This window comes from Rattus norvegicus, chromosome 2 (genome assembly GCF_021556685.1).
Source record: "Rattus norvegicus strain SHRSP/BbbUtx chromosome 2, alternate assembly SHRSP_T2T, whole genome shotgun sequence".
Lineage (NCBI taxonomy): Eukaryota > Metazoa > Chordata > Mammalia > Rodentia > Muridae > Rattus > Rattus norvegicus.
The window spans coordinates 192,604,412-192,886,972 of record NC_141535.1 but is presented as its reverse complement, the minus strand read 5'-3'; the positions used below and the strand labels follow the sequence as shown (position 1 = coordinate 192,886,972).

Below are 282,561 nucleotides of genomic sequence, written 5' to 3'. Positions count from 1 at the left end.
TGTTTGTTTGTTTGTTTGCTTGTTTCTTGAGACAGGGATTCTCTGTATAGCTTTGGTTGTCCTGGAACTCTCTGTAGACTAGGCTGTCCTCAAACTGACTGAAATCCTCCTGCCTCTGCCTCCCAAGCATGGGGGTTCAAGGCATACACCACCACCACCTGGCTACTTTTTAATTTTTTATATTTTAATTTATTTATAAAATACACATTACGTCCTAACTGCAGTTTCCCCTCCTTGTCTTCCCCACAGTCTCTCCCCTCACCTCCCCTTTCCCCTAGATCCACCTCCCCCGACTTCACCTCCTCTCAGAAAAGGGTAGGCCATCTCTGGACATCTAACAAATACAACACAGCAAGCTACAATAAGACCAGGTACATAGTCTCACATCAAGACTAGATGAGGAAATCCTGTAGGAAGAAAAGGGTCCCAAAGGCAGACCTTGGTCAAACCAGAACAGCTCACTGATCTCTTTGGGCCTACTTTAGTCCCAGTAATTGATTCTGTGGGCCATGTTCATGTGATGTCCATCATCCCTCTGGCTTCTCCAACTCTTCCTTACCTTCCTCCACTGTACTCCCCGAGCTCCAGCTAATATTTGTCTGTGGGACTCTGCATCTGCTTCCATCAATTGCTGGATGAGGTCTCTCTGGTCTCTAATGATAATGCTAGGTTCTGGTCCCAGAACATCCTATAGGCATGACCAACTGTAGATTGGAGGTTTTATGCCTGGTGTCTTATCCCCTCCACTCAAGGCTTTGCCTCCATGACACCCAATTACTAGCTTTTTGGTTTGTAGAGATAGGGTTTCTCTGTATAACCTTGGTTGTCCTGGAACTTGCTGTAGACTGGGCTAACTGCAAACTCAAAGATCTGCTGGCCTCTGTCTCCCAAGTGCTGGGATTAAAGGCATGTGCCACTACTGTCCAGGCAAATATGTCTTCTGTCTAAATATTAGTAAGAAACAGTATTGTAAAATGATTAAGAGCAAGGGCCTAGATTGATAGAGGCATGAGGATTGAAAGTTCAAGTCCATCCTCAACTACATAGCAAGTTTGAGGCAGGCCTAAGCTACTTAAGCTCTGTCTTAAAAAACAAACTATGGGGCTGGGGATTTAGCTCAGTGGTAGAGCACTTGCCTAGCAAGTGCAAGGCCCTGGGTTCGGTCCCCAGCTCTGAAAAATAGAAAAAGAAGAAGAAAAAAAAAAAAAAACAAAAAACTACATATAGCCCATAGGCCAAATCAGAATGCAGCCTATTTCTGTGTGCTTCCAGAAGGGAATAATGGTTTAATACACAAACAGTTAATATTTGGTAATGGGAAACATAGTGAGTCCCAGTTATGCAAAGTGTTGATAGGCCCACCGAAAAAATGATTGATTAGTTCATTAATTGTTTGCTGTGCTATTTACGTAACTGAGGCCATTGCATATGCTAATCATTAGTAGATTTTTATTACAAAAGTAATTGCACACAATTACTTGTCACTCACTGTTTGGTGGAGATTTGGAATACAACTCACTAGTAAACAGTTACCTGGCATGCTAGAGGAAATGGCTACCATACCCAACAACACACATACAAAACCAGTGGAACTTTGTTTTGTTCTGTTTTTTAATTTATTTATTCATTTTATGTATTTGAGGACACTGCTGCTCTCTTCAAACACATCAGAAGAGGGCATAGGATCCCACTGCAGATGGTTGTGAGTCACCATGTGGTTGCTGGGACATCTAGAAGAGCAGCCAGTGCTCTTTAACTGCTGAGCCATCTCTCCAGTCCCAAGTTAGAACTTCGATTTCCCTCATTGTAATTGTTAAGATCTAGGTAAAATATTAAGGCTTAGATGAAATGTTAAGGCCTGGGTAACTGTTACCTGTCTAGCCTGCCATTTTGACTATTACTATATTATAAAGAAACTTTCGGGCTGGAGAGATGGCTCAGCGGTTAAGAGCACTGACTGCTCTTCCAGAGGTCCTGAGTTCAATTCCCAGCAACCACATGGTGGCTTACAACCATCTGGGATCCAGTGGGATCTGATGCCCTCTTCTGGTGTGTCTGAAGACAGCTACAGTGTGCTCACATACATGAAATAAATAAAATCTTTAAAAAAAAAAAAAAAGAAAGAAAGAAACTTTCTTATATGTTGTTTCTGCTCTTACTAGGAAACTTTCTCATGACCAAGTTGATTACATATCCTGTTCTATTCTGTGCCCTTGTGTGGGAAAACTCTGCTAATTAATGTTAAAGGCAGCCATGACTGGATAGCCTCTGAACTCAGCACGATATGGAAGACTTTTCACTAGAGGGGTTTCTCCTTCTCTGGCCTTGTCTGAGGAATTCTAAGCCCCCAGCTAGGCCTCTACCTTAGGAATGTTGGGTAGCCTCAATTGGATTGCAAGATCAATTTCCTTTCTCCTGATAAAACTATTCAGCCAGCACCTGAGATTCTGTCCTAATGAGGGGTTCCTGGTACCCTAAGCCCCTAGCCAATGACCTTTGCCCATCCTGCATGTCCCTACCCTCAGACCCCAGCACCCACACGATGGCTCACAAACACCTGTGATATACTTTTCTGTCCTCTGCTGGTATCAGACGTGCAATGGCACACAGACATGCATACAGGAAAAATACCCATATACACTTAAAAAATAAAAAAATTTACAACGAAAGTTAACAAATAAAATTATGGGGTTAAGAATAATGGAATATATATCCTAGCACTTAGAAGGCAAGAGAGGAGAAACAAAAGTTCAAACTCAGCCTCGCAACTTATACAGACTGTGTCTCAAAATAAAATATATAAAAAGGACTACATAGCTGTACAGGACAGTGTTTGCTTGCCCAACAGGTTCAAGGCCCTATGCTCACTCCTTGATGCTGCAAAAATAATTTATTAAAAGTAAAAGTATTATAGTAATTTGCTGTGAGAGCTGCCTATATGTTATAGTCATATTATAAGAAGAGATAAATTATAAAATACATCACCATACAACTGCCTTTTTATATACAGCAAAAATAAATGTGAAACATTACCATCTCACTGCTTCACCAAATGCTTTTTGGAGAGAATTAAGATTTAAAATGCAAAAGGATAATTAAAATAGATATTTTTGATAAATTTGGGATGGGAAATAGAGATAAATAACTAGCAAACAAAAGCTAAGAGTGTGAATTTAAGCAGCTAAAATGTCAGGGTGAGCAAAATGGCTCAGCAGTTAGGAGTACTGGCTGCTCTGACAGAGAATGGGGTTTATTTCCTAGCACCAACATAGTTGTTCACTAAACATGCAACTCCAGCCTAGTTCCAGGGATCTGATCTCCAAGGCATGCTCACACACACACACACACACACACACACACACACACACACACACACACACACGCATGCATGCACAAATAAAGTTAACATGGGTTTACTCTTCCCTTCTTAAAAACTGAGAGTAGCTGTTGAGATAGTTCAGTGAGTGCTTACTGCCAAGCCTGACAACCTGAGTTCTGAGTTAATCCCCGGAATTCACATAGTAGACTAAGAAGGTAACCAACTATACAAGTTGTCCTGTCTTACACACACACACACACACACACACACACACACACACACGCACACATATGCACACACACACATACATACTCATATACTAAATAAATAAATGGGGGGAAAAAGAGAAAGGACGAGTGGTGTGGTTCTCTTGTCAAGCACAAGATGTGCTTATATATTTAGCCCATGGAGGCAGTGGGTTCAATCCCCAGCACATAAACAAACAAACAAACAAACAAATAAATGCAAGTTTAAAAAAAGGAAAGAAAAAAGAAACTAAGCTCATAAGGGAAAAAAAGGAAAGAAAAAAGAAACTAAGCTCATAAGGGAAAAAAAGTCAACATATACCGTGTCTGGGGATATAAGCTAGTTAATCCTTAACTCACCTAACATGATCAAAACCTCAGATTGGATCCTTGAATATAATAGTGCATGTCTGTAATCACATGAGAGGCAGAAACAGGAAGATGAAGACTTCATTCACTTCAGTACTTGGGAGGCAGAGACTCTATAAGTTTGAAGCCAGCCAGGTCTACATAACCAGCCAAGGCTAGGTAGTGAATCCATGTCTTGAAAACAAACAAGAACTCTTCAAAGGAGCCCTAGGCCATGCCCCCACAACTGACGTGGATGGTGTCTGTCCTTATGCCTAACTGCAGGCTCAGGAGACACAGGCAACCCTGACCACTCGTTGTTGAAGGCTTCAAACAACACTGCTCCTTCAAGTAAAGAGTAGACTACGTCCAGCTCATCAGTGAGACCTCAAGAACCCAGTGATGTTAGAACCAAACAGAGGATTGGGGGACTGGGGAAGAGCTGTCTGTCCTGGATAAAACCAAGTCTGGTGCCTGACCATGTCAATATGTGCAAGCCTATTAAAATAATTAGAAGGTGCTGACCACTTAACATGCCAACCAAGCCTTGTCCTCCCAGGAATAGACACATCAAGATGGGCCTGTTCACACCAACTCCAAGATGAGAAAGATAAAATTGGACTCTTTTTTTTTTTCTTTTTTTTTTTTCTTTTTTTCTTTCTTTCGTAGCTGGGGACCAAACCCAGGGCTTTGCGTTTGCTAGGCAAGCGCTGTACCACTGAGCTAAATCCCCAACCCCTGGACTCTTTTTTTTTTTTTAAGGTTTATTCATTTATTTTATGTATGTGAGTACACTGTCGCTGTCTTCAGATACACCAGAGGAAGGGCATCAGATCCCATTACAGATGGTTGTGAGCCACCATATGGTTGCTAGGATTTGAACTCAGGTCCTCTGGAATAGCAGTCAGTGCTCTTAACAGCTGAGCCATCTCAATAGGCCCCAAACTGGACTCCTTGTACATGACATATCCCTCTGGGAGAAATTTGGAATGAAATAACCTTGCTAAAGATTCTAATAATGTCTAAGGCCTGTTTTTGTTTGTTTGTTTGTTTTTGATTTATATTTATTGTGTATATGTGCCTTCCCCGACCCCAGGGTCAGAGGACAACTTAAGGGAGTTGGTTCTTTCTCTGAAGCTAACTCCTTTTTGCCATGTAGCTACACATACTGCCATTACTGCCTTCACTCTTGAGCATACCAACCTAATTCTCTCTCTTTTCTCTAGCTCTCTTCCATGGCCCTCTTCTCTATTGCTGCTAAGATTCAAAGCCTGCCTGCTCTGAAGTTTTTCTCTCGAACTCTATAAAATTACCCTCATGCTTAAAACAACAAAAAACTCCTTTGGTTATGAAGACATAATTTGGGAAGGTATCCATTGACTTGTGAGAAGAGTCTAACAGAACCTTTTGAGATGTGTCTTTCTATAAGGTATATGGCATAGATAGCCCTTCTAGAGTTACTAGGCCCTAGGAGAAAGGGGTCCAGGGTCTCAGGTTCTGCCTATCTGTAGAAAGTTCAAGAGACCTTATCTGGAGCACAAAAACCCAGTGTAGAAAGAGACCGAAATAGACAAGGACTTTGTGTCTCTTTGAGCTGAGTAAGCTGCCTGGGATTCTTGGAAAGTCATGAGAAGAGTAGCAGCCAGGAGGAGGAGAGATGACTTCTAATAGAGCCTGCGGGAAGCTTGGACGGCAAGAGTGAACATTAAGAGAGAGGCAGCTGACCACATGTGTTTCTCAAGTGCATGGACTATATCATACCAGCTACACTGGTATAGAAAGAGGCCTTCTAAAAATCAGGAAGCTGCAAAGCACTTACTGTGAAACAAGGAACACAAATGACATATGAGAAAAAAGTTTAAAGAACCCAGCCACCAAAATTAAACACCAAAAGCAAAAAACAAATAAAAAGTGACTGCATTTGTCACATAGTTGAGATGACCAAAGAAGTTAACATTATTGGTTGTGAAAGATGTGGAAAACATGTCTTTCCAGAATCTAGAAGTTAGGAGTGTAACAAATCAGCACGATGCAACTTTTAAAGTGCACGGTTTGAGAAATAAACAGTAGTGGGATTTCTGGGTGTAATTACCCACTCGCTCAAAGACTTTTGAACATTCACTGTAGCACAGCAAACAGTGTAGCTGATTTGTGCACACAAAAGGCTACTGTGCCTGGGAATTGCCGTCAATAAAAGAGACTGGCGCAATGCATTCCAGATTTGTGAAAGTCCTAAGATTTCCATTGTTCTAGTGTCTATATTAGTATATCACTTGCCACCTTCCAACACACACACACACACCCACTCCTAGCTAGAACTAAATTGCAGCAAATGCAGTAAGCTGTTCCTAACAAGGAAGAAAGAAAGTGGCCAATGTTGAAGAGTGATGCATACTGTAATCATGTTTCAGGGGCTGAGGAAAGAGGACTTGGAGCTCCAGACCAGCCTGGACAATACAGCAAAGCACCCACCACCCCTACACACACACACACACACACACACACACACACACACACACACACACACACAATCTTAACTCCGTGTGTATACATATACCTACAGAAGCTAGAGGAAGGTGTCAGACTCCCAGAAGCTAGAGTTGTAGGCAGTTCGAGATACATGACCTACATGCCAGGAACCAAACTTGGATTCTCTGCAAGAGCATTCCATGATCATAATCAATGAATCATGTCTCCAGCAACTGTCCCCTCTCTCCAAACTCCAAAGCCTCCCCAACCCCACAAAAACAATGTGAAGGGAAGAAAAATAGGACTGTATCTCCCCCGCATACAGAAAAACTGACTTTTTTTTATTACTATAAAGAATGCCTAGTGGGTGTGCATAGTGGTGCATTCCTTTCCCATCACAAAGGAGGCAGAGATGGGTAGATGAATTCAAGGCCAGCCTGGTCTACAAAGCTAGTTCTAGGACAGCCAAGGCTACACAAAGAAACCTTACCTTGAAAAAAACAACAAAGAACCAAAAACCCTTCTTTCTGTTAATATATACATGTATCTATACATATATGTAATTGTTTTATCAGAATATTACCGTGCGTTTTGCTCATATTCATTTCTACCCCATGGGGATATCTGCACAAATTAAAAGTGATAATACTCCTGCATATGTATCCAATAAGATGAAGCAATTCCTGACATATTACAATATAAAGCATGTTACTGGTATACCTCAGAATCCTACAGGACAAGCAGTTATAGAAAGAGCCGATCATACCTTAAAAGAGATTCTTATTAAACAAAAAGAAAGAGTGAAAATTAGGCCAGGGACAGGCCTGATAATGCTTTGTCAACTCTAAATGTTCTTAAAGTTGGTGGAAAAGGAAAAGCAACAGCTGAGAGACAGTGGGTTATCAAGAGAGCTGAGGACCGAAGCCAAGCAGTGTACTCTAAGGATTATTGATATTGAAACCTACAATAGTTTTAAGATGGGGACATAGTTATGTTTATTTATCTACAGTGAATATTAAATAATCCAACTTTATGTCAATATTTTTTGCACAAATAATTTGTAAGCAATTTCTTCAATCTATCACTTATCATATGATGACATTTTGTTGGCTGATTCTGATGAAGATGTTTTCGAGAATATGTTTAAGGTAACACAAAGAATTCTGCATACTGAGGGTTACAGATTGCCCCAGGACAAGTACAAAGAGAAGATTCACTCAGTTATTTGGGTTATAAAATCAGTCAGCAAAAAATTTGACCCCGAAACATTCAGATCCATAGGGACCATTGCAAACTCAATGATTTTCAAAAATTAATGAGAGAGATTAACTGGCTGAGGTCTACAATTGGATTTAGTCCACATGAGTTATTGTGTAACAGCTGAAGCAGAAACCGAAAGCTGAAGAACTAACCCTTGTAGAACAGAGACTGCAAGATGCATATGTAGATCGAATTGATCCCAAACCTGGTTGTATTTTGGTCATTTTTGCCTTTAATTCATTCTCCTACTGGGCTTATTATGCAGAGGAAAGACACTGTTATGGAATGGATTGTCTTAACTCATAAACAAAATAAAAAATTGAAGACATGTATAGAAAAATTTGAGTTACTTATAAAAGGTAGATTAAACTATGTCAGTTGGCAAAAACAGATTCAGTTGAAATTGTGGTGTCTCTTATAAATGCTGAGATTATGTCATTATGGGTGATCAATGAGGATTGGCAAAGAGCTTGTAGTAACAACTAGGGTGAAATTAATAACAAATATCTGAAAAGCAAACATACATGGTTTATTTAAAAAAAGAAAGCCAATTGGATTCTTCTACATATAGTAAAGAGTGCCAGAGGCACCAACATTCTATACAGATGCAAACAAGATGGGGATGGCAGGTTATAAATCAGACAAAAGAAGGAAGGTGATCAAAAGTCCATATACCTCAGCTCAAAAATCAGACTTGTATGCAATCCTTATGGTATTATTAGATTATCCTGAATCTGTTAATATAACTATTGATTTCCTTATACATAGAAAGAGTTGTTTTGCATATAGAGACTGCTGAATTTATACCTGATAACTCGGAATTAACTTTCTTATTCATACAATTGCAACAGGCCATCAGAAGTAGAAACTGTCCATTATGCATTAGTCATATTTGGTCTCACATAGGTTTGCCAGACACTAGCAAGACACCAAACACAAATCAACAGTGGCAGTTCCATCCAGTAGAAACCACGAGTCTCTGCAGATCTGTGATCTCCACTTATCTGAAGCAGTGGCGAGCAGCCAGATTACCACTAGAAAGAAGTCCCTTAGTGCATTTCTCTCTTTGAAGTCACCACAAGTGAAAATCAGCAAAGACCAGCAAAGTGTTGCAAGATGAACCAATGCAAGAACCTACACTCTTTCTAAACAACATGTGTCCTTCCAAGCGTCCACTCCAGAGAAACATCACATGCCCTTTCACCAGGCAGCTTCCAGAAAAAGCCCATGTGTCTGTTCTCAGCAAAACATCCTCTCATAAGACAGTTTCTAGAAAAACATCACACAACAGACACAACTGAGTCTCCAAGGAAACCAGAAATTCCCACTTCACCACCCCTGTTACCCTTTCTTGTCTCCTTCCAACCTCCTATGCCTCTGATTTGTGGTAGTTAGAATGAGGTGTCCTCTGTAAGTCTTCGAATATTTGGTTCTCAGTTGGTAGCCCTCAGTGATGAATTAGGTGTGACTTTGTTAGAGGTTGTGTTACTGGAGGTGGGCTGAAGGATTTCAAAATCCTCAGTCATCCCAAAAGTACTCCCTCTGTTTTCTGTTTGTGCATCAGGATATGAGCTCTCAGGTGCTGCCCCTGCTGCAGTGCCTTGCCAGCCTGCCTGCTGCCAGGCTCCCTGATTATGGTGCTGGACACCTAGCCCTCTAGAACCGGAAGCCACCATTAAGTGCTACCTTCTACAACTGGCCTTTGTAATGTTTCTTTACAGAAAAAAGAGTACTTCTCTCTCTTTCTACTTTCCCTTCTTTTATGTCTGTCTGTCTGTCTCTCTCTGTCTTTCTCTGTCTCTGTCTTTCTCTGTCTCTCTCTCTCTGTCTCTCTGTCTCTGTCTCTCTCTGTCTCTCTCTGTCTCTGTCTCTCTCTGTCTCTCTCTCTGTCTCTCTGTCTCTGTCTCTGTCTCTGTCTGTCTCTGTCTCTGTTTCTGTCTCTCTCTCTCTCTCTCTCTCTCTCTCTCTCTCTCTCTCTCTCTCTCTCTCTGTGTGTGTGTGTGTGTGTGCTGCTGGGAACTGCATTGGTGCTGCTGGGAACTAGTGGAGCTTCACACATGCTAGGCAAACGCCATCCCACTGAGCCATATTCTCAGTCTATGCCTGGCTTTTCGTGCTAGTCCTGGGATCCAAACTCAGGCCTTACTCCTCCACAGCATGTACTTTACCCCTGGGGCCGTCTCCCAGCCCCAGTAATTTCCTCAGCTCTTTATATATTCTCGATAATGATCCCTTGTCTGTGTGTAGTTGGCAAGGACGTCCCCTGCCCCCATTTTGAAAGCTGTCTCATCTCTCTGGTGTTTGTTTCCTTTGTTTGCTGAAGCTTTCTCTAGTTTCCTGAAATCCCACTTGGCAGTTCTTGAGATTGCCTCTGTGCTATTGGAGAAGTCCTTGCTTTTTTTTTTTTTTTTTTTTTTTTTTTTGCTCTGGCATAAGACATAGTGGTTTTCAATCTTCCTAATGCTGCAACCATTTAAAAAACTGTTCCTCACTGTTACAATATTCCATTACAATATCTGACATTTGCTGAAAGACGCCTGTGAAAGGGCCAGGTAAAAACTGCTGGTGTGGTTTTAGTCTGCTTTATTCTGGTATACTCTCCTATACTTTATTCTACTATAGCTGGTGGGGAACACTAGTTTTTAATGTTTCTGTCACCTTTGCCAAAAACTACATGTCTGCAGCTGTATGCATTGTTTTCTTGTTCCTCTGTCCTAGAACACTGGTCTAAATGTCTGTTCTTGAGTCAGTACCGAGCTGGTTTTGTTACTATGGCTCTGTACTGTAATTTGAGGTCAGGCACTGTGCTAACTCTAGCATTGCTCTTTCTGCTAAGGATTGTGTTGGCTACTCAGGTTCTGCCATGGCTCCATATGAATTGAGTGGTATTTTTTCCCCAGTTCTGTGAATAATGTCATTGGGGTTTTCATGGCGACTGAGTCCGTACCATACCAGTTTTCACAATATTAACTCCACCAACCAATAAGCATAGAAGCTCTTTGCATCTCTCATTGTCTTCTAGAAATTTCTTTTTCCATTATCTTAAAGAATTCACTGCAGAGATCTTCCACCTCCTCTATTAGTTTTTACCCCTAGGTGTATTATATTATTTTATTTTTTGAAGCCTGGGAATGGGATTTTTTTTTTACCCCCTGATTTCTGTCTTAGAAAATTTGTTACTGATATGTTTTAAAAACTTTTGCTGCTGAAGCGAGCACAAGCTACTGGTTTTTAACATTAATTTTGTATACTGTCTTTTGCTGAAAGCATTTCTCAGAAGGATAAGAGTTTTCTGGTAGTCCATTTATCTTTGGGTCATCCTGTCAGCAAACAGGCACAAATGACTTTCTCTATATACACCTTGTATTGCTCTCTTTACATTCACATTTTTGTGACATTTATTTACTTAAATGTGTGTGCACATGCTTACATTCATGCATACATATGAGTATGTGTGAGAAAGTCAGAGAATGACTTCTGGAAGTCAGTTTTCCTTATAGGTTCCAGGAATCAAACTTCTTGGTAGCAAGCACTTTTACTCAATGAGTTGTATTCAGCCCTCTCTTTCCCTTATTGTCCTTTCTAAGCTTTTCAACACGGCAAGGAATAAAAGTAGAGATATAAAATAAAAGTGGTCACACTGGTCTCATTCCAGATTTTGGAGAAAATGCTTTCCGTTTCCCATTTAGTTTTCCCTACTTAGTAAAAAACTTGGCTACAGGTTCGTTCCGTTCATCTTTCAGTATGGTGCAGATATATTCCTTCTATTTCTAGTTTCTTCGGGGGGTTTTAATCATGAAGTGATGCTGAACTTCCTGAAAGGTTATTTCTGCTCTAATCCATATATCTTTAAATGTTTTTATGAGCTGTATTATACTTACTGATTTGTATATATTGAACCAAACTATCATTACTGAAATGAGACCAACTAAATCATAGCATATAGTTTCAGTATGTTCTTAACTATTCTTTGCAGGAATTTAATTGAGACTTTTCATATCTACAGTTCATCAGGGAAATTGGTCTGAATCAATTTTCCTTATTCAGTCTCCTTGCTACTAAGGTTGTAGTCCATGTCCAGACAGCTTTCCTGAGCTTGATGCAAAATGAAGGGCTCAATTTTTTTAGTGGGGCTTCCTCTTCTCCACCTGATCTGGGGAGCCCAACCCCAATCTTCTACCTGAGGAATGTCACATAACCCTGGGCTAAATTACAGGTTCAACTCCCTGGAATGCCTCTTCATGTAAATGAGTTATCCCCAACACTTTAAACCTCAGCCAATGAAACGTCACCATGAGAAGAGCCACTTCCCACTTTTCAAGGTTCATATATGTAGTCCTTGATTCACCCTGAATAAACTGTATGAGAACAAGCTCTTTTGTTGACTATTGTCTAAGCCAGCCGTTTTCTAAAAGAACTGTAACACTGAGATCTTCAGTGGAGACCTCCTCCCCCAGCACTCACAGTGTACGAGGTTCCTGTGACCCAATCGATCCGGACTTTGATTCATCCTTTTCCACCCAGTGTGCATCAGGGCCTGGACACCTCAAGGAGCAAAAAAAAAAAAAAACCAGACCACATTTTGGTATTGGACTAATACTGGCCTGGTAGAATAAGTTTGGCAGCGCCTTCCCTTTCTAAATCATGGGACAGTATGAAGAATATTGGTGTGCTTCCTCTTAACGCTTGGTAGAATTCAGCACTCAATCTGATCCTTGTGTTTGCTTTGCTCAGGATTTTTTCCCATTACTGCTTCAATCTCATTGACTGTTATGATCTGTTTAGGCTAGCAGTTCTCAACCTGTGGGTTTGTGGGTCACGATCCTTTGGGGAGGTTGAACAACCCTTTCACAGGGTCACATACCAGATATACTGCATATCAGATATTTACACTACAATTTATAACACTGGCCGGGCAATGTTGCATAACCCTTTAGTCCCAGCATTTGAGAAACAGAGGCAGACAGATCTCTGTGAGTTTGAGGCTGGGTTGGAGTACAAAGGAATTCTAGGACAAAACAAAACAAATGGGGTGGGGGGGGGATTGAAAAAACAAAGTTCATAACCTTTAGTTATGAACAAAACTACAAAGTATGCAAAATTACAAAGTATGGGGTTGGGGTCACCACACGAAGAACTGTGTTAAAGGAACACGTTTGGAAGACTGAGAACTGGTTTAAGCTGTTTATACTCCAACTTGATTTAACTTTGGCAGCTCATGTTTGGCTACAAATGTATCTACTTCTGGGTTTTCCAGTGTTTAAGAACCTAAGTTTCCAAAGTTCCTTGGCAATGTTGTAGATGTCATGAGCATCTAACAGCCATGCTTAGGTCCTTTTCTTTTCTCTGGTTTATTGATGCCTGTCTCATCCTGTAGCTCTGGATGGTCTGGAACTTCCTGTTTAAACCAGGCTGGCCTTCAACTTTAAAGATCTGTGTATCTTTGTCTGCTGAGTGTAGGGATTAAAGGCATGTGCCAATGTGACCAGCTTTTTCTTTTTAATAGAATATTCATTCATTCATTCATTCATTTGTTTGTTTGTTTGTTTATTCATTCATATATTGTATGGGTGCATTGTCACAGTGAGTGTGCAGAAGTCAAAGGGCAACTTGTAGGAGTCAGTTCTCTCCTTCCACCCTTCCCCCTTTCCACCCTTGCACCACACAGGCCCCAGGCATTGAACTCTGGGAGTCAGGCTTTGCAGCAAGCACCTTTGCCTACTGAGCCTTTCACTGGCACCCACTCAGCTTTCACCTCACATTTTACTAATTTATGTATTCTCTAGCTTTTTTTTTTTTTTTGGTTGGTTCAGCTTGGGTTTGTCAACCTTCTTTTTTTTTTTTTTTTTTTTTTTTGGTTCTTTTTTTCGGAGCTGGGGACCGAACCCAGGGCCTTGTGCTTCCTAGGCAAGCGCTCTACCACTGAGCTAAATCCCCAACCCCAACCTTCTTTATTTTTATTTTTAAAGAACAAACTGATTACTGTTATACATTGTTCTTTCAAAATCTGATCATTAATTTTTACTATACTGTTGTCTTTATTTCTTCCCATCTACTTCTTTTGCATTTGGATTGTTCTTGTTTTTCTAAAACCTTGAGGTTATGTAAGTTTAAATCTTGAAACCCACTACGTTATTTATATGAGAGCATTCCAATTTATGTATAGTTTTTTTTTGGGGGGGGGTGGAGGTGGTTGAAGCAGGGTCATATTTAATAGTTTCATCTAACAACTTGACACAATCTAGAGTTCCCTGAGAAGAGAGTCTGTGTGAGAAGCTAGCTCAGGATGGCCTATAGGGTTTGTGTAGATTGTTAGTGATGGCAGAGGATCCACCTTGAACACTGGTGACCCTGGCTGGTAGCCTGGGCTTTGCCCTGTGGAAGAGTGAAGAGGAGCATAAGCAGGCAAACAAGAACCCAAGACCTTATCTTCTGTGGTCGTGATGGTTGGAATCCCTACTAATCCCCTGTACAAGCTATGAAACCCTGTTTGCTCGTCTTCTCCCAACCTACCTGCAAAGAAAAAACTCCAGGGGCTCAGCCTTCCTTACCTTATGTGGGCATAACCCCAGCTGCTAGCTCATACAGCCATCACCCTGCCCCCAAATCCCACAAACATGTGCACCTACATGGAAGCTGGAGGGAGGACAATTTAGCAAGTCAATTCTCTCCTGCCAAGTGGGTTCAATTGTAGGGGTCCAAGGAAAGAAGTCAGGCTCGGCATGAAGCTCCTCTACCCACTGTGATGGCTTGAATAATAATGGCCACCTTAAGTTCATGTATTTGAATGCCCAGTCACCAGGGTGTGGGACCTTATGAAAGGATTAGAAAGATTAGGAGTTGTGGCCTACTTGGAAGGCGTGTGTCTCCTAGGGTGGACTTTTAAGGTTTTTAAAACCCTTGCCAGATAGCATCCTTCCCTTCCCTCTCTCTTTCCCTCTTCATCCCTCTCTCCTGTCTCCTTGCTCCACCCACTTCTCTTAGCACCACTGTCTAGCTCAGTGCCATAAGGATTAAACCTCTGATGGTGCCAGCAAGCCCTTAATTAAATGCTTCGTTTTTATAAGAGTCATCTTGGCCATGGTCACAGCATAGAACAAAGACTACAGCATCCACTGAGCCACCTTTCAGGGTTTTTTTGTTTTGTTTTGTTTTGTTCTTTTTTCTTTCCCAGATGCATTGTCTCCATGTAGCTGTAGATGGCCTGGAACTCCCAAAGTTCCACCTGCCTCTGCCCCCTGAATGCTGGCTGGGATTAAAGCCTGTTGTGTAAATTTCCTCAGAGATCAAAACATCCCATCCTTCTAGGGAGGTCCTTAACCAGGGAGGTAAACAACACTTAAAAATAGCTTCGAGAACTCCCTGAAACTGACCAGACTCACTAGGCCCCTCCCTGCCAGAGTAAATAATAAAAACAAAGGGTCCCTCTCAGACTTGGCAGCTGCCAAGAAGACTCAGAGAAAACAAGCTGCCTGGAAGAGACCTAGCCCAACTGTGGTACCTATTAAGAACATTCTCCACAATGTTGAGCGGCTGTAGGCTGTACAGTGCGCTCCAGGTCACAGCTCTGTGAACTGTCATCGTGCTGGGATGGGCAGCTGTCTTTGAGTGGTTTCTGCTCCGTGAGTAACCCCTCATCCATATTCCTGTAAGAAACACCTATAAAATTCACCATGCTGGGCTCCGGTTGTATCTGTGCCTGGTCTGTCCTGGGCTCCCCAGAGGTTTCATCTCCCCAGGAAGTTTTGGCACAGAACAAAGCCATTTGATTTTAGGGACTTTTAAATTTTCCTTTCTGGTTTCTTCAATGACACAGCATCATTTAAAAGTATGTTGATAGCTGTCATGGTGGGCACACATTTAATCCTGGCACTCAGGAGGCAAGGCCAGTTTGATCTACATCGTACGTAGGTTTTAGGTGATGTGCAGCTGCATAGAGAGATCCTCTCTCAAAAACAGACAAACAAAGAAACAAACAAAGCAGTTCTAGGGCTGGAGAAATGCTGAGTCGTTAAAAGTACACTCCAGGCTGCTCTTGCAGAGAACTCTAGTTCCGATCCTGACACCTCAGTCAGATGGCATTTGATTCCCTTTTCTGGCCTCTGTGGGACACATGAACAAAACTAAAAAATAAATGTTTCAACCCTAATATATGTGTGTAAGTTCTATAGTTTTGCTTCCTGTTGATTCCTAGGTTTATTGAACTATGATCAGATCTATTCAAGAAATTGGTTTTGATTCTTTTGAATGTGATAAGAACTCATTTGTGGCCTAGGATATAATGTGTTTTAAAGAATATTCCGGGGCTGGGGATTTAGCTCAGTGGTAGAGTGCTTACCTAGGAAGCGCAAGGCCCTGGGTTCGGTCCCCAGCTCCGGAAAAAAAAAGAACCAAAAAAAAAAAAAAAAAGAATATTCCATGGACTGCTGAGAAGAACATGTATCACGTCTATTGAATGAGTTCTTTTGTTAAGTACATTTAATACATAGTATCATTTAACTCTCTCACCCAGCTTGTTTGTTTGTTTGAGACAAGTTTCTCTGTATAGCCCTAGCTCTCCTGAAACTTTCTATAAACCAGACTGACCATGAGCTCATAGAGATCTGCCTACCTCTCTCTCTGGAATTAAAGGTATGTGCCGCCATGATTAGCTCATTTAACTCTTTTTTTTTAATGTTCTGAAGTTTATGGAGTTTTAGTTTGGATGGTCTCTGTAATGGTGAGACTAAGGTACAAATTTATCTGTCTGAACTATATCAAGATCTGTCTGACATTTTATGCCAGTTGATGTTTGTTCTTTAAAACCGAGAGCCCTCAGGCCTGGATCGATGGCTCAGCAGTTGGACACCTGATACATTGCTGCTCTTGCAGAAGACTGGTGTTCCGTTCCCTACAGCCAGCCACACTGGGCAGTTACAGCTGCCTGTGACCTCAGCTCCTCGGGATCCGAACAGATGTGCTGTGCCCTTTCCATTTATCATGGCTCCTTCTTAGGCTGGGTCACTTGGTCATATCCCGGAGGACATGGGGCTCATGCTCATTCTTGTAAACTTTTTGATGTTTCATCTCTGATACTCTCTTTTCTCCATGGTCAAGTCAATTGGTGGTGTTTTCCTCTGTGTGTGTGTGTGTGTGTGTGTGTGTGTGTGTGTGTGTGTGTGTGTGTGTGTGTTTAATATATTTGATTCATTGGCTTTTAACTTCCTACATTTCCATTTGAGTTAAAAAAAAAAACCTCAATAGCTTTGCCTTCTTTCATTTTGTCAACTTTTTCACATGAAATACTTCTGTTGAAATATATATAATATATATATAGGCTGCATATGCATATGATACATACATATATATATATATACACATATATAATTACAATTTTTTTTGTAGGTTGACTTGTAACGCACAGTGCCGCCGAGGCAGGCTTTCAATTTTCCATCTCCTTCGGCCTCCTTGAGTAGCTGGGCTTACAGCTGCAGTTAGTAATCAACCTGTGGGTGGAGCTCTCTCTGGGGTTGCCTATCAGATATCCCAAATACCAGATATTCATAACAGTAACAAAATTACAGTTATGAAATCACAATAAAATAAAGTTATGGTTGGGGATCACCGCAGCGTGAGGAACTGTATTAAAGGGTCGCAGAATCAGGAAGGTTGAGAACCACTGGACGACTGGCTTGCACCACTGGGAACAGCGGTTGCCTTGTTTTCTGTCTTTGTTTCTTCTAAATGCCTTTCCTTTTCCCTCCTGGTTTGCTTTCACTGTTCTCGAACTGAACACTTTTCTTAAATGAGCATTAGTCCTGTTGTATGTGAAGAATGAGGCGCTTAGAAGCCATCAGAAGCCCAGTGTGGCATGAACCACACTTCCTGACTTGTCAAGTAAAGCCTGAGCCTTGCCCAAAGGGAGGCCTGTTCTTTGCTCCACTTCCTGAGTGACTCTCAACTCTTGGAATGTTCTGACTGATAAGAGTGTCTGTTTACCTGGGGGCCTCGAGCTGTGTGCCTGATAGTCTGTGCTAACAATGTGCTTTGTGGTGGACACTTTGAATTCGCAGTATCAGCTCATGCCCAGGAGGGCTTGGAGCAGCGGCCACACCATCTGTGTCTCTGTGATCAAGTCCCAGTGAGAAAAAATTTAAATACCAGAGTTCAGGTGAGTTCCCTGCTTGGAAGCAAGCCACCTGCTGTGTTAGATAGCAGAGCAGCTGGACAGAACCACATACAAACTCTTCCACTGTGGGAGGACAAATGGACACCCCCTGCTTAAAATGGAGGTGGATAACGTGCATGCTTCCCTTCTCGGTGACCTAATCTGCTGCCTTTGTGTTTTCCACATTAGTATACATAACCTGAATATAACTGCTGTCACTGAGTGCTGTGACTGCAGGTAGCATATCAGTTGTCAGATTACATGATTATTAGCTCTCTCGTGTATTGCTTGCCCAAGATGACTGCTATCATGTTCTTGGGTAGCTTGTAGAGATGCCCACTTACCAGGGAACCAGCAACCACACAAGAGAGCTTAGAAGAGCCTTTTCCTTGTTGACTCTTCACATAAGACCGCAGTCCTGGAGGGAAATTTGACCTAAATCTCACAAGAAACCATGAGCCACCAGGGCTCCCCTCTTTGCCATACCCACAGTAATGAAGGGTTGTTGTTTGAAAACCCTATGTTTTCATTTAATCACATTTTTAAATTTTTAGGTTTTGTGCCTGTGAATGTGAGCGCCATGGTCGGTGTGTGGAGCTTGTTAGAGAACAACTTTCTAGAATTGGTTCTCTCCTTTCACCACATTAGGGTCCAAGGATCCAACTTAGGTCACTGGGCCTAGTGGCAAGCACTTTACCCACTGAGCCTAAGTCTCTACATTGCTGATGGCCCTGACTCTGACATAAGGTGATCTGATAGGACCTACATCCAAGTGTGGATGTTTCCATCTGAGACGTTAAAGGGGCCTTTCAAATTATCTTTTTCACTGGACACAGTGATGCATACTTGTGACCTCAGTAACCCTGAGGCTGAGGTAGGAGGATTGCCATGAGTTCCAGGGCAGCCTGTGCTGTATACTATTTCAGTTTTTCAGTGGAAGTCTTTCAGGGCATCATTTGAATGCCACAGATTGGCATTATAAGCCAGGAGCTTACTTCTGAAGCCATTAGTTAGCAGCCTGTGGTACTCATTCTTTTTCAGAAATGTAGACACCAATGTTCTACTGTTCTTGTCTTTTTTTATTGGGAGAAATTTCTCTTCAGAAGTCCTCTGCCTCGGGGTTGGGGATTTAGCTCAGTGGTAGAGCGCTTGCCTAGCAAGCGCAAGGCCCTGGGTTCGGTCCCCAGCTCCGAAAAATAGAAAAGAAAAAAAAAAAAAAAAAAAAAAAAAAAGAAGTCCTCTGCCAGGTGAGTGAAAGGGAACTGATAAGACTGAAATACTATGTATTCGAGAGCTCCTAGGTTTTTTATTTTTTTATTTTTTATTTTTTGGAAACCAAGTCTCATGTATTCCAGGCTGGCCTCAAACTCAACCTTGAGCTTTTGATTCTCCTGAGTGTGCACCACCACGCTGGTATATGCATTGCCCGGCTGTCAAACCCACAACTTCATGCCTGCCTGACAAGCACTCTCCCAACTGAGCCGCAATCTCCATCCCTGCTATCCTTGTTTGGAAAGTGTTTAAGTTACATTTGTTCGTTTACTGTGTGGGGGGACAGTTCACGTGTGCAGAGAACAGCTTAGGGGAGTCAGTTCCACTTTTATGTGGGTTCTAGGGATCAAATTCAGGTAAATGTGTTCCTTTATTTTGCTACCCTCAATCACTTTTTTTTTTTTTGAAAAAAAGAACCAAACAGTGTCTAGGAGGCTTTAGGCCTGGATGCTTGAGTTCAAGGCCTAAAGCTAAAGAAAGAAGTCTGTGGCCTTCATGGGTATCTGCACTGACATGTACATATCCTCTACACAGATTATGCACTTTAAAATAAAAATTTTAAAGTCAATGTGAAAATACAGAAATAAAGAAAGAAAACTAGGGGAGTGTGAAAATGGCTAACACAAACATGAAGTAGCATTTAATAGTTGGCAATGCAAATGAAAACCCAAAGTAGCACCTCTATATGATAGAGATGGTTGGCTCAATGTTCAGACAACAGAATGTTGTCCTTCTAAGAAAATAGCCAGGCCTGGTGGTGCATCCCTGTAACCCTAGCACCCAGAAGGTAAAGGTAGAAAGATCAGGCAGGGAGCTCCAGCAGGCCTGGGCTGTGCAGAGCAAGATCCTGCCTCTAAAGGGCCAGTGGCCAGGCTGTTGGGGCTGTTGTGTCTGGCCTTTGAGCATAGATTCAGTCTTGTCTGCTCAGGGCAGAAACTCGCCAAGTGTTCATGCTGCACAGATTGTTATCTTAATCACACCTCTGCGGGGGTTTGTTAGGTGTTCTAAGTGGTTGGCTGTAATGGATCTATTTCACCCAAGGGATGTATATAGATAGTCCTTTATCCTGGGGCTTCAGTGGTTGGCAGGAATGCTGTTCTCCAGAAGGTCCTTCTGCATCCTACAATCTAGACAACAGTGGGAATAGGAGGAAGAGTTTTGCAGTCTGAGCTTTTGCTTTCTTTCCCCAAGTCCAGAGCATCAAATCGTTGAGTTTGCATCAAGCCTGAGTAGAGGCAGATGGGGAAACACAGCCAGAGGGAGCCTCCTGAGGCCATAAAGAACCCACAACATTCCCACCCCCACCTGCCCACTCCCCAGGGCCTCTCCCTACAACCAGACCGGTTGCCAGAGCTCCCTGAGAGGAAGGACAGACCCTGCTTTGCAGAGATCAAGCCCCAGGGCACCTTGGCTACTAAGACCCAGGCTCTGCCAGTAAAATCTGCCTCTCTCAGAAGCTTGGCCTTCTTGTTCAGCTTGTCTGTTCAGGATGAAGGAAATCCCTAAACTTCCTGTACCTGTAGACTTTCTCCCCTTCCCAGAAGGGCCATGAAGACCAGAGCCAGACATCCAATCTGTACCTTACCCACCTGCCCCAGGGACAGCACTAGCTCACGCTCAATGCTCCTGAAGTGAAACTTCCAGAAACCAGAGTTCTCCTACTCACCTGGCCACAAGGTCAACCCCAGCGCCATAGCACCTCGGCTTCCTTCTTTTCCTCATTTTGACTGGAGCTCCTTTTCCCAGCTGTGACTGAACTCGTAGGGGTGTGTAGACATTGTGGGTATTCAAAGACTCCGTGTGGAGTTACTATTTATTTGCAATTGGAATTTTTTTTTGAGACAGGGTTTCTCTGTATAGTACTAGTTGTCCTAGGACTTGCTCTGTAGACTAGGCTGGCCTCAAACTCAGACATCTGCCTGCCTCTGCCTCCTGAATGCTGGAATTAAAGACATGCACCACCACGTCCTTGCTGCAATTAGAAATATTAAAGATTTATCCAACTATCTGAAATGAGGGAGGAAGTGTCTAAGGATACAGCTAGACACACACATATAAAATGCATGAATCTTGAAACACATTTTAAAATAAATCAAGATAGATGGGAAATGATATTATATTTTAATTTTAAGAAGAAAAATTTATGAGGAAGATAGATCCCAGGTGGTGGCGCTGAACACCTTCAATCCCAGCACCTGGCAGGCAGATGTAGGCAGATCTCAGAGATCAAGTCCAGCCTGGTCCACAGAGCAAGTTCCAAAATAGCTGGAACTACACAGAGAAACTCTATCTCAAGAAACCACAAAATGAAATAAAATAAAGTAAATAAAAATAAGAGAAGCTAGGATATTCAGCCCAGTAGGAGAACACTTATTTAGCATATAGTAGGCCCCAGGTTCTAGTCCTAGTCCTGTGAAAATCAGGCTCTTCCTCCTTCCATGAAGATACAGGAGACAAATAAATACATGAGGGTCCCAAAGTAAGCAAAACTAACAACACACATAGATTCTAAAACTACAAACTTTTTAAAAAGCCTGTGGTTATCATTAGCATGGGGAGTGGTGGTGATTGGTGTAGGGGACAGCGATTAGGAAGGAATGCTGGCAAGTTTTCATTTCCTGCCTGGGATAATGCACTTTAAAATTATTGATTCGTATGTAATTTATATTTTATGTATTGTTCTATATGCCTGCAGTATTTAATAATTAAGAGGTTTATTTCTGTATTTACCTTCTATAGATGGATAGATGGATGGATGGATGGATGGACGGACAGATGGATGGTAGATAGATAATAAACTGACAGATAAGTATACTGCCTGGGATTGAACTGAGAGCCTTGAACATGTGAGGCAAGCTCCCTACCACTGAGTTGCACCCCTAGCCCTAGTGACACTTTCTTTTTTTTTTTTTTTTTTTTTTTGTTCTTTTTTTTCGGAGCTGGGGACCGAACCCAGGGCCTTGCGCTTCCTAGGCAAGCGCTCTAACCACTGAGCTAAATCCCCAACCCCTAGTGACACTTTCTTTTCTCTCCTCCTGTATTTTCTTGACTTGAGATTAAGCTTCACGTGGCCTAGGTTAGTTTCAAAATCATTATGTAGCTAAGGCTGCTTTGACATTCTGATCCTCCTGCCTTCGTCTCCTCAAAGTTGAGGTTACAGGCATATACCACCACGCTCAGCTCCTTCTGACACTTCTGAAAGAGACACACACTATCACTTCAGTACAAAAGAATCCTGTCTCTAGTAGCTGTATTTTTAAAGTTACGACAGCAATATGAAACAAAAAAGTATACTTAATATGCAATCAATGTGCACATTTACAGGTACTATTTGTTGAGTCGATGGAAATTTAACATACATAGCTTTTCAGCATATGGTAATTGTATAAATGACAACCTCTGTTATGACTTCTCGAAATAAATGTTTCACTATATTACTTATTTCGTACACACATGTATGTGGTCCCGTGCATGTCTCTGTGTGTGGAGATCACAGGACAGCTAGTGAGGTTGCTGCTCTCCGTTCACCTTATGAGTCACAGAAACTAAATCTGAGTCTTCAGGCTGGCAGCAGGCCATCTCCCAGGCCTGGTTTCATTATGACATTTTCAAACATGAATATAAAGTCCTTTGAACTCCCTCTCTTACTACCCCTTCGTCCACTTTCTACTTTGCTTATTTTTCTAAATTCCTGGGGAGATGTGAACAACTGTCTAACTCATCCCAGTTAGGGGGAACTCACAATGAACAGAGTACTGAGACTACTGAACTCCAACCCGATGAACTAATGAGTTTTATGGGGGTTACTTACAGGAGTGTGGGTGAGGGGTAATTACAGGAGCAGAAATGACTCATAGACTGGTGCATCGCCAAAGCCAACCCCAGCAAGGGTGATAGCTCATGAAAGCTGGAATCCTGGAGCTCACCACACTATTCAACAGGTTGGAAAGTGTCCTTTCCAGGTAGCTTAGTTGGTCTGAATCTATTCTAGACTACATAGCTTATGTGAGAATGTTTCTCAGTAGATCTAACTGTTTATATATGCTTGGGAAGAGAGGGGCTTAGTGAAGCTACTCAGTTTCAGGGACTTCCTGAGACTATGGGATTGTTTAAAGAAGCTTAAGGAGCTTCCACACAGGACTGAATATTTCACCTCCCCTTGAACATCCTGTTACTTTGCTTTCCTGTAAACATTCTGTATCTTAACTAGCTCCCATGTATATACGTATGTATATACATGTGTGTGTGTGTACGTATATGTGTGTGTATACATATATATGTGTGCACACACATATATTGCCAAGGAGATGGCTTAGTGGATAAAGTTGTTCTTTGCCAAGCCTAAAAACCTGATTTCGATCTTTTGAGACCCACAAGATATTTCCTACAAGTTGTCCTTTGGCTTCCACATGTATGCTGTGGCATGGTACACACACACACATGCACATACACATACATATACTTTTTTAAAGATAATCATGAAATAAAATAACTTTATGCATACCATTGTATCTATTGAAGACAGAAACCTTACTGTAGAGGCAAAAAACAAGAGCAAAACCTCTCACTCTCTACAGTCAGACCCGACTGCACAGAGCCTGGTTGGGTGACTTGTGATGGCTTAAGCAAACAGCTGGAGTTTAACTCCTGATGGTCTCTGCTCCTGTATTAGTTACTTTTCTTTGCTGTGATAGAAAACCAGGAGCAAGGGGTTGGGGATTTAGCTCAGTGGTAGAGCGCTTGCCTAGCAAGCGCAAGGCCCTGGGTTCAGTTCCCAGCTCCCCCCCAAAAAAAAGAAAAAGAAAAGAAAAAAGAAAACCAGGAGCATGGCAACTCTTTTTTGTCCTTTTGGGTTCTTCGAGACAGGGCTTCTTTCAAAAATAGTCGTAGCTGTTCAAGACCTCGACCTGTAGGAAAGAGTTTATTCTTTTTTTTTTTCTTTCTTTTTTTCGGAGCTGGGAACCGAACCCAGGGCCTTGCGCACGCTAGGCAAGCGCTCTACCGCTGAGCTAAATCCCCAACCCCCGAAAGAGTTTATTCTTACAGTCTATAATAGCAGGGCCAGATTGGAAGCAGGTAGCAGGCATGGTGGCAAGAACTGAAAGCTGAGAGTTCACAAACCCCAAGCACAAAGGAGAGAGTGAACTGGAAACAGCACCAGGTAATCAATCTCAAAGCCAGACCATGGCTTGCAGACGGACTTCCAGCAAGGCTGCACACCACCCAAACGTCCCCTACAGTGCCACTAACTGGGAACCTAGTGTTCAAAGACTAAAGACTATGAGGGACACCAGTCAACCACTATAGCACCTTACCCCAAATGGCTAGTCTCAGGAAGAACAAATTGAGTCAGAGAATTTTTGACTGCCAGGCAGTGGTGGCACATGCCTTTAATTCCAGCACTCAGGAGGCAGAGACTGGTGGATCTCTGAGTTCAAGGCCAACTCGGTCTACAGACTGAGTTCTAGGACAACCAGGACTACACAGAGGAACCTTATTTGGTTTGGGGCGGGGTGGATTTTGACCTAGTAATATAATAAGCAGTTTGTCTATGTACATAAAGATGAACGAAAGCTTTTTGAAACAGAAAAAAAAAAAAAAAGATGAACGACCCCTCATGAGTGGCCCATGAGACAAGACAGAGTCACTTCTCCCAACTGATATAAAAAAAAACCCATTCCCTCTCAGGGATTTGATTCTCTTTTTTTTTTTTTTTTTTTTTTTTTTTTGGAAGCTCTCCCACTGTCTTTCTATGTATTGTGTATATTTTTATTAAAACTTATATATCTCACACATGAGGCCTGGCTGCCAGAGCCAATATTGGCAGGTCACCCTGGGGGTGGAGGTGGGGGATGACTCTTCTCCCAGATCCAAAGATATCAAGAAGATTCTAGACAGCATGGGCATCAAGGCAGATAATGACCAGCTCAACAAGTCATTAGTCAGCTGAATGGGAAAACAGTGAGGATGTCATTGCCCAGGGTGTTGGCAAGCTCACCAGTGTGCCCATTGGCAGGGCTGGGACTCTCTGTGCTGTCCCTGGCTCTGCAGTTCCTGTGGCTGCTTCAGGCCCACTGCAGTAGAGAAGGAGTCTGAGGAATGAGGTGATGATGTAGGATTTGCTTGTTTGATTAAATCCCTGCCTCGCCCCCAGGAATAAAGCCTTTTTATGTATCTTGGCAAAAAGAAATATATATCTCTTTAACTGCACTCCTTGGGCTCCTCACTGCTGCTGCAACATTTACCAAACATGAAAAACACGAGAAGCTGTGCCATAGTGACTGCTGCCCACAACTGGCTGCTTTACAAATGAGTCCCATATCGTCTTTGCTTTGTAAGTTGAGAGTATATTATGCATTTCTACACATTTTATAAATTCAGTTCATGTAGATTTTAAAACATTGTATGTTTCTGTGGAAACTGTATAAATATCCAGAATTTTATTTGGGTAAATTTGCAAAGCTTGTGCATACTTTAATTCCAAGTTGCTTAGTTTTTAAGTGAGAGAAAATATTGTGTATCTTGTGGTTTGCTTCCATAGCATAATATAAACTCTCTTGGCAACAAGCATTAATAATAAAATCTTCTAACAAACCCTGACATACTGGTGTTTCTCCTGGGATAGGAAAATAGTGACAGGAAAAGTTGATCATGTGACCATATTGGCAAGACTCTAAGGAGACCCCTGTGCCTTGTTAGCTACCAGACTATTCAAACAATGGGTCCCAAGAAATTGGCAGTCGCAGGCAGGGGAAAGAAAAAAGATGGTGCTGGACAGTGGAGGAGCTGCCTCCCAGGAAGAGATTTCACACAGCTCTGACAAGTGTTAGCATTCCTTCTAGGCCCCGCCCTACAGTTACCTGGCAACAGCCAGGCCTGCCTGACTCACTATAAAAGGGGCTGTTTGCCCCTCCTCACACCTCATCCTCTTATCCTCTCATTCTCTGCCTGGTGGCCTCCCTCTCTCCTTATCCCCCTCCCCCTCACCTGTTCCTGGCTGCCCCCACCCCCAACTCCCCTTTCCATGCCCTAAATAAACTCTATTCTATACTATATCCGTCATTTGGCTGGTACCTCAGTGGAAAGGGATGCCTCGACATGGGCCCGCAGAGCTACCCACTTCTACCTCACTATACTGTACTTCTAACAGACATAATCTGGCTCATCCTGGCTATTTCCTTTTTATAAAACACAACAGTGGGTGGGTCTATATCTTGACCACCCTGCTTAATTATGCATAGCTCTTCCCTCGAATTAGCCCAAACCCACTGTCAGGACCCTAAAAATGGAGTGAGCCTCTTTGTTTATTCTTCCCAATGGGATGCCACTGAATCAGCCTCCTTTCTGGGATTTTCACTTTCACATGTCTCTTTTACTGTCCCATTGAGGAAGGGAGCACAGAGCTTGTGAGGACAGCTAGGGCTGGAGTTCTGACCCTAACACCACAATTGATATTAGCCAGGGACGAAACATCTGTTAAAGCCACGGCATGTGCAACTCTGGGGAGGAGGCCGAACACAGGATCTCTTAGAAATGTTATTGTATGTGTGTGGATGTTTTGCTTGTACGGCTGTCTTTCTGTTTATCTTGTGTGTACTTGGTGCCTCTGGAGACCAGAAGGGAGGTGCCAGGGCGTCAGATCCCCTGAAATTGGAGTTACAGTTGGTCCTGAGCAGCCATGAAGTTCCAGGAATTGAACCGGGGTCCTTTGACTAGTGCTCTTAACTGCTGAGCGTCTCTCCAACCCCTTTTTCATTGTCTCCTTTTGAACCGGGGCCTCTCCATGTCCTGGCACTTGCTATGTAGACCAGGCTGGCCTCAAACTCACAGAGATCTGCCTGCCTTTGCCCCTCAAGTGCTGGCATTAAGAGAATGCTCTACTACCCCTAGCTTAAACAGAGGGTCTTAAAAGTCTTGCAAGAGAGAGATGACCTCACGACGCATCAGCTAATTTCCATGAAGACATGATGAGATTCCACATAAGATAGACTACCGTCCATGAAACAAAGAGAATAATGTTTTAAAAAGCTTTGGGTGTGCCAGGTGTGGTGATACACGCCTTTAGTCCCAGCACTCAGGAGGCAGAGGCAGGAGGATTTCTGTGAGTTTGAGGCCAGCCTGGTCTACAGAGCAAGTTCCAGGACAGCTAGGGCTACATAGAGAAACCCTCTCTCTAAAATAAAATAAAATAAAACACCAAAAAAAAAAAACAAAAACAAAAAACAAAACAAAAAGAAAGATTGAATTAGAAGAGCAGTCTTCATACTTTATCTTATTTTGAGAAAAAACCTCAATATATAGATCAGGTTGCTTGAGCTTGCTATCCTTCCTGTGCCCTGACTCCTGGGGTAAGTAATCATGCTTATTAAGTCTCCAGTGTCGGGTTGGGGAGGTAGTGTAGTGCCAGGGAAATGTTAATGTTTCCCCAAAACACAGGAGCTGATCTGATGCAACTCACAGCAGGGTCTTTATTTTATTTGAGTTAGCTCGCCCCCCACCCCACTCCACCCCAACGCACCACCATCACTCAGGATGGTTTGGTGGTGGGGAGGGGGGGCAGCCCAAATGTCTATGGGTCAAGGCTTTATGGTAAGCAGCAACCGGGGGCAAGCATCTAATTGGAAAGTTACTGGGGCCTTTAACATATTTGGCTGGTGCTGGGAGTCACAGCGTGAACTGCTCCCCTCTGCATTGGTGGTTGTTAGGCAGGGGGCGGGCTTGTAACCTGGGCAAGCAGGTTTGTTGGAGGAATAACCTGGAGACGCTGGTCTTGTTGGGGATTAGCCTAGAGACTGGGGCTAGGCTCAGGATTTTGTTGGGGGGCAACTTGGAAACCAATGCTAGGTACCAGCCTGTTAGTTTACCTGAGTTCAAACTTAGGTCAAGTTCTCTAACATGGAGTCCGAACTTAAAAGATTTGGCCTCTCATAGCTCAGATATTAAGGTGTTTGCTTCGTGTGCATGAACATGCCTTGGGTTTCACATGGCAACATGGTGGCACATGCCTGTCACCCAGCAGCAGGCAGAGCACCAAGGTCATCGTCTGGTACCTAGAGTGTTTGGACCTGGCCCAGGATAGAGAACTGGTCTCAAAGTAACAAACAAACAAATGAACTCCCTGGCGCTTGAAATGCTTCCAGGAGCACTGAGATGAGAACTGAGGTGCCCCATAAAATCTGGCACTTGGAAAAAACCATCAGAGCAGAAATCGGTTAGAGCATTTGGCTTTGAATACTGAGGACAGAAACTGGAGCCTCAACAATACTACGTGTGATAGAGAGTGACATCCCCAGTCCTGATCCTAATGCTTTCATTTTCATTTTGGTGATGGTCTCTTTTGTATTGTTAGGTAGCTAGCAAGCAGCAACAGTTCTAGACGCTATTAATGAATGGACCCTTCCCTCGTGGTCAGCTTTGAGCCCCACCTCCTATTTCATTGTCAGTACTAGTACGATGGCTAATCTTGGTTGTCAACTTGACTACATCTGGAATCAACTAAAACTCAAGCAGGTGGGCACATCTGGAAGGGATTTCTCCTGGTGATTAATTTGAGGTGGAAGACCCACTCTAAATCTGGACCACACCTTCTAGTGGCAGCCCTCATAAAAGGACATAGAAAAAGGAAGCTTTGCCTTCTGTCTGCTTGCCTTTGCTCTCAATAGATGCCATCCTGTTGCCGAAGCATCCCTGTGCTGGAATTAGAACTGATTTCAGAATTCCCAGGGACTGCGGCACCAGATTAGGACTGGCGAGACATCTAGTCTCAAGGACTGCACAACTAGCTCCTGGATTCTTGCCGTTTCCCACAGGAGGTAGTCATTGCTGGACTACTTGGACCACAGCCTGTAAACCACTCTAATACCTCTCCTTTAAACAGATATTCAGTCACTTCTGTTCCTTTAGAGAGCCCTGACTAACACAACCAGAATGGAAGGATCAACTTCACCTCACTTTAAGACTGAAAATAGGGCCTGGCTGGGCGGTGGCCCATGCCTTTAATCCCAGGCTCCAGAGGCAGAGGCAAGAGTGCCAGGACCGCCAGGTCTATGAGACTCTGTCTCAAAAATGCATGCCTGGCCAGATGTGCTGGTACATGCCTTCCGTCCCAATACTTGGAATGCAGAGACGTACAGATCTCTATGAATTTGAGACCAGCAAGGTCTACATAGTTTCAAAACAGCCTAAATTACATAGTTAGACTTTGTCTTAAAAACTGAATAAGCAAGCTAACTAAATAATTAATTAATTAAGGTCTGGAGAGATGGCTCAGTGGTTAAGAACTCATGATGCTCTTGCAGAGGACCTGGATTTGAGTCCTAGCACCTATGTCAAGTTGCTCACAGACTCTTGTAAATCCACCTGCAGTAGATTCAGTATCCTCTTCTGGCTTCTTGTTACCTCCTTGCCCGCCCACATGAACCTACATGTAGATAACATGCTTTTAAAAATATGAAATGATGAAGTTGGCTGGGCTTTGTTCACCCCAGGAAGGAAAAGCTGCTTCCTCTTGGTCAAAAGAATGGAATCCCTGTTCTCCATCTAACTACTGTCTCCTTTCAGTTAGTCCAGCCAACCCCGTGAATCACCTAGCCGGAGACCACCCCTCCAGAAAACTGATTCACCTGAAGACGTGCTAAGGAAATGACAGTAATAATTATCTCTTTATTGAGATAGTAATGCTTGTATCTCCCAGAAGCCCCTCCCTGATAGCTATTTATAGAACTTGACTGCTAAGCCTACCTGAGGGTGTTATTTGTTTGGGAGGCGAGGCACAGACATGGCCTGTACCATGTGGAGAGGACAGTTTGTGGGAACTGGTTCTCTCTTACATGTGAATTCCAGGGACCAAGCTTAAGTGACCAGGCTCAATGGCAAGTGTCTTAAGTGCCTTCACCCAGTGGGCAGTTTCAGTGGCTCTTGAGTTCAATTTAAAATTCTTCCATGAATGAGACTAAGAACCCACAAAAGGAAGACCTGATCTCCCCAGTATCTGTAACTTTCTGCAGCTGCATAAAGAAACATCTCTTCACCCCACAAAGAGAGAGCACGCAGAGACAAAAGAAAGGATTCCAACCAAGTCCAGCCTGGTGAATCAATCGGTTTACTGGGGTTACTTACAGGAGGCTGGGTGACTCACAGTCAGCTGCTCTGCCAAGAAGTTCCATTCCCAGCCATCCTTCCAAGTCTGTATGCCATAGCACTCTCAAGATATATTACATATTATATATATATATATGTAAATATATACACACATGCATATATACATATATACGTACACACACACACATATATATATATGTGTGTGTGTGTGTGTGTGTGTGTGTGTGTATATATATGTCATATATATATATCATATATCCCCCAAGACAGGATTTTTCTGTGTAACCCTGGCTGTCCTGGAACTCACTCAGTAGATCATGCTGGGCTCGAACTCAGAAATGTGCCTGTCCCTGTCTCCTGAGTCCTGAATTAAAGTTGTGAGTCACCACCACCACCACCACTGACCAACACTATTATGTTGTCTTATTTCATAGGTATGACTGCAGGCCATAGGCTTCTGCAGGTTGTTATACAAGCTCCCTTAATTATACAACATGCCATCACACCCAGAGGATGTAGTCCTACTAGGGACTCATTAAGTTGCCCAGACTGGCCTTGAAATTGTGATTCTTCCTATTTCAGTGCCCTGAATAGCTTGGACTGTAGACATGTATTGGCACACGTGCATGTCTTTTTATTTTTTTAAGGTTTATTTATTTTTATATATGTGAATATACTGTAGCCATATTCAGCCACACCAGAAGAGGTCATCAGATCCCATTACGGATGGTTGTGAGCCACCATGTGGTTGCTGGGATTGAACTCAGGACCTCTGGAAGAGGAGTCAGTGCTTTCAACTGCTGAGCCATCTTTCCAGCCCACACCTGCATGTCTTAGGGTTTCCATGGCTGTGAACAGACACCATGACCAAGACAACTCTTTTTTTTTTTTTTTTTTTTTGGTTCTTTTTTTTCGGAGCTGGGGACTGAACCCAGGGCCTTGAGCTTCCTAGGCAAGCGCTCTACCACTGAGCTAAATCCCCAACCCCGACCAAGACAACTCTTAAAAGGACAACATTTAATTGGGGCTGGCTTACAGGTTGAGAGGTTCAGTCCATTATCATCAAGGCAGGAGCATGGCAGCATCCAGGCAGGCATGGTGCAGGAGGAGCTGAGAGTTCTATTTCTTCTTCCGAAAGCAAACAGAAGACTGGCTTCCTGGCAGCTAGGAGGAAGGTCTCAAAGCCCACTCTCACAGTGACACACTTCTTCCGAGGCTACACCTACTCCTACAAGGCTACACCTAATAGTGTCACTCTGGACCAAATGTATTTAAACCACCACACTACAAATAGCTCTTATTTTGATAGATTAAAAGTATTTGCCACCTCTCTGTACATTTAATATTGAAAAATAAATTTATAGAAAAGTTTTAATAATGCTAAAAATGCTTACATACCTTTTAAAAAAAATTTTAAGGTCAAGAACCATATCATGAAAATTAGAAAGAAAAGCAACAGGACAGGTGTCTTAGTTGGAGTTTCATTGCTGAGAAGAGACATCATGACCAAAGCAACTCTTATAAAGGCAAATATTTAACTGGGGCTGGTTTACAGTTTCAGAGGTTCAGCCCATGGCAGGAGTCCCGGCAGTATCCTGGCAAACACGGTGCTAAAAAGGGAACCTAGAGTTCTATATCTTTGTTGGAAGGCAGCTAGGAGATTGTCTTCAAGAGGCAGCCAGGGAGAGGACCTTTCTGCACTGGGTGGAGCTGAAGCATAGGACCTCAAATCCCACCCTGACAGTGACACACTTCCTTCCACAAGGCCACACCTATCCCAACAGGGACACACCTCCTAATGGTGTCACTCCCTGTGGGCCAAGCACTCAAACACGTGACTCTATGTGGGACAGACTTATTCAAACCACTACAGCAAGCAAGCTGGAAACCCCAGCATGTGCTAGGAGACAGGAGATGGGAAAAAACCGTGCCTTTTAAGTTAGGCATGGAGGGCTCAGAAATGACACGAAAGCTGGGAGTGTCGGAGAAAGGTTCTTAGGCTTTGCCTTTTAGTATTTGAAAAAAGAAATACAGATTACAGAAGGGAAAAGTCACTCCTTCCTGATCTACGAAAAGTGGGCAGGCCATATGGAGGAAGCTTTCTCTGTGGCTTCTTAAGCAACTGTCAGGTTCTGGGCTTTTAATTAACATTTTGACATATTTTCTTCCTCTCTGTTTATGGTGATCCTATGCTGAATACATGGTGAGAGAGATGTGTCTCTCCCCTCGGCTATCACGAAAAGAATTTCTGGACCAGCAATATGAAGGAGAGTTTATTTGGAGAATTTTTTTTTCTTTTTTTCGGAGCTGGGGACCGAACCCAGGGCCTTGTGTTTGCTAGGCAAGCGCTCTACCACTGAGCTAAATTCCCAACCCCTTATTTGGAGAATTTTAACAATGATTTTAGTGTGGGGTTATGAAATGAGAGGTGTATGGCATGAGTGTAGGCTTTTTTAGAGAGAACCATACTTAGGTGTCTTTACAAGAACAAAACAAACCATTTTGGCGGTTTCTGAAGTTACATCCAAGGAAGATAATTAAGATTACAGAATGGTTCCTCCAGTCAGCTGGACAGAATCATGTCTGTCACAACCCTCTGTCATGAGTGAGCTAATTCAGAAATACAGACCGATATGTGTCTTTCCGCAGTGTCAGAATTCATTGAATAGCAGTAAGTTATAAGGTGTGGGCATTCCAGTGACAGCAATTTGCCAGGTAGTATCCCACTTTCCCTTGGTCATCCCAGCAAGGTAACCTTGGGCTCTTTTATTTCACTGTTAGCTCTCAGTTACACAATATATAGTAAGTACATATACATATGTAAATACGTAGGTCACAAAATCATCACGAAGGGTTAAAACAAGAGATTTCGAAAGTTGGTTGTTAGAGAGCTAGAGAGATGGTTCAGTGATTGCTCTTGACCCAGGTTCATAATCATCTGTAACTCCAGTCCCAAGGGATCTATCTCATATATTCTTCTGACCTCTGCATGAATCAGACATAGATATATATGCACAGACACATATGCAAAGAACTTGTAAAAGAAATAACCTAGGGGCTGAGAGATGGCTCTGTGGTTAAGAGCGCCGACTGTGGGTTCAGTCCCCAGCTCCGAAAAAAAGAACCAAAAAAAAAAAAAGAGCGCCGACTGCTCTTCCTTAGGTCCTGAGTTCAATTCCCAGCAACCACATGGTGGCTCACAACCATCTGTAATGGGATCTGATGCCCTCTTCTGGTGTGTCTGAAGACAGTGACTGTGTGTACAAATACATAAAATAAATAAATGAATCTTTAAAAAAAAGAAACATGGGGATGGGGATTTAGCTCAGTGGTAGAGCACTTGCCTAGCAAGAGTAAGGCCCTGGGTTTGGTCCCCAGCTCCAGAAAAAAGAACCAAAAAAAACAAAACAAAACAAAACAAAACAAAACACTGGCTAAAGGTTAGTTAGGGGAATGGGTTTATTTCAGGTTATACTTCCAGGTCACAGTCCATCACTGAAAGAAGTCAGGGCAGGAACTGAAGAAAGAACTTAAAGCAGAGACTCAGCAGAATTCCGGTTGCTGGCTGGCTCTCAGGCTCATGCATAGCTAGCTTTCTTATACAGTTCCAGACCATCTGCCTAGGGATAGGGACACCCATGGTGAACTGGGCTCTCTATAATACCAATCAAGACATTCTCCAAAAGGCCAACTGCTTTGAATAATAACTCAATGAGATTCCCTTCTCAAGTGGCTCCAGGCTATGGTTAAGTTGGCCATTGAAGATAAGCAGGAGCTGGAGAGATGGCTCAGTGGTTAAGAGCACTGACTGTTCTTCTAGAGGTCCTGAGTTCAATTTCCAGCAACCACATGGTGATTCACAACCATCTGTAATGAGATCTGGTGCCCTCTTCTGGTGTGTCTGAAGACAGTTATAGTGTCCTCATATAAATAAAATAAATAAATCTTAAAAATCAAACAAACAAACAGTATGCCAGATGGTGCTGGCGCACACCTTTAATCCCCACACTCAGGAGGCAGAAGCAGGCAGATGTCTGCGTTCCAGGCCAACCTGATCTAGAGCAAGTTCCAGGACAGCCAGGGCTACACAGAGAAACCCTGTCTCAAAAAACCTAAACAGACAAACAAAATATTATAACCAAGACACTCTGACCTTTGTCAACTTGACATACTAACCAGCACATTGCTTTTACCCATGACTTTATTCCCTGTCCCCTGAGATCTCATGTTAATAGCATAATGTAAAACACAGTCCAAAGTCTAAAAGTCTCACGGTCTTTAAAAATTTCAACACTTTAGGAGTTTAGATCTCGTTGAAGATCCATTCTCCTTCCTGGTGGTGGAGAACTTCGATATAGAACTCATCAGATGAAAATAAGACCAAAATCCAGTAATGTTCTGAACGCAGTGTTCAAATCTGGAGTTTATGTCCTCCTCCAACGCCAGTGCCTCAGGCAGTCCCTGTTGCCAGGTTCTGTCATTGCACCACACACAGCTCACCTCATAGGCTTGGCCAAGCTCAACTCAACAGCTGCCACCATCCTTTGAGGACAGCCCAGTGCCCTGGAATTTCCAGTGTCCATATTCCCCAATGGTTTCTTCTAGCCACTCTCAAGGCCTTGGACTCCTCCACAAGGTTCCAAGCCTCAGTTGCTCTCCTTGACCCTTTATACTTTCAAAACCAGTGCCACCTGTGTGACTCTTATATACTATTTGCCAAATTATGTGAGCTTGAAATGTACCCTGCTTTTTCTCCTCCACCAGCTCTGTGAGCTGACCCACCCTGAGGAAACAATTTCCTGTCATTCCAATGAACACCAGACTTCACTTCAACATCATCGATTTCTTATTAATCACAGCTGATTCTTCAGCTTCTGGCTGATTAGTACGCGTGACTTCTTGCCAGAACATTGAATGGCCTCTTTCCCATGTCTGATAGAATCTTTGTTCTCTGTTGAACCCTCCCAACTAAGCATCCACATTTACCTTCTATTCGTATCTTCTAAGCTCCCACAAACATAGCCCAAAAGCTCTTCTCACAGCACTTAATGCCTTTTTACAGTTCCAAATGCTTGCACAATCTTCCAGCAGTCCGAAGGTGCCAGGTGGTGGTGGCTTACGCCTTTAATCCCAGCACTCAGGAGGCAGAGGCAAGAGATTCTTTGCATTTGAAGCCAGCCTGGTTAGACTACAGAGAGAGAGAGAGAGAGAGAGAGAGAGAGAGAGAGAGAGAGAGAGAGCGCGTTCCAGGAGGGCCAGGGCTACACAGAGAAACACTGTCACAAACAACAACAAACAGAACCCTGAAGGCATGAAAAGCGACAAGGTCAGGTATGTCACAACAACACCCCATGTTTAGTAGCAACTTCTGGTCTCCTCGACGTGGCAAATACTCTGACCAAAGCAATATTGGAGAGGCTTCTTTAGCTTGGACTTCCCAGCCTTTGACAATCACTGAGGGAGAGAAAGCAGGACAGGAACCCAAAGGCAGAAATCATGGCAGATGCTCACTACCGGCCTCCTTAAGCACATGCTTAGTCAGCTTTCTGACACAGCCCCTGAGCATCTGCCAGGGAGTGGTGCTCCCTACAGTGTGTTGGACCCTCCTCCATGAATAATCAAGACAGTCCTATACATACAGGCCTACAGGCCCATCTAATAATCTTGGCAGCTTCTTAATTGAGACAACTTTCTCAGGTTACTCTAGGTGGTGTTGAGTTGACAGTTACAGCAAAATGGGACACATACAAAAAGGTATTCGAAGAACATGTCCCTAGGAAACAAGCAGATCACTTCTACTGCCAAACAAAATAGAGGTAAACCAAAGCTAGTGATTAAGGGAACGACGAGAGGACCTGCAGATTATAAACATTCATGCCCTGAACACAAGTTACACAATTTCATAAAACAAATACTACTAGATGTAAAATAACAGATCAACCCAGTGCAATAGTAATGGGTGCCTTCTGTGGGGCTAGGGAGCCTTGGTACCTAGGGAGCTGGCCTGGGGCAAGGGTGGGGTCGAGGAGTGTCCAAACCCCAGAAACCTTGTCCTGAGGTTGACAGGAGTAGGATCACTTACCCCTGCATGTCCTGGCCCACACAACACTGTTTCCCCATCTTTGCCTCACCTGAGGAAATCATGTAGCTGAATAGCCAGGTTAAACTTCCTCTCCCCTGATGAGGTTGTGTCCAGGAGCACCTGGAATTCTTCCTCATGCAAAGGGGCATCCCCAGTATGCAGGCCCTGGTCAATGATGTGTACTCACCCCCCAAGCCCCTAGTGACCCCCCAAATGTTTAAACAGCCTTTGTGTTGCACCATTAAAATGAGCTGTCTCGATGAAGCCTGTTTCCCAAGAGTCCATTTTCTTCCTCTGCCACCTGAAGTCTTACACACACACACACACACACACACACACACACACACACACACACACACACACACACACACACACACTCTGCTCTCCTTTCCCAGGCTTCCCCTCTCAGGATCCACTGGTTGTGATCGAGGGCCAATCACGATGATGTGGGCTAGGAAGCAGAGCCTAAATGACAGACCTCAATACCCATCTCTCACCAGAAATACACACAAATATCTGAATTAAATGATACCATGGCCAAAGTATCTTGAACCTTAAACATTAATAGTCCAGAGGCAAGGTTTGTTTTTAATCAATATACAATGCTTGTATATAAGTGACAGCTATAATTTGATGGCTTGCTTGATGTATGATTTATATGAAGAACATAAATTAATATGAAGCTACACATTAAGACATGAACAAAAATTCCAAAGAGTTTCATGATTAACTGTTACTTGAAACATATTATTGATTGATTGATTGATTGATTGATATAGTTTCTCTGTGGAGCCCTGGCTGTCTTTGAACGCTGAGATCCACCCGCCTCTATCTCCCAAGTGCTTGGATTAAAGTCACGCCTACCACTGACTGTCATAATTCTTAAAATATCAAATTTGATTTAATCTTTCTTTTCTCATCCCAAGCCAAACGTTTTAAAAGAAAAAAACAAGTGATTTTAGGTTCCGACACCTGAGATAACATCATTTTATTGTACGCCTTTAATCCCTGCACTGGGGAGGCCGAGGCAGATAGGTCTCCGAGTTCAAGGCCAGGCTGGTCTACAGCTGTAGTTCCAGGGCACCCAGGAAACGACACAGAAACAAAAGGCCTACCCAGTCGTGGTCACCCTTGCGGACGGAGCAGCTTTTCACTCGGTTTCTTGTGCTGAGACACTGCTTTCAGGCACAGCATATTCCAGGACTAGACCTTGGGCTGCCTCTTTACGACACTGTCCTCTGAGAGTTCAGATCTGCAGCCTGGAAAAGCAGGCCTTACCTCTCCAGCTGCCCTGATGCCCTGATCCCTATCTTCCGCAGAGGCAACAGGAATTGTAAACAAACATGCTCTCTTATCTCTGCCTGTCCAGCTCTGATAATGACTGTCCTGAAACTGGCTCTGGGCTACAGCCAGGCTCCACACCCCTGGGGGAAAGCTATAAAGGGCTCGTTCCTTCTCTGCTTAGCTCCTCCCCTTCCACCTCTCAGTCTTCCCACCCAACCCCATGCCTTTCATGATAGCATCTCTTTTACTTTAAACTAGCACTGTTTTTCTTAGTTAGGGGTGTGTGTGTGTGTGTGTGTGTGTGTGTGTGTGTGTGTGTGTGTGTCCGCCCGCGCGTGCGCATGTGCGAGCGCCACATACTGTGTAAGTACCCAGTGGAGTCCAGAAGGGGACAATGGAGCCCTTGGAGCCAAAGTTACAGCTGACTGTGAGTCACCTGGTGTGAATGCTGGGAACCGAACTCAGGTCCTCTGTAAGAGCTGCAAGTTCTCTCTCTAGCTCCCTACGCTAAGACTAATGAGGTTTCTCTTTAGGTTTTTGGTCTGTTTTTGTTTTTTTAATTTTTAATTTAATTTATTTTAATTTTATATGTATGAGTATTTGCCTAAATATGCACCATGTGTATCTGGTGCTCAAGGAAGCCAGAGGGAGATGTCAGATTTCCTGGAACTGGAGTTATAGGTGGGTTTCAGCCTCTATGTGGACCCTGGGAACCAAACTGGATCCTTGAAAGAGCAGCAAGTGATCTTAACCACTGAGCCATCTCTTTAGGTCCAACTCTCTAGGTTTATTTCCCCTTGAAGGCCTCACGTGCTGCCTCTGACACGATGTACTTTTTCTTATACTCTTACACCTCAAGTCCCAACCATGACCGCCCTCCCACCCCGCCCCTGCAGTCACAGGTCTTTCTTAATAAGGTTCATTTCCTAAAGGTCTCATTCCAGAATGAGAAGGGCTCTGATTTCTAGCAAGTCCATCACATCACTGAAAATTCCTCAAGGTTAAGTTATGAGGAAGAGATACGGGAGGGAGATATCAGTGAGATGATGAAGGCAGTGTGAAGAGAGACAGTCATGGGGCTGGAACTAAGAGCACTGGTTGTTCTTATGGAAAACCTGGTTTCAGTTCCTCGTAGCAATCCAGAACTCTAATTGCAGCAGCGCAGATCCTTCTGTGAGCCCCAGGCTCACATGTGGTGCTCCTACATAGATGTAGGCAAAACACTCATACACATAAAATAAATCTAAAAAGTGGGAAAGACGTTTGTGCCTCTCCCTTTGGTGATCAGATTATCTTTGGATTTTCACTTTCAGAATTATTGTGTTTAACAGGACTATGGATATCAAAAGCTGACTGTGACAACCAAAGAAAAGTTATAAAAGGTTTTCTACTTTCTACCCATCAAAGGAACCCACTTATGAACAAAGAACTCTCTCAACCCCAAAGAACTCTGCCAGGCCTGGAGTGGGGGGAGGGTGTTATATACACACTGAGCCAATATTATTTTCTCTTCCAGAAGTAGGGAAGGGAGTAGAAAATGGCTCATTGGTTAAGAACATATGCTGCTCCCCCAGAGGACCTGAGCTCAGTTTCCAACACTCACATCAGGGTGCTCTCAACTGTAACTCCAGTTCCAGGGAGCTAGAAGCCTCTAGCCTTGGCTGACACCTGCACTTACGTGAATTTACCCACAAACAGACACACATATACATATAATTGAAACTTGTGCTCTAACCTCCACATATATCACAATATGCATATATACATATGTCCTTGCCTGCAAATACATGCATATACTAAATATTTAATTAAAAAATTTTAAATCTGGTTTGCAACAGATAGAGATAGCCCAGAGTCAGGATCTTCTCTCCTCAGAAAAGAACCCATCAGCAAATCTTTCAGTTAAAGTTCCACGCATGTTCACCTTTGTTTCGTGACTTTCTATACATTGCTAGATTACCACAAGTGTAGTGGGGAAATAATTGAGTTTCTTCTTGTTGTTTTGGTTTGGCTTTTGCCTCCATGGTTTGGCCAAACTGTAATGAATCCATTTTCCTCTACTAGTTTTTGTTTCCTAATTTCTTTTTTAGCTTACTTTTTTACATGTATGTGTTTATTTGTGTATAAGTGTGCAGGGCACTTGAGCTCACCCCACAGGACACACACAGAGGTGAGAGGTCAGCTTTTGGAAGTTGCTTCTTGCCTTCCACTGTGTGAGTCCTGAAACATGAGCTCAGTTGTCATTCTGGGCAGCACACTTTGAAAAATTTGAACAAAATCTCAGGGGTTCAGAGATGGCTTTATGGTTCAGGGCATTAACTGATCTTACACAGGACTCGGATTTGGTTCCCAGTGTTACAGAGAGCCACCGGAGTTTACAACCAATTGAAAGATGTTATTCTAGCTGGCTGGGAACAGGTATTTGGGACCAGAGTGTAGACCAAAGAATTTAAGGTAAGGGGTATTTGAAGGTAAAACCCACCTCTTGGTACCTTGATTGGCATCTGCAGGAGGATGTTTACACAAGCAGGCAGTTTAAAAGAAGCTAAAGCACGTTCGCTGGGGCATCTTGATAGAGTTGGATAATTTTCCATGTGATTCTCCATCAAGGAGATCAAATTCTAGTTAAACCTAAAATGGCCTTACCTATGAATGTAGCTTTTATTTCCCAGCTGTAATTGTTGTTTCTGAGGCTTACTGCTGAATAATCTCACCTTTCTATCTCTTTCTGAATTCTGGCTGGCTAGTTCAACTTAGCTGTTCCGGCTCAAACTCCTCTCCAAGCTGACTGATTCAAACTGGCTTCTGCAGGGGCCTTCAGATCAGTCAACGTGGGAACCACCACTCGGGGAGTAAGGAAAGGCAGACAGAGACAGGAGGGCCACTGGTCAGTACCACGCCAGTGAGCAAGTGTATTTTCTCAGTGTCTTTTAAAGGCAAGCAGCACTACGCATGGCCAATTCCAGGAAGATAAACAATGACCACAAATCCTTACGTGGTGAGTTCATGGTACACAGTATCCATGTTTGACTAAGGCCGCTTCCCTCAGGCTGGAGTCTCTCAAGGACGCATGCATAAGCAGAGGACTTGTCAGGTTATAACGCACATCTTATTAAAAACGGAGACAGATGTCAGCAGACTCATTCATGATTAATCGTAAGTTAACTCCGGAAGTGGTCCCCACAGGCTACTCTTGGCCTCTCACTGAATTGCTCTGGTTGGCCTCCCACTAACTCTGGCAATTTGTTCTAACCTTATAGCTCCATCTTTTTCTCTGGCTTCAACTGCCTCTGCTGACCTGCACTGAACTGCATGAACTCACACAGGAACTCAGTCCACCGCACTGCTCTCTGAGCTCACTGACAGCTCAACAGAATTCACTGGAACTCAGAGATCTGCCTGACATTGTCTCCTGAGTGCTGGGATTAAAGGAGTGCTCCACTATACCCGGACTTAAGCTTTTCTTCACCTGAAATTTGCTCCATACCAGGCTGGCCTTGAACTCAGAGATCTGCTTGTCTCTGCCTTCTAGGATTAAAGGTGTGTCTGCATTCCATCCAGATCACACAGAACTAGAAGGTCTTCAGATATGCTTTCTTGCCAGAGCAGCCATGTTGTGGAATTAAAATTCCTCTGCACTCCCCAAGAATAGAAGATGGAGAAACCTCTGCGCCATTTTTCCTTATCACATTCCCCTGTGACTCATCTTGGTCTAGGGAGCCCTTGTTGGCCCTAAAAACAAGTAGCTTACATGAGTTTATTCTCTTGTTTAATATAGTCAGCCATGAAGTTGAGAAATCAGGGTCCCACCATTAGCTTGATCAGAATAAGAGTTAATGGTCTGGCTAATGTTGACAATAGATGATGACCTGGGGGACCAGGTAAACAGAGACCATGACTCCTTTCTTCCCTTTCTGCACTTAGGGCTTCATCCACGTTGGTGAGTTTGGGACCCTTTCTCTTGGTCTGCTTTCCCTATTTCCTCTCTTGTCTGTTCCCCTAAGGGCAGCTGCTATCGCTTCATGGGAGAGTTTCTTTCCCTGTCAGTCTCCAGCTGAATCCTCTCAGTTGTTGTAAGCCTTCTGAGCAATTTCCAAACATTGAGACCTATTCATCCCTTCATGTCCCTCTAATTTCTGTACTTTTCTAATTATTCCCAGGGACAACTGCATGACAAAGGCAATGACTGGATGGTTTTCAGAGGCATCTAGGTATATGGGGATAAACATCCAACAAGTCTCATGGCTGGACACCCAGCCATTTATCAGGTCCTTGAGTGACCGGACTTACTTTGGATAAACTGGATAAGTTGCTTTTAATACCAATAATGTTTAGCTAAAAGTGTCTAACACCTCGTACCTTAAAAGAGTTTTGAATACGTTGATAATGAAAAGGGAAGGCTTTGTGTCTTCTAATTATACAAGTCACTGGTAGAAGGGAGAACACAAACTATGAATGGGAAAGGAAGTGAATTTCTACTTTTCCCCTAGGTGTGACTGAAGAAATAAGTTTCATAGATACAAGAAACAAAGCTGTAAGAACAAAGTTCTGGGAATACAGGAGCAAGGTCTTGGTGGTCAGAGTGACCAGGCTTAATGGAAACCAGCCAAAACAGAAACAACTGTTCTCCCTACCCCTCCCCATGGTAAATTCTGAGAACCACCACAAGATGTCATCCTGACCTTGCCGGACCACCCAGTTCCAACCCCTCTTCTGAGGAACTTTCCAACTTAGCCCTTTCCCAGTAATTTTCCAAGGCTAGGTATAGGGCTGGATGAGCAAAGTAACTAATTGAGCCAAGAACAGCCCCTTGAGCAGGCCAGCCAACACCTGACCAGATCCTTTGTTCTGTCTTCCACCAATGAGAATAGGCCAATTAACCCTGTTGCTGAAGTCTGCCCTCTGTAGAGAATAAAAGTTGTGTGCTTTTTGGGTTCAGGGTTGCCTCTCCCTGTGTAGATGAGCAACCCCACATAGGTGGATCATTAAACCTCTTGCTATTTCGGCGGTCACTTTGTCAAGTTGTGTTCTGTGGGTTGTGCTTATGAGGTAAGGCCACTACGGGGTCTTACAACATGACCTGGGGAACTAGTTCCCCCTTCCCCAGGTGCAACCATCTGCTTCAAGCTGACTAGGGAAGGTGTCAAGGACCAACCTCAGCTAGGAGAGGGGTTCTGAGGAAAGGGTGTTCAGGAATAGCAAGAGAAGAACTCAAAGCCAATCATGGGGTTTAAGCTGACAGTTTTCTCTGGAGATCTTCAGATAGCTCAGCTCTCAAAGACCAAAGCCCAGCCTTTTATTTACATATCAATTCAGTCATTTACTCCAGGTTCCTTTTAGATTATCCCATGAAGCACCATTCTGTGATCCCAGCCTCCTTGGTTCTTAGAAAGAGACAGCAAGCACATATTTTCTCAAAACATTGCAAATGAACTCAGAGATTTGCCTGCTTATGTAAGCACAGACAATAAACCAGCTGAGTAGGATCCTATCCTGAGATTACCTTTCCATCACACCTGAGCCAAACCAGCTCTGTCCCAGGCTGATCTTGAATTCAGGAATCTGCCTGACTTTGTAAGTGCAAACAATAAACTTAGCTGGGTGGGATCTTGCTCTGTGATTACCACTCCAAAATCTCTCTCTCTCTCTTTTTTAAACATTTATTTATTATGTATATATACATCATACAGCTTTCTGCCTGCGTGTATGTGCCTGCAGGCCAGAAGAGGGCACCAGATCTCATTACAGATGGCTGTGAGCCACCATGTGGTTGCTGGGAATTGAACTCAGGACCTCTGGAAGAGCAGACAGTGCTCTTACTGGCTGAGCCATTTCTCCAGCCCTCCAGAATCTCTTTATCTCCTTCCTTAGTATCTTTCTGAAAACTGGCTCATAGTTCAGAGCTGCCTTTGTTCTTTTTTGGTCTGTGAAGCCCCTCATGTAATTCATATTGCATCCTTATATTTTGCATAATTGAGAAATTATATTATTTTTGAACTCCTGTTTTCAGAGTTCTTTACAGCCTTAAGGGCTGTCCTAAAGGTCACAGTGTTTACTGATTTTGTTGAGGACATAGACACACTTTTGCCTCCTGGGCTCATACTGTCCCAGCAACTGTTAACACTCACGGAGACACATGGCTGCTCTAGGGGTGGACACCATGTCATGCCATCCCTTCCATGACCATACAGGACTTGGCAAGAAGCTCTGTAAACTATTTCTTCCTCCCTATGTGCACTTGATCCTTCACACGTCTCCTCAGGGGACAGGATCAGGACCCCATGATCATGAACCCAACTCAAGTGACTAAACAAACCAGAAGTAAATGCTCTGGACTGGGAATAGAAGGGAGGTCAATTTCCTCTGGTGGGGTTGAGAGACCAGACAAAGGTTTTGGTCCCTCAAACATGGCCAGGTCAAAAGGATGTATGTCCCCAACAAGAGGGCACAGGTCTTAAGTCAAGGTGGGGCAGGTCTCAAGTTAGAGAAAGCCATCTCAGCATTCAGGAAGTAGAGGCAAATTGATCTCTGATTTCTGTCTTCAGACACACCAGTAGAGGGCATCAGATCCCATTACAGATGTTGGGAGACACCATGTGGTTGCTGGAATTGAACTCAGGACCTCTGGAAGAGCATTCAGTGCTCTTAACTGCTGAGCCATCTCTCCAGCCCCGATCTCTGATTTCTGAGTTCAAGACTAGCCTGGTATGTAGAGGAAGTCTCAGGATAGCAAGAGGTACACAGAAAAACCATGACTTGGGGGAAAAAAAGAAAGTGATAGATAGATAGATAGATAGATAGATAGATAGATAGATAGATAGATAGGAAAAACAGATAAGTAGGGAAGTCATAGGGATTATAAATTCAATTTGAGTAAAGTTTAAAACCATATATTTTATGACAAAGGGCCTTTAACTTGAGATGACCAAAGCACAGATATTATATATTTGCTGTAAAGAGAATTATAAGAGTTTTTTCCTCATATTAAAAGTTACTTAATAAAGACTTGTTTCCATTAACTTGAAAAAAGAAAAAAAGAAAAAAAAAGATAGACAGATAACATCTTAGCTGGAGCATCCAGTTTAATAGAGGCTAAAGCAAGTTAGCTGGGGCACCTGAAACTCAGGTTCCTGGAATAGAGTTGGGTAATTTTCCAAGGGATTTTTTATCTAGGAGATCAAATTCTAGTTAAACCCGAAATGGTCTCAGCAAGAATACAAGATGGAGGAACCTCTTCACGGTCTTGCCCTGTCACATCAGCGCTCACAGCAGATGGCTCATAACCACCTATAACTCCAGTTTCTGGCGATCCAGCATCCTGCAGGAATGTGGTACACTTTAACTCATACAGGCACACACACATAATTAAATAAACTCTTTAACTTAACAAAATCTCAAATAATATTTTTATTCTGTTGCATGTGTGAAAGTTAAAAGACATTATATTGCATATATTTCAAAAATATTTCGTTATGACATAAATTTTAAGTTTAATGATTCCATAACAGATACCCTAATCCTACCACTGACAATTTGTGAACAATATATGTAATATATATTATTAAACTATAATCTCATAACACTAGTTACAAGAAAAAAATTCATTATATCTATTGTAAGTTATCCCAATAGCAGAATTAGCCCAAGTGAAGCATGTGGAGCAAAGCTAAGAAATCATATAAGAGATGGCTCAGAGGTTAAGAGCACTGACCGGGGGTTGGGGATTTAGCTCAGTGGTAGAGCGATTGCTTAGGAAGCGCAAGGCCCTGGGTTCGGTCCCCAGCTCCGAAAAAAAGAACCAAAAAAAAAAAAAAAAAAAAAAAGAGCACTGACTGCTTTCCCAGAGGTCCTGAGTTCAATTCCCAGCAACTACATGGTGGCTTACAACCATCTGTAATGGGATCCCATGTCCTCTTCTGGTGTGTCTCCAGACAGCTATAGTGTACTCATATAAATAAAAATAAATCTTTTTTTAAAAGATTTATTCATTTATTATATATAAGTACACTGTAGCTGTCTTCAGATACACCAGAAGAGGGCATCGGATCTCTTTATAGATGGTTGTGAGCCACCATGTGGTTGCTGGGTATTGAACTCAGGACCTCTGGAAGAGTAGTCGGGTGCTCTTAACCGCTGAGCCATCTCTCCAGCCCCCAAAATAAATCTTTAAAAAAAAAAGGAAACCATATAAGAATATTTCTTCTTACAGGCCAATCCTAAAATTAATCTTCTGAGGGGATCCGTGCAGGTGTCAGACGGCTTACGAGAACAGATGCAGATTGACTTCATCAACTCAGATCAGACTTCAGAGCCTAATCCAGGTGCTTTATTATAGGCACATTTAAATACGATAGCATTTGAAAAATGATCTCCAGGCTACAATATTCTCACAATCTTTCAATTCCAGGTGCGTAATAAAGCTTAATGTGTGACTACATAGAAACTTTCATAAAGTACATGTGACCGTGAGTCCTACAGCTAAAGGCTTACAACCCAATATGACTTCTGACTGGTAGGAATGGAGGTCAGCAGACCATTAAGTACATGTGACATCTCCCCCAAGGATGGGTCTAGGGAAGGAAGGGTCTGGAATAATCATTCTGGGATCAGGGTCAGTCTGTCCCTACAGATAACAGACTGATTCCCCTGCCCACACTCCCAGCTTTCTGGATGGAATGTAGTTGATTGGTTTTATCCAGAAACCTCTATTGTTAACATTCCTGGTTCTCTTAGGGCTTCTCTGTGACACAGGGCCCTCATACCCTCTACACTCTTTTACATTGATATTTTAAGTTTTCTTAGCAAAAAGAGCATATTCCTAACAATTTAATCACCTTAAAAGCTCAGCATATTAGCTTATTTTTTTCAAAATCTTCATAACAGAAGACGCTTTTCTATGACATGCAGACTAAGCTTATACTGTGTAAGAGAAGGCACAGTAAAGAAATGGCCACTCCATGATTTGGGGAAGTTTTTATTGTGGGAGAAAGAGACCAAGGCAGAGGGGATGTGGGGGGAGACAGAGAAGGAGAGACAAAGAGAGACAGAGAGAGAGGTGGGGGTGGGGGAGACACACACACACACACACACACACACACAGAGAGAAAGAGAGGGGGAGAGAGAGAGAGATACAGATAGAGACAGAGAAAGACAGGGAGGAGGAAAGGAAGGAGGGATGGAGGTAGAGAGACAGACATACAGACAGACAGAGAAAGAGAAAGAGACAGAGAGAGGTGGGGGGAGAGAGAGACACACACACGCACAGAGACAGAGAAAGACAGAGGGAGAAGGAAAGGAAGGAGGGATGGAGGGAGAGAGACAGAAACAGACAGAAAGAGACAGAGAGACACAGAGAGACGAGAGACGGAGAGAGGGACGGAGAAAGAGAGGGAGGAAAGGAAGGAGGAATGGAGAGAGAGAGACAGAGATAGAGACCGAGACAGAGAGACAGAAAGAGAAAGAGACAGAGAGAGATAGAGGTGGGGGAGAGACACAGAGAGAGGCACACACACACAGAGACAGAGGGAGGAAAGGAAGGAAGGATGGAGGGATGGAGGGAGGGGGGGAAGAGAGAGAGAGAGAGAGAGAGAGAGAGAGAGAGAGAGAGAGAGAGAGAGAGAGAACAGCTAGGAATCTGGATAAGTCCAGAAGAGCAAGAAAGAGAAGCAGACTGGGTATGGCCAGGGGTGGGGAAGCAGCTGTGGACAGCAGAGCACTGGAGCAGCCTGGATTTAAAGTAAAGGAGGAGATAAGAAGGGCCAGAATGTTAGCAGGGACTGAGAACTGGGAGGCTAGCATGGGCTTGGACTTGTAACTACAGATACACATATAGAAAGAGGGTGGCCCTTCCTGGCAGGCAGAAACCCACGCTGAAGTTTCCTGAGAAATGCGGGCTGTAGGCCCTTAGCCTTCTATAGTCCAGCTCAGGCTGAGCCAAGCCTCTCATTTCTGTGCATTACGCACAGCCTCCTGGAGTTCGCTTTGGACCTGACCTGGTGACCCTCAGTGTCACAGGTTGTAGAGATTACACGTCTTGTTACTTCTTTTGGTTCTTTTTTTTTTTTTTTCCGGAGCTGGGGACCGAACCCAGGGCCTTGCGCTTCCTAGGCAAGCGCTCTACCACTGAGCTAAATCCCCAACCCCCCTTGTTACTTCTTATTATGAAAAGAAAAGTTAAAATAAGATTTCTAACGAAGATGCACATTCAACAGTTACATGCATTATAGCCTTAATACGAATTTCATATTTTACATTTGCATATTAAGAATATTCCTGGACTGGAGAGATGGTTCAGTGGTTAAGGGCCCTGACTGTTCTTCCAGAGGTCCTGAGTTCAATTCCCAACAACCACATGGTGGCTTACAACCATCTGTAATGAGATTTAATACCCTCTTCTGATGTGTCTGAAGATAGCTACGATGTACTTATATAATAAATAAATAAAAATTTTTTTTTTTTTAAAGAGTTTCCTGGGACCAGACTCTGTGGCACTTGCCTTTAATCTGAACACTTGGGAGGCAGATCAAAAGCAAAGGCAGGAAAACAACGAGAGTATGAGGCCAGCCTGATCTAAGAAGTGGAGTTCTAGGCTAGCCAGAGCTATACAGCGAGATTCTATCTAAAAAAATGGGGATTAGGGAGACTGCAGAGATGACCCAGCACCCAAGTGGCAGCTCACAACTGTCTAACTCCAATTCCAGGGTCTCTAGTGCCCTCTTCTGGTCTTCTTGGGCACTGCATCACTTACATAGTACACAGACACATGCAAGCAAAACACCCATACACATAACATAGAGAAATAAAAACACTGGGGGTGGGGGGAGAAAGGTAAGGAGAGGGAGGGAAGGTAGGAAGGAAGGAAAGGGCTAAGGAATGAATGGACAGACGGACAGAAGGAAGGGAGCAAGAAAGAAAAAGTAAAGAAGACTGAGGTGGGAAGCTCAATGAGCAAAGTTTGATCCCCCAAACCCACATAAGAAAAAGGAGAGGCAAGCAACCAGAGCTTCCAGGGACTAAGCCACTACCTAAAGACTATACATGGACTGACCCTGGACTCTGACCCCATAGGTAGCAATGAATATCCTAGTAAGAGCACCAGTGGAAGGGGAAGCCCTGGGTCCTGCTAAGACTGAACCCCCAGTGAACTAGACTATGGGGGGGAGGGCGGCAATGGGGGGAGGGTTGGGAGGGGAACACCCATAAGGAAGGGGAGGGGGGAGGGGAATGTTTGCCCGGAAACCGGGAAAGGGAATAACACTCGAAATGTATATAAGAAATACTCAAGTTAATAAAAAAAAAAAATAATGACTCAAAAAAAAAAAAAAAAAGAAGAAGAAGAAAAAGGAGAGGATAGACTGTGAACTGTCCTGACACCCACATGGGTACCCTTGTATACATGTGTGCGCCTGCACATGTGCACACGCACGCGCGCGCGCGCGCGCGCGCGCACACACACACACACACACACACACGCACACACACAGAGTTAAGTAAAAATGTAATGAAAAAAAAAAAAAAAAACGAAAACCAGGCAAGATGGCTTAGCAGATTAAAGGACTTGTTGCACAGCCTGGAGAACTGAACTGAGTTCCATTTCTGGAACACACAAAGCTAGTTGTGGCTTCAAACATCTCTAATCCCTGCACTCCTGCCGTGAGAGGCCTGGTGGCCAGCCTGCCTTGTTAGGGCTGTGGGTCGTAGGACCCCAACGATTCCTATTGTTATTTTGGTGATTTATGGCCAAGAATAAATACACATAAAACATGTGTGTTTTTTCTATGGCCGCCAGTCCTCGGAAGGATAAATAAGGATACTGAGAAGGGATTGTAGTCAACAAGACTATACCAGGAAGATGGAAGCTATGTGTCCTGGTGCCTACCTGCCTCCCAGAAGCACCTTGAAGTCCATCTTCAGGCATCCTGACACGTGACTTAGTGTTATATAGTGGTCAGGGATGTGCATAACTAAGCCATCCTGATCAGGATGCAATCCTGCTGTTACCTCTCTCTGGTCCAGGCTTCTCCTGCAAGGTGAGCTGATAAGTTGACAGAACTTTGACATAAAATTTACTTATATGAGACAAGTCTCTCCTCTGGCAACCACTAGGGTCTCAATTTTACCTTCTCCCAGTATGAGCCTCCTGGGGAAATTCTAGTTTTATGGGACCTATTGTCTTAGTTAATTTACTAATTAAATTATTATTGTGTGAGTGTGTGAACATGTGTAGCTGGTCAGAGGTCAGTTTCCCAGTTGTTTTTCTCCATTGCAGTGGACTATAAAGTAAAATTTGGATAGTAAGACTTGTGTATAAGCTCTTTTGTCCACTGATACATCTTGCTGACCCTGAGGTCCATTGTTTCAGTATTCAGATAGCCAAACAGCAAAGGAAAAATACAGTTTTAGAGTAGCTTCAGACCTTCCAAAAAGGCTGTACTACAACACCTGGCTCCCCAGGGTTTCCAGAAACACTAGCAAAGTGAGATCTGGTATCAGGAACTGGAGACAAATGGATCATATCACAAATCAATCTTGGAGTTGAGGTGATGGCTCAGCAAGTGTGAGCACTTGTATAAGCTTAAAGACTCATATTCAAATGCCCAGAATTCAGGTAAATGTGTGCATGCCCATACTCATTCCTGAAATCCCAGGGCTGTGAGACCCACAGAATGCGGCTTGTTGGAGCTGCTCACCACCAGCCCTTCTCAGTGAGTAGGCTCCAGGCTCAGTGAGAGACCAGAGAATAAGATGATCAATGATAGAGTGGGGGATCTGACTTCCTTTAGGGATCTCCATGAGTGCACACAGCTCTCTCTCTCTCTCTCTCTCTCTCTCTCTCTCTCTCTCTCTCTCTCTCCAACCAAAGCAAAAGAAAAATATATCTTGTCTATTTAGTTACTTTCTAATAAAATTCTGAACACTGGGGCTGAAGAGATGTCTCAGTAGGCTTGTTGTTGTTGTTGTTGTTGTTTTCCTAAGATTTATTTATTTTATTTATATGAGTGAACTGAAGCTGTCAGACACACCAGAAGAGGGCATGAGATCTCATTACAGATGGTTGTGAGCCACCATGTGGATGCTGGGAATTGAACTCAGGACCTCTGGAAGAACAGTCAGTGCTCTTAACCACTGAGCCATCTCTCCAGCCCTAGCTTAGCAGTTCAGAGCACCACTCTTCCAGAGGACCTAGGCTGGGTTCCCAGATCCCACATGGTAGCTCACAGCCATCTGTAACTCCAGTTCCATGGGCTCCCACGCCCTTCTCTGGCCTCTACAGGCACTGGATACATATGGTACACACTTGCACACTGGCAAAAAACACCCATACATATTGGATAGAAATAAGTCTAAACAACAACAACAACAAACTGTTAAACATTTTGAACAACGATGTTTGGGTAGTTTCCCTAGTTACAGGAAATCATGCATACTGTCACATATAAAGGCTAAAACAGTCATATATACTTAGTCCATAGAGAGAGACCAAGGGCATATCAAAGAGGAACAGCTATCTTAAGCTAGGTATCATTACTTCTTTTTGGATCCAGTGGTAAGGACATGGGCACAAAAGGATAAAAGGTTTCAGGCCACCTGTGGTACACAGTTTAAGGCTGGTTTGGAATACATAGGCCCTGTCTCAACATCACCATCAACAGCAATATTCTAACTATTTAAAGACTGACTTCACTTTTAATTGTAGAATTGGGTAACATTTATTCCATAAAAAAGAGTAAATGATCCAGTTAACCAGCCAGAAGAGGCAAGTTATATAAACAGGAAAGGATGAGGTAAACACAAACAATAGAGAAGGTTTGTCACCTCAAAATTAAGTTCCTAGTAAGGCAGGGACAAGAACAGCAGTAAAATAACTGGCTGACTATCTTAGCTTGGGTTCTATTGCTGTGAAGAGACACCATGACCAAGGCAATTTTTATAAAGGGCAACATTAAATTGGGGCTGGCTTACAGTTTCAAAAATTCAGTCCATTACCATCATGGCAGGAAGCGTGGCAGCGTCCAGGTAGTGATGATGGTGGAGAAGGAGCTGATACTTCTACATCTTGATACGAGGACAGCCAGGAGAGGACTGTCTCTTCTGAAGGCAGCCAGGAGGGGCTCCCTTTCTTTTCTTTTCTTCTCTTTTCTTTTCTTTTCTTTTCCTTTCTTTTCTTTTTTTTTTTTTTTCGGAGCTGGGGACCAGGGGCTCCCTTTCCAGGTGGAGTTTGTGTATAGGAGCCTTCAAAGTCTACTTACACAGTGACACACTTCCTCCAACAAGGGCACACCTCTTCCAGAAGGTGCCTCCTCATAGTGCCGCTTCCCATGGGCCAAGCATATTCACTCTGACTAGTAGGGAGTCACAGAAAAGGCTGTGTGTGTTCAGACTAAGGCCAGAGGATTATTCCAGCTGAAGCTCTTCTGCTTGAGAGATTTGCCTGTTTTGTTGTCGATCTCATTCTGATTTCTTTCAAGACAGACAAATGGCTTAGTTTGAGCTTAGCGACATGAAATTTGGGCATGAGTGATTTTAGCCTGGTGTGTTGGATCTTAGTGCAGAAGCTTAATTCAAAACCATGGGCTCCAGTCATTTTTATTCATCAGGCACTTCTTAAGACTTGGCTCTGTGTAGTCCTTCATGGAACAGTGCACTGGGGATCCTGAAACCATGGCTCCTGCCATTGGCTTTGGTTGCTCTGTGGCTGTTGATTTATCCAGAACCTTTGCTATCAGAGCTATGGGCACCTGAGATGAGAAAATCTTCACTCTTGGTAATCTCTATGGAGAAGTCTAGGTCAGAGGTGCTTCTGTGTATTGGTCTGTGTCTTTGATAATTGGCTTAATCGGGCCTGAAATTTTGTGCTTATAACAACAGTCCCAGTATAGATTTATCTACATAAGGGTCCCCTTTAGTGCTTAGCAAATGCACCCTCTGGCCACCTCTAGGTGACTGCCATCTTGACCTGGACCTGGAGTGACTGGGTCACATTAGTGACTTAGGAAAACGCACCTGAGTATATCCTTTCCAGAGTTGGGTGGAAACCACAATAGGTTTTCCAAGAGATGCCAGTAACGGTTGGTGAGTCACTCGTTACCCTCTGGTTTTAGAGAGTCTTAAGACACATAAGAACCCCTTCCCCGGTACTGTCCATTATGGACCCAGATGCTTCCCTAGCCCTCACTGCTCCTTCGACCATCAAGATGAGCTGATAACAGATGGTCCTAAGTCACATGGGATAAAACTGAACTGGCCTTCCAGAGAATTCCTAAAACACTTGCCCAATGCACTTCATGCTTGCCACTTTCTAACTTACAGTGTAGTAAAACCATCCTTGGAATGCCTAATTTAAAATGCACACCGGTGCTGAACCTTGAGCACTTTCGGGGTCTTGAATGCAAAGGAGCAATTGCCTGAAGACTAATTCTGATTCCAGGTCTTTAGCTCAGCCAGGCCTGATTGAAATGTGAAAATGTAGAGCTTCACTGGTGGTCAAACCCTTAGGATCTAATTCTGAAACCTGAGAGAGGCCTCAAAATGGGTCACTTATAAACCCAGTCCCAGGGAGAGAGAGCAGTCAGGGTGGTTGTCCTTGCAAGCATGAGGACCTAAATTTGACCCAAAGGGCCCTGTAAGGTGTGGGGAACTGGAGAGATGGCTCAGTGTTTAAGAGCACTTACTGCTCTTTCAGAAGATCTGAGATCAATTCCTAGAATCCCTGTTAGGTGGATCAAAACTCCCTGTAACACCAGCCCTGGGGAAGCTAACACCCGTTTTGGATTCTGTAGGCACCCACACATATGTGATAAACATACACAGACAGACAGACAAACGGACAGACAGAGACACCCATATAGACATGCATACATACACATAAATTAACATGAGAAAATAATAAAACCTTAAAAAGAAAGTCCAGGCATGGTGAAGTGCTTTGTAATCCCAGCACTAGGAAGGCAGAGACGGGGAGGTCTCTAGGACTCGCTGGTGAGCCACTTTACTTAACTGGTGAGCTCTGGACCAATAAGAGGCCCTGGATCAAAGAAGGTGACCAAAATTCCTTTAGCTTCCTTTAAACATGGAATATTTTGAATTCTCCATCAACTATGATAACTTTGCTGGGTAGAGTAGCCTGAGCTGGCAGTTATACTCTTTCAGAATTTAAATGAATCTTTCTATGTCCTTCAGCTCTTCAAGTCTCTGTGAGAGGTCAGCTGCTACTCTGACAGACCTGCTTTTGTGTGTGCCTCGGTGCTTCACTCTTTCGGTGTTCAATGTGTTTTCTTTGTTCTGTATAGTTCATGTTTTCACTATATCATGACACAGACTTCTTTCTGGTCCTGTCTATTTGGTGTCCTCTGTGCCTCTTGTCCTCCTTTCCCGTACACTCAGAAAATTTTCTGATACAATCAAGTTGAGGATATTTTCTATGCCTTTGGTCTGAAGTACTCTTTCTTCTACCCATACTTTATTGAGTTAGTCTTTTCATGGTGACTTAAATATCTTGTATGTTTTACTCATTATGGCATCCTTGACAGGATGTACTGACTCCTCTACCTTGTCTAGTCCTGATCTTCTGTCCTTCTCATAACCCATTCTATTGATGAGAATTTCTGATGTACTCCTTGTTGCTGTTCTACTTATTGAAGTTTTCATTTCCAAAAGTAGTTATTTTTTAGTTGAATTTCATATCCTGCCCTGCATTCACTTCCTTCTTTCATTAGCCGTCTGTCTGTATTCTCTTGGAATTCATTCAGGAGTTTGTTTTCACCTAGAGGAGAATGGGGGACAAGAGATGCGAAGGACGCCAAGACAAGAGTCTGATCAAGGCGGCAAATTTTATTTTTTCCCAAGGCTGAATTTATACCATAGCAGGGGTAACAGAGGGAAGGGGGAAGTGGAAAACATTTATGCAGGCCAAGGACACAGTGTTCTCGTGGTCAGGCAGTCGGCTGACGTCAACAGGATGTTAATTTCTCAGAAAGGCCACAAGTTTGTCATATCATTAGGCAACCTGACCATCAGATTTGTATTAGTCTTCTGCAGTTGGCTGGAGATTTTCCATCATCCTGACCTCTTAACGAACCCAGTCATCATTAACTCTAACTATAATATTAACATCAATAATGGAGGGTTTTAAGAGCATAGCTCCCAACACCCTCTTTTATTTCTTTGAACATATTTATTTTCATTTGAATTCTTTGTCAGGAATTTTACCTAAGTCACTTTCACTGGGGGCCATTACTCTGGAATTGGTGGATTTTGTCATTTTGCTTTTCCATATAACTTATGTTTTGCTGTTAGTACTTGCATATCAGGAGCTAGATCATTGGCCGGAAAAATATTTTTATTTAGGTCACCTTTCTTCTTGCACTTAAAAATGTTTGCCATGTTCAGAGAGACTGGGTTGTGGTAAGGTCGGAGTGTTAGTTTCCAGTATTAGACTGGTGTTTAGTGCACTAGGCTCTATGCCCAGCCCTCCCTGCCACACATGCACTTTCTCAGGGTAGATTCACTAGTTTATTGGATTCCCATGCTCCTTCCTAGCCACTGTGGGGTTCTCTGTGGTTGGTGGCCCTGTACTTTTGAGTCTTCCTTTGGATCTTATTTACAAGAGTTACCATTTTAAAAATGAATCTATCTCCTCAGATAGTCCTTGTTTTTCCGTGGGGTGGATTGTGAACTCTTTCCTTCCCTGTGATGCTTCATGTATTGAACCTGACTGGTGGGGAAAGGTGTTATTTACATTTTCTGTTTAAGTCTGTAGAACCTGGTATGTGCTACCTGAGTGGGCTTTAGACAGTTACCTTTGGCATTGTCGGGAAGACTTGCTGCTAAGGTCAATGGCAGAATGCCCTGAGCTCAGTGCAAAACATCAGACTCCCTGTGTCAACAGGGCTTCTTCCCTGACCTTGTCTTGGGAGCCTGAAACTCTTCTACCTTCTAGCTGCCGAACGTCACTTGGTAGCCTTGGTTAGGTTACAAACCCAACTTCTTTTCTCCCAGTAAGAACCCTCACAGCAAGCACCTCTGATTCCTGGAAAGCCTCTCCATGCTAATGAAGTATTTCAGTACCTTAGCCTTCAACCAATGACCTTTGCCCACCCCGGATATTCCTATCCTATAACTATTTAACCTTTGATTTGCCCTGTGTAAAGTTGACCTGTCTCCCGAAAGCTGGTCCCAGAGTGTTGTTATTTCCATTCATTTCCATTTGTCCTCACAGGGCTCCTGAACTCCCTGCCTATTGTCCATGCTCCAGTTTTGGTACAACTGTCAATTATTTTGCCAATTTCTGTTTCTACATTTTGTTTGAGATACAGATATGCTAAGGCAATGGGTTTTCTTTTTTTTTTTCTTTTTCTTTTTTTTTTTTTTTTTTTTTGGAGCTGGGGACCAAACCCAGGGCCTTGCGCTTGCTAGGCAAGCGCTCTACCACTGAGCTAAATCCCCAAACCCCAAGGCAATGGGTTTTATAGATGTATGTTCCTGTGTATTATTTTTTGGATTTACGTGTTGGTGTTTAGTCCCTGTTGCATGTTCAGAGGTAGGGCTCTCGAAAGCAACTGCCATGAAGAGCTGTGAACTCAGTGGGTTAATCCATTGATAGGTTCATAATTTGGCAGAAACTAGGAAGTAGGTAGGACCTGGTTGGGAGAAGTGTTGCCAGAATTGTTAGGGTCAAAGCCTGGGTCCTAAAAGTTGTATATGGTTGGCTTGTCCTCCTATGCTCAGTATTCCAAAAACAGAGAAAGGAGATTGTTTCAAGTACACACATTGGGAATGTAAGCAAGTAGAGAGATTCAGTGACCTCCCCCAAGTCTATATTTGGGAATCTGACAGGAAGTTTAGGTTTAAATAGAGGTTAAGAAGTATACATAACAAAGCAATCCACCCACTTGGTCCATCATTGTCTCTGTTCTAGTCTCTCCTGCCAAATGGCCTTTTGAACTATTGTCTTGGGAATAAAGTTCTTTCTCTGATGACAGGCTCTGGCCTCTTCCTTTTCTGAGCATGAGGTCCCTGTGGAAGCATTCTTGGCAACCATAGTTGTAGTGAGAATCTTGGTTTCCTTCAAAACAGTTATATTATGTGAACTGTTTTTGTTTTAATCCCAGGTGTGGGGTAAGAGGCTGCTTCCCAGCTGGTGTTTATGATTTGCCTTGTGTGTGCCAAAGAAGGAGGAGACTGTTCTTCCCCATGTGCCTTCTGGTTGCTGTCATTGCAGTTTGTCAAGTGTTTATGCCCAAAGAGATGAGAAGCTGGAGTTATCCTGATGATGACGGTTAGGCTTGCCCCAACGACCTAATGGCCCTATTAGCAGGAAGTAGCCTATAGAGGTCTATGCCCCCTTTTCTCTCTAATCTACTTTTTCTCCTACCTTCTGTTGGGGGGTTGGAAAGGAGGTAGAGGCATAAGAACTTAACAAAAATAGATTAAAAAATAGTGCCTACGCATGGTTTCAGTAGTCTAATAGTCACATAGGGGCAAACAAGCGCATCTTCCTGTGAAGGTGGTAGCAAAACCTAGGGCCTTGCATTTTCTAAGTAAGTGTCATACCATCAAGACAGCTCCAGCCCCAGCTTTCGTCCTTTTGTTCTTCTGGGGAGTATTTTTTGTTTTTGCTTTTGATTGTTTTGTTTTTACATTAAGTTGTTTGCATTTCTCCGAATAACAGGAGATCTAGAAAGAACATCAGTCATAGCAAATTCTGTGAATTAACCTTTAAACAATCCTATCAGGACTGGGCTCTGTAGTTCAGAGGCTCTTGTTCTTTCAAAGGATTCACAGTTTTTTCCAAAGGCTCAGAACCACCTGCACCTCAGGATAGGGGGATCCGATGCACTCACTCTCCTTATCTTTGGGCGTATGCACAACCTGTGCCCTAATGCACATACCCACAAACAGACATACCATGGTCTATGTCTACATAGTGGTTAAGTGGCAATGGATATTCACCTCCAGGAACGATGATACACACCTTTGATGCCAGCTCTCAGGAAGCAGAGGGACACAGATCAGATGTCTATGAGTCCCACGTCAACTAAGGCTACAGAATGAGACAACATCTCTTAAAGAAAACACCTCCTGGGAGCTCAATTTAACAACCGGGTTATGGGCTTTTCCCTTAAAGGCTTTGTATTTTGTTATTTATATTATTTATTGATATTATCATATAGTGGTTATCTATTTATTATTTGCTGTGTTGTGTAAGGGTCCTAAAATTGTGAAAAGAAAACCCTGGACTCAGTATGTAAAATCAAAGAGTGTTTATTCTGCAGAAACAACCAGCATGCAGAGGTCAGCCACTCTTTCAAATGGCAACCCCAGATAAAGGAATGAAGGCCTCCTTATAGGGAACAGGGAAACTCTCTAGAAGGATTAGGTAATCTAAAAATTTCATTGGTAGGTTTTAGGGAGTCGCAGGTGATTAATGGTCTATTCCTTCAGTCATGTGATGAAATAGGGCTGTCCAGCGCAGATGGCCTGTGATGGTTTGCATACGCTTGGCCCAGGGAGTGGCACTATTAGAAGGAGGGCTTTGTTGGAGGAAGTGCGTTACTGTGGGGGGTGGGCTTGGAGATCCTCATCCTAGCTGCCTGAAGATGCTGAGTCTGTTCCTGGCTTCCTTTGGGTGAAAATGTAGAACTCAGCTCCTTCTGCACCATGTCTGCCTGGATGCTGGGATGCTGCTATGCTGGCATACTCCCACCTTAATGATAATGGACTGAACCTCTGAACCTGTAAGCCAGCCCCAATTAAATATTGTCCTTTATAAAGCTTACATTGGTCATGGTGTCTGTTCACAGCAATAAGACCCTAACTAAGATATGGCCCATTCTGAGATAAGATATTTACCCATTTTTGTGGTTATCCTCAGGCTGTTCTTCAGGAGAGGAATTTATGATCTTGTTTTGGATTTTGGGGCCTTTTCCTAGAGCTGGTCTCTTATAACCTAGTTTCTGGGACTTATGGTCTATTCCTGAAGCTGGTGCCTTATAGTCTTTTTTGAAATCAGGCCTGGTCCTCAAAATGGAGACAAATGGGATCCTTAAATGGGGAAAAAGAATTTATATTGTCCTTTCAGTTGCTGTGCCAGGAACTGAACCCAGGGCCTTACCGTTATGATCTAAGAAACAAGATGCCACAAAGTCACACCATGTGACAATTCCCTAATGGGAGATTTACTGGGAGCATGCAGAGGCTGACCCTGAGCGAGGGAGGAAGGGGAAATTAGGATGTGGAGAGGAGGCACTGACATTTTATAAGGGGATATAGAGCATGTGCATAGGGAAGATGTGATTCATGGCAACAGCAGGAGTGTGTCATATCTTGGCTCCTAGTGATGACGTATCCTGCTGTCTCTAGGTCCCTGAGGACAGGCTGGAAGGGATGCTTGCTGGCTAATGTTAGCAATCAGGCAACCTCCAGGTCCAGCCCCATCTGGTGACACCCCAGGGACAATAGGACTCGTCATCATTAGCTGCATAGAGGAGATACATCTCCATTGTCACCTGCTGCGTGTCCCTCTGCACATGTCCAGTGGTCCTAAAGGACCCTAGGGGCTCTTGCCAGCCTTACACCCACCCACCTCTAGTCAAGCATACCCCAGTTTCCAGCTTTCCACCTTGGGTTGAGGCTAGGCCAAGTTCCATTCTCCACCCACAGTTCTTGGGAGGAGCAGGAACATTCTTGAAAAACCACAGAATGCACTGACTGATAGTCACCTGACCCTCTGGTCCCAGATAGAATTTGAATGTGTGTCATAATCTGCCCATGCTTGCTAGCCAATAGATTCAAAGATCAATATGCTTAGCCAATAAGTTTAAACTGTAATCTTGCTGATGTAACCTGTACCCCTAAAACTGCTTGTTATAGCCATTCAGGGTCACCTTCTAATCACTTACCATGAGAGACTGATTTAGGGTTGACCCCAATGTGCTGGAAAATAAACTTCTTGTGTTTGCATTGAATTCTGTTCTTGTGTCTCACTTCGGGGGGTCTTCTGGTAGTTAAGACTCACTTTGAGTCTTACATTTGGTCCATTGGCCGGGAAGCCAGATCCTCTATGAGGTCTCGAAGGATGGTGGTCAGAGGAACAGCCCAAGCTTGCTGTCAGGTACCATAATTGTCTGTATCTGTGTTGTCTGTATCCATGTTGTCTGTATTCATATTGTCTGTCTTGCTTTCAGGTTGCTAGTGAGCATCTGTAAGGCTTAGAGAGCCTCTGGTCTGCTGTGGTCAAGTGGGGCGGGCAGATGTGCCTTAATGTTGTGACCTGGGGGAATCTGGAGGATGCTTCAGGTCTCCCAGAGGGAGTTGGGAGGACTCTGCTCCTTTTGGAACCTGTTAGACTTGATACAAGCAAGAGCTGGTCAAGTCTCCTGATTACCTGGTTTCTGTGCCCATGGCAGGGGCAAACTGTCTATGTGTTGATTGTCTATCTGTTTTCGTGGACTTGGACTGATGTTATTTTTCAACATGGGACAGACTGAATCTACCCCATTAAACATCCTAGTTAACTACGGAGGGAAGTTAGGGAAAGAGGAGAAAGTAGTAGGAAAGAAGGGCAGGTTAGATAGTCTCTGCTCCTCTGAATGGCCCACCTTTGGAGTAGGGTGGCAACCTGTAGGGACTCTTGATTTGCAGGTGATCAAAGCAGTAAAGGAAAGAGTTTTTAGGCCAGGGTCCCTCGGGCACCCAGACCAAGTGCCCTATATAGTTACGTGGAAGGATCTAGTGAAGGACCCTGCCTCCCATCCCCCAGATAAAAGACTTTATCTCTGAGACCCTCGCAGGTCCTGGTTATGAAGGAGAAGAACCCTGTAGAGACCAATGAGTCTGCAAAGAACAACATCCTTAAGGCTTCCATAGTGGATCTGACACTGATGGATCCTCCACCCCCTTACCCCTCTACCAGGGCCCCAGTTCCCATGGCCCCTCCTCAAGGATCTCCCCTGAGCCCTCATCCAGCATTCCTTTATCCCTACCTTGCTCCAGCCCCAGCAAGGGGAGAGGGTGGGAAGGGACCCTCAGAACTGTGAACAGTCATTAGAACCCAGAGCAAAAGGACCACTTCACATGATACAACAGTGGCCCTCACCCTCTGAGACTACAAGCCTATAGATGAGGATGGCAATCAGGCCAAGCAATATTGGCACTTCTCTTCAGCTGACTTGTACAACTGGAAGGCCCAACGCCCCCCTTTTCAGATAGTGCCAAGGGGCTGATTAATCTCTTTGAGATTATTTTATTTACTCATCAGCCCACTTGGGGTGATATCCAACAACTTTTTTTTTTTATTTGAAATGCTTTTATTTTTGTTTTAATGATTAAACAGAGGGGGGAGTTTTCAATGTATATATGTGTGGATGAAGAATTTTAGAATAGGATGATCATTAATTTGTCGTGTGTTAATGAATGTTAGATGATCTCCAATCCACAGGGAACCAATGTATTGATTCTGTCTTCATCCATAGCTTCCTTCGCCCTCAATAGGCATGAAGGATAATCTCCTCCCCACGATCTTCATCGTTATCTTCCCCTTCCCCTTCCTTCTCCTCCTCATCCTCTTCGTATTCATAGTCATCGTCATCATCTTCTTCATCATCATCGTCTTCCTCCTCTTCTTCGTTTTTGTAGTCCTGTTGATTTTCATCTTTCCTCTGATCTTCATCATCATTTTCTTGGTCACCATTCCAGATATACCAATCTTCTTCAACATCAGGCCAGACCTCTTCGATTTCAGGCCACATATCCTGGACAGCGGGCCAGACCTCTTCTACATGTGGCCAGACCTCCTCAACATCAGGCCATATCTCCTCCTGCCCACACTCTTCCTCAGTAATGGCTCTCACCACTGCCTGCGAAACCAGAAATGCTGCGGTTCCATCGATGTCATCTGCAGCTTCTTCGATTGGCAGCACGTGCAGGACAATTTGCCTGGCGTCGTGCCCCATCTCACCACCTTCTCGCTCTTGGTCAGGTAATCCAGGTTCCTGCTCTGCAACAGCAGACATGACACAAAATACCTGCCAGGAAAGATCTTACACAGTAACTTCGAGCTTTGAAGGTGGTGGTTAGGATGGGGCGTTGTTAGGGTGACTGCCACCCAGAAGACGGAGGATGTTGGTCAGAAATACCTCCTGGAAAGCAGTGAGAGCAGTAGAGAAGATTTTCCACTGGTGAGCTGATGGAGTTGGTACGTATGGAGTACCGTCTGTAGTCCAATGATTTAGCAGTGGCTCTGTCCCAAGAGGCAGGCAGGCAAAAAAAGGGAGCCCCAACAACTTATAAGAGTGCTCTTCGGGGCTGGGGATTTAGCTCAGTGGTAGAGCGCTTACCTAGGAAGCGCAGGGCCCCGGGTTCGGTCCCCAGCTCCGAAAAAAAGAACCAAAAAAAAAAAAAAAAAAAAAAAAGAGTGCTCTTCATGACCAAAGAGTGAGAGAAGATAATGCAGGAAGCCAGAAAGAGTGTCCCATCAGACTCAATCAAAGGGGCACCTTTGATTGACCAGGCCATCATTGACAGCAGGTTTCCCCTGACTAGACCTGACTGGGACTTTAATTCAGCAGGAGTTAAGGAGCACCTGAAGGTCTACCACTGAAAGACCAGGAAAAATTCAGACCCCCTAGCAAACAGAGTAGAGCCAAAAATGTAGGTCAGCCAGTTCCAGGAACCTGACTGACCACAGAACCGATGATTATACCAGCCGGTTCAGCAACTATGTTCCAGGAACTGGCTGACCATAAAAGTTAGATTAAAATCTTGAGACCAATCTTGAGAAACAGGAAGTTTCTCCTTGTGATTTTCCACTGGTATTTTCCAACGACATCCTCCCTACCCCCTTGGGTTGTGGTTTCTTCCTTTAAATACCCCTTCTCCCAGCTACTTGGGGTCAAACTCCTCTACCCCTGCATGGGATACAAGTCTTGCCCCCAGCGTGCTGGTTCCTGTCATTCCTATCAATAAACCTTGTGTGATTACAGCAAAGACAGTCTCTCGTGAGTTCTTGGGGGGTCATGTCAACCTGAGACTTGAGTGAGGGTCTCCCCACTGTGGGGGTCTTTCATTACCAGACTCCATTGGCAGGTCTCAAGAAGGCCACATGATGACCCACCAATTTGACCAAGGTACGTGAAGTTAATCAGGGACCAGATGAGTTGCCCTCAGCCTTTCTAGAGAAGCTCAAACAGGGCAAGAGACCTAGGGGAGAACAACCTGGGGTATATTGGGAGGTTGATTTCACAGAAGTTAAGTCAGAAAAATATGGTTGCAAATACCTCCTAGTGTTTGTAGATACTTTCTCTGAATGGGTTGAGGCTTTCCCCACCAAGCAGGAAACAGCTATCATGGTAGCCAAGAAGATATTAGAAGAAATTTTCCTGAAGTTCAGAGTGCCCAAGGTATTTGGATCAGACAATGAATGGTTCTGCTTTTGTTTCTAAGGTAAGTCAGGGATTGGCAAAGATAATGGTGACTAATTGGAAGCTCCATTGTTCATACTGTTCCCAGACCTCAGGGCAAGTAGGGAGAATGAACAGAACCCAAAATTAGACCTTAATTAAATTGACCTTGGAGACTGGTGCTGCCAGGGTGGTGCTCCTTCCCCTGGCTCTGTTCCGAGCCCAGAACAACCCCTACCATTTTAACTTGACCCCTTTTGAGATCCTGTTTGGTTCCCCAACTCCCTTGGTATCCACTGGGCCCTCCCTACAGATATCCCAACTCACTGATAGGAACCTCTTCTTGAGGCTCCAAACCCTTCAGTCAATACAACATGAGATTTGGCTCAAACTGTCTGCCTTATGCTCCAGGAACACCAGAGACCCCTCACCATTTCCAGACTGGTGACTGGGTCCACATTGGAGACATCGGGCACATTTTCTTGGAACCCTGGTGGAAGGGACTCTTCCTAGTGCTGTTAACCACTCCCACAGTCTTTAAGGTGGATGGTATTGCGGCCTGGGTGCATGATTCCCATGTGAAACCTTCAGACACCTGCTCTCCAGGGACTCCCACTGCCCCCCATGAGCTGATCCATCAAACCTGGACTGTGGTTTCCATTGGAACTGGAGATGAGGTTGCCTCTCTAATGGCCTACAAACCCCTCAACACTTGATGGCTGGACCTCACTTTCGACCTGTGACAGCTACTTGCAGGAATTGACCCGTGGGCTATCCCCACCCATGACAGGAGCGCTGGCAGAAGCAAACTGCCCATATGAGAGAAAGAGGGCTCTGGGCCTGGGGATGGGGGGAAATAGGATATGCATTCCCTGCATGGAGGTGTCACCTGTGGGAGACCCCTGTTTATGTTTGCCCTCGAGATGGAAGAAGCAAGGCAGATGTTCACCGATGCAGGGTTTTATTAAGACCAGTTTTATTAAGCTGCCTGGGGATGCAAGACTATAGAAAATACCTACTGGAACTCCTCCTCCCCTTGGGACTTGATCATGGTTAAAAGAAATTACACAATTGGGGGGGCCCTACCAGAGGGACCGAGGGTATTGGGACACCTCCTGCACAAATGCTCCCTGTAACCCAATAATATTCAGATTCATTCAGAAAGGCAAGAAGCAATGGGATGGCTGAAAGGAAAAACTTGGGGACTCAGATTATACAAATTGGAGTATGATGATGGCCAAGGTGAGAGAAGGGCTAGCCAAATGAAAGGGAGAAAGCAAACAGTCAGGGATAGTTCAAGTGTTAGTTTACCTCCTCCCCTTGGCTAACCACCCTCATATCCACCTTTTTAGGACCCCTAATGTTTTCCTGCTATTGTTGATCTTTGGACTCTGCATACTGAACAAGCTTATAGCTTTCATAAAAGAGAGAATAGGTGCAGTACAGCTGATGGTCCTGCGCCAACAACATGAGACCCTGAGGACAGGACCTGAGGAATATGAGTTAAGTCACCAGAGACCCCTGAGTATAGCTCCAAGATTGGAGCTTGTACAAGAAAAGGGGGAATGAAGGACCCTAGGGGCTTTCGCCAGCCTTACACCCACTTGCCTCTCAGTCTATTCAAATTTTAACCTGTGCTCATTCACATAATAGATGCCATAAGATATGGAGCACAGCCTCTTCTCTAGGAATTTAGACGGACACACTCACAAACATGCAGGCATACATGTACACCCACACACAGGCAAGCACAGAGCCACATACGCAGGCACAACCCCCCACCCACCCACACACACGGGAGATGAAGATGATTTATGATAAAGCAGATACAATAAGTGGTTGCAAATCCAGGGAAGGCAGAGTACTGAGCCTACAACGCTCCATGGAGGAGAGATCGGACCTAGGATGAGTTGACAGAGAAGGGGGGGGGTATAGTGTGAGCATAAGCAAAGGTTTGCATTTACTTACTGACTGAACTGGATGATCTTTGCTTGGGACTCATGAGAAGTCAGGTTTTAGATAGGCAAGATAGTCTGTCTGTCCTGTGAGCCAGAGAATGGAGAACTACTAGCGACCCTTTGATTTGTGTGTTTATTGATCCTGGGGATGAGCCTTTCACATGCTAGCACAGCTTCTTCCACTGAGTAATAACTCAGTTATGGAATATAGTTACTTTCAGGTTTATTATTATTGTTGGATGAAGATATCTAGGAAAAAAATTTCATTCTGTAGCCCAGGCTGGCCTTAACTTGAGAGCGATCCTCCTGACTCCACTTCCCCAGTGCTGGGATTACAGTAAGTGCCACCATTCCTGGCTGTCACTGTTATACAGTGTTGGTGACTGAATCCAGGGCCCTGTGTGACCCAGGCAATGCCAAGCACTGAGCCCTGAGCCTGTAATACCGAAAGACCCCCGGAGAGGACCTTTCCCTCAGGAGGAGTCCCAAGCGCCCAATGACCGAGCCGAGTCCACTCGGATGCAATCAGCAAGAGGGTTTATTGGAAAACACAGGTACCTGCGGGCACACAGTCTCTTCGGAGGACTTGCGCGCCCAGCAGCTCCAGCATGGGGCTTTTATAGGGATTGGGGAAGCAGAAGCGGGCGTACAGAAGCAGATGCATAGTTACAGGGATTGGTGGATTCAAACGAGGCACATAGACATGTTCACATATGATTGGCTAACTCACATGATGAGGTAATAAGGTATAGCTACACACATTGGCAGGTTTGGGGCGTCCTGGATGTCGGGGGCTGGGGGCTTATCTCTTCCTGCCAGGTGGCCTGTGAGTCAGATCCCGTACTCCTGGTCTGTTCTGCATTCCTTTCCTTATCTTTATGGCTTGCCAGTCCTGCCTAGACAGTGTTTCCTGTGCTCCTTTATCTTTATGGCCTGCTAGTCCTGGCTGTAGGGCTTAGCCCTCGGTCTGTGGCCTTTTGGGGTTTATTCTTTTAATTTTGTATCTGTGGCCTTTTGGGGTTTATTCTTTTAATTTTGTATCTCCAAACCTAGAATTCGTATAATTCTCCTTTCAATACATTTGTTTGTCATACGTTTGTTTTGTTTTTGCTTTGCTTTTAGACAAACAGGGTCTCATGTAGCCGGGACTGGCCTTGAACTCTTGATTTCCTTGCCTTCCTGTCTCAAGTGCTAAGATTACAGAGATCCAGCTACCCACTTTTTTTTTTTCCTTCTTGAGGCAAAATCCTGGCTGTCCTGGAGTTCAAGGCTGGCCTTCACTTCACAGAGATCTGCTTGCCTCTGCCTCCCAGACACTGGAATTAAAGACATTTGCCACCTTGCCCTGTAGAGTGCAGCACTAGAGAAAGCAGAACTGTTAAAACACAGAGGCTTTTCTCTTCCTTGGAGGACAGCTGCAGGCTTGTTTTTCCATCCTAAAGCCTGTGAATGGAAGTGTTAATTAATACCCGAGATCTTTTGCTATTCTATGAAGCCAGCCTTCACCTGAATTCCTCCCCACCCACCAAAGTCTGAGCAATCCTCCCAGTCAATAGAACCTTTTGTTTGTTACAAATCCTTCCTCCCTAGGAGCTTGTCAATAGAACCCATTCTTATGGTAAGGTCACAGGTAAGTGAACAGGAAGCACTTTGCAGTGGAGATTGCATATAGTGAAGCCTGAAGTTTTGTTGTGATGATTTCAAAAGTTCTATTGTGCTTAAATATGTAAGAAAAATGTCTTTAATCCTAGCACTCAGAGGACCTCAGTGAGGAGGAGCCAGCCTGGACTACAAAGTGAGCTCCATGACAGCCAGGGCTGTTACACAAAGAAACCCTGTCTCAAACAAGAACAACAACAACAACGAAAAGGGGCTTGGCCAGAAGTTTTTCACCAGCATCAGCTTGAGTTCCATTTTCACCCCACAGAGATCATTCCCTTGCTAGCCACAACTCTTGGCCTCCACAACTATTTTAAAATGTGTGCGTCCAATATATATCAGAGTAAGTGTGTAGAGGTCAGAAGACAACTTAAGGCAGCTAGTTATTGATAGGTTATTTCTCTGCTGCCAGTGAAATGAGCCAATTCAAGCCAGATTATATTAAAGGTAGGTTTATTGGGAAGTGGCACTTGTGCAAGCTCATTGACCCCAAGGATTGAGACCAAAAAATGGCATGCATATGCAGAAAAAGGGGGAGGAGGAGGAGGAGGAGAAATAGGAGGAATAAAGAAGGCAAGGTCTGCTTTGATATATAAAATATGCACCTCAGTCCCTTGCCCTGTGGTCTCTTTTTACCATGTGGGCTCCTGAGATTGAATTCGTATTTTCATGATTGGTGGTGGCAAACACCTTAACCCTTTAAGTCATCCCCAGCTATTTTTTTTTTTTTTTTGGTTCTTTTTTCCGGAGCTGGGGACCGAACCCAGGGCCTTGCGCTTCCTAGGCAAGCGCTCTACCACTGAGCTAAATCCCCAACCCCCATCCCCAGCTATTTTTAACGCACCAAATATCTTGTTACACCTGCTCTTACCTTCAGTCTCACCAGTAATGGCTGCTGTGGGGTGCTGAACAGTTTACCTGCCCCAGGACTGATGTGAGCCCACAGTTTCCTGGCTGAGACTTAGCTTCATGAGAAGAAAACCACCTTGTCCTCCAGCTGCTTTGAAATCCACAATCACTGAATGGTTAATGGAGCTCTAAAAGGCCAGCTTCCCTGCCCCAGGTGAGAGACACCAAAGCATCATCCCAGCTCAAGGCTCCCGTAAGGGACTGCACAGAGGCTTCCCACAGTACAGCGCAGACCAGCTTCTACTCAGCCCTACCTCCTTGGCTCTCACACTCTCTAACAATAAACTTCTGCATCTGTATTTCCACCTCAGAGTTTGTTCCTGGGGAATGAATTGTGTAATTACAATTTTCATGTAATTTTTCATCTATGCTACTTAACAGTTAACTGTAGAAAAATTTTATGGTTCGTTTACAGCAATGTTCTGAAGAAATAAAGTTTCATAGTTTCATAGATATGAGAAACAAAGTTGTCAAAACAAGATTTTGAGAAATACATCTGACGTCAGGTTGCCTAATGTTATGACAATGTTTTGGTGATCAAGGTATTGAGACAGAAGACCAGGCTATTCTGACGGAGCTAAAGTTAAGACAAACAAAAAACAACTGTTCCCAAAAGACCCCCTACCCCTCCCTGTGGTAAATCCCAAGAACAACCACAAGATGTCATCCTGACCCTGCCTGACCACCCAGTTCCTCCCTTCACCCCCTTCTAAGGGACATGCCAACTTAGTCCTTTCCCAATGATTCTCCAAGGCCAGGTGTGAGGCTGGATGAGGAAAGTGACTGATTGAGCCAAGAACAACCCCTTGAGCAGGCCAGACAATACCTGACCAGATCCTTTGTCCTGTGTACCACCAATGAGAATAGGCCAGCTAACCCTGTTGCTGAAGTCTGCCCTCCGTATTGAATAAAAGTTGTGTGCATTTTGGGTTCTGGGTTGCCTCTCCCTGTGTGGATGAGCAACCCCACGTAGGTGGATCATTAAACCTCTTGCTATTTCGGCGGTTGCTTTGTAAATTTGTGATCTGTGGGTTGCGCTCCTGAGGTAAGGCCACTTCGGGGTCTTACAACAGTTCCTTAGTAATTTTTGACATCTGCAGGGCTAGACTCCAAGTTCTTTCTTACTGTTGGTTGGTTATTTACTTGGTTGGTTGGTTTCTTAGTGCTGGAGATCAAGTCCTTCCACATGCGAGCACCCCCCCCCACACACACACACACTTGTAGAGTAGGACCCTATCAGCCCTACGTCTGGGAGGTCCTACTCATGAAAACACAGAGACAGAGAGTGATGCAATCAAGCAAGAGATTTAATGATCCAGTGCACTGGGGTGGCCCTGTGATTGGGACAGAGGCGACCTGAGTTACAAAAGCACACACTTTTTATACTCTTGTGGAGGACAGCCTTTGGCAACAGCATGAGTTGGTCCTTGATGACGCACATTGACCCTTACATTCATCAATAGTGAGATATCTTTGGCACACTGATGGGGAACAGTTAAGGGCCCTTCCCTCTCCGAGGTTAGCTCATTTCTGGAGCAGGGTGTTATTCTAAATTCTTTGAACAGGGGGTAAAGATGGAGAAAGCCTTTAAGGACCTCATAACCTACCTACTTTCTACCAGGGCCAACCCTCTTTTTTTTTTTTAATTTTTTTATTAGATATTTTTCTTTACTTACATTTTATTTACATTACTTTCCCAGTTTCCTGTCCATAAGCCCCCTATCTGCACCCCCTCTCCCATACAGGTGTTCCTCCCATCCACCCCCTTACTGCCCCCTGTAGGGAGCCGTATTGGATTTGGGCCTGGCCGTTTTGTTACTGTATAGCTCAAAGTGGCTACGTGACTCTTGGCCACACATACTTCTCTAAGATGACTGCCATAAAGCCTCGAGATTGTGGGACAAAAGCCTCTCCCATGAATTTACAGCACAGGAAGATAACATTCATGGGATGCTTCAGCCTAAGCAAAAATCAGATATCTCCTGAGTCAACACCCCGTGTCTCCACTGCCTGACCTCATCGTCTACTGCCTGACCTCTTTGCCTATTCCCTCCATCCTTTGTGTTTCACAAAGGACACTCCCCCTACCTGAAAGCCTTAAAATCTGTAACGTTCACCCCAATAAACGAGACCTTGACAATAGAATCTTGCTTGGTCTCCTTCTCTCGCCCCCCCATTGACCCAAGGGTAATGCCTCTTCGGAACCCTGAATAACTGGACCCGCTGGACGGGTCAGACCCCCACCCCTACATTCCCCAGCACTGGGGGTCCAACTTTGGCAGGACCAAGGGTTTCCCTTTCCATTGGTGCTCCAACAAGGCTATTCTCTGCTACATATGCAGTTGGAGCTCTGGGTCAGTCCATAGTGACTTTCAATAGTGGTTTAGTCCCTGGAAGTTCTGGTTGGTTGGCATTGTTGCTCTTATGGGGTTGCATGATCCTTCAGCTCTTTCAGTCCTTTGCTAATTCTCTTCAAGGGGGTCTTGTTCTCAGTTCAGTGGTTTGCTGCTAACATTGACCTCTGTATTGGTCATGCTCTGGATGTGTCTCTCAGAAGAGATCTATATCCAGTCCCTTTCTGCACGCAGTGGAATATATTCATAGATGCAATTGGAAGGGCAAATAACATATAATGTTCACTGAACTGCTCACGTTCCTTTTTTATTTTACTTGTTTTTTCGTTTTTGTTTTTCAAGGCTATGTAGCCCAAGCTGTCCTGGAACTGCCTCTGTAGACCAGGTTGGCCTTGAACTCAGAGTTCTGCCTGCCAGTGCATCCCAAGTGCTGGGATCAAAGGCATGCACCACTGCCTCCAGTGTGATCACATTGCTTTATTTTTATTGGTTTTGGGTTTTTTGAGACAGTGAAAGATAGAGTTTTAAATTAGCTCAAAACTCAGCAACAGGATCTGACTCAGGAAGACAGATTGTTAAAAATACAGGAGAACTGGTTCGGAGACACTGACCCTCCCACTTATCACCGGACTGAGTAAATGAGTAATGGGTTCTGTTCTGCCCCTGTGATGTTTTTTCAAGCCCCCACTGTGCCCTCCAGCCATTGTGTCCTACAGAGAGTATTCCAGGAAACTGGTGGCCAAGCCTAACCAGATGTGTTTCAGATGCAGATGCCTCATCAACTCTAACAAACATTTACCACAAAAGGACAAAGAAGAGGCATGCTTTGGGAACAATGACCTTCCTCTGGCCTCAATAGCCCTGCTCCAGGAACTAGCTGACCATAAAACACTATCGTGAGGACTGTCCTGTGACTTTGGGAGTTCCTCCTTCTGGCATCTTTGGCATTTCCCCCTGATGTCTTCCCCTTCCCCTGGGTCTTGTGGTTTTTCTCTTTAAATAGTCTCTCTCCTAGCTGCTCGGGGTCGACACCTCTGTCTCCTGCGTGGGATACGTGTCGGCCCGGAGATCTCTGTAATAGATCTCCGTAATAAACCTCGCCTTTGTGTATTACATCCAAAATGGTCTCTCTGTGTCTGGGGTCCGCAATTTCCCAAGACTTGAGTAAGGGTCTCCCTTCAGGGATCTTTCAACAGGATCTCACTATGTATCTGACTGTTCATGATTTGCCAAAGAATGATACCATGGACTCAAATAGAATGCAAAAGCAAAGAGTGTTTTATTCTGCAGAAGCCCCACATCTAGGGTCTATGATTTACCACCAAATGGAGATGGCCAAGTGAGCTTGGAGGCCCAATTTTCAGCACATTAGGGGAATTCCAGGGATGGACAGGTGACCTTTATCTTAATTGCTTGGCTCTATCTCTAGGGACATACCAGAACCATTGCTGGGGCTTGGGGGTTGGAAATGGTTGCAGGGGAAGCCTGGAAACTGTTACTGACTCATTGCCCTTGCCTCAGGCCAGGTGGCAGGGCAGTTCCGGATTGGCTGCCCAAGGTTGTTTGTTTTATTTTAGTTTTTGTTTTTTTCAGCAACTGAATTGCCTGGACTTGCCCATTTCTTGGAGACAGAGATCTAGGCCCAATCTCCTGAACTGCCAAATAGAAGCCTGTCATGGAGTCAGCCTGTCTCAGCCCTCTCATTAGAACTCATTATATAGAACAGGCCTTCCTTAAACTCACAGAAATTCTCCTGCCTCTGCCTCCCAAGTGCTGGGATTAAAGGTGTGTACCATTATGCCTGGCTTTTATGATCACATTTCTAACACTGGCATAGATAAATTTACATTTTGTTCTTTACAATAACTACACTTTGTATAAAGGGAAACACATACTGAACACTGGGTCTGCCACGACAGGCTGCCAGAGAAGAGCTTCGATCTGTGCTGTATCATATTCAGCAGTATTGAACACTAGAAGATAGCAAAGTAATAATTATACCAATTACAGATTACTAGCTACACTAACATAAAAAGATGCTCTTACTGTATGCCACAAGAAATCTCTGACATTTAGGGTTGGAGAGATGGCCCAGGAGTTAAGAGTTCAGAGTGGGGGCTAGAGAGATGGCTCAGCGGTTAAGAGCACCGACTGCTCTTCCAGAGGTCATGAGTTCAATTCCCAGCAACCACATGGTGGCTCACAACCATCTGTAATGGGATCCGATGCCCTCTTCTGGTGTATCTGAAGACAGCTACAGTGTACTTGTATATGATAAATAAATAAATCTTTAAAAAAAAAAAAAGAGTTCAGAGTGCTCTTGAAGAGGATTCTGAATTTGTCTCCCTGCACCAGTACTGGGTGGTTCACAACTGCCTGAAATTTTAGCTTTCAGGAAATACAGTGCCCCCTTCTGGACTCTACAAGTAACTGCCCTCACATATGCATATATCCATACACAGACATACATACATTTATAATCAAAAATAAAACAAATCTTTTTTTTTTTTTTGAACACAGGCTGATTTTCCCCCTGGGGACCTGCCTTATCCATCCATAGAAACAATAGTTTTTCTTTTTCTTTTCTTTTCATTTTTTAAAAATATTTATTTATTTGCTTAGAAACAGGGATTCCTCTCTCTCTACATAGCCCTGGCTATCCTGGAACTTTCTTGGTAAAACAGGCTGGCTTCAAACTCAGAGATCCAGCTTCCTTAGTTTCCCTAGTGCTGGGATTAAGGAGGGGCATAATGACACCGAGTCTAAAACAAATCTTTAAAAGAAAAACATTGATATTTGTTCTTTTAAAAATATTTTTATAAGCTGGTCAAGGTGGCATGTGAAAGACCCTCAGAGAGAATCTTCCCTCAGGAGGGAGATCCTCGAGCCCAATGACCAGTCCGAGTCCACAGGCTGCAATCAGCAAGAGGATTTTTATTGATCAAGATACACAGATATCTGTGGGCGTCTCAGTCAATTCGGAAGACTGGCCCGCCTAGCAGAACCAGGGATGGGCTTTTTATAGGGTTCTGGGAAGCAGAAGCAAGCATACAGAAGCAGATGCATGGTTACAGGGGTCAGCCCAGGGGCAAGTTCTCTATAGTGTCTTCTTGGAACATAACAGCTGACTTGGCCTCCCACCAGGGTGTGGGACCTCTCCCGGGGCTTTCCACATTTTTTTCCTCATTGTCAGGCGCTCAACCGCAATCATCCTGTCGCCAGGCTCTCCACACATATCCTGCGTGGCAGCCGCTGTGTACTCAGTGTTCTGACCTTTCCCTGAACCAGTCTTCCTAAGTACAGCCTTGCAAAATGGCGTTACTGCTGCTAGGCTGGGGTCTTTCCATTACTGCTATTAGGCTGGGGTCTTTCATTCCCCTCTTCTTCTACTAAGTAATTCTAATCTTAGAATTCTGATATCAAGTCTCGTATTTGGTCTCACCAGTTGTCCTAACTGACTGGTACTGTTGTCTCAGAACCATCAACCGCACAGCACCCACTAGATTTTCAACAAAAGCAATTGACCTGTTTGTCACGCAGGGTCCAAAAACTAAAACCAAGAAAATTATTAGTACTGTCTTTTAGAACTTTTAAACTTATATAGGTTGTGATCCCTGAGGCACAGTCCCAAGAAGTGTTAGGAGTATTAACATATGTAATGTTATATCATTTGTAATAGAAATCAAGCCTATTTTCACACCTATCTCGATGGAACCCAGGGCAAACATCTAGGGAGCTTTTTGAAGATCTGAGTGTCCCTCTAGGTCTCAGCTCTCAGCCCCAACAGCTGGTACGCAGCTGGTGAGGGCTGAGACTTGATGGCTGTCAGGGTGGTCAGTAGCACCAGGTACGGTCCTTTCCAGCGAGGCCCGAGTGTCTGGGCTCTGTGTCATTGTATGTATCTGCAGTTTCTGACCTGGAACTGATGAGATGTCTCGGGGGTCCCCGGGGCATAGGCTGCTGTCAGCTGTGAGCAGATTTCTTCCTGTATCACCTGTAGGTCTTTTAGCCTGGCATACAAATCATTATTACTACGGCATGTTGGTTTAGTAACATCATCTAACACAGTCAGGGGAGCTGAGGCCCCATATAAGATCTCAAAGGGGTAAGGCTAAATCTGGAAGGGGTATTTCCTGTTCTGAAGAGAGCAAAAGGGAAGGAGTGTCACCCAGTCTGTGTCAGTCTCCATGGTCAATTTAATTTGGTCAGGGTCTCTTTTAGAGTTTTATTTATTTACTCTACCTGTCCTGAACTTTGAGGTCTGTAGATACAATGTAATTTCTAATCAACCTCTAAATACTTGGCCATATCCTGGCTTACCTTGGCAACAAAAGTAGGGCTGTTGTCTGACCAGATTACCTTGGGCACTCTAGACTGGGGGAAGATTTCTTATTCTTTTAGTATCTTCTTGATGACTATCGAGGCCGTCTCTTGCAGTTGTTGGCTTTACCAGGGCATCTAAGAGATGGTAAAGGTATCTGCAGTGCTGATGTGCTGGGGGGGTAGAAGTTCAGCCATTACAGATGACATCTTGTTGTCCACCATGGCAGCACCCACTTATCTGTGACCTTCATTCATGAGGAGAACTGTTCCCGTCTGTGGACAAGGTCCTCGGCTTTCAGCAAGGGTCAATCAGCCAGTTGCAGAGGTCTTTTCTCCACCCATGGGCTTCTGCCAGTACTTGACAGCTGTGGTGGCTCCAGGTCCGGACTAGGCAGCAAAGTGACCAGATTGCCCTCAACAGGTGGAGAATCTATTCCATGGCAGCTGACCAGTGGTCCCATCTGGGACACTCTATTCAAGGGCAAGACATCAGCCACTCTATCACAGTTTAAGTCCTGGATTGGGTGATAATTGTTAGTGCCCGGCTGGCAGGAGTGATGTGTTCCAGGCAGAAAAGCACTAAGCCACACATCTCCCAGCATCAGGTACTGGTGCACTGAGACAGGTCTTAAGCTCCACATACACAGTCTGCAGATATGCATACACATGGCCTCACCCAGCCATTTCAGCCCACGCAAGCCATTTTGGAGAGTAATTTTCTCATGAGCAAGGGATAGGGGCAGTCAGGGATGACCATGAACTAGTGGGTGGGTTACCCGGCCCACGCCAAGGTCCACTGTTCTTCGGGCAGTCCATAAGTATTGTTCGTTGTCAGTAGCCCCTTGTACTCAAGGTCTTTGGATATTGGCCCACTGGGGGGCATAGGAGCACAGAGCATTGGGTCCCTGTATCTACACTTCTCTTCTATCTCTGTACATAGCTAGCACTCTAGGACCAAGAAGCTCTCCAGTGGCCCCTCTTGTTCTTCTTGGGCAGTCCCTGACCCAGTGTCCTTTTTCTTCATATTAGGCACACTGATCTTTAGCCAGGAATTTTCTTCTGTTGCCAGGTACTATCTTCCTAGGTTCCCTAACTACTGTGGCCAGTATATGTTCCTCTCTTGTCTTTTATCTCTCTTTAGCTCTCTAACTTTTTCTTCTTTTTGTCTCTTTTTTTCCTAGCTTCCTGCTCTTTTTATCTTTTTTAACCTTATTTTCTCTGTAACTTATACTAACTCTCAGCAACTTAACTTAACCCTTTAAATTTCTGTATTTTTTTTCTTTCTTCATCTTAGCCAGATTGGTGGGGCACTTTCTAGCCCCTCAGAGACCCACCCTTGGAGCCTGGCGGCAGACCTGGAGCACTCCCTACCTTATGCGTATTGAAGTCAACAGGCAGAAGTGAGGGCCTTCTATCCGTGTCTGGAACATTCTTTCTGGCCTCCAGTAGGATTCCGTCTTTCCTCAGTGGTAAAGAAAACCTGTAACAGTTACTAACAAGCATCTCAAATGGGATGGTGAGAAAACAAGAGAATCTTGAGAATAGAGGTCTACTGAAGAGGGCAAACAGCATTTAGTCACACAGCTAAAACAGGAGGCTCTCTGGGGACAAAAAGGCCATTGTACAAATAAGCACAAGCTTTGCTCACCTTTAGAGAGGCAGCAGATCTGTTATCAACTATCTCTCTAGAGATTTTTCTCTCAAGGAGTATCTCTCTTTAGTGTCAGCTCTGTGACTTTGTCTAGTCTTCTCTCACCTTTCGCCTCCCCAGAATCCTTGTCAAAGGCATGTCTGTTTGATGAACTGGACACAACTGGAATTCTCACTTCACAACCTGATTTGTGTGATCCACTATTTTTCCTGTTGGGTACTTCTGAATGGTTGGAGATCCCTTCAGGTTCATCGATCTTGTCTTTGGGTGTCCACTGTTCCCAGACAGGGAAGGGGCAGCAAAAACCCTATCCCCCCCCCCCAAAGCAGAACTGGGGCTAAGAGGCCCAATTTGGCAGCAGAGAAACCTGGCAGTGTGGAGAAGAGAAGACAGGAGTGGGGAGCAGCAGGCCAGGCCCCCCAGGTCCCCTGAGAAGAGGGGAAGAAATTTGAAGGCACTGACATAGGGACCCAAGGGCTCACTGTCCTCCATGTAACATGACAGGGGAGACACTTCTTCCCCAGGGCCATGAACATGACATAGCCCTCGGGTTGTTAACAGCACAGTCTGCTGGCAAGAGGCGTGGTGGGCCTTGCCGAGGGGCAGGTCCTGGCCCCAAGACACCTCACTAGCTCTTGGGCCTAGGCTGTCTGAGCACTGAGTACACGTTGTCCACGCAGATGAGTTGCTCAAAGAAGGGTAAGAGATCGTGTAACTCAGTGTCACTCATGTTGTCAACCCACGAGGCCACTGGAACGGCATTGTCTGGATGGAAGACGTATGAGGCGGGTGAGTTGTCTAAGATTAGCACCCGCCGCAGGTCTCGGCCCAGCCTGCTCAGGTCCTTTACGTAGTTTCCCCGATGGAAGACACAGGACTCTCGAAACAGCTTGGCACGGAAGGCTCCCCACTTGTCCAGCAGATCAGCTACAGGGTTTGCGTACCTGGCAAGACTGGCAGTGAACAACACACTCTCAAAGAGCTCGCCCATTCGCTGTAGGAACTCATCTACGTGGGGCCGTTTCAGTACATAGACCTGGTGAACCACTCCATCAATCTCCACTGGGATGATGAAGTCAGTGTTGTTTACTGGCTTGAAGGAGCTGTGCAACCAGGGTCTCGTCCAGGTCGATGACAACGCAGATCTTGTCTGAGTCCTGGGGCTTGACCTCGGGAAGCAGGTACTGGACTGGGGTATGCTTAGGGATGGCACCATTTTCCTCCACCAGGGGCTCCCCATCATCTCGGCAAACACAGCAGAAGAGAGAGTGGAGGATGCCCCTACTAGGATAGAGAGATGGTTAGAACCTGGGTGCTAGATGCCAGGTGGCTGACAAAAGAATCGTAACCAGTTCACCTGGGGCGCATTTTGACCACAGGGGTAGAAACTGGCTGCTGTGGAATAGGATCAAAGGCACTCTCCATGTTAATGATGACCAACGAGAAAAGTAATCTAATGCTGGAGACTGACTCCTCCCTTGGAATAAGGCCAGCAGATAAGGCAGGCTTCTTTAAAGAACTTCTCTTAATGAGCGCTCTCCTTCTGTGAGCAAATGTCAGTAATTCCTTTCTTGTTCTTGTTTAAAACACTATATTTTAAAAATTAACCTTGGGTATCAACCAACACACCGCCACTAGAGCGGGGTCCACAAAGTTAAGTTTCTTATTAAGCATTAAGGAGACCAAGTAAATGTAGTGCCATATTGGATTTGGGCCTGGCCGCTTTGTAACTGCATGGCCACAGTTAAGAAGTCATGGGATTGTTGGACAGAGGCCTCTCCCATGTATTTATGGCACAGGAAGAAAAGACCAAGTAGTAAACACCCGGTGTCTCCACTGCATGACCTCTGCTGAGCCCGGCTGATGCATGTGGAACCGACACACCTGGACCACACCTGGGTGGTGGTCAATTTACTTCTGCCTTTTACTTCCTCAGCCTTTATCCTGGAGATTTAGGCTGGTCTTCTGGGATTTCTCCCTAATTAATTCAGGTCTCGTAGTTGGTCTTTTGTTACCGAAGTCACGAGCCAGGTAGTCAGGAGCCAGGGTTTCCCACTGTGCTTCCCAGATATTTTCTACCTGGAGACTTGGGTATATAAGTGGTGAATAAAGCTACAGGAGTCTCTCACTCTTCTTCCTCACTCTCACTCTTCTTCCTCACTCTCACTCTTCCTTCCGCTCTTTCTCTCTCTCTCTCTCTCTCTCTCTCTCTCTCTCTCTCTCTCTCTTCCTCTCTTCCTCTCCTGGCTTGACATGATAACCTGTGTGTGTGTGTGTGTGTGTGTGTGTGTGTGTGTGTGTGTGTTTCTTTCATCCTGTAGGCTTTCGCCCGATTCTCGGTACTGTGTCGGTGCTGGCGCCGACAAGTAAAACTCTTCGGCGAACAAAGCAAACAGTTTTTTAATTTTAAACACAGTCGTCAGTCCAAGATTTTAAACATAGTCATCTGTCCAAAGTCCAAAAACAAAACAAAAGCCAAAAAGATACTGGACAATACCAAAAAAAAACAAACCAGACAAACAAGACCAAGACAAAGCATCCTATAACCAATTTCCACAGATGTTCAAAGAAAATTAGGACACAAAAAAGACAAACAATTCTAACAGTCAAACAAGCAACAGACAGACATGCCGCACGGCTTCAGTGTCAAACTGAAACCAAAAGTTCAGTGGATCCGGCTCTCTCCTCTCTCCTCCAACCCAAAACCACGTATCCTTCCGATACTGGCTGAGCCCCGAAAAACTGGGCTCCAAACACCCTTGGAACGTCTTCCAGGGCTGCGGGGGAGAAGTCCGAGCTCATCAGCTCCTTCTCTGGCCCGCCCAAATACAAACGGTCTAGACCCAAGCCAAGTAACTAAGCATTTACAGAACAAGTCACAAAGCAAGACAAGACAGGACAAGACAAACGCTGGCCAGCTTACCTCCCGGTGGGTGGTCGGCGGTCTCTGGGTAGAGGATCTCCCATTCCGGACGAGCCCCCAAATGAAAGACCCTCAGAGAGAATCTTCCCTCAGGAGGGAGATCCTCGAGCCCAATGACCAGTCCGAGTCCACAGGCTGCAATCAGCAAGAGGATTTTTATTGATCAAGATACACAGATATCTGTGGGCGTCTCAGTCAATTCGGAAGACTGGCGCACCTAGCAGAACCAGGGATGGGCTTTTTATAGGGTTCTGGGAAGCAGAAGCAAGCATACAGAAGCAGATGCATGGTTACAGGGGTCAGCCCAGGGGCAAGTTCTCTATAGTGTCTTCTTGGAACATAACAGCTGACTTGGCCTCCCACCAGGGTGTGGGACCTCTCCCGGGGCTTTCCACATTTTTTTCCTCATTGTCAGGCGCTCAACCGCAATCATCCTGTCGCCAGGCTCTCCACACATATCCTGCGTGGCAGCCGCTGTGTACTCAGTGTTCTGACCTTTCCCTGAACCAGTCTTCCTAAGTACAGCCTTGCAAAATGGCGTTACTGCTGCTAGGCTGGGGTCTTTCCGTTACTGCTATTAGGCTGGGGTCTTTCAGCATGTACCTTTAAATCCCAGCATTTCAGAGGCAGAGACAGGCAGATCTCTGTGAATTTAAGACCACATTGGTCTACAGAGCAAGTTCTAGAGCAGTTACACAGAAAAACCCTTGCTCCAAAAAAACCCAAACAACTAAAACAAACAAACAAAAAACAAAAATCCCGCCACCAATAATACTATATAACTTTGTGATTGATTATATTCAGTGACTTTAGAAGAAATTTGAGAACCATTGTGATTATTTGTTCTAAAATTCTAGGTAATGGTGCTAATTTTCACTATTTTATCCTACGGTTTCCTTTTTTAATTAAAAAATATTATGTGTATATTGAAAGACTCCCGGAGCGGGGAGACCCTCACTCAAGTCTCGGGATGATGCGACCCCCCAAGAACTCACGTGAGACCGTCCTTGCTGTAATAAACATGAGGTTTATTGATAGGAACCAGTGCACTGAGGTCGAGACTCATATCCCACGCAGGGGCACAGGAGTTCGACCCCGAGAGGCTGGGAGAAAGGGTATTTAAAGGGAGAAACCACAACCCAAGGGGGCAGGGGTGGTGTCATGTGAAAAATCACAAGGAGCTTCCTGTCTCTCAAGATTGCTTAACTTTATGGTCCGATAGTTCCTAGGAGAAGCTTCCTGCTTCTCGAAGTTGTTCTCTAAGATTTTAATCTAACTTTATGGTCAGCTAGTTCCTGGGAGAAGCTTCCTCTTATCTTTACTAGGTCTGGAATCGAATATCTAAGCACCGATCTTAAGTCCTTTTATCTAGTTCCTGGGAGAGCAGGCTCAAGAAATGTGACCTTTTACTTACAGGTAGAGGGCAGGGTCTGGAATTTGAGGAAAGGCTTTTTTAAACTTCTGACTTCTTACCTGCATTTTTTATTCTTTCATATATGATGTATGGACATATACATGTATGCCACAGCATAGGCGTGGAGGGGATATTTTCTGCAGGCAGCTCTTTCTTTCTGTCTTCACATGGGTTCCCAGCATCCTCTTCATCAGCACAGTATTCCCCTGCATCAACAGCCTTTCTTTCCTGTTGACTTGTGCAGTGTGAGTGAGTCAAGCATGTGCAGTGTGAGTGAGACAGGCATGTTTTTTCTATTTTCACAGTTCATTGTTGCCCCATAAACTGACACTGTGGATTGTATTGCTAATTAGTAAATTCATGGCTGGAGAGATGGGTCAGCGGTTAGAGCGTGGACTGCTCTTGCAGACTTTATTTCTAGCATCTCATCGGGTAGATCACAACCACTTGTAAGTCAGCTCCAGGGGGAATCTATCGTCTTTGACCTCTTGTAGGCACCTACACTTGAGTGCACATAGACACACATACTTAGACAGTACCAGCCACCAGGGCTGGGCCCTCCTCCACCAATCACTAATTAAGAAAATGCCCAATTTTATGGAAGCACTTTCTCAATTGAGGTTCCTTCCTCAAAGATATCTTTAGCTTGTGTTGTAAGACCCTGAGCGCGGTCTGTGGTCCTTAACTTCAAGATGCCCACGAGTGAGACAGTGAGGTGCAGATCGATACAAAAGCAAGAGGTCTATTTTCTGGTACATCAGGATCCACCTTCCGTTAGTCCCTCAAGGTGATTGACCAGAAGGCGACCCCGAATGGCTATAACAAGCAGTTTTTATACTTTTTAGGGGCACAGGTTACCTCAACAAGGTTACAGTTCAAACTTATTGGCTAAGCATATCGGCCTTTAAATCACTGGCTAGCAGTCAGTGCATTCTGAGAAATTTCTACTCAGAATGTTCCCGTGGAGAATGGAACCTGGCCATTCTGGCGGGTGGGTGTAAGGCTGGCCAAAGCCCCAAGGGTCCTTCAGTGTCAAGTTGACATAAAACCACCCAGCACACCACTCTTTCAGAGGACCCAGGTTCTGTTCCCAGCACCCACATGGCAGCTCATAACTGTCTATAAGTTTAGTTCTAGGGGATCCAATGCTTCTTCTAACCTTCTCAGGCTCCGGCACACATGTGCTATGCATACGTATATTCAGGCACATAGGCACACATATAAAATAAAACAAATATTAAAAAATAATTTCACGGGGTTGGGGATTTAGCTCAGCAGTAGAGCGCTTGCCTAGCAAGCTCAAGGCTCTGGGTTCAATCCCCAGCTCTGAAAAAAAGAAAAGAAAAAAAATAATTTCACACGATGTATCAAATTTATTGCCCCCTCTCTCCACTGAGGATTTAACCCAGGACCTTGCACATACCAAGCAAGTGACACTCCGTTGGGCTATTCTTCCTTTTCAAATTTCCAGGTAGGGTCTTATTAAATTATCCAGGCTGCTATTCGATTTGGAATCTTGTGGGAGCCTCCCATACCCTGACCTGTGGGGCAGGGTAGGGGGGGCAGTCGGGGAGACCTGAGGAGGGGGTGAAAGAATGGGGGACAGGAGACTCGAAGAAGGAGAGCAAGTCGTTTGTCTGATCAAGCTCTCAAACTTTATTTCAGGGCAGTGGTTTATAAAGACAAGCAGGCAGGAAGGCCACACAGGGCCCAAGACCAATTCACCACCGTCACCACCCTCCCATGGTTCTTTTGGTTCCTGTGACCATAAACTGCATGTTGCAGGTGTACTGATAAGAACAGATCACTGGCTAGGTTGAGTGGGCCTGCAGCATTCCTGAGAGCATTCCTGCACAGAGGTGTGTAAGCGGGCTTGGCTCCCGGCACTCCCAAGTAGCTGGGGTTAGGAGCGTACCACCACATAAACTGTTGTGTTGGGTTTAGTTCACAAGAACTCTAGATTTCGCTTAGCAGACTTTGCCCCAGCAATTAATTTCTTTTACTCCATTCAAAATTTAAATACTAGCATCACAACCTTTCATATCACACGTTCCACTTATGCCCAATGTTTCTTTAGTTTTCAGAACATCTTAGGATTAAAGAGGCCACAGGATCCAAGGGGCCTTCTGAATGCAGGTGCAGAGTTGATGCAGTAATGAAGCAAGTCACTGCAGGATAGGTTTAAGGAGCCCATCACAGAGGCCATGCGCTAGAGCTGTAGACTGAATCAACTGGGGCTACAGAGCTGAGGGGAAACCCTGGGGCAGAGTTCTGAGTTGAGGTGGTGATTCGATTCATTTACCAGGTTGTCTAGGGGAGCTGCCATGCCCTGTCAGGTGCCTGAGCTGTCCAGGTGGTGAGGCCACATCATTCACTGGTCTGGTGTGTTTACTCAGAGGTCTGGTTTCGACAATGATTTTGGCATACTTGTGTGCCTGATTGCTCTTGGCTTAATCCGATAATTTCATGAGTGGCAACTTTCTTATTTGAATTAATAAATTCTTGCCAGTGTGTTCTTCGTGGTGTGTGCTGGACAGATGATGGTTATTTACTTGCATGAACAAGTTGCAGAATTAAACAGGGCTGGAGAGGTGGCTCAGTGGTTAAAGCACTGATTGTTCTTCCTAGAGGTCCTGAGTTCGATTCCCAGCAACCACATGGCTCACAACCATCTGTAATGGGTTCTGATGCCCTCTTCTGGTGTGTTTGAAGACAGTATACTCACATATATAAAGCAAATAAATCTAAAAAGGAAAAAGAAAGAAAAAGGCATGGACTGCTTTTCCAGAGGCTCTGGGTTCAATTCCAAGAACCCATGTGGCAGTTCACAATGGTCTGCCGTAAATGTTGGTTTTATTTCCTCAGATGAAGTGATGAGATGAGAGCCATACCCAAGGTGTGCAAATACACAGTTTGGGCCTAGCCCAGAGCATTTCCTTCTCTGTTCTAATTATCGTTAGGCCTAGGTCTGGATGTTTCTAGCCTCTGTACAATCTAATCATCCAAACTGACTGATTTAACCCAGTTTCTCTTGGCTTCTGACTGAATTGCTCTGCCTGGCCTCAAACTAACTTTGGCAATATGTCTTAATCTTCTGGTTCCTTCTAATTGTGAAACGTAAAAGTTTTAAGGTTGCCCTCCCCCCACCCCCTAGACAAAGGTTCAGAGTAGAAGAAAAAAAAAAAACAGTTAGGCCCTGGAATTGTATGTTCCAGGAAGCTTCTCCTAGGATCATTGAATGGGTAATTACATCAGACAGTTTGGCAACTCTCTCCCAGGAACTAGCTGACCATAAAGTTAGATTAAAATCTTAGAGAACAATCTTGAGAAGCAGGAAGCTTCTCCCAGGAACTAGCGGACCATAAAGTTAAACAATCTTGAGAAACAGGAAGCTCCTCCTTGTGATTTTTTCACTGGTATTCTCGACATTTTCCAATGATGCCCTCCCTACCCCCTGGGGTTGTGGTTTCTTCCTTTAAATTCCCCTTCTCTTAACTACTGGGGGTCGAACTCCACTGCCCCTGCGTGGGATATGAGTCTCGACCCCAGTGCACTGGTTCCTATCGATAAACCTCATGTGATTACAGCAAGGATGGTCTTGTGTGAGTTCTTGGGGGGGGGGGGTCTCGTCATCCCAAGACTTGAGTAAGGGTCTCCCCACTCCAGGGGTCTTTTTTTTTTTTTTTTTTTTGGTTCTTTTTTTTTCGGAGCTGGGGACCGAACCCAGGGCCTTGCGCTTCCTAGGCAAGCGCTCTACCACTGAGCTAAATCCCCAACCCCCCCAGGGGTCTTTCAATTGCTTGACTCATTCTATTTTTACCTGTGTTGTAGTACCACGGAAATGTTAGTGATTCCTCAAAACAAAACAAAACAAAACAAAACAAAACAACCAGACAGGAGCTGATCTGATGTACCTCACAGCAGGGTCTTTATTTGATTTGAGCTCTCAGGCCCCCAATGCACCACCCCTTGTGCAGGATGGTTTTAGTGGGGGGAGAGGGGAGCCCTGAATGTCTATGGGGCAAGGCTTTATAGTGAGCAGCAAGCAGGGAGCTCATGTGCAAGTAAGTAATTGGAAAGCTACTGTGGCCTTTAACACAATTGGCTGCTGCTGGGAATCGTATCATAAACTTAATTTCTGCATTGGTGGTTGTTAGGCAGGGGGTGGACTTGTAACCTGGGGATACAGGTCTGTTGGGGGAATAACCTGGAGACACTGGTCTTGTTGGGGATTAGCCTAGAGACTGGAGCTAGGTTCAGGCTCTGTTGTGGGGCAACTTGGAAACTCATGCTAGGTACCAGCCTCTTTGTTTACATGAGTTCAAACTTAGGTCAGATTCTCTAAAATGGAGTCTGAACTTAAAAGATTTGGCCTCACAGTGTCTGGCTTGTTCCCTCTGTAAAACTGCCCCAGTAAAACTGCCATACACCACACACACATACACACACACACACACACACACACACACACACACACACACACACACACCTCTCTCTCTTTCTGCTTTTAAGTAGCCTTCCTTTCCTGTGCTGTTCTTATGTGAGTTGCGTGTATCCTAAATCTGATTCCTTCTGTCATTTGACACAAATTGTTTCTTTAATTCATCAGTTTATCTGACCCTTAATTAGATGTCACTTTCAAACATGGCTGCTTCCTTCTACAAACTAGCTTACCATCCTTGTTAAGGATTGGAGATGTGTACTAAGGGCCTGTTTGTATTCCACCAGATCATACTACAATCCAGAACATGCTTGCATTCCAGCTGGATCACGTCTTTGGATAGGATTCCTTGCCACAGCAGCCATATTGCTGGATTAAAATTCCTCTACAGTCTGTAACTTCAGTCTCAGGTTTCTTCTTTTTGTCTCTGCAGGTACTGCATATGAATGGTATACATACATGATGGTATACATACATGAAATTAAAGCATATAAATGGTGTACATACATGAAATTAAAGCACCCATACAGATAAGACTAAGTTAAAAGATGCAGAGTTGTTTTGCCTTAGCCTTTGTCTCCAGCACTTGAATATAGCACACTACTGCTTTATAAAATCGAGTCACACAGGGCAAGGCACAACCTGCAAGCCACTGTTCTTTATATCATGAAGTAACTCAGAGCAGGGCAGGGCCTGAGACCACAGCTTGATGAGCATTCTTTGTATGGTTCAACATGAGTCATCTCTACCCAAGCGCCCAACTCCTGGTTGGTGAAATGTGGAAACTGAGGGTACAATCTGTACTGTATATGTAGATTCAGTACCTTTTTTTAAAGGACACAATCTAGTCACATGCGTTAAGTGAATAGTTTGATGAAAAACTAGGAGAGTAGGTGAAGCCAATTAAAGTTTTATTATAAAGTTATATTACAATAGGAGGCTAGAGAGATGGTGCAGTGCTTAAGAGTCCTGTTGCTTTTTTAGAGGACCTGGGTTCAGTTCCCACATGGCAACTTACAACCATCTGTGCATCTAGTTCCGGGGGATCCAATGTGTTCTTTGTGCACCTGTGAGCAGCAAAAGAGCAAGTGGTGCACAGACATTCGGGTGAGCACTGTAAGTGGGAAATAAGCAAAGCTTGGACAAACAGTCCCTGACACGGTAACCGAGACAGTAAGCTCTGGGTTTAACTCACCTCAAAACAGGTAAGAACTTAACCAAGCAAAAAGAGATGGTAGAGGATAACCTTGAGCCTGTACAATATATTTAACAAGAGCGTTTAAAAAATGTGTAACAAACAGGAATTTGTTGGCTCATCCATGGCTCTGAAGACTGGAATTTAGAAACTAGAGAGGCCCTTCTTGTTCTGTCTTCCGATGATAGAAGTACAAAGAAAATGAAGTGGAGGCAAAGAGTGACGGAGGGGGTGGGAGAGAGCGGGGAGGGCTCTTGGAGCCAGTATAACTAAATGGTATGAATGGTATAATACTTGTTTCCTGGGACTCCAAACCTCACAATGCCTTGGATTCCCTCCCTAGCACTGTGAAAATACGATTCTCCCTCCAGCAAGCCCACCGATACTGTCAGTAATGAATTATTTAGCCCCTATCTTTCAACAATTCACAACAAGTGCTTAAGAGCTGTCAGCCTCTGGCTGTTTTCTAAGCCAAACCATGTCCCGGGGTAGTAAAAATATCCTAACTTTCCCACTAAGAAAATTATACCATGATAAATACAACAAGGCATGGTGACACACATCTTTAATCCTAGTACTCAAGCATCCAAAAGATAGACCCAGGTAGATCACTGTGAATTCCAGACCAGTATAGTCTACAGTTAGTTTCAGTCAGGTATACATAATGAGACCCTGTCTCCAAAAACAAACAAAAATACCCATTATACATACATACATACATACATCAAAGAGAATATATACATTCTCTCTCTCTCTCTCTCTCTCTCTCTCTCTCTCTCACACACACACACACACACACACACACACACACACTAAAGTAAAAAACAAAAGAAGATATAAAACATAGAAGGTACAGTGTGTTGAATGGTTTATCATACTGAGCCAGCTAAGAGAAATGGGTTATCTCTCAAAGCAGGGAAGATCCAGCATGTAACAGACTACTATCTTTAACTGTCAGCTTCCTCCCTTCATTCTGCCTGTTCTGATAAAACTGTTTCCAGTTTAATCAACACTATCATCTCACGACCCAGGCTGCCCAAGGCCCCAGCCACACCTCTAAACCCAAGGACTAAACAGAATCTATACCTTCTCTGGAATCACATCTGTTCTCATAACTGCCTTAATCTTAGATTGAAATGTCCAGGATGGAGGTCTGGTTCTTTCTGCCTGTTGTTTTGACTCGTTGCATAGAGGAAGCCTACGGGTAAGAGGAGGAGACAGTAAGAGAAACAAGAATAGGCAGATAAAAAAGAATAAAATGAATGCCTGAATTTGGTTTACCCTACAGCCAGCTTTGCCCTTGTCCTCGACAGCCAAATGAGTCAATAAATCCCCTTTTACAGCTTACAGGGAATGTTAAAGCTTAAACTGTCACCACAAAGAGAGTTGCAACCTACAGTAATGCATTCTAAGAATAGAAGAAACAAGATCTGATGTAATATGTATAAACCCTCAGGGCACAAAGTATGGTAAAACAAAAGCATAAAGGTCCATTCATTAATAAGTTACAAAGTGTCTCATTAACTTGACTTATTATGGGTACCAGTACTGCTAAGGATGGAACCAGGGCCTTGCACATGTCAGAGAGAGCTCTACCACTGAGCTAAAACCCCAGGTCTTATCTTATTTAATCTTTGATTCCATAATATCCAACACATTTTTATTGAAATCAAAGGAAATATAGTGTTTCAATCTGTAATATGTATAAAAGATAGTACCATCTGGGTTCTAGTACAGGCAGAACCCTCACCTAATTTGTGCAAGGTCACTAAAAAGTGGAGAAGATACCTCTCTGGTATAAAAAGTGGCTACCTTTGGCAAGCTTATCAATGATTAACTTTTTTTCTTTTTGCTTGCATTTTGTAAGCTGCCTAAAACAAACACCAACTTGTTTTTTCTTTTGGTTTTTCAAGACAGGTTTTTTTCTGTGCAGCTTGGCCCTAACTAGAACTCATTCTATAGACCAGGCTGGCCTCAAACTCACAGAGATCCACCTGCCTCACCTATATAGAGTGCTGGGATTAAAGGAGTGTGCCACCATGCTCCGTTCAAACACCAATTTTTAAAACATGTTAATCAAACAGTTGCTATCTGCCAGTTATTTGTGTTAGTTTCCTACTGTTGCTGTGACAAATTATCACAAACTGTGAGGCTTAAGTTAAGACAAATTCCCTCCCAGTCTGGCAGTTGAAGCCTGAAGCAGCTCTACAAAGCAGAACTTCTTGGTAAATAGATCTGTTTCTTTTCTGTCTTCTTTTTCTAGAAGATTTTCTAGTTTCTAGAAGCTACCTTGCATTCCTTGGCCCAATGTTCTCTTTTATTTCCAAAGTTAGCTCATCAGCACCCCCTGTTTTCTTTGCTTCTTATCTGCCTTATTTATTTTATGTATATGAGTACACTATAGTTGTCTTCAGACACACCAGAAGAGGGCATCAGATCCCATTACAGATGGTTGTGAACCACCATATGGTTGATGGGAATTGATCTCAGGACCTCTGGAAGAGCAGTCAGTGCTCTTAACCACTGAGCCATTTCTCTAGCCCCCTCACATGACTTTACACCCTTGTCATTACTTTGTGTCTCCCTAGGTAATCTCAGAAAAGTTTTTGACCTAGGACTTGGGTCTGGTCATCTTCAGGGACCAGTATTAAGCCAATATAATTATCTACTTATAAAAGAACATGAAAGGCAGCAGTTAGACAATCTGTGATGCAAGCAAGGTTTAAGTATGTTGAGAAAAGTGGCCAGGCCTGGTGGTACATGCCTTTAATGTCAGCACTTGGGAGGCAGAACCAGGTGGATCTCTGAGTAGTGAGTTCTAGGATAGCCAGGGCTATGTAGAGAGACTCTGTTTCAAACAAACAAACAAGCAACTCAATAAATAAAAACAAAAGTAGATAAAAATAAGTCACTATATGTATGTATAAGAAGGTAAGTCCCTTCTTAAAAACAAATGGAGTAAAAAATAGGTTATGGTCTATTTTAGTTTCACTGATGGTTACAAAGCCAGTTTTGGGTGCAGTCAGGGGAAAAGGCCATAACTGATTATTAGGGAACAAAGGGCTTAGTATATTCTGAAAGTTCTGGCAAGGCTGTCAGCCAGGCTGGTTCTCACATTTGGTAGGAATAGGTCATGAATGAACTGAGAATTTTCTACTTCTTAATACTCCAAGAATAAGACTGATGGATCATTTCCAGCAGGGTGGAGGGAAGGGAGAAGGTAGAACAGGAATGTTGCCAAGACTGGGCTGGAGTAAGTCAAGTGTAGGTCAGGCCAGTGGACCGGGCTTACCTGGCACACCTTCTCAGTGAGAAAGATGGATAATGGTAGTAGGCATCTTTGTAGTAGCAACTGTTACTCTTCCAGTCGGAAATGGCTGTCTCCTGAACATGTACAGATACAATCCTATGAACCTCTTTCATCATTCTCCTGGGCAGTCTCTCGTTACTGCTTCTCCATGGACACACTCTCCAGTTGCTCTTTGACAAGGGATACTAAAGAAGGTGAATGAAAAATGAAATAAAAAAGAAAGGAGGCCATGACTTCTCCTGGGTAAGGTAGAGGAGAACGTTTGCTGTAGCTATGAGGGAGAGCATTAGTCAAAGGCAGAGACCTTTGGGAGAGTCCAGAGCGATGTGACCCTGAGCTGGACCATGTAAAGAAAGGGGGAGCTGTAGGCCACCAAGAGACCAGGAGGGTAAAGGGTAAGAAAGGACCAGCATAACTAACTAGAGTGTATCTGGAAGAGACACAGAAGAAGAGCAGCCCAGCCCCTGTGCTGGAGAGTTCAGGGGACAGGTTCAGATGTCAGCCATATCCTGTAGCAGGTGGAGACTGAGGGATGCTAGGAGAAACTGGTGGCCAGGTCTGCTCTGATATGTTAATAGGCACCTGAGTTAGCCATTCATCCAATGCTTGAGACCTAACAAAAGGAAATAACATCAACATCCCAGATGAGAAGAATATGCCTTGTCACACTTGTCCACTAATAAGGATTATATGCAAATCTTAGTTAAAAATAAATTTGTGTATGAATCTGAAGGCACAACTTCATTGTCTCCCAAGTAGCTTTGGAGAAATCCTAGGCCATCCTAATCCTTTTGTTTTTAAGACTGGGTCTCACCCAGAGGTGGTGACATACACCCTTAATCCTAGGACTCAGCAGAGGTAGTCTGAGGTCTATCTAGAAAAACAAAACAGGGGGCTGGAGAGATGGCTCAGCGGTTAAGAGCACGACTGCTCTTCCAAAGGTCCTGAGTTCAATTCCCAGCAACCACATGGTGGCTCACAACCATCTATGGGATCTGGTGTGTACTTGTATACATAAATTAAATAAATAAATCTTTAAAAAAACAAAACAAAACAAAACAAAAACACTGTGTATCACAATGTAGCCCAGGATGGCCTGTAATTTGGGGTTTTTCCTGTCTCAACTGTTGAGATTATAGGTGTAATTTGTAAATGTTGCTTTTATTTTCTCTGATGAAGTGATGAGAGTCGTATCCAAGTTTGCACTCCTTTCTCACTATCCCTAGGCCTAGACCGGGAAGCCTCCATACAATCTAATTTTCCGAAAGCTCAGACCGTGAGACTTCAGCTTCCAGCCTCCATTTCTAACCTAGACCTAGATTGTTTCAACCTTCGAGATTCACTGCTGAATAAACTCACCCTTTCTAGTTCTTTCTGAAGTCTGGCTAGTTGGTTCAACTCAGCTGTTCTAGATCAACTCCTCTCCATGCTGATTTATTCAAATTGTCTTCTCTCAGCTTCTGACTGAATTGTTCTATCTGGAAAAACTGCCTCTGAACTCCACAAACTAAACTGCATTGATTGCACAAACTGAACAGATCTGTATCAACTGAACTTCACTGAACTCAACTGCAGCTCTTTCTCTGCACTGCTCTTAAATAGCCTCTCTTTCCTGTCTGCACTCACGGGAGTTGGGCGTATCTTATCTCTGACTCATTCTGTTAAATCTATCTCTGATCTATCACTTTATCTGTGCCTCAATTAGATGTCATTGTTTGGAATTAAAGATGTGAATTAAAGATGTGTGCTGAAGATGTGTCTATATTTCCGCCTGATTATACAGACCTAGGTCTTTGAATGTAATCCCTTGCCAGAGTAGCCATGTTGCTGGATTAAAATTTCTCTATAGTAATTCACTGTTGGATAGCCTGATTCTTTTCCTTCTCTTTATTTTGTTTTTCTTTTCTTTTGTTTTTGTTATTGTTGTTGTTTTTTTTGTTTGTTTGCTTGCTTTTGCTTTTCCCAGACAGGGTTTCTCTGTGTAGCCTGGCTGTCCTAAAGCTTGCTCTGGGGCTGGGGATTTAGCTCAGTGGTAGAGCGCTTACCTAGGAAGCGCAAGGCCCTGGGTTCGGTCCCCAGCTCCGAAAAAAAGAACAAAAAAAAAAAAAAAAAAAAAAAAGCTTGCTCTGTAGACCAGATTGGCCTTGAACTCACAGAGATCCACCTGCCTTTGCCTCCTGAGTGCTGGAATTAATGGCATGTACCAATACCGCCTGGATAGTCTGATTGTTGATTCCTCCTATGGAGTAGTTTTCGACTTACCAAAAAGCTTGTAGGATTTTCTTTAGTGCTTGGCATTCTAAAAATTTAAACAACTCTGTTTTAGAACCTGTCTATTTTCATCTATTGTACTAAAATCTTTTGGTTCTTTTTTTTTTTTTTTTTTTTTTTTTTTTTTTTTTTTTTCTGGAGCTGGGGACCGAACCCAGGGCCTTGCGCTTCCTAGGCAAGCGCTCTACCACTGAGCTAAATCCCCAACCACTAAAATCTTTTGAATCTGGATATTCATGATGTAGAATTTGTAAAGTGCCCAGAAAAAGCCATATCCGTGTTTGAAATTCCACAAGGCATAATGACCTGTTAGAACACAGAGAATGTGGATGTAGCAGATGCAGAGCCAGACCTTGGGCTTCTCTGTGTTCCCTTACAGCAACTTACTTCCCATTTCTACATCTGGTCTACCATACTGAAATCTACTAACAGACCACATATTTCCACCAACCCCAAAGCCAAGAATGTCCTCTGGTTGCCTATGACATGTCTTGGGGGTTTTTACTTCATGCTAACTCACTTTTGTGATATTCCCACCAGTGTGGGTAGTAAATGCACTAATGACCTTCTCTTTGCCCTGTCACTATGAGAACTTCATGTAGTCACTTCCTCATTGAAACTGTCATTCAAGGCAACTTGAATCCGTGTCTCTGCTCCATTCTCACTCATGTTTGACTCAGAAAAATGCTTGTTTCTTTCCTTTGAAGATAGGTCCATGTTTTTGTGTCAGAGGTTTTGTAACTATCTTGCTATGAGTTCTTCCCCTTGGCTTTCTAATTTCCCGAACCTGGAGTCTATTGAATATTGACATTCTTATTTGATCCTATTTTCTTATCTTTGCTCTGTTTTCCATATTTTCATTTTGGTTCTGTTTTCTGGAAGTCTACTAGGTTTTTTGTTGTTATAAATTTGAGACAATATAATACTCTGCAGCCATGTCTAGCCTAGAACTCCCAATTTTATGCCATCTGCCTTCAGAGTGTGGGGATTGTATGCATACCTTTTCCCCTGTGTTATTTTTAGAAAGGGTTTTCTTGACATAGGAGAGTAGGGCAGAGTGAGGTCCAGAAGGCCTGACAGGAAGTCTGCAAAGTTAGCCCAGAATGTGATACTCTGTATTCATCAAGTGTTGGGACAGTCTTGTGCACTGTGTAAAGGTTGTCTTTGTATTGTTTAAATGTTGATTTCTGAGCCAGCAGAAAGTTGAATACAGGCCAGAGCTTGGTATTATTATTTTTATGAAGCATGCCCTGTCTCAGTATTTCATAAACATTTTTCTCTATCACCTTCTGATTGGTTCAATAAACAGCTGGTGCCCTATACCAGGGCAGGAGAGGAAATGTTGGACATCTGAGCAGAGATAGGAACTCCAGGAAAGAATCAGCCATGGGAGATTCACCAGCCAGACATGAAGGAAATAACAGGTGTTGATAGGTAATAGGCCATGTGGCAGAATACAGATTAGAATAAATGGGTTTTTAAGTAATATGAGCTAGTTAGGAACAAGCCTAAGCTATAAGGCCTAGGAGAATATATATATATATATATATATATATATATATATATATATATATATATATATATGTTTCATTATTAGGAAGCTGGCAAGTTAAGATAGTCTGGCAATATTTGGTGCCCAAAAAGGGGCCAGAAAGCCAAACATTGGCAGCCTGATTCAGGAATTAGGCCAAGGCAGGCGCAGAAACCCAGTAAGTGGCTGGGAAGGCAGTTTCCTAACAACTGAGCAAGCTAGCAAGTGGTGGGGAGAGGCCTAGTGTAGCTCCTTTAAGAGTCCCTGCTGAGCAGTAAGGCTGGCTCCCTTGTGGGGAGCAGGGAAGCAGAGCCTCAGTATACAACCTCTGCAAGATCTCCCGAGTGGAGGTATGGGATGGGGAATAGCTCAGCCCAGTGTGGCAGCACACGGGTCCGGGACAGGTATCAGCAAACTGTGGGAACAGGTGACACACTAAGGAAGGCTGTTTCTGTTGCTGTGCAAACAATGGCTGCAGCTAGAGTTGAATGGTAGACAGAACCCATGAGCTGGTGGCACAGCAGGTTGAATAAGTCCCTTCATGGAAGCCTTGCTTTCCCCAGTGACAGATCCATCCCTTCCACCCCTCTCACCCCTGTCATCCCTTCCGTCCATTCTCTGTGAGCAGAGGATAAAAGCCTACATCTGTGGAGAGGTTGGAGACGTATAGAGAGCAGGCAGGCAGAATGCAGCAGCCAGGGCTGGCAGAACCAGGAACTGACAAGGGCAGCCTGCTAGACTGAGCCAAGGGGACAGAGCCAGCTGCCATAGACACATACTGTCCTGAAGAAACTGCAGATGGACAGAAGGGATAAAGGAAAATTTTCCTGGAGCTGCAGTGTGGCTGAGACAAATGTCTGAAAGGGGAAGGTGTTTAGTTTGGAAACAGTGCAAGAGAAATAGAAAGAAATTGTTGCATGTAACTTCACTACCCCACCTGTGCTCCAGGAAGTAGACTGCGCTGCCTGCCCCCACCCAGCTTCCCTTGAATCCACAGATAAAAGACACACACACACACACACACACACACACACACACACACACACACACACACACACACACACAGAGTTGTTAGTTTTCAACTTGCTCTCTAGGCCCCGCCTGGAAAGGTGCCCTTATTATTACTCCTAACTCCACACTCCCACCTGCCGTGACTTTAGTTGGTCAGTTGAATCTGGTCCCTGCTAAACATACCTGACCACCTGATTGTAGGAGATTTACACTCCACTTCGAGATCTCACATGACTGGTCAACTTTTCTTCATCAGAAGCAAGGCACACTCTCCTTTCCTCCCTTGCATCTCTGTGCTCGCCTCCAGGGACCTGTAAGTTCTGCCTATCCCTTCTACCCAGCAATTGGTCCAGGGCTTTCTTTACTGACAGACCAAGAACCAATCGGGGAACAGGGCCTTAGCATCAGCACCAACCCTACAAGAAAAAATTAGTTTGAAAATAGTAAATTGAAGTTTCCAAAGGAAGGAGAGAGTTAAAGAGGTTAAAAAGAAAATATTTTCTAGGTTAAAAAAATGGAAAATACAATGATAGAGGGCACTTGGACCTGTATAATTTTGTTTCCGTTATCAGCATAGTAGAAATAAGCATATTTGTGGGGACTGGAGAGATGGTTCAGTGGTCAAAAGCTTTGACTACTCTTACAGAGGACTCAGGTTCAACTCTCAGCAGCCCATGGTAACTCACAACTGTCTGTATCTCCAGTTTCAGAGGATCTGATCCCCTCACACAGTCAGACATTTAGGCCAATCACCAAATGCACATTTTAAAAATTATTAAAAAAAAAAGAAATAAAGAAGTATATTTTTGGTAATGATTGCAAATTTATATATTATCTTTAAAAAGAATTATAGTAAAGCAGAATTAGGTAAAGAAAGGGCTGAAACATCCATGCCAAGTTACAAACAATAGAACAAAATTACACAATCCTTTGAATCACAAAGAATGTTCAGATGAATTTGACCTTAAGCCTTATTAAAAACCCTAAAATAATTTTTTCCAGCCATGATAATATAATTAAATGCAGGTGAACAAAATGTATAACGTTTTCAAGAATTTCAGTGGCAGCCCGTAGAGGCACTAGACTGCTGTGGACCGCGCAAGCGCTCTTTGTGTTTTGATGCTAATTCTCCTTCCTCAAGAGGGGCTGCCCCAATGAGGAGTAGATCAAGTCCTCAGGTGATTTCATGTGAGTTTTCTCCCCCATTTTAACTGGTCAAATAAAGGTAGAGCCTGTGATTGGGCAATAGAAGGGAAAGGTGGGGCTGGAGGTTTTAGAGAGGGAGAGAGAGGAAGGAGGAGGGGAAATGAGGAGACTAAGGAGACAGAGGAAGATGGAGCAGAGCCACATGGCCTGGAGAAGCTACGAGTAATGACAGACCTCATGGCTGGGAAGTAGAGTAGTCTAGTGGTAAATCTGCCCAGTCTAGGCATGCAGCTTTTACATATTACAATGGAGTTGTGTGTTCTTTGCATGGGCTTATTGGGGTTGGAGATTTAGCAACACTAGACTTAAAGAGATTTTAAAAAGTAATAATGACCTATAGGTTACACTCACCATATATAAAACAGATTCTTAATAGCTAGGCTACATAAAATTGTATAATTCCAAAAGATTGGAGAGATTTGATGACAGTGATCTTAGACCTCAACTACAATGGCTAACATGGTGGGAAGAGTAGACTTCAGTTACGGAGCAATGAGATAGAGGCATTAATATTGTCATAGATCAGGTGAAGGTCAATATTCTGGACTAAGGGTAAAGATTATCTTTGATAATGCCATCTTAGAACAATGTCACACAATAACTTTAAATACTTGGGACAAGGTTGAACAACATGGACAATCAGAATCATACAAAGATAAACCCAGGATTCAAAAGAAATTTTCACTGATTTTTTTTTTCTTCCTCTCTTTTTTTTTTTTCAGAGCTGAGGACCGAACCCAGGGCCTTGCACTTTCTAGGCAAGTGCTCTACCACTGAGCTAAATCCCCAACCCCTTCACTGATGTTTTTACAAAGCTTAACTACAGCTCTAAATAAAGCAATATCAGATACTCTGTAACACATTAAATGAATCTTTAGCTTTTCAGAATGCTAATGATGTATGCAAAAAGGCTGTTAGACCTGTAAGGGTCAGTTCTGCACATATTTATGAATGGATTAAAACTACTGAGGATAATGAGTCACAATTCAGATGTGGTTGAACATCAATTACAAAAGATATAAAAACTCGGGGTTGGGGATTTTGCTCAGTGGTAGAGCGCTTGCCTAGCAAGCATAAGGCCCTGGGTTTGGTCCTCAGCTCTGGGAAAAAACAAAAACAAATACAAAAACAAAAACAAAAACAAAAACAAAAACAAAAACAAAAACAAAAACTGACTGAGGGCTTCACTCAAGGTCTGACAAAAAACGAGCCATTTATTTCCTGTCAGCCCAGGAACAACTCTTCAGGTACATGTTTAAAAATATCAAAGTCTGATAGTACAAACAGAACTGCTCAAAAATAAACTATTTAACAGAGATAGAGCAGCTCCTATGGATGGAACAAGAGATTCTAAAGGTACTCAAAACAAAATATTTTGGCAAGCTGCTATAAATGATGAAAGGCCAAAGTTGAAAGTACACTTGGATGAACTGAGATGGAAGGCCTAGTGGATACATGAGCACCTGAAACAGTAACTCTACAAGATTCCTGGAATCCGGTGTGGCCATTTCAAAGTGTGTCTACACAGCCCCAAGAAACTGGGACAGTGTCTCAGGTAAAGCAAAGTCTAAAGTGGATTGAACGCATAGGACCTAAAGGTCAAGTAGGAAAATTAAAGCCGTATGTTGTGGGATGTAAAACCATGCCAAGGGAGTTTGGTATGGTAGAGACCCAGAGACACGGTGGGCACACACCTGAGGCTTAGGTGACTCCCAACTTCCTGGCAGACTCCTGACTTGGAACTCATGCCACACTTCTCACATGAAAGAGAGGTGGCCTCTGTTCACGTAGGCTCAAAACAGAGTTCTCCGTGCTAATGAGGTACCTAGAGGCCCAGAGGGCTTAGCCAATAAGCTTCCCTTCCCAGCATTCCTCCCTGCAAAATACCGCCAATGCAGAGCTTACAGAATTGGGTTCAAGTGGTTTTAATCTCAGGCCCACCCTGAGAACTGAGGTATGGTTTTATGCATTCACTTTCCACCATGACAATAAACTGCTTGGAACCATGACTGTCTTCTTTTCATTAAGATCTGCTATGGGGAGCCATGAAGGCCTTTGCTGCAGTCTCATCTCCCGTAGAAGGCCTCTCTGCGCTCCCAGCTACAACTGCCACCAAGTCTGCCTCTGCCAAGCTAAGGACAATTCTCCAATGGGACAAGCCAGAGCTACCCCTCTCCCTGAGCCCACATGACCCTGACTCCATTCTCTGCTCTTCTTCGACTCTCAGTGGTGCCTAGAAGTCCAAGAGTCTAAGAACTCTATGGCCGGGCCCTGGTCACAGGCCTGGGGACCCCCAACCAGCTTTGGCTTCCCCACCCCAGAGCATTGTCTCAGGGCTTCCCTACAGCCTGGCACCTGCACAGAGGTGACTGCTCAGCAGTTAAATTCCCCCACAGCATTCTGCCTCCCCAAATGGCCTTGCCCTGCAGTGGGACAGATGTGGGCATATAACATATGACAGATAGAGCCATAAACTTATGGGAAAGAGGTATGTTAGAGCAATGGGAGGCAGAGATTAATGTTCCTCCAACTTCATAGACAAACTGTAAAAGAGGTGATGTTCTCATAAAGATATTAAAAATGTTATCAAAGACAGTTACAGACTGACCAAGCTGTCCGTAAGTAGGAAGGTTGGCTCTCCAAATTTAGATGGTGTCTTAGTGTCTTTCCTTCTACATCGTGACCAAGAAGCAAGTTACAGAGGGAAGGGAGCTTACAAGTCCATGTTGCTCTTCATCAACAAAGGAAGTCAGGACTGGAACTCAAGCAGGTCAGGAAGCAGGAGCTGATGCAGAGGCCATGGAGGGATGTTACTTACTGACTTGCTTCCCCTGGCTTGCTGAGCTTGCTCTCTTATAGAACCCAGAACTACCAGCCCAGGGACAGCACCACCCACAATGGGTCCTATCCCCTTTATCACTAGTTGAGAAAATGCCTTACAGCTGGGTCTCATGGAGGCATTTCCTCAACTGATGCTCCTTTCTCTGTGATAACTCCAGCTTGTGTCAAGTTGACACACAAAACTAGCCAGTACAGATGGGGAGCCACTGCTGATATAATATCAACTCTCCGACCACTAAACTGGTTAACTTGATCAATGGCCCTTAAATGAGGAAAAGTTACAGGTGGTAGAATAGCTGGTCCAAAAGCAACTGTAGTCACAGCATATAGAAGAGTGTACCAGCCCTTGGATCTGCCATATTTGTCGTTAAAAAGAAATCTGGAAAGTGGAGGATATTAACAGATCTGATAACAGTTAATAAAGTCATTCAGCCTATGGTTTTCTTACAACCTGAAATCCCTTTAATTTGTTACCTAAGGCACGGCCTACTATCGTGACTGCTTTAAAAGATTGCTTTTTCTCAGCAAAGAATGGCTCAGTGGTTAAGAGCACTGACTGCTCTTCCAGAGGTCCTGAGTTCAATTCCCAGCAACCACATGGTGACTCACAGCCATCTGTAGTAGGATCTCATGCCCTCTTCTGGTGTGTCTAAGAACAGCTACATTGTACTCATAAAAAAGATTGCTTTTTCTCAATACCCCTTGAGAAACAAGATAAAGATTTTCTTTCACCGTGCCCACATTTAATCACACCATGCCAACTAAGAGGTATTATTGGAAATCTTGCCACAAGGAATGTTGTATAGTCCTGCCTTGTGTCAATATTATGTGCAACCACCCTTAAAAATAATTTGTAAACAGTTTCCTCGATCTATAATTTATCACTTTATGGATGATATTTGGGTGGTTGATTCAGATGCAGATGGCTTAGAAAAAATGTTTAATGAAGTAAGAGAATTTTGCCTTGTTGGGGATTACAGATTGTTCCTGAAGAAATTCAAAGAGATTTCTATTAATTATCTAGGCTATAGGATAGACTTACAGAAGATCTAGCCACAGAAGGTACAGATCAGAAGAAAACAATTACAAAACTATTAATGATTTTCAAAAAATTTTGGGAGATATTAATTGCCTAAAGCCCAGAAGTGGATTAACTCCTCAACAGTTAAGTAATTTATTTCAAACTTTACAAGGTGAATCAGACTTAAATAGTCCAACAAAATTATCAGCTGAATCTGCAAAAGAATGATTCTGGTAGAAATGAGATTATAGGATACAAAGGTTGACCATTTGGATTGTATTTTAGTTACTTGCTTTCTATTCATCCTCCCACAGGAATTCTTATACAGAGAGATCATATCTTAGAATGGATATTTTCAACATATAAACAGAAAAAAATGTAAAACCTATGTAGAAAAGGTTTCTGACTTGAGTGTAAAGGGGAGAATCAGTCTTTGTCAATTAGCAGGAATAGATCCAGCAAAGACTGTAGTGCCTTATACTAATGCTAAAATTATCTTATTATGTGTAATCAATGAGGATTGGCAAAAAAGCTTGCAATGATTTTTTGAGAGAAATTAACAATGGGTACCCCCCAAACAAGAAACTTCTGTTTATCAAAAGAATTAATAGGATTCTTCCTCATATAGTGATATGAACACCAATTTCTAAAGCTTCTACCTTTTATATAATGCCAAGAAATGCCAATAAGTCAGGAATGGCAGGTTATAAGTCATAAAGCATAAGTAAAATAATACAAAGTCTACAGGCGGGGCTGGGGATTTAGCTCAGTGGTAGAGCGCTTACCTAGGAAGCGCAAGGCCCTGGGTTCGGTCCCCAGCTCCGAAAAAAAGAACCAAAAAAAAAAAAAAAAACAAAACAAACAAACAAAAAAAAACAAAGTCTACAGGCTTCAGTTCAGAAGTCAGAACTCTTATACTCATGGCTCTATTGGATTTTTCAGAACTTAATGATTCTCAATATGCAGAGAACTGCTTTGCATATAGAAACTGCTGAATATATTCCAGATGACTCAGAATTAACTTTGTTATTTATATAACTGTAATAAATAATTCAAATCATATATATCATATTTGATCTCATACAGGCTTTCTACCTTTGCTTCTGAAGAGGCTAGTTCTGTAATTACGCATTTATTTGAAGTGATGGCTATATTAGGAATATCTTTACAAATTAAAGTCATAATAATCTGTCTTTTGTATCTAGTAAAATGCAACAATTCTTTAGATATTATAACATAAAACATGTTGCTGATATGCCTTACAATACTACAGCACAAGCATTATGGAGAGATCTAACAGGACTTTAAAGGAAATGCTTATTAAACAGAAGAATAGGAGAACTCTCAGAGCTAGAATAAACAATGCCTTATTGACTTTAAATTTTTTAAACGTCAGCGACAGGTAACACAGAAGCTGAAAACCACTGGATTTTAGAAATGACTGCTGAATTAAACCAGCCTACATGTTTTAAGTGTTAACTTCAGAATGGAAGTCAGGAAATGTGTTGCGTTGGGGGACAAGTTAGGTCTTTGCTTCAATAGGAAAAGAGCAGAGCTGTGGATTCCTTCAAAATCAATGAGGATTAGATGTGAGCAAGTCAGACCTCCTGAAGTCTCTTGGCTGCAGATAAGAAGAAACCAAGAAGAACAGCACAGCATATGATGTAAATGCTAAAGCCGCCACATGGAAACAGCTGTGAGACTAGCTAAGACAGGAAGGTCTGTGAGTAGCCAGGAGGTCTTGTTGGCTACAGAGTCCTCAGGACTTACATTACATGCCGTCTTTTATATGACACAGATGGAGATTCTTATTAAAGTCCAGTTATACAGGCATACAGGTGTCTGTCCTGCTCAGACACAGAGCAGAGAATCATCTTTAGCTGATTTGCGCTCCCTGCATGTCCCATACACGTGTTAATACAGAAATGAATTACCTTGAAAAGTATGTGTGTGGGGTTGGGGATTCAGCTCAGTGGTAGAGAGCTTGACTAGCAAGCGCAAGGCCCTGGGTTCGGGCCCCAGCTCCGAAAAAAAGAAAATTAAAAAAAAAAAAAGTTTGTGTGTTTTTAGAGCAAAGGACTGCACATCAACACAAGTAGCCCAGGTGATCCAGCCTCACAGACTGCTTCAGTAGCTATTCCCTCAAAAACCTGCATCCAGAACAACTTCAAAGGTCTAGCTCAATTGGTCCAGCCCCACACACTGCTCCAGCCAGGACTTCAGCTAAGTCCTGTGCTGTCCCATCACACAGAGACTGGACAGCAAGCCATGCACCAGCTCTCGAAGGACTCTGGCCAATATCCCAATGTTTTTAGAGCCTCCCCTCCCCCAAATGTCAATGCTTCCCCCCCCACACACACACACAATAGGAAGCAATCTTAAGAAAATGATGCTCCCATTCCCAAGAGGTAGGGTGGGTAGGTTTAGTCGTTGGATAGGTGATAGATGTTTATCATCGTGTAAGGGCAGTTGGTCACAAGTTGTTAATGGTCTTGGTCAGGGAGGAAACAAAGTAAAGGTGGTTAGATTCAGGGATTTCTTTCTTTTTTTCCTGTATCCTTTCTCTCCCATCTATTTTTAGGGGGAAAAGAGGGGATTGTAAGAAACAGGGAGATGTGGGAATGACAGGACAAAATGGTAGATTGTTGAGTCTACTTCTAGAGAGCAACGAGCCAAATGTTTTTATATGGGTATGGGTTTTTATATATTGATTAAAATTTATGGGTTTTTTTTTCGTTACAACATACTGTATATGTTTCAACTCTTGCTGAAGGTATTGTACCTATCCAAGTCACTTTAAAATGTAAAGTTCTAGTCCTTGAAAGTTACTATTACACAGTTTAGGATAATTAAGAAATACAAGTTAGGACTGGAGAGATGGCTCAGTGGTTAAGAGCACTGACTGCTCTTCCAGAGGTCCTGAGTTCAATTCCCAGCAACCACATGGTGGCTCACAACCATCTGTAGTGAGATCTGATGTACTCTTCTGGTGTGTCTGAAGACAGCTACACTGTACTTACTTATGTCCATAAAATAAATAAAGATTTATTTATTTATTATATATATATAAGTACATTGTAGCTAAAATATAAATCTTTTTTTAAAAAAAGATTTATTTATTATATATAAGTACCCTGTAGCTGTCTTCAGACACACTAGAAGACGGCATCAGACCCCATTACAGATGGCTGTGAGCCACCATGTGGTTGCTGGGAATTGAACTCAGGACCTCAGGAAGAACAGTCAGTGCTCTTAACCGCTGGGCCATCTCTCCAGCCCCATAAGCCCCTCCCTACTTTATCTGGAATGCCACAATGTTTCTTGGGATCTCCTGGAATCACCGTCATCAGTTCAGAACCAATCAAGTGGCTAAGATGACCCATTCTGTGGACCGTCACCCTCTTCCTCCAGCCATCCCTGTCATGGCTCAGTGGGCACATGAACAAAGTGGCCATGGTGGCCAAGATGGGGCTTATGCTTAGACTCAATACGGACTTCCACTCACCAAGGCTGACCTGGTTACAGCTGCTGCTGAGTGCCAGACCTGCCAACAGCACAGACCAACTCATATGAGCCCAGATATGGCATCATTCCTTGAGGTGACAAGTCTGGTGGCAAGTTGACCATTTCCTCTGTGGAACAAAACAATGCTTGTTCTTACTGGAGTAGACACTTATTCTGGTTATGGATTTGCCTTTTCTACACATAATGCTTTGGCCAAAACCACCATCCGTGGACTTACAGAGTTCCTTATCCATCGTCATGGTATCTCACACAGCATTGCTTCTGACCAAGGAACTCATTTCACAGCCAGAGAAGTGCGACGGTGGGCTCACAATCATGAAATCCACTGCTCTTATCATGTTCCTCACCATCCTGAAGCAGCTGGCATGATAGAATGGCCTTTCGAAGACACATTTATAGTGTCAGTTAGGTAGCAGCAGAATGGAGGGTTGGGGCAGGATTCTCCAGAAGATGGTATATGCTTTGAATCAGTGTCCAATATATGGTACAGTTTTTCCCATAGCCAGGATCCATAGGTTCAGGAATCAAGGGTGGAAAAGGGAATAGTTCACTATCACTCCTAGTGACCCACTATGAAAGTTTTTGCATCCTGTTCCCACAACCCTGAGTCCTGCGGGCCTAAAAGATTTGATTCCAGAGTGGGTAGTGTTCCTGCCAGCAACCATGAAAGTCATTTTGGGCTTCTAATGCCCTTAAACCCATAGGCTAAGGCAGGAACAACAGGACTAGGAGGGGTGACAGATCAGATTACTGTACTTTCTCCATCAAGTGCACATCCCTCAGGACCTAAGGTTTATGTACCAGGTTCTGCCTCTTAAAGGTTCCACCAACCCTTGATAGTGGGGGGCTGAGCCTCTGACCCACGGACTTTTGGAGGGGACACAAACTCAAGATTCACATTACAGCATTTGACTCTGGCTTCAAGGCTCAAGTTCACTTCACAACGCAAAAGGCGTTCAGTTCCTCAACAAGAGGTACCAACGTCTTAAGCATTCCCTCCCTCTAAAGTCCAGATTCAAAATCTCCTCGGGCAGTCAGTACTTTCAGTCCTAAAGCACTGTGAAAATCAAGTTACAAACACAATGTACAAACAAGCTGTACAAGTTACAAACGTGTAGAGCTGGGCTGGCCAAACATTCCCATTCCCAGTAGAAATAGGCACCCAGAGTAGTCAAGAAGGGAGATTTGACTAGAATTCTCAGAAATAGAAACTCAGTGGGGAAGCTGGAGAGATGGCTCAGAGGTTAAGAGTACTGTCTGCTCTTCCAGAGGTCCCAGCAACCACATGGTGGCTCACAACCATCTATAATCAGGTTTGGTGCCCTCTTCTGGCCTGCAGGCATAAATGCAGGCAGAAAGCGATATGATGTATACATAATAAATAAAATAAATGTTTAAAAAAAGAAACTCAGTGGGGCTAGCATCAGCTTACGGTTTGGCAGCTAGTAATGGGGTACCCAGCGGTGCAGCATAAACTACAAAGGACTTGACTAGTATCTCTGGCGCTGGTTGCAAGCCACAGCCAGTCTCTCAGATTCAGCAGGTATTTCTCCATTAGTTTTAGCTTCCTGCCCAGCTTCATGCTTCACCACCAGGGGCTGCTGTGGGTCATGACCCAGCCACTCTACAGTCTCAGGTTTCCTTCCTTGGAAATCTCATGCCAAGCCTCTGTAACACCTAACTCCTGCATCTTTTAAAACTGGCCTGAGAGTAAATGGTAGTGGGGTGGGAGGGGCCTAGTGTGCTAAGGCCTGTCTTAACCTCAACAGTGGTTTCTGAATGCCTTGATGGCTAAGTATGGAGGAAAGCCCCAGAAAAACAATACCCTAGATGACTGTGTGTCCCAGAGCCCTTCCTAGTCTTTGAAATTAATTTATACTGTGCTGCCTTTGCCAATTATGGAAACTCACATCAAAGATTTTTTTTTTATTGTTCTAGTGAAAAGCACTTCCTTTGAGACAGGGTTTCACTCTGCAGTCTAGGCTGGTCTTACACTCTCATGGTGAACAACCACACCTTGACTTTCCCACACCCTTTCAATGCACTAACCTCTTAGAAATTGTGCACTTCTCAGGCGGGACCTTTAAACATGCTTTTCTGCTCAAACCACAAGGTTTCCCAAGATTTCTGCTCCACCATGTTGCTCCTGACCCTCACTAGAAAAATGGCTGCACGATGTCAGAAACACCTAGGCTAAAACCTTTCACCGTGGTTAAACACAGCTGCCAGCTTCCCTGAGCAGATTTTCTCTAACAGATTCAATGTGGCCAGGGACAGGAAAGTAGATGTGGGGAAATAAGGAGGGGGCAGCTGCAGGGATGAACAAAGGCATGGAGATTCCTTGCCAAAAAAAAAGGTCTACTGGCATCCTTACCACCATGGAGGCCAAGGTGGAGCTGAAAGTGCCGTTGTCCCTGCCTTCTGAAGCCCTCGTGTTTGTGATGGGTGTGAATGACAAGTATGACTAGCTAAAACACCATCCTTACATTGACTGGCACCAAGCAATGTGCTAAGGCTGTAGCCATGCTCGTCCCAGAGCTGCGTTGGTACAGTCTTCTGTGGTCCCTCCCTCAGTGTGTCCACTGTGGATCTAACGTGCCACGATGCTGCAAGTACGATGACATCAATAAGGTGAACACATGATGGGTGCCCTGGGCTGAGGATCAGGCTGTCTCCACTTTTGATGCAGGATCAGTATCACTTCAGCACCTCTGTCAGCCTCCAAGGAGTAAGAAGTCCCGAGCCAGCCATCCCAGCAGGAGCAGAGGGAAGACAGAGGCCTTCCTTACTCAGCCCCCAACACTGAGCATGTCCTATTGCCGCTGGCCTTTGCTACTTTGTGGGTTCTTCTTTCTCCCTTTTATCCTTCTGGGTTTCACCCCTATCACTGGTTAGGACAGAAAGAAGGGGAGAGATCCTTGAATTTAATTTTAACTCTTGCTTCTTCTTCGAGCATGACTACTAACCACAGCCACCAACACTGCCTGCCCCTCAGGGCCTAGATTTACATCCCTCCGAAAAGCTTCCATTATTCCAACGTCACGCAATCCAGAAACTATCTGCAGCTGGCAAACCGGAGCCCTGCTAAAGCATGACACAAACCAGCTGCTTCAAATCAGCCTCATATCTCCACACCTGGGATTAAAATGAAAACATATTCTTCTATTTCTGCATTTTTAAAAAAGAAACTATAATTAATTCCAGAATTCTCACTACACCGATTTCTATCATAGATTCCTAGGAGGGAGCTTTACTCCTTTAAATACCGTCAATAAAGTTCACTAGAGCCACACACACAAATGCTTAGACCTTTATTCAACAAAACACAAATTCAAGGTTCTCAGCTTCCTGAACACATTGGAAACCTTAAAAATAAAGAAGCTTCATTACAAAAATTGAAGCCTTAAAAAAAAAAAAGACTTCTACAAAATATGACAAGATTATTGTAAAGTCATACTCACTTTGAAAACTCGGGTTTTTATAGCTATAAAAATAGCAACATGTTGACAATCTTTATTTTGCTAAGACATACACAAAAGCAATACAACAGTTTACATAGCCCACAGTCTCTAAACACTGAGTCACCAACAGTCGCTTTGAGAAAGTCCGTGCCGAGTCTCGTGGAGCTCACTTCGCTTCCTTGCTGCCCACGTCCTCAGAAGTCTTGGCGGATGTTTTCCTTGTTTGCCTCACCGTGCTGCTGCTTGATTTGATAGATCTCGTTCTCCAACTGTACAATAGTCCGCTCAATCTCATAGTTCTTACTCACCAGCGACACCCAACTAGGAAAGAAAGGAAAAGGAAAAAGAGAGAAGAGGGGAAACTGAGCTGATGTAAAATTTCGTGCAGTTCATCTTAAACATTAGTTTAAGGGACAACACTCCTGATGAAGAGGGTGGGAAGAGAATGCTGTGGGGATAGAGGGACGGTGGAAGCAGATGGCGTAAACACTCATCACTGCACTTAAGAAACAGATGTCACTCTGTAGCCAAGGCTAGCCTTAAAAGTCATGATCTTTCTTCCTTATTTCCAACATGAGGGGTCTAACATGTTCATGGACACACACAGTCCATAGTTAGGGATTTCTATAAATGTATGTGTGTGTGTGTGTGTGTGTGTGTGTGTGTGTGTGTGTGTGTGTGTGTGAAGAATATTTTTAAAATATGCATTAACTGGAGAAAACAACCAAGGCACAAATTAGGCACAGTATGGAGTTTTCCTTCCTACAAGATTGCTGGCTTCGAGCTGGCTGCAATGCCAGCACAGAGCAGCAACTCAGCCCAAGTGGTGGTCAGTTACTCTGCATGCCTCCCCCTCAGCACACAGCAGACACACGAATGGGCCTTCTGGGACTCCCACAGCTGCCCATGCACACAGCAAACACAACGTGGTGGTGAAACACGTAAACCTGATGGAAAGCCGACGGGAAGAATCACTCACTTTGACTCCATTTCTCTCAGCTTAGCCCCAGCTGTAAGCTGCATGTTCTTGCGCTGCCAGTTTAAATCCTGAATATGCTTCCTGTGAAAAGTTATTAATACAATCCAGTGACATTTCAATACGTTAAAACTCAACAGGACAACAAGACAATAAAGTGTCTTTAAACTCTTCAGTGCCCACAAACACAAGCACAGCTAATTCTAGGAATTATTTTTACCTTAGTTGTTTTTACAAATACAAATTTCATAAAATTGTTCATTGTGGGAGGAAATGAACGAACAAAACCCACAAACATACACATAGATTACAAATTCCTCCTTCCTGGTAACAGCTATGGGGTTTTCAGTGAGTGCTACACTTCGAAGGCTTACCCTGCCCAACGTTCACACTGGAGTGTAGCAGCTGTTGAGAGATACTAAGAGCATGAAATGCTGATCCAATGACAGTGGTTAGAGGCAGACTTTAGGGTGGTTGGATTAGACATGGTTATCAGAGCAGAACTCCAAACTCTGAATACTAGTGGCTTCATAGAGACTAGATCTCGATATCTCTCTCTCTCTCTCTCTCTCTCTCACACACACACACACACACACACACACACACACACACACACACACACACACACACGCAGCCCTCTTGTCATGTGATTCCAAGTACCATGTTGGGATCTGTCCCTAACTGTCAGCAGACCCAGTTCTTCAACCTTGAATTCCCATGACTGTAAGTCAAAATGAAGGTCTTTTCTTTCCACCTTACTGAGCCTGTGGTATTATTAGCAAGAGGACATGAACTGAGACAGTGGGAGTCCTTCAAGGTTCTTTCTCCTATGTGCGTATGTGTGCAGTGTCATCCTAATGTCCTGCCTGACTCACAAGGTGTTCTCCTCAGGTTTGCAGACTTGTGAGTTGTAGAGAACGTTTTCAGGTTTCAAGCTTAGTTTTTCCTCCACTTTGGTACAGCAAACCCAGTGCCAGATGCTAGACACAGTAGATCAAAAATATCACAGTAAATTCTATTAACATCACTTAGTATATTAATAGCTATTCGTTATATGGTTTACTTACTAAAACCAAAACCACTTTAGAAACAAAAACACAAGTTGAAGACAGTGTCTTGCACTTGTACTAACTACACCCAGTACTGTACTACAGCATATGTGAAGCTCGGCACTACCTGGCCACTCGGTCCTGTCAATTGGAATCTGCCAGTCCCTACTGAGCAGAGGGCTCGTCAAGGGTGGCTCCTCCATGTTCTAACTATGAAGGTGCGGCAGCATCTCTGGTTGGAGGCCCAGTCAATTTTGGGTGTCCATGTTGACTGCTCAATGACCCCTGCTGACTGAAGTATGTTCAGGGACAAACCCTTCAGACCACAACCATGTTCCCCTGGATGGTTTTTCAGTTTCTCTCCATGTAGCTGAGCTGTGAGCTCAAACTCTTCCTGACACAGTTTCTGAAGCACCAGGGCTACAGCTGTGTTCCACACCCCTGGTCCATCTTCCTAACCCACTTCTCATAAACCAGCAAAGCTTCAACACATGCCACAACATACAAAGCTTCCTTCAACACATGCCACAACATACAAAGCTTCCTTCAACACATGCCACAACATACAAAACTTCTCTTCAATACATGTCACAACATACAAAGCTTCCCTTCAACACATGCCACAACATACAAAGCTTCCCTTCAACACATGCCACAACATACAAAGCTTCTCATCAATACATGTCATAAAGGTACAAGCTTTGATTTTTGCTGTTCCTTGATATCTACCTCTTAAATATTATGAATTTCTATTTTTCTCAAAGGTAACCATTTTACACACACCAACAACATACATGATTAAAAACTGCTTAACAGAAGTGGAATTTTACTACATAATAGTTTTTCTTTCCCTATCAGAGGTTCATCTACATTTTGTTCAAATAGAAATAAACAACTTACCTTAACTTCTGAAGCTCTTTCTGTGCATGTTCAATCATGTGAACAAGGTTTCTAAGGAAGGAAGGGAGCACAGACACCTTGAAATCTGGTAACACCGAGGAAAAGTGAATTGCCTATTTATACCAAGTCAGGTTTTTCTGCTAAAAACCTAAAAATCTGGGGATCTGTGTCTAGAATATCAGATAATTCATTAACATTTGTTTAATCCAGTACTTTACTGGGTTTGATTTTAGATAATGATGTAACTTATCATTTTTCTGTTTTTCAAGACAGGGTTTCTCTCTGCAGCCCTGGCTGTCCTGGAACTCACTCTGTAGACCAGGCTGCCTCTACCTCCAAAGTGCTGGGATTAAATGTGTTCACCACCACTGCCTGACCTGATGTTACTTCTTAAACTCTTAGGACCTCTGTTTTGGAGACAGTGTCCCACTATGCTCTCCAGGGTGGCCTTGAACTCCTGGACTCAGGGAATCCCTTTGCCTCTCAGACTGTGTTAAAGTAGCTGCAGAACTAAAGACAGTGCCATCAGACTAGTCGTGACTCCTTTTGCTATGAAGACAGAAGTCACACACCACATCGACCTTCTCTTATGACAGATGATCACCATTCAGGTCTCCCTGAGCAACCCTGGCCTGACTGTGCTGGCTCCAGACCCAGTGTGTATAGTGCTGGCAGGGACACCAGGACTTCTCTAACGATCTTTCCTCCCACAGCTGTACCTTTCTAGTTCCCACCCTCTGCTCTTTCCGAGGCCTGCCAATCCTGCACTGGAGAGTGTCATTCTCACGCTTGATTCTGAGGTTTCTGTTTGAACTTCTCGAAACTTTACTTTTGATAACATTTGCTTCCTGTGGAGAAGTAGCTACTGGGTTTGGAGGCAAATATGCTCTGAATGTTCAGAGTGCTGTCTGGCTGAAAGGCAGACAAGTGACGTGCACACAGTTGGTGAGCTAAAGACAAACAGACTAGAAAGCTGTTCTCCAGACTGTACGGTATATTCCTTTGTTCTCCATACTGCCGGTCTCTTGTCTGAGGGAACTATAAGGTGTCACTGTATAGTGTAGGCCAGCTTATACAGTGTCACTGTGCCTAGTCTCCTTGCTGTCTTAAGAATCCAACTGTACAGATGTAAGAATGCATCTGGGTGTAGGTGTTAGGTATCAAATCCAAACCGCATGCTTGATGCACTGCAGCACTGGGCTATCATCTGACTCCACCATTCTTTTTAAATAAAATCTGTTTGAGAAAGGGTCTCAATCTAGTTTGGCACTGATTCCTGGTCTTCCCCAGGGCTTTGATTAAATGTTCTACTAGGTCCAGTTCTACCAACCTTTTAAAATGACTTTCTTCTTTTGTGACTACCACGTAGACCAGGCTGGCTAGGAACTCACACAGACCCACCCACCTGGCTCTGCCTTCCAAGTGCCGAGCTTACAGGTATATGGGCATGTAGCACCATACCTGGTTAACGGTCATCATTCGAGGATTTGTCCTCCATCTCTCTAGCTTGTCAGCAGAAAGGACCTCTCACTGAGCCTGGAGCTAAACTGGTGGCATCAGTAAGCCCAACTCAGCAGAACCCTTTTACAATTTCGATTCTCATTATTTGCATATTCCACACTACTCGGCTTGCCTAAACCACTGTTTACTAATTTGTGAGAATTCATAAACACGTCCACAGCAGTGAACAATCTGGGTTTCTGGTCCACAACTAAGGCTACACAAGGCCCACTCCACTCTTTAATTTTAGTTCTCCAGTGAGCACCAGAGTATAGAATTTAAGTGTTGGGTATTAATCTATTAATAAGACAGGGACTAAATTTGTGGCTTGGGGAAGCTGTGTGCCTAGGCTAGCCCCAAATGTAGCCATACTCCTGTGCGTCCAGCTTACTGTTTAAAGTTGTAAGAGGTATGTGTGAGAGGTAGGTGTTTGTGTGTGAGTGTGTGTGTGTATAGATACTTCCCCTAGGAGAAATGGTACGGTATCCCTGATTCTGTGTTCAAGACTTAAGTACCATGATACATGAACATGGGAATCCATTATTTAAGCATCCACACGTTAAGGACTGCATTTTATCAAGTGGTGCTCTGCAGATCACCCTCAGAGCTCATTTTCTTATACCGCACAGTGAGTGTGGGAGTTATGTGGACGTAAAAGAGCTCAGCATTAGTGAACTCTAAGGCAGGACTCGAGATGCAGCCTTTCACTCTGTTCTGATACAGCCCCAAGTCAAGTCTAGCACAACTGCTATTATTATTTTGGACATGCAGTTTTGCTAGGTGAGCCTAGGGTGACTAAACTCAAAATATAAGCCAGGCAGGCCCTCCTCCACACCCCAGCTTCCCAGCCAAGTGCTGGAATGATAAGCATGCACATACCACCCTGGGTGGCACAGGATAAGAGAGAGCCCAGCGCCTCTTACTCGTTGTACACTTTCCAGGCGTTACACCCATGCTGTGACATCAGTTCCAGATTCTCAATCCGCACCGCCTGATGCTCCAGCTGGGCCATAGAATTGTTTACACAGTCTTGCCACGCAGTGATGTCATTTTTTTGACCCGAGGAAGGGGCTGGCAGTTCATATCTGAAATTACATAACAAATAAACCAATGTATCTCGCAAAGACTCATCACCCCTTTCCACAGACATATGCCCATTACATAAAGGCAGAGACACAAAGTATCAACCCCTGACCATGACCCTGCATGTGCAAAAGACCAAGGACACAATGTAGGCCAGGCAGTACAAAGAAACCTGTTAGTTTGGAAACTGATCTTGACAGATAAAAACACAGTTGTATACTGTAACAAAGAACTACTTCCATAAATGTAAACTAGGTAAATAAGCTGTGAGTCACAGAGACTCTCATGTCCCTTGTCCTTGTTCGTCTACCATGACCCTTCTTACATAAAGTCTGCTTATCAGCTTTTTAAAAAGTTGCTTAAAAATACTGTATTATATCTGCTAGCATTTTTTTTTTTTAATGTAGTAATGATGATTACAGTTCTCTCTATTCCCACGTCCTATGCCCAGCAGCAAACACTCTTCCCAACCTCTGGCAGCGCTGCGGTTACCACAGCTTAGCCTCATCTTACCGCTTCATGCTGAGTAATTCAATTGGTTGTCGAGCAGCCAGTCTTTCAAACTCATTTCTCATTATGTCTGTCTGATGCACAAACAACACAAAGAATTAGTGACAGGATCATGTTGAAAATAATGAATGTAATTTACTTATATTTTATACTTTATACTATACATTATAGTGAATCTTTTCTCCTCTCTCAATTACTTCTCAAATAAAAAGGATGCGAATATTTGAACCCAGGACCACTATACTACACCCTCACACACCCCTCAGTTTGCTCTGAGGTTAACGCTATCTAGAATCTGAAGAAATAGGCATATTCTTTAATTCCATATTCTACCTAGGCACGATAGGAGGTGAACCTAGAAGAGCCCAGCTGTCAAGGATTAACCCTACATCAGCAGTCTTCAATGCTCTGCAATCAGTTGTGGAACTCTGAAAACAACTTTAACCCCAGCCCCATGTCACGTTATAATTCACAACATAAAGTAACAGTCTTGAATCATTTCAGGAAGTCTCTGGTGCTGCATGACGGTCTGACACAGCGTAACCTGTGAAGTCACATGATGTAACATGGACCAGCACTTGGATCTGGGGCTTGATTTTTTTCCAATTAATTTTTGGGTTAGTACTTTTTACTCTTGCCAAATTTCTTGCAGCTCCCACATCAGTTATGAAACCCCCACTGAGGAGTCACAACCCAGTTTAAAAACCTGGGATCTGGATCCGAAAGAATCACACATCCCTGTACATGGAGCAGTCTTTCTCCTCCTTCAGCCTGAAAGTATTTTAACATCTTCGTAGTGTAGCAGGGTGGGGGTGGGGAGAAACTCTGAACAGGTGTGGACTGAAATTTAACAGAATTCATTAATCTAGAAACGACACCGCACATTTACTTGATTAGGGCCTAAATGGTGTTTTGGTTGCACTTTGAGGATAACCATTAAGACGTACTTGTTCAGGCATTCATACACCTGCTAACTATCGGAGTCTTGGTACAAAAATCTCCCTCCAGTGGTGGCAAAGAGTACAGGCACCTAAGATTATAAATATTAAAATCTAATACCTGTTTTTGAATAGACATTGGAGAATAAAGGGTTCTTTTGTGAAATATACTATGACTCTTATATTAAAACACACACACACACACACACACACACACACACACACACACACACACACACACACACACACACACGGCGTGGGGAGCACTCTTCAACAAGTCTGCAGAAACCAATGAAGTCATTCGCGGGTTATTGTAGTACAGACCCTATGAAAAGCTCATCTGGTGGTTTTGAACCGACTGATACCTATATGGCACTCAATATGAGCAGCAAGCACCAGTTAGCCTGGAAGGTGACGTTCATTTTACACAGCTAAAGCTCTCAATCCGAAATCAAAGTCCGCAAGCCTCCTGGTCAGAGTGCTGGGCCCAGGACACCACACTTACTTCAAAGGCAGAATAATCTGGGGCTGTCAGGTAGCTCAGGTAGTTCTTGGTAGGTCGGTATCTGCGCGTTTCCTCCTCCACCAGGGCCGCAGCCTAAGAACGAGAACAGGCCGGGGTCGCGGCGAGAAAAGGGCAGCAGCGTGCCTCGGGCGGCCCCGCCGCACATGCCCTGCACTCACCGCTTCCCGCACGCCAGGCGCTTCATAGCCTTGGTCAAAGTAGGGTAGCGCATCCACTACCACCTCCCCCGCTACCAAGCCCGTGCCCGCCATCGCGCGGCACTGTACTCCAAGAGCGCCTTCTGAGTCTGCGCAGGCTCGATTAGATTCTCTGCGCCTGCGCCTGGAATGACGTCACGCTGCCTCTGGCTTTTCGCTTCCGGCGCCTGTGCAGTTGGTAATTGTAGCCGCTAGACTCTAATATTAGTTATCACATGCTGACATGCCAGGGTGACTTTCTTTGTATGGGTACCGCGTGGGTTATTTTCGAAGGAGTGGGTAGGGTAGACTTGGGAAGAGGCGGTTGCTGGACTTGGCTGGAGGGGAGAAATAGATTTCCACATCCTTTAACCTTCCATTGTTTAAACTCGCCATGGTGCTGGGCTTCTAAGCACTCCCTTGTTTTATCCTCATTTCGCAGCTGGCCCCTTAAGAATGTTCTTTTATAGAAACTAGAAATCTGCGCCTATTTTCCAATCAAATTTTTAGATCTAACAACCTGAGTGAGGGATGCGGCTCAATGGCAAAACCAATTCAGTCCCTGGCACTGCAAACACCTCAACCCTCCCAGGACTGTATTATATATACAAAATGCCTCATTTTAAAAGCTCTGCCACGAAGCAGGGGCAACTCTGGAGCAAGTTAGAAATCTAGGAAAAGGGAAACTTGAGGTTTACCCTAAGACTTGAAGCAACAGGGGATATGGAACCTGAAATGGCCACCTCCTGGAACCAGGCAAGACTTCTAATGGAGAGATGGGAACACCAACCCACCCACAAAACCAAAATTTGTCCTGCTTATAAAAAGTATGAGGATAAAGATTGACCAGAAACTGAAGGAATGACCAAGCAATGACTGGCCCAACTTGAGACTCATCCCATAAGAGAGAGCCCACCCCGACACTATTCATGATGTTCAACAGCTGTTAGAAACATGCGAAGATCCACAGCCAAACATTAGGCAGAGCTCCAGGAATCTTGTGGAAGAGGGGGAGGAAGGACACCACAGGAAAACACAGAATCAACTAACCTGGTCCCGTAGGGGTTCACAGGGACTGATCCACCAACCAAAGATACAACGGACAGACCTAGGCCCCTACAAATATGTAACAGATGTACAGCTTGGTCTTCATGTGGGACTCTAATGGCTGGAGCAGGGGTTGTCTAACTCTGTTGCCTGCCATTGGACTCCTTTCCCCCAACTGGGCTGCTTTATCTAGTCTCAATAGGAGATGTGCCTAGTCCCACTGCAACCTGATATACCAAGGCTGGTTGATATTCACGGGAGGCCTCCCCTTCTCTGAGGAGAAAGGGTGGGGTGAGATGGGGATAGGAAAGGTGAGAGGGAGGGAGTAGGACAGGGTGGAGGGGAGGCTGTGATCAGGATTAAAAAGATTAATGATAAAATCCTGTCATTTTTGTCTTTAGAGCCTATATAAAACCCAATCCCTTTGCCTTTAGGATTTGTGGTAATAGAATATTACTCCCCATTGGCTCTCAACCCCTCAGGCTGTAGTTAGTACACACGCTCTGTAAAATATCTTCCAGACTAAGAGGTAAATGCAAAAACGATTGTCAGACTACATATGCTATCCAACGTGCATTCAACCACGGTTTATCTGTTAAGAGCTTTGGAAAAGTTGGTCACGGTTATAAGCCCAGTTAGTCTAAGATGAATTTGAGAATTTATGACTGTGTAAATGTGCTGTCTATAGGGTTATGTAAAGTGCAGTATCTTCACGTGTTGGGATTTGGTGAGAACTGCTTCTTGGGGTTAGAGATTTGAATACTCAGTCCCCAGCTGGTGGCGCTGTTGTAGAGTTTAGGCTGGAGAAGTCTCTGGAGATGGGCTACTTTTGCTCTCTGCTTTCAAGTTGCCATTTGAAGATGTGAACTCTCCCTGTTCCTTCCTGCCTTCATATTGGCGCCATGCTTCTCCACCAGAATTAACTCTTAGCCCTGGACTGTAGGCAGGATGAACGCTCTTCGTTAACGTTGCTTGGCCATGTTCTAGCACTGCCACAGCAAAGCAGCCACTACACATCTTAGCTGCTTTGTCTTAAATTCTCCAAGAGATCTGTGGAATTTTTTTTAAAATGTCTTTATTCATTAAAAGATCTGTAAACATTTGATAGAAATGTTGAACAATTCTCTTTACAAACGTATGTAGAATTCACAACATTTACAAAAACAAAGTACAACAAACTCAAGGAAAGGAAGCAGCTTTAGACTGTAAGAAGGTAAGACTCTCCCTGCAGAGGGACAGTCATGATTGACCACAGTAGACCCTCCTACCCCACCTTATACACAATCAGTTAGGAACTGTTCCATTGGGATTGGAGTAAGAAGAGCCCAAATGAGAGAGGTGTCTGGGAGGGGCTCCACTTCGGTAAGCTGCATTAACATTTTAAAAGACAGGCTCAGTTCTCTTCCCTGGACCACATCTAGGAACTATATTGCACAGCACCAGTCTTAAATGGATTCGTTCAAATACAGCTGCATAAGTGACAATAACAATACTGTACAACAGTCGGTTGTGTACAACACAACGTACAACACTTTCCAAGTCTGAATAAATATTTTCCATGCCAGGTAAAGCCATGAGCAAAGGCTACAGAAAACAACTGACATTTATCACAACGTCTATCACCTCTCAATGAAAACTGCACCCTCACTGACAAACTCCCTTTCCCAGGCCCTAGGACTTTAGATTTCCAGCATCTGGTTGATGAAGAGGTATAGGCTTAGGAAACACTAAGTGAAACTCACACCGATGTAAAAATAACCAGCGTGGCAGAACGCACAGAAGGCGCTGGGTTCTATCACCAGCAGCAGAGGAACAAACCTTGCCTAGACACCCACAGCTTAGAGTCTCATCAGAGCCAAGAGGAAGCTCTGGTGTGCTCCACTAAGAACTTTAAACATCACTATAAACAGTTCATTTACACCTGTAGGACTAACCAGCTTTGTATGTGTTCGTAAGTCAAGTGTTTGGCTTAGTTCTGTCTTGTATATAACTGGCCAAATTACTTAGCCTCTCTGAACTCCAGTTTCTTGTAAAACATCATGAAGCTGATCTAAAGCTTGAATAAGATGACATGTAGATTATCACAGTGCAGCAAATTGTAGACACCAAAACTCAATAAACAGAAGCTATGCCCTTAAAAGGACATTTTCATATTGGCTCCATTCCATAAAGCATAATGCTGACATATAAGAAGCAAGTTATCCCAGCAGGACACGTATTCTGGGGGGGCCCTGCATGGTGTCTGCTTTTTTAAGTTCTAACATGAGTGAAATCCTCCAAGATAGGACATGGGACAAAAGGGGGTTATCAATGGCAACAGTACTGGAATTTCAAAGCACAAACAGTCCATGGATTTAAAGTAACCCGACGCTTCAGTAATAAGAATCGTGTGACCATGGTGTCCTCCATGTGTCTAGTACCTGAAACTCTCAGTATTCTTATCTCTCGTTGATCTCATCTTTGCATTGTTTTTAGAAAATGCAACACCAAGTATTTCTCAGTCTTTCTCTTGTAAAAGACAACTACTTTCATAGACTAAGCACAAAGTGGAGCTTCTTGTGCTCATCAATAACCAAAGATAAAACACCACAGTAAAAGTAACTTGCCCAGGCATGGTGGCATATGCCTTTAATCCCAGCGCTTGGGAGGCAGAGGCAAGCACACTTTGTAAGATCTTTGAGATTTGTGAGATCAGGATTTGAGGCCAGCCTGATCTCCACAGTGGCAAGTTCCATCACAGTCAGGGCTATATATACAAACCCCGTCTCAAAGACAAACAGTCCCCGAATCAGAAGAGCAGCGCGCACTGGTTCCACACTGTTCCCAGTTGGTCTGCAGCAACAGGAGAGCCCTCTGACAGTTTTTCTCCTCTTACAATCACAAGGACATCACAGGGCTCCTCAAAGCATCCAGATCCTTGGGAACATACTGTCCTTGGCACTTTCAGTTATGCGTAGAATGAAGACAAAGATTTCACTTCTTGTGAAGAAATCTCATTTTGCTTCCTGGAAAGAGAAAAAGTCTTCGAACTTACTTCATCTTATCCCTTGTACACATGAGCCATTCAGAACCACTCGGGGTTAGCTGCCTTGTCAAGTGCTAAGTGTCATCTTTTATATTATGTATATGACTACACTGTCTCTGTCTTCGGACACACCAGAAGAGGGCATCAGATCTCATTACAGATGGTTGTGAGCCACCATGTGGTTGCTGGGAATTGAACTCAGGACCTCTGGAAGAACAGTCAGTGCTCTTAACCGCTGAGCCATCTCTCCAGCCCTAAGTGTCATTTTTTATAAGTGTCCCCCCAAAGTCCTATGTGTAAGAGCTTGTGGCACCAGTGGAAGGTAATGGAATCTTAAAAAGGCGGGGCCTCGAGGGAGGACCTGGTCTCGAGTGCCTTGCACTCTTTGTCCCTTTCTGCCTCTGCTTCCTGGCAGCCATGACACAAGCAGGTTCTTCTGTCTTTGTCTTTCCACAGGCCCAAAAGCATCAGGGTCAATCAGCCATTGGCTGAAACTCCCCAAACTAGAACCCCAAATACGCCTCCAGAACAGCGGTCCTCAACCTTCCTAACGCCAAGACTGTGTAACATTGTGGTGACCCTCTAATCATAAAATAATTTTTGCTACCACATAACTGTAGTGTTGCTCCTGTCCTGAGTTGTAATGTAAATGTTTTCCTGTCCTGAGTTGTAATGTAAATGTTTTTGGAGACAGAGGCTGTGACCCACAGGTTAGAAGCACTGCTCTAGAGCCTCCCGCCTATCACTTTCTGCTCCACTAATGGAAAGCTATTGGTTGACGGGTTTAGCCACTAAAAACCCCATGAATGTCTAATTGTAGAGGAGGAAAAGAACTCAAGACATAATCTAATACAAGTGGTTTTCAATCGGACTGGAGTTTCAAATTACCTGGCTTACTCCCTGGAGATTTCTAAACGCTCAAGAGAGAGCTTTTAAAGTCCCTAAAAATCACCATCTGATCTAATGTAACCCACGGTGCGGATGAAATCACAGCCTGTGGCACAGTTTGCCCACAGCCTCCCAGCTAGTTAAGGGCAGGGTCCAGTCAGGGGCATACACTCCAAAGCTCGGAGTTAGGGCCATTGTCTCCTGTGGACACCACTGTCCTCACATCGTCCCGGAGAGTAAGCATCATAAGGAACTGCTTATAAAATGCAGAGTCAGGCTGAGGCTTCCTCTTCTGCTCCCAGCCCCCATGGATTTTTTTTTTTCTTTTTCTTTTTTCAGAGCTGGGGACCGAACCCAGGGCCTTGCGCTTGCTAGGCAAGCGCTCTACCACTGAGCTAAATCCCCAACCCACCCCCATGGATTTTTAAGTCTAAAGTCCATGGACATCCTAAAATTATACGCAAAATTTATCTGTATATTTAAATACATTATTTTCTGGCAAATAGAACCTTTTTTTTTTTTTTGGTTCTTTTTTTCGGAGCTGTGGACCGAACCCAGGGCCTTGTGCTTCCTAGGTAAGCGCTTAGAACCATTTTTTTTTAAGTATCCCCAAAGAGAGCAACCTGGAGAAGCCTCATGGTCATGACTTGGGGACTTACACCAGAAGGTTAATTATCCAACAGGGCAAAGCGACTCACCAAGACTCCGTAAAATTCTATTCACCCCGCTGGGTTCCGACTCAGGAATTGTTTCTAAATATTGAAGAGCCCGGACTTCAAACAAACCTATGAAGACATCAGTAAGACTGTTCAACACTCCACACTATAAACCAATTAAATCCTTCCTCTTTGTGACGGTTTCTATAAGCCTGGCCCGGAGAGTGGCACTGGTTGGAGTGGGTGTGGCACTGTGGGCATGGGCTTAAGACCCTCATCCTAGCTGCCTGGAAGTCAGTCTTCCACTAGCAGCCTTCAGATGAAGATGTAAAACTCTCAGCTCTGCCTGCACCATGGCTGCCTGGATGCTGCTAGTACTGAACCTCTGAATCTATAAGTCAGCCCCAATCAAATGTTGTCCTTTACAAGAGTTGCCCTGATCATGGTGTCTGTTCACAGCCGTAAAATGCTAGAAACTAATACACTTTTCTTTCACTTTTTGGCAGTGTTGTGGGCAAACTCAGGTCTTTGTACATGCTAGGTAGGTTCTTTACTGAACCATATCTCAAGCCTAAGATAGGGTATAGCTTTTCTTTAATGATCTTATTTTTACTTGCTTACTTACTTTTTTGTGTATGTTCATGCTTTTATGTATGTGTGTGGGATGAGCATGTGCATGCCACAACACACATGTAGACATCAGAGGTCAACATGTGGTAGTTTGTCCTTTTCTTTCATCACACTGAGCCCAGGACCAAGCACTTTTGATGGATAATCCATCTCTGTTTCCTAATCCTGTTCTTACTACAGTATATTATCCTTACATTAAACGTTACAGATAATCCCACAGTAACTCAGATGTGCCTTGGTAGTCTACATATCTTATCCATCATTCAGTCCCTCTAAGAACTCACCAAATGTGGTAGTGTGAGGGAAAACGGTATGCACACATGGGGTGGCACCATTAGGAGATGTGGCCTTGCTGGAATAGATGTGGGTTTGTTAGAGGAAATGTGCCTCAGGCTCTTCCTACTGCGTGCAGATGTAGACGTCTCAGCCTCAATTCAATGCTTTCCTTTATAAGAGCTGCTGTGGTCATGGTGTCTCTTCACAGCAACAGAACCCTAACTAAGACACCAGATAAGGAGGCAGTGGTTCCTGGTAAAACCCACCTTTAACTCCACTTTGCCGAAGCTCCCGGTCCTGGACGAATCCTGCAAACATCTGTGTCTCCATGAAGAGATCTAGGAAGTGGCGGACACTTCGGGAGGTGTGGGACTTCCGGAATGGCTCCCTTAGGAACACACGCTCCCCACGCTCCGTGACAGTCATATTCAGAGAATAATGCCCCACGAGTTCCACAAAAAACCTGACAAATGCTTCTGACACCAGAGAATTGAGAGTCACATCTGTTTCAAAATAAAAGAAAAGAAGGGGGAAAATCTTAGTTTTGTGTACATAGGAACCCTGACACTAGTTGTGGAAGCCATGTCTAAAGAGTCATGAAAGGCTGAGTATAGACTAGGAATGTGCATTCCTAGCTTGCTACACAGCCTATGGCATGCAAAAAGCATATGGCTTCCGTCTTGACCTTCACTTTCCTCCCTCAACACTCTTACTGTATCCTCAGCCTGGCTTCCACACCATGACCTCATTACTCTTCCAAAAGCCATTTGTGAATATGCAACTGCAGGCTGCTTCTCCCCTTGGGTCTCCTCTCAGTCTCTGCACTGCTGTGCTGTCCAGGTCTCTGGCTCCTGTCCATAAAACTCTTTCTTTGGTTTCTCTTTCTCTTCTTCCTCCCGATGCAATCCTTTGACCACTTCTCTTAAACATTCTATTCTGCTCCTTAAAAAGTCCACTGCCAGTCAGGTCTTGGCCCTACTGTCGTCTTGGGAGATGGAGGCAGGAGAGGCAGGAGTTCAAGGTCTCCTGCTCTGCAGTGAACGCTGAGGCTGCTCTGGGCTGCCTGAGATCCTGTGTGATGCAGGATCACCAGCACAAACAGAGCCAATGGCACAGCCAGAGCTGGCTATGCAATCCCCAGACGGCACTTCACCCTTTCTGTTCTCAGGCTGCCTATGGCTGTCACCATTGGCTGTCCCATTATAAACTGCATCATTTATAAAGTGCATAAATTTCATTTGTCTAAAAGTCAGAAAACATACAAAACTTGGTAGGCTATGAGCCAATTAAAATAAGATGTCAAAACTATATTCTTCTCCAAATCACTTGCCTTCTCGACTTTTTCACCTCATATTGCACTATGATTTATTGCAGTAAAAAAATTTATTGAGTATTAAGTGCATTGGCACTACACCAAGTGCTCTTTAAAAGATAAAAATCAGAAATGCTTCCATTGCTCTCGAGCTACTTGTCTGTCCAAACATTTTCACTCCAATATGCACCTCTTTCTATGTCACCAGGCTGGTCTGGTCTCAAACTTTGGATCCTTTATGACCTCCCAAGTGTTGAGACTACAGGAGTGAATGTCTGTGCCTGGCAAAACAGCACTTTATTTGGGGGTGAGGGGTGTTTTAGACAAGCTTTCTCCAGACTGGCCTAGAGCTCACTATGCAGATCCACCTGTCTCTGTCTCCGTGCCAGGACGAAAGGCTGGTTACCACACCCCGCCTCAGAACAAGGCTTTCTCACTCCTCTAATTCTGTTCCTTCCATCCCGTTCCTATCAGTAGACAGCCTTACTTCCCATCCAAATGTTCATAATGACAGCGCTTTATTTTTGCTTTGTTTTTTGAGACAAGGTCTTATTATGTAGTCTTTGTTGGCCTGGAACTCACAGAGACCCAGACTCTGCCTCCCAAGCGCTGAGATTAAAGGTGAGAGTCACTACGCAGTGACACACACTTTGTAAGTGCCATGAGGAGGGGAGGGGAAGAAATGAGCAAGTCCTGGTGAAGGAGGACTTGTTTTTAAAAGAACAGAACTCAAAGAGAAAATGACATATGAGACAGACCTATAGGAAGAAAGCATTCGGGCTGGAGAGATGGCTCATTGGTTAAGAGCACTGACTGCTCTTCCAGAGGTCCTGAGTTCACTTCCCAGCAACCACATGGTGGCTCGCAACCATCTGTAATGGGATCTGATGCCCTCTTCTGATGTGTCTTAAGACAGCTACAGTGTGCTCATATACATAAATAAATAAATAAATAAATAAATAAATAAATAAATAAATAAATCTTTTTTAAAAAAGGAAGAAAGCATTCTATAAATGTAACTTTCAAAGGTCCTGCAATAGAAGGGGGCTAACCCTTTGGGGATCGGCAGGAAAGGTGTGAATTTTCAAGGTGCACTACTTTGGTGCATCCCTTAGCTGAGCGCTGTGTCTGCAGTGAGTGTTCACTGCTTTAACCTTTATTTTTTTTTAAAGATGTATTTATTTATTAATACATAAGTACACTGTAGTTGTCTTCAGACACACCAGAAGAGGGCATTGGATCCCATTACAGATGGTTGTTAGCCACCATGTGGTTGCTGGGATTTGAACTCAGGACCTCTAGAAGAGCAGTCAGTGCCCTTAACCGCTGAGCCATCTCTCCAGCCCCTGCTTTAACCTTTAGTCCTCAGCCCATACGTCTCGCACCTTGCGAAAACTGCCGCTCCTGGGCCAAGACTTCATCTCGCTCTTCTAAAATCTGCACCAAGGCAGCTTGGAGTTTAGGTGGCATGATCTCATCCTCGTCAGACACCTGAGAGAGAAGAACTCTGCATGAGCCTTATGAGACTGTCCAACATGTACGAGCTACAGCCCCATCACAGGTGGTTTTGTGACGTCATCAGAAACCCCACCACCTCCATGGAGCCAAGACGCACGATGTTTATAGTACACTTTAACTTTACTTTTTAAAATCAAGCAACATCTTGTAAAATTCTCCGCTTTTCTACACCTCTCATCTACACGTTTCATTCCTTGCCTCCAAGGCTACTCCCCAAGAAATGGTAGTTAAACGTGAGGAGGCAACTGATCCTCAGGAGAGGGATCCAGGTTCCATGCTCAAACAGGGAGCTGCTCTGAGACTCATCCCTTGCTCTCCTCTCCCCTGGGCACCCATCAGACAGGCCCACCTCTTGTTCAGATTGTTATTATACCATCTCTACAGCATCATGGAAATGCCTGCTGGCCTTATCTACCCCCCCCCCCCGGCTGTCTTTCTCTCTCTGTGGTGCTGAGTTGGACATGGGAGCTTATGTATCTAGATGGTTACTCTACTACTGAGCTGCTTCTCAGTCCAATAAATTTTACTGATTTAGAGGATTAAATGTCAACCCCTCTGGAGTTGAAGGGATGGTTACTTCTTTTGAGAATGACATTTATGCTGTTTCCTCCTTCCTTCTTTGGGATGGACACCTATACACTCAAGCCAGTTTTCAGGACGATCTTGTATGGTTAGCTGCAGTGTCAACTCAGAGGTGGGTATGAACTGGAAGTTCTTTCTGAGTCACACTCTCTAAGTCCTTTCATGTATTTTCGGTGTAATTGTAACTGCCTACAGAGACACCCATGTCCCCTAACATTATGTAACCATCTCCTTTGTCACTCACCTCCTGTAGGAACTTGTCTGCACAGAGATCGACTATCAGCACCTATGAAATAAAGGAGGCAGGCAGGTTAAACCAGAGCTACTCAGGAGAGACCAGGCACTGCTGGACCGGGATGGGCTTTCTCATCCTTTCAGGCCATGGGAATATTTTCAAACAAAATTTACTTAACGTTGCAGCCAATGTAAAAGTTAATCCATCGAAACAACTAATGAGTTTAACAAAGAAAAAGATGTGTACAATTACATATTACAGGGATTTGCTGGGTCAGTGTGGTGAATGGGGACAAACCGCCTTTCCAGCTAAAGATGCTGAAGGTGGGTAGCTCCAGAGACGGGAAATCTCCAAGTCATCTCTACACCACACTATTTGCAAACGAATGAAGTACAAGGTGGAGTCTGAGACAAAATAACAAACAAACTAATAGGGAGATAAGAGATAATCTTCCTCTTCATTAAGCTAATGTGAAAAGTCAAGTTGCTCATGAAAACATCAGTCATAAATAAAAATATTGGTATCTTAGCCACATCAAAATGAACAACTCCCCTGCATTAAAAGACGTCATTCTGGGCTAGGTATTAGGTATGGTGGTACAAGATAAAACAGCAGCTGTCTGAATGCTGTAACAGGATGGCTTCCAAGTTCCAGCCCAATCTGGAGATATAGCCAGACTCTGGAGATATGGTGACCTTCACCCCCAAATCTAACAACCCTCCCTCCCCCGCAAAACAAATTCAGAACGTTGTTTTGGAAAACAAAAGGCCAAGCCAGCCTCAAGGCTGGCAATGCAGCCCAGGTGGCAGAGTGCTTGCCTCCCATGCACAAAGCCCAAAGTTTGATCCTTTGCACTGAATAAACCAGGTGGGCAGACTAATGCCTGTAATCCCAGAACTAGGAGGACTGAGTTGGACAATCAGAAATCTAAGCTCATGTGTAGCGACAAAGGGAGTGTGAGACCAGCCCGAGTTTCCTGAGACCCTCTCCAAAATAAAATAAAATAAAATAAAATAAAATAAAATAAAATAAAATAAAATGAACAAACCAAGAGGCTGATTTCTAGAATATAAAAACATTGGGTTGGGCTTAGCTCAACTAGGTAGCCTGAATTCCATCCCAAGAACTATCAAACAAAAAAACAAAACAACAACAACAAATGAGGCCACCTTACAAATCATGGTGAATAAATAATCCAGGGGAAAGACAGACAATAGTTTACACGAGATGATATTCAGTAGCTGGTGAACATGCCTTCAGTTGGGACAGCAACTGAACTGCAGTGACATACAGCTGCACAGCCACCAGCCAGGGGAAGCTACCCAAGCTGACCATGGTGCTGGGTCACGCTAAGCCACAGTTCCTCTCCTGTACTCTTGAGAGAAGTGTAATTGTCCCCAGTGTGAAAAAGTTCTAGTTAATTTACTCAAGTCAAAGACCTGCTACACTCCCCTTTTATACCAAGCTTCAAAACCAAGAATGCTGGATAACACTTTTAAAATTAGTGACTAGCACTTCTCCCTCTCCCTTTCTCTCTCTCTCCCCTCTCCTGAGTCCCCCTCCCTCCTCTGTGTGTGTGTGTGTGTGTGTGTGTGTGTGTGTGTGTGTGTGTGTGTGTGTGTGTCTGGGTGTCTGTGTGTCTGTGTGTGATGCAAAAACCCCTGGCACGTTATGGTCGACAGAGGACAACTTGTAGAAGTCTGTTTTCTCCTTCCACCTTTGCTAGAACTCAGGATGTCAGGTTAGAGTGTAAGCACATTTACCTGCTGAGCCACACACATATTTGGAAATAAAATTATAAAGAAATACAAACAGCTTTGTTGAGTTTTAATCTGTTGCCATGTATTGTAATGCTAAATACTGGCCTCTGAGGTCTGGTTGCCCTAGGGATGAGGGAATTCTCAGAGACACCAAGTAATACTATGTAACCTTGCTCCTTAATTTAAAACTATTGCTTGAATAAAGATGCTGACAGCCTGGAACTTCAGTTACCAAGCTCATGAGGTTGGTGGATTGTGAGAGAGCATGGCCAGTTGAAGGAGGAGCCGCCCAGGCAGAACACCGCAAGCAATATCTCAGGGTTACTGACAGGGAAGTAAATAAAATAGCACAGAGGGCTGATACTGCTCAGCTCTAATGCATAAGGCTTATTATAAACATAAAGGTTTTGTGTCTTTTATTTGGGAACTAAATGATTTAAGGTGGGGTAGAAACCCTTGATTAAATATTTACCACAACACAGATGAAGACTGTAAGAGTCAAGGCAGTGGGACTTTTTCTGAGGTGTGGAAAGGGACCACAAGACTAGGAGCCTTGAATCTTTTGCTGTTACGTCCCACTACAATCCAATCTGAATGATGTAAATACTCACTTTGTAATAATACTGAGATGTACTATATCTGAGGCCCTTACCTATACACATGCTATATTTTTTTTAGTAAACCCAGAGAAGTTTTGTGTTGGTTTTAAAAAAGAAAATAGGGAGGGTTGGGGATTTAGCTCAGTGGTAGAGCACTTGCCTAGCAAGCGCAAGGCCCTGGGTTCGGTCCCCAGCTCCGGAAAAAAAAAAAAGAAAAAAGAAAATAGGGCCAGCAAGATCAATCTGGATGACCTGTGCTCCATCCCTGTTGCTCACATAAAAGTGAGAGAGAACTGACCCACCAAATTGTCCTCTGACCTTCATATGTGTACCATGGTACATACTCCATTCACACATCTCTCTCTCTCTCTCTCTCTCTCTCTCTCTCTCTCTCTCTCTCTCTCACACACACACACACACACACACACACACACACACACTTCATTCTTTTATTTTTTGAGTTGGTCTCTCTGTACAGTCCTGGCTGTCCTGGAACTTGCTCTGTAGACCAGGCTAGCCTTGAACTCAGAGATCCACCTGCCTCTGCTTTTCCAGTGATGGGACTAAAGGCATGTTGCCACCAACACCAAGCTTAGAAAAAGGCAGCAGAAGCCAGAGACCTTAAAACAGAGCAATGACTCATTGCAGTGAACATTTGTAAGTGAAGATGTATGGACAGAGGGTTATACTGAGGGACACTGTGACACACTACAGCACCCATGACAAGACTGTATAAAAAATTTTTTATCAGGGAGAGGTTGCAAGGGCAGAAGTACAAATGGACAGGATTATGACTAGGATGGGGATGCATGATGTGAAATTCACAAAGAAGCAATACAAAAATTTTTTTTTCTTTTTTCTTTTTTTCGGAGCTGGGGACCGAACCCAGGGCCTTGCACTTGCTAGGCAAGCGCTCTACCACTGAGCTAAATCCCCAACCCCACAAAATTTTTAAAAAAGACTTTTTTATAAATAGAAGAGTTCATTGCTCACTACTGTAAAGAGTGGTAGATGCAAATGTACTATGGAATTGTTTTCATTTTAAGAAAGATATAAAAATGAAAGGGTTATCAATAATCAATTATTGTATTCTTAAAATGTTCTCAGTTATTTGTTTTATTTCATAAGTATGAGAGTTATGCTCACATGTCTGACTGTGTATCATGTGCAGATGTAGATGGTTGTGAATTGCCATGTGGGTGCTGGTAATCCAATCTTGGTCCTTTGCAAGGACAAGAGGTCTTAACTGTTGAGCCATTTCCGAAGCCCAAATGATAAAATACTTAACAATAAAATAATAAAATTAATAATGATTCTACCCCTCTTTTTTTTTTCTTTTCTTTTTTTCAGAGCTGGGGACCGAACCCAGGGCCTTGCACTCGCTAGGCAAGCGCTCTACCACTGAGCTAAATCCCCAACCCCGATTCTACCTCTCTTAAAAGCTAATTTGATCCCCTTTGCAGACACTCTCGTATTCCTCATAGGCAGTTTGTCCCTCTTACCTCTTCAATGGGAAGATCCTGGAGTAGGGGTAAGGAACAAGACAAGATCCCAATAAAGAATGGAGTAGGTGAGCACACGATGTCAATCATGGACACTGGCAACACTGGGATGTAGGTGTGCTGCCAGGTGAACGGATACAGTGTAGCCACCACGGCATGGCCACATTTTGAAAGGGTGCTAGACAAGAGAAAGCACACGTGTCATAGGCAAAGCAACACAGAGAATGAGTTTCAGATATTCTGTCAAAGAATTACACAGTGACACTACATTGGCTTCATCGAACAGCCCTGTGAATGTAGTAATTTTTAACAGAGTCATCTCATTCTGGTTCACTACAATTTATTATGCTAAAAAAAATGTGTACATCAAAAACTAGTATTTTAAAAAAGATACAGGGGTGAGGGGAAGGGGGCAACCCCAGGCTGTCCTTGAACTCCTGGACTCAGCTGGGCTCTCCTGCCTCGGGCCTTCTGGGTAGGGGAGACCATGAGTGTGAACCAAAAGCTAGAAATAGAAATACCTTTTCTTTCTGTTTTGTTGGCTGTTTTTTTGTTTGTTTTGAGACAGGTTCACTATGTAGCTTTGGCTGCCCTCTAACTCAGAGCTCTGCCTGCCTCTGTTGCCTAAGTGTTCAGGTTAAAGGTGTGCACCACACCCAGCCATCTTTGTGATTTTGTACACAAGTCTTTTTAATTTCTTTCTTCTCCTTTTGGAAACTGAACCTGGGTTCTTTCCAAGTACTGTAATTGCCAAGCCAGGTCTCTAGCTCTAGTTCTAGACACTTTAAATAGATTTGCACTGTAAAAGACTAAAAGTAAGCCGACCACCAACATCAGGGGACACAGACCACGAATTTCTTACCTTAGGCTGTCGGCAACAAAGATTACCCTCCGCTCGAGAAGCAGGGAGGCACAGACCCGGATGAGATGGCGCACACTCAAGCACTTAAAAAGACATTCAAAATCCACATGTTCCAGTCGTGAGTCCAGTGGTCGGCAGAGTTCAATTGACTGAAAGGCAAGGAAAATCCAAGAGCTGATGTTGGACCTTACCCTGAATGGCATCATTAACTGATTGTCTTGCTCTTTCTCTAGTCTGAAAATGTCTGTTATTTGGGCCAGGTATGGTCGCACACTCCTAATTCATTAAGTCCCAGCACTCAAGAGGCACAGGCAGGTGGATCTCTGTGAGTTCGAGGCCAGCCTGGACCACAGAGTTCTAGGACAGCCAGGGATACACAGTGATACCATGTGGAGGGCAGGGAGGTCTGGCACAAGGAGTTTATGAAGCTCTGTTAACTTCTGGTAAAGCCATTCCATTTGACAAATACAGGTGTGTGTGTGTGTGTGTGTGTGTGTGTGTGTGTGTGTGTGTCTGTTATTTATTATGTTGAGACTGCCACTATAGAGGGAAACAATCTATGTCATCAAGGAAACCTGGGGCTGAGGATCCACTAACTACCTCACATTTCAGTGTTTCTTCAGAGATTCTAGGAAATAGCACACAATCTATTGAAAGGTAAAAAACAACCCCTCCCCATGAACATGCTTCTGGCACCTGTGCCTAGAGCTGAAAGGCTTGCCCATGAGATGAAATTAACTTACCTCATCTCCAGCCCCAGGGAGGTAGCTCTTAACTGTGATGGTGCGGCCAGGAGCTGGGAAAGGGGCTTCCATGACACTTCGCATGAATGGGTAAACAAGGGCTGGGGACATTTCTCTTCTCTTCTCTACTTCATCCAGAATCTGCATATGGGCACGCACACAGAGAGGCAAACACATCCCACAAACATAAAGAAATCCAAGTATAAATAAAGTAATAGACAAGTATAAATAAAGTAATAGACAAGTATAAATAAAGTAATAGACAAGATAGGCGAGCTCTGCAACGCATGGAAGCTCAAAACACCACATCTTGGGGACATCTTTGCATCCTAAACTACTTAAATCAACTTATTTAAAAGCTATAATTCTTCTTTTTTAAAAAACAAATTTATTGGGGTTGGGGATTTAGCTCAGTGGTAGAGAGCGCTTGCCTAGCAAGCGCAAGGCCCTGGGTTCAGTCCTCAGCTCCGAAAAAAAGAAAAAAAAAACAATTTTATTACATTTATTTTGTTGAGAGAGGGGGGGGGGAGGCATGCCATGGCTGAAGTATGAAAGAAAGAAGACAACTTGTAGGAGGCGGCTGCTCTCATTTCACTGTGCAGGTCCTGGGGATTGAGCTCGGGATTTGAGGCTTGGTAGCAAATGCCTTTACCAGGTAACCATCTCACCGGCCTCTGGAGACCATTTTTATTTGTGAAAGGGCAGAGTAACAGTGACAATGGTGTCCTGTGAGCTGGGTCTGGAGAAGAGCAAGTATGAGATATACTTTCCGATACGTTCTCTTAGAACTGTGGGTTTGCGGGGCTGGAGAGTTGGCTCAGTGGTTAGGAGCACTTGTTAGTCTTGTAAACCTGGGTTCGAGTCCCAGCATGCACATGGCAGTTCACAATCAGCTATAATTCCACTCTCAGGGGACCTGACAACTTCTGGCCCCACGGGCACCATGCATACATGTTGTACACAGACACGTCTGCAGTCAAAACACCATATATACAAAATAAACGTAAATCTTTAGGAGAAAAAACCCAAGCCAGTGTCTGAGTGCACATCTTTAATCCCAGTACTCACAGAAGCAGGTGGATCTCTGTGAGTTTGAAGCCAGCCTGGTCTACAAAGCGAGTTCCAGGATAGCTGGGGCTGTTGTTACACAGAGAACCCTGTCTTAAAAATGAAAAAATCCAGACCTGGGAGTTTTTGCAAACTAAAACCATAATGGAGGAACCCGATCAGGGGTCTAAATTTAAGCCTTCCAGTCTATGGGTTATTATTTTTTTCATTTTTAAATGTATTAGGGGAGGGACACGCACATGTCACAGTACATCTATGTAGGGGACAAGTTGTTTATTTCCTTCCAGCATATGGGCTCCAGGAGTCAAACTCAGGCCATCAGCCTTGATGGGAGGGAGTCCCTTTACTGCTGAGCCATCTTGAGTTCTTAACCTACCAGAGGGGAACTTTCTAATAAGTACATTAAAGTCGGTGCCACTCAGTATTCTCCAGTGAAGCCACCAGCAGTAAAACCTCCTCAGACCTAGGGGAACATCACTCTTCCACACAGCCTCGCTTCACTCACCTTTGAGAAAAGATTGAAGCAGCCCAAGCGACTAACCATGCAGTACACCTCGGGGAGCCGCTTCCCTCTGCCTTCTGGCTGCAAAACGAAAAGCCAAGCAGAGTAAGGAGCCACTAACTTTAACTATTAATCTTTATTTAATAGGTCCTTCCATGGCCGACGCTTGCCCCAAACTTCCGGGCTCAAGCAATGCTCTTACTTCAGACACCAAAATCAATGGACTACGAATGTGCAGAGGCTGAACCTTTCGTCCTGAGTGAGCTTAAAGGCTGGGGAAGTACTCAGAGGAAAGCGGGATTTACCCAGGCTTAGAGCCTAAGCAAAAAGCCAGACCCAAGAGAGGTGATGAGGAACTCAGGAGACCCAAGAGAGGTGATGAGGTCCTCCGCCTCTTCTGCCGCCTCTCTGGACAATATTCCTCAAATGTGCTGTACTGACTGACATTCAGTCTCTATGTTACTTTCTCTACTACAAATAAACAAGTCAGCGAAAGCCGCAGCATTCCTATTCTGAACATAGAATGTCCCACCGTCACCTTGCGCTTGTTACGTAAAGCTAACATAGCTTCTTTTTTAAAAACTTCGTTTTTGTTTGATGTGTACAGGTGTTTTACCTGCGAGTATGTCTATTATCTTGTGTGTGCAGTGCTTATCAAGTGCCAGAAGAGGGCACCAGATGCCCCGGCAGTGGAGTTACATGTAGAGCCGCCATTCCCCCTGGGTGCTGGCAGCGAAACCTGGGCCCTCTGGAAGACCACCAGGATCTTTAATCCCTGAGTCGTGCCCAGCCCTAATGCACTTCTCGGTTGTGCAAATAATTAAGGCGCCCTTAAAGTCATGTAGAGACAGTACTTCTCAAGTTGCTGGTTGGCCTTTCTTGTTCCTTAACCAACTCCATGATACCAATCTGGAACTCACCAAAAGCTTCTTACAGTAGCCAAACCACCGACTTCCATCTTCCCCAGTCAGCACGAAGGAGAACGTTTCACTGCAAACAATATGAAACACAGCTGCTTAAGGCATTACTCAGGGAACAAGTGAGAGGAGTTATTTGTGATCTAGGGGGAAAGAGAAATAGCATTTATTTCAAGTCACATTCCCCTGCAGCGGGCCCAGGACTTGTCCTGGGTAAGTGAGTGGGTATGGGACAAGTATTGCTTGGTACTGCTTTGCCCCTTTTCTTACTTCTGCTCACTAGCTATTAATCAACCTTGTTTCCCTTTTGTTGAACATTGCATTTAGCCAAGCATACAGGTAAGCAAGCTATAATAATGCTATTATAAGTCTTGATAATGTCATTTCTCCCCTGCAAATTGTTGAGTTTGGTTCTGAGAGGAACAGTGATAGAAGAAAGATTACCTCCTGGGCTAGGGAGATGGCTCACTGGATAAAGTGCTTGCCACACGTGTGACCTGGACACAGACCTGCAGGTCTACACAGGCTGGGTGCATTATCATTCACCTGTGACCTCAGCACCCACAGTGAGGTGGGAGGCGGAGCCAGGAGACTCCCCAGATGGGGATAAAGCCATCGCTTGGCATAAACAGCTGAGAATAAGAAACCCTGTCTCAAACCAGACAGAGGCGAGAACTGACACAATGTCTTTGACCTCCACACACGAGCATGCATGTCAATACTCCTCCTCCTCATACACAAGATAGGGAGAAGATCATATTCTTATATATACAAATCATAAAAAAATTAACTCCTCATTATAAATATGGCTCAAAAATAAGCATCACTTACAAAATACCCGAAGATGCTCCACATGAAATTTTTATTAATAACTAAAGAATCTCAGCTTTAAATAATGAATTAATATTTAAATTTATTTTTATTTTCTGTGTATAATTTCTGCCTGCATATTTGTCTGTGTGCTACTACATACAGTGCCCACTGAGACCAGGAAGGGCTTAGACCCACTGAACTGGAGCTTAGATGGTTGTGAGCCCCTGTGTTGGTGCTGGGTCAAGCCTGCGCACTGTGCAAGAACAGTGAGTGCTCTCTCACCTCTGAGCCAACCGTCCAGCATGGTGAAAACTATCGGAAAGGAGCATTTACAATGGTGATTTCTGAGCAACAGACTGCCTCTGTTTTTTATCTCCTCTTCTGCATTTCCTAAGTATTCTAGAACACACATAATGCAGGAAGAAGCCAACCATGGAGCAGCCAGGCCAACAGTGTGTCCACAGAAAGCAGGTGACGAAACAGAGCATCAACCCTGAAGCCAGGAGATGGGGAGCTGTGACCAGGCTCCGTTGTTTCTGGGAGGCCTTGGCTAAGTCTAGAGGTGATGCGGGGTACTGTGGCAATCACTGACACTAGCAGCTAGGAGGTCATCAGCATAGGAATGGCTCATTTATATAAGGTTTCACCTAAATGACATAATTAATAATACAATTTAGTTTTCCTTATTTATTGTTTTAATATTTATTATGTGTTTGGATGAGGCACATTCACACAGTGCCTGTGGAGACCAGAGATGAGCATCCGATCCTCTGGGACTAGAGGTATAGCTGGCTGTAAGCTGCCACGTGGGTGCTGAGAATCCAGCCTGCATCCTCTGGAAGAGCAGCCAGAGATCTTAACCACTGAGCATCTCTCCTGACTTTTGTTTGTTTGTTTGTTTGTTTGTTTGTGTGTACACAAAGTCTCACTATGTTTCCCAGCCTGGCCTTCAGCTCCTGTTACTCAAGCGATCTTCTTGCCTTAGGACCCGGGAGTAGCTGACAGTTATAGTACAGACCTGTTTTAATTAATGCCCAGAGAAGCCACCCTGGTCTACATATCGAGTTCCAGGCCAAGAAGAGGTACATTTTTTTTCAGTCTCAAAAACAAACAAAACAAGCAGGATTTGAAAGTGAAAATGGTTTAAGAAATTAAAACTGGTAATTTCCTCTAGACACCTTACATAAATTTCTTTTTAAAGATTTCTATTATTTGTGTGTGTCTATGTGTGTGTGTGTGTGTATGTATGTGTGTGTCTATGTGTGTGTGTGTGCGTGTGTGCGTGTATGCATGTGTGTGTGTATGCATGTGTGTATGCATGTGTGTGTATGTATGTGTGTGTCTATGTGTGTGTGTGCATGTGTGTGTGTATGCATGTGTGTGTGTGTGTGTGTATGTGTGTGTGTGTGTGTGTGTGTTTGTGAGTACAGATGTCCTTGGAGAATAGAGGCATGGAATCTTCCTGGAGCTGGGATTACAGACAGCTGTAAGGCACTGGACCATAGGTGCTGAGACCCAAACTCAGGTCCTCTGCAATAGCACTTGTTCTTAACCACTGAGCCATCCCTCCTGTCCCACAAAATTCTTTAATGCTTCAGTTTCCCACACCTATCAGGCTGGGGTCTCCCTCTGTACAAGGCCCACCAAAGGAACAGCCAACACAGGAACACAGAATCTGGGCCATGGCTTTTTCTGTCAAATTAGAGGAGAAATAAGACAACTCTAGGTTTAACCCTGGTTACTTTGAACCATTATCTTACTGAAGGTTATGTGAACCCATTTTGCAGGACTGGTAAACTAACAAGATTCACAAATTTAGTTCTCTTTAACATCGAATTAAGGTTTTTTTTTTTCCTGAGCTCTCACAGGAACTGTTCCACTCTTCCCCAGCCCCATTATAGCTTGATCTGTTCATTCATGTGCTCCTGACTCTGTCCATTTGTCAGAAATGGATTCTATTCACGGTTCCAGCAAACTTCAATCAGAAGGAGCCAATTTACCTCTTGAGTTCTAAGGTTGGTGCACAGTCCTCAGAATCAGGAAAACAAAATCTGGGGATGACTTTGAGCCTCTCCTCAGTGTCTTTGGACTGCTTGTAGCCATGGTCACCCTGAAAGACAACAACAGAACATCAACCTATGAAAATGGAGAACAGAAGTTCCCGAGCCTCAGCCTGGTCTTGGGAAGCCTGATGTGCCCTGTAGAGGTCTCTCTCAGTGCAGCTTGTATTGCCACCATACAGAAGACTGACAATCCCCAGCTGCACACTGAGGACAGGTGCGAAGAATGAAGACTCCATCTGACAGCTCAGCCAGTGAAGGCCCCGTAACCTAGTGTAAGGGAGGCAGTGCTGAAGCTTCTCATCCAGAGGAGGATCCAGACTCAGTTCTCAAGCTGGTAGGAGGCCAGTTTCCTATGAATCATGGAATTTAAGATAAATAAAAATCCCTTCTATTGTACAGCAAACACCTAGCCAGCTGAAATCATTATCTGATTAATAACCAGAGAAGTTTAGAAAAGGCAGATAAATGTTACTTAGAGAAACTATTTTTAAATGTTACCCCATATATAATCATTTCCTTAGCTTTGCTACCTAATTATAGGTTTGAACTTCCTGTGAATTTTTAGCACAGAAGACTCTTACAAAACTCTGGAATAAGTCTGATGTGGTGCTGTCCATCTATATGCTCAGCTTTGGGGAGGTGGAAGCAGGAGAATGAGGAATTCAAGGCTAACCTTCACTACACAGAGAGCTCAACATCAGCGTGGGATACATAAAATGACCCTGTTTCAAAATAACAAACAAAAAGTTGATGTTGTACTTCAAAAGGCAGTCTAAATTTAATTAAGCAAAAGGACATTCAGAAATGAGTAGAACAGCACAGAAGTTCCATTGGGATGTTGCTTTTAAGAGAAGAAATCAAAGTTTTTTTGTTTTTTTTTTCTTTTTTTCGGGGCTGGGGACCGAACCCAGGGCCTTGCGCTTCCTAGGTAAGCGCTCTGCCACTGAGCCAAATCCCCAGCCCGAAATCAAAGTTTTATGTCAAATTCTTTTTAAAAGAACATGCACCTATTCTATGTCATGAGGACGATCCACTGTAAAGGCAGCAGGGCAGCATCAGGACTGCGGCTCAGCTTCCAGAGCACCGGCCGAGCACGGAGGTGGCCTGGACCCCAGCACTACATTCAGGGAAAGGCACCTAACGCGATGTGTTCCCAATTATCTTCAGCTAAGGTGCTCTACAACAATCCAGACAGGGCTGCCCAGGGCTCTCTTCCCTCCCACTGACAGCATCAGAGGCACAAAAACGGCAAGCGAGCAGTTTATCTGGAGGCATGTGTCTTTTTTTTTTTTTTTTTAAGATTTATTTATTATATATAAGTACACTGTAGCTGTTCAGACACACCAGAAGAGGGCATCAGATCCCATGAAAGATGGTTGTGAGTCACCATGTGGTTGCTGGGATTTGAACTCAGGACCTCTGGAAGAGCAGTCAGTGCTCTAAACCACTGAGCCATCTCTCCAGCCCGCATTTGTCTATTTTTATCTATTTTGTTTTATTTTAATTCTGTGTGTGCCTGTGTATCCCCATGTGCATATGAGTGCAGCTGTCTGTGGAGGCCAGGAAAGGGCAGTGGATTCTTGGGTATGGAGTGGCCAGTGGTTGTGAGCCTCCTGAGATGGGTGCTGGAACTGAACTCTGGTCCTCTGCAAAAGCAGGAGTTGCTTTTACCCACTGTGCTGTATTTCCAGCCCCACTGAAGGTATTCGTGATGCATCTGCCCGCCTAAGTATGCCCTTCTATGCTACAGCACCTATCAATTCAGGCTCAGCTTCGCTATTAAATTAACTATTAATTTCTGTGCTTCTGTCTTCCTGTGTGAGACATGGTGGGACCTGACTGTGACCCTCATGCGTGGGAGGTTGAGACAGAAGGGCAAGGGTTAGGGCCAGCTTGAGTTACAGGGGGAAAGATCCTCTAGATAAGAAAGGGATTCTCGGGGCTGGAGAGATGGCTCAGAGGTTGAGACCACTGACTGCTCTTCCAGAGGTCCTGAGTTCAATTCCCAGCAACCACATGGTGGCTCACAACCATCTGTAATGGGATCTGATGCCCTCTTCTGGTGTGTCTGAAGACAGTGATTAGTACTCACATACATAAAATAAATAAATCATTTAAAAAAAAAAGAAATGGATTCTCAAAGGACATCCATTTATATCACAACAGTTTTACTTGACTGTGAACTGCTGAGACATGGCACTCCTATGCAATACTCAAGAATTTTATGAAAACTTGACTTGTACAGTTATTCACTATTGGGATCTTGCTAAGGTCCCCTTCTATCCTCCCGGTTCTTCTGGAAACAATCTTTCTATGTAGCCCAGGCTGGCCTCAGATTTTTGATGCTCCTGCCTCACCTCCTAAGTGCCAGGATTATAGGTGTGTCACTGTGCCCGGCTGTGTTGAGGCCATTTGCAGGAAATGTCTCTTAGATTCCAGTACAGTTGTGCTTAACTAGCTCTGGTGAAACACGTAATTCAGGGTTAGGAGTCCTAGTGCTACAGTGACCAAGTCATCATCCAAAACAAGAGGTATCACCAGACCACTGAGGCTCATGTCTTAAAATCCCAGTATATGGGAAGTCGAGGCACAAAGTCAGCCTAAGCTACATAGGAAAGAGCCTGGGCTACAGAACAAAACTGTCTCAAAACAAACAAACAAACAAACAAACAAACAAACAAACAAACGCTGCTAAGAAGTGCTGCAGTGCAAGTAACCATGGGAGAGTGGAGGGAACAAGTGCTCCTGGGGGCCCCTCTACATGGTGCTGAATAACACGCAGCTCACCGAGAAGACTCTCTGTGCAGCGAGTGATTGAGTGATTATGAAATAAAAAATAACTTAGGGGCAGTGCGAAGGCTCAGCAGGTGAAGGTGTTTACTGCCGAGCCTGGTGAGCCGAGGCTGACCCCTAGAGACCTTATGACAGAAGGAGAGGACTCACTCTTATCTCAAAAACGTGTGAACAATAAAAAGCACCCCCAAACCAAACCAACAAAACAGACTAGAAAGAATACCAAAAGTAAAAGATTAAAACAACCCCCTTTTCCTTTCATGGTGGTCTGGGAACTGCCGTGGATTTTACCTGCTATTTAGCGTCCCAGTGCCCAGACAAGCCCAAGGAGGTCAAGTGTAGACCCACGGACAGCCAGCGCTGCACTAACTGATTAAACAGACAAATGCCTTTGAGACAGGCAGAGCAGACCAAAGAGGAGTGTTAACAACAGCAAGGCTGGCTTGGTGGCTCCCGCACTTGGATGCTGAAGCAGGAGGATTGCCCATTCACAGAGAACCTGGGTAAGATCCTGTCTCAGTGTTGGTAAGGCTGGCAGAGACAACAGTAAACAAGAGGAAATGAGCAGCTGTACAGGAACCATTGGAGGCCTCCTGGTCACCTTGTACCTACCTTGCTAGGGAACTGCTGTATGACCCGGGGCATGTACTCCATCCCTGATGCCTTCTTCTGAAGAGAAACCACCACGAAGAGTTCAAAAAGCTGCTGTTCCTGCAGTTCGATCAGATCCCGCTCCAAGGTCTGGTAGTGGGGGCTCCTCTTGGAGGACTGCTGCAGCTGTGCCAAGCGCTTGTGGCGGTCTGTAACGAGGGCAGTGTCAGGTGCCCATTCCACCTCTAGCGAGCACTGGGCCTCCCACCCGTGCCCCGGCTGAGGTACTGCAGAACTGCAGATCTGTAGCACACACTCTATGTGTGGAATATAATATATATATCCCTCATGGCGGAGCAGCAGGACACACACAACATGTCTAGGAAAGAATATTAGACTGACAATAGATGGCATTTATGATAATGTTGTGAAAGAGGGAAGGATGGTCCTATGTGGAGACAAACCAAACCAAAACCAAAGCCAGCCTTCATTAAAGAGCCCATCCTTTCCCTTTCCCTTTGGCACTCATTATTGATAAGAGGTGTGGCTTTTATCAATGACAGTTCTTCAAGAAAGACACATGACAGCTGGAGAGATGACTCAGAGGTTAAGAGCATACGCTGTCCTTCCAGAGGACCTGAGTTTGGTTCCCAGCCCCATGTCAGGTGCTCCAGGGGACCTGTCACCTCTGCAGTCCCCTGTACTCAGATGCACTTACACCCACATTGATAGACATAATTAAAAATAATAAAAACGAACCTAAAATAATTTTAAAAAACTAAACATACGGACCTCTGAAATAGAAGGTGTAGCAATAAAGTCAGAAGCTGCAACTCCCTGATTCCTGACAGAGGAACTGAACACATGCCGGGGAGAGGAGAAGCCTCCTTAACAAGTGACGCTGGGAAAACTTGTGGGATATCTATCCCATAAGGGAGTCTGAAACTAGACCCTACCACTCCATAAAAACCAATTCAAATAGATCAAAGGCTGTGATGTAAAACAAAGTCTGCCTGGGCAGTGGTGGTGCATGCATTTAATCCCAGCACTCGGAGGAGAGGCAGGCAGATTTCTGAGTTTGAGGATAGCCTAGTCTACAGAACAAAACCAAAACCAAAGGACAGCCTATGCTACACAGAGAAAGCCTGTTTTCGGAGAAACAAAAACAAAGTCTGAGTCTGCTAGAGGAAGACATGGGGGAGACACCCCATGACTCAGACAATAACTTCTGAATAGAGCACAGCCAGCTCAGAAGTAAGAGGTAGAACAGATAAAGGGACCGAGAGACATTAGGAGGCTTCTGAGCAGTGAAAGGAAAAGTGGAGAGAGAGGCAGAACAGGAGAGAACCTCTGCCCTGTACTCATCTGACAGAAGGGAGACCTAGAACACAGGAGAACAGAACCGACAACAGCTCAACCTGTAAGCAAGCAGCAGGCTGAACAGACACTTTTCAAGCCAAGAAACATGGGTAGTGAACAGAAGTATGTGGAAGAATGCTTAGTATCAGACAAACACACATCACAGCCACGCCGAGACTGTTACCCCTCCACCAGATACTTTTGTCACTAAATATGTTACACTTGGATCAAATATTAAGAACTCTTTAAACACACAACCAGGAATGGTTCCCTAGAAACACCAAGTTTACTGGATGTTCTAGGAAAAAGGGTGCTGACCCTCCAAAGGCTGAGTTCAAGTCAAGACACATTTGTTCCCGCTTCTCATTAGCAACTGCAATAAAATCAGTCATCCTTCCACATCAATGCTGAACCCCATGATGCTCCTGGTTTCATCTTTAGTCAGCCTACAAAATCTAAAAGCTGCAGCAGCTTAGGCCAGTGGGGAGCACAAGGCTGTTACTCATGAGATCAGGTTGGCTCAGCTTTGATACCGTGTGACTCTGCTCTTGGTGATGCTATATGTCAGCCAGTTAAACAAGAAATAAAACGAAACCTGCTACGACAATTCACCTCATGAAGACGCAGAGTACAAGTGCTTGTACAAGCAAAAGCCAGAAATGCAAGCGCTCTGTACCCCGACAGGAGCCAATCTGGCGATTATTTGGAATAAGTAGCGATATGTATCTATCTGCTTTCTTGACATCAGAGATGGAAAACGCACTTAATAACTGTGCTTGGCTACTAGAGAGAATCAGCCACGTCGGGCTAGTGCTTGCTGCTGAGGGCCATTCACACGCTCTTCTGGCATGTGCGCACGCCTGGGCATGTGGTGTTGGCCTGCTTTCTCCAGAACTCAGAACCATCCTGGTTTACCTCACTCCACTAGGGGAGATCGGTCATGTTGTCAAACAGCTGAATGTACTGTTTAGCTCCGTAAATCTCAACAGGGTCTGAGAATGAAGCAATGGCCTACAACATGAAGTTCACATGGAGAAAAACACTCTTAATCACAAAGGCGGCAGGCGCTGCTCCCAGGAGCAGCCGCCAGGATCCCGGAAGGGAGCAGCTCTGACTCACTCACTCTTTGGCAGGTACTCAGCATCGCTCTCGTTCCCACTGGTTTCACCTGGAAAAAGGGAAGAGAAGAGAGCTTCCATTTGTACTGTCTCCTAGGGGGAAGCACAGGAGGATGAGAACAATGGGAAACTCTGCCACCCCCCAGCCCCGCCCCCATGAGGGAAGAGGGCTGAGTGAGCAAAGGTCAAATTAGCCGTGCTGTTGAAAGAGAACACAGGATCTGAAACACACTACCAAGTCCTACATACGCAATGCGGTTTTTGCTCTAAGTGTGACTGTGTGAGATCATTTATAAATTAAACACAGTAAGAAATTACTAACTTATGTCCAAGTGCAGCAAGTATGACACAGCAGTGACTGGGTGATTTGGGACTGAGGGGTAAGTGAGGGAATGGAGAAGGCTCTGTACGATGCAGCAGGCTGTGACGAGTTCAAGGGAGGCTTGAACACAGCACTGTGACTCAGGAAAGCTGCCTGCGTGGCTGCTGACAGGTGGGTGGCACACGGTAGAGAGCTAGACAAAGGCCTGATTCACGTCCTGAGCAAGGAGCAGGGCAGATGGTAACCCCACCATGCTTCTCACAGCAGCGCTTAGCCTAGAGCTGGCCAACGTTTCCCTAGCCTCTTCCATTCGATACTTTCAAATCTCAGCTGACCACAGGTGAGTGCAACTGTGGACAGTGACCACTCAGTGGTGAGGAAGGACTTCAGCTCTGCCTCCCCTCATGCTCGCCTCAGGTGCTCTGAGCCTTAGCTCTAGGATCAGCCAGCTTTCTGGGCAATCCTGAGTGTAGTTCAGAGTGAGGTCTACTTTCCATTCAAACATCTCTGAGCAGCTTTACATACACTAGGATGGAAAGAAAAACCTGAACAGCGTAAATGTAAACATGCATTGTGGCCACTGTGGGAGGCCACCAACTGGGCCTAGGAGTGCAACACGCCTGTCTACCTGTGAGCGCACTGCTTTCTTTTGCCCTCAAGCCCACAGTATCAGCTCTGCTTTTAACTGTCCTTATTGTCCCCAATCAAATGGCAGGGGACTCAAGAAGAGCACAGCCCTTATGCAGTGTGTGCAGATGATCCTCAAAGAGGATTTTAACTAAGTAAATTAAAACACTTCACTGGGTGTGATGGTTCATGTCCTTGATCCCAGCACTTGGGAGACAGGCAGGTATATCTCTGTGAGTTCCAGGCCAGCCTGGTCTACACAGAGTTCCAGGTCAGAGCTGTTCTTATGTATAGTGAGGCTCTTTCTCAGAAAAAAGGAAAAGGCTGGCGAGCTAAACCCCAGGGCTGTGAGGATAACCTTTGCCTTCAATTGCCTCTAACCTCCAAACTCACACCACAGCACCAACACATCACTCACCCTCCATGCATGAATGAATAAAATGTAATACAGTCTTTTTAGAAAATTCTAGATTTAGCCTAAAAAAAAAAAATTAAAGCAAACTAGAAACTGCAAAAGCAAAGAAAAAAAGTCTTTAAATGTATCAGGAAAATCAGAGCCTAACATTCCCAACTTTAAAACTGTAAATTTGAAATACATTTTGAAATTCAGTCAGGTGTGGTGGCCATGCCTGTAACCTAGTACAGGTTGACCCAAGAGGATCAGGGTTTAATGCCAGCTTCAGCTATACCGAGTGAGTTCTAAGACAGCCAGGGCTACAAGACCTGTCTCCAAAACCAGAAGGAAAGAAATGAAACTTTCTATCTAATAAAAATCAAAATATCTCAGTAGTAGATTCAAAAACTGAAAAAGAAATTGGGAAAAGAAGTCTGTTTACTGAAGACACAGAACTTTCTTTCTCCTTTTTTTGGTGCTTTTAAAGACAGGTTCTCATTCTATAGCCCAGGCTAACATGAAACTTCATGATATAGCACAAGCTGCTTCAAACTTGGGGCAATGCTCCTGCTTCACTCTTCCAAATGCTGAAATTGCAGATATGGGCTACCATGTTCAGCAACTTAAAACTAGGTTCCTTTCTTCTTTTTGTTGTTTGCTGCTTTTTTGTTTTGTTTTGTTTTGTTTTGTTTTTTCTTTTGAGCCAAGGTATCTTTGTTCACTGTGTACATCATTCTGGCCTCAAACTCACAGAGATTCTCCTGCCTCTGTCTTCTGAGTGCCACTCTGTCTGGCTCAAAACTAAGTTTCCCAATAGTCAAATAGTTACTGCAAATCAAATGGGGAAGGGGCACACGGTCTAGAAAGATAGCTCAATTCATAACATCCTTACAGCACAAACCTGAGGTGGACCTGGGTTTCCTCCCCAGAATCCATATAAAAAGCCAGCTACAGTGGCCTGTGCTTATCATCCCACTACGGGGACTCACTAGCCAATCAGCACAGCCCACTCAGTGAGCTCTAGGACAGTCAAACTGTGTCAAAAATTGAGGCAGACTGGACCAGCTGAGACCAGTCTCTGGACTCCATACACATGCATGAATGTTCACACGCACACACACACACACACACACACACACACACACACACACGAAAAAGAGTACATGGCAGAAAAAAATGATAAATGGTTATGAATAGGCAATTCACGAACAGATTTATAAATTATTGATAAATATGAAAACTTTCCCAAGTTCATAATGAAAATAAATAAGTTAAAGCAAAAAATAAGATAATACATTTAACCATAACAGAAATTATTTCATTAATCAACTTGATGAAAACGATGGGAAAGTATACTCATGCTGTTTGCAGAAGCAGGCTATTACCAGCCATTTGTGGGACAATAGATATAAAAATGTTTATTTAGATTTTAAGACAGAGTTTTAAACAGCTCAGGCTGTTCTGGAACTCACTAGGTAACTTAGGGTGGCCCCCAGTTTGCATAATCCTCCTGCCTCAGTCTCTCAAGTACTAGAATTGCAGGTGTGAGCTGTGCTCAGCTGCTCTAATAGTTTTAAGGCCATACAGTCTTTGGTCAAGTGAGAGTACTACAAGGAAATTAGTTTACAAATACAACACACTAAGAAAGCACAAGAATGAGCACTGCAATATTGTGTGTGTGTGTGTGTGTGTGTGTGTTTATAGCCAGTTTATCTCCATAGGATAAGTATGTTAAAAACATCAAAAATGTCTACCACCTAGATTTTTAAAAACTGAGGTGCTGGGGATATGATGAGGGTCTCAGTGAGCAGCTCAACCATCCACAATGAGACTTCCATCTCTATACTGTGAAGTACAGTAGAGCTTTCCGGGTCTCTGTGTTGACACCGAAAGAGTCTGAGGTATGTTAATTAAGTCTTTTCAAAAGAAAAGCACAGGATAACAGTCTGGGTAATATAAAACTACTTAGACAGAAGTCGTTAGGGCTGAGGAGATGGCTGGTGGCTATGAGCACTTCCTGCTCTTCTAAAGGCTCCGGGTCTGGTTTGGTTCCAAGTCCCCTGTTAGGTGACTCACAACCACGGATGAATCTAGCTCCATCGGAGCTTCGCCCGCTTCGGTCTCCGTAGGAATCCTAAACACATGTGGCACACATAAAGACACAGAAGTAAAAATGAAGTCTGTTTTGTTTTGTTGGTTTGAGATGGGTCTGACTATGTAGCTCTGGCTGTCCTGGAACTCACTAAATAGACCAGACGGGCCTCAAAATTCCAGAGATCTACCTGCCTCTGCCTGGGATTAAAGGCATATCCTACCATGTCCAACTCAAAAATAAAACCTTTAGAAAAATTATTATCCTTAGAATCGAGTATTCTTGCGAGCTTGTGAAGTTTATAGAAAGAAAGCCGAAAGGGGAGAGAGAGCAACTCAAGTGCCAGAGGTCTTGTCAAAGGTCACTTAAAGGCTTGAAGACCTGAAGCCATCACAATGAGCATGCATCTCAGGGTCAAGGAATGAAGTACCGAGAACCTTCGGGAGTAAGAAAAGCCCCGGGCTGTCTCTCTCTTGATTTCAACACATGCAATTATAACCAAGTTGAAGAAAGGCAGTGTCATTTTGTAACTGAGACTGGAAGTTAAGAAGCGTCCAGGTTGGAGGTAAAGGCACCACTGAAGTGCAGAGCGGGCACATACAATTCTCCAGGTCCACTGAGCGATGCTGACACACAGACAAAAGCACAAGAGAAATGAAACCAAGAGGTTCTGCTGACAGAGTTAGGAGCGCCTCACACGGAACTCGCACCCCTCTGGCTCACTGGAGGGACTGTCACAGAACCTGGAGGAATGCTAACTTTCTTCAGGTTCCTCAAGATATCTAGGGACTGTCAGTCTGTTTGGCTTTGGCTTTGGTGCTAGAAGTTAGCAATTTAAGCTGCTGAAGAAATTTTTTTCCAATGATATATATATATATATATATATATATATATATAATATATATATATTTTTTTTTTTAAAGAAAACTGTGATTCCTCAGGACCCTGTCCTCAGCAGGTGTACCTGAAGTCCTAGAGCCACATGCAAGACAGGTTGTTCAAGCCTCAGAGTTTAAGGGCAGAGTGGTCAACACAGAGAGTTACATCTCAACACACAAAAAGAGTCAAAATTTACTAAAATTCCAGAAGCATAAAGAGATAATCTACTCAGAATGCTGTATGCAAAAGCAGTTACCAAGTTAGACTGTTACTAGTTTGAATGGCAATCATTTTCATTTTTTAAGTTAATTAAGTCTTAAGCCAATTAAAAGAAATCATTTTGTGTGTGTGAGTTCATACGCTGCAGCACTCAGGTTATGGTCAAGAATGAGTTTTTGTGAACTATTTCTCTTGTTCTACCTTGTTTTGTTCTTTGGGGACACGGTCTCTCATGCTGCCTGCCATTGCACTGTGTACTCCAGGCTAGCTCTGATGGCACTGTGTACTCCAGGCTAGCTCTGACCAATTGTCCTGTCTCCCCCTCCAGGTCACTGTCAGAATGCGGGCACTGCAGACATGCACCGCTGCATGCAGCTTCGGCAGGACATACTGGAACACACCTTTAATCCCAGTTCCTGGGAAGCAGAGCCAAGTGGATCTCTGTGAGTTCGAGGCCAACCTGATCTACAGAGCAACTCCAGGACAGTTGAGGCTATATAGAGACCCTATATTTAATACCATAGGTTGACTTATAGCACCAGCCTTTATTTCTGTGGGTTCCAGGAGTCACGTTCAGGCTATGAGGCCTGTGTGGGTAGCACTTTCACCTTGTACCAAAGCTTCCCCTCGGCAGGGAGAATGGGGGTGCTCCACAAGCACTCATCCTGGTCACAGTGTGCTCGAAGTTTATATAACTTGCAGCTTGGATTTTACTTCCTTTATCTTAAATCAACATTATCGTCACACAAAATTTAGAAAGCCAATAGTAATATATGAGAAAGAATCTAACATGTGTCTTGTCTCAGTTCCCATTCTCTGTATCCGGCTCTGAACTGTACTAATAAAAACCCTTGTGAGGCCTTTGCTTGGGGTTAGGAGACACAAGAGACAGCTGTCTGAAACTCAGTGTCACTGTGGACATTGGAGAGACTGCCACCGAGGAAAGTAAGATTTCCTGCAGTCATGGCTCTAGACTCCCTCCCCTGGTTCAGCGTCTCTCTCCGTCAAAGACACAGTACTGCCAAACTCCTAATGTGCTGTTACAGATCACGCAGATGAGATAAAATCTTCATATTAAACAATTCTTTTATTAAGTAAATATTGGGTGTTATTGATAATGATAGCCTATGAGGAGAGGCCATGCCCAGAGGAGAATGAAACATGTCTAAATATTTCCCTTTGAAACAGGAAAACACCGGCTGGGGGGATCTGGCTCAGTGCGGAAAGCATCTGCCATGCAAGCGAGAGGCCTGGTGTCTGGGTCCCAGAACCCCTGCTAATGCCAGGTGGTGGAGACAGAGCGCCTGTAACCTCGCCTCAGAGGGTGGAGACAGATCCACGCCCCTATAAACCCCCTCTGCATCACAGGTCTTAATGATAGAGGAAAGTCATCAATATGGGACCTTCAGCTGAATGCACACACACGTGTACCCACACATGTGAACACACATACACACATGCTCAGCACACATACATGAAGAAAGAAAAGAGACACTGGGAAAACACATTAAACATGGTAACCAGTTCACTGTGTTGTTCTGTATCAAAACCAGTCTTACACAGCAAGAACTGAGTCTTTGGAACCCAGATGATTCTATTTTTACACAATTAAGTTGTTTTAACGTAGAGTAGATTGTAAGTGAAGGTAGGGCATTTCTCTGTAAATCTGTGACAAGAACAGTGTCTGTCCTCCGACAGGGCCTTCTCACTTAGGAACTGTATGAGCAGAAACTGAAATTGCTAACGTCTCCATATTTCTGTTACACAACGAAGCGGTGAGCTCATGAGGCTGCTTCACTGTGGCAGTGCTGGGCCCCAATCCCAGAGGCCACAGGGAGGCAGGCAGGTGGGTTTGCGAGAATAACACCTTCCTGGAGAGCCTGGGCGGGCCTGGACTGCAATCTTCCTGCTTCACCCTCCGAGCGAGTGAGCGAGCAGCAGGATTACAAGTGAGCACCGCCACGCCCAGCCCGCTCGAGTGAGTTTTTATGAAAACACCTATTTGCTGTGAATACTGACCATTTCTGAACTAGGCTATAGTATGTTTCTATTTACTTTTTAGCCACCTGCATGATAAACCACTGAACCTCAGAGATGTGGTACAAGTTGGGTACTGCACGTCTGCTGACCATGCTGGGGCACGTCTGTATCTGCTGAGGCAGAAGGACTCCAAGTTCCTGACCAGCCTGAGCTACTGACCAAGATCCTATCTCAAGAAAGGAACACACAAGAGATCAACGCTGAACGACAAAATAACTACTTCTGTCTCATCACTTATAATTGTTTTATAATTTGCATAATGTTTTTACTTTGAATTAAATAAGAAAGAATTGAAAATGGCCTTGAAGCACTTGGTTAGAATGTGATGGCTGTTGTCTAGAATCCCCTCAGCTGGAAGCCTCAAACAGAAGGCCCATCACAAGCTCATGGCCGGTCCAGGCCAACTAGAACCAGAGTGAGAGTCTGTCTAATCAAACACTAAGTTATGTAACAACGTACATGGTTTGAATCCAAAATGGCCTCAGAGGCTTCTGTTCTGAATGCGTGTTCTGCAGCTGCTGGCAATGTTCTGGAGAGCTTTGGGGACTTTAGGACTCCCGCCACCATGAGTTGAAAAGACTGACAGAGCCCTCTGAAACCATAAGCCTCAACCAATCTTCCCATCCCTAATTGTTCCTATGGGATCTGCTGCTCACAGCAGTACGAAGCTAACATAGACAGCTACAAAAGAAGGGCAAGCATCCTTACCTTTTGAGGAGGGGGCTTCTTTTCCGGTGTAAGGCTGTAACTTTACCCTCTTCTTCCCTCTCTTAGATTCAAACGTATCATTGATTTTCAAAACAAGCTATTAAAAAATAAAGGCAAGAAAATTACAAGTCAAAGCCACCACCACCAAGCCATTGTGGCATCTGCATGACTGGCATTAACACATGAATTCTCCTTTAGAGGAAAGAGCCACCGAGTAATAAAAACCTTCACATTTTTCAATTTTGGGTTAAATTATCATTAGATGATGTGTGTTCTCACACCAGTGTCTACAACCCAAGAAAGAAAGGTGCAAAGGACCCCACCCTTCCAGATGAACCCAATACAGCTTCTCAGAGAGTCTGGGTCACTCCGTGCCACAACATGTAGGGAATGCGGCTACTGCACTCCCTACGTGATTAAGCCGCTCAAGTTGTCACTTGCTGAGAACAGGAAGGGGAACAGTCACCCACTGCAGGGTGGGGCTTAGTTATTTCTGCTCTCAGGAGTTTCTCCCAAGAGATAATCTTGCTCACAGAGCTTTTGTCAAAAGAAGCGCACTGCCTGTCACTGTGGGCATAAACATCACAACTAATTTTAGAGCTGCCATAAAAATGGGAGATTCAAATTACTCCATACAAAACTACGTCTCCTCCCGCCCCACTCATCGACCCGCACCTCAAGCAACTGCAACCAGATCATTTGTTTTTAAATTGTTTCATCGCTGTCTCTATTTAGTAAGCGATACTCAGACTTCTTTCCTAATGCTGAGGAAAAGGTACGTGTGTATAAAAGAGACAGACACGCTGAGGTGCAGACTGAGGAGACATAGCTGTGACATCAGTGGACATTTTTAAAAAGGGGCTGAGTAACCTCTCTGTGCCTACATTTCTTTTTCCTTAAGGTTCCACTCGTAAGTATTCATCTTGGTAACACACTGCCCAGAAAACTGTTAAGCCCACTGCAGGATGAGTCAACAGACTGTGAGGAGAGCGCTCACTCTCGTTCTCTTTGTCTCTCGTTCTCTTTGTCCATGCCTCTTTATGGATCCAGCAGGCAAGCCAGTCCACTAAAGCAAACAAGCACGGGAGAGGCACGTGCAGACTTCACCACATCTGTGGTGAGTTTGTTCTCTTACAGGATTTCTGTAGCTGCCATTCAAGTAAAAAAATTGCCAGTGTCCTTCACTGTTGCTTTTACAAAAAAGCAAGCAGGAGAATCCAAAGGAAAAGGGTGCTCCTATGGAGTACAGAAAAGACTTTTGGGAGCAAAGAAGTTTAGGTGCAGAAACACCCAGGATAGCACAAACACTAAGTGGATTTACAAAGCAGAATGAAAAGTACACCCACACACTTTGAAGGGAACTACTGTTCTGGGAATACTATCAGAGCAAGTCGAAACCTAAAATTCCAGGTGTGAGGCAGGAGTAGGAGCCTACGCTTACATTGCAGCTGCAGTGAACACTGCAGAATGCTCTAAATAGCAGAAAGCAGCTGACGTACTCGACAGCCACAAACACAACAGCATCAGGGAAGCCACTAGCAATCGCACACAGGCTTCCAGAGCAAAGAAAGGAAGGAAGGGCGGGGACCGGGCATATGGACTAGATCGGAAAGCAATTTCCCTTCCAGGAACAGCTGGAGCCATCAGAGAGGACATAAATGAAACTGCTTTTCTTATGGAATGTTCCTGAAGATGCTCATAACACCAAGATTTGTACTGCATACGGGACATCCTAAAAGAACTTAAAACGTTTTTGTAGGATTTCGTCTTCATTATTTTTAAATGTATGTATGCTGTGGTGGACATGTGGCTTTAGCAGGGCATAATGGTGCACGCCTTCAGTCCCAACACAAGGAGCAGAGGCAGGTGGATCTGTGAGGTTGAAGCCAGCCTGGCCTATAGAACAAGTTCCAGGGAACAACAATGACAACAACAGAAACCTCATCTTCACAGTGACCTGGAAACCAATGTGTGACACACTTTTTTTTTTTTTTTTAAAGAAAAGGAGGAGTTGAAAGAGCAGACTCAGCAATGCACAGTAAAACAGCACCCACTGGGAAGAAGCACCTAGAGTCTCCTCAGAACTCTTACTTGTCCCTTTGTGATGCAGAAGGCTAAGACCAGGGCCTCCCAGCTTTAACACCGAGCCACACCCCAGCCCTCCTCTGTCCCATTTAACCCTACTGCCCACCATCCTCTGAAACAGCTGCTGCCGCCATTTCAAGGTCAGAAATCTTAAGCAGAATCCCTTCAGAGTCTGCATCCCCGCTTTCTGAGCACATGATCCTCACATGGAGGCCTCAGTGGGAGCCTGAGCCCTCTTCCTGAGGAGAAACCTCCTGCAGGATGCCTGCTGAAGAGCCAGAGCAGGAAACAGACCAGAAGGATTAAATTAATTATGAAACACAAGACTCACCAAGGGACCAATCTGTTGGTAATCACTAACCCATGAAACAGTTCAACTTTTGTTTATGTGAAAGTCAGGTACAAAACGTGTGTACTAAAATGAATATATGACCTAATTCACCACCCATTATGGAAGGAAAAACACTTCAATCATCTGATTTCTTCATTATGTATTCATCTGCTATTCTCTTATGCCAATCCTGAAAATATCTTCATGTAACCTCATAAAAGTCTCTCCTAAAAGTAGATATAGCTACAAGTAATCTCATTTTAAAAATATTCTGCTTAGGAACAGTTCCCGTCAAGATGGCGGAGGGGGCACTTACTTGCCTGAGGGCAAGGTCTTTTACTTCAGATGTTTTTTGATGATCTCTAGTACTAAGGTAAAGTCTGGTTTCCTTTTTTCCACCTCTAAGTAGACATTTTAATCCTAATAAAAGGCACATACTTCATCATTACTGAAAACCTGTAAACCCTGGCACAAGGCTGCACTCACTCTGGCACATAAATGAACTGGCATAAACAGACTCTCCTGTTGTTTGAGAGTCTGCTGTTTCCTTGAGATAGATGGCGGATTAACAACCATAGCCAAGACGACAGAGGCCTTTCCAAATCTGATTCCAACAGGTAAATTCTATCCTATTAGTCACTCATCCTGATGTGTATTCATTCCCCTTTATTAAGATGCTGGGGTAAATCTGAAGACTAAGTGTGCTGGGCTCCTCACCCGAGGGAGATTTCTCTTTTTCCTGTTAGCCACTTCTCCAGCTCGGAAAAGTTTCCATTCCGTTAAGGTGACAGGTAAAGTGGTATCCTTCGTGAGTTTTGATCGCAAATACGCCTGAGTGTTCTTCAGTTCCATAGTCTTCCGCTGAAGGAACTGGGGTTTGGGAGGAAGCTAGAAGGAGACACACAGGCAAAATAAGATCTGCAGGTAATGCCTATGCTTTCAAACAATCTCAAAGCTGCCTCAGAAAATACATGTTTATCTTTCCTTTAAACTTACCCCAAATGGGTATTCTACAGTTCCTTCCCATCTTAGTAATGCAGTTTCTTTAATCCAAAATTCTACCCTGTGCCATGATCAAATTCTCACGGGATAATAGCTCATCACTTCAACCAACTCAAACTATGGGTCTCAGAGTTTCAGGGAGTGGTGAGCAACTGAGGCCGAGGCTGACAGGAGCTTAATAGCACTGGGAACTCCAGAGGACTGGCCTGGCTGAAGCATGGCTAGTTACCTAAGCCATGTGACTCGATAATGGGACCGAAAGGGAAGTCATTAAAAAAGTCAGTAATAGTAAAAGGTTTCTCAACAACCAAAAGTAACTTAAATCCAGGCCGTGAAGTGTCTGGACTGGGTTTGGCGATGCTCAACCATGCTGCATGATGGTGACTCTACTGCAGCCTTCGCTCTGAATGCACAGCATGTGTTATACAATGTCAGCACACGCCTGGCTCAGATTCAAGACTCCTGCATGTTATAAATTGCAATGTTCTCATTTTACACACTCAGTGTTCTGTCTTTGCAAACATGATGGTTTAATTACAGAAAGTAAAGACTTTAATATATTCCTGCCTTTGTGCTGCTTTTGTGTGTGTTGTTAGTGGATTTTATTAGGTTAGAATATTTGACTTTAAAATTCCTATTTGAGTCAACAACTTCAGTTTCATAAAATTATTAAATGATGGGGCTAGAGAAATGCCTCAATGGTTAAGAGTGCTTATTGATGTGAAGAGGACCTGAGTTCAGTTCCCAGCGCCCCATGTTGGGGACTCACAACACTCTACCTTCAGATCCTGCCGCCAGCCAAAGACACTGCATTTATGTGCACATACCCATGGGCATATCATAAACACCCTTATAAGTAACAAAAAACGTAAATATCATGTAGTAAATGTTGGCTTTAGATGAGGACAGAATTTCCACTTTCTGAAATGGCCATGAACGTCTGCCATTCGGCATTATAGAACCACGTATGCAGTTAAGATGTGGTCCTTTCTTCAGTGGGGGTGGGGTAGAGGCAAGGCTGAGACAGGGTCTCTCTGGGTAGCCTTGGCAGATCTGGGCTCACTACGTAGGCCAGGCTGGCATCGAATGCAGAGCTCCACCTACCACACACCCGTTTAGGAGTCAGTTTTTTATAAAATATAAGCACACCCATTTCATTAGTATGCATATTTGCTCTTGACTTTAATAAATAACAAAATTATGTATATATAGTTGTAAAATATATTTCTTTATGGTTTATTGTCTGCAAAGATTTAATTTGTATACCAGTTACACATCTATATATCTGTGGTCATGTAAAAATTTCTTGGGTGGATGGACATGGTAGCACACAACTTTAATCCCAGTACTCTGGAGGCAGAGATGAGCACATACATCTCTGTGAGTTCAAAGCCACCCTGGTCTACAACGTGAGTTCTAGACCATTAGGGGTTACATAGAGAGACCTGTCTCAATTTCCACGCCACCTCAGGTGAAAAGCGGTTGGTTGCAAATAGAAAAGTATAAGGAGCTCTGGCCTAATCTTACTCATATTAAATTGTCTTTTAAATACTAAGATAACCCAACCAATAGCAAAGCAATTTAAAAAAAAATACCTTTCAAAGGACACCATCTTTAAAAGAAAACACCCCACTGACAGTAAAACCTACTTTCAGTGCCTCTTAGTTGGGCCCAGCTAAACCGCTGTAACCTCTTATGCACCATACACAAGAGCCTCAGTGCCCTTCGGCGACACAGCCTCCGGTTATACCTTGGGTGTTCGGAAGGCACTCTTAGCAGGTGGCAGCCTCCATGCTGAAGGGGATCTCCAAATGGGGAATGACTGCACTGGGATATCTTCATAGGGATTTTCCTTGGCTGGGTCTTTAAACACATATAAACACTTATTAGAGGAGCATAATTAAGTGGGAACGGTGACTATAGCTAAAGAAAGAAACGATTTTCTTCTACATTCTCAGGGGGATGCAAGGTTGTAAGACCAATGGCATTTTAAATTTATACATCACTCCAGTGTTCATCCAAGCTAAAGAACTTTCAAAACATACTGCAAACATTTACTTCTCGAGTCATCCACAATAATACTATTGTAAAACTCTTAACGATGAGAAAATGTATATAGTGTATAAAAATGTATAAAATGTAATGTTTTCATATTAGAAAAACAAAGTTAAAACAAGATATATTTGATTGTAACAGACCCCTATGCAATGATGAGCAGCACCAAACATGCATTACATTTAACCTCGAAGCATGAATACCTACATATAATATCCTCATAGATATTATCCTCCGACTGTGTGTAATAAAGTGCTGAGCCAGCATTTCTCTCAAGTTCTTCATGAATCTTCCGTGAGTTCCGAAAGTGCTGAATATCTTCAAATTCAAAAGATTTCCTTAAGAAAGAAGATATGTTTTAAAGTTACAATTCAAAAGCTTCAATCTCTAAATGATAAGACAGAAATTGAACAGACTTGTGTGTAAGGTTACAAAGATGGCTGGGGTGGTGCACGCCTTTAATCCCAGCACTGAGGAGGCAGAGGCAGGTGGATCTCTGTGAGTTTGGGGCCAGCCAGGTCTACAATCAACCAGGACAGCCAAAACTACACAGAGAAACTCTGTCTCAAAAAAAACTAAAAATAATAAAAATTGTTTTTATTTTATATGTATGTGTTCTGCCTGCATGCATGCCTGCGTGCCTGGTGCCCACAAATGCCAAGAGGGTGTCCGAGCCTCTGGAATGGAGTTCCAGGTGGTTGTGACGACCCATGTGATGCTGGTAATCAAACCTGGGCCTCCTGAAGAGCATCCAGTGCTCTTACCTGGTTTAGCTATCTCTCCAGCCCCATGAATTACGCCCATGGATTAGAAGTGAGGCTGAGGCTAGGCTGGCATGTCCTAAATGGTGTCATGGAATGGACCTCCTAACCAGGAAGCTCTTTCGGTAGTTGGGCAGAGGGGATAAGACAATATCTTGCTACAGAGCTCACCCTGGTTTCTACGTCACTATGTAGCTCAGACTTGCCTCAAAATTGTACTGATCCTCCTGCCTCGCCTTCCTGGTGATGGGAATATGGATATGCACCACCCTACCCAACGTTAGGAATTCTTGAAGATGTCACTTGGGAAGTCTTCTGCTGCTCTTAGGTGGATGTCACAAGTGTCACCTATGCGTCTACACTTGTGCTTTCTCCTACTTTGACTCTGTGCTGTCAATACCTCTGCTCAACTGAAGGCCGTATGCCAAGGCAGGAAAGGAAACTTGGAGTGAAGGGCAGAGCCGCTCAATGACTCATGCAGTACCCATCGCGGACTGAGAAGAACACATACCTTTTGGACCTCCCTCTGATCTTCCCACCATATCTCTTCGGCTCGGGATCCTGAAAAGAGGCCAACGAAGAGTCTGCACAGCAAACACTCTCACAGTTCTTTTGGTCACAGTTCCTTTCTTTATATGGCATGCCATCAGATTCAGATAAATACCTGAATGTCCTACGGGGTTTGGGCAAAGGATTTATAGAGGGGCCACATTCCTGCCCCTCAGGTTCACAATAAATATTTTCCAAGCTCTTGGCTACTCTGTAAGAACTATCCAGAACACTGAGCTCCGGTTCCTCTTCTGTAAAGTCACAAGGTGATAAGGCCACAGTGAAGACTTTGTTCGGGGTAAGCCCTTCTATGCTCTTCCACGGTATCTGCGAGGTATAGAAGTTTCCTGGAGGTAGCGAAGCCTCTGGATCCACAGCAACAGCTTGGCAGCTTTCGATTTGTTTGACCCGGGCACACATGCGGCTGGAGTTTGGTTCACCTTCCAAGGGGTGGGGGTCTTTAAGCTCTCGACTCTCGCTTTCACCCTCACTTTGATCGTGGCTTCTGGCGTCCGTGTTTCTGGGTAAACCCCCATTCCTTTCCTCACCGGTGGGATGCTTATGAGGAGGACGCTCCTGGTGGCAGTTATTATATCTCACACCAAAATCCTTTGGGTGAAACTTGGCTGGCTGAGTTACACCATTGGCTCTTCCTTCCCACTGGGAGATCTTTTGCTTGATGTTTTTGCAGTGGCTCCTGGACAGGGTCTGAACAGCAGACCGCGTAAAGCCCACATCCATGGTCCCAGTGGGGTGCATGACAAGAGTCACTCTTAGCAAGGTGCCATGACAAGTTAGCTGGAAAATGCTGTACTCGTCACCTTGTCAGAATGGAAATGGTCCCAGTGTTTTCCTTTCATCTTTAACTTGGAGGTTTCTCGTTAAAAATAACAATTTTCATCACTGAACTTTGTTGGAAACAGCTACAACTGTATCATGAATGGTTCTATCAAAACAAGACAAGAATATTAACTTAGTTTTGTGATTTGTCACTTTAAACTCCACTGAACACTGCCTACCCAGCACTAAATAATTTAAATCACATTTGGGAAAACTGTGCCTGTAATTCCACTCGCTCCATGAAGTCAAACCTACTAACAAAACATTCCTAGTGCTATTTCTCAAGTTGTCAGCTTTAATACTCTGCTATATTTAATATTCTGCAAAAGATATACATTATTTTGTAATGAATCAATTCTTTTTGTTTATGTATGGTATGAGACGTGTGCTAGGCAGGCACTCTATCACCGAGCTACACACGCCTCCAGACCACAAATCTATTCTTTTTTTTTTTTAAAGATTTATTCATTTATTATATATAAGTACACTGTAGCTGTCTTCAGATACACCAGAAGAGGGCATCATATCTCATTACAGATGGTTGTGAGCCACCATGTGGTTGCTGGGAATTGAACTCATGACCTCTGGAAGAGCAGACGGGTGCTCTTAACCGCTGAGCCATCTCTCCAGCCCCCACAAATCTATTCTTTATGAAGCGTTTTCTTAATAAAACAATAAACAATGTAATATTACAAAAATCACACATAAGGCTGGGCATAGTGGTGCACTCCTTTAATCCTGGCACTCAGGAGGGAGGCAAAAGTAGAGGATCTCTGTGAGTTCAAGGCCTGGTCTATAGAGTGAGTTCCAAGACAGCCAGAGCTACAGAGTGAAACCCTGTAAAAACAAACAAACAAACAAACAAACAAACAAACAAGAATCAGAGCAGCACCCCATAATTAAAGAGTGTATTTACAAGTCTAGACAGGAACCAATTCACAAACTCGTCAGTAGCTAGTTCCCTCCTCCTGTCTGTGTCAGCCCATCACACATCCTTACTTATCTCAGCTTACCTATTAGCAAACAGGTTTTCACCTAAGCCGCTACAGGGACTCAGTTCAAAGGCATAGGCACCCATTATCCTGTCCTGGCTGGGTTTCCCACATCTCTGCCAGTCTTGACTCAGATCTGCAGTCACTTTTCTCATCCTTCCTTCCGCAGAGCTTCAGTCTGTCAGTTCCATGAACTGCTTCCTCAAATGTGAAGGCTGGCTGGCTGAAACTCTTCCGCATTAGGCAGAGACCTGCTCTCCCACTCTGCTGCATACTGGTTATAAATAACAACCGATTCAAACTTCCTGAGGCAGGGTCATCCTTCCTCCTGCTTCATCTGCCTAGCCCTGATTAACAAGCAGGAAACTGTCTTAGCCTGGCTCTGTCAGTACAGCTGAACAAAACTGGACCAGTACACACGCAGACACAGACACAGACACAGACAGACAGGCGCGTGCATGTGCACATACACACACACACACTCACACGCTCTACACACACACACACACACACACACACACACACACACACACACACACTTTATTCTTGCTAGAGAAGCTGCTCTTCAGGATTTCCACGACTTTCACTTAAGCCACGCCCACAAGGTTTTGAAGTCGTTTTTCCTGTAGTACATTCATTGTACAATGGGCTTATAAAGTACTTGATCATACTCACCCTCTACTCTTTCTTACTTGCACCGTCCCCCCCAGCTCCCCTACTTTAGTTTCACGCCCTCCTTTTCCCCTCTAGCTTCCACATTAAGGAAGTCATGTGATATTTGTCTTTGTGAGCATTCTCACTAGTTTGTAGGAAAATTAGCTTTGCGGGAAAAGAAACTCTGGTCTAATGCAAAGAAAAAAAAAACCAACTTTTTTTTTTTTTAAATGATAGCAAAAACCTCACAGAAGTTGTGTCTGTCTCTGTGTGTGTGTACACACGCCCACCAAATTTCACTCTGGGGCCCAGACTGGCCTCAAACTAGTGGCAATCCCTCCTGTCCAGCCTCTAGAACATTGGATACAGGCATGACCACTGCACCCGGCAAGAGCTCCTGATAAGACAGTAACACCAAAGCATGACAGTGAGTGACAGTGCGTGACAGTGCGTTCAGCTCCTGCAGGTCAGGACTCCAAACGTCCTCTTCTTGCTTTGATACTGGGAGTGTCTTTGACACTTGGGTTTTCCTCATTGTAGACAAGATGAATCTGGCTTCGGAAAGGCTTCTAGACTCTTCTGCTCTTGTTATTAACCTTTCCCTACCTTTCTCCTGGTTAACACAGGTAAAACTGAGGGGAAGAAAGTGGAAATTTTCAAAGCTACAAAGTCCTTGAAACCTGAAAGTGTGATTGGCAACAACTGGCTAACTGTAGAATTCTACCAACTGTCAATGAGGCACACTGATGGTGTTCAAGTGGCAGCAGGCAGCCTAGTAACAGAGGAGAGATCTTCCTTGTTCTCATTCTATTTATTGTATTCCCTTTCAAGACGTGAATAAAATACTTCAGAAGAAAGCTGAAAGCCAAGAACAGTGATAATCCCAGCACCCAGGTTGAGGCAGAGGACTGTGAATTTGAGGCCAATCTCTGAGCTTCAGAAAGACGAAATCCTGTCCCAAAGTAAAACACACAAGTTTTGATGCCTTTTAACTACATTTATGACTGCACTGATAGCTAATTTCACAGCCCTAATATTTCTTTTTGCAAAATTGAAGGTTCTATATTTCTCTTTTTACTTGCTTTTTGAGACAGGCCTCCTCCTATAGCTCACGCTGGCCTATGCTTGGACGGCAGGTGCAAGCTGCCTGATTCCCAGATCCGTTTATCCCTTTTATACTATGACTTGTTTATGCTCACACACAGGCTACTTTTATACAGTCTCATTAAAAATAATAACTTGTCAAACAGAACTTGCTGGAGAGATCTCATATTCTGCGCCATCTTCTTAGTACTTCCCCTAGTCTCTCCTAGCTTGCAAGAACCTTCAAACCCCATTCCCAACCCGCCAGTCTCTCATCTTGACCTCTACTATGAAGAAGAGATCTCCTACCCCATAAACCATGGCCAGTTTTCAAGGTCTCTTCCAACCTTCATCTTTTTAAAAACTCCCCAAGTGCAGCCAACTTGTTCTCATTTTCCACAGATTGCTTTTTCAAGCTTGCTTAGGGAGTTCTTGCAAGCACGTGCACTGAGAATGTCCGACAATTTGAACGCTGCATCTCTCTTAAAACCACAAGAGCCAAGGACTTCTATAGCTATTAAAGAGCACTGAAGTCTGGCAGGACTTGGGGAGCGTATAGAGCAAGATGGTCACAACAAGTGACCCCACAGGCGACCCCACAGGTCAGCATTCCTTAGGAGAGCAGAAATATGTAAATCAAGCACTGTCAAAGTGTGAAACAGAACGTTTGGAGGGGATTTTAAACCAGGCTCCTTTGCTTTTTATTTTGTTGCTCTGCAGTGTATTTACTTGAATCGAATGCAGTTATCAACTTAAACTATCGTGTGTGTTCATCATGTTAAAGAAAACCTATCTGAACCCAGTCAGGTGACTTTTGGACAAGAGAATATGGACGCTCAATTTACTAAATTAGGTCTCTTACAGAGCAAGTGTCTTCAAATCCTTTACAACAACTACACAAATGGATGAACCCGCTATAATAATTCAGAACACTCTTTCTTCTTTTCTTATTTTTTCCAGGTGTACTTGAGTGGAGTAGAAGCCTGTGCTTGACACCTAGAGTCTTCAACTGCTCTCCACTTAAACACTTAGCGAGGCAGGGTTTCTCACTTGACCCTGGAGTTCACCCACTCAGCTAGTCTAGCTTGCTTGCTTGCTTGCTCCAGGGATCCTGTCTCCGCCTTCAGAGTACTAGAATTACAGGCTGGACACCACACCCACCCACCATTTACACAGGTTCTGGGACCAGAACTTAGTTCTCAGGCATGCAAAGCAAGCATTTTCCCCTAGAGCCATCTCTCAAGCTCCAATTTAGACCACCCTACAAGTTGACTCACTAGGTGATAAAGGACCCAAATGGTTAATTTTATGATATATAAATTTCACCTCAAGTAAACAGAAACTAATGAAAGGATGAGGGAAACTCACCTGTAGCCATGATGGTGTGGTCTTGCCTTGCTGGTGCAGCTACAAAACTGTACAGAAGACCACAATTTCAGATATTACACAGTAGGCACACAGGACTATGATCCTGAAGGAAAATGGGCCTCACTTTCTCCCTGGAGACATTCTATAAGGAGGCATAGAGCTGAGAGCCCCAACAGGGTGTGGTAACCTTGCTAAGTTGATAAAGACACAGGAGCCTGACAAGGTTAAAGCAAAGAGAACTTTCCAAGTCAGGTTACCAGAAAAAAAGAGGTGGGGGGAAGGGAAGATCCAGCAATTTACATCAGACCCTCTGAAGCCTGGGCTAAGCACTGAGTTGCTAATGCAGAGGAAATATGTGGCTGAACAATCAACCACTGACGTGCAAACAGCCAGGAGAGAACTGAAAACTGACTAACACACATCCACGCAGGCCCAGGAGATGGTCAAGTCTCTGACAGGGCTGAAGAGAGAGAGCTAGTGGTCAAGCTCAGTTCCCAGCAACCACATGGCAATTCAAAAGCACCTTGGAACTTCAGCTCTGGGGAATCCAACGTCTCTACCTCCTGGTGCACCTACACACATGTATACTACTCATACACAGTCATAACTTAAATAATCGTTTGAAAAATGGCAAGTCGAGTCATAACGGTAGCATTACTGTTGATTATATCCATTGCCAAAGCATAAAAATTTCTAAAAAGGTAACAGACATGAATACAGTCAACACTTGAAGTCAGCTATTACAAATATTATTTAGATGGAAACGATGACAATTGAAAATGGAAGAAAACAAAGGCCTGAGGCCTCAGTCAGCAAACCACTTGCCACACAAGCATGAGGACCTGAGTTCAATCCCTGGCACTCATGATTTAAAAATGAAAGCTGGGCACGGCAGTGTATGCATATAGATTATATATAGATTATACACACACACAGAGACACAGAGACACAGAGACACACACACACACTCACACACACAGAGTCACACATACACACTCACACACACAGAGACACACACACACTCACACACAGACACACAGACACACACAGACACTACATACATATATCCTAGCACTGGGCAGGCAGAAACAGAAAGATGTCTGAAGATGGCTGGCTGGCTGGTTAGCTTAGGTAAGCTCCAGGGTCAGTGACAGGCCATGCTTCAAAACATAAGACTGAGGGACTAGAGAGAAGGCTCAATGTTAAAAGCACTGGCTGCCTTTCCAGGCGATCTAGGTTTGATTCCCAGCACCCACAAGTGGCTCACAACCATCTGTAACTCCAGTTCCAAGAGATCTGATGCCCTCTTCTGGTCTCCAGGGATACCAAGCACACAAGCAGTATACAAACATACATGTAAAGCAAAACATCCATACGCATGTAAAATAAAAATCATTTAAAAAATAAAACTAGGCCTTTAATCCCAGCACTTGTTGAGTCAGGGGAAAGTTGATCTCTGAGTTTGAGGCCACCAGCCTGGTCTACAGAGTGAGTTCCAGGACAGCTAGGGTGACACAGAGAAACCCTGTCTCAAAAAACCAAAACATAAAACTGAAAGCCATAGAGGATGATGCCCAGCGTAGTCCTACGGCATGCACATGCACACACCACACACTGGAGTAGTATTAAAGGCAGAAAAGCATAAATCCAGCTAGGTGCTCAGAACGCTCAGACAAGGAAGCAGAGAGTCATGGGGCCCAGTGCCTAGCTCCTTCTTGGATGGTAACAGCTAGCTCATGACTACATTTAAAGAATCGCCTAGTGGTGGTGGGCCATACCTGTAACACCAGCACTCAGAAGGGAAAGGGGCCAGATGCAGACGAGAGGACAGGAGCAAGGCAAGAAGGAAACAAAAGAAAAAGAGAAAGAGGTTCTCTCTTCCCAAGTGACTGGCTTGTGTTGACAAACTATTAAGCTCAATATATCTAAAAAATATGCAGAAACAAAAGCAAATATACTGCATGATTCTAATTTAATCCAAGTTCATAACAGTCAAAACTGATGTTCAGAGAAAGCAGGTCAGTGTGGCTGCCAAAGGCAACTGACCACAGAAGACTGGGAGATGAAAATACATAGAATAGAGTGGGGAGTTACATAAATGATCACGTTTGCCAAACTGGCTGAAAATAAGAAAATTTAATCATATGAAAAATAGAGGTAGTATTCTCTGAAATGTCTACACATTTTTACTTTTAATATGAATGAGAAAAACTAATTTTTCTTTGAGATGGGAGTCACATTTACGCAGGCTCCAAATTCCTATACTCAGTAATCTGGCCTCAGTTGGCTGGGTAGTTGAGACTAGGCATGTACCACAACGCTCAAGTGTGATACACACACGCACACACACACACACACACACACACACACACACACACACACTCACACATACACATACACTTGCACACACACACCCTACATCTCTCTCTCACACACACCCCATCCCTCCCTCCCTCTCTCTCACACACACACACACCTCTCTCAACCCCCCTCATACACACACCCCACCCCTCTCTCACAGACACACCCTGCACCCTGCCTCTCTCACACACACACCCCGCCCCTCTCTCACACACACACCCTGCCCTTCTCTCACACAGACACACCCTGCCTGTCTCTCTCACATGCACACACCTCACCACTCCCCCCCCCAGCTGAGGGCCGAATCCAGGGCCTTGTGCGTTTTACCACTGAGCTAAATCCCTAACCCCTCACCACTCACACACACACACACCCCACCTTTCTCTCACATGCACACACCCCGCCCCTCTCTCATACACATATACCCCATTTCTCTCTCTCTCTCTCTCTCTCTCTCTCTCTCTCTCTCTCTCTCTCTCTCTCTCTCACACACACACACACACACATACACACACACACCACTCTCTCACCCTCCCTCATACACACACCCCGCCTCTCTCACACACACTCTGCGCTCACACAAACGTCATTATTATATGTGCAGTAGTTTCATTACTAAACAGGGCCACTTAACTTTTGTACTCATTGCACACAGGTGGTCAGATATTAACTCAGAAGTGAATGAACTGCCCATGTTAAAACCCCAAGATCCTTCCTTTATTCAACAGCAACTATTAAAAACAAAAGCAATTTCATCATTTTTTTCCTCTGACACAGCCAAAGCTACTGAACAAAAGGACTAAACTTCCCTCATCTAAATGCTTAAGGGGAAACACTCCCAGGATCAAATTTAAAGGAAATGGTTTCCTCTGTTAATGTTAAAAGTTCAGCCCCCAGAATAACAGCCACTGTTGTTTCTAACTCATAAAAATAAAGCAAAAATTATTCAACAGAACTAGCAGACATGTTGCTGTAATCAGTGAGTGGCACTCTAGAGCCCATTTTATTACCTCCTAAGGTAATCACCTGCCTGCCCTGGAGACCACCTGAGTGCCCTGGAGACCACCTGACTGCCTTGGAGACCACCTGACTACCCTGGAGACCACCTGACTACCATAGAGATCACATGACTACCCTAGAGATCACATGACTGCCTTGGAGACCATCTGACTACCATGGAGACCACCCGACTGACATGGAGACCATTTGATTGCCTTGGAGACCACCTGACTACCATAGAGATCACATGACTGCCTTGGAGAACACCTGATTACCTTGGAGATCACCTGATTGCCTTAGAGATCACCTGAGTACTTTGAAGACCACATGACTGCCTTGCAGACCACCTGACGACTTTTGGAAAAACCTCTAGAACCTCAATTTTCATACAGCTTCACTGCTTGGACAGCAAAGAAAAATGTGAATTTAAGATGGCTTCACTTTTGTAAGAATTCAGACCCTTAGGAAGAAGTGACTGTTCTAGACAATGTGTGTTAACTATTCTAAACTACAGTCACTCTTTGTACTCAAAATTCTACAGAACCTTAGTATCTTCAAAGGAACAGAGACACTTGGATGATTCTTCCTCTGCACAGCTGTAGTTGAACCCCTGGCCTCAGGCAAAAGTTCTAGCACAGGGCTGCACTTCCAGCCAGAACACACACATTCATTACACCATCTACCACAGCCACCTAAGCTCTCAGTTCTTCTTGGTCAGTGGGAAAGTGGGGAATTAGGTGTAGATGGCTATTTTAATAACAGTTGTTTTATGTTTAGAGCCAAAGTAATTGTTTATCTGAAGAAAAGAGCTGCCAGCTACTTAGCTATAGAAGGAACACAGCCAAATGGAAAAGAATTGTTGTCGTCTTGAGAGTGGCATTTCAGGAAAAAGGTAAGAGATTTAAAAAAACATCTCTGGGGGGAAAATGTCTACCTCAAAGAAAGAAGGAGCAAAGCAGCTCTCCATTAATGACTTTAGAAGGAGCATGGTATGGAGATGATATCTATTCTGTGTCTTCTGTGGATGGCACTTTGACAGGCATAGACACCACCTGGTCGCAAGGTGTGCCTGAATCTCTCCCTGCCTGCCACATTTTTCCATTATGCTGGAGATGAATGACTCTTCCAGATGAAGGACTCTAGAGCTGGTGACACTGGGTTCAAATCCTCATGTGCAAACTCTGCTTGCTTCTACTGTTCTAACCACAGAAGGAGGAACCTGAAGGGATGAAACTCTGGCACCACCTACCCTGCAGGCCCCAGGAAAACAGTGCTTTTGAAGCTTCAGCTTTCTCAGCTGTAAATTAATTAAGCATGGAATCCCTACATCCCCTCAGCGATGCCTGCGGTTCAGACCTGTGGATTCCTCTACGCCTTAGCAATGCCTGCAGTTCAGGACTGCTGGTAACAAGACTTTTACATTTTCATTTGTTTAAAACAACTTACTTTCACCCTTCATTTCAGGAAAATAATTTTGCTGGACATACAATTCTGAATTGGCAATATTTTCCCTTAATTCATTTTTTTAATGTGTATGGTGTTTTACCTGAATGTATGTCTGGGCACCACTTGCCTGCTGCCCACAAAGGTCAGAAGGAAGTGTCAGATCCCCTGGAATTGGAATAACAGGCAGTTGTGAGCCACCAAGAGGGTGCTAGGAATCAACCTGGGACTCCTGGAAGATTAGTCAGTCTTAATAACTAAGACACACCTCCATCCCCTCCTTAATTAGGTTTTAAGACTATCATTCCTTTATTCAGACTTTCTTCTCCCCCTTCCTTCCCTCTCTGGTCCTCCCCACTGTGTGTGTATGTGGGTGTGTGTGTATGTGGGTGCGTGTGTGTGTGTGTGCCTATAGGTCATTAGGCTTGGCAGTACCTCATCCTCCAACCATCTTGCTGACCCATAAAAAGCTTTTGGAGCTGAGCATGATAGCACACACCTTTAATCACAGCACTAGGAAGGCAGAGGCAGGCAGATAGATCTCTGAGTTCAAGGTCAGCCTGGACTACAAAGTGAGTTCCAAAACAATCAGAGCTACATAGTAAGACCCTATCTTTAAATACATACATACATACATACATACATACATGTATTTATATATAATGTTCCATATACAGGCTGGAGAGATGGCTCTACAGTTAAGAGCATCTTTAGCTGTAAGATCAGCTCCAGGAGATCTGACTCCTTCTTCTGGACTCTGCACATTGCACTCCCATGCATATATCCATGGTCTGTTAGCCCATCAGAGTCTCTGTCTGTCTGTCTGTCTCTGTCTCTGTCTCCACACCCCCACACACAGAAAGAAAGAAAGAGAGGGGGGGAGGGAAGAAGGTAGGGAGGGAGGGAGGGAGGGAGGGAGGAAGGAAGGAAGGAAGGAAGGAAGGAAGGAAGGAAGCCAGCCAGCCCAGGTATAAGACAGAGGGAGGCAGCCTGGGCTGTCAGGGTACAGGCTCTGCAGTGCTGCCAGAGGAGACCTAAAGTCAGCCTCGACCTCAGGTGCCACCTCTACACGTCACCAGAAGATGCTGAGTCATGTCTCAAAGAAAGGCAAACAAAATCTGCTTGGGAAGCATCAGGGCATTAAACCACTAAGCCTGTTTCTTCTTCCTTTCCTTTTTTTTTTTTTTAAATTATATTAAGCATACTTATGTTGAAATATTAGTATATATTATTTAACCTCTAAGTTCTCTGGGTAACTTTTTTTTTCTTTTTTCTATTTTTCGGAGCTGGGGACCGAACCCAGGGCCTTGCGTTTGCTAGGCAAGCGCTCTATCACTGAGCTAAATCCCCAAGCCACTCTGGATAACTTTTTTGAGTCAGGGTCTCACCATGTAGGTACTGCTGACCTAGTATCTGCTCTGTAGACCAGACTAGTCTTGAACTCAGACATCATCTGCTTCTGCCTCTCAAGTCCTGGGGTTATAGGGCTGTGCCATATTTTTTGATAAAATATACAGTAATAAATTACAGAAAATTTCTCATTGAATTTAGCAAAAAAAAAAAAAGATTTCTAGCAAATGTAAAATAACCAAATAATTGGAGGAAAAGAATCAAACAAACAAAAGCAAGTGTCACCTGGCTTCTACTCTCAAATGCTTACCATCTTGGTGACAGTCTCTTGAATAACAAATCTTCAAAGAAGCACACGCAGGATTTTGGCCTTTTGTCCCACTCCCATCAGAGTTGTAAGTAACTAAAAATGGCTCCCAAAATAGCAAAGAAACTTAAAAAACAATCTTAGTAAGTGCTCATAATACACAGCATAAATGGCTCAGTTACTGTACCTGACTGCAGAGTAAGAAAAATGAAAGATGCTTCAAAATATAAATGTAATGCCTCACACTGACATACATACACAACAATAGATAACTTTAGGCCAGGCCTAGAGATGTGTGCCTTTAATCCTAGCAGCCTGCTCCACATAGGTATTCCAAGCAAGCCAGCCACCATGGTAAGACCTTGCCTCAAACCAAAACAAACAAAAACAAACAAACAATAAATAACTTTGTAAGTGAAGTTTGGAGCTGGTGAGATGGTTCCAGGGTTAAGAATGCTTACTGCTCTTTCAGAGGACCCAAGCCTAGTCCAACCACACACACTGGGTGGCTCACAACTACCTTCAACTCCAGCTACAGGGGGAGCCCTCTTTGGCTTCCTCATGAACCCCACACACTTGGCATTCTCTCACACACATAAATGTAGTTGGCCTTTACTACTTTGTGGGTTCTTCTTTTTCTACCTTTTATCCCCACCCCTCCCCCATTTCATCCCCTATCACTAGATAGAAGAGAAAGAGGGACAGAGGGGAGAGAGTGAGGGTGGGTACCTGAATTTAACTTCTTTCTTTTTGTTTGTTCTTTGAGCATAACTACTAACAAACCACAACCAAACCCCTGAATGACCAACAACCACCCACACTGCCTCTTGTGGCCCTGGCACTTACATATCCTCTGAAAAGTTCCCAGAATTCTACATGTCACACAATTGTAAAAACTATCTGGAGCTGACAAAACCATGACTCTGCTACAGCACAAGACAAACCACAGTCAGCTGCAGTGGACAATCCAAAGCAGCCCTACATGCCCACACTGGGGATTAACTGTGCATAAAGTTAAGTTGGGGGCAGTGAGATGGCTCTGGGTAGAGAGTGTCTGCTGTCAAGCCTAAGGACCGAGTGTGAGTCACATGGGGCCCACACGGTGGGAGAATGAGGAGGATTGAGAGTGTGCCTGGCAGGAGGAAGTATACCACTGGGTAAAGCTGAGTTATCTCAGTGGTTTGAGACGTGAGCTGCTCTAGCCACCTGACACCCGATACCTCACCCTCTGGAACTGTAAGCCCAGGTAAATTCTCTCTTCTGTAAACTGCCTTGCTCATGGTGTTTTACCACAGTAATAAAAAAGTAACTAATACTAATGAGAAAACATCTTAGAGTATTTTAGTAAAAACAATACCAAAATTGCTCATTTAAATGATAATTAGCATCAAAACAATAAGAACAATTTTCTGTGTGTGCTGTTGGCTCACAGCAGATGTACAATTTTATCCGATGCTCACAGTTCCTAGGGAGGGGCTGGACAGGGGCTCAGAGCTTCCCAGCACCAACACTGGTTAGCTCACAATCGCCCGTTACTCTGGCTCCAGGGTATCTGACATCTTCTGGCTTCTATAGGTATCCTTACAATGCAGGTGCATGCATACGTGTGAGTTCCTGTGTGTGTGTGTGTGTGTGTACTCTCAGACAGACATAAATAAAAACAAGTCCTTAAAGGGAATAATGATGTATAAGTATGAAAACGTCACAAGGGAACCCATTAGCTTGGATGTTAACAAAAGTTTCTTTTTAACTTTTATTTTTATGTGTATGTCTTCATGCATATCTGTGCTCCATGTGTGTGCAATGCCTGCAGAGGTCAGAAGCAAGAGTTAGATCCCCTTGAACGGAGTTACAGACAGTTTCGAGCTTCCATATGGGTGCTGGGAATTGAATCTGGGTCCTCTGATGCTCTCAACTGATGAGCCCTCTCTCCAGCCCACTGATAGGATTTGGAAAGACATTCCTCTCAGTCTAGATATCACAGAAGCCAGAAAACACAGTCATGATTCATAGCTAACCAAGCCTGGATACAGAGTTTTGTAGGACTGGGACACAGCTCAGCAGCATGTGTGATGCCCTGGGCTCCACATTTGTAAAACAGACACCAAAGGAAAATCCTTCAAAACCCCCAGGAATGAACTGGCCCTTCATCTAACTGCCAGTTAGCATTTGGAGGACAGTTCTGATTTCTAAAGTGCGCTAGAACCTAAAGCCCAACACAGCTTCAGGAATTAGTTCACTGGAACCCAGAGGCCAATGTGTGCCAGCAAAGGATCATTGCCAGAAGACGTTCTAACCACTCTTGTTTTCTCGGTCTCCTTCACAAGCAAAGGGATTTGTTTAGTTACAGATTCCCTTTGTGGTGTGAAAGGTATTAAAAACTTTCATTCACAGAAAATGAGATTATCTTAGAAAAAGCAACACATGGCATGGGACAGTTTAATTTACACAGTGACCACTCTAATAGTCAAGGTATCATAAGTAACTTCCAGGATGACTGGCTATTATTCCAACTGAATATTCCACTAGCTTTGCAAGCCATTGGGTTATTTTCTAAGGTACCTCTCCCTGCTGCTGAGAATTTATAAAAAGCAATGCAAACGACCCAGGTTTGGAGGGACACACCTTTGATCCCAGCAGGCAGAGGCAAGAACTCTAAGTTTGAGACCAGCCAAGCCTGCATATAAGGACTGCTCAGAGCCCACACTCTTTCTCTCCTCCTCCCCGCTCTCCTCCTCTCTCCTCTTTGTCCCCCTTTTTCTGCCTCTATCCTCTTCCTTCCCAGGACCTCTTCCTTCCCTGCCAATAAACCTTTTTTATACTAGTTCTGTCTGTCGCATGGCTTGATTGTTCAGGGGGGACACCTTGGCAGGGCCTGCTAAGGCACCCCCTCCTAACCAACAAACAGAGTTAAAAGGAATTCCAGCTAAGTGTCTAAGGCAGATGCCCTCTATGTGCTAATAACAAGCTGATCTAATCACTTCCCTACACAAAGTAATTACACTGAATAAAAGACTCATACAATAAACAAGCCTATAAAGTCTCAATTTACCAAAATACCAGCATTTTTAAAGACATTCAACTAAAAATACCTAAGGAAACATGAAGATAACTTTCTAAAAAAAAAAAAAAAAAAAAACCTGGTGTTGGGGATTTAACTCAGTGGTAGAGCACTTGCCTAGCAAGTGCAAGGCCCTGGGTTCCGTCCCCAGCTCCGAAAAAAAGAAAAGGAAAAAAAAAAAACAAAAAACAAACAAACAAACAAACCTCTCCAGGTCACTTTTGTTGTGCAGGAGTGTTTTTGTTTGTTTTGTTGACACATGTCTTTGGCCAGGCTGACCTCTAATCACTCTGCACCCAAGACTGCTCTTCCTTTGAGCTTTGGATCCTCTCGCCTCTATTCCCAATCCCACCCAGGTTCCCTGGTGCTCAGGATCCAAACAGGGCTTTCTGCCCGTTAGTCAAGCACTTGAAAAAAATGGCCTATATACACAACCAGAAAAAACCCTCCCAAAGTTTAAAATTGTTTCCAGCTAATCCAACCATACAATTTATTGCCAAATTATTTATTCTTGCCCCTAAAGGAGGTGATAAAGAGCAGCGATCGCCCTCTGGCAGCACAACCGAGGACTGGCAGTGCTCAGACTAACTTGACCTACACAGGATCTGATCAGCCGCATAAACAAACTTCCACAATCCCCTAATTCTCAGCAAACAAAAGAGAAAACCCAAGATGGAGGGGCTGGAGAGATGGCTCAGTGGTTAGAGCACTGACTGCCCTTCCAGAGTCCCAAGTTCAATTCCCAGCAACCACATGGTGGCTCACAACCATCTGTAATGGGATCTGATGTCCTTTTCTGGCGTGCAGACACATACGGAGACAGAACACTCATATGCATAAAATAACAAATGAATCTTTAAAGAGTTATACAGAAAAGAAGAAAGAGAGAAAGTCAGTCAGTCAGTCTGAGGTGGAAAGGGTGTGTCTGCAAAGCAGTGTATTAAGTGACAACGGTATAATGTACAGGTTACGCACTACTGTCATTACTGCATTTAATCCTCACAGCTGTCTTGAGAGATGATGATTATTACCTATCATAGTTGTTTTATTAAGGAAAACAAATTTTTGAGTTTTAACTGCTAAGTTACTTTTGAAACTGGGAGAACATTAGTGGTCTGCACACCACTATCATCCTGTAGATGAGCTAGCTGTTCATGAGATCTTGACTATGAGAGCCCCCACTATTATGCTGGCTCGTCCTATGGATTGCTATTCTAAACCCCAAAGAACTCCCTTTGCGAGGAGAAGGCAAGAGTGCTGGGGTGCACCCTCCTCCCTTCCTGACTAGGAATCTGACGGTGGTGGTGTGTGCACCCCCCACACACACACACAGCCCCCTACTTTCCCCGTGAATCTTATTTCCGATCTGTGTTGGTTTTCTTCTCAGCCAAGGAAGCTGAGACTGGCTGAATTGGTTAGAAGAAGTCCGGGCTCCTGCATTAAGCACTATGTATGTTGGCTGTAGACATAACAATATGGGTTAATGTAACAGGATGTTCTATGCAGCTTTTCCTGTCTCCTCTGAGCCTCTGCAGGGTTCTCCAAGGTCCAAACCCAAACAACAGGAGTCAAATGACCCACATCTAAGAAGGCACAAGGCTGACTCTGCATTTATCGCCTCCGGATCCTTCTCAAGAGTATCAACTGTGATAATCACAGGGACAACAGTAAGGCCTTTAAAGGTCCAAGGGGGGAGGGGTGGAGTGAGAGCACAGTTGGCCCAGAGCCCTGAGGGTCAAGGGAAGGGAACCTCATGATAACCATTCAGTGTTTTAACTAGGGTCCCGGCAATGTGTAACTAGAACTTGATATGCCTTCCTAGCAGATAAACACAGCTGGTTCATAGCAAGATTTTAAAGCCAGTGTGGCTAGAGGTGGCTTAGTGGCTAAGGCCACTTGCTGCTCTTCTGGAAGACCTGAGTTTGGCTCCCAGCATCTGCACTGAAAGGCTCACAACTGTCACTGGCAGCAGAGGATTCAAAGATCTCTTCTGGCCTCTGGCACTCATACACATAAATAAAAATAAAATCTTAACAATGGCTCAGGCAAGCTAGGTAACATGGTGCATACCTATAACCCCAGCACCAAAGTGACAGATGCAGAAGGATTTCCAGTCTGAGGTGACCCAAGGCTACATGTGAGACTCCATCTCAAAATGAAACAAATGGGTAAACAAAACTTGTCTCAGGTAAGACAACCAAATGGAGTTTCAACAGGGGAAGTTTTACAAACTACCACAATGTGGGAAATTATATAAAAAGTAGCTTTAGTAACATAACTTTAAAATTTCATTGTATTAATTCAATATTAGAAAAGATAAACAAGGGGTTGGGGATTTAGCTCAGTGGTAGAGCGCTTGCCTAGCAAGTGCAAGGCCCTGGGTTTGGTCCGCAGCTCCAAGAAAAGGAAAAAAAGAAAAAGAAAAGATAAGCAAATCTTAATCTTTTTATCTAATTACCCTAAAGAAATCTTCTCTGAAGCCAGAACTGCCCTCCCTAAACTGAAACATGACCACTTAACAAAGGTTATTTCAGAATAACTTTCTGCACACCATGAGAAAGCTAACTCACTTCCCAAGTGTTCAAAGACTGCAATTCCCCACACACGCTCAAAAGACGCAATTTAGAAAGTTATAAAAGTCACATCTCGGGGGCTGGAGAGATGGCTCAGCGGTTAAGAGCCCCGACTGCTCTTCCAGAGGTCCTGAGTTCAATTCCCAGCAACCACATGGTGGCTCACAACCATCTGTAAAGAGATCCAATGCCCTCTTCTGGTGTGTCTGAAGACAGCTACAGTGTACTTATATATAATAAATGAATAAATCTTTAAAAAAAAAAAAGTCACATCTCGGGACTGTTGATGGCTCAGCAGGTAGGGTGCTTGCTGCTAAGGCTGACCGCCTGCATCAGAGGCTGGGCTCATATGGTGGAAGGAGAGACTGACCCCCAGAGTGTCCTGGACTCACATGCACGCCATGAGAGGGCCCTCTCAAATAAACAGGTAGATGAACCAAGTACACCCATTTTAAAGTCTTAACAGGACGCTAACCTTATTCTTAGAAAATGTGGAAGTACTGAAGTCAGGGGACAGCTGTGGGTCCACTCCCGCCTACATAATCACTGGTATAATTTGGTGTTTCTTCCTGGCCTTTTTTTATGAGTATATTTTTATGTAGCTGTAATTAGCGTATAATTATAATTGTATCTTCTTATTTTTCATCTTAAATCTATACAAAAGGATGGCGATTTTCAAGAGCTTAGAACATAAATCTATACACATTGTAACATGTAACTTCCTGTCTAGTTCTAAGCTAGGAGCTGGAAGATGGAATTCTGTTTCAACTCACATTCCCAAATTATTCTATATGCTTTGCATATTTCATCTCACCTGTTGTATGCATTGGTTCGTTCAGGGTTTTTTGTCTACTTGTCACAAATCTAAACATGTCTAGGAAGAGTGGCCCTCAACTGAGGAATTTCCTCCCCCAGACTGACCTGTGGGCATGTCTATAGGGCGTTTTCTTGATTAATGATTGCTTCAGGAGGACCAGGCCTCTGTGAGCAGCACCATCCTGGGTAGGTGGTGCCTGGGTGGTATTAGAAAGCAGGCTGAGCAAGCTATGGAGGGCAAGCCAGTGAGACGAACTCCTCCACCGGCCTGCCTCTGCTTGAGTTTATGTCCTAAAATCTGTAGACGATGAAATGTGACCAGGACCCATTTGGTAAATAAACTCTTTCTTCCCCAGTTGCTTTTGGCCACAGTTTTTATCACAGCAGCAGAAAGCACACGGCTGGCAGTCAAAGCACCAAGATTAAAACTGCTTTTACTTCGTTGTCGAACAAATGTACTCCCTCAGCTTACCATTTAAAACACTAGAAACACCACTTCCTGTGAGGACTGTGTCACTAGGTTTGCAATGTATCAAACACCTTCAGATCCACAATATTCTTTAGAGACAATCACAGTTATTGTTACTAAAAGCATTCTCCTTGAACAATGGGGCTCTAAAGCCAGCAGATGGAACAGAGAAAGGCACACCCCTTTCCCAATGCCAGAGATGGGTAAGGAGAGCCACTGCACAGCAGACATGGCCACTTAGCAGTGGCAGTAACTTCCCCAGAAAGAATGCTGGAACTGGAACAGAATGAGAGGGAACATAGGCTGGCTGACAGATGTCACGTGTGGGCGCTCAGAGCCAGTGGGGGCAAAACATTGCCAAGCAGATCTCAGTCTCTCATCCACATGAGGTTAGCAAGCAAACAGCATCCTGACTGAATAGGACACAACTCGTAAAAAGGACAAGTTAGAGAAGTGTGTACAGATAGAGACGGATACACAAATACAAGAAGGGGAAAAGCCGGAGGAAAACCCTGCTGATCCGAGTAGAACACTTACCTAGCTTGTTTGATTACTGGCATCACAAAATAAAAACTTCTTATCTGCATTTAATATGCACCTTTAATAGACATAATCCCCTTTATTTTTAGTATTACCTAGAATTGCTCTGTTATGGGGTAGATCTGTTACTAAAACACACTGCCAAGTACACTCTGGACCCAATTACACTCTCACCAGCAAAGAGGAATCTAGATTCTCCTTATCTCACCACCCCTTGGAAACATCAACTTTGGGTTCTAACCACTCTGGTACACAATATAGCATCTCATGATTTCCAGTTAAACTTCCTCATTTCTTTCTTTTTTCTGTTTGCTTACCCACATGAGGCCTCATCTGGCCGGCCTTGAACTTGCAACCTTCCTGCCTCAGTCTCTATAGTATCATAAGTGATGTTATATGTGCATGCCACCACGCCTGGCTCAAATCCATTCATTCTGTGCCATACAACTCTTCATTGCTATACAATTATGATTATTTTCTAGTTAGTTTTGTGAGCCATCACATTTTGTTAAATTTAGAATCTCATAATTCCAGAAACATTGCCAGTCCAGGACAGGCCAGTTCTCAGACACTCTGAGTCAGTGTACACAGATCATAGATGGTAACTCAATCACAAAAGTAGAAAAAGACAGGAGAAATACCAGGAGGGCAGAGAGTTACAGAAGTCCAGAAAACAGAAAAGACCAAGGCTTGAGTGTCTGTCATCAGGATCCGGGCAAGAGCAGGCTCAGTGGCAAGGAAGCTGATGGAGAGGTGACAGCGAGACAGTGGGTGGAGCGAGAAGGAAGGGGTGCAGCCACTGTAGACAGTCAGCTAACCCAAGGCAGCCAGTGTACAGTAAGGTGAGGGCTGGGAAGGAACACGGGCTGCAGGAGAGCCTTGCTTTTTCAGACAGGAAAGAAGTAAGTTATATTTAACCCTGGGTGGGAAGAAGTCAGGAAGGAAGAGGAAAGAAACGAGGATAGAGAGCAAAGGCCCGGAAGGAAGGGAGGGCAGGCATCTTCAGCGGGACCTAGAGGGGGAGCAGGCACCAGAAGCAGGGCCGCTCTTCTGTTGGAACAGGAGTGAGGAGGAGGTGTGCAGGCTGATTTGCAGGCTTAGGATTGCACAGTGATGAAGTTCTAGCTGAGGGTGTTTGTTTTGCTTTTTTCATGACAGGGTTTCTCTGTGTAGCCCTGACTGTCCTGGAACTCAGAGATCTGCTTGCCTCTGCCTCCCTGAGTGCTGGGGTTAAAGGCATGCACCACCACTGCCTGGGTAGCTAAGGGTTTTATTGTTTCTTTGCTTTGAAATAATAGGCAAGATTGTCTGCTGGGAGTGAGAGAGATGAAGCCAAAGGCTTAGAGAGGAATGAATATCTCAAGCAGGCTTTGTGAAAACAAACAAGCAAAAGGAAACGGAACAAGAGCACATGGGTTCCCTTGGCAAAGGGGCTTAGTTTTCTTTTGGGAAGACTAGGGGTTGAGCCTAGGGCTTCACACATGCTACACTAGTGCCCCACCCCTCAGCTACACCTTCAGCCCTGCAGAGGGTCTTTAGATAGCAAGAGTTGGTACCAAGTCCTAGCTCCTCGAGAATACCTCACTGTCTGTCTGTTTGTAGATAGGTTCTGGCTGTAGTAGCCCAGGCTAGCCTTAAACGTCTATGCTTCCTATCTCAGCCTCAGGATATAGTCTTTAAGAGCTGTTCAATAATGAGCTGTGGCTAATAGATTTAGGGGATGAATCCTCAGCTGATGTTGGATACCATGATTCATAGAGGGGATGGACTACATAATTCTTAAACTCCCTGGGCACAGTACTGAAGAAAATAAACTGAGGCCAAAGACAGGAAAACCAGGAAACCCTTATCTGAGGGAATGCCTTGCTTCCCAAGTGTGGATTGTCAATAGAGGCAAGGAGACCAGGGCTCAGTGTGGTGGTTACAGCTCTAACCAGAGTCTTGGAGGGTAAGAGAAGATGAAGCCTCAAACTTCCTGGGCTACAGAAGACCCTGTCTCAAAACAACAAATGTGCAGCCTAGATTAAGGGGCTAAGAAAAGGGATGCTTCTGAGTTCTAGGAAAGCAACAAGCAGACACACAACAGTAAAAGGGGAGGAGACCATGGGCAGCCATGACTTAGGATGGACAGAATCAAAGGAAAGCTACGGCCAAAGGGCAGCAATAGCAGTGGAGAATGCTGATGTAGTTTTACACACACACACACACACACACACACACACACACACACACACACACAAACACACACACACATACACACACACACACTACCATATTAGCACAGCATAGAGTTTAGATCAAATATTGTTTCATCATTGTTTTCAATTCCAACATAAATCATGTAAATAGTAAAATTAAAAAAGATTCACTAGGCAAATTTCCTGAGCATAAATTACTTCCAGTCTGGAGAACACACAGAGATGCTATGCACATGTCAGGTTCCCTTAGGAGTCTGTTTTACTCTTCTGTACTTAACTGGGAAAGGGTTAAAACCCACTGGAAGAATGAGCTGCCACAAATGGTCAAACAGCAGCATGGTCAGTAACTGGTGTTTTCAGTCTTGATTCAGAAGGCCATGTCTCTGTTCTTCAGGGTAACTAAAGAACAAACACCAGAACTCCATGCCTTCTAGAACACACTGTCAAGTTACTTGCTAATGTGATAGGACAGGAATCAGTTATTTTTGAGACAGGGTCTCCCTGTTGATCCCTGGCTGGCCTAGAGCTCCCTTTGTATGCCAGCCTGGCCTCGAACCAAGAGACCCAGGTGCCTCTGATGGGATCAGGCAAGGTCATGCTAAAAGACTGATCTTAAAAAGCCACATTTTCCTTCAAGGTTTCAAACATTTCTGATATGTAACTAAATCAGCCAATAATGACGCTTCCTCAAAACTATCCTTAAATAAATGGGAAGGTGGTAAGTTGTCTCTTATTTTTAATTGCAAATTTTTGTTTGTTATTTTAAAAAGACTTATTTATTTTCATTTCACACAGATGAGTGTTTTGCCTACATGTATACAGATGTGCCGTGTGTGTGCCGTGCCCTGGGAGCCAGCAGAGTGTATCAGGCTCCCTGGACTGTTGTGTCTGTCCTGTTGGTGCTCTTAACTGCCGAACAAAGTCACCAGCCCCCATTTACTTGTCTGTCTATGAGACAGGGTCTCCTGATGTCAAGGCTGGCTGTGAGCTCCCTGCTCAGCTGAAGATGACCTTAACTCCTGATCCTCCTACCAAAACCTACTTCACCTAGGGACACAAACATCTGTCAGCACAACCAGCCTGCATGAGCCTGGGACCAAGCGCAAAGCCCCTTGCATGCTGGGCAGGCACTCTTCAACTGAGCTACACACTCCCAGCCTCTCTTTGAAAATATTTGAAAGGGCCTGTTTTAAAAGAATAATCTAAGGGCTAGAGAATAAAGCCCAGGCTGACTTCAAACTCCCCACGTAGGCCAGGACGACCTTAGGTTTCTGATTCCCTTGCCTCCACTTCCTTAGTGCTCAGGCCAGGCAAGGACCACCACACCTAGTTTTGCATGATAGTGGAGGTTTATTGCAGGGCTTCAGGCAAGAGACACTACCAACCGGACCACAAGCCCAGCCTGAAAGTTGTTTAACTTCTAACTGAAACTTACCGAAACGCTCCACGATGAGAAAATCTCTTTTGAGTCAGTCTATCTACTGGTGTGAACTTCAGCTGGTTAATCCCGAGACACCATCAGCCACGCTCATCTACGCCTCTGGACCTTGCCTGACATCTGCACCTCAAGGCTCTGTAGACACTTCAAACCCAACAAGTTCACGCCAGGGACAGTTAGGACAGTTATCACCCCATCGTGTAAAAGATAACAGAGCCCGGCCCTGTGTGCACTGAGCTGTCCTTGCTAGGACCTGAAGCCATTGCTTTCTGCCCTCCTCGGCTAACAGGCTCTTGACACTCCCAATCCCCTGGTTTCCCATCTGCCCTCTCACCTTCCCTGGACTTGTTTACTCCGGTTCCTCATCTGCTCCACCAGAAGTAACTCAACAACAAACCTGGTCTCACCTATATATCTTACCAACCTCCAAACTTGTCTCCCTGCCTTTTGCCTAGCTACATTTAATCCAGCCACCGCACAGAACATCACTATGCAATCTAAATTACTTTCAATGGAGCCTTCTCTGGTTCCATTGTCTCTAGACTGACTTGCAAAGTTTTTACAATACACAGTTTCTCTCCAATAACTGGTATCAACAGACTCTTTCATTTTTTCCCCCTAGAATCATAGCTTTACACTATTTGTTAAAAATATGTGCTACTTCACAGTATAAAAATACCCTCAATACCATATTCTACAGTGAAAATTTCCCCCCAAGTCAACTTAATCACTCACTTCTTTATTCCAATCAGAGACCTGAACCCCCCACCACACACACACACTTACCTAGCACCTGCAGTAATCTAATGTAACAAATAACCGTGCTCTGTAATTTTCTTTTTCTAGATTATTTTTAGCGCAACCACCCATCCCCGTGCCTCTGACTTTAGGAACTAGGACACAGTTCTCAAACGTACCACATAGTCTCACAGATTCCTGAGTCTCATTCATCCCCTCCCAAACTCCTAGTCATCCTTGAAAATCAAATTCTACAACCCTCCTTCCTACCACAGGTAGGATAACTGCTTTCATCATTGTTTCCCATTAAATTCTGTCTAGACCTCTGTAATCATACTAAAACATAATGACTTGATTGACTGAGGACGAATTTCTCGTCTTAGCCCAGGCGAGCCTACACAATGTCCTGCCTTGGGCTTCTGAGTGCTGGAGCTGTAGGAGTTGGCACTTTACCTAGGCTCCGCCCCACAGCTACCTGGTAACAGCCTGGTGTGCTGATTCACTATAAAAGGGGCTGCTTGCCCCCACCTCGCTCTCCTGATCTCTTTTCCCCTTGCTCTTGCCCTTTACCCTTTGCCCCTCTCCCCCCAGTTCCCTCCCCTTTCACCAAGTGCTCATGGCCGGCCTCTATTCCTCTCTCCTCTCCTCTCCTCTTCTCTCTCTTCCTCTCCCATTCCCTGTCTCTATTATCCCCTCAACTCCCCTCCCCATGCTCTAAATAAACTCTATTCTATACTATACCATCTTGTGGCTGGTACCTCAGGAGGAAGGGATGCCTCAGCATGGGACCCCAGAAGCACCCCTTCCCCTACACCATATCATGCATCCACCATATTCCATTATTATTATTATTATTATTATTATTATTATTATTATTTTAACAAAACACAACAATAAATATGTTCTACCATGCTTGGTGCATTTTCTTTTCTTGCAGCTAACATTGAAGTCACGGTTTGAGAACAGGTATTTTAAACTGCTCATTGAAAAACAGACATATTGGGGTTGGGGATTTAGCTCAGTGGTAGAGCGCTTGCCTAGCAAGCACAAGGCCCTGGGTTCGGTCCCCAGCTCTGAAAAAAAAAGAAAAAAGAAGAAAAAAAAAAAAAAGAAAAACAGACATATTGCTAAGATGATGCCCTAAGTGGCTGGGAGTTTAAAAACAATAAGAATCCCATGTCATTCATCAGCCAAAAAAAAAAAAAAGTTTTACATACAAAGTATAATTAAATTGTAGCTTGGACATGGTTCTATACCTTGTAATACCAGTTTTTCTGTCTCTCCCTCCTCTCTCTCTCTCTCTCTCTCTCTCTCTCTCTCTCTCTCACCTGTTGGATTTCACTGAATCTGAAACTCAACAGAGTGCAGAGACTGAGGGTCCTGTTCAGTGTTCCTGCAGCCCGACAGCCTGAGTCTTGCTACTTAAATGAGTGGCAGGCAAGTTACTCAGTTTCTCTATGCCTCTCAGTGAGGAGCTACTGATGCTAGCATCCCTCAGTAGAGCCTTCTGTGAGGACTAAATAAACTAATACACGAAATGAATTCAGGACACTGCCTGCACTGAGTAGGGCCCATAAATAGTAGTTGATACTCTTATTGTTAGTCAGCTTTCAAAACAGCTTTCAGTACTGAGTGGCCCACTCGGTAGGACTACATACTCTCCTAGGTAGGAGTGCATCCTTCCCATGTATGCTGCGATGTAGGCTCTAAACCACACCTTCCGATACTTGCTCAGTAAGTCGGAAGAATGTAAGGTATTAGACCTGTAAGATCAACATATTATAAATTCTCAGTGAACTAATTATTCAGTACAGGATTAAAGTTCATTTTTAAAATAGTTTTAGCCAAGTATAGATGCTGGCAAACACTGAAATCTTAGCACTTAGATCTAGATAGAATTACTGCATGTTTCAGGCCAACCTGAGCTACAGAATGAGTTAAAGGCTAACCTAGATTCTATAGTAAGATCCTGTCTCAAAAAAATTTCACTGGGAAAGCAGAAGCAGGCAGATCTCTGTGAGTTCCAGGCCATCCTGGTCTACAGAGCTAGTTCCAGGACAGCGAAAGACCACACACACACACACACACACACACACACACACAAACAAAACAAAAACCAACCCTATCTTGAAAACAAACAAAACAAAACAAATGAACAAACAACAACAACAACAACAACAACAACAAAAAAAAAACAGGCTAGAGAGATGGTTCAGTGGTTAAGAGCACTGACTGCTCTTCCAGAGGTCCTGAGTTCAATTCCCAGAAACAACATGGTGGCTTACAACCATTTTTTTTTTTTTTGGTTCTTTTTTTCGGAGCTGGGACCGAACCCAGGGCCTTGCGCTTCCTAGGCAAGCGCTCTACCACTGAGCTAAATCCCCAACCCCTTACAACCATTTGTAATGAGATCTGATACCCTCTCCTGGTGTGTCTGAAGATAGTGACAGTGTAACCACCCACATACATGAAATAAATAAATAAATCTTTTAAAAAACCCAAACAAACAAAAAGTTTCAAAAACCCCATTCTTCAGCCACATTGTTAAAAATATTTAAATAAGGGGTTGGGGATTTAGCTCAGTGGTAGAGCGCTTGCCTAGCAATCGCAAGGTCCTGGGTTCGGTCCCCAGTTCCGAAAAAAAAAAAAAGAAAAGAAAAAAAGAAAAATATTTAAATAAAACTTTTTCTCTTAAAAGATTATTCATTTATTTTTATTTTATGTACATCAATGCTTCGACTGCATGTATGTCTGTGTGAGGATGTCGGATTCCCCTGGAACAGGAGTTACAGACAGTTGTGAACTGCCACGTGAGTGCTGGGAATTGAACCCAAGTCATCTGGAAAAGCAGTCAGTGCTCTTAAATAAAGACTCATCTCTCCAGTCCATAAAACCTTTTTTCTATAAGATTTTTTTTTTTGAAACAGAGTCTCACTATGGTCTTGGCTAACCTGAAACTCTATGTAGACCAGCCTGGCCTGGAACTCACAGAGATCCACTTGTCTCTGCCTCCCTCGTGTGATGAGAGTAAAGGCATGCAGCACTACACTGGGCTAAAGATTTGTTTTTACGTACATGTACATATATGTGAATATGTGTTACCTGTATGCTATTGTCCTTGGAAGGCAGAAGAGACCATCAGATCCCATGTAGCTGGGGTTACAGGAAGCTGTACTGACAGACATGGGAGCTGGGAACTGAAGTCAGGTCCTCTGGAAGAGCAGCAAATGCTCTTAACCACTGGGTCATCTCCAGCTCCACAAATAGAACTCTTAAAGCAGCACGAGATTATTATTAGTAATTTTCCCTCTAGCACTCCACTAAACCCCACTGTGGTATACAGGACTTTAAAATCCTTGCTTTAGAACATAAGGATCATTCCAGATCATTTACAAGGAATAGGATTTCCAGTTGGAGGCAGGGATGTGACTCACTGATAGTAGCAGTCACAAGACCCCAGTTTCATCCAACGAGGACAGAAACGAAGGACTAATGACTTAGCTCAGCAGGTAGGGATGTTTGCCACTGAGCCTGAACTCAATCCCCAGCACCCACGAGACAGAAGGAGAAACTGAGTTTTACAACTGGCCCTCTGACCTCCACACATGCGCCTTGGGTGCCCACAGATATACACATAATAAATAAATTTCATTACATTTATTAATTTGGGGAGGGGGCATTATGTTGGGACACATTTGGAGGTCAGAGGACAATCTACATATCCTGGGGATTGAACTCAGGTCTTCAGATTTGGCAGGATGTGCCCTCACTTCCCAAGTATCTCTTGAGCCCTGTAATATGAGGAGTTTTTAACTTTTTTTTTTTTTTTGTTTTGCTTTGTTAAGAAGTCACACGTATCCCAGGCTGGCCTCAAATTCACTATATAGTGAGGAGTAACCTAGAGCTTCTGAACCCCTTCTTGTACCTCTCTTATGCTGGGTGGGATGGCAGCCGTGGACCACCTTGCCCAGTTATAAAATATTGGGATTGAACTCAGGACTCTGTGTGTGTTGGTGGCAAACATGTCCTAATTTCAAATTTTAAATAAGAAAAGGAAAGAAATTGCCTACTGTTCTCAATCAAAAACACTGATATTTCTGCATCTAAAAAAAGTCTATTGCTACATTCAACAGACTAATGAAAGGCCTCGAGACACAAGGACTTCAGTTCCTGGTTTCTGCCTTAGAAACAATTCCAGATCACTCTTAAGTATCCCTAGTAGAAACCTCGTGGTTACAGCCTGCTATTCCTTTTTTTTTTCTTTTTTTTTCTTTTTTTTTTTCTTTTTCTTTTTCTCTTTTTTCTTTTTTTCGGAGCTGGGGACCAAACCCAGGGCCTTGCGCTTGCTAGGCAAGCGCTCTACCACTGAGCTAAATCCCCAACCCCCCTGCTATTCCTTTTAAAATTTCCATCTCCCCCCTAAACTTGATAGACACACCCACAGGAACACAAACGTCTATAATAAAAACTGTACAAAAGCCACAGACACATATCAACTTTGCTTTAGAGAACTCCGATCTTCTTATAAGCAACCCCTCAATTTACAAAAACAAATGAAAGTCTTGCTTTGCAGCAATACTTTTCAGCTCACTTTATCCGATATCTTCAGCTTATCTAAGGCAAAGTAGCAGATTTTTCTGATTGGTACAAGCCTCCCTCGTGGTAAATGATTCCACTGCAGTGTACAGATAGCATGCTATTTTAGAAAACGTCATGACTCAGTTAAGAATAGATCTGCTCTTCAAACAATGGTGATTGTGTGGAAATGACGCTTAGATAACTTATTTACATAGTAAACAGAAGTTGGAACTTTATCTAACTAACATAATGTAGGCGAATCAGTAGCTTTGGGATAAAAGTTTACAGACTGCCTACTGTGTATCAGGCACTTAGTAGTTTTACAGACTACACATGCTTCGCGATGCATGCGTGTGTATCAAACAACAATGCCTGACATTTGTAGAACGTTGTCATTCCTCTCAGACCGTGAGAATACCCATGGGCGTCCCAGTTTTACACTCCGAGGACACAAACCGGGAAGAGTTAACCCTGGCGGAGGTGTGACGGTTTGTTTGCGGGTCTGAGGAGCCTTTTGACTCATAATCTAATCATCATCTTCTCTCCTGGTTACACCAGTTCCACTGTCGGATTTTTACCTTAAAAAACTACTTGACCACTTCCACTATCGTGCTTGCCCCGTTGTTCCGAGGCAAAGCGCGTGCACACACGATTTACCGCTGGTTTGAAGTGCTCCGTTCGGGCACGTCCAAGTTCAAGACCCCCTGATAGGCGCGTTTCCTCGCGGTGGCGAGCGCCCCCGCTCCCCGGCCCTGCGCCCCGGACCGCGCCTGTGGCTCGCAGGCTGACCCCCGCCTTGCCCTGGCCCGAGGTACCCAGCTCTCGGCTGACCACGGACACACTAGACGCCATGGGGCGATGCCAACAGCTAAGCGGCGGAGGTCCCATTGCCCCAAACCCCAGCTGCATCCCGTAACCTACCTGCCTGGGCCGCGACGCCGCCTCGCGCAGTGTTCGGAGACTCGAGTCCGCGGCCTCTGGGATGCAGCTCCAACCTCTTCGTCCCGCCCCCGCAAATTCGCAGTCCCCGCCCCCAAGCTCAGACACGCCCCCTTTCGGCCTGATCACGCCCCGGAGCTCGCCCAGTAGGTTCTGCCCCTCCCGGGTTCTCCTCGAAGCTCCGAACCCACGCCAGGCGGTCCCTCTGACCCGGGCGCCGGAAAACCAGAGAGCTCTAGACTGCCCTGGTTCCACGCTGCAGCCCCTGCCCAGGGCTGGAGCCAAAGCTCTGTCTCTGAATCTACGGCTTGTGCGACCACACGCACAGCAAGGCAGAGCCTAGTTGAATCAGAGGAGCCAAACAGCAAGTTCTTTAAGAAAACCCTAAAGCAACTCGGAGAGCAAACTTTCCTCCGGAAGGTCAGCTAGTAGAGAGATGCCGATAACGCACCTGGCCCCAGGTTTGGAATCCCGAGCCGGATGCCTTTGATGCCTAGTCCTGGTGCCGACTAAGTTGCCACACCCGGTTGAGACTCACGCTTAAGCGCTCCCTACCCCACGATCTTGCTCAGGTATGCACATGGCTCTGTGCCTGCTGCAAGAGTAGCCCAGTTTCACTCTGCGAGACTGGGATGAGTGGAACCTATTTCCCAGCACGATCTAACTGCTCCACCTCACCGCGCCCCGCCCCACTCTACCCCACCCACTCCATCTGACCTTCTGTCTGGTAACCAAACTTCCCTGGCTTGTTCACACAAAGATACCAAAATAGAAGACTGTCACAGAGGTGTTTGATTACACACCACGGATGACTGTCACCGGCCAGCTCAACCAAGACCATAAAAAAAAAAAAAAAAAAAAAAAAAAAAAAAAAAAAAAGCATCATGTAAGACCATGAGGAAGAGAAAATAAAAGGATTACTTTCTACGTGAGGGACAGTATTGACAGCTCCTTTAAAACACTCTAGTGAGGAAATAAATGTGAATGTGGTTTGAAATAAATTGTAAACGCTGGTCTTTATGAACTCCACTTACCTAATGTGTACGTCTTTGTGTACAGATGTATGTTCTTTATTATTTTCCAAACTTCTCATCCTCCTACCTCTGCTTCTGGAGTGCCAGCATAGTCCTGAGGCACCAAACCCGGCATTTAATCTAATCCGTTTGGAAAGTATCACAGGTAGTTGTACGAGATGAAATTTGTGTGTTTTTAAGTGTTTTGAAGATTTACGTTTGAAATTTTTGCATCCAAGAAGATTCTTTAGCAGAATGAAGATTTGAATGCCAAGATGAGCAAATAAATTAATTCACATTCCTGCATTCTACTGCCCTCTCATGGGTAAAATGAAGCTACACTTAATGGTGATAAGGTGTCCTTTAAGTCTGAGAATAATGTTTAGTAATTTGTAGAAAGCCAACATGAAATAAAATCAGGTTCTTGCTAAATATTCATCAAACAGAATTTTTAACTTCGAGAATGCAGAAGGGGAGCCTTGCACCACAGCTAGTGCAAGCATGTCCTAAGGGACACGCCCAAGCTCACGGCTACCTGTGCAGAAAGTGAAGACAGGCAGGAATTGGCTCGCATTTCATTGTGATGTGTCTTGAGGAGTGTTCTCTTCACACACACTTTACAGCCTCAGGGGCAAAAAAAACCTTGAAAGTAGAATGAAATCTTCCTTATGCTTTTGGTGTCAAAAAACCCCAAAAGATAGCTTTATGTTTAGTCCATAACCTCATTTTTAATAAAACTGAGTGAATTATCAACCCAACCACTAGATGGCAACACAGCTGTGTGTGAACAAATATAACCTGGATAGCTGGGTCACTTCCTAATCTGAAGGACCCTCCTCTCCCCCTCCTCCCTCTCCATCCATCCACCATCCATCATCCATAGATAGGGTCGCACTATGTAGCTTTGGCTGACCTGGAACTATGAAGACCAGGCTTGTTTGAGCTCTACCTCCAACGTGTTAGGACTGAAGCTGTGTGCCACCGTACCTAGCAGGGATATTTCTGTTGAGATACGAAGGTCTCCTGCTTCAGCAAGCTAAGAAGCCCCTGCTAGGATAAGTCTTCTGTCAGCACTACTCCACAAATGTTCGTTTTCTAAGCTTCCATACAACTGGCCTGACTTTACCTAAGAAAGCCACTGTTGACTTACGCTTTGTCAAAGAACTTGTAAATGGTTCCAGGTGCTTTAACTGTTTTCTGGTCCCTGAGTCCCAAAGCCCATCTCCTCAGCATTAAGTCAGTGGCTTATGTCCTTGGCTTCCTCTGGTATCTGTTGTGCCTGAAAGTCGTGCAGACTCTGGAGTCACTCAAATGTATGAACATGCTGCTGCCCCACATGAAGAGCATCCCTCGGACATCATCTACCTACATCTGCTCATTGTCCACAAAATAGAAATTATGTCTACTGTACAAAGGTGTGACAGGAACCGAATCAAAGAGTATCAGTGGAGCAATTAATACAATACTTAGCTTATTTCAAGAGTAGGGTCTCGGGAGGGCGGTAATGGGGGGAGGATGAAGAGGGGAACACCCATGTAGAAGGGGAGGGACGGGGGTTAGGGGAATGTTGACCTGGAAACCGGGAAAAGGAATAACAATTGAAATGTAAATAAGAAATACCCAAGTTAATAAAGATGGAGGGAAAAAAAAAAGAGTAGGGTCTCGGAGAGATGGAGAGATGGCTCAGAAGTTAAGAGCACTGTGTGCTCTTCCAGAGGTTCTGAGTTCAATTCTCAGCAACCACATGGTGACTCACAACCACCTATAACATGATCTGATGCCCTCTTCTGGCCTGCAGGTGTACATGCAGATAGAGCACTCGTTCGTGATAAATAAATAAATCTTTTTTTTTTCTTTCTTTTTTTTTCCGGAGCTGGGGACCGAACCCAGGACCTTGCGCTTGCTAGGCAAGCGCTCTACCACTGAGCTAAATCCCCAACCCCAAATAAATAAATCTTAAGAAAATAATAAAAAAAAAAAAAGGGTCTCAATAACAAGTCTAGAGGATTCGAATTCTCAATGAAAACCCACTCACAGTGTTATTCGGTTCACATACTTTATTCATTCTGTTGATTTAAGGCCCTCAGCAATCAAATTGAGTTCATAACACCAAGTTTCATAACGATAGGCCATGCGAATCTGAGCCACATTTGTCCTTCGGATGTCATTTCCAACAGGACCTTCCTCAAGGTAATTGTTGCCTAGAAACTTTGCTTTTTCCTGTAAGACAAAGGAAAGAGAGGGCTCTGTGTCTCTTTACCCCGGGATAGGCAGCGATCACTCCTCCACCATAATCCTCATGTTACCCACACACAAAAGGGAAAAAGTGGTCGTCCATCTAGTGCCTCCGGGTGCACGCTTCCTGAGAACTTGAATGGTAGAGACATGGCCAGAGAATAGTGCTTGGTGGAGGAGTGGCAGGGACTCAAATTAGATCCTCACAGGCTTGTGCCCTACCACTGAACCATACCCCAGCCCAGGATGGTCTTCCAGTCCCTATCCATAGCAGCGGTAAGCGGTTTATACAGTACTTTCCTGTGTTTTCCTCGCTTCACTAATGATTCAGTGGTCAGATTGCTAGACCCAACACTCAGGAGGACAGTGAGTGCGGTCAAGTCTACCTCATGAGAAATTCCACACTGCAGGACACTGTTCCTTGCCACCTCACACATGTCACAAGTGCTCAGCTTGAAGACCTGGGCTGCGATGGCGTACTCTTCCATCAGGGGCTCCTGTAGTTAGTCACATAAATCAGGAGTTGCATTAGTGAAAGGAACAATACACGCCCTACACAAAGGATTCAGAAGAGCCTTGGTTTGACTCTCAGTTTCTGGGTGGCGAGTGATCACGTGCTGGCGTTGTTTAAACTTCCATGCCTACCTTGGTGAAATGGAACTGCATCGGGTCATCGGTCGACAGCGAGATCATGAGGCCTTTCTGGAGGAAATCTAAGAAAGGGTTTTTTGCATATTCGAGGAACAGGCTGTTGTTACTCAATGGCGACATTGCAATGGGGATCTGGGCTAAGAAAAATAGGTACTGTAACACAGGACTCTGCAAAGAAAGTAAGAATAGCAATAAGGATGGTGGGCAGGAACAGACAGTAAAACCTTAACAATCCCACGGTTGCCTGGTGGCAGTGGCACACGCCTTAATCCCACAATTTAAAACAGGCAGAGGTAGGTAGATCTCTGCAAGCCTGAGGCCAGCCTGGTCTACAAATTCAGTTCCAGGACAGCCAAGGTAACATAGTGAAACCCTGCTTTGAAAAACAAAAAGACAAACAAATAAATCCCATGGCCAACCTTAAGCTTTAGCTTTCAACGAAGGTACCACTCGCTTTAAATCTCCTAGGCAGTGATGTAGGTTTCAATATAAGTACTACTTAAAATTGAATGTCCTGGTATTGCTTTCAGAAGCATTGGGCAAAATCAGCTTTTAAAAATCTGACTACTAAGTTGTCAAAGGAAAATGGTCTGATCTAGGTGATTACACCTCACAGCTCACCCCGAAACTTGCTTTTCTTTCTTTCTTTTCTTTTTTTTTTTTCTACATGAAAGTTATGACTATTACCAGAGACATTTTAAAGCACGCTACAACAAGAAACCTGGCAAAAGTAGCTGAAGGGAAGCCAATTGCCTCTGACTTTGCCTGTGAGAGTTCTAAGACAGAAGTCGGGAGATGTGTGGTAATTCATATCTGAGGGCAATTAACAAGGTAACCTTGAGAGAACCCCTTCTGACTCTCATAGAAGGTTACCTTAGTAACCTTCAAGATGTATCATGCTCAACGATCCTCATTTCACAATAAGAGTACTAAGGACTCAGAGTAGCACAAGTGAAGCTGTTCGCTTTTTCAACCTTGCAAAGTTGAATATCGGCCTAGAGAAAAGACAGCAGTGGCTGGTGGGAGCAAATGGGTTCCGTAGTCCCTGATATGAAAATGTCCTGCTCTCCAAGTCACAGGCTGACTTTCCAAGGAATTATGATCTTTCCCACTAATCTAGCATAGATTCCACCCCATGTTCCCAATCTTCCTGGGACTTGAGATCTGCCCTGTCCTTCCTCACTCCTGATACCTTGGACTTATTCTCATAGCTGACCAGAACGTTTCAACCCAAGGAAAAATTAGAAAGCATTATATTGTCAGATGCCAGCTGGGGGAGATAGAGTTGGAGTGCTTCCTGCTTACCTTTGATTCCCTGCTGAGCTCAAAATGCATTTCATACTGAAAATGGATGTTGTGGTTCATCTGTTACAGGCTCTAATATAGAATCATGACATGTACCTTCAATCCCAGCACTTAGGAGGCAGAGGCAGGTGGATCTTGGAGCTGAAGGCCAGCCTGGTCTACAGAGATACACAAAGAAACTCTGTCTTGAACTTTTCCCCATCACTCAAAACACCGAAGAAAGTAAAGATTCCCTTGTAATCCCATCACTCGGGACATAGAGGTAAGTAGATCTTTCTGCCAGTTGAATTTAGCCTGGTCTATGAAGACAGTTCTGCAGGGCTGTACATAGATAAACCCTGTCACCAAAAACAAAAACAAAAAAAAAGAAAGAAAGAAAGAAAGAAAAAAGAAAGAGTGGGGCTGGAGAGATGGCTCAGTGGTTAAGAGCACTGACTGCTCTTCCAGAGGTCCTGAGTTCAAATCCCAGCAACCACATGGTGGCTCACAACCATCTGTAATGAGATCTGATGATCTCTTCTGGTGTGTCTGAAGACAGCAACAGTGTAGTCATAAATAAAATACATAAGTCAAAAAAGAAAGGAAGGAAGGAATGAAAGAGATTCCAAGCCTGACTCGGTGATATTCACCTGTAATCTCAAATTCCAGCAGTCAGAAGTAGAGGCAGGATAATCAGGAAATCAAGACCATCTTTAACTATAGAGTGGCTTCAAGTCCAGCCTGGGGTCATATGAGATGCTGTCTCAAAGAGAGAGAGAGAGAGAGAGAGAGAGAGAGAGAGAGAGAGAGGGAGGAAGAGGAAGGGAGGGAGGGAGGGAGGGAGGGAGAGGGAGGGAGGGAGGGAGGGAGAGAGAGAGAGGAAGGGAGAGAGGGAGGGAGGGAGAGAGAGAGAGGAAGGGAGAGAGGGAGGGAGGGAGAGAGAGAGAGGGAGGGAGAGAGGGAGGGAGGGAGGGAGAGAGAGAGGAAGAGAGAGAGAGAGGGAGGGAGAGAGAGAGAGGGAGGGAGAGAGAGAGAGGGAGGGAGGGAGGGAGAGAGAGAGAGGGAGGGAGGGAGAGAGAGAGAGGGAGGGAGAGAGAGAGAGAGGGAGGGAGGGAGGGAGGGAGAGAGAGCGTGCGCTGAGCTCACCTTCTTTAAGTTCAGGCCGTGAGAAATATTGTCCGCTATCATAAAGGCTGTCATGAGGTGAGTGAGAGCCCCAGCCTCACCACAATGGGGGCGAAACAAAAATGTATTCATGCCTCGTTCCCTGTGAGAAAGAAAGAGAAATTTACAAAAAAAATCCATTAGCAGAGTTAACACTTGGGAAGGGAACAGCAACCACGTGTCCAGCAAAACATAATTGTAGCTCTTCACTGTAATTCTTCCTAAGTACAAACATATGTGTTTTTTAAAGAGGCAGCAGAGGATATGGTGAGACAAGGAGCCCATTACCTCATGCATGAGCATCTTCAGTCTCAGTGTGTGCCTCCTTGGGTACAAGGCACATACATGATGCGCAGATACAGACATGCATGTAGGCAAAACATTTATACATGTAAAATAAAAGCAAACAAACAAGATTCGGTGGCATGCATCTGTGATCCCAGCACTCCTGAGGTGAGATGGGGCCAGGGCGAGAACTGCCAGGAAACTCTCAGTCATCTAGAACCTAGCTTGGTAGAAACGAGGGAGGGGCCCTGCCTCAGTAGCCTGGAAGAAGAGAACCAAGGCCTGAAAGCCATCCTCTGACCTGCCGTCTGCCCCGTGGCACATCTGCAGCAATACACACTACACACGTTAGTGGAACACACGCACCAGCAGATGTTTAAAGGACAGAGCTTCGGCCCCTTCTCCCGTACGTACTTTCTCAGGCAGTTGAGCACCATGATGTTTGCATACATGTAGTAGGCATAATATGTGTAAGACGGGTTGTTTTCCATTGTCCACTCCTCAGGTTTGGGACTCTTGGAGGAAAACATGTGACCACTGTGTTTGGACTCATCATCCACACTGTCAAAGCCAGTGATCTATCAGAAAAGTGAGCCACGCTGTGGGTTCAGTCTGAGGGCAGAGGCTCCTCAGACTGCTCCAAAGGAGAAGTCAATATAAGGACGTAAATAAGCAGGGAGAGTCGGTGGTGGCCAGCAAGGCCGACTGGATTGTGAGGAGGAGTTAAGAGCCCCAAGGCTCAGCCTTACATGCTTGAGGAAGACACTGAGGTCTGGATGAGCCTGGGGGTTGATGGTGGCCTCAAACACTGGAAGGAAAATATTCTCCAGCATCTTTCCAAAGTGTGGCAGGAAATTCTTGGATCGGAACACATCACTAAAGGCAAGAAGGAAGGGAACTTAGGAGAGAGAGCATAGTAGGACGACTGTGGGGGAGCCAGATGTCATGGGCCAGAGAAGGAGCTGGTTGTATCCCTCCTACACCCACTCCCAGATATTCTCCGTGCATACACATGAACTGGGGTTGAACTGGGCATGGGACTGGGCACTGTACCACATACTTCCGCCCTTCTATAAACTCTCTGCGGCAAGAAAACTCGGTCTTTACAACTGAGTCCAGCTTGAGGACTATAGTAATTGTGTCATAGAGAGCTCAGTGATCAAATTCATGTGTGGTCACAAGACAGAAAACAGGAATGGCTATCCCAAGTACTTCTTGGGGGCTAGAGAAATAACTAAGTGGTTAAAGAGCACTGGCTGCTCTTCCAAAGGACCCTGGTTCAATTCCCAGCACCCACATGTCAGCTCACACTGTCTGTAATTCTAGTCCCAAGGAATCTGACACCCTCATGCATCAGACACAAATGTAGGCAAAACACCAATGCATTAACAAGAAGAGTACTTCTCTGGGGAATCTAGCTCAGCTGATAGGGTGCTTGCCTTGGGGTTCAAACCAGACAGAAGTGGTGGCATATGCCTGGAATTTGGTAATTCCAGGACTTGAAGAGAGTCTCTCTCTCTCTCTCTCTCTCTCTCTCTCTCTCTCTCTCTCTCTCTCTCACACACACACACACACACACACACACACACACATATACTTCACCCTGTGGTAATAATAAATTACCCATTGTGTATATGCCAATTTTTTTCTAAGTAGCCAAAAATTATTAGCTACACTAATCCTGGCAACAACACAATACATTAGGTGCGATGTCTAGGTGTTTTGAGGGATCTGAACTCAGAGGTTCATGGTTATGAAGCAAACACTTTACCAGCTGAGCCATCTCCCCAGTCTCAGTGCGGGCACATACAGAGTGGGTTGCCGGTTGCCAGAGAGTGTGTACGGATGCAAGTCAGATAAAAGATCAATGAAACTGCGCATAGGAGAGACGCCATCCCTGCAGGCAAAGAGTGACTGTCTGTGACAGGGAAGAGAGTACTTCTCCAGCAGCAATACTGAGAAATCCTCTGATTATAAAGAGCTTGGGCTCGTGTGGGTGAATTGGCCAGTGACGGTAAAGGTTCAGACACAAGACAACTATAATTCGATTCTGACTTGGTGGCACAATTCTGTAATCCTAGCATTCAGGAGACAGAAACAGGTGGATTATGAATTCGATTCTAGCCTGGGCTATATAGTAAGAGCCTCGTCTCAAAACTAAAAATAAAGAGCCAGGTATGGTGATACAGGCCTTTACTCCCAGCACTTAGGAGGCAGAGGTAAGCAGATCTCAAATTGAAAGCCAGTTTGATCTACATAGAAAGTTCCAGGCCAGCCAGGACTATAGAGAGAGATTCTATATCAAAAAAAAATTAAAAGTTATATGCCAGTGCAGTACAGACAAACTTGGCAAAGAATGAAGGGAACACAGACAAGGCCAGTGTGTGGTGTACACAGTTCTTACTCGAACAGAGAAGACTGGTGTAATGTGTACATGGTCCTTACTCGAGCTTTGCTATTACTTAGAGTAAGAACTAAGGAAGAATTTGCCCCTGGCGAAAATACATACTAGTCCTTATTTTAGTTTGAAAAACCAAACTGAACTGAGTGAGTATGGTGGTGCAGTCAGATGGGTAGAGGCAGATTTCACGTTTGAGGCTACTGGGCTACATAGACAGAGAGAGAGAGACAGAGACAGAGACAGAGACAGAGACAGAGACAGACAGAGACAGACAGAGACAGAGACAGAGACAGACAGAGACAGAGATATTCTGGAGCTGCTTCCCAGTTAGCCCTTTCAGCCGAGCTGACTTTTGTGTAAATGAGCCCTAACTTTCTGGTTCAGGTGGAAGCAGAGGCAGGAAGAGGAAAATGAGCTTCAGAGGCCCCTCCCCCCCCCATGGGGAAGGTGCAGATACATACTAGATCCTGGGGACTTGGATCATCCATGTCATGTTGGGGCAATAAATACGGTTGCCGACAAACCAAGAGGAGAGTTTGCTCCACTCATCTGGACTGCGACCGTAGATGGACAAGCGGGGCTCCGCATGCTGATACTTGGCGTCCACCAGGTCTGCACCCACCTCCTGCAAATCCAAGAGAGAGATCCAAAGCCAGAATTTCCCACAAGTCCCCCCAGAGGTCTAGACCAGTCAGATTTAGGAAGAGGAGTCATGTAAATATGGAAGGGAGGGAGAGAAATTATCCAAGAGCTAAGGGAACAGAGAGCCGAGGATTGAGTGAGGACGAAAGACTCTTCAGCAGTGACAGAAACCAGAGGCAAGAGTCAGACAAGGATGACAAGATCACCATGAGGGCGGCGAGACGAGTGCAGCTGTATATACACTGCCACCCCAAACCCCACGCCCACCCCCACCCCGCTCCCTAGGGCAGCCCTGGCCCCACGTGCTACTCTTGCTTCTTAAAACACACATGAGACACCCCTAACTCTGCTCAAACCTCAGGCCAGGTCCTTATCCCCTAACTTACACCTTACACCTTAACACCTTAACTTACACCTTAACTTCTCTACCCTGGAAACAGAGACATTTCCCCAACGATCCCTCCCTCCTCTGTGTCCCCTCCCCCTCCCCCTTCTTTCCCCTCCCTCCCTTCCCTCTTTCCTGCCTTCCTTTCTCTCCTCCCCTATTCACAAACCGTATTCAGGCAGTGTTTTTTCCTCACCTTGATGATAGTGGCAAAATACTCTCCGTTAATGTAGTTGTCTGTTTTTAGGTAGAGGTCCCGAAGCTCACTCGCACCCACCGGATTGTATTTGTCATTGAACTTATCGAAGCGTTGGAACGTCTGCCGTCCCTGAATGAGGAAACCAGAGCAGAAGCTTTGATGATCTGAGCTTCCTGGAAGCATAGTCCCCAGGCGCGACCAAGTGGAACAGGAGGCTGATGTCAGGGAAAGAGATGGGCTTCAAGAATGAAGTTCAGGGTGAGTGATACCTCAAAACTCATCAGGGGTACTTTCAGCCATCACAGTAGCTAAGGTAGCTGAGAGGGATGTGCTAAGGGAGGGATGGCCTGGGATATCTGGGGTTCTCTGTCAATAGAGCGAGTAAAAGGAGCGCCTCCCAACCTACAGCATGAACATCCAGAGAGTCAACAGTCAGGTCATATGGATGCATATTTAATTGAGCAAAAAGTTCCTTCAGGGTCAGGTTCTTCTCTTTGGTGCTGTAGACCACTCTGTCAGCATCAATATGGTAAGATTTCTTAATAAAGCGCAGCAGGTGCTTCTGGTTCATGCAGGCAGCTGCGTGGATGTGAGTATCCACCTATGCACACATTCAGAGAAGGAAAATGCAGCATTAGCCTTCTGTATGCCACTGTCAGTGGCCACAAGTCCTGCAGACCCCACTGAAGAAGGAGGGAGAGGCAGATAATGGCGAGAACTGATAGTCGGTAGACATGGCCCAGGGGACCCGTTTGTGTCCTCTATACACCTGTGCAACAGTGTGAGCCAGTTAGCGGGATGCAAGGAAGATGCTTGCTTTTCTCAAACATCAGCACCCAATATGCTATCACGGCTTTTCCACCCAAAGAAGTTAAGATTGAAATTATGTTGGATACACTGACATATGCCTGTAATCCCAGCCAAATCTCAGCCCTAGAGAGGAGGCAGGAAGATCAGGAGGTTAAAGTCATGTTCAAATAGACATCAAGTTTGAGGGCTGAGCTACCCGAGACCCTGCTTCAAAAAAACATCTGGATGGTGGTGAGGAGGAAGATCTCCCAAGCTTGAAGTAGTAACTCTTCAAGGTTTGGGGTTTCTATTCTACAGTTATATTTCTGAAGTTCTGGGCCCCAAACCCAGGGCCTTGCATACCTCAAGTTGGGCAATCTCTCTGCCACTTAGCTTCTTCCCAGTGGCTTTCTCTTCCTAATTATAATTTCCCTGTGTCCTCTCTTCTCTCTCCTCTCCTCTCCTCTCCTCTCCTCTCCTCTCCTCTCCTCTCCTCTCTCCTTTCCTTCCCCCACCTCTCTCTCTCTTTCTTTCCTTCTTTGTCTCTTAGACAAGCAACAGCATGGCACTTCAAATCTGCTAGATATAATTTACCTGCCTTCACTAAAACCTATGTAATTTGCAAAAGTTGTAAGTTCCTCAGCAAATGTCATCTGGTCCCTCAGCAGTCTCTGCACCTGTGTTTCCCTCTGAGCAGCTCTGAGCTGACAGGATCACCTTCCTGCAGTTATAAAAGTCTGACACACTCACCTTCCTACAGTTATAAAAGTCTGACACGCTCACCTTCCTGCAGTTATAAAAGTCCCGGTGGGGGTTGTTCTTCAGCTCCTTTAGCTCGTCCATCTCATTCAGCATCTGATGGACCTGGAACTTGGAGGAGAGGAACTTCAGACGGCGGTGAGTGTAAGTCTTCCTGTGAAAAGTAAACACACAGGATAGATGTCTAAACATCTTTCTGGACATGTAGGGAAAATGGTTAACAATTTCAAAGAAGCCTCCAGGACTCTTCTCACCCATAAGAGGAAATCGTTGCAGGAACAGGTTTCTTCCATAGTTGATCCCACTGCAAAGCACCCAGCTTTCAGTCAAAGCTGGGTATAATAATGAAGGAGGACTAGGAATGGCATTTAAAAATCTATGAGGACTGTGTAGGTCAATGGTAAGGGCCCTGGCTGTGGTGTCAGTAGACTTGGGCATCTTCCTGGTTCAGCACTGTGTGACATTGAGCTAGTTACGGGCTCCCTCACCTTTCAGATGCTTCAGCTCCTTATGCTGTAGTTAAGGTATTCAGGGTAGCGGGAACCCTGGGGAGATGGCTCTGCAGTGAAGACCTGAGTTTGGTTCCTAGCACCTATATGTAGCATTTCACAACTTCACCTGTAACCACCGGGCCAGCAGATCACTTACCTCTGGCCACCACAGAATCTGCACTCACATGCACAACTCACACACAGACACTGGCATATACACATAATTAAAAAAAGATAAGCCAGGCAGTGATGGTGATACACACCTGAGATCCGCACTCAGGAGGCAGAGGCGGGGGCTCTCTAAGTTCAAGACCAGCCTGGGCTACAGAGTGAGTTCCAGGACAGCCAGGGCTACACAGAGAAACCCTGTCTCAAAAAATAATGATGATGATGATGATGATGATGATGATGATGATGATGATGATGATGATGATGATGAAATAAAATAAAATGTAAAGAAAAAAAGAGTAGGGCTGTAGCTCCACTGATAGAATGCTTGCCTAGCATGTAAGAAGTCCTGTGTTTAATCCCTGGCACTGTGTAAACTGCAAATGACAGTGCAAGCCTGCAGTCCTAGCCTTGGGAAATAGAGGCACGAGGATAGAAGTTCAAGGTCAGTCAGGACTACAGAGTAAGTTTGATGTTAGCCTGGGCCACTTGAGACACCTCAAATAAATAAATAGATGATTGATTGATTGATAGATAGACAGACAGACAGACAGATAGATGGACAGATGGATGGATGGACGGACAGACAGACAGATAGATGCATGCATGCATAAGGCTCTTGCAAGGAATAAAGAAAGGAGTTGAATGCAGTATTTGGACAAGGTGAGCATAATAAGCATTCCTCTGATCATCGTGACACTGGTTGCTAGTGTTTAGATCTCAGTGAACACTTACACAGGCCCTTGTGCAATTAGAGCAAGCAAAAAATTCATGTCATCCAGGAAGTCATCCAGATTTGGGTAAGGGTAGGGCTTGGGCTCATCTCTGCTGGCTGCTGCTTCATCAGGGTAGATGTAAATCACACCACCCTTCATCTTGAGGTGATAGCCCAGGTTTTCGGGAAGGTCTTCTCTGCGAAAGGGGTCTTCTCCCTTCTTCGGAGGAGGGGTAAATACTTTTTCAATAAAACACAGAGTTATAGATCAGCACATAGGACGAATGACCATGTAAAAATAACCAAATAAGAAATACAGCAAATCGCATCATTAGTTTGTCATCTCAGACTTCATTGGTTATAATTATCCAACATTAGTTAACTTGTCTTTTTTTTTAAAAAGGCAGGGTCTCACTATGTAGCCCTGGCTGCCCTGGAACTTGCTATGTATGCCAGGCTGGCCTAAAACACATACTCTTAAAATCCTCATGCCTCACGAAGGGAGGGACTAAAATCATGTACCATCACCAGCCTGGTCTACAGAGCAAGTTCCAGGACAGTCAGAGCTCCACAGTGAAACCCTGTCTTTAAAAACCCTTCCCCATGAAAAGAAGAAGGGGAGGAGGGGAAGGAGAAGTGGGGCTTGGGGAAGAAAGAGGAGGAGGAGAAGGGAAGGGAGGAGGAAGGGAGGAAGAAGGGAGGAGGAGGAGGAGGAAGAGGAGGAGGAGGAGGAGGAGGGGAGAGAGAGAGAGAGAGAGAGAGAGAGAGAGAGAGAGAGAGAAACGATGGAATTCCGTCTGCTCCCTGAAGACTTAGGTTGACTCTAGACCTGTGGATTTAGGGTGACTTAAGCAAGGTAAAAGGCAAACCAGAGATGGGGAGAAACCTAGCAACAGAACTGCAGGATGGGGCTGAACTACAGGGAGATCTAGAAAGGCTTCCAAACTCAATCTGGGGATGAATGGCATGCTAGCCTATAAGTCATAAACTTGAGAAGGTGGGAGAAGAGGAGGGTTAAAGAGTTCAAGAACATTCTCAGCTACAAATCTAGTTTGGAGGCCAACCTGGGTAACTTGAGATCCTGTCACAAACACTCCCATCCAGAACAAAGACTGGGGGTGTGGACGGTGGGGCAGGGATAGAAGTCTTCAGTTTAGAAATAGGTTAAGTGAGCAAGCAGGAGCCTCAAGGGCTGAAATGCCTTTTGGATGGAGGCAGGTGATTCTGACTGGCTATGTAGGGAGGGGATGGGGAGCATGGACATTTTTTTAATCAGGAAAGTAATGTGCTTGGAACCGTGCTTTAATAACCAGAAGAGAGAGGATGGGATGAAAGAGAGGGAGGCTGAGTCGTAGCCTAGTAATTAGGACACCTCCACAACCACTGAGACTAGGAGATGCACAGGTCTAACTTGGGGTTTCAGAGATCCTGAAGAGAGGTATTATAAGGGCCAAATCAAGTGACTTTAAGACTGGGTCACTGATAGTCTAAAAACACTAAAGTTTGTCTTTAATGCTGGGCATTGGTGGCCACCACTTTAGTTCCAGCACTCACTTGGGAGGCAGAGGCAGATGAATCTTTGAGTTGAGGCCAGCCTGGTCTACAAAGCAAGCTCCAGGACAGCCAGGGTTATGCAGAGCAAGCTTGTCTCAAGAAAGAAACAAAAACAAAACAAACTCATACTTAGTAGATAAACCTAAAGCTATACTCCTTACATTCATGAGAGAGTAAGTTACCTGGATAGAAGCTTTCGATTGCTACCAAAGCTTCGCCGTCGATGTTCCTCAGGTACTTGGAGGGGGTCTTGGGGAACCTCTGGAATGACTTCTGCATGTATTTCTCTCGTATACACAAAGCCCGATAGAGACCTTTACAAACCACCTCAAAGTCTTCAACAGTTACCTGCCAAGAAAGTATCAGAGCTAAGCCTGTGAGACTCTGGAAAGTGGTCAGCTGATTTCTCATAGTTCTGGCTTTCCTGTGTGCTGTGGAAAGATGGCTCAGTGGTTAAGAGCACTGACTGCTCTTCCAGAGGTCCTGAGTTCAATTCCCAGCAATCACATGGTGGCTCACAGCCATCTGTAATGGGATCTGATGCCTTCTTCTGGTGTGTCTGAAGACAGCTATAGTGTATACATATACAATAAATAAACATTAAAAAAAGAAAGAACCCATTCTACCATTGCATATGTGTTCCTCCTTTTATGTGGTATTTGCATATTGAAAGTACATACTTCTGAAATTGGATGTGATGGCACATGCCTCTAATTCCAGCATTTGGGAGGCTGAGGCTATAAGTTCAAGGTCAGCCTGATCTACACAGGCATTCTAAGACGAGGTCTTGTCTAAAAAAAACAATAAAATAAAATGTAAACTTCTGAACACAGTACTCATCTGTCAAATTGTATTGACTATTGACGAGGGCCAGTTAAGTCAGGGTCTCACTTTATAGCTGGGGCTGACCTCCAATTCCTTATCTCCTTGCTTTAGAAACAAGGTCTAATGTAGCCAGGCAGGCCTCCAACTTACTATGTTGCTAAGAATGACTCTAAACTCCCTCTACCTCTACCACCCTGGTGCAGGGTTATAGGTCTGAGACAACATGCCTAGCTTTTAAAAAAAAGTTTTGAGACAGTGTCTTGAACTCACCATGTAGCCCAGGCTGGCCTCAAATTCCTGTCTCATCTTTCCTAGGATTACAGACATGTGTCACCATGCCCACTTTCTTAGATAGTCTTAGAGAGTTTTGTCTCTGTCCAAGATGAGGCAGCATCTAGACTAAAGCTTGGTTCGAGCTGCTGGAGATGCCCTGCCTTACCTCCAGGTCCCTGTATTATCAGAGCCCCAAAGACCTTCTCTCTGGGAACAACCTGAGTGTGGTCTCAAAGGCTGGAGATACGGATGGCAGATCCTGACTGGTGTGGCTATTTTGAGAGCTCACTTAGAGTTCTATCAGGGGAGTGCAGCTGCTGGTTGGTATCTCCTTGACTGGAGTGGGGTCCTCCTCTACGGCAGGTCCTCTTCCGCTGACTGTGCAACTCAGGGAATGACACAGACATATGGAGCTGGTGAGGAAGGAGACACCCATCCAGTCAGGTCTGAGAATGAACCCTGGCAATCGGCAGGGTGGCATATGTCACAGCCAGACAGCTCACACTGTCTATTTTAAAAGCTTGCATTAGCCCAAAGAACCCAGAGCGAGCCTAGGTCTGAGGCTCAGTTTCCAAAGACACTGTTCTATCAGCTCCTCACAGGTTAGGGTGGGTTTCTACTCACCTGCATTCCAGCCCTCAGCGCCTTAGCATTTAAGGCCTAGATGCAATAAGGCCCTTATTGATAAGGGTCAATTAAATTGTCAATTACTTATCAGGTTCCATAGGCCCTGAGACGTTAGTCCTGAGACGCCCCTCCTCATCTCTGTGCTTACATTCTGAGGAAGCCCCTGTTGGCTACAGAGCACAGCCAAGTGGAACACTGCTCTGCAGTTTAGCCTTATCAGCCGCTAAGTGAAGCCACAAGACCCCAGGCCCAGGCCTCTGGTGTGGGGTCACTCTTCCCTGACTTCTGTACATCTTCTCTCCTTTTTCTGTTCTCGTGTCTACAAAGCCTATGGCTGCCAAGTGTGTCTTCTGAGCTTTAAGCTTTGAACTCTGGAGTTTTCCAAATTGTGTTTACCACGGATTTACCATTTTATCATGAAATTTCACGTCAGCTCTTTACCATCGGCGCCTGCCGTTTGCCGAGCACCCTGGTTGCCATACTGAAGAAAATAAACAAACAAGAGTGGCTTGCATGTCAGCACCCTGAGCCCCACCCTGCCTGGGTCAGTTACATGAGACAGGGGCTCAGCATTGGCACTGAACCCAGATTTGGAGCAGAGACTGAGCGCTCGATCGCAGCTTCACCGATGTGATGCTGATGCTGCAAGTCCCTGTGGCGGAGATTTATTAAGTGGCCAACTGTTGGGACAAGACAAGTAGGGCACATTGTAAGTAACATGAGTTCAGTTTCCCTGGGACATACTGAAATCCACTCCTTGGACACCTGCTGTGTAAGCTACTTCAACAAACCCAGACTTTATAAGCTCTAAAGACAAGGGCCTCCTTGGAATTTTCTTTTTCTCTTTTTCTTATGTGTGGGAATGTTTTGCTTGTGTGTGTGCGACCACAATCATGATCTGGGGTGGGGGAAGAAAGGCATTGCGTTCCTTGGGACTGAAATCCTAGACAGTTGGAAGCCACCACGTGTGTGCTGGGAACTGAACCCAGGTTCTCTTAACTGCTGAGCCATTCCTCCAGCACCCTCTCCACTAGATTCCCCTGTTTGTTTGTTTGTTGTTTGTTTGTGGAATTGCCATGCTGTGCATATGGAGATCAGAGGACAATTGCACAAGTTGTCTCTCTCCTTCCGCCATGTGGCAGCTGGGGCTGGACTCAGGTCTCTAGCCTCCTTGGCAAACTCAGTTCACCTGCAGTGCCCTCCCCGGTCAGCCCCTCAGCTCTGTTTTTACTTTAGGGTACAGTCAGCTAGAACAAAGTGTTCTTCCTTGCTGCTCCCTTTGGTCCTTTTGCCCAGTCTGTCCACTGTAGTCTGGGTTATCTACAGGGATCCTTCTTCACATTGTCACTGTATTAGTAAACCGGATAAAGGGGGCGCTGTGTGGGATGATGGAGCAGCACAGAAACGTCACTGACGTTCAGCAGTAGGACTGAGTTGCAGAGGAAGCATGGCAAGAGAGGCAAGCAGCATCTGCACAGGGAGGGAAGACGGCGTGGAGCTACGAGTGTTCGTCTGGGGACATTGGCACGGCAAGTATGACTCACCCCAGAGGCATAGTCACCAGTGATCTGCACCCTCTGGAAGTCAGGCACACTCTCATAGGTCGGGGATGAAGAAATAAATTCTTCAATGTGGGACAGTTTGGTAGAAGACGTTTCACTTTGCGGAATGGACAAATTAACAGTCTTCCGTCCTTGGAAGCGCCTTTTCCTGGGTTTGAAGTAAACAAAGAAAAAAAGAAAAATTAGCTTGATCCTCCTCAGGAGTCCCATCATAATAAATGGATTTTTCACTATTCTGGTTTATTTTGAGGCCAAAAACAGTAAAATAAATAAATAAATAAAATATGGACTTGTTGTCAGAAGCAAGATACTATGATAGTGGGAAAAGAAAGAATCCAGCAAATTCGATGGCTTCTTTTAGTACTGGGGACCTGAGGGAATATATTAGAAGGCCTTCAACATAACATCCTTCTTCTAGAATGGTCTGGTATGAATAGAAGTGGCAGTGCAGCTGTTACAGTGAATGTGGGTGATGGCAGCTGTATCCTGTGTCATTGTCCTCATGTGCCTTAAAGTCTATGAACTTCCATTCCCTGGGAGTACAATACCATACCCTAGGGAGTTCTGTTACAGTCACGTCTGAAATGAGGTCCTTACCAGGGGCATGCTCTTGAAGGGAACACTGAGACCCTGAGCCTCCTTCCACCCTCCTCCCTCCACCCTCCTCCCTCTTCTTGCCATAAAACAATCAACTTTGTGATGCCCACCCCCATCACCACAGGCCCAAAGCAACAGGGTCAACTGACTGTGGACTGAAAATCCTGACACTCTGAGCTCAAATAAAGCTCAAATTCCTCCTTTAAGTCCACGTGTTTAGGTGTTTTGTCACAATATTGACAAGCTATGGCAGCTATTTACCTTATAGGATTTCTGTGAGATGTAACGCATCTCAAATATCTTACACGGTATTAAAAATTTTATTGATACTGTTTTCTTTCTTTCCTGTTGGTTTTGTTGTTGCTATTTTGGTTGGGTTTTTGATTTTTTTTCAGACTTGGTTTCTCTGTGTAGTCCCGGCTAACTCACTTTGTAGATCAGGCTAGTCTTGAACTCATAAAGATCGGCCTGCCTTACCCTCCTGAGTCCTGGGATGAAAGATGTGCATCACCACTCCCAGCTGATACAGTTTCCTTATATGGACAGTTTTTTTTGGGTTTGGATTTTGAGTTTCTACTTTGAGGAGAGACTAGACCCTGGGTGAGGTTCTTCAGGGGATCTCAAAGGAGACGATTTGCTGTTTGTCCTTTAAAGGTATAAAACCAAGAAAAAGACAGCATGAGGAGACCAGTGGGATGGGGGAGCGCTGCAAGCTTGAGGACTGTGTGGTAAAGAGCAACAGGGAGTGAAATAGAGGCAAATAACTTCTTCATAAAGATCTCTGATAACTCCTGGGGGAAGGGTAACATTCATGACAGGTGCAGTGTGGGCAGAGATGAAGATGTGTCCCCCCAAGGCCAAGGTGCCCTCAGACTTGCTGGAAAGTAGTTCAGAGAGCAGCACTGCTGTTGACTAGGGGACATGCCTGAAGACAAGGCATTTGAGTTCCAGTTCCCATGCCAACTATGTCTATGTTGAAAGTGCTTACTGCAGCTGTCCGCCCACTTTGGAGGCTCCAGTTCTCTTCCTGGGGTGATAGAAAATCTTTATTTAGCTTACGATGTAGACAAGGGCAGGAGGGGACTGTTTTCTTTTTTTCTGTCACTAGTATCTCACCCTAACCTATGCAAAGAAGAGGAAGAAGAACTTGGAACCCTGGCAGAGTTCTTCCTTTCCGTGTTACCCGCACTGAGACAGAGACCTTCCTTCAGGAGCCACCACAGTCGGTCCCAAGGTGCCACACTTACCTCCTGCCATCCATGGACATGGACAGGTTCTCCATGTGGAATATGTGGGCCTGCATCTCACGAAGGGAAATTGGGCAGATCTCATCCACGTCGAAGGGGGAGATCTCGTGCCGACCTCCCTCATCTTTGACTTCTGAGGCAAATACTTTTTCAGCAAAGCTACGCATTGCATCATCAATTTCTAGAAGAGTTTTTCACACATTAGTTGACACCCTACATTTTCCCATTCTCTCTCTCTCTCTCCCTCCCTCCCTCCCTCCCTCCCTCCCTCCCTCCCTCTATCTCTCTCTCAGACAGAGAGAGAGATGGAGAGAAAGAGACAGACAGGTAGGCAGACAGAGACAGAGCACACCTTTGGTGTCAGCTCTCTCCTCCCACCACGTGAGTGGGATCCAGGGACTGGACTCAGCCCATGTTTCCCATTCTTTTTGTTTGTTTGCTTTGTTTTGCTTTCCTTTCTTTTTTTCAAGACAGGGTTTCTCTGTGTATCCCTGTCTGCCCTGGAATTCATTCTGTAGACCAGGCTGGCTTGGAACTCAGATCCACCTGCCTCTGCCTCCCAAGTGCTGGGTCTAAAGGCGTGCGCTGCCACAGTCACCACCACCACCACCACCACCAAGTCAAAGTTTTTCCATTCTTAAAATGAAGAAACAAGGGTGAGCTCCGCTGGCTTGACAATGCATAATCTCCAAACCTTCAGAAAGTAAGACCCAGTTTCCTCCTACGGGGCAGTGACGGTCAAAAACATATCTGTTTTTCTGTTGAGTTCCACTGTCTTCTCTACATGCCCAGCTCACAGCCATCTCCCAACCCACTCCTGCACTTCTAGGAGCCTTTTGGTACTCCCAGAAAAGAGCGGGTGAGCAGAAATGAGAACAGCGAAGAGTCAGCTACTGTAGCAGAAATGAGAACAGCGAAGAGTCAGCTACTGTAGCAAGACTTCGCAGAAGCTTGCCATGGAGATGGCAGAGCAAACAACCCAGCGAGGGTGGCCTCTGTGCCAGGGTCTGTGCAGGCCTCCAAAAGGTGGTCGTTTTCAATCAGATGGAGTGGATAACAAGTTCAAGCCCTGTGCTTACCAACTCCCTCACCCAGCTCTGTTTCCGTTTCCCTACATGTTAAGTGAGGGCACTAACACCACCCCAACCTCGCTCTCCAGGCTGTTGTGACATAAAGTGTGTGGAAACCCTTCAAGGAAAACAAAGTTTCAGATTAAGCTGAATGAGGTAATTCGGCAGTGCCAGGCAAGTTCACAGTTGGTTGACTTCCGGCCATTAAGGATGATGTGTAGTTATGAGCATATGGGATAAAGCATCCATTAGGAATGAGAGCAAGTGATTCGTAATGTCAGCAATGCTGTCAGGTGACTAGATTAAAATCCTGGCTTGCAGTGGCAGAGGTAACAGGGAAGACAGTGTTACTTGAACCTTGAACACTCATTTGCCTTGTCACACTCCAACACCTCCAGAAACTGAGAAGCGTGCTTGGAAGCTATTAGTCGTTCATTGGCAAGCCCACGGCCAAGCAAATGGAACACTAAGCAGACGTAAGTGATGCTGAGGCCTCCCCAGCCCACCACCAGCTGACCCCTAGAAATAGCATCATTCCTCCCCTAGCATCACGGGCACCCAGGAGATGAGTGGCAGGGGGAAGTTACATGCTGGCCATGAAGGGCAAATGGAGATAGGTCAGTTGGTTATGATGATGAGAATGAGGTGTCAGTGGTTTGTCACGCTGTGCCTGTGGCAGTGCTGTTGGGGACCTTAGGAAGGGACAGTATGGCATTGATGCCAGAGACCCAATCCCATCTGGTGACATCCCAGCTCTTCTGGAACAATCATTTGTTATCTGTTTCTATCTGTTTGGCTCATACATTGTTTAAAAGTATAGCTTTTACTAAGGTTGCATCTTTTTAACCCACTATCAACAGTTGAAAGTTATATTCTCAAGTCATGACCCAAAGTGATGTGGTTGATATTTGGTCCCACAAAATTGGACAGCTGTTTTGACTCCATGCAAACGCAGCTGAAATTTGACCGCTAATTCGAGAGCTCTGCCTTTCCCACTACTTCAGGGCATGGTGGTGACTTCAGGCAAGAAAAAGTGAAACTAGTATTTAAAAGTAAATAGATAAGATGTGGTGACAACCCAAATTCAGGAAGGAGAAGTAATCGCCTCGGGTGCGTGTACATAATTACTGACCCTTCTTAGCATGTTGTTTGAGATCATGGGACAGCTGAGGGGCGGTGTCTCAGAGACAGGACATCTATCTCAGGACAGACAGAAAAGGAAAAGATAAAATGGCAAAATTGACTGCTGGATTAAGGTAAGAAGGAGTGCAATGGAATCTGGGTAGCCTCGGGCAAACCACAGTCCCCAGGAGCCTCATGGTTCATCATTGTAAAAGGAGGACGTTAATAACAAGTCAGCCTCGGAATGCTGGTATGAAGATCAAACATGAAATATTTAAAGTCCACGTGGTGCTCTCCATAACACTGGGGATTACGAATGCAGGAGATATACAGCTCTTGAGAAAAAGATCTCCATGCTGGCTTCCACACCCCACAGGTCCGGAAGTCAGGCCTATTTCCCAGCAGAGTTTATCCATGTGTGGGGCAGGCCAGCTTGCAGGCTCCCACCCGCCACATCTCATCTTACAGAGGAACTTGGAGACAGAACCACATAAGTCAGCAAAAGAAAGTTAGAATTGGAGAGCAGGCAGAAACACAACTAAAGCTAATTTTATCTAAAATCGTGTTTTATCTGGCCCCCTAAAAATTCACTACAAAATATTTTTTGTGCTAGAGTCGAGAATCATCTATCTACGGGTATCAGTGATCATTACTAGCTTTGCGTGGTTCCATTTATAAACGCTGCTGAGAAATAAGCCCCTTTGTAAATTAAGGAACACTGTCACTTTGTTTACAGGCACTTGCAATTGGCAGGAAAATAGTCCCAAATACTCACGTTTTCCTTGACCTGTGAAACAAATGAGACAGACATATGAGCAACTCTGGCCATCTGCTGTGACCACGCACCCGGTCTCTGGGAAGCAGGGTAGACCGCCACAGACAGGGGTGGTACTAGCTCATCTTATAAGGTCCCTATATGCTTTCATTCCTGTCCTTCCTAGCACATGTCTTAAGCACATAGTAATACTCTTTAAAAAGTTCTTCTTGCAGGGCTGTGGTGCTGGGGGTTGAGCCTGGGGCCTTGTGTGTGCTAATGTTAAGCTCACACTCCACTACTGACCACTAAAGGTACTTTTTGTAGGATGGAAATTTAAAGGGAAAGAAAGATTAATCCGTTGAAGAGGGCTAGAACTCCCAAACAATGCTGGAACTGGGCAAATAAAACCAGCTTATTTGGTAGCATGGAACAAGTGGGTAGCACCCACCGAACCACCGTTTCTGAGACCCAATCACATGGAAATACCCTTTATATACAGAGAAAGTTTTAGCTGCAAATAAGGTCAAGAGGACTTTTATACGTGTAAAATATGGTTTAAAAAAACCCAGGAGATACTTAGGAAAACTCAAATGTCATCCAGCCACTTCACATGGTTTTAAAGGGAGTAAAACACATAATAGTCGCACTATGTTAAGGTAAAGTCTATCCTCCCCAAAGACTGCACAATTACAGGTGTAACGCAAATGCAACTGAGTCCTTAAAAGCTTCTTTACTCTTGCGTAAATCACAGACTGAGACGCTGAACTCAGAAATGTCGAGTGGTTCCCTGAACTACACGACTATGTGACTTTTTAAGTTCCTATTTTTCTAGTTTTCCTAAGTGAGTGTTTATTATTTTAACTTTTGGTGTAATGGTTCTTTTTATTTCACATGTCTGGCATTCTATAATGAAACATACATACAACTGATTTTTTTTTAAATCCTCTGAGTGCAAGCGTGGACTGAAAAGCACTGGAACAGTCTGGGCTAATGTTTGTCCTACGGTCATGATCTCTAGTACAGGGCTGATGAGCCTTCTCTGGGCCATGAAATCAGTTTTCTAAGGGATTCAAAGATATAATTTGAGAAAAGACCCCTCCCCCCTCTACTAGAAAGCAAGCAAACACTTGAAAATGTTTGCCTTTCTCTGACATGTACATCTGAAGCTATTCTGAAGCCTAAATAAAGGGTTGCTGAAGCTGACATGGTAGTTAAAGGAATGGCTGCATATGGAAAAAAAATCCCTGAGTTCTCCAATCCTTTCTGCACACCTACCTGTAAGTTTGAACAGAGGCATTGTGACTGGGATCCTGGATTCTAGGACAGCACAGCAGAGGAAGGAGAGAGACTGTGGGGATGGCAGACTGACTCTGTGACATACCAGACACTCATTTGATTATTTTGTTTTGCCCCCTGTAACCTGACCCTGCCCTGCTAAAAGGGGAGATGAGCTTCAGACCTATTTATAGCTTTCGGACAGCAGTGAACAACAGGTGAAGCCTCTAGGCTTTATCTTGGGATTTTAGAAAAAGTAGCTGTACTGACCAGAAATCCAATTTCAACACTCACCATGCTATGTGCTGGCTCATCAAGTGTGCCTTTTTCTTTAACTCCATGTGACCCTGCGTTTATTTTTCACTCCACTTACAGCACAGTGTCATGCGCTTCTGAAAAGGAGGCCTCAACACCAGGAGGGCTTCTGTAGTAAATGTCCTGGTTATGGTCATCAAGTTCTCAGCGCACACTCTTACCCATATGTACTCTTATACACACTTTTACACACCCACAGTCTCTGGCAACGTATACGCTACACACTCTGTCACGCACACCATACTCTCACACACTCCCATACACACCCACACTCACACTATATACACTACACACACACACACACACACACACACACACACACACACACACTTTTCCTAGTTGTGTGGCCTCATTGTTTGAAAGCTGTGACTGACCTGGGCAGTAGCATATAGCAAGCAAGAAAGATATAGCTTCTACTTAAATCCTAACAGATAAAATCCAATAAAATGCTTTTTCACATCAGACATCATGGAGAATGCCTGCACTCAGGAAGCAGAGGCAGGAAGATCATAAATCCATGGTCATCTGCAGCTATGTAGCAAGTTAAGACCAGCTGGGGTACATGAAAACCCAGTTCAACACCAAACAAAATCTCTAAAATATTATCAGGTTAGAAAGGACGCTATGAAGAAAAGAGAGCATGCTCATTCTAATGGCGAAAGGTGATCGGGGCTAATCCTGTGATGTAGGCCAGGAAGCTCTCTCCTTGTGCTTAATGAAAAATGGGAGCTAGAGTTGGCTTCGAGGTTGAGCACTTATTGCTCTTGCAAAATTCCTAGGTTCAATTCCTAGCACCTATATGACAGCTCCCAATTGTCTGTAACTCCAGTACTAGGGAAATGCATGTTCTCTAAGGGTAGTCACACCTGTGTAGAGCACATACAAACATATAGGTGCCACAAAAATCTTGAAATTGCATTTTACTTATTTATTTGTGCTATATGAAAATCAGAGTACAACTTTTGGGAGTCAGTTTTTTCTTCTACAATGTGAGTTCCAGGTATGGACCTCGGGTTGTCAGGCTTCCTGCAGGCACCTTTACCCACTGAACCGTTTCATGGCTCCCAGAACTGTCACTATCATGGACTTTAGATATTGCGCCCATTTTCCTGACTGCACCCATGAATGCACTCTCAGAAGATCTCTTGCTCCTCTTTCAAAAACAGCTGGGGCTGGAGATGGCTCAGCAGTCAGAGTGCCTGCAGAGGACTGAGTTTTGTTCCCAGCACCCACAACAGATAACTTGCAACTCACTACAACTGTAGTTCAAGTCTGACTCTGTCCTCACACCTCCCTGGGTACATTCAACATGAGTGTGTATCTCTCCGTTTCTGCTTGGACTCTCAAACCAGAGCATCGATATCTACTATACAAGTATTCTATCACTGAACTATAGCCCCAGCACCCTTTTTCTTCTGTCCTCCCACCCTTCCTACCTCTCTTCCTGTCTGTCTTTCTTTACTTATTTTTCCAGTTAGGGTTTCTATTTGTAGGCCTGGCTGTTCTGGAACTCATTCTGTAAATCAGGGTGGCCTTAAACCCAGAGATCTGCCTTCCTCTGCTTCCTGAGTGCTAGGATTAAAGAAAGGCATGAACCACCACTGCTTGGTAAGTTTGATTTTTTTTTTTTTTTTAAGTCCAGCGTAGCCTCTAACTCTCTATCCTCCTTCCTCAGCCTTCCGAGGTTATGTGCTGCCATGTCTAGTCCCACTCCTTTCAGAATGAATGACAGTGTGCTCTCCATTTCTTTGGGTTCTGCTCCTATAGACTGAAAACAGCTTTTCACACATTGTGTTTGGAAGTCAGGCGTGTTGGTTCACTCTTGCCATCCACTGTCAAATTTAAGGCTAACCTGGGCTATAATGGGAATGCTAGACCAGCCAGGGCTGTGAAATGAGATCTGAGAGAGAGGAACAAACAAAACTAATGTGTTCTAGTGGCTCGAGCCTGCAATCCAAACTACTCAAGAATTGAGGCAGGACAGGCAGGACAATCATAAACTCAAGGCCTGCCTGGGCTTTGGAACTAGTCCCAACAATGTCTGGTAACTTGGTGAGATGCTCAGATAAGATTAGACACACAGTCTGGGGCAGGGCCTGGAACAGATAACAAGGGAGAGAGCCCGAGTAGATGTGAGAGCCTTCAGATGGAAGGGTGAGTAGGTCGGAAAGCGCCTGACAATGTTCCAGTCAGGACAGTGAGCAATTCCCCAAAAAGATTGACTGTTGGAAGAGGTCCACAGAGACTTGGTGCCCCTTTGGCACCCACTCTGTTTAGCACTGATTGTAGGGTATGGAAAGCAGAAAGAACATAGTTTCAGGGGTGCAGATAAAAAGGTGGCCAGAAGCTGTCATCCAGCGGCCATCCTCCAAATTGGCTCAGAACAGGCTCAGCACTGCTGCTCTTCCAGGGGACCAGAGCTTGGTTTCCAGCACCCACACTGAGTGGCTCACAATACTGTAATAAACAACTGCCAGGGACCCAGGGACCCTTCTTACCTTTTTTTGTCTTCTATGGGCACTGACATTCAAGTAGCTTTCACACACACACACACACACACACACACACACACACACTCAATGGCTCAGTGTTTAAAAGTACTAGCTGCTCTTCCAGAAGACCCTGTACTGTCACAGCAGGGCCCAGGTACTGTTCTGTGAAGAACACAGGCTTTACTAATATCAGTCCACATGCCACACTAGGGTTTCATTTTTTAACTTAAATGTCGATCTCAAATTTTACAGGCAAAATAAGCACAAATTTACAAGATGTTTTGACCTATCTTTCAAGATGTCTTTAAATTCTATGTACTATGGATTTTAAAATCCATTCAGATCAGGTATGTTTGATCTCAGCTGTACATTTTATATATACCAAACACACACACACACACACACACACACACACACACACACACACACACACACACACACACACCAAGATGTTTAAAATAATGTGCAAGACTTTTCTGACTTTAATATCAGAATCTATACATCTCAAGCTCCTACAAGAAATGCTAACACCATCAATTTTGTCACATGCACTACAGCCACTCTGGAAGAATCTTTTCCTCAACAGGGCAAGACTCCAAGCTCCCATCTGTAAAAGTTCTGACAGGTAGCTGTCAGTTTCTGATGACATCTGCCCAGGTAGGCATGTAGCTGCCTGTCTTTGACCCCCAAAGGTTCTCACACAGTGTTGACAACTGGAATCTGTACTTGTTAAAGCAAAGACTGGATCTCACCATCTGGGTTGCGAGGTAATCAGTTCCCATTCCCAAATGCACTAAAATGGCAGTGTGTTCGTTGGAGTAGTCCATGTGATAGAAGAGTGTTCAAGCAAAGGCCACCTTGAGCTCATTTTGACACTAAAAAGTCACTTGTTAACCTACTTTGGTATATTTTTCAATTCGATTTTCATTTGGTGGACAACATGTTATTTCCTGGTTACTTTAAAAGTATCACAAAGCCTTCTTAGGCAATTTTTGCAAAATGATCACTCAGGGCATCTTGGCTCCTTTTCATGAATTTATGGGTATCAAGTAATTCACACAACCACATTGGGTTTTTTTTTTTTTTTTCTAAAATTGATTCATTTATTTTAGATTTTGAAGTGTGTGGTTTTTTTTTTTTTTTTTTTTCAGAGCTGGGGACCGAACCCAGGGCTTTGCGCTTCCTAGGCAAGCGCTCTACCACTGAGCTAAATCCCCAACCCCCACATTGGGGTTTTGATGATAACCTTGAGTATTGCTTGTCATGAGAGCTACAGAGCTGAACCCTAGCAACCTAGTTTCTTCAGGTAGGCGTCATGCCTGTCTAAAATATCCTGAGTGGTTCTACTTAAAAGTATTTTGTCACTTAAATTTGGTCTTCTTCTCTTGCCTCTACTTATCCAGTGCTAGGACTGTAAATGTATGCCACCTCAACTGGCCCACAGTCTTATTCATAAATGAGGATATGAGATAGTTTTGAATAATCACCCAAAGCAAACCTTGACTTATATACTGGTCTATTTTTCCATGAAGGGTCTGAGTCTCCCCTTTGGATGCATTTAATTGCAAGAAACAACAACTGTAATCTGTTTATATACTGTTTCTTTTCGGATAGATATATATGTGCATCTATAGCGTGGGCACAGTAAGACAGTTCACATAAGGAATACAGTCTTATGACTACATTGCTCTCCCATTTGAGCCTCTTGGTAAACCTTGCTACTGACAGTCGACAAGCCAAGGGACACCAAAGCAGGTGATGAACAGCGTGTCTGTGTGGTTGGTACAAGGGAAGACTCATGCTCTGGCAGGGTGACACAGGACCCTGCCAAACTTCAGCATGCTCCTCAGAAAGGAATGTTTCCTTCAACACAATGGGCCCTATAACAAAAACCACAGAAAGAAAAGTCTTAAGAGAGGCTGAGGAGGCTACTTACTATATTGAGAACAAGCAAGGAGCTTGAGTGTCCCCAGCACTGTCCAAACAGAGCATCAATATCTGAAATATAGGGGCTGGAGAGATGGCTCAGTGGTTAAGAGCACTGACTGCTCTTCCAGAGGTCCTGAGTTCAGTTCCCAGCAGCCATATGGTAGCTCACAACCATCTGTAACAGGATCTGTTGCCCTCTTCTGGTGTGTCTGAAGACAAACACTTTATTCATACACATAATAAATCTTTAGAAAATACCTGAAATATAATTTCCTATAACGGACCTTGGTGGGATTGGTGGTTTGAATAGGAATGGCTCCCACAGATTCATGTGTTTGAATGCTTGGTCCTCCGAGGAAGTGTATCACTGTGGGGACAGGCTCTGAGGTCTCCAATGCTCAAGGTATCCCTAATGTGGCACACAGACTCATTCTGCAGCCTTCAGATCAAGATACAGAACTCTCAGCTCCTTTTCCAGCACCATGTCTGCCTGCAAGCTGCCATGCTTCCTACTGTGACAGTAACTGACTAAGCCAGCCCCAATTAAATGTTTTCTTCATAAGAGCTGCTGTAGTCATGGTGTCTCTTCACAGCAATAAAAACCCTAAGACAGTGGGGAAAATACAGTTAAGCAAAGAACTTCCAGTTTTTTATTTTTAAAAATTATTTAACAAGAAAAACAGTCAATCAAGTCTTAAAAAATTAGAATGGATTAATTTACAATAAAACAGTCAACTTAAAATATGAGCCCCTTCAGGAGGACCATGGAGGCCAATAGTTCTCCTTTAAACAGCAGGATTGCACAGTTGACGTTCTGACCTATATTTAACAGCACAGAAATACAAAAGCCAAACAACTTCCACCCACCTTCCCTTCTCTTCAGAGTTTAAACACTTGCTTAGAGAAATACTCATATTTTTAAAAAACCAGTTGTATTTTTAAAAATATCTACAACTAATCTCATCGAGAACACTCTTAAAACAATTCTTATAAAACACAAATACCTTAAAATAACTTTGTGGCACATGAGATAGCTTAAAGAAATAGCAAAATAAAACTAATGTTCAAGAATGATCATCTCTTTCTCTTCTAAATAGAAGCCACCCAGGCAAAACGTTTCCCATTCTACCTCTGTGTCCCACAATCAGCAGAGCTAATTCTTCTGATCCTTGGTCGTAGCTGCCAGCTTCAGAGTTTATGACTAAATACAAAAGAAGATAAACTAAGCTCACACATTCTCTAATGGGGAAAACAAACATTTGTCTTTAGAGAGTTTTTGTCTATCTTCAAGTCATGACAAAGTTCACAGCAGTTTAAAGGCTGACTCTGCAGATGGCCGCCTAAAACACGCCCACCTCCACTGTGCACACAGCGCTCCCACGGCACTAGTAAACAAAGTACTGAGTTACCAACTCACACACTCTAAGTCCTGGAACACATGGCATTTAACAGGTTTACACGGATTCGGTGTCAGAGGTCTTAGAACACTTATTTTCATACTCTCCAATGTGTGAACAAAGCTTCAACCAGCTGCCTTCCACATGTTAATTTGTGACAGTGGGCCAGGCACTTCAATTCAGGAAGAGAGGCTTTGTGACTTTGAGGTAAACCAGATCTTCACTAATTATGCTCTCTAAAAACACCAACTGGATTTACTTGGCTTTCAAGTTTGTCACTGTTGTGCCGAAACCCACACCCTGTGGGAATATATGCTAGTAAGGGCATCTGAACTGGAGACCAACTACAGACACACATACATACATATGTGTGTACACACACACACACACACACACACACACACACACACACACACACACATGGGATATGGTCAAAAGGGCCAAGGGGAGTAACTTTCTCCCTAACTGGAGTTTAATAAACTTTTTAGAGATCCACCACCAGTCATACAGACACATTAAAAAAGAACAAGACCAAGTGTTGGTCTCAAGCAGCTTCAGGAGGATGACTGAGCCATGTTGTAAAAAGGCAGCAGTTTACTTAAGAATGCAAACCCCTGGTGAAAGATCCCAGCATTAGCACTGAGGAGCACAACATATGTTTCTTCCCTCTTCTGATTAGTTTCAAGGTGATGGGGATTTGCTTAACAATAAAAATTCATTAGAAACCAGATCAGGTGTGTGTGGTGGCATGTGCCTGTAATCCCATCATTTTGGAGACTGATGCAGGAAGAGCATTGTGAGTTTGAGGCCAGCCAAGATTACATAGCAAGTTCCTGTTATAAACAAATGAATCCCAAGGATCTCAGATTTTTAGGTGTCGTAAGATCAGAAGAGAAAATGGTCATTTTGGAATTAGGTTTGCTTTTTTCAATCAAGGCATCCCATTTTATGTTTTCATTGAAATTACTGAGATGAGTTATATTTTAAGTATCACCATGACTAACAAAACTCACCAATGAATTATCAGGGCATTACCACAAATATCAAACTTCTACATGACAACAATTAATGGCATTTTACATTCTTTTCTCAAGTAGTAAAGGATACCTCTTTATTTGAACAAACACATCAGCTTTTGTTAGTTGGTAGCCTAACTTATAGACATGTTTTAAATACTTTTAAAAAGCTATATAGATTAAGAACATTTATCTAATGGGGGAAGAGATGGAGGTGTGAACTCTGGCTTCAGTTTCCATGGGGCTAAAAATACGGGTCTGAAAATGTAAAGGTGTCTAGGCTTACCCAACAGCTCACCAGGCATTCCCAGTCCTGGTGTAGAACCACACTAACTTTTATCCTTATAGCTCGAACAGCAGGCATCAGGCAAAAGTCTACAAGCAGGAGTAATAGGCAGGGAGCAAATATGGATGAACTGTTTTCTCTGTGATCTAACTGGCTTGTTCAAGTTTTGAAACCATGACCTGGTCCATTAGCACCATGGTTTGTTCAACTGAGATAATTATTCAAGCTCCTATAGGATGCTTGAACTGATCTAGGCTGAAAGAGAGGGATGGTGAGATGGGAACTGAGGGCCACTCTCTCCATATATATATATATTTTTTTTTTTTCCATGAAGAAACTATGCAGCAAAGATATAACCTGCCTGCTAATAACTATATTTAAGGTTTGAAGAATCATTAATCACAGGTATAAAGTAATAACATGCCAATTTTTACAGTATCTGACTAACTATAAATGGAGGGCTTCCTGGTATGAACCAATTTATTATAATGGAAGCTCATTGACTATTAGATTATCAGTAAGCTAGAAGAAATTACAAATATTTATAGGTGGTAACCTACTCCCCCCCTCCAAAAAAAAAAAAAAGATTAGCTAGAATTAAATGAAATTAGTCATAATCGTTTCAGTTCCCTCTTTCTCCTGGGAGAACCGCAAACAGGGAAACTGTCTTTGTGTACATATGTGTACATATACAAAGCATCTGCCATCAGGTAGATTCACCTTTCCCTCCAAGGTAGATGGCTCATAGTCACTTTCCTATACAATGGTTCTTGAAACATCTATTTCAATACGAACTATAACGGAAGCCTACAGAGCACTGTTAGGACAAGGCACTTTGTTGTGAACGTTGGATTTAATTGCATGCAGCTGAGAAGACTAGGGATGCACTTACGTCAGTACTCATGTTTGCATTTATGAATACAGAGCAGACGCCAGCTTATAGAATATAGCTGATCACATTGCAAATCAGGCAATCAGCAACACTAATTCTATTCTCGGGAAGAGATTAATTTTTGACATTTCCCCCAAAACTAACAAGGCCAAGTTCAACAGTTGGGGGCAAAGGGGGAAATCACCAGCAATTGTTACCTTAGAGCTTAAGAAACTGTTGACAACAGAATTGCTTGTCTATAGTTTGGTTCTCTGCATCAATGTAAACTGCTTTTCGGAGGACAAAGCCAGCTGGCAGGTGTGTTTGTTTCTAGGGGAAACCCAGGGCAGAGAACTACTGGGGAGAAACAGGTTCATTTCTCTGGTCGGACAGCCGAGTGAGGAGGTAGTTATTCTGAAGAGGTCTCAGGTTAGATGGCTGTGCTCAGTAACTAAGTTGGGGAAGCAGGAAGCAGGAGCTTCTCTGAGATGCAGAGAGCAGCAGAAACACGTCTCCTCCAGGGATGTCAGAACCAGGGCATCAGTGAGGCTGAAACAGAGACAGAAGGTAAGAGAAACAAGAGCAAAAAACTCAGTGTCAGTCAGGACATTTCGAACTTGTCCTACCTTGAAAGTGGCTCGTTTCTGATGACAGAACTTTTAAAGGGTCTAGAACAAAAGAACACCATGTCATTTAGTTTCTATAGTGTCAATCCTTAGTATGGTGTCTTCAATGTGTCCACTCCACAAACATGGCACATGCAGGTCTAAAATTCCTAATACTCAAAATAGGAAGCTGTCTGTAGAAGACATGCTGAAAGAATTAGATGCTAACACTCCCTGACAGGGTACAATGAGGAAAATTAGCCACCTAACATGGACGCTGGTACATGAATCACATCTTCTAAAAGAGCAGGAGGTACTCCTAGCTACTGAGCTACGTACCAGTAAAGCTATTTTCTAGTTGCAAATATATGAAAACTCTCACTTCAATTGCAAGAGTCAGTAGTGTTCACACTATTCTGAGCTGCCTAGTGCTAAGCAGGAGATAGTTAGGACAGGAGCACACACTCACCTTACTACATCACCACACAGGGCAGCCCCATACAGCCTTGAGTGCCATCCTCACTGCTGTTGAGCTTCTTCATCCGGTACTGGCGTATCTCCCTTACAAGCGTGTAAAAGGCATCCTCCACACCCTGTTAAAAGAAAAAGGGTAAAGAAGAACAAAACAAACAAACACTGGACAGTCCAACTTGTAAGCTCTCATTTCCACCTCTCTATGTGGATTTGATACTACTCAACAGCTCATTAACTGGGGGACTCAGGAAGACACTAAACCCAGCACACCTAGAGGACCCCACTGACGGGCTGATAACTGCCATGTTTTTTATAAAAAGCAAAGATAGTCCAACAAAGAGAAAAGGACAAGGTGGGGAAAGAGTACAGAACTGCCAATTATGAGAAGTCCCTCCAGTAAAGTTCCTTCCTCAGTAGTGGCAAGTGTTGATGGAAAAAAGGATTCACGCTTGACAAGTTTGTTTAATCTTGGAATAGTTGAGCCTGTTAAGGCAGAACTAGAAATCCCACAGTAGGGCTGCAGAGATGGCTCAGAGGTTGAGAGCACTGACTGCTCTTCCAGAGGTCCTGAGTTCAATTCCCAGCAACCACATGGTGGCTCACAACCGTCTGTAATGGTATCTGATGCCCTCTTCTGGTGTGTCTGAAGACAGCGACAGTGTGCTTACATATAATAAATACATAAATCTTAAAAAAAAAAAAAAGAAAGAAAGAAATCCCACAGTACGGTAGTGCTCCTTTTGTTTAGGGGAGCAGGGTTGGGGGACGAGGGGAAAAGATCAACAAGAAACAAAGACCAACCATACAGAAACCACTACCCCCAAAACTCATCATAACTAACACAGATTACATCTCTACCACACGTGACCAGTCACACATCTCTGCTTTAAACAGACACTCACACTTGCTCAAGTCTCTAGCATACCTGTCGGGTCTTGGCTGAGGTTTCAATGAATGGAATTCCATAACTCTTGGCCAGCTCGTGGGCTTGCTTTGTGTCAACTGTCCTTGTTGGCAAGTCACACTTGTTCCCTACCAGCACCATGGGTACATCATCAGAGTCTTTCACGCGCTTAATTTGCTCCCTAGAACAAAGCACAGTAGCTAATCATAAGAAAAGCAAGCTTTCTGGAAGGAATGAAATGGTAGGGCAAGAGGAAGTGGTAAAATTACAGTCCTTTTAGCTACTATTACTTAGCTTACACACCGAACACTCATACAAATAAGTTAAGAGTGTCAGTTAGACTTGGTGTAGAAGCCACGTGAGGCTGTGTACACCAGTTCACATCCTAGAAATAGCTGGCTCTTATATACTGATGCATGCATGTCCTTGTTAAGTTCCTAGATTTTCCAAGGAGCTTGGCTCTGGGTTTAATTGGAAACCCAGATTAAGTTTAGAAGTACACAAAGTAGAGCTTATGAATTCTAAATGACTTAAAAATTAACTTGTAGGGGTTGGGGATTTAGCTCAGTGGTAGAGCACTTGCCTAGCAAGTGCAAGGCCCTGGGTTCGGTCCCCAGCTCCGGGGGGGAAAAAAAAAAGATGTTGATTTTAAAAATTAACTTGTATCTTATTTGTGTGTGCATGTGCCATGGCATGCATGTGGAAATCAGAGGAAAACCCTGGGGGTAAGCTGGTTTTCTCCTTTTACTATGTGGGTCCCAGGGAGTCAAATTCAGGTTATTGAGCTTGGCAGCAAGCACCTTTACCCACTGAACCATCTTGCTGGCCCCTAGATAGCTTTTTGAGGCTCCCTTTGCAACAACAATATTTACTGGAAGATAATTAATTCACTTTTTAAGATAGGTGGGGCTCTAATACTTTTCTCAAACAGAATTATAGCTGGAAGCTCATGATATGTAACACTAAGAAAATTCTAGAATTACTCTTAATAAATGTATGCATTCAGGCATGTGCACAGATTCAGAACTATCAAAAACAGCTTTTCAATAAAAAGACAGGGTTTCTCTATGTAGTACTGGCTGTCCTTGAGCTCACAGAGATCTGCCTCTTGAGTGCTGGGATTAAAGGTGCATGCCACCATCCCTGACAAAGATAAGTTTTCTTTTAGTTCACATACAATATAGCACCCAGTACATCTAAAAGTTACTGCCTTAGGTTCTTGTGACAAACAACTTTTTGTGATAATAAAAACTAATATCTGGTAGTCATTAGTCTGCTACTGAGTACTTTGTTGCTTCTGTGGCCAAGGAACTAATTTTTTAGTTTTATGTAAATGTCAAATAGCCACATCTGGTCATGGCTATATACTATTGCACAGTGCTATATTAGACACTACCCTTGAATTTCAGTCACTTACCTCAAACATATCCTACTTAGCTAGCTACAGAACTACTTGGTATAATGTCAGAATCCTTTCCGTCCCCATCTAAAACCAAAAAACAATAACAACCACCATCCCTCAACCCAACAACCCCCCCAAAAACCCAGGATCTTACTATATATATAGCTCAATATCTAGACAAAGGTAGCCTTGAACTCTTAATCCTCTTCCCTCAACTTCCCAGGTACCAACATGCCTAGTGGTGATTGCCTAACTTCAGGAATACTGTAAACTAGCCTAAACATATGGAGCATGCTGATGTTGGGTCGCTATGTTCCTTACATTAAACCTTCTGAGGGACAGACTCAATTTCTTCTCAGTATCAGTGTACTTCTGAGCAAGTGATTTATTTTCGGCGCACACAAACTGACAAGACAGCTCTCATGTCTACAGTGTGCCTGCTGAAGGTCACTAAGGTTTCATGTCAATATAGAATATGCTCATTGATAACTTAGTTTCCTTTTCAACTATTCTAAAAATTAACAGTTTTTGCTAGACATACACATGCCATGGTGCAGATGTGGTGGCAAGCCTTACCAAATGAGTCACCTCACTGCCCCACTCCACATCCTCACAGGATGCTTTAAGAAAGTGCTGGCTCAGAGAATGTCTTCTCTTGGAATCCAAGGGTAAACTGGTTTTAAGTTTTCATTAACCCCACAAAGAACACCAAACTCTAAGGTCTCGGGGGTGTAGGCAGACTTACAAACATATACTATGGGTCAAACACTGTCCTGAATACCTATCAGTTTGTTTACTCTTGGCAACTTTATGAGGGAGGCATTCTTTTTTTAAAAAAAGATTTATTTTTATTTATGGGTATGTGTGTTTTTGCTCTATGTCTATGCACAAATGTGCCTGGTGCTCAAGGAGGTCAGAGGAGGGTGCCAGATGCTCTCGAGCTGGAGCCACAGATGGCCCTGGGCCCTGTGTGGTGCTGGTAGTTGAACCTGGGTCATCTGAAAGGATAGCAGTGCTTATAATCCCTAAGCCATCTCTCCAGCCTTGAGGAAGCTATTCTTATAATAAATTAAAAAAAGGAAACACACAGGTTTAATTTTGTCCTAAAGTTACTTAGCTAATTAACAACAGAGCCAAGTTTCAACTTTGACAGTGCCTAAAGAGAGAATGCTGCTCTAAGAGAGAGAGACCCAGTGTGTTGTGGCTCTACCTGTTACTAAAGAAAGATAAGTGATGGGCAGTGGTGGTGTATGCCTTTAGTCCCAAAATTGGGGAGGCAGAGGCAGGTGGAACTCTGAGAGTTCAAGGCCAGCCTGTCAAAGAGTGAGTTCCAGGCCACACAGAGAAACCTGTCTTTACCAAATCTTAAAAAAAACAAAAAACAAAAAACCCACAACTCTGAAAATCCAACAAATTACCTCTGAACTCTATTACCCTGTAAAGTAAGAATATTGGCTGGGTGAGGCAGGAGGACAGTAAATCCAAGGTCAGCCTGGGATATATAGCAACATCCTGTCTCAAAAATGTAAAATGAGTAAGAATGTAGTACTAACCTTCTTAGGGCACACGCAGCTTTGAAACCTTCCAGTTCTTTGAGGAAAGCCACCTGTGCTCTCTGACTTTGCTATCATCCTCACCGTTACTCAGTAGCATGCTTCATTTCCACGTACAGTAACAGTACACCACACAGGAAATGTAAGCACTGTCTTCCAGTGGAAATCAGATTCTCTCTTCTTTCTTTCTAATAGTGAGGGCTTAAAGATAGTTTGTGGGCAGAGGTGCCTGCGACTAACCCAAGTCCCCAGTCCCTAAGAAGAGAGCTTTCGTTGGCTGTCCTCTGACTCCCACAGCATATGCTGTTGCACTTGTCCTGGCTTCCACAAATAAAACAGTGTAACCAACATTTTAAAAAGTTGTGTTTCCTAAATCCATATTCTTTGACATAGCTTCAGAGTGCACATACAAAGGGTTTGTTTCAGAAAACATTCCCAGTACCTGTAGAGGTTAATATCTGCAAAGGATTTGCTATTATTGATGGCAAACACACAGAGGAACCCTTCGCCTGTCCTCATGTATTGGTCTCTCATGGCACTGTACTCCTCTTGTCCAGCTGTGTCCAGTATGTCCAGTAGACAGGTCTCACCGTCAATCACCACTTGTTTTCGGTAAGAATCCTGGGAATATGAAAGGGTGAGGAGGTAGGGGTGGTAGGGACAAGGACAGCCCCAAACTTTATTTAAAACCAGAAAAATGTAATTACTCAGGACAAATAAGCCTAACTATGTGACTCACCCTCAGTTTGCTAATAGGTAGCATAAACAGCAAATACACTCATACATAATCACATGCACTCATGACATAGAGGCAAGTGGACTAACATCTGTGAGTTCAAGGCCAGCCTGATCACAGTAAGTGTCACCAGCCAGGGTAGCACAGTGAGACCCTGTTTCAAAAACAAAACCCCAAATCAGCCTGAGCTATGGGGTTAAGACAAAAAACACAAAGAAACAAAACCACTAATAAAAATGACAAAACCAGAAATATCTAATATGGTTTTATGGTCATAATTTTACTTTTATAAAATATATAATGTTCCACATTTAGAAGGCCTGGTCTGTGGTACTGGAAATGTGCTTATATTTTGTTCCATAAATTTATTAAAATGTAACCTGTGTAGACATCTAAATTTGTCTAACATTCCTGTGTGGTAGAACAGGTTTACACTTGAAAAAAAATTATTTTGTATTTTGTAAACAGGCCTCGATATGTAGTTCAGGCAAGCCTTGAAATTGGAACTTCCCCCATCAGCTTCTTGGATGCTTATAAATTGGGTTTATACATACCTGCACCATTAATCCCAGGCAGGTGATGGAAATTTAACATCATATAGAAATATGAGACGTGAAGATTTAGGTGATTTTCCTCAATATTCCATAACTAAATTGCAGAGAAGGAATTTCTAGACACAATGACTCAAAATCTCAACTTGTTTCTACCCCAACTCAATCTGGACTAGATCAAGAATGAGAACTGAGGGCTGGAGAGATGGCTCAGTGGTTAAGAGCACTGCCTGCTCTTCCAGAGGTACTGAGTTCAATTCCCAGCAACCACATGGTGGCTCACAATCATCTGTAAAGGGATCTGCTGCCCTCTTCTGGTGTATCTGAAGACAGCTACAGTATACTCATGCATAAAATAAATGAATAAATCTTAAAAAAAAAAACAAAAAGAGAACTGAAGACTATCCAGAGCTCCGAGTTCTCGATCTTCACTGTATGACTGCCTACAATATTTTTCCTTATGACCTACGTTTCTATTAAAGAGCTGTGACATAAACAGAATGAAAACTGTGTACTTTTAAAAGGACATCTTTAGGAAGCATGTACTTGTCTCTACAACTCTTTAAAATTTACTGCTTTTGGAATACCTAATTACTTTCTCTTTCCTTTACTTTCAAAGAGCAGTTATGGGTACGAGAAAGCCAAAAGTGAGGATAAGGACCAGGCAGTGGATTGGGCCTCACCTCTATGGTGGGATCATATTCATCCACAAAGTGGTTCTGGATTAGCTGGATTGTCAAAGCACTTTTCCCAACGCCACCTGCTCCAACCACCACCAGTTTGTACTCAGTCATTTCACACCTGCAAAAATCTGTAGGAAAGCAGCAATTACGATTAAACCGACAAGGCAAACCTACAGTACTTGAAGGGCTTCTATGAGTTTACTAAACTCTTGTTTCTAAGGCACCCGACCCGTTCGACACACTTGGCCTTCCACTAAGTTCTCAAAGTGATCCAGAAACATAACATTACTTGCAGGTGAGTGCGGGCCAGATACTTGGATTAAAGACCCGCGTCTATTTTTCAATCGCCTCGGCCCCGCCCTCAATTTACGGGAAAGGACCCCCTCCCCCTTCCTATTCCTGCAAACCCAAGCTCTGGGGTCCGTCTGGCACTACCACTTCCCGAAACTCCCCTTTCCGGGTCCGAAAATCACTCCAGGAACGGCCAGAGCCAGCCAGAGTCCCCCACCCAGGCCTTTGTTTCCAGCTCGCCGTCTCCCCGTGTCTCCCCACCCCGCCAGGCGTCCACACCCTGAGAAGTCCGACGCCAGGCAGGCCGGAGCCTTACCTCAAACTCCGCAGACCCCGCCTCGGGAGGCTTTTGGATTTCAACCTGAGAAGCTGTTGGAGACCCCGAAACCGCCATGAACAGCCCCCACCCGGGAGCGGCACTTCCGGCCCCACCCGCTACGTAATCACTGAGCGCCCAGGGCGTCCAAATCCCCGCCCCAGCCACGTGGGCTGACGACCTAAGTCTGGCGGCCGCCGCACCCCACCCCGCCCCTCCCCACCCGCATTTCAATAATGAAAGCGCTAGGTGCTAGTGTCTCAAAAATCAGTAAAACTTTATTCGCTTCCATTCTTTCGCCATTAACATGAAACCGGAGAAAGCAAAAATGTTTTGTGTTTACAAAGATAAACGGCCTCTTTACCCAGAGTTCAAAACCTCAAGTGACAACGGGGAAGATGAAAACGCCCTCCCCCACAACCCCTGAGCTGACCCTTGTCATCTTTAGACAAAAAGCCTTCACTCCACTTGCCAGGGACCCTGTTTGGGGCCAATTCAAGAGGAAGGCCAAGAAATCAGGCCAATCCGTTCCCGTGATACAAAGTTGAACAGAAGCTGCACCAAGGATCAAGTGCCTGTATTCAACAGGGCACTGGAACCAGGGGGCTACTTATAAAAAAAACAGGATTCATTTCAGGCACAACTTTTTTATTATTTTTTTTTCATTTTGTTTTTAAATCAGTAAAAGAAACTGGGTCCTAGAAGCTGCAGTGATCTAAGCAGCAGCAATTTTGTGCATTCGTTTTTTGTTTAAATATGTTTAAATTATCACACTGCTGGCACACTTCATTTGCATGAAATTCTGCACCATACATACTAATTGTAGTAAAGTTATTTGCCCCCCATCCCAGGAAGGAAAAAAAAAACCTATTATGGAAGATAATTTTCACTGAAATGTAATCAAACTTCGTTAAGTGGATTGTGACAAGATTATAAATGATATGAAAATAACATTTTAACATTTGGCCATCAACTTAAGAAAATCGTTTGCTATATAAATTTTTGCAATTTTTAAAGGTAATATATTCTACCTTCATATGGTCCTCAGAATTAAAGCATAATGAACAGAGGGAAAAAAGGAAAAGAATGCAGCTGAGTATTAAGTCATGAAGGTAGAGTATATACTGACTAGAGTGCAGAATTTCATAGGGCCAACAAAGTAACAGTCTGTTTTGTTCACTTACACAGGCCAAGTGGAATTTGCAATTACCAGTTGCGTTAAATGCACCAAATAAAGCTCCTAAATTGACACTATAAGGCGCCACCTTAAGTTTTCCAGGCTGCAACTGTGCATAATTTTAAAATGGTTTCTTAAATTTATTTATTTTTTCTTTAAACATAACACGAGGAAGGTGTTAAAACTGGTGTAATAGCTCAATAGAATAAGTATTCCAGATTTTGGGAGGGATGAAGAGGAAGATATTCAGAACCCTTCACCAGAATCCCCCCAACTTGACCATAGTGGATTAATGATGTGCTTTGTGGACGTGGTTAGTCAATGACACCAGCTTGACGGATCTTTCTTTCTGCACCAAATCCCTGTGAAAAAAATATAACAGCTAATGATTGAGTGTATTGACAAGCACAACATACAATTCTAAAATAAACTATGAAAGTATTATTATATCTACCAATTCTCTCCTAAGAGCAATAAACTTACTGAGTAGAATATACCAAGAAATGTGCTTCTGGGTGTTAATAGCACACACCAGCTATCCTACCTTGGGCAAAGCAGAGGTGTGTGTAGTGGGGAGGAGTTCAAGGCCACTCTGATCTACCTATGAGACCCTATCTCAAAAAGGAAGGAAAAAGTACTTCTTACAAAAAGCATCTACTCCATTGAGTTGGGAGCCCAAACTAGCGGTAAGCAATCCTTGTTTCACTAATTCTTTAAGTTGAAATAAGATTATCAGTTGACCTTCCTTACATCTCAAATGAAATCATACCATTGAGTTATCTGGTCCCCTTGGCTGACGAAGAACCATTAGACGTGGAGCACTGGCATCATCCAGGGTGATGTTCTTTAAGCGATTAACCAACCGATCAGGTCGAGGAGCTGCAACAGCTTTGGGGCCTTCACTGTAAGAGTGAAAGTGAGAAGAACCAACAATTGCCGGGAAGAAGGCAAGCAGTTGTAGGTTCCCTACCCTAATGACTCACTCTTAATGAGGGGGACTCTTGACTAGCTAGCAAGACAAGACAGACAGGTTTATATCTACTTCCCAGCTCAGAGTTTAACTGGATAGAAGTTTTAAAGAATCCTAGACTTGTCTGTCCATAAAGAGACTAATTCCACAGATACACAAAACAAGGTAACAGATGTTTAAAAAAATCCTTGGAAAAAAAGCCAAATATGAAGAAATAGGACTAGATTCCTATCTTTTAAGAGAACAATGTTGAAATTAAAAACCTAATAGCATAAGTCAGAATGACTAAGGTATAAAAATTAGACATTTTATTAGCACAAAGTATAGAAGAGAATTGACAATAAGAGGCAATAAGCTAAACTTCTTAATAGCAAGGATCATATAACCATTTATTTTTTAAGATATAGCACACACAGTGCTAACATTACCCAAGTGTTTCTCAGGTCAGGTTTATGAGACTCAAAGTCAGACAATAAATACTAGAGGTAGAAAATAGATAAGGTGGGCACATGGCAGCAAGCTTAAAGTAAGGCATGGATATAAAACAAAGCAATGACTAGCAGAAAAAGATAAAATTAAATAGAGCTAGAAGTGTAAAATAGTGGGGTTGGGGATTTAGCTCAGCGGTAGAGCGCTTGCCTAGCGAGCGCAAGGCCCTGGGTTCGGTCCCCAGCTCCGGAAAAAAGAAAAAAAGAAAGAAAGAAAGAAAGAAGTGTAAAATAGTTCCTATTAAACCTAATCAGACGAGAGTGGAAAAGAAAGCACAAAATACATAAATAAGGGAATGAACTCAGAGCAGTTATTACCAACCATAATAAACAAATATAAACTCACCAGACTCGCCAAACATTACAGGCGCTACATTTCCCAGTGCGCTGATTAAGGATCACTGAGAATTCCACCTCATCTCCTGCCTGTAGCTCAATGCCATCCTGAACTTCCTTCACATGGAAAAAGAGCTTCTTGCTATCTCCTACTTCATAGTTAATAAAGCCAAACTGGAAAAAGAAAACACACACACACAAAATTTACAATGGAGAAGACATACCACAGAAAGGAAGAGCATTTCATTTTGAAGGATAATGCTAATCCTAATTAGAAAGGACTTATAAAAACATGGTATTACTGGGGCTGGAGAGATGGCTCAGAGGTTAAGAGCACCGACTGCTCTTCCAGAGGTCCTGAGTTCAATTCCCAGCAACCACATGGTGGCTCACAACCATCTGTAATGGAATCTGGTGCCCTCTTCTGGTCTGAAGACAGCTACAGTGTACTTACATACAATAAATGAGTAAATCTTAAAACAAACAAACAAACATGGTATTACTAATGATGAGCTAAGTCAGCCATTGTTTATGATGGAAATGAATTCATCAGCAAAGTCACACTCTAAAACAAGTGCCATTCATTCTAGGCATGACTAAGAGACAATTCCCCCAAGTAACAGTAATTATTATTAATCACACTTATTTTCTCCTGGCTAATGTTGTCACTTTATCCCTTGTATTTGTCCCAGATCAATTTGTCCCAGTCTAAAAAACTGTAAGTCAAGCATGGGAGTTTAAATCCCAGTACTCAAGAAGGTGAGTTGCAGGTCAGCCAAAACAACATAGAGAAATCATGTCTTTAAAATAACAAACAAATATTGGCTGATGACTTTCCCTTGCCAACTATCAGAACAGAATGCAGATCCAGAGGCATACCTGATCTTTCACACACTCCACAGTAGCCCTACGAAGGGGTGTGATGTTGTAGGCCATAGTTTGTGCATTTTGGCCAAGTACACACAACTGGAACTTAACACTCTCCCCTTTCTGTAGGCAATCCCCTTTGTTGGCCATCCCAACTATGCCAAAAGGATACACTTCACCTTTCATATCCCCTGTAAACAAAATGGTACAAAATCTAAATATACATATTACAAACACATTGTTACCTTACTAAACATAAAAGTTTTGCCTTTACGTTGAAGATTAACATGGAAACAAAGCACAAAACACAGACCCCAAATACTAACTTCTAAAATGCATTATGAATACTCCCCCACCCCCAAAAACTAGGTGGCAATCTGGCAAGACTCAGGCAAACAGATGCAGATAAAAAGAGTCTGTTATGATTCAGACTCCTTAAGAGTTCAGGGCTATAAAACAGTCTCTCATCTCATGGCTCTAACCCTACTCTCCACTGTAACAGTAAAAAGTGAACCAGAGACTAACACAAGAAACAGATAGTAAGTGACTTGCTCACTGACTCAGAATTCAGACAGAGCCAATGAATCAACAAGCTTCAGAGGTGGAAATGTTTTTAAACTACTTCATGATCAGAGGTAACTTAAAAAAAAAAAAATCAGCACCTAAAACATGCAGGGCCCAAATATCTGAATAATTCATAGTTTTCACAGACTCCTCTGAACCTAAAGGTACTACTATCTTTTTAAAGATGAAGAAACTGAACTAATATAATCTGTCTAAGATTGTACAGCCAGTAAGAGGTATCCAGACACACTGAGATATAACTGTATCCCCAAATAAAAAGAAGTGCATGTAACCAAGCAGGAAAATGAACTGTGTGTCTAACCCAACAATGGCTTTCCTCACTTTGGACTAAGAAGAAGAATAAGTGGATGGATGGGGCAGATGGGTCGTGGTTTCCAAAAGCAATATCAAAAACCATTTCAAAATGGAAGGACAACTAGAAGACCTACGCACCCTGTGTTGTCAAGTGCTCTGCTTATGAGCATATGTGGCTCATAACCTTAATTCCCATCTGGAGGGTTATGAACCAAGGAGAGAGCAACAGTAGCTTTTATGTAAAACAGAATTTCTAAGAACCTCATGTCATAAATCATCAAGGTTCTTTTCTTACTACAAATGAACTGTTCTCCCCTAATCTATATTACAGTCTGACTTACAGATGAGACAAGAATTTTTTATCAGACAAGTTGGAATGTTTCAACTATTCCACCATTAGTTAAGCCGTTATCTTTATTATCCAGCATTCCCTACTATTTCTATTACACTTATTTGATGCATACTTATCAAACGAAGTTGGTCTTTCTGGGTGGTGGCTATTGGGAAAAAAAATAAGTACCAAAACTCTGACTGCTTGAAGATGGGGAGACCATTAGAGAAGTAAATAAATGCAGCGAACCAAGACCTGGAGGACCCCCTAGGTGGTCAGGAACAGCAAGCACACTTCAGGAAAGGAAGTATTCATAAAATTGAATAGTAACTAACAGAAATGAGCACTTTTGATTAACATCTTCAACATTAAACATTCAGCATAATAATCATTTGCTCAGTTTAATCCAGTTTTCAAGGAGTATAAAAATAAAGTCTAAGCACAAGAAGAAAAGGCGTCCCTTTTCAGATTCCTAAGGAGAAACCTGGAAGCACGTGCAATGAGTTGGTCATATATTACAGCCGTGTGAAGGCAGAGCAGACTCCAGTGTGTCAGGGCTGGGCTTACCCTCCTCCACAATCTCAATCATTCCTTGGTATTCAATCTGTGTTGGATCAACGCCTCTCAGAGGACGAATGACTTTACCAGAGTAGATGGTGGGATTTGCTTCCTCAGTGATGCCATTCACTACAAGACAAATGCACACATAATTCTCAATCAGAAATTTAAAGCTCTACCTCATAAGTCAAAGTAAAAACACAATCCCAATGTTCACACAAGGTGAATACTTTTTAGATTTTCAAAGGCTTTTAATTTTTATTTCTTTTATATGTTTGTTATGTGTCCCTGCAATGACTGCAGTATCTAAGATACTGGTTAATAGAAGGCTGTGAGCTGCCTTCAAATTCAAAATGTTATCGCTAAAATGTTACCCAAATCATGAAGGCTTGCTAGGACAGACTTTCATGCCCAGAATTTGGTAGTATCAAGAACATGGATCACTGAGAACAGCGAAGGTATGTATGCTGCTTGCTGATCTGGGTACCCGAGAACAAACGTTATGGAATACCCTATCTACTGTCTTCCAATCAAAGCATAGGATGAACAGGAATCACAATCCATTACCTGAGTGAGTTTTGTTTACTTTCTCAGCACTGACTTTATTGCCTTTGCCTTTGGACAAGCTGTATTCAACCATGTCTCCCAGTTCCAGGCTATCAACATCACCAGAGAACTCACTAAAGGGAAAGGATAATAAAGTGACATTAAAATAAGTCATCACCACTAACATCAATAGTAGCATGTAGCTTTCTCTCCTTCCAACATCCATGGGAGGTCTGTTTATATTCAGACATTGTTTGAAGGTATTGATTCATTAAATCCTTACACAAAACCAAACAAACCAAAAAATATAAATAAAAATCAAAAACCTATTATATTGAGGAACCACTATTTCTAGCTTAAAGGTAAAGAAACCAAGAAACGAAGTTAATTCATTTGATGAAAGTAACAGATTTTAGTGGGAAAACCTAGATCAAAACCAAAATATTTGGTTCTGGCTCAATGAACCCAATTTTATACTATATAATTGTATATATCAAGTCCTATCACTCTAGTACCAATATTTACAATAAAAACTATTCTTTTACTGAAAAAGAAATATAAAAAGGCAGGTAAATACATTCCATGTTTATGGCAGATGACTAACTTCTGTATGCAACTTGCCATAACTACAAATAGAAAACTGGGTCTCAAAAATCGTAACTACCAAAAAGTATTAACTTGTATTAAATCATTTGACACTTTAATACAAAAGAATATGATAGGAACAGTTTGCTGCCCAAGAGGCATTCCTTACCTATAATGGAAAAATATCTCCTTATCATGATTAGCTGTTTCAATAAATCCAAAATTATCTTTCAGAGTTGCCACATAACCCAAGAGCCTTTTGGAATTAGAATTACGACCTAAAAGTCTCACACAAGTTGCAATCTGCTGTCCAGGCCTCTGTTTGTCACTAATACTAAATTCAACCTACAAAACAATGAGGATGACAGTTATTATCATTGTCACTTTCCAAGCTCTGTGCCTTTAAGAACCTGACCCAAAACACCCCCAGACGAAGCTTTTCACTTCAGATCTATTTTATAATTACTTCTGATTGCTTTCTCAATTCATAAATGATTAAGTTTTGTCTGTCAATATACTCTTTGTAGTTTTTTTAAAAGATTTATTAATTTATTATATAAGTACACTGTAGCTGTCTTCAGACACACCAGAAGAGGGTATCAGATCTCTTTACAGATGGTTGTGAGCCACCATGTGGTTGCTGGGAATTGAACTCAGGACCTCTGGAAGAGTAGTCGGGTGCTCTTAACCTCTGAGCCATCTCTCCAGCCCCTCTTTGTAGTTTTAATTTCTCTAAAGGGAGGCTGTCTAAGAAGCAAGCCATGTAAATTTTTTGGTGCAATTTTATACTGGTTTGAGTTTAGTAAGGAGTACTTTTCATTTTCTTGTGGCTATGCTTGACTGTATCTAATGGCTGTGACACCCACCTACCGACTGCTAGAATCAGAGGTGTATCCAACACTCATCTCTAAAAGTAACTCAAACTTAGAACCTACCACCCAGTTATGTTTCAGCTCACAAAACCCTGTTTTCATTATATATTTAATATTTTTATTTCTTAAAGATTTATTTTATTCTATATGAGTGCACTGTAATTGTCTTTAGACACACCAGAAGAGGGCATCAAATCTCATTATAAATGGTTGTGAGCTACCACGTGGTTGCTGGGAATTGAACTTAGGACTTCTGGAAGATCAGTCAGTGTTCTTAATCCTGAGCTATCTTTCCAGCCCCTACATTTAATCTTTCAAGTGAAAAATATGCTTCAGCCAAACTTAGCAAAATTTAAACCATTCTTTAGCAATTACAATCAAGATGACAACCTTTAACCTTTCTTCAAATAAGTAGAACTATCTTGCCTTATCTCCTATTTGAGGAGAAGTAGATCCTTCCACATCCTTGGCTTGAAAAGCAATAGTCAGTTTCACCCCACAGTCATCATAAGCAATAATGCCATCTTCTGCCTCCTAAAGAAAATATAAAACACAATTAAATATCCTTAAGAACACTAACAAATTATAACAAAAAGGGAAGATATATGACTGCAGTACTTAGGGATCTTTAACTCGAAGAAGGGGCAGAGCCACAAAAATTTATTCCAGGATTCTCTAAATAATGCAATACAAAATGCACGAATAAAAGGTACACCTGCCCTCACACAGAGCTGCCTCAATCTACTACCACTGAGCATTTAAGTTTTATTCAGAAAATTAAGCCAAGTATGTCATTTCCAGCCAAGAGAAAATTTTGTGGAGCATGAAGCTTTTTTTTTTTTTTTTCTTTTTTTTTGGAGCTGGGGACCGAACCCAGGGCCTTGCACTTCCTAGGTAAGCGCTCTACCACTGAGCTAAATCCCCAGCCCCGAGCATGAAGCTTTTTAATGATGAAAACTCTTTAATATTCTTAAAGTAGCAGCTGAAAATATCCTTTTACTGTCCCAGAGCACTTCAGTGTTTGGTCACTATTAGCAATGTGTAAGAAATTAACTTGGTTTAAAAACTAGCACAAATCGGGTTGGTCCACTGACAGAGCTTTTGCCTACCAAGTCCAAAGTCCTGGGATCAATCCCCAATTACAGAGAAAAAGAAATACTAGCACAAATCAAAGCACTAGAAAGATTACAATATACAAGTATTTCTACAATAAGAATTAAAATTTTGCACACACAGTTCACATACAACCTGATAGTAAGTGATGTCACTGTACCAGTAACCACATGAATGGCATTATTCTTCTTCCCTTCTACCTCACTGTTACTACTAGTTCATTTGTCATCTACTTAATTCACATTATTTATGATTATTTATACATTAATTTAGTAAGCACTTATGCTTATTACTTATAATTTACCAGACAGGCAATTTTTATTAGTTTAACTATCTCCCTAGTTACACAGAAGTCTGTACAAAACCACAATTGTCCCCAGTAGTAATTTTAAAAGCTTTTTACAATAAGTCTTTTATGTACCTTAAAATTGTCTACTCTGTAGACATAAAATTTTGTTCTCATAAAATTTTGTTCCTCAAGTACATACCCAATGCCATTATCCAACTGAAAATCTTAAAGTATGTACCGAAGTTCATTATTGAGCCTAAGAGAGCAATCATCAATACTCCTTTTCCCTCAACCAAAACCAACGTCACTTTCTTCAAATCAGTTACTGGCTGTTTTCTAAAGTCATCTTCCCTGCCCTCCCTTCCCTCATCTAGACCTCTTTTCTGTCAGAAATGCCCTTTCTATTGCTACATATTAAATGCCAACACCTTAAGACAATCATTCTGAGACCTTCTCAGTTATTTACTTTGCCAGAGTATCCTCTCAAAATTGCTTTATGTGTTTGGAAGGAAGGTTAGTGGGTGTTTAATCTAGGCCTTTATGGCAAACATTCTATTGCTTAGTAACACTCCAATGTCTTTGGTACTCAGAAACCTTTATATTACAGTAATCACTCTGTACAAGTCTCTTAGTGTATTATCTGTAATAGCAGAACTTAGACTTTTGCACATGCAACAGACTTTTTTACAGTAAACGGAAGCAAACATATGTGAAGGCAATGCATCAAATTTGGAAAGCTTTAATCCTGTAAGAATAAGAGCTTTTAATAAGCGATTCTCAAATGAGGCAGGTTTGCCAAGAGTCATTTGGCAATCCCTTGCAAAAAGTCAAAGATGATGAAGCTAAGAAATGTTAGTATTACGCAGATACGTTAAGAACAAAGCTTGTTCCAATACTCCACACGCTGAGAATGACTGAACTCCTGATCTTCCCTCCTCCACCTTACACCATTACCATCATGGCTAATGTGTACAGAATTTTTAAAACAGAGATACTATTTCACTATGTGAACTACAATGCAATTTGCAAGGAAAGATAAAAGACATACAAACCACTGGGATCATCTAACACTTGCCTTGTCTTTGCCTTTATTTGGGCTTGTAGTTTTAGGATTAGAAAAAGTGGCTTCTTTTTCTACGGTGCCCAGAAAACGATGATCTGAATGGGAATGGAATGAAACCGTGCCCTTGGGAAGTTTTTTAATCCTAATAGCATGATTTCTTTGGGCAGAGAGCATATCCTACAAATAAAACAAAAATCAACAAAATTAAAATTACAAAGGAGACAGCAGAACATCAGCCCTCACCACATTCCCCAGCAGCTACTCACAGGGACCACAGTAAACTCCACTTCATCTGCAATGTGGAGCTGGTTCCCATCGAGAATCTCACTGAAGTGGAAGAACATACGAGCATCACGGTCCACACACTTGATGAAGCCAAAACCATCTCTCATGGCAGCAATCACACCCTGAATGAAACCCAAATAACATTTTTTAACTGGTTATGTAGTTGTCAAAAAAAGAAGTTCAGAAACATCAAACTAGTTTCAACACAGAAACAAACAAAAAAAAATTCTAATAAACCTCAAGTTGAATTTGGTCTGCCCACCTATACTCTGAAGCCCAATCCGCCCTCAAAAATAAACTCCAGAAATTAAGAATTTCCAGGTTCTATGCCTTGGCAAATATACATTATAAAGATACAGTGTTATGAAGTGAACTACAAATACTTAAGCTAAATGGCAATATAACATAAGAATTTCAAATATTCACTGATATACTTCATGAATAAATGATAAAAGCAATACTTTACTGCTATCTTACGTGAATTTCGTCACAGGTTGCCTTTAAGATATATAAAAAGTGCACTGGGGGTTGGGGATTTAGCTCAGTCGTAAAGTGCTTGCCTAGCAAGCGCAAGACCCTGGGTTCGGTCCCCAGCTCCGGGGGGGAGGGAAAAAGTGCACTGAATTGTTTCTTCCTTTTATCCTATGAAATGTAGGCTTTGTGAGATCACTTATCCAGAGTATCCAGAACACACAAAGGCTCTCGTGAATCTTTATCCATTTGTCAATTAAATGCACACTGCTTATTTACTGCAGAAATGGACACTAGTAGCTTTGAATATGACCTGAGTATTTTGAAATTTAACTTTTGTCAAACTCCTGATGGTAACTAGGATGTATACTTTTTGCCACAAAGAAAAAAAAGAGACTCTGCATGAGAAACTTAAGAGTTTGGAAAGAGGGTTTTGTTGTTGTTTTTTTTTTTTTTTTTTTTTTTTTTTTTTTTTTTTGTAGAGGACCCACGTGTGATCCCAGCACTCAATGGCAGCTCACAACTATCTGTAACTCTAGTTCCAGGGAATTTGATATTCAATTTTGGCTTCTGTGGGTACCACCAGATACATACACGAAAGCAAAATTCTCACTCTTTTCTTTGTTCTTCAGTTCTCTCCTTGCTTCCCCTCTATCCCTGGTCCCTTCTCTCCCTATTTCTCCCCACTTCCCTCCACGTGCTCATAGCCAGCCTCCTTTCCTCTCCTCTCCTCTTCTCCTCTCATTAAACCTCTGATACACCTAAAACAAATGAAGGAAGAGGAGGAGGGCCAGGGATGTGGCAGCGCACACTTTTAATCCCAGCACTCAAGAGGGAGAAGCAGGCAAACTTTTCGAGTTCAAGGCCCACCTGGACTGTGTTAAGAGTTCCAGGAGAAACCCTGTCTAAACAAACTTACAATAAAAATGTATTTGTTTTTACTGTCAACACTGAGACATGCTACAGATGGTATAATTCCAAATAACACTCAATACCATACCTGAGAAAAGTCAGTCCCCAAATGTTTATAAGATATTTGGGTAGCAAATGAGACAAACACCATTCAGACATATCCTCATTTTAAAAAAGCAAGCTGTTATCATAAAAGAGGTGAGATCAATTTAGTGCTGTTTAACCTACTGTTTACTAAACAGAGGAAATCTTAAGAAAATATACTTCTTGATGTCTTAATTACACTTCACTAGCAATCACCTTATCTGGATTTCTAAATTAAAATTCATTTATATGTATTTCCAAGATATGTAAGAGATAAAAGAGATGCTAAGCCCAAGCTAATTCAAATATATGGGATTCGTAGCTACTTTAATAAAGTGACTTCCCAAAACAGTCATTAGCTTACAAGAAATTTCCTCTAACAACGTGCAGGAGTTGGCCTCTCCATCTCTGTGTACTGGGCTTGAACACAGGCTTGAGAACAAACACCTTTATCCACTAGTCATCAGCCTAAGAAGTTTCCAGGTAACAGTGTAAATCAGAGTCTATCATTCAATCCTAAGTGTTAGATAAAAATTCAGCAATGCTAAACACTTACCATCTCTCTGGCTTCATTAGTGAACTGAAATGTATTTGATAGAACCTCTATGTTGGTTGCTCGTTCTAATTTGTCACGTCGGTCTGTTGAAATATTAAACCTAACATGGTCACCTTCCAGCAGGGTCACTTTGGATTTTGTGTCTTTGTCTCCAAAGGGAAGTTCTTTAGGAATCACAAAGTCAACTTTGATTCGTCCTGGCAATGGGTCATTCTGATGAGAAGGAAAAACGATTTTAGCTGGAGATTTCTCATCCTTTTAGCTCTAAGTCAAACAAGAAGAACACACAGTAAATAGCTTATTTAAAATATAGTGCCCTGAAGGAAAAAAAGTGCTGACAATATTAGCTCAATATAAAAGCTTCATCATTTAAGGCCCCATGACAACCATAAATCAAGCACTCTTGTTAATACTGCACTGTGATACCAAGAAATGTTAAGGAAAAACATTAGCCCTTTGGATCTCACATTTATTCAGCAATGATGCCTCACCTTACCTCCCCACGAATTAACAAATGGTAAGAAAGGGAAACGGGGAAGTAATACAGTAGGATCTTCCCTAATTTTGGGAAAATTTCTTTTGGTCTTAATTGCCCAGTGAAAACCAAATAAGCAAAACCAAACCCATCAACATACCATTCATCAGTTTCTCTTTTCTTTCTGCAGCACTGGGGACCTTTTGCATGCTAGGCCAGTCCTCTGCCATTGAGCCACACCCTCAGCATCTATTCTGCTTTTCTCTAAATACTTATTGAAAGATACTCCCCACTACACACAATTGTACCAATCAAACAGACTGCAGTTTTATTATATCACACCACAATACTGTACTACTGATTGGTCAAAAGAAGACACTGCTGATAAAGACAACTAACCTGGTTTTTACTGGGTACTTTTGGGATAACTTTGGTTACAGTTCCTTCAAAATGTTCAATGCTGATATCTTCAAAAATGACTGTTCCTTGAGGCAATAGTCTGACATCTGTTGCAACTTCTTTACCCTAAATCAAGAGGTTGGAATGGGCAGGGGTCACATAATTTTAAGTGTTTCTTAAATATATAATCCACTATTGATCTTAAAAGGGCAATGATTAAGTTAGTGAAGGACCTATCTTACATTTCTGTCCTTGATTGTGAATTCCACGTCATCTCCAGGCTGCAGGGTTTCTAGATCACCTTTAAATTCACTATAGTGAAAGAATATCTCTTTTACAACATCACCTCTTTCAATAAAGCCAAACGCCTCCTAAAGCAAAAAGCCCCCAAATACAAGATCATTAATTACCAATAAATAGACAAATGCATGATTACAACTTAAAAAATCAGTAAGCTTTATCTTAAAATTATACTATAGGACAAAGAATACAACTTGGTAAAGTCTACCTTACCAAGACTTAATCTCAAGAACTAGCAATTAAGAGGTTTTATGAAACTTATTTTAAAAGTTAATGTTGGGGTTGGGGATTTAGCTCAGTGGTAGAGCGCTTGCCTAGCAAGTGCAAGGCCCTGGGTTCAGTCCCCAGCTCCGAAAAAAAAGAAAAAAAGGAAAAAAAAAAAAACAAGTTAATGAGTAAATAGTCTTAAAGCAAAAGACAGGAGAACCAACCAAGTGGTTTGGGAGTGGTTTGGGTTTGCAGTATAAAGCTTAAAAGCAGTTAAAATCAAACAGCAAACCTAAGCAGTTCAGGTTGATTAACAATTACCTTCATGGCACAAACTACTCCTTGATAGCGAGCTTGTTTCTTTTTCAACAGCATAATGTTACGAGCACTTACAGCACCAGTGCTAGAGAAGAAAGGAAAAATGAAGGTCATAATAAATCCCTTGCGTTGTTAGAAACTATCAAGTCTAAAAACACAAAAGTAGTTTTCTAGGTCTTAAAAATTCTGCCACTATTAAGAACAAATGTAAAGTTTATAATACCTGACCCTCTATGGCTAAAAACTGTTCAAATCCCTCATCTTTCAAACTTAAAATCCATACAATGATTATCTTATTTTTCCCTTCATAAATTTCTGACTTTTTAAATTAAAAAACAAACAAACAAACAAACAAACAAAAAAAAAAACAACCTAAACTTTACTTGCGCACATGCTATGCTATTCTACTTTACAATTCTAACAGAAGATCTAAAATAAGGACCAAAGTAGATTCCTTCGGGAAACTCTGGTTTCACAGCAGGGTGACTATTACATGTTACAAACTAAGGCACTGATGTTAAGAATAAAAGATCTGTGGGCTGGAGAGATGGCTCAGCAGTTAAGAGCACTGACTGCTTTTCCAGCAACCTCAAGGTGGCTCACAACCATCTGAAGAGATCAGATGCCCTCTTCTGGGCTGTCTGAAAACAGCTACAGTGTACTCATGTTAAATCAATCTTAAAAAAAAAAAAAAAAAAAAAAAAGAAAGTCTAAAACATCTGTTACTAGGTAGGAAGTGCTAAACTTAGTACCCATCCTCAATTTACTTATTTTATTTTTTGAGGCAGGGTTTCTTTGTGCAACTAAGGCTGACCTGGAACTCACTCTGTAGATCAGGCTGGCCTCAAACTCACGAGATCCATCTGCCTCTGCTGCCTGAGTGCTGGGATTAAATGCGTGCCAGGTGAGACTGCCCTTCTTATTCCTACCCTCCAAGAGATAGGAGACTTTGCCATGTTTTCACCTCATTTGAGAACTGAAAACACTTAAAACACATGTTCCTATAGTGCCTCAATCTTTGAACAAAACAGTATTAATATAAACTCAAGTTTATTTTCAAGCACAGTATAAACTGTGTAAGACACAAAATTATTGCTGGGGGTGAATGTGTTAAGAGTAGCTGTTAAAATTCAGACAAATAAATGAAGCAATGCTCTTATGGGAGCGAAGTGTAAGTGCTGAAGAAACTGCTCAGTAGTCAAGAGTAGTTGCTGCTCTTGAAGAAAACATGGGATTACTACTTAGCACACATGCTGAATGGAGTATACAACCATCTGTAAACTCTAGTTCAAGGGGATATGATGCCCTCTTCTGGATTCCTAAGGTACTATACACACAGGATGCACATGCACACAAATTCACTATGTATGTTATGTGGCCTATGGCTTTAATCCTAGCACTCAGGAAGCAGAGGCAAGAAGATGGAGGCCAGCCTGGTCTACACAGTGACACTGTCTCAAAAAAATTAAGTAAGAACATACTAGGTAAAAAATTACTTAGTACAAATCTTTGGCAAAAGGAAGAAATTATTAAAAGGCGAAATAAGAGTGGCTCCCTTCTAAAACTTACCTTATCTATTCCCTGGCTTTCTGTTTCATATTCAATTAAGACCCTGGGTCTAAAATTAATATATAAACCCATAACCCAATTTCATTTTTCAGTATTCCAACAACTTTGATTCCTATATTGTTCAATTGTTCCTTCTTAGTATATCTTCCTCTCCTTAAGCCAGGCCAGAAAAACACTATCTGGATTCTGACCCTGTCCATGTTGATTCCATGTCTATTTTCTTGGCTGACCCTTTTTTTCTTTTTTTTTCTTTTTTTTGGGATCTGGGGACCGAACCCAGGGCCTTGCGCTTCCTAGGCAAGCGCTCTACCACTGAGATAAATCCCCAACCCCTTGGCTGACCCTTATAAACCCTTTCTTTTCCATTGTACTGCATCACTCCTAGTCTAAAGCTTCCCCACTTACACAAGTCTAACCTTACTCCAAGTCTTACAAGGACTGTGTAATAAAGCTCATCTCATGTTCCTGCAGCCCAGTCAACACAGCTAACTCAAACTTATAGTCAGAGGCCTGATACTTCTCTGACCATACTGTTCTCATTCTTATCTGATTTCACTGCTCTCTCAAAATTAATCTTGTCTGTCTGTCTTGAATATCTTCACTAAATAGGTAGTTCCCTGAAAATGACAATGTTTTATTCACCTTTATATTCTGATACCTGGCTATAGAACATTAAGGTCTCAAGCTGCTGGACAAAATCTTCAAGGGTCAACAAAGTAACTAGCTTTGCCAGTTAGGTGTTTAAATAGTTTCAGATTTCTCCTCCTGCCCCATCTCTTCTCCTTTTTGGTATTTGAAACAAGACCCAGTGTAGCCCAACCTGGTCTATGACTCCTGATCCTGTCTCTATCTCTCAAGTGTTAGGACTATCTGGACAGAACACCACACCTGGCTCTCACTTCAAATTTTTTAATGTAACCAAAAAAGAATCATTTAGGTTAGGAAAACATTGAAGAGAACTTACTGTTTATTGTTATCAATTACAAAGTTAATTTTGTCTCCAGTTTCCAGCTGAACGTTCCCTTCCACATCTTCAGAGGTGTAAGTCAGATAAAATACTTCCTGTGAATTAACCAGCTATTATTATCTCAACAGGATGCACATTCACTGTATATTATAATTTACTCAAATACTTCTTATACTGGCATTTTAAAGCCAAAGTTCTTAGTTATATGCAGTATGACAAGTAAGTTGTCTTATTCATAAACACACTTCCCCCTCCATGGTGCTGATGACTTCTTTGAGTCCACAGCTGAGCAGCAATCCAAGTTCAAAAAGCTTACACACGTGGAAGCATTTGCCCAGAGACTGTAGTTACATTTCAAAAAAGACAATCTTTCCATAAGGCATTCCAAATAAAAAACTGGAGTTAGTGCTTAAAAAGAACCAGAAATAAATCCCCTTCCCCACAACCCACCAAAAAGTGATTTAAAGGAGCATTTTACCTTAATGTTCTAACTAAGGTCACACTTGGGCAAGCTAACACACTTGGAAGTCCTATGGATTTTTTTCTTTAAAAATAATTTTATTATGCTGCACTTGAAGCCTCATAAAACCAAATTTAAAAATGATTTTAGCAACTAGCTTACGTTTTCTACTTTGAATTTTAAAGTACGCTTATAGATCACATGATGGATCAGGCAAAGGTTTAAGAAAAATACACAAGTTTACCCCATTACGTTCGTAGCATACACTCCCTGTTGGACTCTGACCCGGGGCAGCTGGAGATTTACTCTCTAAGTTGTGAGGAACAGCGCACACAACCTACCAGTCAAAAAAAAAAAAATTTCCATTGCTAATCATTTCAGGAGCAGCACTGTGCAATATAAACTGAGTTCTAATATCCTCTATACTATACACAGGGATGCATTTTAATATGATCCACAAGAGGATGTCATGCTGCCAAGTTTCAAACTTACAGTACGCAGATTGACTGTAAGTAACGACTCAGGGTTATGTGTAAAACCCAAATTGAGTCTTGACCATGTTTTTAGTTCAGGTCAAGAAATGCCAGTGCTTCTGATCTAATCTTAAAAGTTACCTTTATATACTAGAGCTCTCTTCGTGCAAACTGAGGAGGCAGGGGACAATCTTTCTTTTCTAATGTGAAAAATATGCAAATATGGGGCCCTAAGGAAATACAAAGTATCAAAGTCACTAACTTGTCCATTCATTCGTTCTTCAGGATGTATTTCTGGTTTTATCTTCACCAATTTAATAGCAATAGGTTTCCCAGTCCTCCGGTCAGATGATACTTCAAATTCAACATCATCTAAAATAAAGAATGTGTTATGTTTGTTGGACTAATGCTTGAAAATGGCGTCTTGAACCTGAACTCTACTTTAAGGTGGGTAATGTTTGAGTTGCCTTAAACCAGTGGTTCTCAAATATGGTTCCTAGGCCAGAAGCATCAACGTTACCTGGGAGCTTAGGAGACCATGCAAATTCTTGAGCCTCACTTCAGACCTAGGTAAAGACAAACTCTGGGGAATCAAGTACAGCAACGTGTATTTTATTGAGCCTTCCAATTGACTGATACACACGAGCATTTCAGACTGAGACTGAGCTGGTCTTAGACTGAAGTAGCTATATATCAAGTCCTAGTTTCATGGCATTTACACACATTACAAATGAGATAATACAAGATTTGGAAACGCCTGACTTTAACTGCTCTACACTTTGGCTTCCTTATCTATAAAAGAAGAGTAATTTCTAACATATAAAACTGCTGAGAGGATTAAACAAAATGATACTGAACAGCATGCACCTCACCTCCAGCATCTGGTACACACCAGACACTCATGTTAACCAGGGTTCTAAGGCTATTCTAAAGAACGTTTTTATGTGTATAAGAGTTTTGCCTGTATGTTTATAGACTACAACATTTGGTACCTGGTGCCCACAAAGGACAGAAGAGGCTATCAGATCCCCTGCTATTGAGTATGAGCTGAGGTGAGGGTGCTAGGAACTGAACCAAGGTCCTATACAAAAGTATCGAGTATTTATATCTGCTGTAGCATCTTTCTAGCCTCTTGGGATATCTTGTTTTAAAGAGAACTCTTTTAACTTCATTCCTTTAAATCTTCTGAATATCAAAAGTAAAAAATACTGAAATATATCTTTTTACCAATTAAGTTTCTTCAGATCTCAAAATGACATTGCCATAGTAAAAATTGTGACACATGTTTCAATATTAAGCAAAACTAAAATGTTCATCTTCTGTGGCTTATAACAGACTGAAAAGTACTATCAGGAACAAGCAGACACACTGTAGAGAGTTCAAAGGTGAGCTGACAGATTACCTCCTACTTTTAAGTCCTGGAGGTTGCCATTATACTGTGAACAGTGGAAGAAAAGCCTAGCTTGCCGTTCTGAACACTGAATAAATCCATAAGAGGTCAGCAGTTTTTCAATAACCCCAGTTTCACGGAGTGCTGCAGAAGTACCATTGGGGTACCCGTTGTGTCCATTGTTGTGGAGAAGGTTTGGATCAAAGCTCATCTGTTTTAAAAAAGAAAAAAAATCCTCAATATATACAACTTTATCTGTAATTTCCACAGCATGCTAATCTGATTATATATATCTTTATAAATATATCTTTGTTATAGAAAGGCAAAGAAAATGAAGTTAAAATAGGTAAAAAGTCTTCAGACTTTTATTACTGAAATACTTATTTTAGAACAAAAGTAGTTAATATAAAAACCAGTAACCTATAATTACCAGATTAAGAAAATATCTTAATACTATTTGGTAAGCCATGCAGATTACATGCGTAGTAGTGATTAACACATGAATGTCTTATCCAATATTTAATTCAAATTTAAAATTATGGCACAACACTTACACAATTCCTTAGGGAAAAAACTGATTCAAAAAAATCTTTAATACAAAACTCCTAGCCAGAAAGAGTTGCCTAACAATGTTTAGTTAATTTCTAAGAACATTCAAGACCTTTTCCTTACTAAGAAAAACACTGACATATCTAATGTTATCTGTTTCTATGATCAATTCTAAGATCTAATAAAGCAAAATTAACACTCTTCAGTGAAAAAGGAGTTACTAAAATAAAATACAATACCATATAAAGCAATCTGTTTAGGTCAAATACTATTTTACCTGTGAATTATTTGATAAGCTTAAAAGAAGCATAAGGGGACGGAGAGATGGCTCAGTGGTTAAGAGCACTGACTGCTCTTCTAGAGGTCCTGAGTTCAATTCCCAGCAACTCCATAGTGGCTCACAACCACCTGTAATGGGATCCAAAGCCCTGGTGTGTTTGAAGACAGCTACAGTGAACTCACATACATAAAATAAATTAATCTTAAGAAAAATAAAAAAAGCATAAAATGGAACAATCATCCAAAAAAAGGCTGAGTAATTCACCAGTGAAGCATTATCTCTCTAAGTCTTTAACTTTAAAAGTTCCCTTCATTGGGGTTGGGGATTTAGCTCAGTGGTAGAGCGCTTGCCTAGCAAGCGCAAGGCCCTCGGTTCGGTCCCCAGCTCCAAAAAAAAAAAAAAAAAGTTCCCTTCATTGAAATTATGACATAAACACATTTCCAGTTCCATGAAATGTTGGGCAATTATTAAAAAGATGTATCTTCAATGACCAATATTAATATCCTTTTTATTTTATGTGAATGAGTATTTTTCTTAGATGTATGTCCGCACACCACATATTGCTTACTGTCCATAAAGGCCAGAATCAAGCACTGGATCTGCTGGATCCAGAGTAACAGACAGTTAGGAGCTGCTGGGTACTGGGAATCAAACTTGGGACCTCTGAAAGAGCAGTCAGCACTCTTAACCACTGAGCCACCTCTCCAGCCCAAAGGACCAAAGTTCTTGGAAGATAAATGGTTAAGCAAGGTGGTGTGAACAAGTCTTTAATCCCAGCATTCAGGAGGCAGGGGCAGGTGGATCTCTGAGAGAGGTCCAGGCCACCCTACTCTACAGTATGAATTCCAGTAAGAGACAGGGCTACAAAGAGAAACCCTGTATCAAAGGAAAAAAAAATAGTTAAAATAATACAATAATACATGAAATGTTCAAAATATGCAAATCAATGCACACCTGTTAGTAATTAGGTTCTACTTCCTTTGTATTAGCCACTGTTCTGAAGTGTATTAACCTAATTTTCACAAAAATAACATACCATACCCATTTTACCAAGGAGAAAACAACCACTTGCCAAGATCCACTGGTAGACAATCAAACAAGAAGGTCTACCTCCACACAATGGGCTTTATTTTCTCCAACTAAAGCCACTAGGCAATTAAAGCAGAATTAGATTCAGTGAAGATAAGGTTTCCTCACTTCCAACAAGACCTAAGGCAAGCAATGCTTCTTTACTCTTCAAGACATTCTTAGGGCAGCAGGGTCCTAAAGTTATCTTTCAAAAAGTCAAGGACAAAGAAATGGTTAGGAAGCTATAAACTGAGCCTACAGGCACTTTAACCAGACCATGTGCCCTCACAAGCCATGCTTAACACAATGCAAGACAAACTGGATCACTCCTTTCCTGACTTACAGATCTCTGATATGTGGGGGTCCTCTTTTGTTTTTTTGTCCAGGATGAGGTAGATGATGAAGATAAAGGTAAAGAAAGTGAAGGAGGGGCTGCAGGAGTGGGTTGAGGATCTGATGACAAGGTAAGCATGTTCTCCATGTCAATCAGCTGTGGCAACATAGCATGTTTACAAGTAGATGAGTAAATAAATGTCAAAATGAAAGGTTCTCTCAGATACATTCAACAGTCAACAGCCTGTGTTATAAGGAACTTTCTAAATGTTGTAAGAACACTAGTGGCAGCCAGACAATGCTGGCACATGCTTTTAATCCCAGCTTGCTGGAGGCAGAAATGAAGAGAAGGAAGAAAAGGAAGTGGAGAGACAGGCAGGCAGGTCCCTATGTTAGAGGCCAGCCCTGTCTACAGAGTAAGTTCCAGGACAGCCAGGACTACACAGAGAAACCCTGTTTCAAAAAACAAAACAAAAAAATAACTTTATGGCTAATAAGGAGTCTGTTGATCCAAATTTCTTTTCAATTTCCAAACAGTTTAAACAGAATCTATTCTCAATTATAGTCCAACTGGAAATAGATGCTGCATTTACACTTTTGCCTAAGATAAAAATTAATTTCTGTGAATTTTACTGTATATGAATGAGCTATAAATACAGCTCATATCTCACTAAGCTGATGTATCAGATACACTTCTCATCTAATGTGAATATACTGAAAATTAAACTACAAAACTCACAGTTGACAGTGAAGTCCTATTTTCATTCATTTGTTCTCAGCACCCTACAGTTTAAATACCCAAATGAATGGCCTACACATTCAGTTATGCAGCTCGACTCCACACAGAGGCACTGTCTGCAGAAAGAAATGTGTATGGAAGGCAAGGGAAGCACAAGCAAGCACATGGAAGTCAGCCCGTTTACTCCCAGGACTAACTATTCAACCTTGTTAGGAAAGACATGACTATTTAATAATAAGATTTAATGTGAATGCCAGACTTAAATTAGAAGCAGTAAAGCATACTACATGTATAATGTCCCTGAGATAATCAATTTATAATAGGATAAAGTTTAAAACAACGGAAAAATAAAAGGCCAAGCATGATAGCTCATGTGCATAATCCTAGCATTTGAGAGGCTAAAGCAGGAGTATTACTGAGTTGGAGGCCAGCAAGGACTATAGTAAAATCCTGTTTTATAAAAGAGGTGAAAATAGCACAATAAAAACACTCCTCCCAACACATCAGTTCTCAACCTGTGGGTTGTGACCCCTTGTGGGAGAGGGGCTTCAAAGGGGTCTAAGACCACTCCAAAACAGATATTTACATTATGAACAACAGCAGCAAAATATAGAGAAACAATGAAAATAGTTTTATGAAAAAAAATGTTATGGTTGGAGGTCACCACAACATGAGGTACTGTATTAAATGGTCACAACTTTAGGAAGGAAGGTAGATAATCACTGCCACAAAACAACACAAATACTTCAAACTAAGCATGGTCATACACACTTGTAATTCCAGCACTTAGAAAGAGCTGGGTACCAAAAGAAAAAAAAACCTTAGTAAGGTCTGATTACCAAAAAACTTAGAAACAAAAGAGATTCAATCAAACAAAAACTCCCCCACAAGACTAAGTATACACACTATACTAGTAAAGAGGACATGAACCTATACTAACAGGTAACCTGTTTCTATAACTGTTTATTTTTATTTTCTGCTCATTTGTTAGCACTCTTTCCAAGGCAACCAGTGTAATCAATCTATAAAAGTTTCATAAGCTTCTCACTGACATACAATATAATCAAATTAATTTGAGAACCATTATTATGGCTATTGACTTAGACCAGGAATGAATGTCAAAATCCTATTTCTTTATGCTTAGACATTAGTCTTACTACATAGATTTTATAACAAAAAGGCAGACCCAGAAAGCTGTAACCCCAACCAGGTACCATCACTCATTTCCAAATTTCCATTCCTGATACACGCCATCACTCTGTAGAAAGAGTCCCCCCTTTCTCACCAACCTGCCTGCCTTGAGAGTATTGAGATAAAAGACATGTGCTGTCATGGGCTCACACTCTTAGCCCAGGCTAGCTTATTATTCCGTCAACCAGAATTGACACACGCCATTTATCAGTACCGATCTAGGCTCTGTCTATAGATTAATATCTCAGGTAACTACATTTAGTTTTCCAGAGATTATTTTCTCAAATATAAAGTCGGAGTTTATGTGATTCTTAAGTTTAAAAATAAGTTCTAGTCATTTTAATTTTGTGCCATAACACCTGAGAAAACGTCTCAATGTAACCAACGATTCCCTTTGGTAGGTTAATTCCCTCAGTCAGTTCTAAAAATAATAGCTCTGTAGGCCTAAAGGAAACTATCTGGGCATGACTTCCACTATTCCTTTCCGCTTTTGAAGACAAGGTTTTACGTAGCTTTATTTCAACTCCAGGCAGATTTTGAAATAAGCGGAGGAGGATAATTTTGAACTCCTGAACCTTTCTGCCTCAACCTCCTAGGTGATAGGAGTATAGATGTGCACCTCCACATTGGCTCTCCTCTCATCTTCCTAAATTCAGTATTGGCTCAAACTATTGTTTTCAGTGTAGATTTGCATAACTATTACTAAAGTGCATCTCACCATTTTTATAGTACTTTGATTAAAGCAGAACAGTAATTGTTTCCCTATTAGGTACACTAAAGTTTTAGTAACTATGTAATTTATACACATGTCCTTTATTCCATTTATTAAAGCATATTAAGGAGATATTCCAACCTCACTACCCATCCCTACAACAAAATAACAAAAACCCTATAAAGACTGCATGTCTATAATCCAAGGTCTTGGGAGGTAAGCTCAAGAACATCCTTCAGTAGCTGGAGAACAGCCTGCGCTAAGATCTTGTCTTAAAAAGAAGTTGCAACAACAACAACAACAAATCCAACCAACAGAACACTACAACCTATTGTTTAAGTCATTAAAAAGTCCCCATTTTTGTGCGCGCGCGCGCACGCGCGCGCGTGTGTGTGTGTGTGTGTGTGTGTGTGTGTGTGTGTGTGCATGCCAGCTAATCCATGAGCACCTAATAGGTATTAGGAACCAAAGGGTCCTCTGGAAGCAGCTGCAGAACAACCTTAACCTCTAAGCCATCACTTCATCCCCTTAAATGCCCATTGTTGATTAACTTGTTTGAATTTGCAGAGATCAAGCTTAAATTGTTAAAAAGTTTATGGTCTTTTATTGTTCTAAATTCATACCCATATTAGGATGTTGGGATAGTTCAAGGTGTCCTTCACATAAAAAAACTGAGATTAAGTATCTAGCTAGCATAACTGCTTATTATTAGAGCTTTAAGAAAAACAGGGCACAACAGAATCTGGAACATACACCTGGAGACCTTCCTAAAAACAAGTCTGTTAAATTCACTGGTTTCTGGGTTTTTTGTGGAGAATAAGCTACACTGCTGGGCTGACTTTGGGAACAGTGCCTTTAATTTCAGAACATGAGTCTCCATTTATTTTACTGTCATGTACCTTTGTACTTAGCAAGATATGCTATCATCCATTAAAAGCTCCAGTTTTCTCTCAATATTACTGCTATAAATTCGAAAATAAAAATTACCTTCAGAAAAACAAACACCCCCACCAAGGATTTCCTATACTTTTCTTTTGTCATCTTTAGACTGTTTTAAAACAACTCAAGGGTTGGGGATTTAGCTCAGCGGAAGAGCGCTTGCCTAGCGAGCGCAAGGCCCTGGGTTCATCCCGGCTCCGGGGGCGGGGGGGGGGGGGGGAACAACTCAAACTTATTCATGTGTACTTTCACATACCCCCAAATCTCTTCCCTAGCCTTTTGCTTCTCCTTGTCCCTCTATATTTACTCATTCTCATCTATGTACTATTTTTATAAATTTTACATATAATCCCCTTTAAAACTAGGGTTTCCAAACTATAACCACATGTACAAATGGAACTGAATAGTGAAACCTATTGCTTCTTTGTATGCTAACCTAAAAATTAACAACACACACTGATACCCAGGAATTCTATTACATTACCAAATGCTTCCTTAATAGGAAACTTCTTTCATTTAAGCATTTTACAACTTTACAATCAGAACATTAGAACACTGGCCTTATAGCAAAGATCTTCTACTTTAATAGTATGGTTTGCAACTGTATGCATATAAATCAGTGAGACGCACACAGGTAGCAAATGAAATTTCTACTCGATATTCATAATTCTTATCAATGAAATAAAATGGGAATATGGAAAACTTAAGTCTTTCACACAACCATCTAGCATTTAGATACATTCTTGCTATTATCCATACTGTTTTCAAGTCATGGGCTCAGGTCTTGCCTCCTAGTCCACCAAGAAATTGGAACTAAAAGCACACAGATCTCCCCAGTCTCTTCCTTTAGCTTATAAGCAGCTTTAGTCTGTGGTAGGTATCTCCATCTAGCCCAAAAGGAACAAGTCTAAACTCACTCTTTAAAATCAGACGAGGAAAAAAAAGACAAAAGAGATACTAGAACAATTATCTTAAAATTGGTTCTGGAGATAAACTTATCACTAAGAATAGTTATCATTAAGAAACAATACAGGGGGGGTTGGGGATTTAGCTCAGTGGTAGAGCACTTGCCTAGCAAGCACAAGGCCCTGGGTTCAGTCCCCAGCTCCGGAAAAAAAAAAAAAAAAAGAAACAATACAGGGGCTGAAGAGATGATGGCTCAGTGGTTAAGAGCACTAACTACTCTTCCAGAAGTCCTGAGTTCAATCCCCAGCATCCGCATGGTGGGTGACAACCACCTGTAATGATCTCATCTAGTGTGTCTGAAAACAACTACAGTGTACTCACATACAGAAAATAAATCAATCTTAAAAAAAAAAAAAAAAAACGGGAGCCGGGGTTGGGGATTTAGCTCAGTGGTAGAGCGCTTGCCTAGCAAGCGCAAGGCCCTGGGTTCGGTCCCCAGCTCTGAAAAAAAGAAAAGAGAAGAAAAGAAAAGAAAAGAAAGGAAAAGAAAAGAGAAAACAAAAACAAACAAACAAAAAAAAAAAACGGGAGCCAAGCAGTGGTGTGGCATATATCTTTCATCCCAGCACTTGGTAGGCAAAGGCAGGTGATCTGAGTTGGAGGTTAGCCTGGTCTAGAGACAAAGTTTCAGGACAGTCAAAGCTAAATAGAGAAACCCTTGTCTCCAAAAAAAACAAAACAAAACAAAACAAAAAAACAAAACAAAAAAACCCAAAAAACAAAAAGACAAAAAAAACAAAAAAACAAAAAACACAAAAACCAACAACAACAAAAAACCCACAACCCCAAAACAAAACAAAAAACCCAAAACAAAACCACACCCCACACCCCACACACACAAAATATATGGATGGCTAAGAGCATTTGCTGGTCTTGCTAAGGACCCAGGTTCAGGTTCAGTTTCAAGTTCCAGGGGATCCAATGCCTCTTCTGGCCTCTCAAGAATCCTGCCAGCCCAAAGTGCACAAATATATACTCAGGCATAGATTCATACACAAAAGATAAATAAAAAGAAAGTTCTCCTCCAAAACAGACCTGAGTACTTCTTGAAATGAATAAGACAAACTGTTTCCATTTCCATTCAATTTCATCTGCAACATTTTTAAAAATGGTTGTCAACCTTTTGAAGTCATCTTCCTTTGTGTTCCTTTCCTATGTGTTAGTGTTGCTCTTCTTTAATGTTCTCTTCATAGTATTTCCTTTATTACCTATAACCCAATGATTCTGATTCCGTTCTCAATTCAAAGACTTTACATTTTAGAAAACCTAGAAACTAAAAAAGAAAAAAAAAAAAAACCGCTCTTTATAACTCTAACTCCCTCAGGTAACTAATATACCATACTAGCAGTCTTTGCCTTCTGATTTCAAACAGACAACAGGTCCCCATTTCAACGAGCTCTGACACAAACTTATTTCAGTGAGTGAGGAACATTCTTCCCAGTTTGGACAACTGGATGGACTAAGGCCATTTTCCCTAGGCTTAGATTCACAGTGATCCTGTTTCAAGATCCTTTTACCATCAGAACCCCAATTCTGCCTGCTTCTCCATCTAGAGATACATGAGTCTTTGTCTTAACTGTCTACTCTTTTAGCAAATTTTCTCATCTTCAATGAATCAAGCCATCTTCCCTTTGAAAAAGTCCCTAACAACTTCTAATAGCCATCCAATGGCTCTCATACATACAGAACAGAACTAATATATTGTACTTTTTAGAACTTAGCTCCAAAAAGCTCTGTCCAGTTACCCAAGACACCTCACAAGGACTGTATTTTCTAGCCCGTGTGTAACTGAACTGCTCACTACAGTTCTGTGCTGTTAGGCCTCCTAAAGAATATGAGAACCATTACTTCTATACTCTAGAAGAAGGCCCTTTCTTCCTGACAAAGTATTGCTTTGTCCAGATGCCTCCCATCCCTTATACTCCTAGCACTGAGAACCTTCTCTTTTAGTCTATATTTAACAGTAATATTTTGTAATAAAATACTTTAAATTTACATTTATGAACACTCTGTTCACTACTATACTCTTCTGGCACTACCAATGCCGAACAAACAAACAGCAAACATATAAACCATCTGTGCATATACTACCATTTCCAGCTTGTATATTCTTTTTTTTTTTCCCCTTTTCTTTTTTTCGGAGCTGGGGACCGAACCCAGGGCCTTGCGCTTGCTAGTCAAGCGCTCTACCACTGAGCTAAATCCCCAATCCCCAGCTTGTATATTCTTAACCAATGAAAATTCAGACCTACCTCGCAGTGATAATCGAATATTGCACTTTCAGTAGTATTTGCTGACTCTTCTTTTTTTCAGCACAAGTTCCAAAGAATGAAAGTTGCTAGTATTAAAAAAAAAAAAAAAAAAAAAAAAAAAAAAAAAAAAAAAAGAAAAAAAGAAAAAAGAGAGCGAGAGGAAATGATCTACCAAGCTAATAAAGAATACAACTGCTGCTGCACCGGGCAACCTCACAGTACAGCACTGAAGAAAACAAAGACTACTAGCAGCGTTGGGAAGTGCTCTTTCAAAGCTGTTGAGTAGGCACAAACTTCTTGTTTCAGATCAAGTGTTGTGTCTTCAACTTGTGTACTCTTCTTTGGTGTTGTTGGTGGTTGCGGGTCTGTTCCTTGCCTGATCTGAACTTGAAGCAGCAGTTTCAGGTGGTAAAGTCTGTTCCGTTACACTTCATACTGGAGGTAGAAACAAAGGCAAAGTTAGCTATTAGAGAACCAGGAGCAGAACCTGGGAGGCTTAGAATCACTGTGCAGTGATGCAGGGACTTAAGTGCTCACTCTTGAGTGCTCAAGTGAGGATGGCCTACATCCTCTACAAAGACCTCAAATTATCCCCAAGTTCTGCTAATCTCCCTATTGCTTGTAAAGTTATGATATCCAGCTAGCACAAGATCTTATAGACATCTAACAGTGTATGGAAAACTAAGTAACTCCCCACTGGAGCTTGCAATCTAGATCAGAATAACTATACTGGAGAAATCTAGAATACAGAAAAAAAAAAAAATCAGCTGCTAGGCAAGTCCCCGGGTGCTCCATGTCACACACTATAGGCACACTTCCTTCACGGCTGTACTAGCAGCAAAGCAATACAGCAAACACAGACAACCAAGACAGAATTTGAACAGAGCCTGGAAAACTAAGAGTAAATAAACAACTAAGTATCCTACACATAAAAATCACCTAAGACAGCCTGAACAACTACAAAATTCTAAGTTCTTTGAAAATAGGGAAATTGTACTATTATGTGATTTTTCCTTAAAAAGCTTACTGTGAATGCTAGATATGTGGCATGCATGCATGGATGTCAAGATGGTTTTTTGGAAGTCACCTTAGGTTCCTAGGACTGAACTCAATTCCTTTACCCACTGAGCCACCTTGTTGACCCTCATGGGGTGTGTGGGAGGGTGGACACACGTGCGTGCAAGAAAGGTATCGCTTTGTAGTATCAGCTGTCTTGGAATTCTGTAGACCAGGCTGGCCTCAAACTCAGGGACCAACCTGCCTCTGCCTCCTGAGTCCTGGAATTAAAGACATGGGCTCTCGTGGATTTTTTTTTTTTTTTTAAGTCTTGCTTCAAGTCAAGATCTCTGGCATGGATGGACAATAACAAGTGTTGAGGAGCTCCAGCAATCTGTCTTCTAACAGACTACCAGGTCACAAGCGCTATGGCACATCTGTATGCCCAAACACACACACACACACACACACACACACACACACACACACACACACACACACACACACACACACAGAGCAATAAAATTGTTATGAGCCATTAAGATCGTTCAGCATGTAAAGACTTTTCCACCATGATTCCCAGGACCCATGTGGTAGAAGAGAGCTGACTTGGCAAGCTCTCCTCTGACATCTACACAATTGTGTACATGCTCACTGATAACTTCAAGTACAAAGAAAATAAATGTAAAAACAATGTATTATTTTAGATGAGGTTTTTTCTTATGTTGCCTAGGCTGGTCTTGAATTCTTGGCCCCAGGGAAGGTGTACATTACATTTAGCAACTGTTTTGTATGAAAAGAAAAATGGTAGACAAGCTGAGGGATTAATATTTTCATTTGAAAAACATCACAAACAAGAATGGTGCCAAGGTGGTAAGATGGCTTATTGAGTAAAGGTAAATTATTTGGTGCACAAGCCTGAAAACCTGAGTTCAATCCCTGGGACGCCTGTAAAGGCAGACAGAGCAAAAAAAATCCAAAGTTGTCTTCTGACTTCCATACCTTGACTCCTGCACCTTGACATACTCAAAATCAAATACACTAAAGAGGAAAACAAGAATGACTATAAGGAGATCTAGAGGTGGTAGGACATGCCCACAATTCCAGAACTATATAGAGTAACTATGTTTCAAAAAACAAAGCCTGGTTGAGAAGGAGCAGGTCTTTGATCCTAGCACTGGAGAGGTAGAGACAGGCAGATCTCTATGAGTTCAAGGCCAGCAGTCTTCACAGTAAGTTCCAGGATACTCAGGGCTATGCAGAGAAATCTTGTCTCAAACCAGCTCCAATAAAATAAAATAAAATAAAAAAGTAATGTAAAATAAAGTGCTAAAAATGATAGGTTTGGTGGTACATACCCTTAAATCCCAACACTCAGGAAAAAAGAGGCAGGGGATTCAATGTGAGTTTAAGGCTAACCTGGTCTACAAATTGAGTTCCAGGACAGCCAGGAATACACAGAAAAATTGTCTATTAAAAAGAAAGAAGGGCTGGAGAGATGGCTCAGCGGTTAAGAGCACCCGCCTACTCTTCCAGAGGTCCTGAGTTCAATTCCCAGCAACCACATGGTGGCTCACAACCATCTGTAAAGAGATCCGATGCCCTCTTCTGGTGTATCTGAAGACACCTACAGTGTACTTTATATATAATAAATGAATAAATCTTTAAAAAAAAAAGAAAGAAAGAAAGAAAGAAAGAAAGAAGAGTCTGAAGAGATGGCTAAGTGGCTAATAGCACTGGCTGTTCTTCCAGAGGTCTTCAGTTCAAATCCCAGCAACCACATGATGGCTCACAACCATCTGTAATGGGATCTGATGCCCTTTTCTGGTGTGTTTGAAGACAGCTACAGTGTACTCATATATATAAAATAAATAAAATTCTTTAAAAAAAAGGAAAAAGGAGGAAAAACGATGTCTTTAAATTTGAACTGGAGTGACATACGTCTAATAAGTAAACAAAGACTCCTACAATCTACAGTCTGAGAGTACTGCAGAACTAATCTTGGATACTAATGAGGCCCTAGCAATATATATTAAGCACAACTGAGTAGAGGAATTAGTATCTTATTTGTGAGATTTTATAGGTAACTGAATGGTTTTCAACCAAATCAAGTCTAAAAACTTGTAACATTTATATAAAATTGGCTAGCTACTCCAAATAATATTCATAGGTGGTGTTGACTCATAACTGTCTGAAGACAAATACATCTCCCTTTATTCCTTCTAAAGCCAGACAGGTTAAGAGTAGAGAACAATTGGGCTGGAGAGATGGCTCAGAGGTTAAGAGCACTGGCTGCTCTTCCTGAGTTCAATTCCCAACAACCACATGGTAGCTCATAATCATCTATAACAAGGTCTGGTGCCCTCTTCTGGCATGTAGGCATACAGCAGGTAGAATGCTGTATACATAATAAATCTTAAAAAAAAAAAAAAAGTAGAGAACAATCAGTCTCATCTGTCTCCCACTGTTCTACAGGGAAAGAATATCACTAATTACCAACTATTATGTTATTCTAGGAGTTAAAGCAAAAAGCACCTTTTTTTAAAGAGGAAAAACAAAGACCCAATAAAAGTGGTCAGAATCGGGCTGGAGAGATGGCTCAGTGGTTAAGAGCACTGACTGCTCTACCAGAGGTCCTGAGTTCAATTCCCAGCAACCACATGGTGGCTCACGACCATCTGTAATGGGATCTGATGCCCTCTTCTGGTGTGTGTGAAGACAGTGACAGTGTATTCATATGCATAAAATAAATAATCAAATCTTTAAAAAAAAAAAAAAGTGGTCAGAATCTCCACTACCAGAACTTCGTTGAATGCCATGCTTATAAAATTTCCAACAGGAAATATACGTTATAAATAAAATTCTCGCCTTTGGAGTTACATTAAGTTCAAATACATCACATGCACCACAAATGAAGCTATGTTTGAGAGGAAAGGAGGCCGGCCAAGGGCATATGGTGGGAAGGGGGAAGTGTGAAGGGGGGAAGGGAGCAAGAATGGAGAAGAACAAAGAAACAAGAGTGTCCCTTTCTGTTTTCTTCCTCCTTTGTGTGTTTTGTGGTGCTGAGAACTGAACTCTCTACCTCACACACGCTAGGCAAATGCTCTATTGCTGAGCTACACCTCTTTTGGAATTAAGTTTAATGATAAACTTTAGATAATGTTGGGCTGTGGTGAACTCCTTTAATCTTAGCACTTGGGAGACACAGGCTGACAAATCTGAGGCCAGCTTGACCTAGAGTTCAAGGACAGCCAAAGCAACAGAGAAGCCCTGTCCATCCATCCATCCAACCAACCAACTAACCAACCAACCAACCAAAAACCCCAAACTTGAGATAACTAACAATATAAATTGGCGGGTTGACAGATCTGGCCAGCCTTGTCTACAAATCAGGTTCTAGGATAGAAATCCTGTCTTGAAAAACTAACAAAATAAATAAATAAAATTAAAAATACAAGTCATAATCTATTAAGGGAAACTAAAAAAAAAAAATTGATCCAACTATTTAGTATTAACAACTGGGCTGGGCTGTTAGGAGACCTGGATACTGGGAACATTTAAACTTATGTATCTAGCATGGAACTGCTATTAAACACAACAGTTAGGGTGGGAAGCTAACGAAATTATTTTCCAACAAAATCTCCTCTATGCTGGGTCTTACTGAGATATTATGTAGTCCACTATAACCCTGAACTTTTAACACTGTCTCTGCCATCCCTCTTGAAAGTTGAGATTGCCAAGTTTACTTCTATAATCGGTTTTACGCTGGGCTGAACCCAGAACTTTGAGCACATCAGTCAAACTCTTAAGCTATAGCCCCAGAACATACATTTGTACATCTATCTACATTTCTAATTTAAACTTTCCTGCTGGTCATGGTGGTACATGCCTTTAATCTCAACATTCATGAATGATGAGGCAGATTTCTGAGTTAGAAGAGGGCAGCCTGGTCTACAGAGACAGTTCCAGGACAGCCAAGGCTACAGAGAAAAAACCTGTCTCAAAAACCCAAGGGGTAGGGGATCTAGAAATCACACTGTTAATGTACACATGTAAATTGACCAAATAAATCAAGGTTCTGACATTCCTTGAAATTAGTGTTATTTTATAATTAGAATATATTTCAGTTCAACTTATCCCCCTGCCCCACTCCAGCAAGGTTTCTGTTATAGTCCCACAACTCCCTCTGTAGACCAGGCTGGCCTCAAACTCAAGAGATCCACCTGCCTCTGTCTCTCAGCTGCTGGGATCAAAGACATGAAACCATCATGCCCAGTTCTCAAGTTACATTTTATAAAAATATTTATTTATTTTTATTCATATGAGTACACTCTAGCTGTCTTCAGACACACCAGAAGAGGGCATTGGATCCCATTACAGTTGGTTGTGAGCCACCATGTGGTTGCTGGGAATTGAACTCAGGATCTTTGGAAGAGCAGTCAATGCTCTTAACTTCTGAGCCATCTCTCCAGCCCCCTCGAGTCACATTTTAAATGTTTAATAGCCACACCTAGCTTAATGGCTCAAGCACTGCAGAATAAGAAATCAACTGAGAAGGGAAAGCATGTCTTTTAAAGTAATAGTAAGTTTACTGGGCAAAGATTTCAACTAATAAAAGGAAACAATATTCACCAAAGACTTGCTTGCTCACTGAAGCATGTAGTTACCAAATTAGAGAAACAGAAATGCAATATATTTTCTGTAGCGTTAAACCAGCGTAGTTTACCTGTGTAATGTTGGGAAACAGCAGACACATTTATTTTCTTTTTTTTTTTTTGGTCTTTTTTTTTTTTTTTTTTGGAGCTGGGGACCGAACCCAGGGCCTTGTGCTTCCTAGGCAAGCGCTCTACCACTGAGCTAAATCCCCAGCCCCACATTTATTTTCAACTTTATATTAATGCTGTACCTTAGCATTAAAAGACTTTAAATATTTCTAAAGTTTTGTATTGCTTTGTTTTTAATTATGCACTGTCCCATTCAAGGGGAAAACATCTAACGGAAGATAAAGACAATTCCTAAATCCTGCCTGAATAAGAGAGACTTAGAAATAAGTGTGTTGGTAGTAGTGGCCCACACCTTCAGAATCTCTGAACTGGAGGATCTCTGAGATTAATAAGGCCAGCCTGGTCTACGGAGCAGAGTTCTACTGAAAGAAACTCTGTCTTGAAAAACAGGTCCTGATAGATTGATAGATAGCTAGATAGGGCTATATCAAGATAAATATATCTATCTCAAAAACCAAAAATCACAGCAGTTTCACCACATAAATTATTGCCACTAACTAAATTTTTATAGTTGTAACTACTGTGTAAAACTCTAAATTTGTTTTGTGTTCTGACAAGGTCTAAGTAGCTCAGAATGGCTTTCAACTCAAGACCCTCCTGTCTAAGCCTCCCAAAGTTTGGACAAAAGACATCAAAATGGTTCTCTCTGTTTTCAGAAAAGAAAACTTCAAAAGACACAATTCTTTGTGTCTTACAAAATGTCAACATTTCAACTTGATTTTGCAACAGTCTTAATATTTTACTACTCAAAAAAAAAAAAAAAAAAGAATCCAAAAGGAACTTCCACATATCACCTACCTTGTTGGAAAATGTATAGCCCTCATTGGGATGTAGTTAATGCCATTAAACTGTATACTTCCAAAAAGGTCAAAACTAAGGTTTTTATTATATAAAAATGGAATGACTAAGGGTCTGCATTGGGGTGGGGGGTGTGAAAGAAAAAGAAAACAGTTCACAATCATTCCTTTAGAGGTTACTCTTAAGTCAGAAGTTATTTTTATGAAAAAAGAAAACCTATCTTCTGTGCTTCAAATACTTTGCTTTTCAACTCAGCTGCTATAAATACTCATGGTAAACATCCAGAGCAGCTGCAAACCAAGCTACTACCATCTTTTTTCATTTCAGTTCTAAAAGTAAAAATAAACAAGGACAAATATTACATCCAAGTTTTTGTTGTTGTGTTTTTTGATACAAGGTTTCTCAATGTGGCCCTGACTGTCCTAGAACTTGCTCTGCAGACCAAGTTGGCCTTGAACTGGGAGAGCCACCTGCCTCTGCCTTGAGTGCTAGGTTTGCAGTGTTGGGACAAAAGGCGTCGGCAACTACTGCCTAAATTTTATAACTTATATACTCATGGTTGCTTGGCTGCTTATGTTCATAATCTACTTCTTATTCACATTAATAATCATATTGCCTGTCAATTTAATAATGAGTTTGCCTTCTAGTACCTCAAAAGGAAGTTGATCAACAGGCATGGTGGTAGTATGTGCCTTTAATCCTGCACTTGGGAGGCAGGGACAAGCAGATCTCTGTAACTTCAAGGCTAGCCTGATCCAGAGTTAGTTTGTAGTTAGTTCGAAGGCCAGCCAGACAAGGCTACAACAGTAAGACCCTATCTCAAAAAATGAAAAAGAAATTAAAGAAAAGGAAGAGGGGAAAAGGTAGACTGAGCATTTTGGTAGCTTGAATTAATATCCTATAATTTGGAACTTCCTTTTTTAAAAAGTAGGTTAGAGCAAGCAAGAAGTCCAGAGGTGGAGGCTAGACAGCCAAGTCAAGGCTAACCTAGACTACATAGTTTACAGCCATAACCATTCTCAATAAACAAAAGAAAAACAGACTTGGCAGTTTTGTGAATTACAAGTTCACAGCAGCCTAACATAATTTAACTGTCCAAATTCAACTTTTAAGACCTTTAAGCATTCTTATCCCTTTCTGCCTGTCCCCCTCAAAACGGCACTATCTTTTTGCTCATTTTAGTTGCAGAACAAGGAAACTAAGTGGCCTAATAATGTTCAGATTGTTTTATGCAGTGGAAAGTGTTAAGGAGTACTCCCTGTTCACCTGTGAGTCAAGTTGGAGACCAGCCACAAAGGTGTTTCTAAGATTAACTCTTTAAAGCAAAAGAACCGTATTGTTGAAACATTCGATGGTAAAATCTTCCCATTTGCTCTCGGACCGGGACTCTAACACCAGATACATGACAAAGCCAAGCCATTCATTGCACAATGTAGGCCAGCGCTTGCACCACGGAGGGAGGGCATCAGGGAACTCTCCTAACACATGCCATTTACCTTAGACAGAAAGGTGGGAGACACGTGCCTAGAACAGGGCCCGACTCCCTATTCAAATGTCATGGGGCAGTTAGGTGTGGAGACACAGCCATAAGTGACTGTGAGTAAAGGTGTCAATTCCGCCGCGCTAGAGTCAGACGTGGCTGAGGGAAAAGAGGTGTCCCTAAGCACTTTCCTTAGATGGAACAGGGTCTCAACCCACACACAAAGAAGGCGCCACTGCCGCACTGCGCTCTGGTAGTCGTAGTCGTATCCCCAAAGTCAGTGACGGCCAAGAAAGACAAGGTCCCAAAAAAAGAATAGGCTCTCTTCCCGGCCTCTTCCAGCAGCACACAAAGGACCGCGCCACCACCCCCTCACCCCTCCCGCCGGGACTTGTAGTTCCCTTTACCCCGGCCAAGCCGCAGAGGGGGAAGAGGACAGACTACAGCTCCCGGCAGCCTTCGCGCCCGAGCCCCGCACCCTCTGCCTCCATCTTGGCTGCGGTCGGAGCCTCCATTTTCGCTCCCTCCCCCCACTTCAGTCACCAACACCACACCAACACCACCACTACACGCACCTCCCGGCCTCAACTCCTCACCAAGGCTCCGCGGCCTTCCCGGAGGCCGAGACGGTTGAACCCGGGAAGAAAAAGGAAGCCTGGAGTAGGAACTCACACTGAGGTCTCCTCTATCCGGAATTCTAAGAGTGCCCACCCTGACACTCAAAAGCCCCTCCCGTTAACCTAAGTCTCCTCACTTGTCTTTAGCCTGGCTTGTTGCTAACCCCAATTTAACACTGAGGTCGTACTCACCCCAACAGCTCAGCGCCCCCTCTCCAGCGCCGCCATAAGCAGCACGGCCCGGTACGTAGGAATAAATCTCGCTTCTCTCGCGAGAGTTGCAGACTCCGAGCGCGTGCACGGGTAGGTGGGGGAGCGTGCTCTTAGTACGCTTGCGCGCAAGGGCTGAGTGACGCCAACCAGTGACCAGCGTTTATCCACACGCAAGATGGTGACTATGTTCTTTTATACTCTGGCCCCTGAGTCCTCCAGAAGCAATCTCGGCGTTTACTGACTCTGCTGCGACGCTGGGGGCGGAGCGGAAAGTGACTTTAGGCGTCTCCGCTCTTCCGGATCCTGAATACTTTCGGCTACGAGGCTTGAGTAAACCTGAAGTAGACACATTGCTGAAGGCAGATCCGGGAAAGTCGTGGAAAAAGATTTCACTTTCCTCAGCAATAATCCAGGAGTCCTCAAACCGCAGTTTCTCTATAGTCACAGGACGGTCTTTCATCTGTCTCCTACATTAGAATGGATTTCATTGGTTTAGAGAAAAGTTTTTAACAAAGTAATTTGTAAATCTTAATTGAGACTTTTTGTCTTCAAGAAACTACATTGCTTGTTTCAGACAAAAATAAGCAAGGATGTATGATCAATAAAATCTAAAATTCCCCCAAATCACTTTAACTGTCCTTTTCAGTCACCAGAAGATATTTGTAGTGTGTCAGTCTGAGTATTTAAAAGGCTGAAAGCAGGGTAAAAGGATGATTCATCCGACTGAAGGAGAGGAGTGTGATGGTTAAATCTGACCATTGCAAACTTTTAATAGGCTGCTCTGTCAATAATCTTCTAGCAAAGCAATTACTTTACACAGGCTCACGGACTATCTACTTGGCTTTCTATTTTTGTTTGTTTTTTGAGACAGGGTCTACATAGCCCTGGTTGTCCTGGAACTCACTTTGTAGCACATGCTGGCCTAGAATTCACAGAAATCAGCCTGCTTCTGCCTGCTGGAATTAAAGTTGTGGACTACCATGCCCAACTTCATTGGCTCTCTTAACCATTTGGGGTAAAAGCTACCCCCCTGAGAACATTCCCATCTACTTCCTGCTTTTGTGGGAGAGTAGAACATTCTCATCCAAATGTACTTTCCTTGTGGGGAGACAGGACTCACTGGAATTTGCTATGTAGATCTTGCTGGCCTAGAACTCATGAGATTCCCCTTCCCCTGCTTCTCCAGTCCTGGGATTAAAAGGGTGTGCTGCCACAACCTGCTAAATGTGTTCCTTACACATACTTTGAATTGGTTATTCAGAGAATTGCAGACCTCTGTAGACATAGGTAGGGCTCTAAGGGGAGAAAATTACATGCACAGTAATAAGTAACAAATATGAATATTGTCCCCCACTGAGTGTGTGTGTGTGTGTGTGTATTGGAGGCCTCAATTTTGGGAATGCCAGAGCCATGGATACCTGCTAAGAGGAGTGTGTTGCAGTCAACAAAGCTGAAAGGAGTTGAGATCTGAAGAGCCCTTTGACATCAGCCTTGACGATGAAGTTTGGAGTTTGTAAGCTGGTTCTCAGTCTTGCTTTGGGGATTACAGTTAAGAGATTGCATGAATCTCAGAAGAGACTTTGAACTTCGGACTTTTAAACAAGTTTAAGACTGTTAAAGACTATGGTGACTTAGGTTTCTCTGGGTAACAGCCCTGGCTGTCCTGGAACTCATTTTGTATTCAAGGCTGACCTTCAACTCATAGAAATTCACCTACTTTCATGTAGCACCAGTCCTGGCTGACTATGAGGGCCTTTGAAGTTGGACCGAATGCATTTCTGCATTATCATATGGCTGCAAGCCTTTGGGGACCAGGGACTAGAATGTGGTAGTTTGAAAGAAAGTGGTTCTCCATAAACTCCTAGGGAGTTGCACTAGTAGAAGGTGTGGCCTTGTTGGAGCTGGAACTTCCCATGTAGATTATTCTGGTTTAGAAACCACAGAGACCTACCTAGCTTTGTCTCCTAAATCCTAAGATTAAAGAGATATCCGATCCTTCACAGCTCACTCCTCCCTTCTTAGTTTCCCTTTATCAATACAAGGAAGATCTTTGAAGGTTGACACTTGGTCTGGACAGAGATCCAAGTCATCTGTGTAATAAATAACCCTTTCCTCCTTTGCACCCCCACTCTCCCTTCCCTTTTTCCTTCTTCTGACAGGGTCTCTAAGAGTAGCCCAGACTTGTGCGGAATGTGTCATAAACCTGCCTCAGCTTCTCAAGTGCTGGGATCGCTCTACCAAGTCTACCCTAAAACATAACCTTTGATTACTACTGTTTACTTCTCTTGTGTTATTCATGGTATATGTTGCCACCACTCCCTCCCTGATGCCCCAGTGCACTCTTCCTTTGTGTATTGTTAGTATGTAATATTTACATGGGAGGAGCAGTAAAGATAGTATACAAGCATCACCTATCTTTTTGTATGCAGCTCCCATATCCTGTGCATCAAATAAACTTTGTTTTCCTATTTATCTACCATAATTAATATAGACTAAAATTATCGAAACTTCAGTGGAAAAGATTACATTTCTTTACACTTTATTCAACCTTGGGGATGTTTACCTTAATAAAGAAAACTAGATTCTCGGCTGTGTGGCATATGTTTGTAATCATAGCTACTTGGGAGGCTGAAGTAGAAGTGTGGGAAAGTGTAGACCATTATGGATAACTTAGTACGAACTTGCCTCAAAATAAAAAGACAGACAGACAGACAAAGAGCCCAGCATAGTAATACACCTCTTTAATCTCAACACTCAGCAGTCAGCGGCAAGCGAGGCCTATATGATGAGTTTCAGAACAGTCAGGCAGGGCTATGCACAGAGAACCTTTCTAAAAAACTAAACTAAACATAAGAGATTGTTTGAATTGTTAACTACTCTCTTTGCTCTACTCAGCTTCCCCTAATGGAAGCATGTCTTTTCTCAATAAATTGACTCTGATTCTTTATTAAAAAATAAGAGAAGGGTTAGTGATGTAGCTTGGTGGTCCTAGGTTCACACAAGGATGGAGAGAGAAAGGAAAAGGAAAAATGAATATGATCCAGTTCTCAGAACTCCAGCTTAACGTCATCAACAATCACAAAGCAAATATAAATGTGTAAGTGTAGTAAAGGACAGGTGCACATATTACAACAGATAATCTCCAGCTATGAGAAACTCATCTTGAATTATATGAGGAAGTAGTATTCTCTTTGTGTTGGAAAACTTCCTTTTGGCCTCCTGCTGTTGGCCCAGTCATCCATGTCTCCTCAGTGCCCTCTTTGATGGCTTACTTTCCTAAGCACAAACACTCGTATCACATTCGTGGCTCTCTCTATTATTAGTTTATACCACTTAGTGATTTCAGGACAGGACTTCTGACATTCATTTTGCATCCCTGGTTCCTGACAATACTTGGCCTAGACACGTTTGAAAGGCTTGAATGACTTGCACTGGACAGCTATTTATTGGATAGCAGAGAAGACCCTAGAAATTGGTTAATGCTTATAATTCCAGCACTCCAGAGATAGGAGGCCCTATAGTTCAAGGCTACATAACTAGTTTCAAGCCAGCCTAAGGATTATCTGAGACTCTCCCACTCTCTGTCTCTGTCTGTCTGTCTGTCTGTCTGTCTGTCTCTCTCTCTCTCTCTCTCTCACACACACACACACACACACACACACACACACACACACGCTAATAAAACCCAATGTCCTACTAGAGACATATAGATATAAACATTTCAAAACAACTGTTTTGTTTTACTTGCCTATTTCTTAAATACAGATATTTTCTCCTTTCCCTGGCCACACATTGAGTTTACGAATTCTTATTCATCATTACAAAAGAACTGCCTTGGGCTCTTGTACTAGAAGCAAGATCATGTGGAACTAGATTAAAAGTAGAATTAGGTCTAGGAGCACACATTCAGAAATATTACAGCAAAGGGGAATGTAAAACATAATAGTGTCAGTGTGTTCTTTGGTATAATTCATGCAGATAAAAATGTGATTTCTAGAATTACAGGAGCCTTTAAGCCTTAAACGGTCACTTCACCTTATTCTGGGCATGCCCCAATTCCTTTATCAATTTCGTATTTAGCACATCTATACCTAGAGGCATAAGTTTGAGCTTCTAAGGCAGGAGGAATATAAGTTCAAGGCTAGAACTGCGTTACAGAACAATACCTTATCTCAAAGTATGTGTGTGTCTATGTGGGTGGAATCTGTGCCACAAGATCATAGTACAAATCTCGAGAGGCTCAGGCATGCCAGTTACACTAGGCCCAAGCACACAGCCTGGGTTACATATTAAGTTTCAGGACAGTCTCAGCTTCTACAGAGAAAGACTACCTCAAAAATAAAAACCCAACATAAACCAAAGACCAAAACTTAAAAACCCACCAAAATACAAAAGCAGAGAGAGAGAGAGAGAGAGAGAGAGAGAGAGAGAGAGAGAGGTAATAAAATAGTATTATTATTTGGTTGGAACCCTTGCTCACCCCTGCACAAGCTGGGAAACCACACCTGCTCTCCTTCCCTCAACCCCTTCCCTAGCTAACAAGTTATCACCTTTCCCCTCTGCATTTCAGGGGTTCAGTTTTTGACCATATATGAGTACAATCCCAGCTCCTAGCTGACACATCATCACCTCTCAAATAAGAGCTATAAACCCTCCTTGCTGTAGCTGGGTGCTTGATTTTCCTGGGCCCATTCTTTGGGACTGGTGAACCCTCCTGGAAGCAGCATCTGACAAATCTACCTTTATCTTCTTTTAACCTGGTCTAATCTGGCCTATATTGTGTTGGAAAATCTACTGAATATGATCTGAAAGATAAATTATTTATTCTTACTACAATTATGGCTCACAAGTAGCAGCATCTTTTATTTTAAGAAGAGGGTACTGGATCCACTGGAACTGGAATTAGAGATGACCGTGAGCTGACATGTGGGTGCTGTGAATTGAACCCAAGTCTTCTGGGAAAAGCAGACAGTGCTTTAGTCCTGGAACTCTCTGTTGAGACCAGGCTGACCTTGAACTCATAACTGTTTGCCTCTGCCTGGCCAACATTATTTTGTCTTTTTTAAAAATGATTTGTTTATTTATTATGTATACAGCATTTTACATGCATGTATGTATGCATACAGAAGAGGCCTATTACAGATGATTATGAGTAAACGTGATTGCTGGGAACTGAACTCAGGACCTCTGGAAGTGCTCTTAACCTCTGAGCCATCTCTCCAGCCCCTGTTCATTTATTTTTTGATACAGGTTTTCTTTGTGCAGTCCTGGCTGTCCTAGAACTAGCTCTGTAGACCAGGCTGGCCTTGAACTCAGAAATCCATTTACCTCTTCCTCCTGAGTACTGGGATTAAAGGCATATGCCAGATAATGACTTTTTTTAAGATGAATTTTGAAGCCAAATCAAAAGCCGAAAAAGTAGAAATCTTTTTATTATTTTTAAAACATTATTAATTAAAAATGAAACTTGGAAAATCATCTATACAATGGAGTACTCATAGATTTGGGGAGATATTTAGCCTATTTAAGGACCAACTCAGGGGCTGGAGTGATGACTCAGTGGTTAAGAGCACTGACTGCTCTTCCAGAGGTCCTGAGTTCAAATCCCAGCAACCACAGGGTGTTTCACAACCATCTGTAGTGTGATTCGGTGCCCTCTTCTGCTGTGTCTGAAGACAGCTACACTGTACTCATATATATAATAAATAAATAAATCTTAAAAAATATTAAAAGGATCAACTCAGGAAAAAATTGATTAATTACTTTTGCTTTTTTATTGGACTTATTTTTTTTAATTTACTTATTTTATGTATATGAGTACACTGTAGCTGTCCTCAGACACACCAAAAGAGGGCATCAGATCCCATTACAGATGGTTGTGAGCCACCATGTGGTTACTGGGAATTGAACTCAGGACCTCTTAACCACTGAGCCATCTCTCCAGCCCCCAGACTTATTTTTATGTTCTCAGAAACTAACAGTGAAACTTATTATGGCCCTATGCTTTTTTGTCTCTGTAAATATCAATATTCACCTTAGCTTTGGAATCGGAAACGAGCTTTGCAAGAACCAAATGCATTCCCAACCAAATCCCTTACATGCATGGAAGATTCTCATCCCCCCCCCCCCCAAATTAAATTTATTTTAATTTTTATAAATTAAAAAAAACAAGCATTTTATGTGTTGGTGCTTTGCCTGCATGTATGGTTTTGAACGAAGTGCGTGCTTGCTGCCCAAAGAGGGCTAGAAAGTGTGTCACATTTCCTGCAGCTGGAGGTACAGACCTCGTAGGCAAAACCTGAGTCCAGCGAGTGCTTTGAACTGCTGAGCCACTCATTCAGTCCCTATAGGCAGTGAGTTACTGTCGTTGTTTATTTGTTTGTTTGTTTTGAGACAGGAGTATATGTGCAGCTCTGGCTGACCTAGGGCAGTCTAACCTCGAATTTACAAAATCCACTCACTTCTGCCTCCAGGTGCTCTGATTAAAGGTGAATGCCATCACTCTGGTTTTTGGAGGTTTTGAGTAATGGTACACAGGTGTTTTGTTTTTTTTCTAGGTCTGTATTCCATCAAATAAAAAAAAATTGGGCCAGTGGGGAACCTATTATTTATCTATTTATTTATTTTACATGAATTTAAATTTACTCAACTTTTTAAGGTTGTTTTGCTGTGATATTATACTGTTCTTATGTGGGAAAGTTAAAAAGTGAAGGTTTTTTGTCGTTTTTTGTTTTTGTTTTTGTTTTTGTTTTTGTTTTTTGGTGAAACTCTGGGTATAGAGGATGGGAAAGAGGTCCACACCCATAGTATCAGACCAGGAGCATATACCAGAGCAAAATTTCCACTAAACAAATTGAGACTAAGGGTGTGGTACACATCTGTAATCCTACCACTAGGGAGGTTGAAGCAGAAGGATCAGGAATTCAAGGTCAGCTTTGGCAACATAAATACCCAGGGCTACAAAATGAGATTATGTCTCAAAAAATAAAAATTATAATATAAGTAACAGTGTAGGAGAGAGAAGGGGAAAAAAAACCCCAGCATTGAACTTGGAGGAAGGGGTTATATAAATGTGTAAAACGGTTAGCTGTTTTAAGCAGTCACTATGAGGTCATAGCTCAGAGAGCCAAGGAACCTGAGAGGAGCATGGGGCAAAATACTTACCTGTCTGTCTTGTGTGTGAGTGTGCTCGAGCATGTGCATGCCTGCCTCTGCCTCTGGAGTGCTGGGGTTAAAGGCCTGCACCACCACACATAGCCCTAACATAATTTTTAATTTCACTCCTCTTACTTAGCTCCTGACAAAAGTCAGCTGTACTTAGAATAAAGTGCAAACTCTTCTGCAGCGGTCTAAGGACTCTACATGACAAATGCCCCATCTGATTCTCTAGGCCCATTGCTCATTGTGATTTGGTTCTGCCACCATTTGGCCCTTCCAACACTGCAAGTTTATTCCTGCTTCAAAACCCATGGATTTGTTGTTGTCTGGCCTGGGAAACTTCACTCTGTCATCATCTACCTGGCCTGTTGGCATCATCCAGGATTCAGCTCAGTTGCCAATGGCTCCAGTTTTTTTTGTTGTTGTTGTTTTTTTTTTTTTTTTCTTTTTTTCGGAGCTGGGGACCGAACCCAGGGCCTTGCGGTTGCTAGGCAAGCGCTCTACCACTAAGCTAAATCCTCAACCCCATGGCTCCAGTTTTTTAACACCACTTTTACATTATTTACTGTCGTCACGGAAGGTATTGCTATTCGAAATTAATATACTTATGAATTTGTTTATTGCCTATCTTTATGAACTCTGGCACAAAGCTCTTGGTGTGTTTGATGACTGTATCTATAACAATCACATCAGTGACGTTCATAATCAGTAAATAATACACATTCACGTTTTAATGAGTGTAAGATTGTACTGATTGTGTTTATTGTGATTTATTTACAGATGATCTGTAAGTAATTATGTCACCAGGTGGTGGTGGTGCACACCTTTCATCCAGTACTTAAGAAGCAGAGACAGGCAGTTCTCCGAGTTCTAGGCCAGCTCTTGTCTACAGAGTGACAACCAGGGCTACAAAGAGAAACCCTGTCTAAAAAAAAAAAAAAAAAAGAAAAGAAAAGAAAAGAAAAAGAAACAAATAAATGAGTTGCCAGTTTTTGTTATGACATGATACTTTAATTATCTGGATTATTTTGGTTTTGTTTTGCTATGTATCCCAGGTTGGCCTCAAAATCATGACCTTATTTCATCAGCTTCCTTGGCCTTACAGGGATGTACTACCTTGCCGGTCTAGAATTTTTATATACATTTATTATTTGTATGAGTGATCTTGAACTATCAGAGATCTGCTTGCCTCTGCCTCCCAGTGCCGAGATTAAAGGAGTGTGCCTTTAATCTGAAACTGGAGTTACATGTTTGTGAGCCACTATGTGGATGCTAGAAAGGATGTTTCTGTTTATTTCTGTGTTTATGTGTTTCTGTACCTCTATGAGTTTATATGAACTACTGTTTGCAGGTGCCTGTGTAAGTCAGATGAGGGCACTGCATCCATTGGAACTGGAGTTACATGCAGCTTTAAGTCTCTCTCTCTCTCTGTCTCTCTCTGTCTCTGTCTCTGTGTGTGTGTGTGTGTGTGTGTGTGTGTGTGTGTGTGTGTGTGTGTGTCTTCACAGCAGTAGGACAATGATTGAGACAGTAAAGGTACTGGGAACTGAAACTGGGTTCTCTCCAATAGCAGTGGGTGCTCCTAATCTTCACTCCAGTCCCCTGCTTCTTCTCTTTGAGGCAAAGTCTTATCTTGTGGCCAGGAGTGACCTTGAGCTTGTGAGCTCCAAGACTATCCTGACTAAGCTTCCCAAGTATCTAGGACTACAGCCATTGTAGCAAACCCAGCTACAATTTAAGATATATTGTTTATTAAACAGGTCATCTAAACATATTTTAACATAATGCCGGCCTTGCTGGTGCACAAGCCAGTACTTGGGAGGCAGAGACAGGCACATCTCTGAGTTTGAGGCCAGCTTGGTCTATAGAGCAAGTTCCAGGACAGCCAGGGCTACACAGAGAAACCCTGTAGGTTTTTATCCCCAAGTACCTGGAACTACAGTCATACCCCAAACCCAGCTACAATTTAAAAAATGTATTAGACTGGTCATTTAAACATGTCTACACATAGATTTTTTTATTATGTGTCATCTGTATGTATATAGGAAGTCAAAATTTTGCAAAATAAATAGACAAATATTTTCTGAACATTTCCTGATAAAGTGATTCTTTTAAATCTTTTTTATTTTTTCAGTAAACTTTTTTAGGCTCTATTTTTATATTATCTCTGTAGGTGTTTTGCCTACATCTGTATCTGTTTGCCACGTAGGAACAGAGTCCAGTGGAGGCAAGAAGAGGGTCTTTGATGTCTTAGAACAGGAGTTAGACGGTTGTGAGCCTCTATGTGGGTGCTGGGACTGTCTGTGTATAGTTTGGAGGACAACTTGTTTTTTAAAGATTTGTTTATTTTTATTTATTTTATGAGTACACTGTAGCTGTCTTCATGCACACAAGAAAAGGCCTTCAGATCCTATTACAGATGCTTGTAAGCTACCATGTGGTTGCTGGGAATTGAGCTTGAGACCTCTGGAAGAGCAGCCAGTGTTCTTAACCACTGAGCTATCTCTCCAGCCCTGGAGGGCAACTTTTGGACAAGCACCTCTGCCCACTTTGCATCACCTTTTCTTTCTAGTGATAAATTTGATAAATTTTGAAAATTCCACTCATGATGAAGCAGCATAAGATGGGGGAGGGCTCTATGTTACACCACTGTAATCCCAATACTTGAATGAATGAGGCAGGAGGATTATGAGTTTAAGACCAGCCTGAACTACATCGAAAAGGCAAGGACAACCTGGGCTGTGAGGCTCTGTCTCAAAGAGTTAAAAAAAATCAGGGTTAGAGAGACCACTCAATGGTTAAGAGAACTGGCTGCTCTTCCATAGGACCCAGATTCAATTCCTAGCACCTACATGGAGGCTCACAATAGTCTGTAATTCTAGTCCCAAGGGATCCAAACCCTCTTCTGACCATTCTGGATAGTGTCATTCCAGTCCCTTAACTTGGGGTGGATAGTTTTGGTCATTTTACAAATTACGAATGTGTTGCCATTTTAAGAAAAGGATTTACAAATAATTATGGTCTTGGACAGGGAGGAAACTAAATAGGGAGCTTAGACTCAGGGATTTCTATCTTTCCTTTCCTCCTCTCTATCTTTCTTTCTTAGATAAAAGAAGCAGAGTTGAGAAGAAAAATGGGGGATACAGAAATATTATATGAAATTAGACAAATGGGTAGATTATTGAATCTACTATTAAACCAAAAAATATTTTATAGCCATAATCTCACTTTGGCAGAGATCTTTATGTTTTGATGTAGAATTGAGGTTATAGTTTGTTACACTGGTACAGAATTTTGTATATTGATATAGGTGTAAGGTTTTCATTGGTATAAATGTTTGTACATTGATACAAAATTTAGGATTAATTTTGAACTCTTAGCTAGGCATTGTGCCTATGCAATTCGTTTAAAAATACAAGGTTTAGTCCCAGTCCTTTTAATAGCTGCTACTAAAAACTGTTTGGGATAATTAAGTAATGCAAGTTAACAGTCAATCAAACTCATGGTCATGTTAGATTCTAGTCTGGGTTATCATAGATATACATCTTGCGTTGAGATAGGTGACTAGAGACAGGCAACGTTTGCTTATTCAGATATGCTATGAATAGATCAATAGTCTTCAAATATCTCAGACACTCACGGAATATAGCATTTTAACATAATTTTATTAATTTAAGATCTTTTTTGACATTAAGACATGTCAGCTCCTGGCAGCACCTCATTTGACTTGGAAGAAGATGAGCATTGAAAGACTTCCATACGACTTGTTTCAACTGTGGCAAGGTAGCCACAGTGCACGCATGCCCTCCTCCCATCCCCCGACAGACAGACAGACAGGCACAGACACACACACAAACACACATAGACAGGCAGACAGACACACATACATAGACAGACAGACACACTCAGATACAGACACACGTGCAAGCAGCCCTAACTTTATCTGCAGACAGAATGCTGTCTAGAGAGAACAAATGATTGCAGGATAGTCGACATAAGGTCTGTCAGATACTCTGGGCCAGAAGGCTGACGATAGATGCTCCAATGTCATAGAGAATATTGGGGACTGTCCAGGCAGTCAGCTGCCTCTGCCATTTCTATGATTTTTGGAAGATGTGTCCCTGTACTTCCTGTATACTCAGACAATAATTATTCCTTGTGTCTCTGATGGGGTTGAAGACTAGATAGTTGTATTATTACTATAAACTTATGTTGTTTAGGATTTAAGAAGATATTCTAGGTCTAAGAAGGTATTTTTAGGATGAGTAATTCAAATTAGATAGAGATTGATTTAGACACGGAACTCTGAACTCACAAGGATAGGATAGATACTTTCTTCTGAGTTGCCAAAAAGACTGGACTTTTTTTTTTCTTCTTTTTTTCCAGGACCTTTGCCAGGTATATATTTAAAGTGAGAAGGAGCAGAGGCGGGTTTTATCCTGGAAGCCTTACTGCTTCTGGGTTGGCACATCACAGTACGGCACATTTTCTGTAAGAAGATCTTTCCTGGGGACCAGTTGCAGTGTGTCGTGGCCAGTGTAAATTCCTTGAATAACAGATGTTCTGAGCAATAATTCAACATCAGAACCTATTTTCAGCATCTCTTTTATTTTCTCTGGAGATGTCTCATTTTTATGTTGTTCGAATTCTTCATTTATCTTTACTCTGGCTGCTTCTAATGCTCTCTTACCGTTTTTTAAAAACTTGTTGTCTGGTCCTGTGTAGTGTTTTAAAGAGCTATAAAACCTTGACGGGCTGACCCATGGCTCCTCATGCCACTGACTCCGCCTCAAGACTGGACTTTTTAAATGTAACTTTTATCTAATAATTTTCATAATAATTTCATAATTCTCCCTACTGTATGCTGTTTATTTTGGTTGTGAGCCTAACCTTTATGGCTGAGCCATCTCTCCAGCCTGTTGTTGATTACTGTAAGAGAAAGAGCCTTTTTAGTTAGACAAAAAAGGGGAGTTGTTGAGGTTTGTCGGTTGCTATGTGTTGTAATGCTAAATTCTGCACTCAAAGGCCTAAGCCTCGGAGTGAATTCACAGGGTTACAGGCTTTTGTTGTGTAAACTGTGTTTCTGGATTTAAAGCTACTGGTTAAATAAAACTGGCAACAATTACCGAGGGATTAGAGGTCAGTAGGTTTTAAGTTACTTGGTTGGGGTTGGATAAGTGAGAGGAAAGAGAGGAGAAGGCTCCAGGAGAGGAGGTGGACCATAACAAGCCAGGAGAAACTGCAATTATCTGGGATACACTGCTGGGGAGGTAGCCAGGCCAGCAGTTAGAATAGTAGACTATGGGTTACCCCCAGTAATTGTCAAAGTCAAATCAAATAACCATAGTCTCAGTTGTTTGTAAGCTAGTCAGGGATAAGCTTAAATTGGTTCTACCACACCATGTGGCCAGAGTTACCATCAAAGAGCAAAGTGGATGTGTGTGGTCAGAGCTGCCACCTGAGACCAAGTGGATATGATGGCTGTGATGCTGAGGGGGGCATGCTGACCTGAGTGGCCTGTACTGCCACCTGCGACTATGGGGACATTTAGGTCTAGACTGCTACTGGGGGCCATGTCTGGGTGCGTGGTCCTACGGTAGCTGGGTCTGTATTGATATTCCAGGCCCTTGTTACCTCCACTGGTCATGCAGATGTCCCTGTTCTGGACTGCTGCCTAAAACACTGTGCTGAGCCAGCCCCTCCCCTTGCTTGGCCAACACAGAGGAGTTGATCCTGGAGATAGGGGTTTGGGTGAACTTGGGAGAACTGGCCCTCCCTCGTTCTCTGTAGGGTGGCATGGGCGAGGGATCTGTTCCTCCACTTTCCCTGTGGTAGGAGGGTGAGCTGGATCCAAGGTCATGAGAGTGGGAGAACTGTCCTCATTTCACCTAGGCAGCACAGTAGATCTGGCTCTGGTTGCTGGCTGCAAGTTTCCCCTCATGATGTGAGCACAGGTGAGCTGGTGGGCTGATCAAATCAGCTACCTCCCAGGCCCACCCCAACATCTACCCCATCTATGATTTGCTGGAGCCATGTGAAGGGGCAGGTCTTGCAATCCAAAGCTTCAGGATCTCCAAGTCTCTCTGTGAAGATCTAGTACAGATAGTGTAGCAGAAGCCAGAGGCCTCAAACCACAACAATGACTCCCTGCAATGGACATTTGCAAGTAGAGATGTGTGGATAAAAGGGTATATCGAGGGACACACCATGACACACCACAGCTTCTACAAGATTCTTTTTAAATCTTATTTTCCTCTGTTGGGGAGGTTGCAAAGGCAGAGGGTGGATATAAAAGGACAGGGAGATGAATGGGATTGTGAAATTCACAAAGAATCAATACAAAAATTAAAAAATATTTTTTAAGACCAATAAATTAGGAGAGTAGTCATGTGCAAAAGAATGTAGCTGCATCATGGATATATTATCAATTTATATGCATTAATAAGAAAAAGTCAAACAGGGAAAATGGAGGGAGTGCTTGAATGTGCATTTTAAAAACTAAACACTATAGGAAGTAAACCCTGGGAGCTATGCTAAGCCTCATCAGACATCAGGGATGGATTTGTTCTGAGATAATTTTACACTTACAGAAGACTTAGTTATAAGAATAGGAAGTGAAGGACCCTAGGGGCTCTAGTCAGCCTTGCACCCACCCACCTGGGGTCAAGGCTAGGCCAAGTTCCATTCTCCACACACAGGAGCATTCTTGAGCAGAAAATTCTCAGAATGTACTGACGCTTGCTAGCCAATAGATTTAAAGGTCAATATGCTTAGCCAATAAGTTTGAACTGTAACCTTGCTGAGGTAACCTGTGCCCCTAAAAAGTATAAAAACTGCTTTGTAATAGCTGTTCAGGTTGTCTTCTAGTCACTTGACTTGAAGGACTAATTGAAGGTTGACCCTGATGAGCCACCGGAAAATAAACCTCTCGCTTTTGCATCAATCTGTATCTTGGTGTCTCACTGGGGGGTGGGGGTGGGATGTCTCAAAGTAAGTACCACTGACCGAGAGTCGAGGTCTTACAGAAGTTCCAGAAACACTTCAACCAGAGTCTACTATGTACCTTTACATAACAAAAGGACATTTTTCAAAATTGGGTAATTAGCCTTGACATAATAATACAAATCAACTACAAAGTCAGTCTTTTCACTTATGGCTGTTTTCTTTCTCAGGAGCACATTTAGGATTGTCCATTGCTTTTATCTACAGTCCTCATGGTAGTTCTTCAATCTCTTCCATTTCTGTCTTTATTTTTTTGGATGTGTTTCATTTCTATATGTGTGTATGAGGGTGTCTTTACATGTGCTCTGCACATGAGTGTGGGTGTTCAAGGAGGCCAGAGGTGTCAGAGTCCTTAAATATAGAATTACAATTGATTGTGAGCTGAAGTATTGGGGATCAAACTTGAGTCCTCTGCAAGAGCAGAATATTCTCTCAACAGCTGAGTGACATCACCAGCCCTGTCCTTAGTCCCTTGATGAATGTCAGTCATCTATTTTGTCAATGTCCCCCAATTGTTTTGTCTGATATGTCCTCTTGATGATACAGATTATATATACTTCCATACCACGCAGTGCCCTTCGATCTGTGTTATGCCACACATAGGAAGGTGGTTCTGTGTTATAATGGAGCTGAACAATTCTAGTGCCTAGTGATGTCACAGGGTAGTGAATTTGTAGGGAGGTGCATTGGTCATGCCTTTATGGTGACACTGGTGTAGACAAACCCACAGTGCTGGTCCTATAAAAGCATAGCACATACGATTATGTAAAGTGCATAATTGTAATGAAAATAAGTGATTGTTACCAGTTTATGTAGAAATCTATGCATTTTGAACATTAGCATATTCCTACTTACTTTTAGTATGGTTTGTTGTATGGCTAGGGCCTTCATAATTCTTGTTTTTCCTGAGTCTTTCAACTGTATTGAGGAGCTACAATGAGTTGTTACTGGAGTTAGGGGAAAAGCCTCAGCTTCTGGGAGTCCCTCCAGGCAGGGATCTCACAAAGTCCCAGAAAGCCACTTAGAGAGGAGCAGGCAGAGAGTAAAGTGCTTGCCACACTAGTGTGAGGACTTGATTTTGAATCCTCAGAACCTGCATGTAAAGCCAGATGAGGTATCAACACAGCTGGGACCCAGCTGTCCTGGGGTGAGCTGGGAGGTGGAGACAGGAGAAACTCTGGGAGCTCATGAGATAGCCTGGTATATACAGAAGAAAACAACTCTTTGCAGCTAACAAGGTAGAAGACATGGACGCCCCTGACCTCTACACGTGCACCATGGCACACAAGTGCCTGCTGCCCTCACATGAATCTGTACACGTACATTCAAAACAGTTTTTCTTTTTCTTTTTTTTCTAAGACTTACTTTTTTTTTTTTTTTTAGTTCTTTTTTTCGGAGCTGGGGACCGAACCCAGGGCCTTGCGCTTCCTAGGCAAGCGCTCTACCACTGAGCTAAATCCCCAACCCCTCTAAGACTTACTTATTTATTATATAAGTACACTGTCACTCTCTTCAGACACAGCAGAAGAGGGCACCAGATCTCATTACAGATGGTTGTGAGCCACCATGTGGTTGCTGGGATTTGAACTCAGGACCTCTGGAAGAGCAGTCAGTGCTCTTAACCACTGAGCCATCTCTCCAGCCCACAAAATAGTTTTTCTTGAGATAGGATCTCACTACACACCTACCAGGCCTGACCACACAAAGGATCTTTTTTTTTTTTTTTAAAGAGAGGAGCACTGGTGAAGGCAGGAAAGTTTTATTCACACCATCCTCAAATATCTGCTTAGAAAGTGCTTTCGTTGAGAAGTGTGGACTCTTCCCTTGGGCCCGTAGGGTAAATAAAAGCAGGATTAAAAACCGAGCACCGTCCATTCCTTTGGTGGCAGTCGTCACATGAGCCAAGATGGGTGCATACAAATACATCCAGGAAGAAGCAGCAGTCCGATGTGGTGTGTTTTCTTCTGAGGGTCCGCTGCTGGCAACGCGGCCAGCTCTCTGTGCAGCACAGGGCTCCCTGCCCCACCCAGCTTGATAAAGCGCCATGGCTGGGATACAGGGGTAAGCATGGTTATGTCATTTACAGGATTCATGCCGTGGTGGTCGCAAACATCCGGTTCCTAAGGGTGCAACTTACGGCAAGCCTGTCCAACACGGTGTTAACCAGCTGAAATTTGCCCGGAGCCTTCAGTCTGTTGCTGAGGAGAGAGCTGGGCGCCATTGTGGGGTTGTAAGAGTCCTGAATTCCTACCGGGTTGGTGAAGATTCCACATAAAAATATTTTGAGGGGCTGGGGATTTAGCTCAGTGGTAGAGCACTTACCTAGGAAGCGCAAGGCCCTGGGTTCGGTCCCCAGCTCCGAAAAAAAGAACCAAAAAAAAAAAATATTTTGAGGTTACCCTCATTGATCCATTCCATAAAGCTATCAGAAGAAATCCTGACACCCAGTGGATCACCAAACCAGTCCACAAGCACAGAGGGCCTGGGCTGACATCTGCTGGCTGCAAGAGCCATAGCTTTGGAAAGGGCCACAAGTTCCACCACACTATTGGTGGATCCCCCCCCCCCCCCCCCCCCCCTGCAGCCTGGAGAAGGCGCAATACTCTCCAGCTCCGCCGTTACCGTAATACACGTAATATTTGTAAAATTCATATCCAGTAAACAATTTAGGACAGAAAAAAAACCCCAGAGCGCTACTTCCCTCATTCATTCTAGACTAGGTTGGCCTTGAACTCAGAGATCTCCCGGCCCCTGCCTCTCTACTGCTGGGGTTACTTCATATCCCAGTTGCTGCTGTTGTTTTTAAAGGGCATTGGTTTAAAAATTATAGTGTGTGTGGTTTTTTGTTTTGTTTTATTATTTGAGACAGGGCCTCACTGTACAACCCTAACTGTTCCAGGACTCAGTATGTAGACCAGGCTGGTATCTGAACTCATAGAGATCTTCCTGCTGCTAACTCCAAACAGAGTGCTGGGATTAAAAGTGTGCAAGGTGGCCCTGCCTAGCAGTGGTAATATTCTGGTTTTGCTTTTGTGGTTCCTGGGGATTGAACCATTGTGTATGGTAGGTGAGCATTTGTCCCAGCACTGGTAATGATTTAGTTCTTTTTTTTTTTTTTTTTTTCTTTTTCTTTTTTTCGGAGCTGGGAACCGAACCCAGGGCCTTGCGCTTGCTAGGCATGATTTAGTTCTTAAATTAGGTAACGAATGCATGCTAATGGGTCTGCATTGTCATCTTAACCTTTTATAAATGTCCAATATTACATACAATTTAAGTGCGAAAATAAAGTACTGATAACATTTATATGTGCATGATTGTTTAAAAAATTGTTCCTGATCAGATTTATTAGATATAGGCAATTCAGGGTAATTTCAACAACAACGATTTTATTAATTTTATTAAAAAGTATTTCTCGGGGTTGGGGATTTAGCTCAGTGGTAGCAAGCGCAAGGCCCTGGGTTCAGTCCCCAGCTCTGAAAAAAAAGAAAAAAAAAGTATTTCTCAAAAGTATATCTCTTGGGCAGCCAGGAAACGAGACTTAGAGGTCTGTGTCTAATGCTATAGGGATGTTTGCAGTGAAGACTCCAGTCTCCACGGCATACACTGAAGCTTCCACAGCTGCTTGCTAGCACTTCAATCAATTTGCTGCTCCTCTATGGAGCCGAAGGTAGCAACTAGGGTTGCTGCTCCCCGGGTTCAGAGGTTTCTGTGTGGTTCCCTGCTCTGCCGTACCACTAACTTTGAAATTCAATGCAGCTGAATTTTCCTTCTCTGCAAAGGTGACTGGAAACCATGTAACTGGTACTTAACTTCCAGATTCTTTAGAAGAGAGGGAGGCTCTGTCACATTAGGCAGGGAAACTTTACCCACGTAGGGGTAGGACACGGAGAAGTCAGTAAAGAAGTCAGTAAACAATGTCACTCAGCTCATTTTTTTGGTGACTTAACAAACATCCCTGCAGCTAATAATTTTAATGGTTACAAAGTATATCTGAGGTAAAATGGCTTACTGTAACAATCTGGCTTTACTGTTTTCTCAGTAGTATTTCTCTTTGCTACGAGAATACTGATTTTACTTGGCACGGTTGCATACCTAAGTCCTTTGCAATTAGACATGTCTATTTACTAAGTGAGGCACACAGGAGAGAACTCCACTTAGAATTCCTGGAAACATCTGCTTTCCCCATGTGTCTGCAGGGCAGGCAGTTTTCTATTTTTGCCTGTCTTCTGCATGGGCATGGCATCTGATACGGCAGTAATCCACGAGACAACACCATCAAAGATGAAAGCCAACATGGGAAGATGGCACCCCGTGCAGAAATGCACCCTTTCACCTCCATACTGAGGGCCATTCACAGACCCAACATTCTAGGAGACATCAGCAACACATTCTCATTAGCTGTCTGTATTAAACAGAATTCATGGCACTTCACAATACACAGGCTATATATAGTGTGTTTCGTGCCTAGCTAATTATCTGTTGATTGACTTTGTCGATCAATATCCATGAACTCCACACAGTATATGATATTCAAAGGCACCTTAACTTGGTGCTTAAGAAATATGTTCAAGGCCTGGAGATATGGCTCAGTGGTTAAGAGCACTGAGTGCTCTTCCAGAGGTCCAGAGCTCCTGAGTTCAAATCCCAGCAACCACATGGCTCACAATCATCTGTAATGAGATCTGTAATGAGACAGCTATAGTGTACTTTTAAATGTGTTCAAGAGTTCCAGGAGTGTGATTCTTGGCTCCAGTTTGGACAAATCAGAACCTTTTAGTATGTGTGGATCTGTAAAGTACTGAAGTGAGATCTGTGTCAGTACAAGGCAGTAACCATTGTAGAACCACCAGGACTTCACTTCTGCGGCTATTTTCTAGGTCTCCTCCTAGCACCCTTCCTCCCCCAACTCCATCAACTTTTGAGACATGGTTTCTTTGTGTAATAGTCCTGGTTGTCCTGACATCCACACTGTAGACCAGGCTGGCCTGGAACTCACAGAGATCCGCCAGTGTCTTCCATGAGAGCTGGGATTAAAGGCATGTGCTACAGTGCCTGACCCCAGCAACTTTTGGATTCTCAAATTTAAACATCCCTTTCTGTGCTGTGCCCTGTACTTACGTCAGATTTGTCACACTGTATCCTAATTATCTGCACAACATTTTGTTTAGTTTTTTGAGAGGGGGTGTCTTGTAGCCCCAGCTGGTTTTACACTTACAGTGTAGCCAAGGATGACCTGGGCTTTCTGCTTTTCCTGCTTCTGCTCCAAACTCTGGGATTAAAACATGTGCCGGCACGCCCAGTTTCTCTGCCGCTGAGTATCAGGCAGGCAGCATACAGGGCAAGAGCTCTGCTAGAGCCTCACTGCTCTCAACATTCTGCTCTTTACCATTCTGCTCTTCTTAAAGTCTGCTTTTTTTAAAACTCATAACTCCTAGTGAAATACTTTGCACAAAACATCACACATATTTTGTTTGTGTATTGGATGTCGGAAGGTAATTTGCAGGAGTTGTTCTCTCCATGTGGGTTCTGGGGAATTGAACTCAGGCCCTCCAGCTCCATGGTAAGCACTCAGACCTGCTGAGCAATCTCGCTAGCCCTGACAGACAGATTCTTAAACTAGTACTGTCACTTTCTGGGATCATTATTAAAAATATAAACTCCAGACTCCACCCATACATTTCTATTTCAGCCGGTGAGTCATTTAAGGAACATGGAAATAAAGATTCAGCGGTAAATTATGCACACAGTACTTGAGCAATGGAGTTAATGCGCTTTTTGCAGGTTTACACTGCTGAACATTCGGTGCTAACTGCAAACCGCTTATGACATGTATGCCATGATCACTTGGCAAGGTTGCTATGTATATGAATATGTGAAAAAAAAAAAAAACGAACTACACTTCTTTTTGCTTGTTTTCCAGACAGGGTCTCCTTGCGTAGTCTCCTGGAACTCACTCTGTAACCAGCGTGGCTTCAGACTCAGAGATCTGCCTGCTCCTGCCTTCTAAGTGCTGGGATCACAGGTGTGCACTGCCATTGCCCAGCTAAACGTAATTAGACTCATTACTCAGTAAAATTAGCAAACCTTCTCAAAAAGAGATTTTTATTAGTAAAGATAATTTCATACTAACATTTTATACACTAAACGCGTCCATCCACTGCAAGAGATATTAACATCTTCACACAAAGTGTAAAACACTCTTTCTCCACTCAGTGTGCTAGCTCTGTATACCTTCACAGCATCAATACCAGGCAGAGTTCATGACACAGGGCACCGAAAGCCTGCTCTGCCCTCAGGACTGAAATGAAGGGGTTCTTCTGGAAGCTGGATGTAAAGAACTTTGCAGCGAGTGCTAAGGGAACACAAGGCAGATACAGGGACTCTGTGCTCACTGCTGAAATAGACTGTCTAATAATGCTGTCACTGTCGCTGTCGACGAGACATGTTTGGACAGCTGACAAGTGGGAGAGGGCACCCACCCCTGAATGGGCTTGTGGAGTACACTTGGGGCACTTAGGGGATACTTCTAGGGGAGCAGCTGGAGTGAAAGTTAACATGGTAAATGAAAATCAAAGTCCATCTGGGCAAACAGTATAAAAGGGGTTATTTATAAATCTGAAATATGAGTAAACTAAGACGGGAAGGAGTTGGCGGAGAGCTATTAGGACCTCAGGATTGTTCTTGATTGCCTGCAGGGCCTTAGGAATGTGGTAACTTTCTGTGAGTAATAAGAATGCTTCCATGTGAAAACCCAGTAGGTGTAAAGACAGCCAAGCACTGCTGCCAGTATAAACCATCTGGGCGATGGTGCTCTGTGAGGCACAGCTAGGTGTCAATTAAAGTGCCTAGGAGCCAGGAGGTGGGAAACCTGTGAGATATATACATGTTCTTCATACGAGGCAACTACCTAAGCTGAAGATTCCCCAGGCAGACATAATGGAAAACTGACTACTACTCAGATAGCTGAGAGCTACTTTTGGCATTTAAGTCAAATGTACATGTACAGTCACGGACATTTAATAGCTCCCTGTACATGACAGGGCAGGTCCAAGTTCCTCAGCACTCTCTCAAGGACTGTGGATCCTTGAGGGGAGGAGGAGGAACAAGCCTAACCCAGTTTCCTTGTTTTCAAGCATATTTCCTGGGGACTAGTAATAGATTCTCTCAAATTAAGAGCAAAGACACCTGACCACAAAGTGCCGACTCCTAGCACCGGAGAGGATCAAAACCCCACAGATGAGTGATGTCACTCAGAGAATCTGCCAATCGTTTCTGTGAAATCATCTTACTTTTATAAGTGGAAGAAAAAAAAATTTCCAGGTTGACACCAAATATGTATTTTTAAAAAGTTAAATCTTTTAAAAATTCTTAGAAGGGATTCTTATATTCCTATATAAAATAAAACCATGGTTTATAATAAAAGTGTTCAGCGTTTCCAAGCTGTGAAAAAAACAACATCAAATTGCAGACCACAGTTTATAGATTCCGGTCCCAGAGTGACACACATGGTCTCTGTCACAGCAATGGGAGACTTGTCTAGTTTTACTAACACACCCCAAACTCTTTAGTGGACAATGAATATCAAGTGGCAATTCTAAACTGCCACCCCATACCTCCAATCAACACTAAATCAGTCTGTGGCAAGACTCTTGGACGGACACTTCTGAGAGCAGAGGTAACTGCTTCTCTCCATGACGGGCAGCCGGCTGCAGCCAGCGCTTAGAAGTCCAGTTACCTGATGGTCTGAGCCTCGGGAGCCACAGAGCTTTCTTTTCCAACCTGGAGAGACTCACTGCTGATGGACAGTAATTCTCGAAGTTCCTTATTTTCAAGCTGGGGAGAAAAGATTATTTCCTGTATTTTAACTGTTAAACTGTGTCAGAACATATTATTTTGGGCCAGAAAGGAGGAAAATATTTTTACTGATTGTTTGGAAATTTAACATAATGCATCCCAATCCCATTCATTTCCCAGTCCTCTCTGGTTCACCTTTCACCCTTACTACTGTCCTCCCACCTTACCTCCCAAAAAAGAAGAAAAAAAAAGAGAAAAAAAAATACCAAGTCCAACTTGTGTTGCCCATATATTCACTGGAGCGTGTCCATCTTCTAGTGGGCTGCCTGCCCCTTAAAGAAAACTGAGTCCTTCCCCATCCCCACCCCCAGAATCCATCAGCTGTGAACAGCTACACTTTAGCATCCTATCACAGGGGAAAAATATTTTTAAAGTTTTTAATTGATTTAAAAAGTTGTTTTTTAAGACAAAGTCTTACTGAGTGGAGTTTGCTGGTCTCAAATTGATATGCGGATCACGCCGGTCTTAAGCTAACATATCTGGCTGTCTTTGCCTCCAGAGTAGTAGAGTTATGCACCGCCGTA

General features: G+C 43.3%; 6 protein-coding genes, 2 long non-coding RNA genes and 3 pseudogenes across 28 annotated transcripts in view; 1 reads left to right on the top strand and 10 right to left on the bottom strand.

The window, feature by feature from the left end:
• Window positions 1-72,717: 72,717 nt before the first annotated feature.
• Window positions 72,718-78,913, bottom strand: LOC103690210 (carboxy-terminal domain RNA polymerase II polypeptide A small phosphatase 1 pseudogene; annotated as a pseudogene). The gene is made up of 2 exons (XR_015672399.1): window positions 78,701-78,913; window positions 72,718-77,061 (listed from the first exon to the last, which is right to left on the bottom strand). The product of XR_015672399.1 is annotated as a carboxy-terminal domain RNA polymerase II polypeptide A small phosphatase 1 pseudogene (transcript).
• Window positions 78,914-85,446: 6,533 nt separating this feature from the next.
• LOC147996466 (uncharacterized) lies at window positions 85,447-94,215 on the bottom strand. 2 transcript variants are annotated; one of them, XR_015676681.1, is made up of 4 exons: window positions 94,057-94,215; window positions 89,043-89,245; window positions 86,837-86,948; window positions 85,447-85,622 (listed from the first exon to the last, which is right to left on the bottom strand). It is a non-coding gene; the product is annotated as an uncharacterized LOC147996466 (long non-coding RNA). The 2 variants fall into 2 exon arrangements; XR_015676677.1 differs by lacking the exon at window positions 85,447-85,622 and having other exon boundaries at window positions 86,300-86,948; window positions 94,057-94,175.
• An 11,546-nt stretch (window positions 94,216-105,761) lies between these two features.
• Window positions 105,762-113,677, bottom strand: Bcas2 (BCAS2, pre-mRNA processing factor). The gene is given in 7 exon segments (NM_001106458.2): window positions 105,762-106,248; window positions 106,907-106,987; window positions 108,853-108,903; window positions 111,276-111,437; window positions 111,949-112,019; window positions 113,389-113,481; window positions 113,568-113,677. Coding segments are annotated over 7 exon segments (678 nt in total). The 5' UTR covers window positions 113,661-113,677; the 3' UTR covers window positions 105,762-106,121.
• Window positions 113,678-115,689: 2,012 nt separating this feature from the next.
• On the bottom strand, window positions 115,690-183,893 carry Dennd2c (DENN domain containing 2C). 6 transcript variants are annotated; one of them, XM_087620030.1, is made up of 20 exons: window positions 183,707-183,893; window positions 159,446-159,492; window positions 154,471-155,454; window positions 153,406-153,536; window positions 152,894-153,006; window positions 150,859-151,029; window positions 147,726-147,822; window positions 140,450-140,494; window positions 137,989-138,176; window positions 134,521-134,630; window positions 131,711-131,780; window positions 130,794-130,871; window positions 129,221-129,361; window positions 128,478-128,626; window positions 127,616-127,793; window positions 123,764-123,805; window positions 122,805-122,910; window positions 120,374-120,610; window positions 119,244-119,330; window positions 115,690-117,637 (listed from the first exon to the last, which is right to left on the bottom strand). In XM_087620030.1, the coding sequence occupies exons 3-20, from the start codon at window positions 155,265-155,267 to the stop codon at window positions 117,606-117,608; spliced, it is 2,772 nt and encodes a 923-aa protein (XP_087476156.1). In that variant the 5' UTR covers window positions 155,268-155,454; window positions 159,446-159,492; window positions 183,707-183,893; the 3' UTR covers window positions 115,690-117,605.
• A 2,417-nt stretch (window positions 183,894-186,310) lies between these two features.
• On the bottom strand, window positions 186,311-207,444 carry Ampd1 (adenosine monophosphate deaminase 1). 4 transcript variants are annotated; one of them, NM_138876.1, is given in 16 exon segments: window positions 186,311-186,488; window positions 186,890-187,000; window positions 187,149-187,322; window positions 189,585-189,705; window positions 190,302-190,465; window positions 190,637-190,763; window positions 192,750-192,913; window positions 193,512-193,643; window positions 193,921-194,115; window positions 195,087-195,216; window positions 196,457-196,676; window positions 198,173-198,338; window positions 201,260-201,425; window positions 203,122-203,302; window positions 206,089-206,100; window positions 207,346-207,378. In NM_138876.1, coding segments are annotated over 16 exon segments (2,244 nt in total). In that variant the 5' UTR covers window positions 207,368-207,378; the 3' UTR covers window positions 186,311-186,329.
• Window positions 207,445-211,651: 4,207 nt separating this feature from the next.
• Window positions 211,652-212,685, bottom strand: LOC147996465 (uncharacterized). Its single transcript, XR_015676675.1, has 2 exons — window positions 212,340-212,685; window positions 211,652-212,032 (listed from the first exon to the last, which is right to left on the bottom strand). It is a non-coding gene; the product is annotated as an uncharacterized LOC147996465 (long non-coding RNA).
• Window positions 212,686-212,703: 18 nt separating this feature from the next.
• On the bottom strand, window positions 212,704-223,280 carry Nras (NRAS proto-oncogene, GTPase). Of its 2 annotated transcripts, NM_080766.2 has the most exon segments (7): window positions 215,615-216,200; window positions 216,278-216,319; window positions 216,726-216,849; window positions 217,656-217,815; window positions 221,032-221,210; window positions 222,560-222,687; window positions 223,167-223,251. In NM_080766.2, coding segments are annotated over 4 exon segments (570 nt in total). In that variant the 5' UTR covers window positions 222,671-222,687; window positions 223,167-223,251; the 3' UTR covers window positions 215,615-216,200; window positions 216,278-216,319; window positions 216,726-216,729.
• Window positions 223,281-223,419: 139 nt separating this feature from the next.
• Window positions 223,420-260,118, bottom strand: Csde1 (cold shock domain containing E1). 10 transcript variants are annotated; one of them, XR_015658172.1, is made up of 21 exons: window positions 260,003-260,065; window positions 251,136-251,570; window positions 244,347-244,493; window positions 242,119-242,317; window positions 240,979-241,088; window positions 240,488-240,580; window positions 239,781-239,878; window positions 237,251-237,332; window positions 236,665-236,793; window positions 236,423-236,548; window positions 235,549-235,761; window positions 233,507-233,647; window positions 233,249-233,417; window positions 231,202-231,309; window positions 230,073-230,248; window positions 229,340-229,452; window positions 228,782-228,901; window positions 227,017-227,195; window positions 226,148-226,311; window positions 225,113-225,245; window positions 223,420-224,705 (listed from the first exon to the last, which is right to left on the bottom strand). XR_015658172.1 is itself a non-coding variant. In NM_054006.3 (21 exon segments), coding segments are annotated over 18 exon segments (2,397 nt in total). In that variant the 5' UTR covers window positions 251,136-251,253; window positions 251,285-251,570; window positions 260,003-260,118; the 3' UTR covers window positions 223,420-224,657.
• An 11,429-nt stretch (window positions 260,119-271,547) lies between these two features.
• On the bottom strand, window positions 271,548-271,945 carry LOC147996464 (complex III assembly factor LYRM7 pseudogene; annotated as a pseudogene).
• Window positions 271,946-276,089: 4,144 nt separating this feature from the next.
• LOC148006735 (large ribosomal subunit protein eL15-like) lies at window positions 276,090-276,890 on the top strand (annotated as a pseudogene).
• A 3,363-nt stretch (window positions 276,891-280,253) lies between these two features.
• Window positions 280,254-282,561, bottom strand: part of Sike1 (suppressor of IKBKE 1) — a 7,729-nt gene continuing 5,421 nt past the window's right edge. The window contains 1 exon segment of the mRNA NM_001012182.2: window positions 280,254-282,016. Coding sequence (NP_001012182.1) covers window positions 281,915-282,016 — 102 coding nt within the window. The 3' untranslated portion in view covers window positions 280,254-281,914.

Bases quoted from the DNA above. Each gene is read 5' to 3' on its own strand.
- Csde1 (XM_087614621.1), bottom strand. From the start codon at position 244,484: ATGGAGAACATGCTTACCTTGTCATCAGATCCTCAACCCACTCCTGCA. The intron at 233,418-233,506 runs GTGAGTAGCTGC...TTTTATTTGTAG, and splicing joins TGGAGTTTACTGTGGTCCCT to GATATGCTCTCTGCCCAAAG. The intron at 224,706-225,112 runs GTATGATTTCAT...TTTTTTTCACAG, and splicing joins GGGGACCAGATAACTCAATG to GGATTTGGTGCAGAAAGAAA.
- Ampd1 (XM_087616301.1), bottom strand. From the start codon at position 207,367: ATGCCTCTGTTCAAACTTACAG. The intron at 192,914-193,511 runs GTGAGGAAAAAA...TTGGATTTGCAG, and splicing joins ATTTTGCCACTATCATCAAG to GAGGTGGGTGCAGACCTGGT. The intron at 190,764-192,749 runs GTATGTATCTGC...TCTTGCCTTTAG, and splicing joins ATCCAAGTCCCCAGGATCTA to TGATGTGTTCCGATCCAAGA.
- Dennd2c (XM_087620030.1), bottom strand. From the start codon at position 155,267: ATGCACCCCACTGGGACCATGGATGTGGGCTTTACGCGGTCTGCTGTT. The intron at 153,537-154,470 runs GTATGTGTTCTT...TTCTTTCTTAAG, and splicing joins ATCAGAGGGAGGTCCAAAAG to GAAATCTTTTGAATTTGAAG. The intron at 127,794-128,477 runs GTAAGAAATTCG...TCTCTTGTCTAG, and splicing joins TTTGTTGCCGACAGCCTAAG to CACCCTTTCAAAATGTGGCC.
- Nras (XM_087616115.1), bottom strand. From the start codon at position 222,670: ATGACTGAGTACAAACTGGTGGTGGTTGGAGCAGGTGGCGTTGGGAAA. The intron at 221,211-222,559 runs GTGAGGCCCAAT...TCATATTCCCAG, and splicing joins AATATGATCCCACCATAGAG to GATTCTTACCGAAAACAAGT. The intron at 217,816-221,031 runs GTACTGGGAATG...GCTTTGTTCTAG, and splicing joins GCAGATATTAACCTCTACAG to GGAGCAAATTAAGCGCGTGA.